This window comes from Pseudophryne corroboree, chromosome 12 (assembly GCF_028390025.1).
Source record: "Pseudophryne corroboree isolate aPseCor3 chromosome 12, aPseCor3.hap2, whole genome shotgun sequence".
NCBI lineage: Eukaryota > Metazoa > Chordata > Amphibia > Anura > Myobatrachidae > Pseudophryne > Pseudophryne corroboree.
The window spans coordinates 29,115,773-29,375,011 of record NC_086455.1 but is presented as its reverse complement, the minus strand read 5'-3'; the positions used below and the strand labels follow the sequence as shown (position 1 = coordinate 29,375,011).

Below are 259,239 nucleotides of genomic sequence, written 5' to 3'. Positions count from 1 at the left end.
TGGTCAGTTACGCCCCCTGTACATTGCTAGCGCCGCTTGAATGCTGAGCGGTGCGCGATGACGTCATCGCGCACCGCACAGCAAAAGGTCCTCTCCACGAAGGGAAACTAGACGCTATGCACCGCTCAGCAAAGTTACTCTCCACGAAGGGAAACTAGACGCATAGCGTCTTGTTCCCTTCACAGGAGGCGGACGGGGACGGCAGCGGAGGCGGATGGGGGACACAGCGGGCAGCAGTGGCGGATTTTGCCACCGTGCGGCGCCCTCCGGATGGCGCCAGCGCCCTCTGGAAGGCGGCGCCCCGGGCAAAAGTCCTGCTTGCCCGTGGAAAGATCCGCTACTGGGTGGAGGCCTTACTAAGTGTTAGCGTTGGCAGGAGAACGTAAAGAAAAGGAGGACTCTGTAGGGAAATAACTGTCGTTTTAATGAATAGCAGGCTGTACACGAATATTGGAGAAATTGAAGAAACTGGATGAAAGAACCAGAGTCTATGGTTAAATGGCTTGAAGAGTGACGCTGAAGAACTCCGGTAAAGAAGAACTGAAAGACTGTGGTTTGTAATTGAAAGACGAGGCTGAAGGACTTTGAAAAAGTGGAGACTGTGGTTTGTAATTGAAAGACATCCGCGGGAACCACCGTTAGCACCTGAATCTCCTCTATGACCTGGGACCCCGTGAGCGCTACCATGAGTGGCGACGGACTTAGACGGCAGGACTGCAGCAGCGTTAGGTAACTGATAGATGAGAGTAACCAGGACCAGGGCACCAGAAGCAACCTGGGAGCACAGAGCTGGAGAACCTTTCACAAGGAGGTAACTTGAAGCACTGGCACTCTCCCTCTGGGCCAGCCCCCTTTTCTAAGGGGAGATCACACAGGATTGGCTGAACACAGAGTGGGAACTTCATTGGCAATTCTCTGGTCTCCAACACAGTTGTCCCCAGCACAGGAGACATACTCAGCTGTAGCACACAGCTTTAGCCCAGCTCTAGCCTCTGACACACTAATGCTGTGTCACCACTAGAGGACTTTACCACAGCGATCCTCGCCGCAGCGCCCGGCTCTCCAGACTCCCGGCCCCCAGTCCCCGGAAGCCGCACATCCGTCCAGGTGGACCTGCCGCCAGCAGCTCCCTGCTGCCGCAGCCACACCAACCACCGGGACGGCAACCCCCGGGAGCACCCGCTGGCGGTAAGGCTCCCAATCCTGACATATTAAATCTGTTGATTACAACCCAACGCGTTTCGCCCATATGACTTCATCGGGGTCTAGTATCAATACGTAGAGCAATAGATATCCATTATTGTGGCTCTCAAATATGGCAGATTAGTCAGTGCGGTGACAACAATATAAATGTCCAACAAATGGAATATTAGTACAAATACTTCATAAGCATATAGAATAAAGTATAGATCAAAAACAGGTTGCTACAGAAATGCTTCCTAGCAGTGAATATCCTCCATGCAGCAATAGTGACTATTGATGAAGTCCTATGGACGAAACGCGTTGGGTTGTTAACAACGGATTTAATAGACTTCTGGAAAAAAAAATTGAACCGGAAGTTATATCCTCCACAATCAAACATTATCAGTACAATTGTTTTAATAATGTCAACATTTTTTAATGTAATCTCAATATGCAATATTGATGACACAAATACTGTCAGTGAAAAGCTAGGTGGGTTGAGATATATACATACCAATCATTCACTAGCTGCCTTGGGAACCTTTCCCAATTACGTTTATAGCACTGTACCCCATGTACCAGGGGTACCTCCTGAGGTGTAGCTTTATCATACCAGTGCAGAGTAAGGTCCAAAAGTTTATAGAGAGAGAGAGAGAGACCAATTTCACTACTGTTCATGTGCAGCTGCCATTTTGGAAGATATTTCTGCCACAGATGCCGCGCCCAACGCGGGACTCTGGAGAGGTGAGTATTAAAATATGGGTGCAATGTGTAAGGTGTGGCCCCTCCCTGGACACAGGGGCCCAAATGCACCTTACACATAGCATCCATTATTGAAACGCCAATGGTGACAGGGTCATGGGTACCAAGGCTCACTGACCTGCATGGGGAGAAAAGGTTCGCACGACTGGTACGGACCCACAGAAGAGCCAATTTAGCACAAATTGCTGAAAAAGTTAATGCCTGCTATTATAAAAAGGTGTCAGCTTGTTGCGTATTAGGCTGTGAGTGCCCATGCTGACCCCTTTTCACCACCAAAAGTACCTACAATGGGAAGTGAGCATCAGAACTGGACCAAGGGGCGATAGAAAATGGTGGCCTGGTCTGATGAATCACATTTTCACTTACATCATGTGGCCGGCCAGGTGCATGTGTGTTGTGAGAAGAGGGCAGTGTGATGGACATGTGGATGTTCCTTTTACATATACCACCTATCTAAGCATTGCAGAGCAAGTACACCCCTTCGTGGCAATGGTATTCCCAGATGGCAGTGACCCCTTTTATCAACATATTGTCTGTTATGGGTGTCTACCATGATCCTGAGCATACAGAAACAACTTGTCAACTACTTCACCTATAACAACCACCATTCCCAGAACTACTATTGTTCACTAGTACTCGGCTGCCGACAGAACTTTTATTCTAAGTAGTGCAGGCTCAAGATCACATATTTAAAGGGACCAGGACACTTCAGAAAGACTTAAAGACTTACTATATGGCACATAGAACAAAATGAAGAAACTAAGTATGTTAACTAAATAGGAATAACAAAAACTAAATATATTGCGATGATCTGGTGTAATTAGCTTGGTAAAGGGCTGTATTCATGCAGTGTCTGGGTGCTTCATCAGGGTTTAAACACAGCTTTTCCGGTGAATAAATCAAATAATACTTTACTGTCAGCATAAAACAGACAGAAAATAACAATCAGCCTAGCCACTGTATAGGGCACTATCTCACTGTTTGACCCTCTATATTTGGGCAGCTAGCCTGTCTCTCATAATGTCACAAGTCTTACAGCCTTGCCTGCTTCCAGGCATCTTAATTATGTAGCACTTACTAACACTTTCACCTTTTACTAGTGTGATGCTTTGAGGTGGTTGGCACATGATGACTTGGGGGTGGTGTCCCGGACTTAAGCCTTAGTGTTAGGGACCCAGTAGATGAGGTCACATGGTCATTGTTGGTGGGCCCATACATTTTTGGCCAAATATTATGCTAAGCACCTCAACTTTACTGTACAGTATGTTGGCTTGCAGAGTTTATTGAAGTTATTCTGATTAGCTGTGCTTATAGACTGTGCATCTGCTTCTTATTTTTCTTTGTGGAACTACAAGTCTCAGCATGATAGCACCTCTTATTATTTTTTTAATTAGTGTGCACACTCTAAACTGTGCCCCACCCCCTCCCCCCCATATATCACAGGCTCCAGCCTGTCTTGTCTGGCTGCCACAGCTTTCTCCAAATGCAAAGTCAGAGTTTTCTGGTCCTCTCTGAGTCCTGCAGTCAAGATAACGCAACTTCCTAGCCTCTAGTAGCTTCCAAGCACACATTGGGCAGATGTATTAATCCTGGAGAAATAATAAAGCAGTTAAAAAGAAGTACCAGCCAATCAGCTCCTGTCATTTTTCAAACCTATAATGATTGGCTGGTGCATTATCACTTTCCACTTATCACTTTTTTATCACGTCTCCAGGCTTAAGACATCTACCCCACTGTTCTCTAACTGCAGTCCCACCTGGACTGTCTAACTGCTCCAGCCCTGGGTTCTGTCTCACCAGGACAGCCTCTAGGTGTGGTCGCACACCCTTTTTGTTCCTTGTGTGGGTGGATCCATCCTGTTCCACACAGAATTCATGTGTCAGTATTGAAATTTACCTTCATACTCCAAGAATAGGAAACAGCTAAATGGATCTTGAGAATAGCAGTGGTAATTGACACAAAAGAGTATGCTAGCAGGTTTTCTAAATAGCACAGATAATTACACTGCAGATGAATGCTGGGCTGATCTTCCAAATATAATAAGTAATTTGCACAGTAAATAAAGGCAAACAAATCCCTTAAATAGAATAAGTATTACACTGTGGAGAAATGCTAGCAAGACAACAGGTTTTCTTAATAGCACAGATAATTGCACTGCAGAGGACTGTAACAGCGCCCTGCCACACTGCAAAAAAAGTGTTGAGGAATGGTTTGAGGAACATTACAGAGTTCAAGGTGTTGATTTGGCATCCAAGATCCCCAGCTCTTAATTGAATCAAGCATTTGTGGGAAGTGCTGGAAAAATAAGTTTGAGCCATGAAGGCCCAACCTCACAACTTACAGGACTTAAAGCATCTACTGCTAATATCTTGGAGCGGATACCACAGGACACATTCAGAGTTTATGTGGCGTCCATGCCTTGATGGGTCAGAACTTTTTTGGTGGCATGAGAGGGACCTTAACAATATTAGGCAGGTGGACTTAGACAAATTGGTTAGTACCCTTCCATGAAAAAATAACCCATGTTTTTCCCTGAAATAACTTGAAAGTGATAAAATGAGCTGGCATCCAGCATTGTTTATTCTATATTTAATAGAAATCAAACATTACAATATATTTTTTGAGTCAGCTGAATATTTAAAGTAATTTAGCAAAGTAAAATGGCATTGACAATTATGACGGAACACTGTCCCACACTCTTCAGAGGCAATCACTTTAATCAAGCAATTTCTGTAGCTCTCAATGACACTTCTCTACCTATGGGGGGGTCATTCCGAATTGTTCGCTCGCAAGCTGCTTTTAGCAGCTTTGCACACGCTAAGCCGCCGCCTACTGGGAGTGAATCTTAGCTTATCAAAATTGCGAACGAAAGATTAGCAGAATTGCGAATAGACAGTTCTTAGCAGTTTCTGAGTAGCTCCAGACTTACTCGGCATCTGCGATCAGTTCAGTGCTTGTCGTTCCTGGTTTGACGTCACAAACACACCCAGCGTTCGCCCAGACACTCCTCCGTTTCTCCAGCCACTCCCGCGTTTTTCCCAGAAACGGTAGCGTTTTTTCACACACACCCATAAAACGGCCAGTTTCCGCCCAGAAACACCCACTTCCTGTCAATCACATTACAATCACCAGAACGAAGAAAAAACCTTGTAATGCCGTGAGTAAAAAACCTAACTGCATAGCAAATTTACTTGGCGCAGTCACACTGCGGACATTGCGCATGCGCATTAGCAACTAATCTCTCCGTTGAGAGAAAAAAATAACGAGCGAACAACTCGGAATGACCCCCATGGACAGGTAGTATGGCCCACTCTCCCTAAGCAAATTGCTCTGTCTCAGGATTGGTGGGTGCCTTCTCCAGACTTCAAATCTAAGCTTTTTCCATAGATGTTTGATAGAAGTCAGATCAGGGCGCATAAAAGGACATTTCGGAACAGTCCAATATTCTTATCCATTCTTGGGTGGTTTTAGCTGTGAGTTTTGGGTCATTATCCTGTTGGAGGACCTATGACCTGTCTGACAGAGCTTTCTGACACCAGGCAGTTTGTTCCACTCTAAAATGCCTTGATTGTCTTAATATTTCATTGTGCCCTGACCAGATTCATGGCACCACTTGCTAGACGCAGCAAATCAGCCCAAAACATAACCAAGCTCCCTCCATGTTTTGCAGCAGGTATTGTGTTATACACAGTCGAGTCACATTATTATGACCACCTCCTACATTTGACGTCGGCAGCGCGTAGCCCATGAAGTGTGTCACATGTCGTGCGCTGGCTTGGTGGGTATAAGGTGTGTGATAGGCCGTCTGCACATATCACTCGTTGCTGTCATGGGTAAAAGGGGTGTTTTATCAGAGTTGCAAAAAGGGATGGTTATCGGCTTTCGGCCCAAGGGTGGCAGTATTTCTGACACAGCGCAGTTTGGGGACTGTTCGAGTGCTGCTGTGGTGACGGTGTATTGTGACTGGACAAATGGCCCCATTGCAAATAACTGACATGGAAATTGTGGAGCACCACGTGCCATTGATGTGAGGGGAGAACGACGGCTATGAAGGTGCATGGGGGCCGACCGACACGCTATAGTGGAGCAGCTCACCGTCATAATGGGCCTAATTCAGACCTGATCACTAGCAGGCAATTTTTTGCAGTGCTGCGAACAGGTAGTCACCGCCTATAGGGGGAGTGTATTTTAGCTGTGCAAGTGTGCAAACGGATGTGTAGCAGAGCTGTACAAACTGATCTTGTGCAATTTTTGCACAGCCTAGGACTCTACTGAACGGCCGATATATCGCGGGTCCGTCGGCCAGTGTGTACGGGCAATATGTCTGTGAACTCCGTCGTTCACAGACATATCGCGTCGTTCCCGCAGCACAGCTGGTGGCCAATATATCTACCGATATATTTGCGCATCGCTGTGTGTGTGCGGACGACCAGCCGACCGCCCGTACACATGCTGCGGCGGCCGGCGGTGATTGACAGCTGAACTGGGTGGGCGTGTGTACACGCCCACCCAGTTCATGACGTCAGTCCCCGACGGATCGGGTAGTGTGTATGCTCAACACACTGCCCAATCCGTCCATAGATTGATCTGCAGATATATATATCAGTGTGTACCCACCTTAACTCAGCCGCTGCGAACACTTCAGCCTCACCGGGACTGGAACTGACGTCAGGAACCCTCCCTGCAAACGCATGTACACGCCTGCGTTTTTCCAACCACTTCCAGAAAACGGTCAGTTGACACCCACAAGTGCCCTCTCCCTGTCAATCTCCTTGTGAAAGCCCGTGCATATGGATCCTTTGCACAAATTTTGTACCCGTGCGACGCGCCTGTGCATTGCGGTGCATACGCATGCGCAGTTTAGACCTGAACGCCCGCTATACGAAAACGCAGCCTATAGATCAGGTCTGAATTACCCCCAATGTACCTGGGGCTACCAGGGACGGATTTAGGAGTAGGGGCACCCCTAGGCACAATAGTAATGGCCGCCCCCTGCCTGCCTAATTTTATTAATTTTATTGATTGGTTATAGGCTCTCATTTGGTGATAGTCAATTTAATAGAATAATAAAAAAATATACATATTTACTAAGTAGGACACCTTATACGGTATGCAGTATCAGGGCTGAAACTAGGATTTACGCCACCCGGGGCAAGGTAGTAATTTTCGGCCCAACCCCTCCCCCCAAAAAAACAAACAAAAAAAACCATGTCAGATTTAAATAATCAGATTATCAGAATTTTTTTAAAAAGGGAATACTACTGGAGAATATTCCCTTATGTGCCTCAAATGCCCCATGTGTCCATGCCCCGCCAGTGCACTATATCATAACACTTCATCAATGCACTACATTCCTCTATACACTGCACTACATCCTCTTATAGTAGAGATCCCAGGAACTGGAGCTATACCCGCACAGCGTCGGCGCCAGCTGTGGGCAGAGCCATTGCCCCGGGAGCTGTCTGCTGTCTCACTGGAGCAGCACAGCACTGCCGGTAAAAAACAAAACAAAAAACCCTGTTCCTCTGTAACTCCTTGGCGCCCCCTCAAATCCTGCACCGGGGTCGCATGCCCCCTTAGCCCCCCCCCCCCCCCCCCCCCCCTAGTTACGGCCCTGGCAGTATGTGCATGCCCTATCCATTAACACTTCATTCAAGATGGCATATGGTACAGTACAGTGGAAACCTTTTTACAGTTTTTGTTCTTTTTAGGCTGGCAGTACCAACACAAGCATCCAAGTGCCGCCCCTCATGTGCCTAATGGGAAATCTGCTACCTGGGGCTATCAGATGTATGTATAAAACGACAGTTCTGCGGTCTAGCTGCTGTCTGTGCTGCTCACGGCGGTGACTCTGGCTATTAGCTGGTGGTCGTAACAATGTGATTCAACTGTGTATATACAGATGGGTCCATGTTTATCTTGGCCTTTAATAAGATTAACTGAGCCAGGTCAATCAGACTTAATCCCCTGCTGTAATGATTTAGGGGCCTATTTATCACAATCCGCATCCAGGATGCGGATGACAGGTGATATAATCGCCCCAACTCGCACTGCGATAATTGATTACATTGCAGGGATGTATCAATTATCGCGTGCAGGAACAGAGGTTGAGATCAAGCTCTGTCCCTGCGATGCCTCTTCGCAGCATCATCGGGGTATTTTTCTTAAAAAATACCCCAATGTCCTGCTGCACAACGCCGCTACCCCCCCCCCGTCGCGACTACCCCTGCGTGCCGCGGACACCCCCCCAGAAGATCAATATACTCACCTGTCCAGGGAGCCGGTCCGCGCTGCTTCAGGAGGCTGCCGGGCACCGTGTCCTTCTCCTGTGCTGTGACTCCCGGTGCTGTAAAGTGTGCTGCCGTTTTGCAGCGTCACTTTACTGCACCGGGGTCACAGCGCAGCATATGGGGGACACGGCACACGGCAGCGCTCACCGGAGCAGCTGATACCGGTTCCCTGGACAGGTGAGTATGTTTTGGGTTTTTTGTTACTTGTTTTGTTTTTTTTTACACTGTGATCAGCTTGTGTCCATCGGACACACATAGCTGATCACTCTGCCGGGTCCACGCTCAGCTTTCTCTACCAAGGGCAGAGACAGCTGGGCAAAAGGGTGCTTATCGCAGTGCTGCCCTGTGCCTGAGCTGGTGAGATTATCACAGGGCACACTGCGGTATTTTTTCACTTTTTTTTTTTTAGTAAATTTGGCCACATCACATTTCCCATTATAAGTATGGGGAATGCGATGTGGGTTACTAAAAAAAAAAGTGAAAAAAGGGTTTGGAGCAGTTATTTTATGAAAACTGCTCCAAATGCCCTTTAATACATTCAGTTGATACTAAAATAATGTGAAAAGGGGGTGAAAACACAATTTTTCACATTATTTTAGTAAAAATAATGTTAATAAATACTAAATAGACCCCTTATATTATAGTAGGTACTAGCTAACCAGGGTGCACTCCACATTTATTTATTTATTTATTTATTTATTTATTTATTTATTTATTTTTGCAAGATACTTGCACCATACTAAGGGAGTTCACCTGTGTGTGAGGTTACCATGAGTAATTTAGCAACACTGCCAAAATAGTGAATCAAAAGTTTATTAGCACACACAGGATATTACAGAATTCTGAGTGAGCAGGCAGCTAGTCCACAGTAAACAGGGATGCATATTATGGTTCCAGATTTTACTGGTAAAAAGCAAAGCAAGTAGTAGGAATGTCCCAGATTGTGATGGTTAGTGCAGACCATAGCCAGATTAAGGGGGGGGGGGGGGGGGGGGGGGGGGTGCAGGGGATACTGTACCCCGGATACCCCTTGTCAGGGGCCCCCCGGCCAAAGCACACTGATATCACTAGCTTTCCCACTTAATGCGAGAGCCAGAATGGGAGCAGGACAATACAGGTTCAGTATCACATATCCAAATATTCAGAAATATACGGAATATTCCGAAATACAGATTTTTTTGAGTGAGACTGAGATAATGAAACCTTTGTGCATTAAACAAAGTTTGTGTTCATTGAGCCATCTGAAAACAAAGTTATTAGAAATATTGGCTAAAATGACCTTCAGGCTATGTGTATAAGGTGTATATGAAGCATAAATGCATTCTGTGCTTTGACTTAGGTCCCATCGTCATGTTATCTCATTATGGGATGCAATTATTCCAAAATATGGAAAAATGCGATATCCAAAATACTTCTGGTCCCAAGTATTTTGGATAAGGGATACTCAACCTGTATACAGTGCAGGTAGAGACACAGGAGTATCAGGTTTCATGAGTTACCGATGGAGCTTTCTAACCAGAGGAGAGGAGAGATAGGAGGGTGGAGAGAGCTGTAAGTGACCCAGGGATCCCAGCTTCTCCTCTTCCCTGTCTGGGTGTCTGAGTCCTGTCTAAACTTGTATGCAACTAAACTATTTGGGTCTAGAGATAGATATACACAGGGAGAGTCCTCCCGAGTCCTGTCCCAGTGTGTAAGAAGTACAGAGGCTGATGCTATTCTTGCATATGACAAGATAAATTATTGTATTTTTCTATGTGTTTTTTAAGATTGTTTTAGTTGTCTTTGTTCCACTACAAGAACATTTTATAAAATTGTTTTATTTCAAATAGGTGGAGCTACTGTATAAACAGTACCCAGGCATTATTAAACTATTACTTTAAAACTAATATACACCATTGGTTTAAATGTAATATACACAATCTATACCTCCCACCATGACCCATTCCAAGAGGGACAAAATGCTTTCTACCTGGACTTCCTTCTTAATTTATGATTGCAATCACCAGTGTTGAAATATCTTTCTTATCAATTAAATAGTTCATCAATCATATATTTAGAGGGAAGTCCAGGTAGAGAGCATTTTGTCCCTCTTGAAATGGGACATGTGGGGAGGTATGCACAATATTATATACATCTCCCACCTTCCACCGGGGCCCCCCAGTCTTGAGTGCCCTGGGCAGCCATAAGGCTTAATCTGGGGCTGGTGCAGGCAAACTGAGGTATAATCTGTAATGTTCCAGATTGTGCTGTTAAGTGCAGGTACACTAGGAATTTGGTATAGCAGAATGAACAAGTGAGAGCAGGTAGCTGGAAGCACCCAAGTTTTTTTAAAGGGGCAATCACTTATAAGGCATGGTTGTAAATGATTTCCTCTTTAAAAAAACATCCGAGATCGCCCCGGCATCCCGCATCTCCAGCAATCTTGAACTCCATTACATTCTGCCAAATCAACTGAGATATCCAGGTAGGGTTGTCAGTTTTATAATGTCCTGTGGTTCTCTTTTGTGAAAGAAGATGAAATCATGGAGTAGACTCTTCTTCATCTACATAGAGACCCTGACACCAGAGTACACCCAATAACCAACAGCCAGTTCCTTATTATGTTCATTCAAAATTGTTTTTTAAAATTAAAATTAGTACTATTAATAATAATCATAATAATAATAATAATAATAATAATAATAATAAGTTTATTTATATAGCACCTTTTTTCCAAAAACTCAGAACTCTTACATCATATGGATAGTGTTGCTCTTATGGCTTCAGATGTTAATAACTTGCTTGCCCCTTCAAGGGGTGAGCTCTGTGACATCCCGTTACTTTGACATCATCCTAAGATGTCATCCAATGCGTTTCAGTGATTTGGACACACCCTTCACAAGTCTCTCTGTATATTTTACATCTCCACTACCTGCAGTGCAACATGGTTTGTCCCGGTGCAAGTTATTGTTTTATTTGCTCTTCTCCTAACTCAGAATGAGCCCCATTGAGGTCACCGCACATATGGGAGCTCTGTACATATTTGTGGTTTGCCAGTTTATTATTCTGATGGTTAATAGTAGGAACAGATAGGGGAAGAAGAAAGTATTTATGACTGAGAGGAACAGCAATCTCAGTAGTAGACAGGATGAAACATTTTTTGGTTTCACTCCAAAACCCACTTGCGAACAAGCTATCCAGCATCTACCAGATGAGCTGAGGAACATTCCATTTCCCAGATGGATCAAAGCAGCAAAGGAAAAAAACTTGTAACGATTCCCCTTAACCAGAGGTTCTCAAACACAATCCTTAAGGCACCCCAACGGTCCAGGTATATCTATGACTCAGCACACCTGGTTAAATATAAATAAATGAGGTGCTAATTAAGTCACCTATGACCAAACATAGATAAACTTAAAACTTGGACCATTGGGGTGACTTGAGGACCGCGTTTGAGCAGGACCTTCTTAACATCAGTGTAGGCCCCTGGATAAAGCAATGCACTGGGGCCCCTTCCCATCATCCAGCGGTAGGGGTGGGGGGTGCTATCAGTGGCAGCTTTGATGTCCCACATGTGGTAGGGGGTGTTCTGTCTTCCGCTCAGCATGTAGGACCTGAAGCAGCAATTTCTGCTAATTACTCCTTTACAGCACAGATGGTGGAAGATGGGGTGGGAAGAAGAACACTAAACTGTAGAAGGGGGCATTGTGCTGAATGAAGGGGCCCCGGTACATGACTTTCAGGGTGATAGGGGGTGTTTAATAAGCAGGGGAGGGGTGGATAGTCTAGTGGGCTTAATATTCATAATTTTCTGGTGGGAGGGCAGCTTAATTGACTGCAGATATCTCCAGTTCCTGGAAATAGATTTATTAGCTTTCAATAGGATAAAATAAAAGAAAAACTAGAGTATGCCACCTTTCAGGAGGTGCTGGGGACTGTGGGATCAGAGTTCAGGAGCCAGAGCAATCCACTGCCGAAAATATAAAACCGCATACCAGGCGTGGGGAACTGGAGCAGGGACCGGCTGCTGGAAGACTGATATCTCTGGTTCTGGGCATAGTAGAGACAAGCTGACAGTGTCCACCGAAAGGGGAGAGTCCCAGATTTTTGGATTATACCCTCAGAAAAACTCTAAGTCAGACAGAACCTGAGATATCTGGTTGGGAAGAGCAATTAACAGGCTTGGATGGGGACCACTGCTTTGAAGTCAGATATATCCGGTTCCCCCAGGGCCGATTTTAAAGATCTGGTGCCCCTGGAAAAAGGGGACCCTCAGCTATCAGCCTAGGTTCCTTATACTCCTGGGGCTCTTGGGCAACTGCCCATTGAGCCCATACAAAAAGACAGCCCTACGTTTGAGAACCTCTGCCCTTAACTTTAACACAGATAGAGAGAGCTGGTATGATCCCAGAAATCCATCCAGTCCATCTTCTGAACAATGTACCCCTTATTTTGCTTTGCAGTGGTCTTTAGAAAGAGTGATAAGAGAAACAAGCCTAATATTGATGGTGAAGATTATTGGGGACACTTCAGCCAATGAGGACTGAGACAACGTGTTAATATGTCACCCACAGCTGGATTTATGGCCAACTCTACATCAGGGCATTAAAGGTCTTATGAAATAAACATATAATCCAGTCTTGACAAAGTCTTTCCACTATCAGCACAACATGTTGTTGGAATCAGTACAATGTTATATGCAAATACTGAATTTACTAATGAAAAACCTGTTAGAATTTGTTTTAACACATTTTGAGTCACATCAATCTTTCTTTCTTACACTCACTCCCTCTCTCTCTCATTTATTAATTATACAGCGCATATATCTTGCCACCACCGCTGGAATTTTCCTATGCAAGAAAAAAAAAATTCAAAAAGTTATTTCCTTTCATTCTTTATTGATGGTGCATATGCAGGCTTGGACTGGCCCACCGGGGTACAGGGGAAACCACCGGTGGGCCCCACTGCCTTGGGCCCCACCTCCTGCTCTAAGGATCAGGTTCCAAACTGTGCACTTGAATTATACATTATACATATGTTACCTTATACTGGACTATGGTGTATTTTCTACAGTGCATTGCTGTTATTAATCTGGTACGTTATCATGCATGCAGCAGCTGAATTTACTGTATATATTTATGAAGGGGCCCAGACGTTGCACTCTCTAATGGTTAGACATACCAATGAGGCGGCAGGCCACACCCCCTCTGCAGACTGACCACACCCCTAAATATGGGCCCATATCCACTGCATTCCCCCGGTGGGCCCTACATACCCCAGTCTGACACTGTGCATATGCATTAAACAATATCACTCTCTCTACCCCTTATCAGTTATTAAAGCATAATCCACCACTGTGTTCTGCCCTGTTTTGCACTAAATCTGCCACACCATCATATTTATACTTATTTGAAGCAGATCCCATTGCTTGCCCATGCATCCTCGCTTCTTTTTATGGTGAAAACACAAGGCCACAGTCTTGGAGACAAGTCTGATCCCCATCCCCAATATTCTCCAAAAAGGCAGCTATATTTATTTGTATTTTATAAACCATTCATTCAATGGCACATACAGTATTTGGAGAAGAGATCTACATAAATAACTGTAAAGCAACACCTTTTCTCGTTAGGTCTACACTGGAGCCAGTCAGTCGTTGGGACTCTCAATGGTCAATGAGTGTACTTACCAATTACTGCCACATGCTGTGTATAGTTTTCCCGTGTTGGTTTCTAGGCAACGCTCAGTACTTTTCACCATCAGTACAGTCAGTGCTGACCCTCCTCGCTGCTCCGGGTCCTTCCGTTCTTTCTTTCCCTGCAGAGGCCTTAGTGATTTGTATTATCATGTGCTCCATTTCAGAAGCGGATCTTGCCACGGGCAAGCAGGACTTTTGCCCGGGGTGCCGCCTACCGGAGGGCGCCGCACCATGGCTACCGTGTCCCCCGCTGGTCCCCCACTGTGAAGGGAACTAGACGCTACCCGTCTAGTTTCCCTTCGTGGAGAGGACCTTTGCAGTGCGGTGCGCGATGATGTCTTCGCGCACCGCACAGCATTGTGGGACTGACACAGACGCTAGGGGTCATAATTGACTTCTAGTGTCTATCTATGCTGGGCTACGGGAGAGACGTCATGACGTCACTCCCATAGATCCGAGGAGAGGAGCGGCGCCGGCGGAGGTCTGCAGCGGTCGGGAATCAGGAGCGGGGATAGTAAGTATTCATTTATTTTTTTTGTGTAAGCGGCGCTACTCCTACAGGGGGCACAAATGGGGGCACAACTCTACAGGGGGCGTAACTGACCACACCCCCTGTATGAAGCCACACCCCTATTTTCCGCCCGGGGCGCCAAAAGGGTTAGAGCTGGCACTGCTCCATTTCACCGAGGGGCAGATGTATTAAACCTGGAGAAGTGATAAAGTGGAAGGTGATAACGCACCAGCCAATCAGCTCCTGTCATTTTTCAAACCAAGCCTGTAAGTTGACAGTTAGGGGCTGATTGCCTGGTACTTTATCTCCGTCCACTTTAACACTTCTCCGGGTTTAATACTTGGGTTCGGTAGAGAATGCCGGCGGTCAGTATACCGACAGGGGAAGGTAATTATATTTACTTTCCCCAAATGTTCCCCTAACCCTCCCTCCCCGCAACCTGAACCTAACCTCCCCTCCAGCAGCTTAATCTTAACTCTTCTTGGTGGCGCCTGAACCTAACCCACCCTTCCCGCAGCCGGGATGTAGTTATGTGACCCGCGGTCACAATACCGGCACCTACATCCCGCCCCCTTACTATCCCGACGGTCGTCATGCCAACCAACAGGGACTATTCCAACTCGTGGGTGTCCACGACACCCATAGAGTGGGAATAGAACCTGTGGCGCTTACCCCCCCTGCGGCCATGTAAATGCAGAGACCCCGCCATTGGTATTGTGACAGGCTTCAGGGGCTTACTTTTCCGGTGTCCCGGTACTTGCTCGTTCAGGATCCCGGCGATCGGGATTCTGGTCCCCGGGCAGGTGACCCTATTCGGCATGCCAGTGTCGGCATTCCAAGTAGTGTCAGGGTCCCGGTGTTGGTATTTCGACTGACGGGACCCTGACCGCCGGGTTCTTGACCGGATCCCTAGTATATCTGCAGAGCCTGAGCACACTGTTGTTTGGCCTAGGGGCACTCACCGTAGGTGATCACCTTCCTCCTTCACTGTCATTTCTTTTCTTATATCTTATAAACACAGGTGTTGAATAAACTGGTAGTTTTCAATTTTCCTGGAGTGACTTATCCCTCACATCCTTGTCTGTCCCCTATATTAATAAGCTAAAGACTCTTTTTACAATTAATAAAAGCTTTAGATTTAGGGGCAGATGTATTTAGCCTGGAGAAGTGATAAAGTGGAAGGTCATAACGCACCAGCCAATCAGCTCATAACTGTCAAGTTACAGGCAAGGTTTGACAAATGACAGTTGGGAGCTGATTGGCTGGTGCGTTATCACCTTCCACTTTATCATACATCTACCCCTTAATTCCATAATATCCATTTTTTGAGGAGAGGCCACCAGAGGCGGCTCCTAATTACGGTTCCTTGCAACACCTCCCAATGGGACTGCCTTGTGTGTGTGTGTGACTGACAGGTAGGACTTCCAATAGGAAGTCACTGCCAGTCACAGTGAAGTCAGTGCAGTCACGGACTGTATATCTCTTCACTGACACTGAGCTGGATGGCAATTTTTTCTGTTAAAGATTATCAACAGATGTCTAACTGCTTCAGCAATTTTTTTTCAAATACCGTCTTTGCAAGTTTAGATTTCCACTCACGATACAGACACCAGGGGCCTGATACAGTCACACACTGTTCTGACCACCCATCTTTGAAGGAGATTCAAATGTTTGAAAAATCAGTTGGGAGTCTGTTTTTTCCTATCTAACAGACACCCAACCGACTTTTCAAATATTTGAATCTCCCCCTTTGACTGCTTTGAATGCGCAGGAAAAATGCAATGTCTGTCTGTTCTCAAAGTTGGCTGCATCCATAAAACTGCTTCACCCCTATCCATCCTCTTGTGAAAGTAGTCGTTACCACTGTGTGCGCCAGCCCCATCCATGGTGTAAGAGGTCTGTCTGAAATTAGGCAGATATCTGAGTATGCTTGTCTCTGAGTAGCCTACAGTTCTGTATACATTAGAGATGAGCGGGTTCGGTTCCTCGGAATCCGAACCCCCCCGAACTTCAGCCTTTTTACACGGGTCCGAGGCAGACTCGGATCTTCCCGCCTTGCTCGGCTAACCCGAGCGCGCCCGAACGTCATCATCCCGCTGTCGGATTCTCGCGAGGCTCGAATTCTATCGCGAGACTCGGATTCTATATAAGGAGCCACGCGTCGCCGCCATTTTCACACGTGCATTGAGATTGATAGGGAGAGGACGTGGCTGGCGTCCTCTCCGTTTATAGTTACTGTTAGTAGTTAGTTGATCTGATTGCTGCTTAGCTTATTGTGGGGAGGATTGGGGAGAGCTGTTAGGAGGAGTACAGTCAGTGCAGAGTTTTGCTAGTTTTTTTTAATCCGTTCTCTGCCTGAAAAAAAAGCTCCATACCATATCTGTGCTCAGCCTCAGTGTGCTGCATGATATATCTATGTATATCTGACTGTGCTGAGTGCTCACTGCTCACACAGCTGAATTGTGGGGGAGACTGGGGTGCAGTTATAGCAGGAGTACAGTGCACACTTTTGCTGCCAGTGACCACCAGTATATTGTCTGCCTGAAAAAGTTAAACACTCCTGTGGTGTTTTTTTTTTTTATTCTATAAACGCATTCTGCTGACAGTGTCCAGCAGGTCCGTCATTCATTATATTATATAAATATTTACCTGCAGTAGTGTTATATTTTTTTTGTTCATCTCTATCATCTTTATCATCTCTATATTAGCAGATGCAGTACGGTAGTCCACGGCTGTGGCTACCTCTGTGTCGTCAGTGCTCGTCCATAATTGTATACCTACCTGTGGTGGGTTTTTTTTCCTATCTTCTTTATACTAGTAGTTTAGGAGTCTGCTGACAGTGTCCAGCAGGTCCGTCATTATATTATATATACCTGCAGTAGTGATATATATATATTTTTTATATCATTATCATCTCTATACTAGCAGACGCAGTACGGTAGTCCACGGCTGTAGCTACCTCTGTGTCGTCAGTGCTCGTCCATAATTGTATACCTACCTGTGGTGGGTTTTTTTTTTCTATCTTCTTCATACTAGTAGTTTAGGAGTCTGCTGACAGTGTCCAGCAGGTCCGTCATTATATTATATATACCTGCAGTAGTGATATATATATATATTTTATATCATTATCATCTCTATACTAGCAGACGCAGTACGGTAGTCCACGGCTGTAGCTACCTCTGTGTCGTCAGTGCTCATCCATAATTGTATACCTACCTGTGGTGGGGGTTTTTTTTCTATCTTCTTCATACTAGTAGTTTAGGAGTCTGCTGACAGTGTCCAGCAGGTCCGTCATTATATTATATATACCTGCAGTAGTGATATATATATATTTTTTATATCATTATCATCTCTATACTAGCAGACGCAGTACGGTAGTCCACGGCTGTAGCTACCTCTGTGTCGTCAGTGCTCGTCCATAATTGTATACCTACCTGTGGTGGGTTTTTTTTTCTCTATCTTCTTCATACTAGTAGTTTAGGAGTCTGCTGACAGTGTCCAGCAGGTCCGTTATTATATTATATATACCTGCAGTAGTGATATATATATATATCACTACTGCAGGTATATATAATATAATGACGGACCTGCTGGACACTGTCAGCAGACTCCTAAACTACTAGTATGAAGAAGATAGAAAAAAAAAAACCCACCACAGGTAGGTATACAATTATGGACGAGCACTGACGACACAGAGGTAGCTACAGCCGTGGACTACCGTACTGCGTCTGCTAGTATAGAGATGATAATGATATAAAAAATATATATATATCACTACTGCAGGTATATATAATATAATGACGGACCTGCTGGACACTGTCAGCAGACTCCTAAACTACTAGTATGAAGAAGATAGAAAAAAAAAAACCCACCACAGGTAGGTATACAATTATGGACGAGCACTGACGACACAGAGGTAGCTACAGCCGTGGACTACCGTACTGCGTCTGCTAGTATAGAGATGATAATGATATAAAAAAAATATATATATTTTTTATATCATTATCATCTCTATACTAGCAGACGCAGTACGGTAGTCCACGGCTGTAGCTACCTCTGTGTCGTCAGTGCTCGTCCATAATTGTATACCTACCTGTGGTGGGGTTTTTTTTCTATCTTCTTCATACTAGTAGTTTAGGAGTCTGCTGACAGTGTCCAGCAGGTCCGTCATTATATTATATATACCTGCAGTAGTGATATATATATATTTTTTATATCATTATCATCTCTATACTAGCAGACGCAGTACGGTAGTCCACGGCTGTAGCTACCTCTGTGTCGTCAGTGCTCGTCCATAATTGTATACCTACCTGTGGTGGGTTTTTTTTTTTTCTATCTTCTTCATACTAGTAGTTTAGGAGTCTGCTGACAGTGTCCAGCAGGTCCGTCATTATATTATATATACCTGCAGTAGTGATATATATATATATTTTTTTATATCATTATCATCTCTATACTAGCAGACGCAGTACGGTAGTCCACGGCTGTAGCTACCTCTGTTTGGTCAGTGCTCATCCATAATTGTATACCTACCTGTGGTGGGGTTTTTTTTTCTATCTTCTTCATACTAGTAGTTTAGGAGTCTGCTGACAGTGTCCAGCAGGTCCGTCATTATATTATATATACCTGCAGTAGTGATATATATATATTTTTTATATCATTATCATCTCTATACTAGCAGACGCAGTACGGTAGTCCACGGCTGTAGCTACCTCTGTGTCGTCAGTGCTCGTCCATAATTGTATACCTACCTGTGGTGGGGGTTTTTTTTCTATCTTCTTCATACTAGTAGTTTAGGAGTCTGCTGACAGTGTCCAGCAGGTCCGTCATTATATTATATATACCTGCAGTAGTGATATATATATATTTTTTATATCATTATCATCTCTATACTAGCAGACGCAGTACGGTAGTCCACGGCTGTAGCTATCTCTGTGTCGTCAGTCCCTCGTCATCCATAAGTATACTAGTATCCATCCATCTCCCTTGTTTACCTGAGGTGCCTTTTAGTTGTGCCTATTAAAATATGGAGAACAAAAATGTTGAGGTTCCAAAAATAGGGAAAGATCAAGATCCACTTCCACCTCGTGCTGAAGCTGCTGCCACTAGTCATGGCCGAGACGATGAAATTCCATCAACGTCGTCTGCCAAGGCCGATGCCCAATGTCATAGTACAGAGCATGTAAAATCCAAAACACAAAATATCAGTAAAAAAAGGACTCAAAAATCTAAAATAAAATCGTCGGAGGAGAAGCGTAAACTTGCCAATATGCCATTTACCACACGGAGTGGCAAGGAACGGCTGAGGCCCTGGCCTATGTTCATGGCTAGTGGTTCAGCTTCACATGAGGATGGAAGCACTCAGCCTCTCGCTAGAAAAATGAAAAGACTTAAGCTGGCAAAAGCACAGCAAAGAACTGTGCGTTCTTCGAAATCACAAATCCACAAGGAGAGTCCAATTGTGTCGGTTGCGATGCCTGACCTTCCCAACACTGGACGTGAAGAGCATGCGCCTTCCACCATTTGCACGCCCCCTGCAAGTGCTGGAAGGAGCACCCGCAGTCCAGTTCCTGATAGTCAGATTGAAGATGTCAGTGTTGAAGTACACCAGGATGAGGAGGATATGGGTGTTGCTGGCACTGGGGAGGAAATTGACAAGGAGGATTCTGATGGTGAGGTGGTTTGTTTAAGTCAGGCACCCGGGGAGACACCTGTTGTCCGTGGGAGGAATATGGCCATTGACATGCCTGGTGAAAATACCAAAAAAATCAGCTCTTCGGTGTGGAAGTATTTCAACAGAAATGCGGACAACAGGTGTCAAGCCGTGTGTTGCCTTTGTCAAGCTGTAATAAGTAGGGGTTAGGACGTTAACCACCCCGGAACATCCTCCCTTATACGTCACCTGCAGCGCATTCATCATAAGTCAGTGACAAGTTCAAAAACTTTGGGCGACAGCGGAAGCAGTCCACTGACCAGTAAATCCCTTCCTCTTGTAACCAAGCTCACGCAAACCACCCCACCAACTCCCTCAGTGTCAATTTCCTCCTTCCCCAGGAATGCCAATAGTCCTGCAGGCCATGTCACTGGCAATTCTGACGAGTCCTCTCCTGCCTGGGATTCCTCCGATGCATCCTTGAGTGTAACGCCTACTGCTGCTGGCGCTGCTGTTGTTGCTGCTGGGAGTCGATGGTCATCCCAGAGGGGAAGTCGTAAGACCACTTTTACTACTTCCACCAAGCAATTGACTGTCCAACAGTCCTTTGCGAGGAAGATGAAATATCACAGCAGTCATCCTGCTGCAAAGCGGATAACTGAGGCCTTGGCATCCTGGGCGGTGAGAAACGTGGTTCCGGTATCCATCATTACTGCAGAGCCAACTATAGACTTGATTGAGGTACTGTGTCCCCGGTACCAAATACCATCTAGGTTCCATTTCTCTAGGCAGGCGATACCGAAAATGTACACAGACCTCAGAAAAAGACTCACCAGTGTCCTAAAAAATGCAGTTGTACCCAATGTCCACTTAACCACGGACATGTGGACAAGTGGAGCAGGGCACACTCAGGACTATATGACTGTGACAGCCCACTGGGTAGATGTATTGACTCCCGCCGCAAGAACAGCAGCGGCGGCACCAGTAGCAGCATCTCGCAAACGCCAACTCTTTCCTAGGCAGGCTACGCTTTGTATCACCGCTTTCCAGAATACGTACACAGCTAAAAACCTCTTACGGCAACTGAGGAAGATCATCGCAGAATGGCTTACCCCAATTGGACTCTCCTGTGGATTTGTGGCATCGGACAACGCCAGCAATATTGTGTGTGCATTAAATATGGGCAAATTCCAGCACGTCCCATGTTTTGCACATACCTTGAATTTGGTGGTGCAGAATTATTTAAAAAACGAGAGGGGCGTGCAAGAGATGCTGTCGGTGGCCAGAAGAATTGCGGGACACTTTCGGCGTACAGGCACCACGTACAGAAGACTGGAGCAACACCAAAAACGCCTGAACCTGCCCTGCCATCATCTGAAGCAAGAAGTGGTAACGAGGTGGAATTCAACCCTCTATATGCTTCAGAGGTTGGAGGAGCAGCAAAAGGCCATTCAAGCCTATACAACTGACCACGATATAGGAGGTGGAATGCACCTGTCTCAAGCGCAGTGGAGAATGATTTCAACGTTGTGCAAGGTTCTGCAACCTTTTGAACTTGCCACACGTGAAGTCAGTTCAGACACTGCCAGCCTGAGTCAGGTCATTCCCCTCATCAGGCTTTTGCAGAAGAAGCTGGAGACATTGAAGGAGGAGCTAACACTGAGCGATTCCGCTAGGCATGTGGGACTTGTGGATGGAGCCCTTAATTCGCTTAACAAGGATTCACGGGTGGTCAATCTGTTGAAATCAGAGCACTACATTTTGGCCACCGTGCTCGATCCTAGATTTAAAACCTACGTTGTATCTCTCTTTCCGGCAGACACAAGTCTGCAGGGGTTCAAAGAACTGCTGGTGAGAAAATTGTCAAGTCAAGCGGAACGCGACCTGTCAACATCTCCTCCTTCACATTCTCCCGCAACTGGGGGTGCGAGGAAAAGGCTCAGAATTCCGAGCCCACCCACTGGCGGTGATGCAGGGCAGTCTGGAGCGACTGCTGATGCTGACATCTGGTCCGGACTGAAGGACCTGACAACGATTACGGACATGTCGTCTACTGTCACTGCATATGATTCCCTCACCATTGAAAGAATGGTGGAGGATTATATGAGTGACCGCATCCAAGTAGGCATGTCAGACAGTCCGTACGTATACTGGCAGGAAAAAGAGGCAATTTGGAGGCCCTTGCACAAACTGGCTTTATTCTACCTAAGTTGCCCTCCCACAAGTGTGTACTCCGAAAGAGTGTTTAGTGCCGCCGCTCACCTTGTCAGCAATCGGCGTACGAGGTTACTTCCAGAAAATGTGGAGAAGATGATGTTCATTAAAATGAATTATAATCAATTCTTCCATGGAGACATTCACCAGCAGCAATTGCCTCCACAAAGTACACAGGGAGCTGTGATGGTGGATTCCAGTGGGGACGAATTGATAATCTGTGAGGAGGGGGATGTACACGGTGATGAATCGGAGGATGATGATGAGGTGGACATCTTGCCTCTGTAGAGCCAGTTTGTGCAAGGAGAGATTAATTGCTTCTTTTTTGGTGGGGGTCCAAACCAACCCGTCATTTCAGTCACAGTCGTGTGGCAGACCCTGTCACTGAAATGATGGGTTGGTTAAAGCGTGCATGTCCTGTTTATACAACATAAGGGTGGGTGGGAGGGCCCAGGGACAATTCCATCTTGCGCCTCTTTTTTCTTTCATTTTTCTTTGCGTCATGTGCTGTTTGGGGAGTGTTTTTTGGAAGGGCCATCCTGCGTGACACTGCAGTGCCACTCCTAGATGGGCCAGGTGTTTGTGTCGGCCACTAGGGTCACTTATCTTAGTCACACAGCTACCTCATTGCGCCTCTTTTTTTTCTTCTTTTCGTCATGTGCTGTTTGGGGAGTATTTTTTGGAAGGGCCATCCGGCCTGACACTGCAGTGCCACTCCTAGATGGGCCAGGTGTTTGTGTCGGCCACTAGGGTCGCTTAGCTTACTCACACAGCTACCTCATTGCGCCTCTTTTTTTCTTTGCGTCATGTGCTGTTTGGGGAGTGTTTTTTGGAGTGCCACTCCTAGATGGGCCAGGTGTTTGTGTCGGCCACTAGGGTCGCTGAGCTTAGTCACACAGCTACCTCATTGCGCCTCTTTTTTTCTTTGCGTCATGTGCTGTTTGGGGAGTGTTTTTTGGAAGGGCCATCCAGCGTGACACTGCAGTGCCACTCCTAGATGGGCCAGGTGTTTGTGTCGGCCACTTGGGTCGCTGAGCTTAGTCATCCAGCGACCTCGGTGCAAATTTTAGGACTAAAAATAATATTGTGAGGTGTGAGGTGATCAGAATAGACTGAAAATGAGTGGAAATTATGGTTATTGAGGTTAATAATACTTTGGGATCAAAATGACCCCCAAATTCTATGATTTAAGCTGTTTTTTAGGGTTTTTTGAAAAAAACACCCGAATCCAAAACACACCCGAATCCGACAAAAAAAATTCGGTGAGGTTTTGCCAAAACGCGTTCGAACCCAAAACACGGCCACGGAACCGAACCCAAAACCAAAACACAAACCCCGAAAAATTTCCGGTGCACATCTCTAGTATACATGCTTATGACATGCCCATGTTGTACTGTACCGTACCCTCCAGCTGGACCTTTTTGGCAGGTACAGTACCTTTTTTAATGGCCTGTACTGATTTTTGGCTCTCCAAACTTCCATTGAAAATATAAGAAATTGGGCGTGGCCACGCACCCTTTACCTGTGGCCACGCCCCCTTGTCTAATTTGTACCGATTTTTATGTGTAAAATGTCAGAGGATATTCTGTACACGAAGCTGCAATGTGTATTACTCTGAACCACCCATAGGGAATAATTCCAAGTTGATCGCAGCAGGAAATTTTTTAGCAGTTGGGCAAAACCATGTGCACTGCAGGGGGGGGGGGGGGGGCAGATATAACATGTGCAGAGAGACAGAGTCAGATTTGGGTGGGTTGTATTGTTTCTGTGCAGGGTAAATACTGGCTGCTTTATTTTTACACTGCAATTTAGATTTCAGTTTGAACACACCCCACCCAAATCTAACTCTCTCTGCACATGTTACATCTGCCCCCCCTGCAGTGTTCATGGGGGGTAATTCCAAGTTGATCGCAGCAGGATTTTTGTTAGCAATTGGGCAAAACCATGTGCACTGCAGGGGAGGCAGATATAACATGTGCAGAGAGAGAGAGATTTGGGTGTGGTGTGTTCAATCTGCAATCTAAATTGCAGTGTAAAAATAAAGCAGCCAGTATTTACCCTGCACAGAAACAAAATAACCCACCCAAATCTAACTCTCTCTGCAAATGTTATATCTGCCCCCCTGCAGTGCACATGGTTTTGCCCAACTGCTAAAAAATTTCCTGCTGCAATCAAATTGGAATTACCCCCATAGTTGCTCAAAGTTGTGTATGCTCTGTTGACTAATATTGGGGGTCATTCCGATCCGATTGCACGCTGCACTTCCGTGCAGCGGTGCGATTGGGACGGAACGGCGCACGCGCATCGTTGCCCGGTGACAGCAACAATGCCGGGAATGAGGAAAGCGGTCGCAGCGGCGACAGCAAGAAGACTGACAGGAGGAAGGCGTGACCGTTTTCCAGGAGTGGTCCAGCGAACGCAGGCGTGTCCAGGCGTTTTGAGGGCGGATGTCTGACGTCAAATCCGGGACCTGCATCGCTGGATCCACCGCAAATGGTAAGTAGCTGTAGGGCTGGTCTTGTTTTACGTGAAACTTTTTTAGCATAGCAGGGCTGTACAAGCGATCGCATCCCTGCTATGCTAAAATACACTCCCCCATAGGCGGCGTCAGGTTGATCGCACGAGCAGCAAAAAGTTGCTACGTGCGATCAACTCGGAATGACCCCCATTGTGAGATCTGTATGCAAAGGGTCAGAGACTCAGAGTTACTTTCTTTGACACTTAGGGGGAGATGCATCGATTCCTCTAAAGAGGACAAGAGGACAATTTGGACATACAGTAGGAGTCATTTAGCTTATCAAGTACATTCTATAAAATGATAGGTTCCAATGTATAAGAATCCCTATCCAGACAGTGGTCTGGCTGGTTTCAAGAATGTCAGCTTTGAGATCACATATAGGCCCAGATTTAGCAAGCCTTGGAGAATGATAAATTGCACGATGACAAAGTACCAACCAATCAGCTCCTAACTGCATCTTAGGCTGCAAGCATCTTTTGTTGCTAAGTATGTTAGTGCAAAGTATGATGATATAATCTATGGAGATATACGGAGATAAACAGGAGAGAAACAGAGGGACAGCAGACTATCTCCCCCACCTCCACAAAAGAACTGCAAACAACAGACTACAGTGAGTTACCTATACCACTACCAGTAATGCTTGCAGCCTGCACAGCCTGGACACTGAACTACCTGTCTAATTAAGTCGCAGCCCTACTGCTCTCACACTCTCATTTACACAATCTACAACCACTGTGTATCCATCTCAGCCTTTCCGTTCCTTCCATTATTTCTTAAAATTCTGTTTGCACTGTCTTTTGCTTACATTACACCCCACATTCTCCTTGTTTATTCTATATTACACCCACACCATTCTATTCCTCTGAACACTACTGTACCTAATTATGGCTCCTCGAGCCTGTCACATACCAATCCTCACTGCCAGGTCTCACCCCCCAAATTCCAAATCACCCACAAACACTCAGAACCCAGCCAACCTTATCCCTATCTCCCCTGTCCCCTCCCTTCCTTTCTCCTGTGCACTCTGGAATGCTAGATCAATCTGCAACAAGCTGCCAACTATCCACGACCTCTTCATCTCCCACTCTTTTAACCTTCTCGCCATCACTGAAACCTGGCTCTCCTCCTCTGACACCACCTCCCCTGCTGCCCTCTCCTACGGAGGCCTCTCCTTCACCCACACGGTCAGACCTGATGGTCGCCAGGGTGGAGGCATGGGCATCCTTCTCTCCCCAAACTGCACCTTTCGTTTCATCCCACCTGAGCCCTCCCTTACCTTCTCCACCTTTGAGGTCCACACTATCCGCCTCTTCTACCCCATTCACCTCCTTGTGGCAGTGATCTACCGCCCCCCTGGCCACTGTTCACCTTTCCTTGACAACTTTGCTGCCTGGCTTCCCCACTTTCTCTCCTCCGACCTCCCCTCTGTCATCCTCGGTGACTTTAGCATCCCTATTGATATCACTAATGCTGCTTCCACTAATCTTCTCACCCTTTCCACCTCCTTTGGACTTTCTCAATGGACCTCCACCCCTACTCACAATCTCGGCCACTCCCTCGACCTTGTCTTCATCCACCGATGTGATCTCTCTGATTTCTCAAACTCTTCCTTCCCTCTCTCTGACCACCATCTGCTTTCTTTCTCCCTCTCATCCTCCTTCCTCCTCTCCACGCCCAGACCCACCACCACCAGACGCAATCTCAGGTCTCTCGACCCCACTTTCATGTCCTCCCTCGAGACTTTCCTATCTCCTCTTTCCACTATAACTTGTCCCAACCAGGCAGCCTCCTTCTATAACTCTTCCCTAACCGCTGCTCTCGACTCTGTGGCCCCCCTCTCCTCTGTCCCCCTGCGCCGCTCCAAACCCCAACCCTGGCACACCAAACGAACACGTTTCTTACAAAAATGCTCACGCTCCGCTGAACGCTCCTGGAGGAAATCTCACTCTCTGTCGGACTTCCTCCATTTCAAGTTTATTCTCTCCTCCTACAGCTCTGCTCTTTCCCTCGCCAAGCAATCCTTTTTCCAAGCACTCATCTCTTCTCAGTCCTCCTGTCCACGCCGTCTCTTTGAAACTTTCAACACTCTCCTTCGCCCCCCTCCTCCTCCCCTCCCATCCTCCCTTGCTGCCACTGACTTTGCCTCCTTCTTCATCTCCAAAATTGAGGACATCCAACACGACATCTCCCGCCGTCACCCCTCTGCTACCCCCCTGCCCCCTTTATCCCTCCCCTCCATCAATCCCACCCTGTCCTCCTTCCGTCCCACTTCAGAAAAGGAAGTCCACTCCCTCATCTTATCCTCCCCCCCCCCTCCACCTGCCCCTGGACCCCCTTCCCTCCCGTCTTCTCCGCTCCCTCTCCCCCACTGCCTGCTCCCACCTTGCTCACCTCTTTAACCTGTCCCTCTCTACCGGCATCTTCCCCTCGCCATTCAAACATGCTCTGGTCTCACCTATTCTCAAAAAACCCAACCTCGACCCCTCATCACCCACTAACTACCGCCCCATCTCTCTTCTCCCTTTCGCCTCCAAATTACTTGAACGACTAGTCTACAGCCGTCTCACAAGCTACCTCTCTGACAACTCCATCCTCGATCCACTACAATCTGGCTTTCGCCCACTCCACCCAACTGAGACTGCCCTGGTGAAAGTCACCAATGACCTGCTTTCAGCCAAATCCAGGGGTTACTTCTCTCTGCTCATCCTTCTGGACCTCTCTGCTGCCTTTGACACCATAGATCATCCTCTCCTCCTCGGCACACTCCAAAACGCTGGCCTCTCTAGCACTGTCCTTGACTGGTTTTCTTCTTACCTCACTAACCGCTCCTTCTCTGTGTCTGCCTCCAGCACCACCTCACACCCTTCCATCCTTCCTGTTGGTGTCCCTCAGGGTTCTGTCCTTGGACCCCTTCTGTTCTCCCTGTACACCTCTTCCCTGGGTGCGCTCATTAACTCATTTGGCCTTCAATACCACCTCTATGCCGATGACACACAACTCTACCTCTCATCTCCTGATCTGTCCTCCTCTGTCCTCTGTCAGGTTTCCAGCTGCCTCACCGCAATCTCCTCCTGGATGTCTGAACGCTCTCTAAAGCTCAACATGGACAAAACTGAACTCATCATCTTCCCCCCATCCAGAGCAACACCCCCGACCAATATCTCCATCATTGTTGACAACACCACCATCTGCCCCGTTCCCCAACTCCGCTGCTTGGGCGTCACTCTTGACTCCTCCCTCTCCTTTGCACCCCACATCCAAGCTCTGGCACAATCCTGTCGTTTCCAGCTACGCAACATTGCTCGTATCAGGCCATATCTCTCCCAGAGTGCAACTAAACTCATCATCCACTCACTGGTCATCTCACGACTTGACTACTGCAATGTTCTCACTGGCCTCGCTTGCTCCCATCTTGCTCCCCTCCAATCTGTCCTGAACTCCGCAGCTAGGCTAATCTTCCTCTCCCGCCGCACCACTTCTGCCACTCCCCTTCGACAAAATCTACACTGGCTTCCATTCCCCTACAGAATCCTCTTCAAACTCAACTCCTCACCCTCACATACAAGGCCATCTCTAATTCCACTGCTCCCTACATCTCCAACCTCCTTTCCCTTCATACTCCCTCCCGCCCCTTACGGTCGACTAATGACCATCGCCTCTCCACCGCCCTGGTCACTGCTTCCCATGCACGAGTTCAGGATTTTGCCCGTGCTGCACCCCTTCAGTGGAACGCACTCCCCCGTTCCATTAGACTTTCCCCGACCTTGCAAAGCTTCAAACGGGCACTAAAAACTCACCTATTCATCAAAGCATACCCTCCCGATGCATAACCCAGTGCTGAAGCCACGCCTCCACCCCCCTGCCTCATGCCGTGAACATCTCAGCTTTGCTTGCATACTGCCATCTGGCTACCTCCCACTTGCCTGCACCTCTTGTCATCTGTCTGTCGCCCCTCCCCACTAGATTGTTAGCTCTTCAGAGCAGGGCCCTCTTTCCTCTTGTTATCTAAGCCCTCGTCTCGACACATTTCACTCGCAGCTCTCCCCTACTCAATGACCATCTCTATCCTGCTAGTAAAGGCTCATCTCCATCTATGGCCACCAGCCTCTAGTAGTACGAAGATCACTCCATCAATACTTACATCTTAGCTGTGTTATGTCTTGAGAACGTGTGGTGCTCTGTTACCTGTACTCTATTTCTGTTATTTATTTACTGTAATGCAATGTTTTGTCTCCCTGTACTGTCCTTTGTACGGCGCTGCGAAACACATGTGGCGCCTTATAAATAAAATGTAATAATAATAATAATAATAATAACTGTCATTTTTCAAACACAGCCTGTAACATGGCAGTATTTTGTGATTTTGTGACTACCTCCCGAAAATTTGCTGCAAACATTTGCTGATGAATGGGCCCTCTATGGGCAGTCAGGCCAGGGATCATTATTTTATTCTCATGCTTTATGGCCTAAACCAGGTGCAGGAACTGCGGGGGTAATTCAGACCTGATCGCTACTGTGCGTTTTTGCACAGCGGGCGATCAGATCTGAACTGCGTATGCATATGCACCGCAATGCGCAGGCGCGACGGACCGCAGCACCGGGCATCGGTGCCTAGCAACAGGATGGTGTGAAAAATGCGATCGCACGGGCGATCGTAAGGTGATTGACAGGAAGAGGCTGTTTGTGGGTGGCAACTGACCATTTTACAGGAGTGTCCGTAAAAACGCAGGCGGGATCAGGCGTTTTCAGGGAGGGTGTCTGACGTCAACTCCGGCCCCGATCAGCAGCAAACAATCGCAGCGACAGAGTAAGTCCTGGGCTGAGTAGAGACTGCACAAAATCAGTTTGTGCAGCTCTGCTACATATGCGATCGCACACTGAATTCTCCCTCTCCCTGTAGGCGGCGATTATTTATTATTTATTAATATAGCGCACACATATTCCGCAGCGCTTTACAGAGAGAATATTTGGCCATTCACATCAGTCCCTGCCCCAGTGTATCTTACAATCTATATTCCCTATCACATGTACATACACACACATTCACACAAGGGTTAATATTGTTGGGAGCCAATTAACCTTCCAGTATATTTTTGGATTGTGGGAGGAAACCGGAGTACCCGGAGGAAACCCACACAAGTACGGGGAGAATATACAAACTCCACACAGTTAGGGCCATGGTGGGAATCGAACCCATGACCTCAGTGCTGTGAGGCAGTAATGCTAACCATTACACCATCCGTACTGCCCACTGACTATCTGATCGCAGGGCAGCAAAAATCTCTGCCTAGCGACCAGGTCTGAATTACCCCCTACGTTCATAGGGCCTAATTCAAGGTTGATTGAAAAACAAATTTTCTTCTAATGGGCCAAACCATGTGCACCGCAGGTGAGGCAGAAGTAACATGTGCAGAGAGAGATAGATTTGGGTGGGTTATACTGTTTCTGTGCAGGGTAAATACTGACTGCTTTATTTCTACAATGCAATTTAGATTTCAGTTTGAACACACCCCACCCAAATCTAATTCTCTCTGCACATGTTACATCTGCCTCACCTGCAGTGCACACGGTTTTGCCATTAGAGGAAAATGTTGTTTTGCAATCAACCTTGAAGTAGGCCTATAGTCATTTTGTCTGTAATATTGTTACTTTGTGATTGTGGAACTTTGCAGACTTTTTTTGGCGCTTGATAATGAAGTCATTACCATAATTCTCCACACTCCAAATCTTGCAGCTGGGAGAGGCTCATAAACAGCAACTTAAATGTATTCACATTACTCTGGGGTATTGAAAATGTTTTCTGAGTAATGCTGCAATTCTCTACTTCCCCGTGAGTGTGGCACTGTGCCTAATGAATTCCTGCATACCTGAATCTGTGATGTGTACCAAGCAGAAACTGCTGACTCAATGCAGCTCCATACTTGTTATTGTTTCAGGCATTACTGCAGTTCAAGTGCTGCTAAGTAAAAGCCTGCCATCTAGTGATAGAGTCTAGTAATGACAGGCTATCTTAAAAGCTATGGGGGTAATTCCAAGTTGATCGCAGCAGGATTTTTGATAGCAATTGGGCAAAACCATGTGCACTGCAGGGGAGGCAGATTTAACATGTGCAGAAAGAGTTAGATTTGGGTGGGTTATTTTATTTCTGTGCAGGGTAAATACTGGCTGCTTTATTTTTACACTGCAAATTATATTGCAGATTGAACACACCCCACCCAAATCTAACTCTCTCTGCACATGTTATATCTGCCTCCCCTGCAGTGCACATGGTTTTGCCCAATTGCTAACAAAAATCCTGCTGCGATCAACTTGGAATTACCCCCTATGTCTCATGATCTGATGAATTTCTATGCTATCAAGCAGTACCGTAACTAGACATATGGCACCCTGTGCCAGAAAGAGAATTGGTGCCCTTCCATATGTAAAACAGAGCGCAAGCTTTCATGGGGAAGGGGCATGGCAACAGAATATTCACATTACGCCGCACAGCAGCATCTGTCAGCCACATTACACAGTAGCATTCATTATACACATAACACCGCACAGCAGCATCCATTATTCACATTACACCGCACAGACAATAAGTAATATATTCTCAATTTCAGGGCATTTTCAGGGCATTTTGCATTAATGATAAACGGTATGTGCAGATTTTTTTTATAGTTTTTTATATGGTTCATAGCAGTGGCGGATCTAGACTTAACTTTTAGGGGGGGCGGTTTAAGAATTATGACTCCTCCCCCTAATCATAGCCCCTCCCACTTAGTAATGCCCTTCCCGTTCGCTTCTAAAATTTCCTATTGTTGCCATTACTAATAAAATGTTGCCAGTTAGTGGAGAGAACCCTGCGCACTGGTGATACAGACTGGCGAATCACCATTCCTTCCATTAGGGGTGGTAGAGGATAAGACAGTAGGGCATTTTAAACATGCATGGGATAGACATAAGGATATTCTTACAAAGAAATAAGGATCAGATAAGGTTAGAGATAAAAAAATAATGTAAAAAAAAAAGAAAGAAAAAAAAGGGGCAGACTAGCTGGGCCAAGTGGTTCTTATCTGCCGACAAATTCTGTTTCTACAGCACACAGAATGAGCCGAAATTCCCATTATAGCACGCTGTATGAGCCGAAATTCCCATTATAGCACACTGAATGAGGCGAAATTCCCATTATAGCACGCTGTATGAGCCGAAATTCCCATTATAGCACACTGAATGAGGCGAAATTCACATTGTAGCACGCTGAATGAGCTGAAATTCACATTGTAGCACACTGAATGATCCGAAATTAACATGATAGCACACGGAATGATCCAAAACTCACATTGTAGCACACACTGAATAAGGCCAAAATAAAATTGTAGCACACTAAATGATCCAAAATTCATCTTTTAGCACAGTGAATGCTGCAAAATGCACATTATAGCACGCTGTATGAGACAAAATAATGCAGACCGAATGAGCTGAAAATCACATTATAGCACACTGAATGAGCTGAAAATCACATTATAGCACACTGAATGAGCTGAAAATCACATTATAGCACACCGAATGAGCCGACATTCCCATTATAGCACACCGAATGAGCCGACATTCCCATTATAGCACACAGAATGAGGCGAAATTCACATTGTAGCACACCGAATGAGCCGAAATTAACATGATAGCACACAGAATGATCCTAAATTAACATGATAGCACACGGAATGATCCAAAACTCACATTGTAGCACACACTGAATAAGGCCAAAATAAAATTGTAGCACACTAAATGATCCGAAATTCACCTTTTAGCACAGTGAATGCTGCAAAATGCACATTATAGCACGCTGTATGAGACAAAATAATGCAGACCGAATGAGCTGAAAATCACATTATAGCACACTGAATGAGCTGAAAATCACATTATAGCACACTGAATGAGCTGAAAATCACATTATAGCACACTGAATGAGCTGAAAATCACATTATAGCACACCGAATGAGCCGACATTCCCATTATAGCACGCTGTATGAGCCGAAATTCCCATTATAGCACACAGAATGAGGCGAAATTCACATTGTAGCACACCGAATGAGCCGAAATTAACATGATAGCACACAGAATGATCCTAAATTAACATGATAGCACACGGAATGAGCCGAAATTAACATGATAGCACACGGAATGATCCAAAACTCACATTGTAGCACACACTGAATAAGGCAAAAAAAAAAAAAAACAGTGCAGCACAGTAAATGATCCTAAATCCACCTTTTAGCATAGCACACACCTCCTCCGTACAGACCTGGCCGGGTCCCGCCGCGGTATTCGGAACAGTTGGAGAGCTGTGCAGCGCGCCAAGGAACGGAGACAGAGAGAGCGTCCTGACGTGCGTACAGGGAGGAGGGGGCGTGCTCACAACAGAGGCCACTGTACGCGCGTCAGGACGCTCCTCTCTCTCCTCCTCCGCCGCCGCGCTGCACCGCTCTGCAACCCCTTCCCAATACCGCGGGACCCGGCCTCCATCCCGCTGCCGGTAAATCTAGGGGGGGCGTTCGCCCTGATCGCCCCCCGCTAAATCCGCCCCTGGTTCATAGTGTCATTTATTTGACTGAAGTAATTATTCAACACATACTGGGGGTCATTTCGAGTTGATCGCTAGCTGCCGTTGTTCATAGCGCAGCGATCATGCTAAAAATCGGCATTTCTGCGCATGCGTATGCTCCGCAATGTGCACGCGCGACGTACGGGTACAAAGCCCGTTGTGGTTGTGCACAGGTTTTTAGCAAAGTTTTCAGTCCCACTGTCAGCCGCAAAGAAATCTGGCAGGCCGGAGATGTAGCAGCTCATCCTCCTGTGTAGCAGGGTGCTGCAGCCTGTTCCCATGTAGCTCCGCCCACTTTTGGGTCCCTTGCGGCCAGTGCACTGTCACAGGGGAGGGGACGTGAGAGGAGGCTTCATGCTGCCCTACAGTTCTTTACAAGCAGCAGCTGTACCTCTCTGAGTCTCTGGAAGCCCGGTCCACTCCATGTAGCACCGCCACCATTAAGCCCCGCCCCCTCTGCGTATGAGGTTCTGCCCCTTTTCTGACGAAGACGATCAAGTGGGGGAGAACTGGAGGCTTGCAGCAGCAGCAGGGGATAGTCGCAGCGGCAGCACAGGGATGCAGAGCAGGGAGAGCGCCTCTACGCTCCAGCGCCTACCTGCACTGCATCCCTTTGCTGAGCGGGTAGCGCCGGGCCTGAGAGAGAGTTAGATTTGGGTGGGGTGTGTTTAAACTGAAATCTAAATTGCATTTTAAAAATAAAGTAGCCAGTATTTACCCTGCACAGAAACAAAATAACCCACCCAAATCTAACTCTCTCTGCACATGTTATATCTGCCCCACCTGCAGTGCACATGGTTTTGCCCAACTGCTAACAAATTTGCTGCTGCGATCAACTTGGAATTACCCTCTAAGCCTTAAAAAGTGATATATTTCACAGTGATAATGGGGGTAATTCAGACCTGATCACGGCTGTGCGTTTTTGCACAGCGGGCGATCAGATCCACACTGCACATGCGTATGCACCGGCTGCAAAGGGGTTCGACGGTCAGTGACGGGTTTGTGTGAAGGATCTATTCGCACGGGCTTTCACAAGGAGATTGACAGGAAGAAGGCGTTTGTGGGTGTCAACTGACCGTTTTCAGGGCATGTTTGGAAAAACGCAGGCATGTCCATGCGTTTGCAGGGCGGGTGTCTGACGTCAATTCTGGTCCCGGACAGGCTGATGTGATCGCAGCGGCTGAGTAAGTCCTGGACTGCGCAGAGACTGCACAAAACCAGTTTGTGCAGCTCTGCTACACATGCGATCGCACACTTGCACAGCGAAAATACACTCCCCGGTGGGCGGAGACTATCTGATCGCAGGGCTACAAAAATGCTGGCCAGCGTTCAGGTCTGAATTACCCCCAAAGTACCAGCCAATCAGCTCCTAACTGCCATGTCACAGGCTGGGTTTGAAAAATGACAGTTAGGAACTGGTTGGTTGATTCTTTATCACTGTTAAATTTATCACTTTTCAAGTCTTAGTACATCTGGCCCTCTAGAGACTTCACACGTGCTAAGCAGCAGCAGCAGGACCCATCTCGTCTCTCAAGTACCAGGAAGTCAGTCAGTTAGTCAGACACACGGCAGGAGAGCAGGAGGAGGGGGGGGGGGGGGGGCGGAGCAGAGCACACGGGGGGAGAGAGAGAAGCCCCGTATACACGGTGCGATTGTCCTTACGATTTTGACTATACAGTCAAAATTGTAAGAAAAGTTTGCGCAAAGCGCACCACGGCCCTCATTCCGAGTTGTTCGCTCGCAAGCTGCTTTTAGCAGCATTGCACACGCTAAGCCGCCGCCTACTGGGAGTGAATCTTAGCTTAGCAAAATTGCGAACGAAAGATTCTCAAAATTGCGATTAGAAATTTCTTTGCAGTTTCTGAGTAGCTCAGGACTTACTCAGTTCAGTCAGTTTCGTTCCTGGATTGACGTCACAAACACACCCAGCGTTCGCCCAGACACTCCTCCGTTTCTCCAGCCACTCCCGCGTTTTTCCCAGAAACGGTAGCGTTTTTTCACACACTCCCATAAAACGGCCAGTTTCCGCCCAGAAACACCCACTTCCTGTCAATCACATTACGATCACCAGAACGAAGAAAAAACCTCGTAATGTCGTGAGTAAAATACCTAACTTAATAGCAAATTTACTTGGCGCAGTCGCACTGCGAACATTGCGCATGCGCATTAGCGACTAATCGCACTGTTGCGAAAAAAAAATAACGAGCGATCAACTCGGAATGACCACCCATGTGTATGCTCTTGCGATGCCGATGTGCGCTCCCGCGGGATCGGCATCATAAGAAAAATAGACTGTGCAGGAAGGGCTGATATTGGCTAGATCAGAGGGCAGTTTCTAGCCGATATCGGCCATACACCAAAATCACACCGTGTGTACGCACCAAGAGACTCAGACTGCCCAGCGCTGCTTGCTGTCAGCTGTGCAATGTATATAAGCAGCGGTGCCTCCGGCAGGGAAGGAGACGGACGCAACGCTACTAATATCCTGTACACTACAGCGGGCAGTGCTGCAGCTGTGGCGGCCAATGAGGGTGAATGCGGATGGTACGCCCACAAGGCAAATGCGCTGTGTGCTAAGCACCATCCGCCCACACTTACGGCCCTGCTATCAAGAGTTTGGTATTTAGCTTTGCAGATTGTTTATTTAGCTACCCCACGACTTTCTTGTGCAAAAACATGCAGAATGAGAGTTTTTTAAATGGTAAAATTAGGAAATCTTCAATACATTGTCTACAGGGAGGACAAGTGTTCGGTATGGGAAACAGGATTCGGTCAGGACACCGGCTGTCGAAAAAGCAACGCTGCATACCTCCAAGCTGTCCCGATTTTGGCAGGACAGTCCCGTTTTTCACGGACTGTCCCACTGTCCCACCCACGGGTCACAGTGTGCCGCGGGTGGGGTGGCAGTTGGGAGATCCCCCCTGCCACTCGTTGCTCTGCTCAGAGCAGCAGTGAATAGATATTCCCCGTCAGGAGGGAGATGTCCCTGTATTGCAAGGCAACAAATTGGGAGGTATGACTCCGGAATCCTGACACGGGTTAGGCTTCAGGGGGGGAGGTATGGGTGGTTAGGAGGTTAGGGTTAGGATGGGGGTGGTGGGGAAGGGGTAGGTTAGGTTTAGGCTGCGTGGAGGGAGGGTAAGGGGGTGAGGGGTAGCATGCTTCGGGATTCTAAACGGCGCGATGCCGCGGTCGGTATTCTGACCTCCGGCATCTCTTCCGCCAGCATTTCAGCCCCAACCCTGAGAGACAGGGGAGTACAGAGAGGATGGATTCTATTTGTGCTTCTTACACATGCACCAACCTACCTCTTGGCCTAGGTCCATTCAGGCAAGATCAGCCCTTGTTTCCATTGTCCCAGACTTTTGTGGTATGTAAAGGGCCCCAGCCAATGCCGGCCACATCAGGTGGACACGAGACCATCACTTGATGAAGTCTCACTCCTTCAGGTATTCCTCCAGTACTCCACTTTGTGGCAATAAATAAAGTTGTTAAATATGGTCATTGCTGTTGACCACTGAACTGTTTCTCTCCCTGTCACCTTGTCTCTCACATGTCCTGGATTGTCTCTCACATGTCCTGGATTGTCTCTCACATGTCCTGGAGTGTCTCTCACATGTCCTGGAGTGTCTCTCACATGTCCTGGAGTGTCTCTCACATGTCGGGGCCGGAGCTGTGACGTCAGCTCCGGCCCCGATCAGCCTGATTCTATGGCACTGTAGGAGTAGGTCCTGGGCTACGCACAGACTGGAAAAACCATTAGATGGTGAGTGAGTTGCGAACGGATTTCAGACGTACGCTGCCTGGCGAAGTTTCCGCACGGCCTACACATGCATTCGCACACTTGCACGGGGCAGGTTTTCACTCTCCCTGGGTGGCGACTATCTGATCGCAGACCTCTGGTCTGAATTAGGTCCTAAGCCCACTGCTAAAGGTGCTAAAGACCATTTACAGCATACAAGATGTCACAGCAGCATTCTCCTCTCAGCCAGAGGATCTCTCCACACTATTTTCTCTATCGTCCTAGTGGATGCTGGGGTTCCTGAAAGGACCATGGGGAATAGCGGCTCCGCAGGAGACAGGGCACAAAAAGTAAAGCTTTTCCAGATCAGGTGGTGTGCACTGGCTCCTCCCCCTATGACCCTCCTCCAGACTCCAGTTAGATTTTTGTGCCCGGCCGAGAAGGGTGCAATCTAGGTGGCTCTCCTAAAGAGCTGCTTAGAAAAAGTTTAGCTTAGGTTTTTTATTTTACAGTGAGTCCTGCTGGCAACAGGATCACTGCAACGAGGGACTGAGGGGAGAAGAAGTGAACTCACCTGCGTGCAGGATGGATTGGCTTCTTGGCTACTGGACATCAGCTCCAGAGGGACGATCACAGGTACAGCCTGGATGGTCACCGGAGCCGCGCCGCCGGCCCCCTTGCAGATGCTGAAGTCAGAAGAGGTCCAGAATCGGCGGCTGAAGACTCCTGCAGTCTTCTAAAGGTAGCGCACAGCACTGCAGCTGTGCGCCATTTTCCTCTCAGCACACTTCACACGCAGTCACTGAGGGTGCAGGGCGCTGGGGGGGGCGCCCTGGGAGGCAAATGTAACCTATATAAAGGCTAAAAATACCTCACATATAGCCCCCAGAGGCTATATGGAGATATTTAACCCTTGCCTGGATTCACTAAATAGCGGGAGACGAGCCCGCCGGAAAAGGGGCGGGGCCTATCTCCTCAGCACACGGCGCCATTTCCTCTCACAGCTCCGCTGGTCAGAACGGCTCCCAGGTCTCTCCCCTGCACTGCACTACAGAAACAGGGTAAAACAGAGAGGGGGGGCAAATTTATGGCGATATTTTGATATATATAAAGCAGCTATAAGGGAGCACTTATTATAAGGCTATCCCTGTTATATATAGCGCTTTTGGTGTGTGCTGGCAAACTCTCCCTCTGTCTCCCCAAAGGGCTAGTGGGTCCTGTCTTCGTTAGGAGCATTCCCTGTGTGTCTGCTGTGTGTCGGTACGTGTGTGTCGACATGTATGAGGACGATATTGGTGTGGAGGCGGAGCAATTGCCAAATATGAGGATGTCACCCCCTAGGGAGTCGACACCAGAATGGATGCCTTTATTTATGGAACTACGGGATAGTGTCAACACGCTAAAGCAGTCGTTTGACGACATGAGACGGCCGGACAATCAATTAGTGCCTGTCCAGGCGACTCAAACACCGTCAGGGGCTGTGAAACGCCCTTTGCCTCAGTCGGTCGACACAGACCCAGACACAGGCACTGACTCCAGTGGTGACGGTGACGAATCAACCGTATTTTCCAGTAGGGCCACACGTTATATGATTTTGGCAATGAAGGAGGCGTTACATTTAGCTGATACTACAGGTACCACTAAACAGGGTATTATGTGGGGTGTGGAAAAAACTACCTATAGTTTTTCCTGAATCAGAAGAATTAAATGACGTGTGTGATGAAGCGTAGGTTGCCCCTGATAAAAAGCTGATAATTTCAAAGAAATTATTGGCATTATACCCTTTCCCGCCAGAGGTTAGGGAGCGCTGGGAAACACCTCCTAGGGTGGACAAGGCGCTAACACGCTTATCTAAACAAGTGGCGTTACCCTCTCCTGAGACGGCCGCACTTAAAGATCCATCAGATAGGAGGATGGAAAATATCCAAAAAAGTATATACACACATGCAGGTGTTATACTACGACCAGCTATAGCGACTGCCTGGATGTGCAGTGCTGGGGTAGTTTGGTCAGAGTCCCTGATTGAAAATATTGATACCCTGGACAGGGACAATATTTTACTGTCGTTAGAACAAATAAAGGATGCATTTCTTTATATGCGTGATGCACAGAGGGATATCTGCACACTGGCATCACGGGTAAGTGCTATGTCCATTTCGGCCAGAAGAGCTTTATGGACGCGACAGTGGACAGGCGATGCGGATTCAAAACGACATATGGAAGTTTTGCCGTATAAAGGGGAGGAGTTATTTGGAGTCGATCTATCAGATTTGGTGGCCACGGCTACAGCCGGGAAATCCACCTTTCTACCTCAAGTCACTCCCCAACAGAAAAAGGCACCGACTTTTCAACCGCAGCCCTTTCGTTCCTTTAAAAATAAGAGAGCAAAGGGCTATTCATATCTGCCACGAGGCAGAGGTCGAGGGAAGAGACAGCAACAGGCAGCTCCTTCCCAGGAACAGAAGCCTTCCCCGGCTTCTACAAAAGCCTCAGCATGACGCTGGGGCTTCTCAAGCGGACTCGGGGACGGTGGGTGGTCGTCTCAAAAATTACAGCGCGCAGTGGGCTCACTCGCAGGTAGATCCCTGGATCCTGCAGATAATATCTCAGGGGTACAGGTTGGAATTAGAGACAGATCCACCTCGCCGTTTCCTGAAGTCTGCTTTACCAACGTCCCCCTCCGAAAGGGAGACGGTTTTGGAAGCCATTCACAAGCTGTACTCTCAGCAGGTGATAGTCAAGGTACCTCTTCTACAACAAGGGAAGGGGTATTATTCCACTCTTTTTGTGGTACCGAAGCCGGATGGCTCGGTAAGGCCTATTCTAAATCTGAAGTCCTTGAACCTGTACATAAAGAAGTTCAAGTTCAAGATGGAGTCACTCAGAGCAGTGATAGCGAACCTGGAAGAGGGGGACTTTATGGTATCCTTGGACATCAAGGATGCGTATCTCCACGTTCCAATTTACCCCTCACACCAGGGGTACCTCAGGTTCGTTGTACAAAACTGTCACTATCAGTTTCAGACGCTGCCGTTCGGATTGTCCACGGCACCTCGGGTCTTTACAAAGGTAATGGCCGAGATGATGATTCTTCTTCGAAGAAAAGGCATATTAATTATCCCATACTTGGACGATCTCCTAATAAGGGCAAGGTCCAGAGAACAGCTAGAGATGGGATTAGCACTGTCTCAAGAAGTGCTAAAACAGCACGGGTGGATTCTGAATATTCCAAAATCCCAGTTAATGCCGACAACTCGTCTGCTGTTCCTAGGGATGATTCTGGACACGGTTCAGAAAAAGGTTTTTCTCCCGGAGGAAAAAGCCAAGGAGTTATCCGAGCTTGTCAGGAACCTCCTAAAACCAGGAAAGGTGTCTGTACATCAATGCACAAGAGTCCTGGGAAAAATGGTGGCTTCTTACGAAGCAATTCCATTCGGCAGATTCCACGGAAGAATTTTCCAAAGGGATCTGTTGGACAAATGGTCAGGGTCGCATCTTCAGATGCACCTGCGGATAACCCTGTCTCCAAGGACAAGGGTGTCTCTTCTGTGGTGGTTGCAGAGTGCTCATCTATTGGAGGGCCGCAGATTCGGCATACAGGATTGGATCCTGGTGACCACGGACGCCAGCCTGAGAGGCTGGGGAGCAGTCACACAAGGAAGAAACTTCCAGGGAGTATGGACGAGCCTGGAAACGTCTCTTCACATAAACATTCTGGAACTAAGAGCAATATACAATGCTCTAAGCCAGGCAGAACCTCTGCTTCAGGGAAAACCGGTGTTGATCCAGTCGGACAACATCACGGCAGTCGCCCATGTGAACAGACAGGGCGGCACAAGAAGCAGGAGTGCAATGGCAGAAGCTGCAAGGATTCTTCGCTGGGCAGAGAATCATGTGATAGCACTGTCAGCAGTGTTCATCCCGGGAGTGGACAACTGGGAAGCAGACTTCCTCAGCAGACACGATCTTCACCCGGGAGAGTGGGGACTTCATCCAGAAGTCTTCCACTTGCTGGTAACCCGTTGGGAAAGACCAATGGTGGACATGATGGCGTCTCGCCTCAACAAAAAACTGGACAGGTATTGCGCCAGGTCAAGAGATCCGCAGGCAATAGCTGTGGACGCGCTGGTAACGCCTTGGGTGTACCAGTCGGTGTATGTGTTTCCTCCTCTGCCTCTCATACCAAAAGTATTGAGAATTATACGGCAAAGAGGCGTAAGGACGATACTAGTGGTTCCGGATTGGCCAAGAAGGACTTGGTACCCGGAACTTCAAGAGATGATCACGGAAGATCCGTGGCCTCTACCTCTAAGGAGGGACTTGCTTCAGCAGGGTCCCTGTCTGTTTCAAGACTTACCGCGGCTGCGTTTGACGGCATGGCGGTTGAACGCCGGATCCTAAAGGAAAAAGGCATGCCGGAAGAAGTCATTCCTACTTTGATTAAAGCAAGGAAGGAAGTAACCGTGCAACATTATCACCGAATTTGGCGAAAATATGTTGCGTGGTGCGAAGATCGGAGTGCTCCGACGGAGGAATTTCAACTGGGTCGATTCCTACATTTCCTGCAATCAGAATTGTCTATGGGTCTCAAATTGGGATCTATTAAGGTTCAAATTTCGGCCCTGTCGATTTTCTTTCAAAAAGAATTGGCTTCAGTCCCTGAAGTCCAGACCTTTGTTAAGGGAGTGCTACATATACAGCCTCCTGTGGTGCCTCCAGTGGCACCGTGGGATCTCAATGTGGTTTTGGACTTTCTAAAATCTCATTGGTTTGAACCACTAAAGAAGGTGGATTTGAAATATCTCACATGGAAAGTGACCATGCTTCTAGCCCTGGCTTCGGCCAGGAGAGTGTCAGAACTGGCAGCTTTATCTTACAAAAGCCCATATCTGATTTTCCATTCGGACAGGGCAGAACTGCGGACTCGTCCGCATTTTCTCCCTAAGGTGGTGTCAGCATTTCATCTGAACCAGCCTATTGTAGTGCCTGCGGCTACAAGTGACTTGGAGGACTCCAAGTTACTGGACGTTGTCAGAGCATTAAAAATATATATTGCAAGGACAGCTGGAGTCAGAAAATCTGACTCGTTGTTTATATTGTATGCACCCAACAAGATGGGTGCTCCTGCGTCTAAGCAGACGATTGCTCGTTGGATCTGTAGCACAATCCAACTTGCACATTCTGTGGCAGGCCTGCCACAGCCTAAATCTGTAAAGGCCCACTCCACAAGGAAGGTGGGCTCATCTTGGGCGGCTGCCCGAGGGGTCTCGGCATTACAACTTTGCCGAGCAGCTACGTGGTCAGGGGAGAACACGTTTGTAAAATTTTACAAATTTGATACTCTGGCTAAGGAGGACCTGGAGTTCTCTCATTCGGTGCTGCAGAGTCATCCGCACTCTCCCGCCCGTTTGGGAGCTTTGGTATAATCCCCATGGTCCTTTCAGGAACCCCAGCATCCACTAGGACGATAGAGAAAATAAGATTTTACTTACCGATAAATCTATTTCTCGGAGTCCGTAGTGGATGCTGGGCGCCCATCCCAAGTGCGGATTATCTGCAATAATTGTACATAGTTATTGTTAACTAATTCGGGTTATTGTTGAAGGAAGCCATCTTTCAGAGGCTCCGCTGTTATCATACTGTTAACTGGGTTTAGATCACAAGTTGTACGGTGTGATTGGTGTGGCTGGTATGAGTCTTACCCGGGATTCAAAATCCTCCCTTATTGTGTACGCTCGTCCGGGCACAGTACCTAACTGGAGTCTGGAGGAGGGTCATAGGGGGAGGAGCCAGTGCACACCACCTGATCTGGAAAAGCTTTACTTTTTGTGCCCTGTCTCCTGCGGAGCCGCTATTCCCCATGGTCCTTTCAGGAACCCCAGCATCCACTACGGACTCCGAGAAATAGATTTATCGGTAAGTAAAATCTTATTTTATTCTCCCTCCAGGGGGGTCGTGGACCCCCACGAGGGAGAATAGTTGTCGGTATGCCGGGTGTCGGGATTCCGGCGCCGGTATACTGTGCGCCGGGATCCCGACAGCCGGCATACTGAAGACCAAACCAATCAGACCAACTATCACAAAATGTAAATACAGCTCACATTACACAGGAACTGGTCATTTTCATTCCTCCTTTTATATATTTATTACACAGAATCAAAGTTCTCTGAAATCTTTGATTCTAAACCTACTTTAGACACTTTACGTAGGGGCTAATTCAGACCTGATCGGTGCTATGGGTTTTCGCATAGCAGGCGATCAGGTCTGAACTGCGCATGCGTATGCACCGCAATGCGCAGGCGCAACGGCCCGCAGTGACGGGGAGCGTCAGGCAGCGACAGAATGGTGCAAAAAATCCAATCGCACCGGCGATCGCAAGAAGATTGACAGGAAGAGGGCGTTTGTGGGTGGCAACTGACCGTTTTCAGGGAATGTCTGGAAAAACGCGGGACCAGGCGTTTTGAGGGAGGATTCGTGACATCAGCTCCAGCACCGATCATCGTAGAGGCTGAGTAAGTCCTGGGCTGTCCAGAGACTGCACAATCTGCTGTTTGTGCAGCTCTGCTATTGTATTCGCACACCTGCACAGCGAAATCCCCCTCCCCCTGTAGGCGGTGACTACCTGGTCGCAGGGATGCAAAAAACGCACCCTAGCGATCAGGTCTGAATTACCCCCATAGAGAGACACAGATGTCTCCTTCATTAGCATCTTTCCACAGGACTGCAAAATACATGCACATCACCTGGGGGGACCATTATCAAAGCCTTATCAGTCACCAGACCTCTTGATAGGAAAGGAACGATTAGCATCCCATTTCCTAGTCACAGAAGATAGTGATTCATATGTAGTAAGTGCATACCTTTGAATATACATTTTAAACACATCTTAAATATAAATACATTTAAATAAGCATTTCTACAGCCATGCACAAAAGCACTAAAGATAACATGTTTAAAAAACGCATTATTACCTATACATTTACAGTATATGGTGCCTAGCACCGATTTGTCAATTTAAAAACATGGAGAATGCGCCACGCGTTTATCATGTGTGAAAGGTCTCTGGCCCCACATCTATAGTGCTGCCTGCCTGGGTTGGCACTGACAAAATTAGGAGGCCAAAAAAAACCGTGATCGCCCTGAAAATGCCACTGCTAGCACTAGGATGGTGCCAGTCAGCAGTGCAACTAACTTGGTGTAAGGGGAGCAGCGGGTCCCGGGCCCCTGTGACAGCCTGGGCCCCATAGCAGCCGCAACCCATGCACCTATGGTAGTTACACCACTGGTGCCAGTGTAGCAGAGAAACGTGCAGCATAGAGTCGTCTGCAGTAGTGCCAACCAGCCCAAGGCCGGTCAGTACAAAATGGTGTTCTTCATTTCTCGACACATTAACAATAGCACACATACTTTCCAGTCTACATCAAGATTCATAAACAATATGTAATATATTCTGGAAAGTTTATTTGCAGCTGCAAGAACTCTACAGGCTATGAGTTAAAGCTTCTTCTCAGCAAAGCCAAAATTCCTGCCAACAAGAGTCTATTTTATCAGCGTGTGTGTAGTGCCAGTTAACACGGCTGTTGACGTACAAACCATTCAGATTGGCTCAAAAAGCCGTGCTGTCAGCACCAGATTATAATAATAGCTTGAGCTGGCTTAGCAGACAAAAGACATCATTTTGCACCAATTAAGACCGAAAAATATATTTGCTGAAATTACATGAGCACAATTAATACATAAAAAACAAGAGTATTGGTATAAGATCTACTATTCAGAATGCTTAGGTTTCTGGATTAAATGGTTTTCTGTAATTGGAACAGCATGTCTACAATATATAAAGTGAACGCCAATAGCTGCATGCTTTCATCCCAAGGTTTGACCACAGCCTAAGTCTGTCCTCTTCTGTCTGGTTACTGCAGCCTACTTACCTGGATATACTGATGCGAAGATCAGACTATCTGTGGGCCTCATTCTGAGTCAGACGCATATCTCACACATCTTAGCATACTGCGCATGCGCTGAAAGAAAGGATCTATGACTGCACATGTGCAAGATCGGGCATATGTACATGGACGGAGATCTCTAGTGCAATTGGATTGATCTGCCCATCAGTAAACCACAATTTTTGAGAAATGAGCGATTCTGGGTGGCAAACATGCAGATGTGTCGTGGACCTATGCCAGCTTCCGTGCTCGATCATAGTGCACGAATGGAAATTGGATGCCTGTTTCATACGGGTCTTTTGCACCCAGAATACTGCTCTCCATCTGGGGCAAAGACTGGCCAATGGTTCTCTAAGCCGCTTTAACTACCCTGGCTATAGATTCACGGTTAGAATGCCTGGTGTTCCCGGACCACACTGTTATAGCATAAGTTAAAAACTCTCAATAGCAAACCAATAAAAATATAATATACCTCGGTAAGCACGTTGTCCGTAGTATGCTCAGAAAGAAAAGATATTGCTGTGCCTTCCCACCTACAAATGAAATGTGTGAAGACCATGATAAATCGTCACCAAGATTTATATTTACTGTAGAAAAACATTGGGCGGGAGAGGCTTCCATATGCAGGCACAGCGATCTTTTGCATATATGTGCAGATTCTTGTATAAAAAAATGGCAGAGAACACTCTGGTTACTTGCCTTGAGAAAGCATCCTGTAGTGAAACACATGTTGGCATTCACTGTCATACTGTTTTACCCTCAGATCCCTTGTACTCACTTGTGAGTTATGAGTGCCTACTGTGATCCTGGGCTTACAGAGCCCAATTGCCAAGTAACATAGTAACATAGTATCTGAGGTTGAAAAAAGACAATTGTCCATCGAGTTCAACCTATTTGTGGTCTCCTATGCATGATGTTTTGTCTAAAATTTTGACTGATGCTGATGTCAGCCGTTGCATTTTATCCCTTTTTGTAGTACTATAGTGCGTGACTATGCACCATAACCCTGGATATCCTTATCCGTTAGGAATTTATCTAACCCATTCTTAAAGGTGTTGACAGATTCCCCCATTACAACTCCCTTAGGCAGGGAATTCCAAACACGTATTGTCCTTACCGTGAAAAAGCCTTTACGAAGTATTGTGCGGAATCTCCTAATCTCTAACCTGAGCGAGTGTCCATGAGTCCTATGTGTTGATCTGGCCAAAAACAGGTCCTGCGCAAGCTCTGTGTATTGTCCCCTTATATATTTGTAGATGTTGATCATATCCCCTCTTAGTCTCCTCTTTTCCAATGTAAACATGCCTAAACAAGTGCTTTGCCTATAACAGCCCCCTTTCCTGGAACTACAATCATTCACTGATACTCGCCATGTGCCAGAACTCTACTTCAATAAACTCAAGATCACCAAAATGTATTTAAAGGATACAGGATACCTCACAGACTACTAAAACGATACAGAAAACAAAATGGTAGATACTGTATTCAGTATAGTACAGGCATGAAGAGTATGCTCACCAGTTTTCCAAATAGCACTAATAAATGTTTTGCTGGAGAATTCTCTCAAATAATACAAGTCTTTTCCACAACTGAGAGTTGATGAGAAGCAGCATATACCTTGCATATAAATATTTCATCATTTTCTCCAATAGCACAAGTAGATTTTATAGTAGATATTTGCTTCCTGAACAGAACAAGTAATTTTCACAGCAGCAAGCTATTGAGTAGCTCATAAGAATTCTCAATATTAATTGCACTATAATGAAAGAGCACACAGTTCTTTTCAATATGCACAAATTATATCACTGTAGCAAGATAAATAGCAGATATTTCACAGAGTTCAGGTTAGCTTCACCATAGAGAAATATCATCAGGTAACAGTCTTTCCAAATGATACAGGCAGATAAACTTTGCTGAGCAGCTCAGAGCATAAATCCAAATATGCATCTTGACAAGACAGCATCAGACTGATTACAACCAACAATAGAGTGTCCAAGGAGACTCCTTATAAGGGTTGAAACATCAACGTGGCATACAGCTTGCCCTACCACCAAGAGGCCTGCACTAAGTGGGTGAAGGGCAAAATCCAAAATGTATGCACAGTGTACCTCAAAGAGTACAAGAAGGTACAGGACTCGCGGGTGTCCGGAGCAGGGGCAGATGACATATATTGTTGATCGTTATGGTACTTTGACCTGCTCCAGTTCATCCATGACAAAGACCCACAGAGACCTTTGCCATGCCTTATGGTGGAAAATGCGCCAGAGAAGGCAGGAGAGGACCCAGAACTTTAGGGTGAATCATCTTCCTTTGATATGGTTAGTACAGGCACAGTGCTTACACACTATGCCAAATGTCTTTTAAATTGTCCTCAATAGTTCATTGTAGAGAGTCCTCCTGCCACAGCACTGCCCCCACTCCATTAAAGTAGGTCAGGTTTTGCTCCCTGACCTCTTTAACCCACGCAGTCCCAGTTGTTTGTACTACAGGAGGTGCTGACACAGAGGGCATTTGTACTGTCTCCTCTGGCTGATCCTGGTCGTCTGGCATAGCTGTGCCTTGTGTCCTTGAGTGGGCCTTAAAAAATTGTGTAGGACACAGCATGCCAAGATAACCGAATCAATTTTGTTGAGGAGCATGGACTCAGGATGACAAAGGCGTTTTCCACAATCCGCATGCCCTGGATAGCCTGCAATTAAATGTGTACTTCTCTTTAGTCAGGCGCCTTTGCGCATAGGGCTTCATTAAGTGTTTATGTAGTGCAAAGGCCTAATCTGCCACAAACACAAAATTCAGCCAATGTTTTATTTCCTTCATTGTTGGTATTTTTAAGGACTTGGAGATTAGTCTCTGGTAGAATACAGTTAGCTTCAAAGACCCACCATCAGAAGCATGGCAATTTTTGCCAACATCTACACATATGAATTCATAGTTGGCAATTACGATCGCTCTCAGAACAATGCTAAAATAAACTTATAGTTGTAATTATAAGATCCGCTGTTGGCAGGTGGGGTTATGTGGATTATGCTTCCCATCAATAGCATCACTGCAGTATGGAAAATGCCAGCGCCTATTGAATTCATTTGTGATGGCTTGCCACTCCTCCACCGTTAATGGGAACTAGAATAATAAAAAAAAATAACATGATATTTATCAATATTTTTTCTCTTCCTCCAACAGTGTTCTACACCTGATGTGAAATCCTACAATACACCCCAAATGGCTGCCAGGAGTGAAAGTGACGCAGAATTAAGCCAAAAACCCATTTATCCTTCTTTGGTGATGTATACATGACTTGGATGGTATCCGGACTCCAGATCGACAGCAAAAAGGTCGACAAACCTTAGGTCGACGCCAATTGGTCGACAAATCTTAGGTCGACATGGACAAAAGGTCGACAGGAACAAGGTCGACATGGAAAAAGGTCGACATGAGTTTTTCACAATTTTTTTCTTTTTTGGAACCTTTTCATACTTAACGATCCACGTGGACTACGATCGGAACGGTAATCTGTGCCGAGCGAAGCGGTAGCGGAGCGAAGGCACCATGCCCGAAGCATGGCGAGCGAAGCGAGCCATGCGAGGGGACGCGGTGCACTAATTGGGGTTCCCGGTCACTCTACGAAGAAAACGACACAAAAAAACAACAACAAAAAACTCATGTCGACCTTTTTCCATGTCGACCTTTTGTCCATGTCGACCTGTTGTCCATGTCGACCTAAGGTGTGTCGACCAATTGGCGTCGACCTAAGGTTTGTCGACCTTTTTGCTGTCGATCCTGAGTCCCAGACCCGACTTGGATCAGGGCACCGGAGCCATTTATCACTTATTTATTAGAGATGAGCGGGTTCGGTTCCTCGGAATCCGAACCCGCCCGAACTTCATGTTTTTTTTCACGGGTCCGAGCGACTCGGATCTTCCCGCCTTGCTCGGTTAACCCGAGCGCGCCCGAACGTCATCATGACGCTGTCGGATTCTCGCGAGGCTCGGATTCTATCGCGAGACTCGGATTCTATATAAGGAGCCGCGCGTCGCCGCCATTTTCACTCGTGCATTGAGATTGATAGGGAGAGGACGTGTCTGGCGTCCTCTCCATTAGAATAGAGATAGATTAGATAGAGAGAGAGAGATTGTGCAGAGTCGCAGACAGAGTTAGTTTACCACAGTCAGTGACCAGTGCAGTTGCTAGTTAACTTTTATTTAATATAATATATCCGTTCACTTCTCTCTGCTATATCCGTTCTCTGCCTGAAAAAAAAACCGATACACAGCACAGTCAGTCACACAGTGTGACTCAGTCTGTGTGCACTCAGCTCAGCCCAGTGTGCTGCACAGTCATCAATGTATAAATTAAAAGCTTATAATTAATTGTGGGGGAGACTGGGGAGCACTGCAGGTTGTTAGCAGGAGCCAGGAGTACAATTATATTAATTAACAGTGCACACTTTTGCTGCAGGAGTGGTGACCAGTGCCTGACCACCAGTATAGTATTGTTGTATACTACTAATATCTCTTTAAATATCAACCAGTCTATATTAGCAGCAGACACAGTACAGTGCGGTAGTTCACGGCTGTGGCTACCTCTGTGTCAGCACACGGCAGGCAGTCCGTCCGACCAGAATTGTATTATTTATTATTATATACCTACCACCTAACCGTGGTTTTTTTTTCATTCTTTATACCGTCATAGTGTCATCCTAATTGTTACGAGTATACTACTATCTCTTTATCAACCAGTGTACAGTGCGGTAGTTCACGGCTGTGGCTACCTCTGTGTCGGCACACGGCAGGCAGTCCGTCCGACCAGAATTGTATTATTTATTATTATATACCTACCACCTAACCGTGGTTTTTTTTTCATTCTTTATACCGTCATAGTGTCATCCTAATTGTTACGAGTATACTACTATCTCTTTATCAACCAGTGTACAGTGCGGTAGTTCACGGCTGTGGCTACCTCTGTGTCGGCACACGGCAGGCAGTCCGTCCGACCAGAATTGTATTATTTATTATTATATACCTACCACCTAACCGTGGTTTTTTTTTTCATTCTTTATACCGTCATAGTGTCATCCTAATTGTTACGAGTATACTACTATCTCTTTATCAACCAGTGTACAGTGCGGTAGTTCACGGCTGTGGCTACCTCTGTGTCGGCACACGGCAGGCAGTCCGTCCGACCAGAATTGTATTATTTATTATTATATACCTACCACCTAACCGTGGTTTTTTTTTTCATTCTTTATACCGTCATAGTGTCATCCTAATTGTTACGAGTATACTACTATCTCTTTATCAACCAGTGTACAGTGCGGTAGTTCACGGCTGTGGCTACCTCTGTGTCGGCACACGGCAGGCAGTCCGTCCGACCAGAATTGTATTATTTATTATTATATACCTACCACCTAACCGTGGTTTTTTTTTTCATTCTTTATACCGTCATAGTGTCATCCTAATTGTTACGAGTATACTACTATCTCTTTATCAACCAGTGTACAGTGCGGTAGTTCACGGCTGTGGCTACCTCTGTGTCGGCACACGGCAGGCAGTCCGTCCGACCAGAATTGTATTATTTATTATTATATACCTACCACCTAACCGTGGTTTTTTTTTCATTCTTTATACCGTCATAGTGTCATCCTAATTGTTACGAGTATACTACTATCTCTTTATCAACCAGTGTACAGTGCGGTAGTTCACGGCTGTGGCTACCTCTGTGTCGGCACACGGCAGGCAGTCCGTCCGACCAGAATTGTATTATTTATTATTATATACCTACCACCTAACCGTGGTTTTTTTTTTCATTCTTTATACCGTCATAGTGTCATCCTAATTGTTACGAGTATACTACTATCTCTTTATCAACCAGTGTACAGTGCGGTAGTTCACGGCTGTGGCTACCTCTGTGTCGGCACACGGCAGGCAGTCCGTCCGACCAGAATTGTATTATTTATTATTATATACCTACCACCTAACCGTGGTTTTTTTTTCATTCTTTATACCGTCATAGTGTCATCCTAATTGTTACGAGTATACTACTATCTCTTTATCAACCAGTGTACAGTGCGGTAGTTCACGGCTGTGGCTACCTCTGTGTCGGCAGTCGGCAGGCAGTCCGTCCATCCATAATTGTATTATTATTATAATATATACCACCTAACCGTGGTTTTTTTATACCACCTAACCGTGGCAGTCCGTCCATAATTGTATACTAGTATCCAATCCATCCATCTCCATTGTTTACCTGAGGTGCCTTTTAGTTCTGCCTATAAAATATGGAGAACAAAAAAGTTGAGGTTCCAAAATTAGGGAAAGATCAAGATCCACTTCCACCTCGTGCTGAAGCTGCTGCCACTAGTCATGGCCGAGACGATGAAATGCCAGCAACGTCGTCTGCCAAGGCCGATGCCCAATGTCATAGTACAGAGCATGTCAAATCCAAAACACCAAATATCAGAAAAAAAAGGACTCCAAAACCTAAAATAAAATTGTCGGAGGAGAAGCGTAAACTTGCCAATATGCCATTTACCACACGGAGTGGCAAGGAACGGCTGAGGCCCTGGCCTATGTTCATGGCTAGTGGTTCAGCTTCACATGAGGATGGAAGCACTCAGCCTCTCGCTAGAAAACTGAAAAGACTCAAGCTGGCAAAAGCACCGCAAAGAACTGTGCGTTCTTTGAAATCCCAAATCCACAAGGAGAGTCCAATTGTGTCGTTTGCGATGCCTGACCTTCCCAACACTGGACGTGAAGAGCATGCGCCTTCCACTATTTGCATGCCCCCTGCAAGTGCTGGAAGGAGCACCCGCAGTCCAGTTCCTGATAGTCAGATTGAAGATGTCAGTGTTGAAGTACACCAGGATGAGGAGGATATGGGTGTTGCTGGCGCTGGGGAGGAAATTGACCAGGAGGATTCTGATGGTGAGGTGGTTTGTTTAAGTCAGGCACCCGGGGAGACACCTGTTGTCCGTGGGAGGAATATGGCCGTTGACATGCCAGGTGAAAATACCAAAAAAATCAGCTCTTCGGTGTGGAGGTATTTCACCACAAATGCGGACAACAGGTGTCAAGCCGTGTGTTCCCTTTGTCAAGCTGTAATAAGTAGGGGTAAGGACGTTAACCACCTCGGAACATCCTCCCTTATACGTCACCTGCAGCGCATTCATAATAAGTCAGTGACAAGTTCAAAAACTTTGGGTGACAGCGGAAGCAGTCCACTGACCAGTAAATCCCTTCCTCTTGTAACCAAGCTCACGCAAACCACCCCACCAACTCCCTCAGTGTCAATTTCCTCCTTCCCCAGGAATGCCAATAGTCCTGCAGGCCATGTCACTGGCAAGTCTGACGAGTCCTCTCCTGCCTGGGATTCCTCCGATGCATCCTTGCGTGTAACGCCTACTGCTGCTGGCGCTGCTGTTGTTGCCGCTGGGAGTCGATGGTCATCCCAGAGGGGAAGTCGTAAGCCCACTTGTACTACTTCCAGTAAGCAATTGACTGTTCAACAGTCCTTTGCGAGGAAGATGAAATATCACAGCAGTCATCCTACTGCAAAGCGGATAACTGAGGCCTTGGCATCCTGGGTGGTGAGAAACGTGGTTCCGGTATCCATCATTACTGCAGAGCCAACTAGAGACTTGTTGGAGGTACTGTGTCCCCGGTACCAAATACCATCTAGGTTCCATTTCTCTAGGCAGGCGATACCGAAAATGTACACAGACCTCAGAAAAAGAGTCACCAGTGTCCTAAAAAATGCAGCTGTACCCAATGTCCACTTAACCACGGACATGTGGACAAGTGGAGCAGGGCAGGGTCAGGACTATATGACTGTGACAGCCCACTGGGTAGATGTATGGACTCCCGCCGCAAGAACAGCAGCGGCGGCACCAGTAGCAGCATCTCGCAAACGCCAACTCTTTCCTAGGCAGGCTACGCTTTGTATCACCGCTTTCCAGAATACGCACACAGCTGAAAACCTCTTACGGCAACTGAGGAAGATCATCGCGGAATGGCTTACCCCAATTGGACTCTCCTGTGGATTTGTGGCATCGGACAACGGCAGCAATATTGTGTGTGCATTAAATCTGGGCCAATTCCAGCACGTCCCATGTTTTGCACATACCTTGAATTTGGTGGTGCAGAATTTTTTAAAAAACGACAGGGCCGTGCAAGAGATGCTGTCGGTGGCCAGAAGAATTGCGGGACACTTTCGGCGTACAGGCACCACGTACAGAAAACTGGAGCACCACCAAAAACTACTGAACCTGCCCTGCCATCATCTGAAGCAAGAAGTGGTAACGAGGTGGAATTCAACCCTCTATATGCTTCAGAGGTTGGAGGAGCAGCAAAAGGCCATTCAAGCCTATACAATTGAGCACGATATAGGAGATGGAATGCACCTGTCTCAAGTGCAGTGGAGAATGATTTCAACGTTGTGCAAGGTTCTGATGCCCTTTGAACTTGCCACACGTGAAGTCAGTTCAGACACTGCCAGCCTGAGTCAGGTCATTCCCCTCATCAGGCTTTTGCAGAAGAAGCTGGAGGCATTGAAGAAGGAGCTAACACGGAGCGATTCCGCTAGGCATGTGGGACTTGTGGATGCAGCCCTTAATTCGCTTAACAAGGATTCACGAGTGGTCAATCTGTTGAAATCAGAGCACTACATTTTGGCCACCGTGCTCGATCCTAGATTTAAAGCCTACCTTGGATCTCTCTTTCCGGCAGACACAGGTCTGCTGGGGTTGAAAGACCTGCTGGTGACAAAATTGTCAAGTCAAGCGGAACGCGACCTGTCAACATCTCCTCCTTCACATTCTCCCGCAACTGGGGGTGCGAGGAAAAGGCTCAGAATTCCGAGCCCACCCGCTGGCGGTGATGCAGGGCAGTCTGGAGCGACTGCTGATGCTGACATCTGGTCCGGACTGAAGGACCTGACAACGATTACGGACATGTCGTCTACTGTCACTGCATATGATTCTCTCAACATTGATAGAATGGTGGAGGATTATATGAGTGACCGCATCCAAGTAGGCACGTCACACAGTCCGTACTTATACTGGCAGGAAAAAGAGGCAATTTGGAGGCCCTTGCACAAACTGGCTTTATTCTACCTAAGTTGCCCTCCCACAAGTGTGTACTCCGAAAGAGTGTTTAGTGCCGCCGCTCACCTTGTCAGCAATCGGCGTACGAGGTTACATCCAGAAAATGTGGAGAAGATGATGTTCATTAAAATGAATTATAATCAATTCCTCCGCGGAGACATTGACCAGCAGCAATTGCCTCCACAAAGTACACAGGGAGCTGAGATGGTGGATTCCAGTGGGGACGAATTGATAATCTGTGAGGAGGGGGATGTACACGGTGATATATCGGAGGGTGAAGATGAGGTGGACATCTTGCCTCTGTAGAGCCAGTTTGTGCAAGGAGAGATTAATTGCTTCTTTTTTGGGGGGGGTCCAAACCAACCCGTCATATCAGTCACAGTCGTGTGGCAGACCCTGTCACTGAAATGATGGGTTGGTTAAAGTGTGCATGTCCTGTTTTGTTTATACAACATAAGGGTGGGTGGGAGGGCCCAAGGATAATTCCATCTTGCACCTCTTTTTTCTTTTCTTTTTCTTTGCATCATGTGCTGATTGGGGTGGGTTTTTTGGAAGGGACACCCTGCGTGACACTGCAGTGCCACTCCTAGATGGGCCCGGTGTTTGTGTCGGCCACTAGGGTCGCTAATCTTACTCACACAGCTACCTCATTGCGCCTCTTTTTTTCTTTGCGTCATGTGCTGTTTGGGGAGGGTTTTTTGGAAGGGACATCCTGCGTGACACTGCAGTGCCACTCCTAGATGTGCCCGGTGTTTGTGTCGGCCACTAGGGTCGCTAATCTTACTCACACAGTCAGCTACCTCATTGCGCCTCTTTTTTTCTTTGCGTCATGTGCTGTTTGGGGAGGGTTTTTTGGAAGGGCCATCCTGCGTGACACTGCAGTGCCACTCCTAGATGGGCCCGGTGTTTGTGTCGGCCACTAGGGTCGCTAATCTTACTCACACAGCTACCTCATTGCGCCTCTTTTTTTCTTTGCGTCATGTGCTGTTTGGGGAGGGTTTTTTGGAAGGGACATCCTGCGTGACACTGCAGTGCCACTCCTAGATGGGCCCGGTGTTTGTGTCGGCCACTAGGGTCGCTTATCTTACTCACACAGCGACCTCGGTGCAAATTTTAGGACTAAAAATAATATTGTGAGGTGTGAGGTATTCAGAATAGACTGAAAATGAGTGTAAATTATGGTTTTTGAGGTTAATAATACTTTGGGATCAAAATGACCCCCAAATTCTATGATTTAAGCTGTTTTTTAGTGTTTTTTGAAAAAAACACCCGAATCCAAAACACACCCGAATCCGACAAAAAAAATTCGGTGAGGTTTTGCCAAAACGCGGTCGAACCCAAAACACGGCCGCGGAACCGAACCCAAAACCAAAACACAAAACCCGAAAAATTTCAGGCGCTCATCTCTATTATTTATGTGTGCCGGCTGACTTGAAACTGTATATATATATATATATATATATATATATATATATTTATATATACAGGTTGAGTCTCCCTTATCCAAAATGCTTGGGAGTGGGACCAGAGGTACTTTGGATATGGGATTTTTCCGTATTTTGGAATAATTGCATACCATAGTGAGATATCATGGTGATGGGACCTAAATATAAGCACAGAATGCATTTATGTTACATATACACCTTATACACACAACCTGAAGGTCATTTTAGCCAATATTTTTTATAACTTTGTGCATTAAACAAAGTGTGTCTACATTCACACAATTCATTTATGTTTCATATACACCTTATACACATAGCCTGATGGTCATTTAATACAATATTTTTAATAACTTTGTGTATTAAACAAATTTTGTGTACATTGAGACATCAAAAAACAAAGGTTTCACTATTTTACTCTCACTCAAAAAAGTCCGTATTTCGGAATATTCCGTATTTCGGAATATATGGATATGGGATACTCAACCTGTATATATATATATATATATATATATATATATATAAACACATTTTATTTTCATTTTAAATCACACAAATTGTGGATTTTTTTGTGTTATGGGCATCCGGATGCACTGTACATTTGTGTGCCTGCGATAGGGTCAATTAGATTGTAAGCTCCTCTGGGCCAGGGACTGATTTTTCTGAATAATACATCCTTATTGGTCAGCACAGTGGGATAGGTAGGTTTCAAATAAATAAAAATAAACATGAATACCAATAATACATTGTAATTGAAGAAGTTGCCTAAAAGGGAATATGTAGCTGAAATACAGCTTTTCCCTAAGCATAGGCCTGCAGTATTGCAGTATTGCTACAAGTGTTACTGGCAAACGCAGATGAGCAGGTGGTAGGGGAACCTGAACATCTGCTCTTTCTGGGGTCAAAGAAAGTGTGAGTCAGGGTATCAGGTGTCTAGTCCAGCCTTTTCTCACACTTCTTTTACACCTACCTGATGTTTGTAGAAACCATGGGGTGTATTGTGCTGCCACATTACTCTTCTTCAGGAAGATTGCTGTGTTTCTGCATTCTTTCTGTGTTAGTGATGTCTTATCCCTCGTTACTGTTCATATACAGATATTTTTTCTCTATAGAATGTAGTCGGGTTCTGCTGGACTGGCTGAATCCAGGCTCTCAGTTATACAAAACAGTAGCATTCCTTAGTTTGTGTCAGGGTTATCTTTACCCAGGGTTGGACTGGCCCACAGGGGTACCAGGGAAACCACCGGAAGGCCCCACTGCCTGAGGGCCCACTCTTTCCTCTAGGGATCAGGTTCCAGACTGTGCATTTGTATTATACATGGTAGATATGTCGCATTACACTGCACTAAACTATTGTGTATTTCAAGCCTCTGTGGAGGCTGGCCACACCCCCTTTGTAGGCTGGCCACACCCCTAAGTATGGGCACCTATAACTGCATTCCCCCAGTGGGCCCTTCATGCCCCAGTCCGATACTGTCTTTACCTCATACTTGCCTACTTTGAATTTTTCCTCTCCAGGAGAAGGCCGGAGAGGAGACGCTGCAGGAGACTTCAGTGGGTGGGGCCGGGCTGTGACATCAACAAGCCCAGCCCACACATCCAGGGTGCGGGGCTAAAATGATGCGATTCGTGTCACTTTAACCCCTTCCCCACTCTACGGACCCGCAAACACGTAAGAGTATCTCTCCATCCTGCCCGCAGCGCTAGCATGCAAGCAGGATGCGGGAGACCTGCTTACTCTTCCGGGGGTGCGGGGGGCTACCCTAAATAACGGGAGCCTCCCGCAGCTTCCGGGAGAGTAGGCAAGTATGCTTTACCTTCAGTTTCATGTCATTGCATTGCAGAGGCGTCACTCACCTCTTGGACACCCGGTGCGGCGGCAAAAGAGGGGGTGGGGCTTCACGAGAAGGGGCGGGGCTTCACGGGCTGGCATCCGTTTTCACTGCTTGAATGACTGGAAAGGGGCGGTGCTTTCTGAGAAGGGGCGGAGCTTCGCGTCCCGACACCCGTTTTTTTTGTCACTTGGGGGGTTTAGGAGGTGTAGGCTCACTCCCGGGGAGTGCTGTGCTTGCAGTGCTGGCTCCTACAGAGTGACAGGAGCCGGGTGCTGCACATAATGTAACAGTGCAGCACCCAGCTCCTGTCTCTAAGCAGGAGCTGGCATTTTGGTGTCACCCCTCGGCGGGTGACACCCGGGAGCGGGCCGCACCCCCCGCACCCCCCTTGTGACGCCACTGTTGCATTGTACATCATTTGTTTATGTGGCGTCATGATTCCTTCCATGTACAGTGCTGCATAATAGATCAAAACTTTATAAAGACATATAGGCCCAGATTTATCAAGCCTTGGAGAGTGATAAATTGCACAGTGATCAAGGACCAACCAATCAGCTCCCAACTGTCATTTTTCAAACACAACCTGTAACATGACAGGTAGGAGCTGGTTGGTTGGTACTTTATCACTGTGCAATTTATCACTCTCCAACGCTTGATAAATCGGTGTCAAAGTCAGAAAAATATCACGCTACACACTGCCATATTTGCACCTCATGCGTGTCCCCGCTGCGCGTGCATGAGCTCTCCCGTGCGTGCGCATACTCGCTGTTGCGTGCACCCGCGGGCGCACGGTATGCGCATTTACGGTAGAGTTTGTATACGTCTAGCGTGCGACTCAATCGTAACATATTTCAACCATATAATGTATTTTGTAGATTATGGTCCCTTTGATAGAATCTGAAAGTTTAGTTAATGTAGCATGTTCATAGACAAAGAGATCCCTCTTTGTTTGATACGAAGGGTCAGACAGGGGTTATACAGCGGTGTTTAGTATCCATCGGAAGAGTATTTAATTAGCAATATTCCGGTGTTGGTTTGAAGCGGATTAATCGCTCGTGCGAATAGTTATGGACATAAGAAGTTTATGAACATTTACTGTATTTGCACTTTATTACCCATGCGGCGGGAAACCCAGTTTCCCACCCACCTGAGCAGTTAGGAATAGTCACAGCCCACCTGTATGAATCAACCTATGACCTTTTGTTATAATGCGAAGACGAATTCCTGTGTCCAATGAACAATAAGAATGTAGGGGCCATTGTACTGTATTGTGTGTAGTGTATAAAAGGACAAGCCGATCTGGGCCAGCTCTCTATTCTCTTCAACGGTTCTCATCACTGATAATCGGGAGCTGGACATCCAGAAGGCGCATGCGATTGTTTCCCTTTATGCGTAAGTTTCTCTGCAATCATATTGTCTTTATTGTTATAAGCCATTCTCTCTCGTTCTCTCTCTCTCTCTCTCTCTCTCTCTCTCTCTCACTCTCTCTCTCTCTCTCTCTCCTTCCCCCTTTTAGAGTAATTGTATCTTTATTGTATTTTATGTGTAGTTACTTGGTTAGATATTTTATGTTATTTTGGTAGTGTATGACTTGTACTGTATTATTCTTTTGCGATTGAACGTTCATTAATTTCCTTAAAAGGCGTTAGACCCTTAGAACGGTATTAGTGTTTTATTATATTGCTAAGGGGTTCTCAGAGCGTCACATACGCTCATACAGCTTTTAAACTAACAAAGTTACACTGTGTTGCATTTACACCTTATCACTGCACAAGGGTTTACAGTATAAGTATATTGTTTATGGTATAGTTATAGAGGTTTTACACTGTGAGCGTCAGCGCCGCTTGTGATCTCCTCGTGTTCCCGAGCGTCCGCTACGCTGATAGCGTGTCATTACGTTAGTCGGCAGCCTATAGCGTGCTTGCCTGTACGCTCTAAGCCGTGAGCGAACGTGCCGCTCGTGTGTCTCGACCACGGCTAAGCGTTTGATACGCAACGTGCGTACTCCTACGGTATTCCATACGTCAATTGCGTACTGTGTTCTTTAACCTTTTAGAGTGTTTTAAATAAGATAATTATTAGGCTTTATCATCGGGGCCAAAGATTGATATAAAAAATTAATAAATAATAGTGATGTGTGAAATGAATACATATCATGTTACAGAATTGTATTAGTTATTATATATTTACAGAACCCATTGTTAGGTTTTGGAGAAATGGCAATATAAAAGCTCAAGCCGGGTACACACTGACATATCGTCCGATATATCGCTCCGACGTGTATCGGAATGATATATTGGGTACATAGGTGGTCATTCCGAGTTGTTCGCTCGCTAGCAGTTTTTAGCAGCCGTGCAAACGCTATGCTGCCTCCCACTGGGAGTGTATTTTAGCTTAGCAGAAGTGCGAACGAAAGAATCGCAGAGCGGCTACAAAGTTTTTTTGTGCAGTTTCTCAAAACCTACTCAGCGCTTGCGATGACTTCAGACTGTTCAGTTCCTGTTTTGAGGTCACAAACACGCCCTGCGTTCGCCCAGCCACGACTGCGTTTTTTCTGCCACTCCTGCGTGTTTCTGAACACTCCCTGAAAACGGTCAGTTGACACCCAGAAACGCCCACTTCAGGTCAATCACTCTGCGGCCAGCAGTGCTACTGAAAAGCTTTGCTAGACCCTGTGTGAAACTACATAGTTTGTTGTAATAGTACGTCGTGTGTGCGCCTTGCGCCGCATATGTATGCGCAGAAGTGCCGTTTTTTTTGCCTCATCGCTGCACAGCAAACGAATGCAGCTAGCGATCAACTCGGAATGACCCCCCATAGCCTAGTGTGTACCCATGATGTGCGCGCAGTGATGATGGGAAATGTCACTAGTGATTACATGCTTGTGACAATGTTAAATTCCTTTGTCGTATAAACAACCCTTAATGAAGTCTAAGAACACAGTACGCTGTTTACTTAAGAAGTACCGTAAGGGTACGCTAGTTGCGTAACGATCGCTTAGCCGTAGGCGAGACGCTCAAGCGTCACGTTCGCTCACGGCCCAGTGATCACAGGACAGCACGTTATTGGTGATGACTAGAGTAATGATTCGCTATGGCGTAGCGGACGCTCGAGACCACGAGGAGATCACCAGCGGCGCAGACGCTCACAACGCTATACTTTTATGTCTAAACCTATTATTAATGAAATACACAGAATACCTTAATGTGAATACAGGGTGTAAGTGCAACCTTGTGTAACCTGATTAACTACAAAGCTGCTTGAGCGTCACCGACGCTCAAGTGAACACTTAAAACTATAGGAAATACACAGATACTGGTTTAGGGTCCAAAGCCTATTATCTGTATTATAACTATTATACTTGCAAAAAGAATCACAGTACAAATGATACACTACAATATAACAGAGACTTCCTAACCAAATAACTATACAAGAAATACAATACAATACTATGCTGATCTAATACAATACAATACTAGTCAATGGGAGATACGAGAGAAAGAGAAGGGAGAGAGAGAGAGAGAGAGATTGGCTCACAGTAAGACAATATGATTACGGAGAGAAACTTACGCACAAAGGGTGTGATCGCATGCGCCTCTGGACATCCAGCTTCCCGATTATCAGCAATGAGAACCGTTTGATGAGAAGTGAAAGCTGGATGCCACAGGCCTGTCTTTTATGCTACTCACACAATGCAATCTAATGGTCCCTACAACCTCATTGTCCATTGGACGCAGGAATTCGGCTTCGCATTATAACAAAAGGTCATAGGGTGATTCATACAGGTGGGCTGTGACGATTTCAAACAGCTCAGGTGGGTGGGAAACTAGGTTTCCCGCCGCATACCTGAGTATGAGTAAATAATAGTAATGGACATAAACTTCTTATGTCCATAACTATTCGCACGAGCGATTAATACGCTCCAAACCAACACCGGAATATTGCTAATTAAATACTCTTCCGATGGGTACCAAACACTGCTGTATGATTCCTGTTAGACCCTTCGCACAATACAAAGAGGGATTCCTCCATTCAGGGACATTCTATATTAACCAAACTTTCAGAATCTATCAAAGGGACCATGATCTACAAACTACATTAATTGTGGAAATATGTAACGATTGGGTCGCACGCTACGACTACATACTCTTTACCGTAAATACGCATACCGATGCGAGCGGGTGCACGCATCAGCGGGTATGCGCTATCACGGGAAAGCGCACGCATGCGCAGCGCGGACCAGCGTGAGGTGCAAATATGGCAGCGTGTATAGGGATATTTTTCTGACTTTGACAGTCCACCCTTTGGCAGTCAATAATAACTGCCACCTTCTAAAACATTTCAAAAGGAGAAAAATATAAGTCAGGGGTTAATTGATTTCCATGGTGGGGAAAGGAAGAAGAGTGGAGTAGGTGTGAAGAGGGTATGACCTAGTGAGAAAGCAGAAGCATGTGTGTATGAGTCCATGTTTGGAGGGTCATGTATCATCGTGCCGTACGTGTGGTAAATCAAGCTTCGAGGTATTGCGAAGTATACATTTGAATTCCTTCTTATCCCGTGGTACAGGTCTGTGGATGGGCTGTCAAACTTTACCGAGCTCTTTTCGGCTTTTGAACAAGATGGGGAGCACATTTTAGTTGATGATACATGAATGGGGGAATATGTGATTGCTGATATCTGTGCCTGTATTCCCTATACTATGTGTGTTATTACCTGAGGGTTGTAGAGATGAAGATAAAGAACACTTATGGGAAATGCAATGATATTCTATGTCAGGGAAATGTACATCTGTTGTTGAAGTTTTTGTTCGGTATCTGTTGAGAGTCGTCTTCTTTGCGCTGTATTGCTCCTTGGGCATGAGCAAATAGCTTTGTCAGTGCCATCAGATTTACAAAAAATTTTGGGCTAGCGTGAGTTTAAAAATACTAGGGAAACTGGGGATCCATGGCAAAGTTCATCAAATGTCCATTTCTCAAGTGGTCAAAACTTCATCTTTGGTGCTTGTCTGTTGTCTGTATAGCGTCTCGTCAACTTCCTCGTCCAAGGGGGTCTTTGTATCTTGGAGAAAAGCAGAAAAACAGGTGAAAGAAACGGACCGTATAATCGCATTTTTTCATCACATCCTGGTTTCTATCATTGGGTCATAAATCAAATCCAGGTTAATTACAGTTTCCTCACTCCTCAAGCTCATCACTTTTGTACTTTGTTTGCACCTCATTAAAGCCTGCCCGCATCTAAATATCAATCCAATAGATATAACAACACCTATGATACATAGGAGAAACTTTCCAACATCCATTATGACTCCTTGTGCCCAGTCTCCTAAACCGGAGAACCAATTTCGCGGGTTCAACCATGACACCCAACCAGTCAGCTCATTACCTACAGCAGCAAGGGTGAGATTGTGTTTTCGACGAAATTCCCACTTCAATTGGAGAATATCGTCCATCTTTTGGTCTATGACCTCTACCGGATCCTCGGTGCTATTTGTGATATACGTGCAACACTTTATGCCGTACTGTATTGCCAATGTAACACAATATCCGCCCGTTACTGCTGTAAGATAATTAAGAACCATCCTATGCTGAACTAGTTCTGTTTTATAAGCTTGAAGTTCTCTTCCAGTGTATCTGAACGTGTCATCATACATTTCAGTGATATTATCTAACAAATTGGCGAGTGCGGAAATGTATCTATAATTCATCACTCCTCGAGCGGTGCGAGTGAAATCTAACGCTACCAGAACTTGAATCCCGGTGGATTCATGGATAAGATCAGAGGCCGGATGCTCTAACCTTTCTGACAGTTGTCTTTTAACTCGGTGCTCGTAATGAGTGTGAGTATAAGGAGCTTGGGCACCACGGTGTATGTCCTTCATTTTGTCATGTGTAACAGTCATCACTTCAGGCAATACTTTTCCAATATAACACAATCCTTCAGAGTTTGGGGCAAGCCACTTGTACGCCTTTCTCCCGCATATGAAATATGCATCATCGGGGAGAACATATGGGACAGAGAAGGACATTACCATATTACACACCTTCCAGGTGAACTCTCCTGACCCTAATTCTTCCATCTGCTTAATGCACGTATCGGTTTGTACGATATGTGCACAGTATCCTGGTGATACTTCTCCAACTCTAGTAATCCTATTTCCTAAGGTATATCGATACCGGAAAGATTTTCCTCTACTGGCTATGTGGCGTACAAGCTCTGTATCTGTAGGCATTCTATCTGCTCTGTGTGAAAAGGTCATGGTAAGGTTGCTCCATGACACTTCCCAATTTCCCGGCTTACGGGGATTGGAGATATTAAAACATAAGAGGGACCTATCCACATGGTATTGGTGGAGCTTCAAACTAGGAGGGCTGGAGATGTTAAACCTCCAGTCCACCGGTCTCCCACCACCAGGGCCGGCTCCAGGCCTACTAGCACCCTGAGCGAGAAAATGTAAAAGTGCCCCCCCCCCCCCATGCGCGCGCCGAAGGCGCGCGCGTTCCTGGAAAAGTGGGCGTGGCCTCTTGAAAAGTGGGCGTGGTCTCGTCCCCCAGCAGTGCCAGCTACACATGACATGCCCTCCAGCAGTGCCAGCTACACGTGCTAGTGTTCACTTTTTAGGGCAGGTTGCTGATCACAGGGAGGGCACATTTTTAAGTTAGGTGGGCAAAATGATGTACATACTGTAATGCTTGTTGTTCCCATTTCCACACGCTAAAGTATGGACAGTGCGCGCCGAAGGCGCGCAGCAAAAATTTAGGGGAGTTACTTCGTGGGGAAGGTGCGTAGCCACATTATAGTGGCAATTCACATTACACCACACAGTAGTGCAGCTAATACACATTGCACCAGGTAGAACCTCCTATAAGAGCACGTTAGACACATTGCGCCAGGTAGAGTACTGAGACACACTGCCCAGCCACAGACGCCTAGCGGGAACACTACATGATATGCCCCCCAGCAGTGCCAGCTACACATGACATGCCCCCCAGCAGTGCCAGCTACACGTGACATGCCCCCCAGCAGTGCCAGCTACATAAATGGCCACACAGTTCCAGATGGATAAATGCCCCCACAGCGCAGATATGCCCCCACAGTGCCACATACATTAATGCCCTCACAGTGCAAGATATGCCCCCACAGTGCAAGAAATGTCCCCACAGTGCAAGAAATGCCCCCACAGTGCAAGAAATGCCCCCACGGTGCCAGATACATAAATGCCCCCACGGTGCCAGATACATAAATGCCCCCACGGTGCCAGATACATAAATGCCCCCACGGTGCCAGATACATAAATGCCCCCACGGTGCCAGATACATAAATGCCCCCACGGTGCCTGATACATAAATGCCCCCACGGTGCCTGATACATAAATGCCCCCACGGTGCCTGATACATAAATGCCCCCACGGTGCCAGATACATAAATGTCCCCACGGTGCCTGATACATAAATGCCCCCACGGTGCCTGATACATAAATGCCCCCACGGTGCCAGATACATAAATGCCCCCACGGTGCCAGATACATAAATGTCCCCACGGTGCCTGATACATAAATGCCCCCACGGTGCATGATACATAAATGCCCCCACGGTGCATGATACATAAATGCCCCCACGGTGCCTGATACATAAATGCCCCCACGGTGCCTGATACATAAATGCCCCCACGGTGCCTGATACATAAATGCCCCCACAGAGCCAGATAAATGCCCCCACAGTGCCAGATATGCCCCCACAGTGCCAGAAATGCCCCCACAGTGCCAGATAAATGCCCCCACAGAGCCAGATAAATGCCCCCACAGAGCCAGATAAATGCCCCCACAGAGCCAGATATGCCCCCACAGTGCCAGATAAATGCCCCCACAGTGCCAGATAAATGCCCCCACAGTGCCAGATAAATGCCCCCACAGTGCCAGATATGCCCCCACAGTGCCAGATATGCCCCCACGGTGCCAGATATGCCCCCACGGTGCCAGAAATGCCCCCACAGTGCCAGATAAATGCCCCCACAGTGCCAGATAAATGCCCCCACAGAGCCAGATAAATGCCCCCACAGAGCCAGATATGCCCCCACAGTGCCAGATATGCCCCCACAGTGCCAGATATGCCCCCACAGTGCCAGATATGCCCCCACAGTGCCTGATATGTCCCCACAGTGCCTGATATGCCCCCACAGTGCCAGAAATGCCCCCACAGTGCCAGAAATGCCCCCACAGTGCCAGATAAATGCCCCCACAGAGCCAGATAAATGCCCCCACAGAGCCAGATAAATGCCCCTACAGTGCCAGAAATGCCCCCACAGTGCCAGAAATGCCCCCACAGTGCCAGAAATGCCCCCACAGTGCCAGATAAATGCCCCCACAGAGCCAGATAAATGCCCCCACAGAGCCAGATAAATGCCCCTACAGTGCCAGAAATGCCCCCACAGTGCCAGAAATGCCCCCACAGTGCCAGAAATGCCCCCACAGTGCCAGATAAATGCCCCCACAGAGCCAGATAAATGCCCCCACAGAGCCAGATAAATGCCCCCACAGTGCCAGAAATGCCCCCACAGTGCCAGAAATGCCCCCACAGTGCCAGATATGTCCCCACAGTGCCTGATATGCCCCCACAGGGCCAGATATGTCCCCACAGTGCCTGATATGCCCCCACAGTGCCAAATATGCCCCCACAGAGCCAGATATGCAATGCCCCCACAGTGCCAGAAATGCCCCCACAGTGCCAGAAATGCCCCCCACAGAGCCAGAAATGCCCCTACAGTGCCAGAAATGCCCCCACATAACCAAAAATGCCCCGTGTGCCAGAAATGCCCCCACAGTGCGGATCTCCCCCCCCCCCCCCCAAAAAAAAAAATACCTGCGGCGCTGGGGAGGAGTACTGCTGTCCGCCTGTGTGGGAGCGCTGGCGGGCGGGCGGGAGGCCGGGCGAGTGAGCCTGAGCCTGAGCCTGGGTCCGGGCTGGCGGGCGGCCACTTGTGCAGGCGGGCTATGCGCGGCGCCGGCGTCTGACGTTAGATACCGGCGCCGCGCAGCGCGCATACACAGCGCGACCGCCAAATGCTGCAGCAGCACACACACAGGGCCGGCTCCAGCATCGAATATGGCGGCGCCAGCGCGTGGCGCCCATTAAGGGTGGCGCCCTGCGCGGCCGCTCTATTCGAACATGCCTAGAGCCGGCCCTGCCCACCACTTAGCTCAAGTACCTCCCCTAACGTTAAAGGAAATGGTACTAGCCCTGATTTGCTATGACCCTGAGGTACTTGAGAGCATACCCAACAGTCTGTTTGGTTTAGTACGTTACCCACTAAGGAGTGATAGTCACTCAATGGATGCCGGTCCATATGGATATTAAAACTGGATTGGCATTTCTTTATGCACCCATCCTCAATCAAATTGTCACAGAGCCTACAGATACAGTTTTCTTCAGCTAACAATCCATCACAATTTCTTCTATCGGATCGTTTTCTGATACTCGCCTTTGCTTGTTGGTTTGGTTGATCTTGGAAAACTGCGCCTCCATCATCATAATCGGAACCCATTCCAGAACCTCTCTCGACCTCTATGGTACTTTCGCCGGAACAGACTGCTCTGGTCAACATCATGGTTAACATCAAAATCCGGATCACAGTCTCTTGGGGCAAGTCCATCTTTGAGGAGGAAATAGAGAAGAATGAGAAGGGGGAAAAATAAATTTTTAAGGGAGAGGGGATGGGAAGTGGAGAAAATAATAAAAGGGAGAAGGGAGTCAACAACTGCTTTCGGTCTTCAAGGCTCAGGTGCCGCCTCAGTCCTCCTGGAACAGACACTCCAGTGATACAACCTCTACCGTCTGTTCCTTATCACGGGACTTCTCTGGATCAGCAACCTTTTTGCAGTGGGATGAATGGACCCAAGTCTCTCTCTCAGCAACCTTCAATGCTGTGGTGCTAGTCAATAAGACCTGGTATGGTCCTTCCCATCTATCAATAAGACAACCTGAGCGTAGAAAATTTCGTATCATTACATAATCCCCAGGTTCAATGTCATGACAATTACTATCTGGTAAATCAGGAATCACCAACTTCAGATTATCATTTTGATTCCTCAACTGCTTACTCATGTTAATCAAGTATTTTACAGTCACTTCATTGTTACATTTCAAATCATCCTGAGGGTTAATCATGACATGCGGTTGTCGACCAAACAGAATTTCAAAAGGGGACAGGTTAAGAGGGGACCTGGGAGTGGTTCTGATGCTATACAAAACAATGGGTAAAGCTTCTGGCCACGTCAATCCTGTCTCTGCCATTACTTTACTCAATTTATTTTTAATAGTGCTGTTCACTCTTTCGACCTTCGCACTCGCCTGTGGACGGTACGGAGTGTGCAGCTTGCTATCAATACCCATTAATTTACACATTCCTTGAAAGACATCACCAGTAAAATGGGTACCCCTATCACTTTCAATGATTCTAGGGATACCATATCTACATACAAATTCCTGCACAATTTTCTTAGCTGTAAACATAGCGGTATTTGTAGCTGCTGGAAATGCTTCGACCCAATTCGAGAAAACATCTATACAAACAAGTACATATTTCAAATTTCGACATGGGGGTAATTGAATGAAGTCAATTTGTATTACCTGGAAAGGGCCGCCGGCAGGTGGGACATGAGATGGTTCTGTAGGTATTGCTTTTCCAATATTCTGTCTCAGACAGGTAAGGCATGACATTGCTCTTTTACCCGCATGAGAGGAGAATCCTGGGGCGCACCAGTATGCTCTTACCAATTTGCACATCCCCTCCTTGCCTAGATGAGTCAGCCCGTGAGCTGCTTCAGCCAGACATAGAAGGTATGTCCTGGGGGCCACTGGTTTACCATGTCCATCCGTCCAGAGCCCTGAGGACTCCTGGCCATATCCCTTTGCCTTCCAGACTGCCTTTTCCTGTGTGGAACACAAATTCTGCATCTCACACAACTTCTGTGTGTTGATGGTATTAAATACCATCAGTTGTGTGGTGTCTGTCTGTATGGGGGTAGCAGCTGCAAGCTTTGCGGCTTCGTCTGCTCGGCTGTTACCAAGGGATACTGGGTCTTGGCTATATGTGTGTGCTTTACATTTGATAACAGCCACTCTGTCGGGTTCCTGTATCGCTGTTAGAAGCCTTTTTATATAAGCTGCATGCGCTATCGGTGTACCAGCTGCCGTCATGAAATTTCTGAGGCGCCATAGGGCTCCGAAATCATGTACTACCCCGAAGGCGTATCTAGAATCGGTGTAGATATTGGCTGACTTACCCTTAGCCAATTCACATGCTCTGGTTAGGGCGACCAGTTCAGCAACCTGGGCTGAGTGAGGTGGACCTAGCGGTTCCGCTTCTATGGTGTCTTGGTCATCTACGACTGCGTATCCAGTACACAAGTCTCCCGAGTCTGACTGTCTGTGACAACTGCCGTCCGTGTAGAACGTGAGTTCTGCATCTTCCAGTGGATTGTCACTGATGTCAGGCCTTGCGGTAAAATTTTGGGTCAAATATTCCATACAATCATGGGTATCTTCCTTTGTATTAAATCCTCCTTCCCCATCACTCTCACCTTCCACCCTTTGTGTCTGACCAGGCACACCTGGGAGAAATGTTGCAGGATTTAATGCGCTGCATCTCCTTATGGTGATGTTTACTGGGGCCATTAGTGCCAATTCCCATCTTGTAAACCTCGCTGATGAGACGTGTCTGGTTTGGGCAGAATTTAATAAGGCAGATACCGCATGTGGTGTATGGATTGTGAGGTTGTGGCCTAGCACGACATCTTCGCTTTTTGTCACTAGCAATGCTATCGCCGCAACGCTACGCAAGCATGTGGGGAGGGATCGCGCTACCGTGTCTAGCTGAGCGCTGTAGTATGCAACTGGCCTGCTGGCATCACCGTGTTTTTGGGTTAGTACACCTGCTGCGCAACCAGCACTTTCTGTTCCGTATAGTTCAAAGGGTTTCCCATAGTCTGGCATACCTAGTGCTGGCGCCTGCGTTAGGCACTGTTTGAGTCTCTCAAATGCTGTTTCGGATTCGTCTGTATGCGAGATCCTATCAGGTTTGTTTGAGGAGACCATTTCCTGCAAAGGTAACGCCAATATGGAAAACCCTGGGATCCAATTACGGCAATACCCACACATTCCTAAAAACGTCCTGATCTGTTGCTGGGTTTGTGGCAGTGTCATGTCTCTAATGGCTTGGATTCTATCAGCGGTCAGGTGTCTCAGTCCTTGTGTTAAACAGTGTCCCAAATATTTTACCTTAGCTTGGCATAATTGCAACTTGTCTTTGGAAACCTTATGTCCTGTGTCTGAAAGATGAAACAGGAGCTGTTTCGTATCCTTCAGGGAAGCTTCCAGCGAATCTGAACACAGTAGTAAATCATCTACATACTGTATCAATACTGATCCACTCTCCGGTTGGAAAGACTGTAAACAATCATGCAAAGCCTGAGAAAATATACTTGGACTATCTATGAAACCTTGGGGTAACCGAGTCCACGTGTATTGGACTCCTCTGTATGTGAATGCAAACAAATATTGGCTGTCAGGGTGCAGAGGTACCGAAAAGAATGCGGAGCAGAGGTCAATAACAGTGAAAAATTTGGCAGTGGGAGGAATTTGCATTAGGATGACAGCTGGATTAGGCACTACGGGGAACTGACTCTCAACTATTTTGTTAATCCCCCTTAGATCCTGCACTAGCCTGTAACCCCTCCCCCCACTCTTTTTAACAGGGAAGATGGGACTATTTGCTGTGCTGGACGTTCTTACTAGAATGCCCTGTTGTAGCAAGCGCTCTATTACTGGGAAAACTCCTAACTCCACCTCTGGCTTCAGAGGATACTGTGGGATTTTTGGAGCTATCCTACCATCTTTTACTTGTACAACTACTGGAGCTACGTTTGCCATTAATCCAGTGTCCTGTCCATCTTTTGTCCAAAGTGACTCTGGTATCTGAGATGTCATCTCTTCTATTTGGGATGGATTCCTATTTGTCATAATGGGATGTGACATTAATTTTGATGGGGAGTCTAACATGTCTCGTACTTCCTGAGCGTGATTCTCAGGAATGTCCAAGAATACACCTTCAGGAGTACAATAAATGACGCAACCCATTTTACATAGTAAGTCTCTTCCCAGGAGATTGGTTGGTGCCGATGCAGCTAGCAAAAACGAATGCTTGGTATGCAAAGGCCCTATTGTAATCTCGGCTGGTTTGCTAACAGGGTAGTGCTGGACTACTCCTGTTACTCCCATGGCTGGAACTGTCCTACCAGTGGTTCTCATGCCCACTGTCGAATTTATCACTGACTTGGCCGCCCCTGTGTCTACAAGAAAGTTTAAGGTTTTACCAGCTACATTGATTGCAATCTCTGGTTCACTTTCAAGACTGGCAATCAATTTAACTGGCTGCAGATTACAGGTATGGCCACACCCCTATTGGGTATGCTGACCTCCCTGAATCCCGCTGGCAGCGACTACTTGTGAGGGAGTTAGCTGGGAACTACCAGAGGTATGCCAATCTCTGTTCGGGGGGTATCTTTTTGTTTCCCCTGTATGTGGCTCAAAATTCCGCCTCTGTGGACCCTGCTCCCAATGTCGTGTGTCGTGTCGTTGTCTAGGGGGTTGAAAAGATCTTTGTACACTCTTTGTTCTACAGTCTCGTGCATAGTGTCCCTGTTTGTTACAAGAAAAACATGTTATTACACTTGACTTACCCACAGGATTCGGTGGTACATACGCAGGCTGCCTTGTGGTCAGCGCCTGTATACTTACTGACATCAACTTATCACTTTGCGACTCCCTGTGTCTAGTGATGTTTCTGTCGTGATCAATAGCAGCCTCTCTCAATGTGGACACCGACAGACCTCGCCAACATGGTTGCGTGGTCTGAACCCTAGTCTTTAATGTTTCCTTTAAACCATCCATCAGTACAGATACTGCTACTTCTTGGTGGTTTGGGTTGGTCCTAATGTCTTCTATTCCAGTGTACTTTGCCATTTCTAATAGTGCCCGGTGGAAATATTCTGCTGCCGTTTCGGACTCTTTTTGTCTAATGGAAAATATCTTGTTCCATTTAACAACGGCTGGGAAATACTCCTTTAGCTGTAAATTTATCCTTTTTACGTTATCTTTGTTGTACACATCTGAAAGTGGTACATCTTTATCTAGTCCACAATCAGCTAAGAATTGAACTGAGTCGACATTTGAAGGTAAACAAGCTCTTAGCAGTATCTGCCAATCCTTGTTGTTGGGTTCTACAGTGTTACCTAGATCCTTGATGTATTTTTGGCTAGCAACTAAGTCTTTCCTGGGGTCAGGAAATTCGGACACTATTGTTCTTAATTCCATTCGGGAAAATGGAGTGTACATGGCAATGTTCCTTATGGGAGTGGCTCCTGATACATCTGTTTTCCCATTGGGAACTGCTATTACTCTAACAGGGTTAACTCTAACAACCTCATTCTGTGTAGATTCTACAACTTGTGGTGAAATTGTTTCAGTATAATGCATGGTGCCGTACTTACCCGTTGACACGACCTCACCTATCCCTCCGCTAGGGGCCTTCGCTAATCTTGTGGGTGTTGCTGTGCCTACTGTGGTCTCTGCTATGGTGGCTGCGAGAGAGAGAGCTGAAATTGTTGCCGGATCGTCTTCTTGATCACACTCCTGAGGAAAGTTCAAAACAGGGTACAACTTGCACGGGTTAATACTTGCATGAGTTACTTGGTTAACATCATTAACATTTACAGGGTTACTAAGTGTTTGTGTTTTACAACCCAGTGCGTTTCTCTCCGTAATCAACTCCTCTCCTGCTATGTATGGTGGTGGCGGGGCTGTGGCGATCAGTTTCCTGACTGCCCCAGATCCCGCCGCCAGAGCCAAACCTCTCTGTATCTCACCTTCCTGTTGCCACAACTGTAAATAATCATGATGCTGAATTCGTCTCTTTGTTGATTTTATGAGACATATCCTCCTCCTTAAATTTTGTAACACTTCTGGACTGAAGCTACCTATTCTTGGGAATTTCTCCCTGTCTTGTACAGTCATTCTCTCCCATTCATCACATAAAACCTCTGTGTGACTTCCGTATTTTTCACACATGATGTACCTTGCCGACCCGACTGGTCGGTTCTCTGAATCAACCCGAACCGAGGTTGATCGCCCCCTACCTGAACAATTGGCCCCCATAATCTGCAGGTGTTGCTTACTACTCCTTTGATCTTTATATCACGGTCTTCAGCGAACCCTTACAGCAAACCAAATTATTCAAAATAGGCCGGCGGTGGCGGTTTACCGAGTACCCCACTCACTCGCCCACCTCGACCAATACGACCTGATCACACCGATATGGTGCTGGCGTACTCGATACAGGGCCCTACCAGAAAAACCTTCTGTTTACTGGAACATATGAGGGTTACCCGCAGGACACTTACTCTTTCCAGTAAAGGTGGGGTTGTTAGATAGTTCCTGAGTGACCAGCGAACTTCCCTTTAAAAATAAAAAATTACACAAATCACGTCAGAATGTACAAATAGCGTTTGTGACCACTTTACTCTAATGGTATTAGGTCAGATTACTAACTACTGCACACAATTACGTGCGGTACAATCGTTCAGTACATAAGCACTACCTGTTATGTACTGAGAGATCAGTGAAATCGAAAATTGCGGCTGCGAATTCCTTCAGCCAGAGCTTCCAATGGCCTATATGGGTTTTAGCACCAACCCCCGGGGTTGTGCTTCTTGTACCTTTATAGCGGACCTTCTTGTACCTTGTGACCTCCTGGCCTTGTCCTTGTGACCTCCTGGTCTTGTTACCTTGTGGTCCGCTATACTCTAATGCTCATATTTTATTTAACCAAGGATGCCTCCTTAGCCACCGTATATGTCACTTACACGTATGTCCTACCCCATTTCTTTTTGGTTCAACCTCTAAGTTATATAAACTTATGTAATAAAAACACACTCACTCAACACATGTACACTTTCGTTTCTATATCTATTTCTGCGCAGAAATTTTCTTTAGCCCAGCTGTGTTACCAATTAGGAGCAGGATCTGTTAAACTAAATTTCAAGTTTTCCAAAAATAGACTTGCGTTATTTACCGCGTCGCGTTATCTACCGCTTTGCGCTAATTATCGCTTATCGTGACTTGAGCTACGTGGGCGTAACCGGACGCCACGTTGCGTAATGAACGCTGCGTGCGTCGGCCTTTGGATTGCGTACGCTAGTCTTTGTTAGAGACACGTGTACGCAAAAACAAAGATCCACCGTAACACAATATACTTTTATCAATGTAAACGATCCCTGATCATCTACCGCGTACCCCACTGGCTTTGCCTTATCTCCCAGGCAAACCTGTGTGTTTGTCTTACACTTTTAACTATTACCTCTATTCTTAGACTATGAAATAACAGCAAGTCTCTTTTAGCACTTTTCTTTCAACTATAAAAATTGGCAAACAGGAATAGTGATATACGAAATTGAAAAAGAAATGCAGATATATATGTATGCGTGCGTGTATACGCAAGACAGAAAAGAAATAAACAGTTTTAAAAGACACAAGCGTTTTGTTCTTACTTCCGGTTCCCGGATTCCTTCAGCACTCTTTATCTAAGTGAAGCAGACGCTTATCCCGTCAGCACTGTGAGACAACCTCCCACCCTTTGCTGGGGGATAATGTCTGCTGATCTACCTAGTGCAGATATGAGAAGGACAGGACGAGTCCCCAATTGACAATGTTAAATTCCTTTGTCGTATAAACAACCCTTAATGAAGTCTAAGAACACAGTACGCTGTTTACTTAAGAAGTACCGTAAGGGTACGCTAGTTGCGTAACGATCGCTTAGCCGTAGGCGAGACGCTCAAGCGTCATGTTCGCTCACGGCCCAGTGATCACAGGACAGCACGTTATTGGTGATGACTAGAGTAATGATTCGCTATGGCGTAGCGGACGCTCGAGACCACGAGGAGATCACCAGCGGCGCAGACGCTCACAACGCTATACTTTTATGTCTAAACCTATTATTAATGAAATACACAGAATACCTTAATGTGAATACAGGGTGTAAGTGCAACCTTGTGTAACCTGATTAACTACAAAGCTGCTTGAGCGTCACCGACGCTCAAGTGAACACTTAAAACTATAGGAAATACACAGATACTGGTTTAGGGTCCAAAGCCTATTATCTGTATTATAACTATTATACTTGCAAAAAGAATCACAGTACAAATGATACACTACAATATAACAGAGACTTCCTAACCAAATAACTATACAAGAAATACAATACAATACTATGCTGATCTAATACAATACAATACTAGTCAATGGGAGATACGAGAGAAATAGAAGGGAGAGAGAGAGAGAGAGAGATTGGCTCACAGTAAGACAATATGATTACGGAGAGAAACTTACGCACAAAGGGTGTGATCGCATGCGCCTCTGGACATCCAGCTTCCCGATTATCAGCAATGAGAACCGTTTGATGAGAAGTGAAAGCTGGATGCCACAGGCCTGTCTTTTATGCTACTCACACAATGCAATCTAATGGTCCCTACAACCTCATTGTCCATTGGACGCAGGAATTCGGCTTCGCATTATAACAAAAGGTCATAGGGTGATTCATACAGGTGGGCTGTGACGATTTCAAACAGCTCAGGTGGGTGGGAAACTAGGTTTCCCGCCGCATACCTGAGTATGAGTAAATAATAGTAATGGACATAAACTTCTTATGTCCATAACTATTCGCACGAGCGATTAATACGCTCCAAACCAACACCGGAATATTGCTAATTAAATACTCTTCCGATGGGTACCAAACACTGCTGTATGATTCCTGTTAGACCCTTCGCACAATACAAAGAGGGATTCCTCCATTCAGGGACATTCTATATTAACCAAACTTTCAGAATCTATCAAAGGGACCATGATCTACAAACTACATTAATTGTGGAAATATGTAACGATTGGGTCGCACGCTACGACTACATACTCTTTACCGTAAATACGCATACCGATGCGAGCGGGTGCACGCATCAGCGGGTATGCGCTATCACGGGAAAGCGCACGCATGCGCAGCGCGGACCAGCGTGAGGTGCAAATATGGCAGCGTGTATAGGGATATTTTTCTGACTTTGACACTTGTCACTCGCCTCTCCTCTCCCCGTTGGATCCAGCATCGGTAAGTGTGTATTCACTTGCAGCATGTCAGGTCCCATCTGCAGTGATGTTGGGCTGGGTGCACATCGTCTTCTGTGTACCCAGCCTTAGAATACCAGCACACATCTTTCTGTGATGTCATGGAGGAGAGAAGGTTTTGTGCAAACGAATACAAGGTTTAGAATGTGTTGGAATGACTTGAACAATTGCTAGGTCTCATAGGTGGGGGTTGAGAATTTTCTACTGATGAATTGTCAGTGTATTTAATTGAAGGCTTCACAAAGCAGCAGATTACGCAAATGAATATGTGCATGTTATTGCTGCTTCTGTGTTCTACACACATTTGGGGGGTCATTCTGACCCCAATGCACGCTGCAGTGTATCGCAGTGGTGCGATCGGGGCAGAAATGCACATGCGCCGTCGGCCGTCGGGCCGCTATGATCGCCTCTGCCTGATTGACAGGCAGATGCGGTTGCTGGGCGGGGGGGGGGGCAGAACGGCAGCTTTTGGCTGCCGTTTCGTGGGCGCGGTCCGGCAAATGCAGGCGTGGCCGGACCGAACGGGGGGCAGGCCGCAGCGGCTGCTTGACGTCACACGCAGCCGCTGTGGGCCGGGGAGCGATGAGTAGCCCCCGGCCAGCGCGCTAAAGCTGCGCTGGTCGGGAGACACTCTTGAAGTGCAAAGGCATCACCGCTGTGCGATTCCTTTGCACTTCTGCGGGGGGGGGGGCACTAAAATGCGGGGCGGGATAGCCCTGTGCTGGGCGTCCCCCCGCATGTCAGTGTGAATGATCGTAGCTGTGCTAAATTTAGCACAGCTACGATCATCTCGGAATGACCCCCTTTATTTTAAGAGAACTTGTTTTCAATTATTCAAAACAAAATGTATTTCTGTTTTATATACATATATGGGAGTAATACAGCCACACAGCTGGTACCATTTACAAAATGGGTAAAACTAAGTGTGGACATATTTCTTCTCTGTTTTTTTTTTTCTTGCTGCCTAGTGTTGTCATGCCTGCTTCCAATCAAGGCTATAAAAAGAGTTAGGAGTAAATTTACTAAGAATCGTGTTTTGGGCGTCATGTTGAAACTCAGGTGGTTACGATCGTATACGGGTGTATTTTTTAAAAGAAATTTCAGAAATGTACTAACCTCCCATGTTTGCTGTAATCGTGTTTTCCAACGGTGCATGTAGTCATATTTCCGTACCTTGTTTTACGAGTGATTTGGTCAAACTCACCCATGAATTCCTATTTCTGACTCCGGTCCATGGTTTTAGAATACTCCCAGACACTGGAAAGTGCGGACATGTTGGGAAGCCACTTCAGGGTGTGTGTAATTGGTGGAATGATGTCTCTGTGGTGTTTCATACCATGGACATATAAATACGCTCTAAACCAAGCGAACTTCATGGGCATAGTTCGTGGAGCGGTGAGAGTTGGTTGTTGCAGGAGTTGGAGAGTTTTTGGTGAGTTCTAATGGGATTTCTGAGTGCAGCATTGTGTTTGAAAGTTGTATTGTCTCTCTTGTAGTGGTGTTCTTCATTAGTCTTCTTTTTCTGTTATTCCACTTTCAGACTGAAAACCCGGTAATTACCCGGCATTTCAGTGCTGGGCCATTTTGCTGGGTTGGTGAAGCTGCTAGTGACGCGGCAGGGGCGGCGCTGGGAGATCACATGATCTCCCAGCGCTGCCCTCCCAACACTGTGAACGGGAGCCGTGTCGCTTCGACGTTGACACTACACAGCTTACCGGGTTAAACACGTGTTCAACCCGGCAAGCTACCCGGGTAGGATTCCCGGATCACTTGATTCTGGAATTTGCAGGGGAACCCTCTTCCACTAGGGAAAAACACGCGCATTTACCAAGCTAGTGGAAAAGGGGTATAAGAGTTGTACAGTGGGAAGAGCAGGGTCCCTTGGGGGACCAAAAAGGGGTCCGTCCACTACACAAAGTGGGTCAGGGAAGCAAGATATGCCTATATATTAGATCTCCAACCAACGTATATTAAAGAATAACTATAATTCTAATTTACCAGCCTCATCCCGTAGCAAAGCACGGGTATTCAGATAGTAGTGCATAAACATTGAAACGTTGATTGAAGTGAATTCTGTGTCCAGTGTATTTTTGAGGAGTGCAGCATCTATCTATCTATCTATCTATCTATCTATCTATCTATCTATCTATCTATCTATCTACAGTATCTATCTGCAATATCTATCTATCTATCTATCTATCTATCTATCTATCTATCTATCTATCTATCTATCTATCTATCTATCTACTATAAACTTCAGCCTTTTATGTCTGGTTAGGAGACAGGGGGGATGATACCAGGAAGGACATATGCAATAACGTAACAACTTGCCAACTGACAAAACAAGAAAAACAAAAAAAACATTTAAATGAGTCTCTCCAGTAAATATTGTTAAACAAGCAATACCCCTTTTCCACTAGCTCAAAAAACACGGGTAAATGCACGGGGGCGCGCATTTACCCGTGTTTTTTGCAAGTGGAAAAGGGTAAACCCGGATCAAGTGACCCGTGAATCCTACCCGGCTATCTACCTGGGTAGGACACGGGAATGATCCGGGTAGGGTTGTAGTGTAAACGGGAGCCGTGTCGATGCGACACGGCTCCCGTTTACACTGTATGGAAGGGCGGCGCTGGGAGATCATCTGATCTCCCTGCGCCGCCCCTGCCGCGTCACTAGAAGCGTCACCAACCCGGCATATGCCGGGTTGTGACTGCTGATGGGAAAGGGGCCGAGCACGGGTCGCAGCAGGGGTCAGCTCCCGTGTCAGGCTCCCGGCTGCGACCCGTGCTCGTAGGTGGAAAAGGGGTATAACTGTTAAGAAGTTACAATGTATCCAGTTCAGTGTTGAGAGGAAATGAGTAACAAATCTGTCTTAAAATACACCTAGCACAGTATGTGAAGGCAAAAGCTGGAACAATCATTAAAGCAAAATATGGAAAAGTAGCTTGGTACGTCTGAAAAGCTTCTTAAACAAGTACTCGCAATAAACTTGCCCAGAGCTAAGATAATGACCACTCTGAATTTTCCATAATAATATGAAGGCTGTGCAATAAATTTCCGGATGCACAAAAGTATTATAATTACAAAGTGTATATTACTTTTTTCAAAGTATTCCTCAGAGGAGAATATGCAAAGTTGCATGCGCTCAAACCACTTGGTGAAGCAGCTGGACCTGTCCCAAGCAGGTGTGTCTTCTGCGTGCTGGATGAAAGTCTCCACTGCAGATTTCCAGCAACTCAAAATGAATCCCACGCATCTATCGCTTGATTTGTGGGAATATGAAGAAGTCGCAGGAGAGCAGGTCTGGACTGTACGGCAGATGACCAAGCTCCTTGGTGTGTTTGTGGGCCAGAAAATCCACCACTTTACTAGAATTATGGGATGGTGCATTGTCGTGAAGTAGAAGTGCATCACAAGTACGAGTTCTTGGACGGCACCTGGATATGGCTTCCAGCACTTACGGCAGGCATTGGTTGGTGTACCGGCCCTCAGTGACAGTGTGCAAGTGGTACGTTAGCTACATTACTAGCCTTGGACACAAAAAGTGCTTGGCGACGCTGTGATCACGTCGGAACTTGAGTTGCAGTGCACCTCAAACTGGAGTCCATTGGGTTGACTGTTGTTTAGTCTCTGGGTTAACATAAATCTATAAACCCAGGATTCAACAGATACATATTATCCTGGCACTCAGCAAACATTTTAAATTAGGCCTCAGTGGCAAACGCAGGATTTCTAGAGGGGGGTTTCCATATGCAATTCACAATCTCCCACTCTGCGGAACATTAGCGCCAGTGCAGGAGACTGGGGGAGCGGTAGAAGTACCTAGTAACAACCCTGGACATTAATGTACACATTGGTCTTTTTATACACTGGATACTGTATGGAATACAGAATTAATATTTAACACTATAGATGGTCTATAGTATAGGCTGTATCAAACATATTTAAATAATATAAATATCATAATAAATAAATACACAAATATATCAGAACCAGTACTGCACTTTCTAAGCACACATTCTCCCACCTCATGGTAAGGCTCCTGTCTCTTCTTCCTGGTAGCTGCTTTCTGGTCCAGTGCATTGATTGAGGACTCAGATCCAAACACACAGCAAACTTGGCAGAAGAAGCTGCTACCACTGGGCATGTGCAGCAGCTCTGCTCTGTCCCTTGCACTGCATGTTGTGGCAGCGGCTCTCAGATTACTACTGTTGTTATAATTTGAGCAACTTGCCAAGTGGAGGGGGGTTTCTGGGCAACCGGAACCCCCCCCTCTTCCCCCTGCGTTTGCCTATGGACCTCAGTGTCTAATACAATTCCTAACATGCCAGCTATTGTTTTACTGCCTAGATGGTTTGCATAGCACACTATAAATATACATAGGCAGAAAGAATGGTCATCACTCAAGGATTTGAAGGTGAAAGTACATTGGGACAGATTTATTAACCTGGAGAAGGCATAAGACAGTGATAAACCAGTGATAAGTGCAAGGTGATAAACACACCATCCAATCAGCTCCAATATGTAAATTGACAGGAGATGATTGGCTGGTGCGTTTATCACCTTGCACTTATCACTAGTTTATCACTTCCTTACACCTTCTCCAGGCTTAATACATATGCCCCAATGTGAGCAATGTCACAGAATTTTGGCACTTTGTTTACAATATACTTTTAAGTCCTTGTATTGTCCCTCTTCTCAGTATATGTAATGATGCAGTTCACCCCAGCCCACATAGTGGTCAACTGCATCTCCCCTCCGAGAGGTGGTGGTGGTGGGGTTGCAGGTTAGGGGGTGCTAGGCTGAAGCTTTGCCATACTTGCCGACTTTAAGGCTGCTCTCTCCGGGAGAGAGCAGCTAGGTCGGCTCAGCAGGGGGGTGGGCAGTGACGTGCGTGCAGAGTGGGGGGGGCAGAGGTGGAACGGGGGCATGGCAGATGCAGAACGGGGGGCGTGGCTGCGGGGAACGCGTCATGTAAGCCACGCCCCCACTGTGTAATGCCGCTATTACCGGCATTATACAGCAGGGGGCGTGGCCATGATGACGCGATTCAACAAGAATCGCGTCATCCCCTGCCCGGACCGCCCACTTTACTCGCTAATTGGGCGTCCGGGCTGGGGGGACCCCTTAAATCAGGAGACTTGCCTGCTCTTCTGGGGGGCCGTTATGGTCACCCTATTTTCGGGAGCCTCCCGGCCATTCTGGGAGAGTAGGCAAGTATGAGCTTTGCCTAGGGTGCAGAGAGATCTTGCACTGGCCCTGGCAGGAAGGAGGTGCTAAGCAGCTACTCCTGCATTTGCACTGATAAGTATTGCATTTGCAAAGCGCCTGCGAGCCGTGGGACACGGCAGCCTGTGGGACAATGCCTAAAAAGCAGGACTGTCATAGAGTTAAACTCAGAATAATGTTTTGTTCAAATCAATGCTGACATGCTGAGACAGGATTGTGCACATATTTCCACACATTCGCATCGAGAGAATGTGCCGATTGTTTGCAGGTGCAGATATATACAAATGTAGCAAATGGATTAGTTGGAATGTTACTATCTGCATGTTGTCACGGACAGTAGAAAAGAGTAGTTATTTTATTAATAATAGAGGCAATGCTTCTAATACACGTAAAGCTCACAATGTGTACCTGATTCTGATAACACTCTTGGCTGTTTACGCATGTTCTGAATATGATATGATAAGCAATGAAGACACTATATAAACCCCATGTATGCCTAATAAAGACAGAGCATTGCTGGTACATCATAATTGTGTGTGTTCACTTACTTTCCGGCCACAATAATATTTTCTCTTACAGATACCCTGGTTACTTGACAACTTGACTTTGACAACTTGAAAGTTTCCACTGAGATCCCAAGCTGTTGACCAGAGACGGACACCACATCTGGTGGGCGCTGGACAACAGAATCGTAAAACCGTGCGGTGAGTAGAATTGTTGTCTGCTCTGAACAAAGCTTGTCTGTCCTCCTGTGTAATAGTAGTCAGTCTGTTTCTGGGTAAGACTTGGTGTTACATGGACACAGTGTCCTATGGGCTATCTGATGAGTCCCGGTGACGCTCACACAATTACCCTTGCCCAGCAGTCTTCTAGCCTCCGACTTCGCCTATAGCAGCTGCCTTTCCAGGGCAGATTAGGTCCACCCCGTACTCAGATGCCCCCAGGTTTTGTATGAGGTTTTGTACAAGGCGGCTATTGGAGGCTGGGCAAGAGTAGGTTGCAGTACGGTGAGACGTACACAGAACCCTAGCCAGATGCCGCTGCAGAGAGAGATAACTAAATGCCCGTGAGTGCAACAATGCACAGGTTGGAATATAATATTACACAATAACTAAGTACTTGTACAGGGTGTTATGAACAACAAGACTGTAAATACTTACTGATTTGCAAATGCAACAATGCACAAGATGAATACAATGAAGAAATGTAGGCAAAGACAGTGCCTGTGTGGAAACTCCACACCAAAAGCCTGAAATGCAAGGCTAGCTGGATAAGATCAGGGAATCGGTCAGGCAAGGTCTCAGGAACACGGGTGTAACACAGGCTGACAGGTCCTCACAAGGGCAGGAAACTATCACCAGCCATTTTGGGAGAGGCCAGCACGGGAATATAAATGGTGCTAGCACCAATCAGAATTCAGCAGTCTCAATAATAAAACACTGTGCAGCTGCCCTGCTGCACGATTTAGAGATGTGCGGCGGGCACTTTTTGTGTTTTGTGTTTTGGTTCTAATTCCACTTTCGTGTTTTGGTTTTGGCTTGGTTTTGCCAAAACGACCCTTTCGTGTTTTGGTTTTGGATCTGAATGATTTTAGAAAAACATCATAAAAACGGCTAAAATCACATAATTTGGGGGTCATTTTGATCCTACGGTATTATTAACTTTAATAACATTCATTTCCACTCATTTCCAGTCTATTCTGAACACCTCACACCTCACAATATTGTTTTTAGGCCAAAAGGTTGCACAGAGGTAGCTGTATGACTAAGCTAAACGACACAAGTGTGCGGCACAAACACCTTGCCCATCTAAGAGTGGCACTGCAGTGGCAGACAGGATGGCACTATTCAAAAACTAGACCCCAAACAGCACCTCATGCAAAGATGTCGAAGAGGTGCAATGAGGTAGCTGTATGACTGAGCCAAGCAACACAAACAATTCCAACTGGAATTATACGTCCAAATAACTGGAATTACACGTCAAAATCACTGGAATTAAATGGAAAAATCACTGGAATTATACGTCCAAATCACTGGAATTATATGTCCAAATCACTGGAATTATACGTCCAAATCACTGGAATTAAATAGCAAAATCACTGGAATTATAGTGATTTGGACTGCCTGGTCACTGGAATGACTGATGGCTGATGCACAGGACACTACCACTGGTCTGATGCAGGACACCACAGCAACACTGTAAGGGACTTGTTGTTATTATAATTTATTATTATATGGCAGCAGTGGACATATGGCTGCAGAATATACCACTGTGACTGCCTGCTCACTGGAATGACTGATGGCTGATGCACAGGGCACTACCACTGGTCTGATGCAGGACAACACAGCAACACTGTAAGGGACTTGTTGTTGTTATTATTATTATTATTATTATTATTATTATACAGCAGCAGTGGACATATGGCTGCAGAGTATACCACTGTGACTGCCTGGTCACTGGAATGACTGATGGCTGTTGCACAGGACACTACCACTGGACTGATGCAGCACAATACACCACTACTGAACTGATGCAGCACAACACCGCAGCAATGGACATATGGCAGCAAGAGGACACATCCACTGTGACTGCCTGGTCACTGGAATAACTGATGGCTGATGCACAGGACACTACCACTGGTCTGATGCAGGACACCACAGCAACACTGTAAGGGACTTGTTGTTATTATAATTTATTATTATATGGCAGCAGTGGACATATGGCTGCAGAGTATACCACTGTGACTGCCTGGTCACTGGAATGACTGATGGATGATGCACAGGACACTACCACTGGACTGATGCAGCACAATACACCACTACTGAACTGATGCAGCACAACACCGCAGCAATGGACATATGGCAGCAAAAGGACACATCCACTGTGACTGCCTGGTCACTGGAATGACTGATGGCTGATGCACAGGACACTACCACTGGTCTGATGCAGCACAATACACCACCACTGAACTGATGCAGCACAATACAGCACCACTGGACATATGGCAGCAGAGGACACAACCACTGTGACTGGACAAATACAGCACAAGACACGGACACTGAGGACGGAGACACGTCCTCTCTCTGCACTCTCCAATGCCGGAGTGAAAATGGCGAGGACGCGCGGCTCCTTATATGGAATCCAAACCCCGCGAGAATCCGACAGTGGGATGATGACGTTTTGCCTCGTTCTGGTTTCCAAGTCAGGCGGGAAAACCCGAGCCTGACTCGGATCCGGACTCGAATCGTGAAGATCGGTATGGTTCGGTTCTCTGAGAACCGAACCCGCTCATCTCTAGTATCTATAGAACTTAAGTAACCGGGAACGCCTTCTGTTTCCGACGTCCCCGTTGCCAAGGAATATGGTGGCCCTCCAGCGCCCGGCATCAGCCTGTTGCTAGGCGCTGGGCGGGGACCAGGACACTTTGCGTCCGGCGTCCACCTGTTGCTAGGCGCCGGACGGCGGTAACAGCTGGGAAGCGCGCCTTCCGTCGCTGACACTTGGGGATTATAAGTCTCCGTAACCAGGTTCTTTTATGTGCTTTTGTGTTATTAGGCGTATGATTGAGTGAGTGTTTAACTCATTTTGCACATAGGAATTTGTGTGTTTGTCCCTTTTGAAAACTTGGAGTAAAGACTAACCAAGGTACCCTAAACTGGCTCACTTAGATGCCCCTGACTCCTTGGTGGAACAGGTTGATAGACAATGCCTGTGTCAACTGAATCAAGTGATGGTGTATGACTCTGGAAGAGATTTCAGTTCCCTGTTGGTACCCATCTGAGGCGTCTGGGGTCAGGAAAAATGTCTTAAACTTTTGTTTAATCCATAATGTTTGTTTAAGTGTTAGATTATATAGATTGCAAGAGTTTAACAGGAGGGTGTGTTAGTGATCATAGATATATGGTGCGGGGTGACAGCCTAACTCGAACGCTTTGGTAAAGGGGCAATCACTTACAAGGCAAAACCATGCCCCTTAAAAAACAGTCCCGCATCCAGAGTTTGTCCCGCATCCTGCGCAGTCTTCGAACTTGGGCGGCATTACATCCGGCCCTTGGACTTACATTTTGGCTAGTAAACACTACATCTAGACTTAGTTGTTGGCACCAGATTGTGGCACAAAATTACCCTATGAGTTGTAGTCAGTGTGTCTGTACTGTGATTCTGATTCAGTTATCGGGTGGGCCAATCATCCTCCACAGTGTAGATACGAAAGCAAACCCAAGGGATCCTTACATAGAAGGGTCAAATGTTTAGATTAGACTCTGCTGTCATTTTGTGTCATTGATCAGTGACATAGGGAAACGGTGGGATACAGTGGTAAGTGATTCCACTAGATTACCACACAGTGTAGTCGTGTCCCCTGACCCATTACACCCCAGATTTTGAAATAGTGTACTGACTATGGGGAACACCAACAGGCATCCCTCGGCTGAGAGCCCACAGACTGCCATGGATGTAATGCGCATGGTACATGACGATTGGTATCTGAAGGGAATGGAGAAATTATTTAAAAGGTGCGGCTTGTCGACACAGGGCACCTTAGCCCCATATAAATGACAAGATATGGAGCAGAGACACAGAAAATATATACAGGACAAGGACTTACAAAAACAAGTAGGTCAGTGGTTCGAAACGGCAACAAGACTGATATGGGAAATGGAATTAGATGACATGGAGGATTAAATATGTTCTGTAAGTCTTTCAAGTACTTTACGTAGGTTGCACGCCATAGAATTAACAGGCAACATCTGCAACTTGTCACCTCTAATTGAACTGCAAGGGAATTAGGAACGAGTTTCAAGAAAATATCCCGAAAAATGTGTGTAATGTTAACATGCCAGCACAGGGCACGGAACCTGAGACTATTTGATTCAGCCCCTTAAGCCTGGGTCCACAGTGGGTGATGTTAATGAAGGATGGAACGATCATTGTTCCGTACTTCATTAGCATACATGGTGTGGCTAGTGATATCGTCAAGTTTGATAGGCAGCACATCAATCCTGATGACATTGCTAGCCACCGCAGTCACGCGCAATTTGGACATGCACATTGCCCGATATGGGCCGATGTGAGAGATATGTCCGTCCGATCCACCATCATATCGCTCAACAGGGGGTATCGCGATAATGCGATCCGCAATCGCAGCTAATGTTATCGCATTTATCGCCTGATAAAATCAGCGTGTTGCACCCTGCGCACTCCCGTTTTTTGCACCTGGCCTATTCCAAAATGGAGAAAATGGTATTTGCGGGATAATTCTAGCCGGCAAAAGCAGAGATAAGTATAGAAGAAAATGGAGAAATCTGCCTGTATCCCCAAAAAAGCCAAACTAACATAGGAAAACATTATAGAAGTCTATTAGTATCCATAAAACAAAAACTATTTGGTGTCATTAAATTAGTTCAAATGGCTGTTATATGCATTTTTTTTTTAAATGTGAAAAATAGATAGAAAGCTATTTTTTTCCCTTCAAAATAAGTGCTCTCTTAAGATTTGGGGTACATAAAACTGGGTATAAGTATACATTTGGGTCATTTTAGGGGACATTTTAAAAAAGTGAAAACAGACCGGTTACTCCCACCTGCAAGTCTAAAAATACGTGTTCCACTCATGAAGCACCCCAATATACCTGTCCCATACCTTGAGCCCCAATTTCCATCTTTTCGCACCTTTTCACCCCAAAAATGAATGTAATTATTGGCTAATTAAAAATAATGACTTCTAAGAGCCTAATTAGTCATTCTGGGGGGTGTCCTAGGGGTACTGTACCAAACCCTGACATTTTTACCTCAAACTAGGGATTGTGTAAGAGAAATCCGCGATAAGCCCTATGGAGACTTATCGCTGATAACTTATTGGGGCTCATTCCGAGTTGATCGCTAGCTGAAAATGTTTGCTGCGCAGCGATGATGCAAAAAAATGGCACTTCTGCGCATGCGTATGCGGCGCAATGCGCACGCGCGACGTACTTTCACAACGGCCGATGTAGTTTCACACAAGGTCTAGCGAAGCTTTTCAGTCGCACTGGTGGCCGCAGAGTGATTGACATGAAGTGTGCGTTTCTGGGTGTCAACTGACCGTTTTCAGGGAGTGGTCAGAAAAACGCAGGCGTGCCAGGAAAAACACAGGCGTGGCTGGGCGAACGCGGGGCATGTTTGTGGCGTCAAATCCGGAACTGAACAGTCTGAAGAGATCGCAAGCGCTGGAGTCTGAAGCTACTCTGAAACTGCATAAATTTTTTTTTGCAGCCGCTGTGCGATCCTTTCGTTCGCACTTCTGCTAAGCTAAAATACACTCCCAGAGGGCGGCGGCTTAGCACGGCTGCTAAAAACTGCTAGCGAGCGAACTCGGAATGACCCCCATTGTTGCTAATGGGATACCGTTGATAAGTTATCGCAAAACCGCGATATCACGGTAAGATACCCCCCCAACGTTTACTTCCCATAAGAGACATAAATATTTTCTCTTGCAGTCAAACAGGTTTTTCGCATAACTAAACAGGCAACAAATCCCAGGAGGTGCAGTAAACGATAACAAAGCGATGGGTTGAAATATTAATAAGATAAAGCTGATTCATTGAAGTGAAATTCTGTTTATCATCCAGAAGGTGTCATTTTACTCGTGGGCACAAGGTGGCGGTAACAGATCTGGCGGCGTCACGAGGAGACGTTCTAGGAGCAGCACTCTATGGTTGTACTGAAGGGAGAACAAGCGTTGAAGGCTAAGGCCGCTCGTCGCTGGAGGACCCGAGCTTCCTCCGGGGGTGAGAAGGGATAAAATGGCCGTCGTGAGGCCGCCCGGGCCTGTTACCCGTCGCTGTATCCCTATTCCATTGCGGACGGGCAGGTGAAGGCGGGCCGGAGGGGGATAACCCAGCCTAGGAGACGGAGGACCATGGGCTCTCAGACGCTGCAGATCCTCCGGCAGGGAGTCTGGGCTTCCATCACCGGGGGCTGGTACTACGACCCCCACCAGAGCACCTTCGTCAACACCCTGCACCTCTACATCTGGCTCTTCCTGCTATGTTTCCCCTTCACCCTGTACATGGTGAGTCTGGCCCCAGCCTCCTCCATCTTGTCTGCTCTGTAGGCCCTTCCTTATATCCCAGCCATCATCCCCCTAAAGCAGGGGCACTGTGGGTAGGGGTGTGATTACTGCCAGTCTCTGGATGGGGAGGGGGCTACTGCCAGGCTCTGGGTAGGGGGGGGGGGGGGGTTACTGTCAGGCTCTGGGTGGGGGTGGGGGGGGGGGGTTACTGCCAGGCTCTGGGTAGGGGGGGGGGGGGTTACTGCCAGGCTCTGGGTGGGGGGGGTTACTGCCCGGCTCTGGATGTGGGGTTACTGCCCGGCTCTGGATGTGGGGTTACTGCCAAGCTCTGGGTAGGTGGGGGGTTACTGCCAGGCTCTGGGTAGGGGGGTTACAGCCATGCTCTGGGTAGGGGGGGGGGGGGGGTTACTGCCAGGCTCTGGGTAGGGGGGTTACAGCCATGCTCTGGGTAGGGGGGGGGGGGGGGGGTTACTGCCCGGCTCTGGATGGGGGGTTACGGCCAGGCTCTGGGGGCGGGGGGTTACTGCCAGGCTCTGGGGGCGGGGGTTACTGCCAGGCTCTGGATAGGGGGTTACTGCCAGGCTCTGGGGGGGGGTTTATGCCAGGCTCTGGGTAGGGGGGGTCACTGCTAGACTCTGGATGGGGGGTTACTGCCAGGCTCTGGATGGGGGGTTACTGCCAGGCTCTGGGGGGGTGAAGGGGTTACTGTCAGGCTCTGGATGGGGGGTTACTGCCAGGCTCTGGGTAGGGGGGGTTACTGCTAGACTCTGGGTAGGGAGGGACACTGCCAGTCTCTGGACGGGGGGGTTACTGACAGGCTCTGGTAGGGGGGTTATCTCCAGGTTCTGGGTAGTGGGGGGTTGTTGCCAGGTTCTGTGGAGGGGGGGGGGGGGGGGGGTGTCACTGCCAGGCTCAGGGCAGGAGGGGGGGGGGGGGGTTACTTCCAGGCTCTGGGTGGTAGGTGAAGTACTGCAAGGCTTTGGGTAGGGGGAGGTGTGGGATTACTGCCAGCCTCAGTTTAGGGAGATAGGGTATTGCCATACTCTGGGTAGGAGGGGTATACTGCCAGGCTCAGGGATGGGGCTGAGTGATTACAGCCAGGCTCTGGGATGGGGCTGAGTGATTACTGCCAGGCTCTGGGATGGGGCTGAGTGATTACTGCCAGGCTCAGGGATGGGGATGAGTGATTACTGCCAGGCTCAGGGATGGGGATGAGTGTTTACTGCCAGGCTCAGGGATGGGGATGAGTGTTTACTGCCAGGCTCAGGGATGGGGATGAGTGATTACTGCCAGGCTCAGGGATGGGGATGAGTGATTACTGCCAGGCTCAGGGATGGGGATGAGTGATTACTGCCAGGCTCTGGGATGGGGATGAGTGATTACTGCCAGGCTCTGGGATGGGGATGAGTGATTACTGCCAGGCTCTGGGATGGGGATGAGTGATTACTGCCAGGCTCTGGGATGGGGATGAGTGATTACTGCCAGGCTCTGGGATGGGGATGAGTGATTACTGCCAGGCTCAGGGATGGGGATGAGTGATTACTGCCAGGCTCAGGGATGGGGATGAGTGATTACTGCCAGGCTCTGGGATGGGGATGAGTGATTACTGCCAGGCTCTGGGATGGGGATGAGTGATTACTGCCAGGCTCTGGGATGGGGATGAGTGATTACTGCCAGGCTCTGGGATGGGGATGAGTGATTACTGCCAGGCTCAGGGTAATGAGGGGATACTGCCAGGCTCTGGGATGGGGATGAGTGATTACTGCCAGGCTCTGGGTAATGAGGGGATACTGCCAGGCTCAGGGTAATGAGGGGATACTGCCAGGCTCTGGGTATGGGAACTGCTGCCAGGCTCAGGTTAATGAGGGGATACTGCCAGGCTCTGGGTATGGGAACTGCTGCCAGGCTCAGGGTAATGAGGGGATACTGCCAGGCTCTGGGATGGGGATGAGTGATTACTGCCAGCCTCAGGGTAATGAGGGGATACTGCCAGGCTCTGGGTATGGGAACTGCTGCCAGGCTCTGGGTATGGGAACTGCTGCCAGGCTAGCTCACCACCAGGCTCGGTGTGCAGGGAGGGGTAAACTGGCAGTCTCTGCTGGCATGTACAGTGATTCCCTCAATGCCAGAACAGGCTACAGCTCCCTCTGTGCTCCTGGGGCTCATGCAGTACAGAAAGCTTCTGTTTTTGTTGATGCTAAGTGACACATTGGGGTAGATGTAATAGCTTGCGTCTTCTAGGCATCTGTGAGATCCAGATGAGTCTCAGCAATGTTTTGAAGGGGCAATCATTTAAAAGGCAATATATTTGTAATTGAGTTGCATGATCATATGGGTGAAATTACTGCGCTTCGTTCCCCTTTAGCACTAGTGACAGTGACGTGTCTGTATACATCACCTATAGCTACAGCCCTGCAACTGATGGTGACATTTCAAGCACTGAATGTGGTTTCTTCTCTGCTAGTTGTGTCCTTTATTCACATCAATCTCCAGAGTAAATGTCAGTATAATAGGAAGGTGGCAGCTTGATCTCAGCCATTTTTTACTTTTAATAAGTTAACACAGACATATGTACCAATTTAATGTAATATATGGCCATCTGATGGTTGATGTATCTCAGAGTAGATTGCTTTGTGATGACACTAGTGTGTGTATTTGGTACAATGTACATGTATAAGCAGTGTGTGATCTACAAAACTGCCCTTTGCTCTGGCAGTGAGTTATGGAATTTCAATTATTAGAACTGTCATTCCTCTTTAATTTGTCTAGAACACCTCATGCAGAATTACATTCTACCTTATATTCTAATGTTAATCCATTTTATGTGTTGAAAGCTGCACCTTTTTTTTTCTATTTAGTCATTAAGCCTTTTTTTTTTTTTTTTAATATGCTACTGTGTTACAAAGCTGTATTATATTGCTATGTCAGAAGATAAACATGTATTATTTCTTATTATCCTTTATTTAGCCTGGAAATATTTGTTATAATATCTAGTTATTTTTAAACATTTTGTTTATGATCAGCTATTCACTTTAAAAAGGCCCTTACAGACTGGGCGACCTGCCGCCGAGCTGGCAGACGGCCGACCCGGCGGGGGGGGGGGAGTGAAGTTTCTTCACTCCACCTGGCGCCATAGCAATGGATGCTAATATGGACAATCTCGTCCATATTGGCCTGCATGCATAAGCGATGGGGCACCAGCGATGAACGAGTGCGGGGCCGCGCATCGTTCATCGTTGGTGCCTACACTGCACAATATGAACGGGTATGTTCATATCATGCAGTGTTATCTGCCAGTGTGTAGGGCCCTTACCAGAATCCTGTATTTTCTACATTTCTTTTTGGGTACTGTCCTACAGCTCCCCTCAGTATCATGGGGGTGCGTTTACTATACACACCCGAGTAGATCTGCCAGTGTCTTTGGATGATGTGTTCCTCAATATGAACCTCTTTAAAGGTGCTGGGTACGGGTTACCGGCACCGGGTATCCCAGCAGAATGTCAGTGCGGGGGTGAGTAGAGCGAAGCATCTTGCGTGCTCGGTGTTGAGCTGCAATCGCCACAGGTTCTATTCCCACTCTATGGTTGTCGTGAACACCCACAAATGGGAACAATTCCTGCTAGTTGGCATGCCGCCCTTGCGGGATGCAGGAGTCGGTATTGTAAAGTAGGGCTGCACCACACTATTGAAAACGCGCGTTTCATACATGTGTACGTAGTTTTTTTTTTTAATGTAATATTTTCTAATTCAGTTGTGTTTTTTGCTTTTGCTGACCATGCGATCATGATGTGTTCCGTTGCGCTGCATGTTGTGTGTGTATATATAAAGAGCAGAACGTTTATTAATACCGCTTTCAGACAGAAGCGGGGGCTGCAACCCTTCTTTTATCCGGCGTTTTGAACCCAGGTTGGGTCCCAATCCAAGCTCTGAACCCCATTCAACACGAGATGAAATTCCCAGGGCAAGCAAAAGCCCCAGGTCACACAGAGAAAGGACCCAGGTTAAGCTGGCTTGCCCCGGGAAAATTCCCAGTCCCAAATCTCTGTTAAAAGGGTCTAATCAATCTGTATTTAGCTGTCACAGGCTTTCATATAAATATGATACAATGTAGTGAGCAACTTCTGAATCCTTAGGAGTCCACTGATGTCAATATTGAGAATTTGTTTATCCGTAAAGGGCCCTACGCAGTGGGTGATTTTGACGACCAATGATATTTTCTCTATCGTCCTAGTGGATGCTGGGGTTCCTGAAAGGACCATGGGGAATAGCGGCTCCGCAGGAGACAGGGCACAAAAAGTAAAGCTTTAGGATCAGGTGGTGTGCACTGGCTCCTCCCCCTATGACCCTCCTCCAAGCCTCAGTTAGATTTTTGTGCCCGGCCGAGAAGGGTGCAATCTAGGTGGCTCTCCTAAAGAGCTGCTTAGAAAAGTTTAGCTTAGGTTTTTTATTTTACAGTGAGTCCTGCTGGCAACAGGATCACTGCAACGAGGGACTTAGGGGAGAAGAAGTGAACTCACCTGCGTGCAGGATGGATTGGCTTCTTTGGCTACTGGACATTAGCTCCAGAGGGACGATCACAGGTACAGCCTGGATGGTCACCGGAGCCTCGCCGCCGGCCCCCTTGCAGATGCTGAAACGAGAAGAGGTCCAGAATCGGCGGCAGAAGACTCCTCAGTCTTCTTAAGGTAGCGCACAGCACTGCAGCTGTGCGCCATTTCCTCTCAGCACACTTCACACGGCAGTCACTGAGGGTGCAGGGCGCTGGGAGGGGGGCGCCCTGGGAGGCAAATGAAAACCTTTTTTGGCTAAAAATACCTCACATATAGCCTCCGGGGGCTATATGGAGATATTTAACCCCTGCCAGAATCCATTAAAGAGCGGGAGACGAGCCCGCCGAAAAAGGGGCGGGGCCTATCTCCTCAGCACACAGCGCCATTTCCCCTCACAGAAAGGCTGGAGGGAAGGCTGCCAGGCTCTCCCCTGCACTGCACTACAGAAACAGGGTTAAAACAGAGAGGGGGGGCACTAATTTGGCGTTAGAAATATATAAAAGATGCTATAAGGGAAAACACTTATATAAGGTTGTCCCTATATAATTATAGCGTTTTTGGTGTGTGCTGGCAAACTCTCCCTCTGTCTCTCCAAAGGGCTAGTGGGTCCTGTCCTCTATCAGAGCATTCCCTGTGTGTGTGCTGTGTGTCGGTACGTGTGTGTCGACATGTATGAGGACGATGTTGGTGAGGAGGCGGAGCAATTGCCTGTAATGGTGATGTCACTCTCTAGGGAGTCGACACCGGAATGGATGGCTTATTTAGGGAATTACGTGATAATGTCAACACGCTGCAAGGTCGGTTGACGACATGAGACGGCCGACAAACAATTAGTACCGGTCCAGACGTCTCAGAAACACCGTCAGGGGTTTTAAAACGCCCGTTTACTTTAGTCGGTCGACACAGACACGGACACTGAATCCAGTGTCGACGGTGAATAAACAAACGTATTCCTTATTAGGGCCACACGTTAAGGGCAATGAAGGAGGTGTTACATATTTCTGATACTACAAGTACCACAAAAGAGGGTATTATGTGGGATGTGAAAAAACTACCGTAGTTTTTCCTGAATCAGATAAATTAAATGAAGTGTGTGATGATGCGTGGGTTCCCCCCGATAGAAAATTATGGGCGGTATACCCTTTCCCGCCAGAAGTTAGGGCGCGTTGGGAAACACCCCTTAGGGTGGATAAGGCGCTCACACGCTTATCAAAACAAGTGGCGGTACCGTCTATAGATAGGGCCGTCCTCAAGGAGCCAGCTGACAGGAGGCTGGAAAATATCATAAAAAGTATATACACACATACTGGTGTTATACTGCGACCAGCGATCGCCTCAGCCTGGATGTGCAGAGCTGGGGTGGCTTGGTCGGATTCCCTGACTAAAAATATTGATACCCTTGACAGGGACAGTATTTTATTGACTATAGAGCATTTAAAGGATGCATTTTCTATATATGCGAGATGCACAGAGGGATATTTGCACTCTGGCATCAAGAGTAAGTGCGATGTCCATATCTGCCAGAAGATGTTTATGGACACGACAGTGGTCAGGTGATGCAGATTCCAAACGGCACAAAGGTGTATTGCCGTATAAAGGAAGAGGAGTTATTTGGGGTCGGTCCATCGGACCTGGTGGCCACGGCAACTGCTGGAAAATCCACCGTTTTTACCCTAAATCACATCTCTGCAGAAAAAGACACCGTCTTTTCAGCCTCAGTCCTTTCGTCCCTATAAGAGTCATATCTGCCCAGGGATAGAGGAAAGGGAAGAAGACTGCAGCAGGCAGCCCATTCCCAGGAACAGAAGCGTTCCACCGCTTCTGCCAAGCTCTCAGCATGACGCTGGGACCGTACAGGACCCCTGGATCCTACATGTAGTATCCCAGGGGTACAGATTGGAATGTCGAGACGTTTCCCCTTCGCAGGCTCCTGAAGTCTGGTTTACCAAGGTCTCCCTCCGACAAGGAGGCAGTATGGGAAACAATTCACAAGCTGTATTCCCAGCAGGTGATAATCAAATTACCCCTCCTACAACAAGAAAAGGGGTATTATTCCACATTATATTGTGGTACTGAAGCCAGAAGGCTAGGTGAGACCTATTCTAAATCTAAAAAAAAAAAAAAAATGTGAACACTTACAAAGGTTCAAATCAAGATGGAGTCACTCAGAGCAGTGATAACGAACCAGGAAGAAGGGGACTATATAGTGTCCCGAGACATCAGGGATGCTTACCTCCATGTCCAAAATTTGCCCTTCTCACTAAGGGTACCTCAGGTTCGTGGTACAGAACTGTCACTATCAGTTTCAGACGCTGCCGTTTGGATTGTCCACGGCACCCCGGGTCTTTACCAAGGTAATGGCCGAAATGATGATTCTTCTTCGAAGAAAAGGCGTCTTAATTATCCCTTACTTGGACGATCTCCTGATAAGGGCAAAGTCCAGGGAACAGTTGGAGGTCGGAGTAGCACTATCTCGGATACTGCTACAACAGCACGGGTGGATTCTAAATATTCCAAAATCGCAGCTGATCCCGACGACAAGTCTGCTGTGCCTAGGGATGATTCTGGACACAGTCCAGAAAAAGGTGTTTCTCCCGGAAGAGAAAGCCAGGGAGTTATCCGAGCTAGTCAGGAACCTCCTAAAATCAGTGCATCATTGCACAAGGGTCCTGGTAAAGATGGTGACTTCATACGAAGCAATTCCATTCGGCAGATTTCACGCAAGAATTTTTCAGTGGGATCTGCTGGACAAATGGTCCGGATCGCATCTTCAGATGCATCAGCGGATAACCCTATATCCAAGGACAAGGGTGTCTCTCCTGTGGTGGTTACAGAGTGCTCATCTTCTAGAGGGCCGCAGATTCGGCATTCAGGATTGGATGCTGGTGACCACGGAGGCCAGCCCGAGAGGCTGGGGAGCAGTCACACAAGGAAAAAATTTCCAGGGAGTGTGATCAAGTCTGGAGACTTTTCTCCACATAAATATACTGGAGCTAAGGGTAAATTTATAATACTCTAAGCTTAGCAAGACCTCTGCTTCAAGGTCAGCCGGTATTGATCCAGTGGGAAAAACATCACGGCAGTCGCCCACGTAAATAGACAGGGCGGCACAAGAAGCAGGAGGGCAATAGCAAAAACTGCAAGGACTTTTCGCTGGGCGGAAAATCATGTGATAGCACTGTCAGCAGTGTTTCATTCCGGGAATGGAAACTGGGAAGCAGACTTCCTCAGCAGGCACGACCTCCACCCGGCAGAATGGAAACTTCATCGGGAAGTTTTCCACATGATTGTAAACCGTTGGGAAATACCAAAGGTGGACATGATGGCGTCCCGTCTGAACAAAAAACGGGACAGGTATTGCGCCAGGTTAAGAGACCCTCAGGCAATAGCTGTGGACGTTCTGGTAACACCATGGATGTACCAGTCGGTGTATGTGTTCCATCCTCTGCTTCTCATACCTAAGGTACTGAGACTTATAAGACGTAGAGGAGTAAGAACTATACTCATGGCTCCGGATTGGCCAAGAAGGACTTGGTACCCGGAACTTCAAGAGATGCTCACAGAGGACTTATGGCCTCTGCCGCTAAGAAGGGACTTGTTTCAGCAAGTACCATGTCTGTTCCAAGACTTACCGCAGCTGCGTTTGACGGCATGGTGGTGGAACGCCGGATCCTAAGGGAAAAAGGCATTCCGGAAGAGGTCATTCCTACCCTGGTCAAAGCCAGAAAGGAGGTGACCGCACAACATTATCACCACATGTGGCAAAAATATGTTGCGTGGTGTGAGGCCAGAAAGGCCCCACGAAGAAATTTCAACTCGGTCGATTCCTGCATTTCCTGCAAACAGGAGTGTCTATGGGCCTCAAATTGGGGTCCATTAAGGTTCAAATTTCGGCCCTGTCGATTTTCTTCCAGAAAGAAGTGGCTTCAGTTCCTGAAGTCCAGAAGTTTGTCAAGGGAGTATTGCATATACAACCCCCTTTTGTGCCTCCAGTGGCACTGTGGGATCTCAACGTAGTTCTGGGATTCCTCAAATCACATTGGTTTAAAACCAGTCAAATCTGTGGATTTGAAGCATCTCACATGAAAAGTGACCATGCTCTTGGCCCTGGCCTGGACCAGGCGAGTGTCAAATTGGTGTTTTTTTTCTCAAAAAAGCCCATATCTGGTTGTCCATTTGGACAGGGCAGAGCTGCGGACTCGTCCCCAGTTCTCTCCCTAAGGTGGTGTCAGTGTTTCACCTGAACCAGCTTATTTTGGTGCCTTGCGCCTACTAGGGACTTGGAGGACTCCAGGTTGCTAGATGTTGTCAGGGCCCTGTAAATATAGGTTCCAGGACGGCTGGAGTCAGGAACACTGACTTGCTGTTATCCTGTATGCACCCAACAAACTGGGTGCTCTTGCTTCTAAGCAGACTATTGCTAGTTGGATGTGTAATACAATTCAGCTTGCACATTCTGTGGCAGGCCTGCCACAGCCAAAATATGTAAATGCCCATTCCACAAGGAAGGTGGGCTTATCTTGGGCGGCTGCCCGAGGGGTCTCGGCTTTACAACTTTGCCGAGCGGCTATTTAGTCAGGGGCAAACACGTTGGTAAAATCCTACAAATTTGATACCCTGGCTAAGGAGGACCTGGAGTTCTCTCATTCGGTGCTGCAGAGTCATCCGCACTCTCCCGCCCGTTTGGGAGCTTTGGTATTATCCCCATGGTCCTTTCAGGAACCCCAGCATCCACTAGGACGATAGAGAAAATAAGAATTTACTTACCGATAATTCTATTTCTCGGAGTCCGTAGTGGATGCTGGGCGCCCATCCCAAGTGCGGATTATCTGCAATACTTGTACATAGTTACAAAAATCGGGTTATTATTGTTATGAGCCATCTTTTCAGAGGCTCCGCTGTTATCATACTGTTAACTGGGTTCAGATCACAGGTTGTACAGTGTGATTGGTGTGGCTGGTATGAGTCTTACCCGGGATTCAAAATCCTTCCTTATTGTGTACGCTCGTCCGGGCACAGTATCCTAACTGAGGCTTGGAGGAGGGTCATAGGGGGAGGAGCCAGTGCACACCACCTGATCCTAAAGCTTTACTTTTTGTGCCCTGTCTCCTGCGGAGCCGCTATTCCCCATGGTCCTTTCAGGAACCCCAGCATCCACTACGGACTCCGAGAAATAGAATTATCGGTAAGTAAATTCTTATTATCGTTGGCCAATTTTTTATTATTTTTTTTTCATCAACAATTTTTGCATACACACTGGACGATATCTATGGCCGGTTTGGACGGTATGACATTACATACATCGATATCGTCCAAATTGGCTTGCATGTATAAATGATGATAGACCAACGATGAACGACTGCGGGGACGCGCATCGTTCATCGTTAATGCATACACACTGAACGATATAAAGGATTTATCGTTAATTTTTGAACAATATTGTTCATATCTATGGGGTCGATTCTATTCGGCAACTTAAGAATAGCGCCGGGAATTAGCTCCCGACGCTATTCAATTCAGCTCCAGTTAAGTCGGCGATGTCCCGTTCTCGCCGACTTAACAGGTTGAATTGTCGGGAGAACGGGCATTCTCCGACTTAACTACCCGCGGCGATGCTGATTCCCGACAGAATCAGCCTCGCGCCGGCCGCGAGGCAGCACTTTTGTCGGGTTTCTTCTCTCATCCCCCGGGGATGAGAGAAGAATTCCCGACAATTGCGGGTCACTAGCAGCTGAATTGAATAGCGTCGGGAGCTAATTCCCGGCGCTATTCTTAAGTTGCCGAATAGAATCGACCCCTTTCATAGATGTCGTCAGGTGTGTAGGACCCTTAAGAACCCAACAGGAACAGATGAACAATGAATGGCAGAATGAATGGCAATCTTACATTAGATTTATTGCATTTTCTAAATCTAGTCCTTTAGTAAATATGAACTCTCTCCCGACTAGCTGTGTTGCAGAGTCCTAAATCCTGGATCCCACTATTTTATCAGATGCTTTTGATAAAGGCAAACTCTGAGAATCAAAACTACAGTAGTGTTTTTTTTATTTTATTTTTATTTGAAACGTGGGTAAAAAGGGCAAAAACAATTCTTGCTCTAGAAAGCTTTATGATCGGGCAAATGTTGTGATGGTGCGCAGTAATTAGTTCAGGGAAGACGGAAAAAGGTGTGCGCAGCTTGAGTATGCGTGTAGAATATCCGTATTAGAACTTGCAATATTCCTAGGGTGCTATTTACTAGATTGATTTTTCACAAATATGATGTTGATATATTCCTCAGCAAGACTTGCTCTTTGTTCAAGAATGCAAGATCAGTTAAGAGTGGCAGTACAGTGTGTGCAGAATTACTCCCTTGCACAGATAGGTGTGTCGTCATGATTGGATATTGTTTGTCAGTGGTATCCGTGAGCATGGATTCTATTTATAGCTATTATGTAGATAAAATCTGAAATGTGTTTTGACTAGAACTGGTTGATCAACACTCCTGTAAACTCTAGAAATATTCATGCTGCTTTGCACGATTATTTTAGAGCATTTTTTATTTTTTTTGCATTGATGGAGTAAGAAACTAAGGGGGACATTTACTAAGCAGTGATAAGAGGGGAGAAGTGAGCCAGTGGAGAAGTTGCCTCATCAACCAATCAGCAGCTCTGTATAATTTTAAAGTATGCAAATTATAGATGTCACTTCAGCGCTGATTGGTTGCCATGGGCAACTTCTGGACTGGCTCACTTCTCTGCTCTTATCACGGTTTAGTAAATGTCCCCCTAAGCAACTCTTGGCTCTGGACACACAACTCCACCGCTGAGCTCTGTGAATATGTGTGGCCTTACACAGTGTGACACTACAGTAATCCATATTACAAAGATACAAAATTATTAGTTTATTACATGTTTTTTTTTTTTTTTTATATAGTGCGTACATGTTCTGCAGAGCATTAGAGAAAATGTGGCCATTCACATCCGTCCCTATCCGAGTGGAGCTTACAATCTGTATTCCTTACCACGTGTACATACACACACTGGTTCATTTTTTTGTCAGTAGCCAATTTACCTACCAGTATATTTTTGGATTTTGGGAGTAAACCCGTACTGGGATAATTTCTGCTGAGTCATATTGGTAGGCATATCTAAAATCTAAATCTTTATTAATCATTTGTCTTAAGGCCTAATACAAAGTGTTATAAAATTGAGGTCCGCACTGTAGCAAAATGATTGGCATACAGCATGTCTAATCTAGGAAAAAAATATTAAAAAAAGGAAAGAAACCACTGTCATTAAACATTTTGAAACCGTTGCGTTGTCGCAAACGAACAAAAGTAAAATTACATTGTTATCCTGTTGTGCAATGTCCGTGGTTCTCTGTGCAATGCTTGGCCAGTCCAAAGCGGAGTTTCTCTGTCTGTAATGTCCTTTATACCTCAGCAAAGTGACCATACTTTATCTTCACCACCTCTGGCTGGGCTGTTCTTGGTGCAGCTAGTATCTGTGTGGGGGAAAAACAAACTTGAAACCTACTGTTAGGGTCCCACCTGGTGATGAGGTCACCTGGCCGCAGTGGGTGGGCCCATATATTTTTGGCAAAATATTATGCTAAGCACCTCATTTTTGCTCTAATTGCAGAGTTTACTACTATTGTAATAAGCAATGTTTGGTGCCTAAAGTGTGCGCCTGCAAAAATAAAAATTCTTGTCTGAAAGAGGATTGAGATGTCTGATCCAAGATGCTAGGTTACTGCAGCACGACTCTATAGATCTCCATTAGCCCAACACTTTCCTGAAGAATGAGCAGCACAATATAAGCCTTTTAACATTGGCATATAAATGTGTTGGTTATATTGGATAACTTTTTTTTCTTTTTATTTCTCTGACGTCCTAAGTGTATGCTGGGACTCCGTAAGGACCATGGGGAATAGCGGCTCCGCAGGAGACTGGGCACAACTAAAGAAAGCTTTAGGACTACCTGGTGTGCACTGGCTCCTCCCACTATGACCCTCCTCCAGACCTCAGTTAGAATCTTGTGCCCGGCTGAGCTGGATGCACACTAGGGGCTCTCCTGAGCTCCTAGAAAGAAAGTATATTTTAGGTTTTTTATTTTACAGTGAGATCTGCTGGCAACAGACTCACTGCAGCGAGGGACTAAGGGGAGAAGAAGCGAACCTACCTAACTGGTGGTAGCTTGGGCTTCTTAGGCTACTGGACACCATTAGCTCCAGAGGGATCGAACACAGGACCCGACCTCGATCGTTCAGTCCCAGAGCCGCGCCGCTGGCCCCCTTACAGAGCCAGAAGCAAGAAGTGTTCCGGAAAATCGGCGGCAGAAGACTTCTGTCTTCAACAAGGTAGCGCACAGCACTGCAGCTGTGCGCCATTGCTCCTCATGCACACCTCACACTCCGGTCACTGATGGGTGCAGGGCGCTGGGGGGGGCGCCCTGAGGGCAATATATACACCTTGGCTGGCAAATCGACACCATATATAGCCAGGAAGGCTATATAGGTGTAAAAATACCCCTGCCAGAATTCCAGAAAAAGCGTGAGAAGTCAGCCGGAAAAGGGGCGGGGCTAACTCCCTCAGCACACTGGCGCCATTTTTTCTTCACAGTGCAGCTGGAAGACAGCTCCCCAGGCTCTCCCCTGTAGTTTTCAGGCTCAAAGTGTTAGGACAGGGGGGGCACTAAATTTAGGCGCAATATGTGTATACAAGCAGCTATTGGGGGAAAAATCACTCAGTTATAGTGTTAATCCCTGCATTATATAGCGCTCTGGTGTGTGCTGGCATACTCTCTCTCTGTCTCCCCAAAGGACTTTGTGGGGTCCTGTCCTCAGTCAGAGCATTCCCTGTGTGTGTGCGGTGTGTCGGTACGGCTGTGTCGACATGTTGGATGAGGAAGGTTACGTGGAGGCGGAGCAGAGGCCGATAAATGGGATGTCGCCCCCTGTGGGGCCGACATCAGAGTGGATCGATAGGTGGAAGGTATTAACCGACAATGTCAACTCCTTACATAAAAGGCTGGATGACGTAACAGCTGTGGGACAGTCGGCTTCTCAGCCCGCGCCTGCCCAGGCGTCTCAAAGGCCATCAGGGGCTCAAAAAACGCCCGTTACCTCAGATGGCAGACACAGATGTCGACACGGAGTTAGTCTCCAGTGTCGACGAGATTGAGACATATACACAATCCACTAGGAACATCCGTTGCATGATCTCGGCAATGAAAAATGTGTTACACATTTCTGACATGAACCCAAGTACCACATAAAAGGGGTTTTATGTTTGGGGAGAAAAAGCAGCCAGTGTTTTGTTCCCCCATCAGATGAGTGAATGAAGTGTGTAAAGAAGCGTGGGTTCCCCCGATAAGAAACTGGTAATTTCTAAAAAGTTACTGATGGCGTACCCTTTCCCACCAGAGGATAGGTCACGTTGGGAGATATCCCCTAGGGTGGATAAGGCGCTCACACGGTTGTCAAAAAGGGTGGCACTGCCGTCTTAGGATACGGCCACTTTGAAGGAGCCTGCTGATAAAAAGCAGGAGGCTATCCTGTAGTCTGTATAAACACACTCCGGTACTATACTGAGACCTGCAATTGCCTCAGCATGAATAGTGCTGCTGCAGCGTGGTCTGATACCCTGTCAATATTAATACCCTAGACAGAGATAATATTTTGCTAACATAGAGCATATTAAAGACGTCGTCTGATATATGAGGGATGCACAGAGGGATATTTGCCGGCTGGCATCCAGAATTAAGGCAATGTCCATTCTGCCAGGAGGGTATTAGAGACCCGGCAGTGGACGGGTGATGCTGACTTTAAAAGGCACATGGAGATTCTGCCTTATAAGGGTGAGGAATTGTTTGGGGATAGTCTCTGGGACCTCGTATCCACAGCAACAGCTGGGAAGAAATTTTTTAACCTCGGGTTTCCTCACAGCCTAAGAAAGCACCGTATTTTCAGGTACAGTCCTTTCGGCTTCAGAAAAGCAAGCGGGTCAAAGGCGCTTCCTTTCTGCACAGAGACAAGGGAAGAAGGAAAAAGCTGCACCAGACAGCCAGTTCCCAGGATCAAAAATCTTCCCCCGCTTCCTCTGAGTCCACCGCATGACGCTGGGGCTCCACAGGTGGAGACATGTGCGGTGGGGGCGCGTCTCGGGAACTTCAGGGACCAGTGGGCTTGCCCACAGGTGGATCCCTAGGTTCTGCAAGTAGTATCACAGGGATACAAGCTGGAGTTCGAGGCGACTCCCCCTCGCCGTTACCTCACATCAGCCTTGCCTGCTGCTCTCGTAGAACGGGAGGTAGTACTTGCGGCAATTCACAAGCTGTACTTCCAGCAGGTGAAATCAAGATACCCCTCCTTCAACAAGGCCGGGGTTACTATTCCAAAATGTTTGTGGTACCGAAACCAATGGGTTCGGTGAGACCCATTCTAAAATTGAACTCCTTGAACACTTACATACGAAGGTTCAAGTTCGAAATGGAATCGCTCAGGGCGATTATTGCAAGCCTGGAGAATTTCATGGTATCACTGGACATCAAGGATGCTTACCTGCATGTCCCTATTTACCCTCCTCACCAGGAGTACCTCAAAATTGTGGTACAGCTTTGTCATTACCAATTCCAGACGTTGCCGTTGGTCTGTCCCCGGCACAAAAGGGTATTTACCAAGGTAATGGCCGAAATAATTATCCCGTACTTGGACGATCTCCTTATAAAGGCGAGGTGGAATGTGAAGAAGTTCTCTGCTTTAAGATAAGCAGAGTTTTTTTTATTTTTTTATTTATCAATTGAGGGAGCGCAGGAAAAAGGACATCCAAATTTGATTAGTGGTTTAGAGCCATTCATTTGTAATTAGTCATTAAAATATACGTTGTATTTATGCAACTTTTTGGGGGCTGGTGGTGCTATGCACATGGGTAGATGTCTGTCAGATCACTGCACACAGCAGTAGGACATTTACTGGTCTCCACCATTTGAATTACTATAGAACCTGTTTTGTTGTTGTTGTAGTAGTACACCTGCAGCTAGCTTTATGCATTGCCTTGTGTTAGACACAAGCGCTGGAAAATGTTAAGGGTACGTGCTATTACATGGTCTGTCAGGTGGCATCCAGTTATATGCAGGCCACCATTTAGAGAGGACCATTTTGTTTTGCTAATTTATATAGTGGCCTTAAGTATACGTCATAAGGTCAGTCAACAAAACAGTCAAGATTCCACAGTGAGAAATCAATCAATCAATCAATCAAGTGCTTTGGGATAGGTGGGAGAGTAAAGATGCAGAGTACATGTTTATAATCTGTATATGTTGGTAAGATGGTTTGATTTTGAGCTAGAAGCTCTCTGTTGGTCTCCACTTATTGTGAAATGTTCTGTTCTAGAAGCCAGTATGAGAGCTCAATATAGGGAAATAGTTTGGCCAAACTAGAAATGTTATTTGTGGATCTATTTTTCTTTTGTGCTAATGTTGAGTTCTGGTGTATGTATGTATGTATGTATGTATGTATGTTGAGGTTTAGTTGGCAGAAGATGTCAAACAGTGGATGTTCCGTGCTTGTCTAAAACAGATGGTGAGGTGGAATTGAGCTGCATCAGCATGGATATAATAAGCATCTCTATATGCTTGCTCTGTATATTTGTATGTTGCCTTTGGACATGAAGCACTTAATATGGTTATGTGGCTATGTAGACCACAAGAATTCTGAGCCAAGAACAAGCCTGCATTAAGCTCCGAAAGATCTGGCTGACTCATAGAAGCCGACCATAAAATAAGTGATACGTGTGTATTGCATGCAATGTATTAATATATCTATGATACAAAATGATTTTTTTCCTCCAGCGTTGTCTGGGTAACTGGTGAGACCAGCACAGGTATATTGTATTGGGGTACCATTGATTGGTCTGTAGGAGAGTTGTGTTTAATGTTCTGCATTGGAATTACTTGGAACCGTAGCTCAATCTCCCTCTGGTATTCAGGGGTCTAGGGTCTATTTACTAAGCCTTAGATGGAGATAAAGTACCAGTCAATCAGCTCTTAACTGCCATGTTACAGGCTGGGTTTGAAAATTGTCAGTTAGGAGCTGATTGGCTGATACTTTATCTCCGTCCACTTTAACTCCATCCAAGGCTTAGTAAATAGATCCCTATATGTGTTATAGTGACTTATGATGAAATGTTTCCTCATCACTATATTCCTTCAGTCTAGTCCTGTGGAGATGGTGTAAAGTCTGGTTTGTGCATCACTGTAAATGGTGTTTTATCAGCAAATCACTTTGAACTTCCTTACAGATGCATAACTGAGCAATTTATTTTCCCCTTCTTTCCAAGCGCCATCTGGCAAATAGAAGACGTTCACGCACAGTTGTGTGTTGTCACCTTCCTGCATACTGGGGTGACTTCATCATGTCTTGCCAGGAAAATGCAACTGTTACGATGCCCTGTCTTATTACACTTAACCTTATTACAGAGCTTGTGAGTGCAAATAGTCATTCTAATGGTAAACTTGAATGTTCCGTTCTGTAGCTGGTAATCACTGTAAACGTAATGCCCCATAAACTGCAGATACCTGTCAGAACATGGTCACTAGGGTGTATTATATATGACCCTGTGGCTATTTATAAAGAGAGGAGTCAAAATGTCTCACTAGAGGTCAACCTAAAGGCCCATACACTGGGCGATTTGGAGCTCACTTTTGGCATTTTGAGCTACTTCGAGCTCAAACTCGCCCTGAGTGTATGGGCTAGCGGTGAGCACTGATGCGCGCTTCCACATCGCTAGCCGCTGCCGTCCGTTGGGCTGTTTGAACAGCTGAGTGAAGCACTTTCCACAGTCTCCTACTGTGGAAAGTGCTTCACCCACCCCTGTGGACTTCGCTGGCACAGGGAAAATAGCTCAGTGTGTATGCACTGAGCTATTTTACTGCCAGCGATGTCCACGATCATCGCAGTGCATACACACTGGGCAAAAAGGGCCAACTGTGTATGCACCTAAATAAGAAAAGTAGTGTAGTGTTCATTCTAGCACCCTGCACCTTTCAAAACCTGTGCAGTTCCTCTTTCCTGCCTGGGGTGTGGCTCTCTCTACTGTGGTGCTTTTAGCATACTCTCTGGTCTGTATCACTGCGATACAGACCAGAGAGTATGCTAGAAGCACCAGAGCAGAGAGCGACACACCAGGCAGAAAAGAGGTACTGCATGGGTTTTGAGAGGTGCAGGGTGCTAGAATGAACACTAGTAGTGTATCAGAGATTGTTGACATGAGAGTAATTGAAGTTTTGTTACTTCCCTGACATAGAGAACCACATATTTTAAATGTACTTGGGGTGCCAGATAGCCTAACATGGTAAAGGGCGATGTAAGTAGTATCAGAAGTAGGGCAAGATGGGTATGATATATTATACACAGGGCAGTGTATGTTTGGCACAACGGTAGTGCCAGTAAGGGTAATTAGCTGCACATTAGACTGCTTTTTACAGGTCTATTTAGTTTGCATAGGGCAGTACTTGTGGGCATAATTAGGGGTATTCGCACGGGCGTTTGCAAGGAGATTGACAGGAAGAGGCCATTTGTGTGTGGCAACTAACCGTTTTCAGAGAGTGACCGGAAAAACGCAGGCGGAATCAAGCCTTTGCAGGGCGGGTGTCTGACGTCAATTCCGGTCCCGGACAGGCTGATGTGATCGCAGCGGCTGAGTACATCCTGGGCTGCGCAGAGACTGCACAAAATCAGTTTGTACAGCTCTGTTACACATGTGATCGCACACTTGCACAGCTAAAATACACTCCCCGTGTAGGCGGCGACTATCTGATCCCAGGGCTGCAAAAATGGCTTGCTAGCGATCAGATCTGAATGACCCCCTTTGTTAGATACAGAAGCCATGGATGATACGTTTTTACAAGTTTGCGCAGAAACAATGTTGTACAGTCTTTGTGTACTGAATATTAAGTTACGGTTTTCTACATGACCAGGAGAACGAGAAGCTCCATGTCATTATGACACTGAGTAGGAGTACTGCCATAAGGCTTCTTTGTCTTTTCTACTCTTGGAAGTGGCTTGGTGGACCTCTTTGAAAGAATACCTAATTTCTTACCTACTGGAAAAGTTAAGGGTAGACTCAAGCCGTGTACACATGGCGCGATGCACTGTTAGCCCGACACTGACTATTCGACAGGGCCGGGCAGATATAGTCAATGTTGGGCTGCCTGCACAGTCTATTTTTTTTTATTGCGATGCCGATCCCGCTGGATTGCATCGGCAACGCAAGCTGTGTATAAACGGTGCAATATGCGCTAACTTTCCTTACGATTTTGACTATATAGTCCAAAATCGTAAGGAGCGTTAAGTGCATATCGCACCGTGTGTACACATCTATAGATGAAGAAACAAGGCATCTTTGCGCTAATGCTCATAGGGGGGAATTCAAATGTTTGAAAAGTCGGTTGGGTGTCTGTTTTTCCTGTCTATTAGGAAAAGACAGACGCCCAACTGACTTTTCAAACAATTGAATATCCCCCACAATGTTCAAGGTTTCTTCTACAGGGTTCCGGTATGAATGGTCGACCATGTTATGGTCGACAGTCATTAGGTCAACCACTATTGGTCGACATTGACATGGTTGACATGGACAAATGGTCGACACATGAAAAGGTAGACATGAGTGTTTTACCTTTTTTTGGTGTCGTTTTTTGCGTAAAGTGACTGGGAACCCCAATTAGTGCACCGCGTCCCCTCGCATGGTGCCTTCGCTCCGCTACCGCTTTGCTTGGCACAGATTACCGTTCCAATCGTAGTCCACGTGGATCGTAAAGTATGGAAAAGTTCCCCAAAAGAGAGAAAAGTTTTTAAAAACTCATGGTGACCTTTTCATGTGTCGACCTTTTCATGTGTCGACCATGTGTCCATGTCGACCATGTGTCCATGTCGACCATGTGTCCATGTCGACCATGTGTCCACGTCGACCATGTCAATGTCGGCCAATAGTGGTCAACCTAATGACTTTCGACCATAACATGGTCGACCATGTGAACGGATACCCTTCTACAGAGCTTTAATTAAAATGTTTATTAGGACTGTAGGCTGAGCTCCTGTAAATTGGTGCAGGGCGTCAGGGGTTGAATTAGGCTGATACAGGTGACATGTAGATTATGACAATTCTTCATTATGTACAATATTAAAATGTACAGTTAAGCACTTTCTCAATTCCACTTTCTAAAAGGAGATAGAAGTTTGTGTTCACCCATGGACTGGAGATTTTTTTTTTTTTTTACTTGTTTTTATTGAAGCAACATGTCATACAATCAGCATTGTACAAAAGTCAGAGAAAAGTGTGCAGTGTGCACACGTTTTTTGTGAAACAATAAATATACAATTGTTGAATACTGCTATTGTCTATGTATGTTATTCATTGGTACTTTAGATGTCGATTGCCAGTACAAATATGTCCTGGACTGGAGAATTTTAAGATGTGTTAAAACTTTAATCTCTAAAATATTTGGCAGCAGAGTGATATCCTTGTTGATTAGCATATGATTTATTATAGTTTGGTAGTGGCGTATTGAGTTTTCTCTAACGTCCTAGTGGATGCTGGGGACTCCGTCAGGACCATGGGGAATAGCGGCTCCGCAGGAGACAGGGCACAAAAGCAAGCTTTTAGGATCACATGGTGTGTACTGGCTCCTCCCCCTATGACCCTCCTCCAAGCCTTAGTTAGGTTTTTGTGCCTGGCCGAGAAGGGTGCAATCTAGGTGGCTCTCTTAAAGAGTTGCTTAGAAAAAGTTTTTAGGTTCTTTATTTTCAGTGAGTCCTGCTGGCAACAGGCTCACTGCATCGAGGGACTTAGGGGAGCGATTTTCAACTCACCTGCGTGCAGGATGGATTGGATTCTTAGGCTACTGGACATAGCTCCAGAGGGAGTCGGAACACAGGGCTCGCCCTGGGGTTCGTCCCGGAGCCGCGCCGCCGACCCCCCTTGCAGATGCTGAAGATGAAGAGGTCCGGAACCAGGCGGCAGAAGACTCTCAGTCTTCATCAGGTAGCGCACAGCACTGCAGCTGTGCGCCATTGTTGTCAGCACACTTCACACAGCGGTCACGGAGGGTGCAGGGCGCTGGGGGGGGGCGCCCTGGGCAGCAATGTATAATACCTGTATGGCGAAAAATACATCACATATAGCCCTTGAGGCTATATGGATGTATTTAACCCCTGCCAGATATCTAAAACTCCGGAGAAGAATCCCGCCGAAAAGGGGGCGGGGCCTATTCTCCTCAGCACACAGCGCCATTTTCCCTCACAGAAAGGCTGGTGGGAAGGCTCCCATGATCTCCCCTGCACTGCACTACAGAAACAGGGTTAAAACAGAGAGGGGGGGCACTGATTTGGCGATATGTATATATATTAAAATGCTATAAAAGGAACACTTATATAAAGGTTGTCCCTGGATAATTATAGCGTTTTGGTGTGTGCTGGCAAACTCTCCCTCTGTCTCCCCAAAGGGCTAGTGGGTCCTGTCCTCTATCAGAGCATTCCCTATGTGTGTGCTGTATGTCGGTACGTGTGTGTCGACATGTATGAGGAAAATATTGGTGAGGAGGCGGAGCAAATTGCCTGTAATGGTGATGTCACTCTCTAGGGAGTCGACACCGGAATGGATGGCTTATTTATGGAAATTACGTGACAATGTCAACACGCTGCAAGCCGGTTGACGACATGAGAGGGCCGGCGAACAAATTAGTATCTGTCCAGGCGTCTCAAACACCGTCAGGGGCTGTAAAATGCCCATTTACCTCAGTCGGTCGACACAGACCCAGACACGGACACTGATTTCAGTGTCGACGGTGAAGAAACAAACGTATTTTCTTTTAGGGCCACACGTTAAGGGCAATGAAGGAGGTGTTACATATTTCTGATACTCCAAGTACCACAAAAAAGGGTATTATGTGTGAGGTGAAAAAACTACCTGTAGTTTTTCCTGAATCAGATAAATTAAATGAAGTGTGTGATGATGCGTGGGTTTCCCCCGATAGAAAATTATTGGCGGTATACCCTTTCCCGCCAGAAGTTAAGGCGCGGTGGGAAACACCCCTCAGGGTGGATAAGGCGCTCACACGCTTATCAGAACAAGTGGCGGTACCATCTACGGATAGGGCCGTACTTAAGGAGCCAGCTGATAGGAGGCTGAAAAATATCCTAAAAAGTATACACACACATGCTGGTGTTATACTGCGACCAGCGATCGCCTCAGCCTGGATGTGCAGAGCTGGGGTGGCTTGGTCGGATTCCCTGACTAAAAATATTGATACCCTTGACAGGGACAGTATTTTATTGACTATAGAGCATTTAAAGGATGCATTTCTATATATGCGAGATGCGCAGAGGGATATTTGCACTCTGGCATCAAGAGTAAATGTGATGTCCATATCTGCAAGAAGATGTTTATGGACACGACAGTGGTCAGGTGATGCAGATTCCAAACGGCACAAAGATGTATTGCCGTATAAAGGGGAGGAGTTATTTGGGGTCGGTCCATGGGACCTGGTGGCCAGGGCAACTGCTGGAAAATCCACAGTTTTTTACCCTAAGTCACATCTCTGCAGAAAAAGACACCGTCTTTTCAGCCTCAGTCCTTTCGTCCCTATAAGAGTCATATCTGCCCAGGGATAGAGGAAAGGGAAGAAGACTGCAGCAGGCAGCCCATTCCCAGGAACAGAAGCCCTCCACCGCTTCTACCAAGTTCTCAGCATGACGCTGGGACCGTACAGGACCCCTGGATCCTACAAGTAGTATCCAAGGGGTACAGATTGGAATGTCGAGAGGTTTCCCCCCTCGCAGGTTCCTGTAGTCTGCTGTACCAATGTCTCCCTCCGACAGGGAGGCAGTATTGAAAACAATTCACAAGCTGTATTCCCAGCAGGTGATAATAAAATTACCCCTCCGACAACAAGGAAAGGGGTATTACTCCACACTATATGGTGGTACTGAAGGCTAGGTGAGACCTATTCTAAATCTGAAAAATTTGAACACTTGCAAGGGTTCAAATCCAGATGGAGTCACTCAGAGCAGTGATAGCAAAGAACAAGGGGACTATATGGTGTCCCGGGACATCAGGGATGCTTACCTCCATGTCCCAAAATTTGCCTTTTCTCACCAAGGGTACCTCAGGTTCGTGGTACAGAACTGTCACTATCAGTTTCAAGACGATGCCGTTGGATTGTCCAAGGCACCCCGGGTCCTTACCAAGGTAATGACCGAAAGGAGGATTCGTCTTCAAAGAAAATGGACGACCTCCTGATAAGAACAAGGTCCAGAGAACAGTTGGAGGTCGGAGTAGCACTATCTCAAGTAGTTCTACGACAGCACGGGTGGATTCTAAATATTCCAAAACCGCAGTTGTTCCGACGACACGTCTGCTGGTCCTAGGGATGATTCTGGACACAGTCCAGGAAAAGGTGTTTCTCCCAGAGGAGAAAGCCAGGGAGTTATCCGAGCTAATCGGGATCCTCCTAAAACCAGGAAAAGTGTCAGTGCATCATTGCACAAGAGTCCTGGTAAAAATGGTGGCTTATTACGAAGCGCTTCCATTCGGCAGATTTCACGCAAGAACTCTTCAGTGGGATCTGCTGGACAAATGGTCCGGATCGCATCTTCAGATGCATCAGCGGATAACCCTATATCCAAGGACAAGGGTGTCTCTCCTGTGGTGATTAGAGTGCTCATCTTCTAGAGGGCCGCAGATTCGGCATTCAGGATTGGATGCTGGTGACCACGGAGGCCAGCCTGAGAGGCTGGGGAGCAGTCACACAAGGAGTGTGATCAAGTCTGGAGAATTCTCTCCACATAAATATACTGGAGCTAAGAGCAAATTTATAATGCTCTAAGCTTAGCAAGACCTCTGCTTCAAGGTCAGCCGGTATTGATCCAGTGGGATAACATCACGGCAGTCGCCCACGTAAACAGAAAGGGCGGCACAAGAAGCAGGAGGGCAGTGGCAAAACTGCAAGGATTTTTCGCTAGGCGGAAAATCATGTGATAGCACTGTCAGCAGTGTTCATTCCGGGAGTGGACGACTGGGAAGCAGACTTCCTCAGCAGGCACGACCTCCACCCGGGAGAGTGGGAACTTCATCGGGAAGTTTTCCGCATGATTGTGAACCGTTGGGAAAGACCAAAGGTGGACATAATGGCGTCCCGCCCGAACAAAAAATGGGACAGGTATTGCGCCAGGTCACGAGACCTTCAGGCGATAGCTGTGGACGTCCTGGTAACACCGTGGGTGTAACAGTCGGTGTATGTGTTCCCTCCTCTGCTTCTCATAACCAAGGTATTGAGAATTATAAGACATAGAGGAGTAAGAACTATACTCGTGGCTCCGGATTGGCCAAGAGGGACTTGGTAACCGGAACTTCAAGAGATGCTCACAGAGGACTAATGGCCTCGGGAGCTAAGAAGGGATTTGCTTTCAGCAAGTACCATGTCTGTTCCAAGAGGAACCGTGGCATCGGCCTTTAAGAAAGGACCTGCTCCAGCAGGGACCTTGTCTGTTCCAAGACTTACCGCGACTGCGTTTGACGGCATGGCGGTTTGAACGCCGGATCCTAAGGGAAAAGGCATTCCGGAAGAGGTCATACCTACCCTGGTCAAAGCCAGGAAGGAGGTGACCGCACAACGTTATCACCACATGTGGTAAAGAAGGCCCCACGAAAAAATTTCAACTAGGTCGATTTCTGCACTTCCTGCAAACAGGAGTGTCTATGAGCCTCAAATTGGGGTCCATTAAGGTTCAAGTTTCGGCCCTATAGATTTTCTTCCAGAAAGAATTGGCTTCAGTTCCTGAAGTCCAGACGTTTGTCAAGGGAGTATTGCATATACAGCCCTTGTGTGCCTCCAGTGGCACCGTGGGATCTCAACGTAGTGTTGGGATTCCTCAAATCATATTGGTTTGAACCACTCAAATCTGTGGATTTGAAATATCTCACATGGAAAGTGACCATGCTGTTGGCCCTGGCCTCGGCCAGGCGATTGTCAAAATTGGCGGCTTTGTCTTACAAAAGCCCATATTTGATTTTCCATTCGGACAGGGCAGAACTGCGGACTCGTCCCCAGTTTCTTCCTAAGGTGGTGTCAGCGTTTCACCTGAAACAACCTATTGTGGTGCCTGCGGCTACTAGGGACTTGGAGGACTCCAAGTTGCTAGACGTTGTCAGGGCCCTGAAAATATATATATATATATATATAATTCCAGGACGGCTGGAGTCAGAAAATCTGACTTGCTGTTTATATTGTAGGCACCCAAAAAGCTGGGTGCTCCTGCTTCTAAGCAGACTATTGCTCGTTGGATTTGTAGTACAATTCAGCTTGCACATTCTGTGGCAGGCCTGCCACAGCCAAAATCTGTAAATGCCCATTCCACAAGGAAGGTGGGCTCATCTTGGGCGGCTGCCCGAGGGGTCTCGGCTTTACAACTTTGCCGAGCAGCTACTTGGTCAGGGGCAAACACGTTTGCAAAATTCTACAAATTTGATGCCCTGGCTGAGGAGGACCTGGAGTTCTCTCATTCGGTGCTGCAGAGTCATCCGCACTCTCCCGCCCGTTTGGGAGCTTTGGTATAATCCCCATGGTCCTGACGGAGTCCCCAGCATCCACTAGGACGTTAGAGAAAATAAGATTTTACTTACCGATAAATCTATTTCTCATAGTCCGTAGTGGATGCTGGGCGCCCATCCCAAGTGCAGATTGTCTGCATTACTTGTACATAGTTATTGTTACAAAAAATCGGGTTATTATTGTTGTGAGCCATCTTTTTTAGAGGCTACTTCATTGTTATCATACTGTTAACTGGGTTCAAATCACAAGTTGTACGGTGTGATTGGTGTGGCTGGTATGAGTCTTACCCGGGATTCAAGATCCTTCCTTATTGTGTACGCTCGTCCGGGCACAGTACCTAACTGAGGCTTGGAGGAGTGTCATAGGGGGAGGAGCCAGTACACACCATGTGATCCTAAAAGCTTGCTTTTGTGCCCTGTCTCCTGCGGAGCCGCTATTCCCCATGGTCCTGACGGAGTCCCCAGCATCCACTACGGACTATGAGAAATAGATTTATCGGTAAGTAAAATCTTATTATTATTGACCTCATTTTAATTTGCTCCATTTCCCATTTGCAAGGCAATAATCGCTGAAAAATATTTCACGGTATGACTGGGCAGCCATTTTATTGGTTACATGGGACTATAGCTTGTAGTGTGAGAAGCAGTGATTTTGATAAAGTTTCTGTCGTACATTCCTCTTGTAGGTGGGGGAATTATTTTTTGGGGGTTGGGATAGGTATGACTGATTATGATGAAACGCATACAGATGTGTCCATCTATCCTTAGTAAAGGGCTCTACAGACATGCCGATCCGCTGCCGAGCTGCCCGACGGCGGATACGGACGAGCCGGCGGCGGGGGTGCAGTGACGGGGGGAGTGACGTTTCTTCACTCCCCCCGTCACGCGGCTCCATTGAAGTGCAGGCAAATATGGACGAGATCGTCCATATTGGCCTGCATGTACAGCCGACGGGGGACCAGCGATGAACGAGCGCGGGGCCGCGCATCGTTCATCACTGGAGCCTCCACACTGAATGATATGAACGAGTTCTCGTTCATTTATGAACGAGATCGTTCATATCTTTCAAATAAATCGGCATGTGTGTAGGGCCCATCAGCCTTGCAGTGGAAGATGCCTGGTGGGAGTGAGCAGCCAGGTTCTGTGAGAAATGCCAGCAGTGGTCCTTTTTGCTGAAATCTCCAGGGGCTGATTATCGGTGATTATGGCTAAGGCACCCGAAGTGTGATCCTTGATAAATGCTTGGTGTCGGGGCTAATTGAATAGCCCTTGGGGAATTGATACCAGCCATAGGGTGGAATTCAAATGTTTGAAAAGTCGGTTGGGTGTCTGTTTTTCCCTGTCTATTAGATAGTAAAACAGACTTCCAACTGACTTTTCAAACATTTGAATCTCCCCCATAGTGTGTTCTCTGGTTTGTTTCTTAAAGTCCCCTTAATCATCTTGTTGCTTTTCAGTTAAAATATGTCATTGGAAATGCAGCTAAATAGTGTTTGAGTATACGTCCGATAAGATATGCAGTCAGTGTGTGCTTGTTGTGCCTACCTACGTTTGTGAATGTGTCAAACACATTTTCTAGTGACCATTGCTTTCAGTTGAATTTTCAGCATTTGCAATACATGTAGGAAATGTTGCAGCGGCTTATTGACAAAGGCATCCACCTTCCCCCTTCACCAGGTCCTTAATCAGCCCCTGCATTACATAGCATAGCCTGGTTCCTGCTAGAATTACCAGCAATAGAATGAATACAATTCAGGGTTAAAAATGGAAAGTTCCAAAATTCAAGTGTGTAAGTGTTTGCATGTAAAATGACTGAATCTTTTGTTTTGTGTGTTCTAATTTTCTATAATTTTTTTTAAATAATAATCATATTAGATATTTTTTTTTTGTTTACTCAACTATAATAGTTTTTAATTTATTTCACAATATTGTTACTGTGATCTTGCTATGCCCCCCAGAGGAGCTGGTCTTATCAAGCCCCATATATTCTGTTTCTCACCCCACACTTTATCAGTGAGTTCCGGAAAGGTTCTCTATAGCACTATGTGATATTGGAGCTGGAATGAATGTGTACAGTGCACTTAAATTTCAATGCAAGTGAAAGTCAGTTGGATTCTTTATAGCACTACAGATGGTTATCGGGGTCAACCAAATGTCTAAAGTACATTTATTTCCATCACCAGTTGAGTAAGATGGAACACAAATGTAGTTCTAAATATGATTTGGAAACCAGTGTACGTTATTGGGTTCTATTTTCTCATCCTTTTTTCTAGAGAACTGAAACGAGAAATATACTAGAAAATAAGTGTGTGTAAAACAAATGCTAGCTACCAGCACAAATTACAGTGGATCCGGTATGATATACCGGCGGACAGTATACCGGCAGCGGCATCCCATCTGCCCCAGAATACTGCTTCAAGCCCTATCACAGGTTCTGTTTCCACTCGGTTGGTAGTGTAAACCCATCAACCCAGTGGGAATTAGGGGAGAGTGTTTGTATGGCAGCCGTCTGCAAAATGCCAGCTGTCGGTATGGCGGCATTGGTCTCATAAATGCTGGGATTTTGACAGCATCTCACTAAAGTAAAATATTGTCCAATGCTCTCACCACTCCTGCTATAGGTGAGTGGCACTATTACACCGTGATCTAAATTGAACTTGACCCCCACAGTGTATACTATGTGTTTTTTTTTTTTTTTGCGCCTTTGTGTTTTAATAAAGGACTTCCTGTTAGTTGAAGTTCACATAATACAGGACTACTGTTCATCTTGAGATTTACAAAGTGCTGGGTTTTTTGATTTTTTTTTTAATCTTATCGGGAACCCTTGTTGAGTAGTTCCTAAGGCTTTGGCTGTACGTCTGACCCACTCACTACTGACACTTGGAGGCAGCTGCCACCCACATACTTGATCAAAATTTCTAAAGCCAGTTGCTAATACTTGATGTGTGTCAAATGGTATCTAGCTCACATCGACTACGTGCCAGACGTATACAGTTATGTGCGTTTTGCCATGCAATATATACTGAATACATGGCTTCCTTTCTGTGTGGGTCACCTTTCAGAACCTTTCAGAGTATGAGTAAACGCTTACGCTTATTGGCATCAGCCTTCAGCCGTCATGCCAGTGATACACATTATCTGGTGCAATAAACACACCTATGTTCTTCAGGACTTTGAAGTGTGGATTCTGACTTTCAGTTATGGCTGAGGGTAAAGGTGGTGTTTCCCCTGATTCAGAACCTTGATATGAAAGTTATCAGTTTCTCAGTGGTTATTACATTTAAAAGATACATCGGTCAAAGATCAGCAGACACTGGGGCAGATGTATTAACCCGGAGAAGAGATAAAGAACTGATAATTCACCAACCAATCATTACGGATTTGAAAAATGACATTAAGAGCTGATTGGCTGCTGCGTTATCACCTTCCACTTATCACTGCTTTATAACGTCTTTATCCCTTCTCCAGGCTTCATACATCTGCCCCACTGTTAGATCTTATCCTGCAGTTTGGATATGTCTTTGCTATACCCTGTAGATGTCCATTTTGCTTACAGCGTTGCGTCCATTTTACCATCGTTTGGTCACATGATTACTAGTATTATCTGCAGGGAAAGTTACACTTATTACCTATTCCATTAATTAAACATGGCCATGCTAGTGTTAATTACTGTACTTAAGCTTATTGTCTGTTTATGTGGTTACCGTTGGACCTTTCTAGTTCCCCCTAAATGGCTGTAAAATAATTCTACATGACACCGCTCCCAGTGACCCTGTTTTCCCTGCAGCCATGTAGCCATAATCCCTAGCTTTCTGTCAAGGCTCATACATTCGCACTAATACAGGCTATGTCATACACAATTCCCCCTAACATCTTATTAATATAATGGAACTCTTCCCCTTACCAGCGCCTGCATTGCACTTCCATGTCATAGATTTGCACACAATTTGCATAGCAACCCTCTATCAAAGCTTTAGGTTGATTTTCATATACAGATGCGTTCTCCTAAAGCTCGTATCTATACACCATACGGCGCTATTGAGATGCTGCCACAGGTGTAGCATACCATAATGTTCTTTACATTTTTGTGTTATTTGAACTGCAGAAGCTGCATCATCGCACTTTGTATATGGCTATAGGCTGTTGCACTCGGATGTACAAATGTCGCAAATAAAATTGCGAAGTAGTTTTGTCACTCCCAGTTTTTTCTCTGACGTCCTAGTGGATGCTGGGAACTCCGTAAGGACCATGGGGAATAGCGGCTCCGCAGGAGACGGGCACAAAAGTAAAGCTTTAGGACTACCTGGTGTGCACTGGCTCCTCCCCCTATGACCCTCCTCCAGTTAGATTTTTGTGCCCGGCCGAGAAGGGTGCACACTAGGGGCTCTCCTGAGCTTCTTAGTGAAAGTTTAGTTTTAGGTTTTTTATTTTCAGTGAGACCTGCTGGCAACAGGCTCACTGCATCGAGGGACTAAGGGGAGAAGAAGCGAACCTGCCTGCTTGCAGCCAGCTTGGGCTTCTTCGCTACTGGACACCATTAGCTCCAGAGGGACCGAACACAGGCCCAGCCTCGGAGTCCGGTCCCAGAGCCGCGCCGCCGCCCCCCTTACAGAGCCAGAAGCAAGAAGAGGTCCGGAAAATCGGCGGCAGAAGACATCAGTCTTCACCAAGGTAGCGCACAGCACTGCAGCTGTGCGCCATTGCTCCTCATACACACCTCACACTGCAGTCACTGAGGGTGCAGGGCGCTGGGGGGGGGCGCCCTGAGCAGCAATAAAAACACCTTGGCTGGCAAACATACATCACATATAACCCCCAGGGCTATATGGATGTATTTTAACCCCTGCCAGAATCCATAAAAATGCGGGAGAAAAGTAAGCGAAAAAGGGGCGGAGCCTATCTCCTCAGCACACTGGCGCCATTTTCTCTCACAGCTCCGTTGGAGGGAAGCTCCCTGGCTCTCCCCTGCAGTTACTACACTACAGAAAGGGGTTAAAAAAGAGAGGGGGGCACTAATTAGGCGCAGTATTAATAAAACAGCAGCTATAAGGGGAAAAACACTTCTATAAGGTTATCCCTGTATATATATATATATAGCGCTCTGGTGTGTGCTGGCATACTCTCCCTCTGTCTCCCCAAAGGGCTAGTGGGGTCCTGTCCTCTATCAAAGCATTCCCTGTGTGTGTGCTGTGTGTTGGTACGATTGTGTCGACATGTATGAGGAGGAAAATGGTGTGGAGGCGAAGCAATTGCCTGTAATGGAGATGTCACCCCCTAGGGAGTCGACACCTGAGTGGCTGAGCTTATGGAAGGAATTACGTGACAGTGTCAGCTCTTTACAAAAGATTGATGACATGAGACAGCCGGCTACTCAGCCTGTGCCTGTCCAGGTGTCTCAAAAGCCATCAGGGGCTCTAAAACGCCCGTTACCTCAGATGGCAGATACAGACGCCGACACGGATACTGACTCCAGTGTCGACGATTAAGAGACGAATGTGACTTCCAGTAGGGCCACACGTTACATGATTGAGGCTATGGAAAATGTTTTACATATTTCTGATAATACCAGTACCACTAAAAAGGGTATTATGTTGGGTGAGAAAAAACTGCCTGTAGTTTTTCCTGCATCTGAGGAATTAAATGAAGTGTGTGATGATGCGTGGGTTTCCCCCGATAAAAACTGTTAATTCCTAAAAAGTTATTAGCATCATACCCCTTCCCGCCAGAGGATAGGGCACGTTGGGAAACACCCCCTAGGGTGGATAAAGCGCTCACACGCTTGTCTAAACAGGTGGCACTACCGTCCCCGGATACGGCCGCCCTTAAGGAACCTGCTGACAGAAAGCAGGAAAATATCCTAAAAATGTATATACACTCACACGGGTGTGATACTGCGACCAGCAATCGCCTCAGCCTGGATGTGCAGTGCTGGGGTGGCTTGGTCGGATTCCCTGACTGACAATATTGATACCCTAGATAGGGACAGTATATTACTGACTATAGAGCATTTAAAAGATGCATTTCTATATATGCGTGATGCACAGAGGGATATTTGCCGACTGGCATCAAGAGTAAGTGCGCTGTCCATTTCTGCCAGAAGAGGGTTATGGACAAGACAGTGGTCAGGTGATGCTGATTCCAAAAGGCATATGGAAGTATCGCCTTATAAAAGGGAGGAGTTATTTGGGGTAGGTCTAACAGACCTGGTGGCCACGGCAACGGCTGGGAAATCCACATTTTTACCCCAGGTAGCCTCTCAACATAAGAAGACGCCGTATTATCAGGCGCAGTCCTTTAGGCCCCATAAGGGCAAGCGGGCAAAAGACTCCTCATTTCTGCCCCGTGGCAGAGGGAGAGGAAAAAGGCTGCAGCAGAAGCCATTCACAAGCTGTATTCCCAGCAGGTGATAATCAAGGTACCCCTCCTACAACAGGAAAAGGGGTATTATTCCACGCTGTTTGTGGTACCGAAGTCGGACGGCTCGGTGAGACTTATTTTAAATCTGAAATCCTTGAACACTTACATACAAAGGTTCAAATTCAAGATGGAGTCACTCAGAGCGGTGATTGCGAACCCTGAAGAAAAGGGGATTATATGGTGTCTCTGGACATCAAGGATGCTTATCTCCATGTCCCAATTTACCCTTCTCACCAAGGGTACCTCAGGTTTGTGGTACAGAACTGTCACTATCAGTTTCAGACGCTGCCGTTTGGTTTGTCCACGGCACCCCGGGTCTTTACCAAAGTAATGGCCGAAATGATGATACTCCTTCGAAGGAAGGGAGTTTTAGTTATCCCTTACTTGGACGATCTCCTGATAAGGGCAAGATCCAGGGAACAGTTGGTAGTCGGGGTAGCACTATCTCAAGTAGTGTTGTGGCAGCACGGTTGGATTCTCAATATTCCAAAATCGCAGCTGATCCCGACGACACGTCTTCTATTCCTAGGGATGATCCTGGACACAGTCCAGAAAAAGGCGTTTCTCCCGGAGGAGAAAGCCAGGGAGTTATCTGACCTAGTCAGAAACCTCCTAAAACCAGGCCAAGTGTCAGTGCATCAGTGCACAAGGGTCCTGGGAAAAATGGTGGCTTCCTACGAAGCAATTCCATTCGGCAGATTCCACGCAAGAACTTTCCAGTGGGACCTGCTGGACAAATGGTCCGGATCGCATCTTCAGATGCATCAGCGGATAACCCTGTCACCAAAGACAAGAGTGTCTCTCCTGTGGTGGTTGCAGAGTGCTCATCTTCTAGAGGGCCGCAGATTCGGCATTCAGGACTGGGTCCTGGTGACCACGGATGCCAGCCTGCGAGGCTGGGGAGCAGTCACACAGGGAAGAAATTTCCAGGGCTTGTGGTCAAGCCTGGAGACATCACTTCACATAAATATTTTGGAGCTAAGGGCCATTTACAATGCCCTAAGCCAAGCAAGACCTCTGCTTCAAGGTCAGCCGGTGCTGATCCAGTCGGACAACATCACGGCAGTCGCCCACGTAAACAGACAGGGCGGCACAAGAAGCAGGAGGGCAATGGCAGAAGCTGCAAGGATTTTTCGCTGGGCGGAAAATCATGTGATAGCATTGTCAGCAGTGTTCATTCCGGGAGTGGACAACTGGGAAGCAGACTTCCTCAGCAGGCACGACCTCCACCCGGGAGAGTGGGGACTTCACCCAGAAGTCTTCCACATGATTGTAAACCGTTGGGAAAAACCAAAGGTGGACATGATGGCGTCCCGCCTAAACAAAAAATTGGACAGGTATTGCGCCAGGTCAAGGGACCCTCAGGCAATAGCTGTGGACGCTCTGGTAACACCGTGGGTGTACCAGTCAGTGTATGTGTTCCCTCCTCTTCCTCTCATACCAAAAGTACTGAGAATTATAAGACGGAGGGGAGTAAGAACTATACTCGTGGCTCCGGATTGGCCAAGAAGGACTTGGTACCCGGAACTTCAAGAGATGCTCACGGAGGACCCGTGGCCTCTACCTCTAAGAAGGGACCTGCTCCAGCAAGGACCCTGTCTATTCCAAGACTTACCGCGGCTGCGTTTGACGGCAGGGCGGTTGAACGCCGGATCCTGAAGGAAAAAGGCATTCCGGATGAAGTCATCCCTAACCTGATCAAGCCAGGAAGGATGTAACCGCAAAGCATTATCACCGCATTTGGCGAAAATATGTTGCGTGGTGCGAGGCCAGTAAGGCCCCGATGGAGGAATTTCAACTAGGTCGATTCCTGCATTTCCTGTAAACAGGAGTGTCTATGGGCCTAAAATTGGGGTCCATTAAGGTTCAAATTTCGGCCCTGTCAATTTTCTTCCAGAAAGAACTAGCTTCAGTTCCTGAAGTTCAGACGTTTGTAAAAGGGGTACTGCATATACAGCCTCCTTTTGTGCCTCCAGTGGCACCTTGGGATCTCAATGTAGTTTTGGGGTTCCTAAAGTCACATTGGTTTGAACCACTTGAATCTGTGGAGTTAAAATATCTCACAAGGAAAGTGGTCGGCCAGGCGCGTGTCAGAATTGGCGGGCTTTATCCTGTAAAAGCCCTTATCTGATCTTCCATTCAGACAGGGCGGAATTGAGGACTCGTCCTCATTTTCTCCCTAAGGTGGTTTCAGTGTTTCATCTGAACCAACCTATTGTGGTACCTGCGGCTACTAGTGACTTGGAGGACTCCAAGTTGTTGGACGTAGTCAGGGCCTTGAAAATATATGTTTCCAGGACGGCTGGAGTCAGAAAATCTGACTCGCTGTTTATCCTGTATGCACCCAACAAGCTGGGTGCTCCTGCTTCTAAGCAGACTATTGCTCGTTGGATTTGTAATACAATTCAGCTTGCACATTCACAGCCAAAATCTGTAAAAGCCCATTCCACAAGGAAGGTGGGCTCATCTTGGACGGCTGCCCGAGGGGTCTCGGCTTTACAACTTTGCCGAGCAGCTACTTGGTCAGGGGAAAACACGTTTGCTAAATTCTACAAATTTGATTCCCTGGCTGAGGAGGACCTGGAGTTCTCTCATTCGGTGCTGCAGAGTCATCCGCACTCTCCCGCCCGTTTGGGAGCTTTGGTATAATCCCCATGGTCCTTACGGAGTTCCCAGCATCCACTAGGACGTCAGAGAAAATAAGAATTTACTTACCGATAATTCTATTTCTCGTAGTCCGTAGTGGATGCTGGGCGCCCATCCCAAGTGCGGATTGTCTGCAATACTTGTACATAGTTATTGTTAACTAAATCGGGTTATTGTTGTGAGCCATGTATCCAGAGGCTCCTTCTGTTATCATGCTGTTAACTGGGTTCAGATCACAGGTTGTACGGTGTGATTGGTGTGGCTGGTATGAGTCTTACCCGGGATTCAAAATCCTTCCTTATTATGTCAGCTCGTCCGGGCACAGTGTCCTAACTGAGGCTTGGAGGAGGGTCATAGGGGGAGGAGCCAGTGCACACCAGGTAGTCCTAAAGCTTTACTTTTGTGCCCAGTCTCCTGCGGAGCCGCTATTCCCCATGGTCCTTACGGAGTTCCCAGCATCCACTACGGACTACGAGAAATAGAATTATCGGTAAGTAAATTCTTATTATTTGTGCAGTTAAGATGCACATTTTGTGCGAGAGAGACGCGTGGCCGAGTAGTGTACCTGGCTATTTGCCGCAACTTAAGCAACAGTGTATGAGGACGCATCTGTAGTCTCTCCATTTTGTATAGCTCATCATTTGGAGAGCAGAATGCCTCTGCACTGATCCAGTTGCCTGTAGGTTTCAGTAGTTGGCCTGGTATACACAGAGTACAGTTTGAAGTTTTTATTTCTAGGATTGCCATGAGGTCTATTAAATTCACTGACCGTTGAATAGCGCCAGGAGTTTGCTCCCGGTGCTATTCAATCCAGCTCCAGTTAAGTCGGCAAAGGCCCGTTCTCGCCGACTTAGGTTGAATTGTCGGGAGAACGGGCATTCTCCGACTTAACTCCCCGGCGCGATGCTGATTCCCAACAGAATCAGCCTCGCGCCGGCCGCGCGGCGCACTTTTGTCTGGTTTCATCTCTCTTCCCCCGGGGGTGAGAGAAGGATTCCCGACAATTGAGGGTCACTTGTCGCTGTATTGAATAGCGCCGGGTCAGTGAATTGAATCGACCCCCATGTTAGTGGTATTCTCACAAGTGTCAACTGGTGGCAGTCGAAGTGACTATTTACATGGGGTCACTAGGTAGGAACAAAGCTTGACTTTTTCCCCAAGCCTCTGTTTCTGCTCATGTATCGGTGTGACTTTGTGGCACATTTCTGTAACTCTTGACCACTCCAATGGCGTGGTCGCATCAGATGCGACCGTGCTGGGCTTTCCCTGACCTGGTAAGCATTTGATGCGACCAGTCGGACATAACTGGCTGGCTGCCGGGAAGATAACGTCCCAGCAGCTACCAATCTCAGAGAGACCACCTGAACCCTCTGCAACTTTGGATCCTCCCCCAGTGTGTGTGCGGATACCCTCCCCCAAACCCTGCATCCCGTGTGTCCTCATATCAAAGCAGCGGCTCCGCCAGCCCCCTGGAGTGTCCCCATATTTATATTATAAGATCCCATATTGATGAGGAATATAGATTTGTTTAGGGATGGACAGAAAAATAAATAATTAAAATTGTGTTGCCCCAGTTTTAAATAGATGTATTTGACCTAATTCTATCATAGAAAAAACCCTGACAATTTCTAATAACCCATTCACACAGAAAATTAAAATCCCGGGTGAAGTAGTTCTATCTGGTAATTTGCCAAAAAACACGGGTCCTTTTTCTGTGTGAAAAGGTCAACCCGGGTTGAAATTCCCAGGACTTTGACCCAGGAATTTTCCAACGGTTGGAGACCCAGGAATTTCTATCAGTGTTCACCCTGTAACACAGATTAAATACCCGTGTTGATCTACAGATTACCAGGTGAAAATTCTTGACCCGCTTATTTGCTTCTCTGTGTGAAAGGGGCGGGGGGGGGGGGGGGGGGGGAAGGGGGGTCAGGCAGAGACCAGCAAAACGACCCGGCACTGCCGGGTAATTGCTGGGATTTTGTCTGAAAAAGGGTATTAGTGTTTATTGGATAAAATATTAGCCAGGTAAGTGTTGAATGGATGATTTTCTATCTAAAGAGCAATTCTCATTATGCATCTGTGCTTATGGCATTTTCATGAATTCTTGGAGAAAAAAATAAGCTGCACTGCTTGCAAAGCTCTGTCTTGTATGTAAACAAGTACGAGATGGAGTGAAGCCGTCTGTGAGATCTGCGGCCCTTTTTTGGCATTCTAACAGTGTCTATGCAGCACCATAAACACAGAATATTATGTTTTTCCTGTGATTTTGAGAGTTGTCTCCTCTAAAACACAACCCAGACCACACGACTGGGGCACTTCCTAGCAGTCTTCATAGCTGTGGCTATTGTTTCTGATTCCAGTTCACAACAGGTCATTGTTGCACACAGGCCCCAGGAAGGATCTCAGAATACTGTAGACTTTGCATGGGAAATAATGAATATGTATGTACGGACTGATAAGAGAGTTGCATGTGGATTTGTTTGCAGAGCGTATCTTGTGAATACACACTGCAAAACTGGGTGCAGGAAAACATGGGTGATTTTATTAGTATTTTTGTCACATCTGCACTTTCAGGTGAATACAGTAGGTGGAACGTGGTTCTCAGTGGGGGTTTAAAATGTACAATTTGGAAGAGAGAGAATGCACATACAAGATGCTCACCACCATAGGGAGTGCAAGAAGTACCGGTAATTTAATTTAAAGGCTATACAAGCTTCAAATATAAAAAAAAACTCCACTTATAGCACGTAATTAAATTCATATACATAAGACAGTGTAAAGGCGGCTATATCCAGCAATTGTGCTCTACAATAATGATGGATGAATGGAATACCTGTAACTTGTAATACTTTTGAACAATTGTACCAGGCGGCTACGTGGTACTCAGTGAACACTTTCATTAGGTTCTATGCCTTTGATAATTGCGCCTCCCAGTATGCTTCCTTTGGACGCCGGGTTCTTGTACCCGCTACAGTGCATTCCCTCCCATGAGGAACTGCTTTAGGACATCCCCGATGTTATTCCCTGTGGAATACCAGTGTACCGAACTGCAGAAAAGGAGATTTATGGTAGATCTTTCTGCAAGGTACACTGGGTTCCACAGGGCGCCCACCCTGACGCACTTAGCGTCTTTGGATTTGTATGGCATTAGCCGCTAGTCCATTCTCCTGTCGTGAGAATGTGGTTCTATGGGGTCAATTCAATTCGGCAATTTATGAATAGCGCCGGGAATTAGCTCCCGACGCTATTCAATTCAGCTCCAGTTAAGTCGGTGATGTCCCGTTCACGCCGACTAAACAGGTTGAATTGTCGGGAGAACGGGCATTCTCCGACTTAACTCCCCGGCGCGAGGCTGATTCCCGACAGAATCAGCCTCGCGCCGGCCACGAGGCATCACTTTTGTCGGGTTTCTTCTCTCATCCCCCGGGGATGAGAGAAGAATTCCCGACAATTGCGGGTAACTAGCAGCTGAATTGAATAGCGTCGGGAGCTAATTCCCGGCGCTATTCATAAGTTGCTGAATTGAATTGACCTCTATGTGACTAATAGGCCCTACACACATGCCGATTTTTTGAAAGATATGAACGATCTCGTTCATAAATGAACGAGAACTCGTTCATATCTTTCAGTGTGGAGGCTCCAGCGATGAACGATGCGCGGCCCCGCGCTCGTTCATCGCTGGTCCCCCGTCGGCTGTGCATGCAGGCCAATATGGACGATCTCGTCCATATTTGCCTGCACGTCTATGGAGCCGGGTGACGGGGGGAGTGAAGAAACTTCACTCCCCCCGTCACTGCCCCCCCGCCGCCGGATCGGCCGTCGGGCACCTCGGCGGCACATCGCCATATGTGTAGGGCCCATTACATCTACAGTCTCTCTTGCCTGCTACTGCATTGGACTGGTTATCGAAACTGAGCTCCAGTGCCTGGAGGCGGGGCTATAGAGGAGGCGGTGAAGTTTTCAGCAGCAGTGTTTACAAGGTCATAAAGTGGTGTCTGGAGGTCGTACAGATGGATATGCTGCAGAATAATAAACTATCCCCTGGGTTTATTTCAAGTGTACCTATCACAGCGTGGATACAGCCTCGGTTAGGAGCTAGGAAGTAATGCCATCTCTCTGGCGTGAGGAAATGTCCAGTCGTTCCAAACTCGTATATGGCCGGCCAGTAAAGGGGCCTCTATTGTGAAAAGGCATGGTGGGTACAACTAATCCTGCTTCAGGATGTTAAAATGTCCATTCTTTTATTGCTCAGAGAGTAATGATTTAGTCTCTGAGAATGTTTCATACTGACTCATTTCCTTTCCAGGCATAAAAGAACAGTCTTAACGTAATACGCTCCCAGTTAGTGGTTCTTAGATTGTGTGGGTTTGCATAACATATTTTGTTAAAGTGTAAGCTTCATTGTAAGTTGTTTCCTAGTGCTGGAGGGTAGTGGCTTCTAGACTTGCAGACCAGGCTGTTGTCACTGCATGTCCTATATTTCTCGATCATCCATAGGAGACGCTCAGTACCATGGGGTATAGATGGGGTGATCAGGCGAGCCGGCACTTTACATTTATATTGTATGAATGTTGTAATGAAGCATTAGGGGTTGTGTCATGGCTGTTAGGTGCTGCTTCCCGTTACACCTCTTCTTCTTCTCTGTTACAATCTGTCATTTACTGCATTTTACTTTCAATGGAAAGCGATGTGGAAAATCTTGTGCTGTCATCACATACATCTATTAATGTGGTATGACTGTATTGTGCCAGATAGTCGGGAGCTGACTGCAGACTAAAGTGAAAGGTTCAGCAATGTAATTATTTGGGGGAAAAAGGAGAAAAGCCTTGCTAGTAAAATAAGATGAGCGTCTATTAAAAGCTATGCTGATGAAGACTGTATGTTCAACTACATGTGTGTTAAACTGCTTGGGAGAGCAAGCAGCATGCATGCCCGATCCATTGTACCCAGAGCATATTGTCACTTTCTGTTATATACAGTAAAGTCCGTTCTTTATGCTCTGTTTCCCAATTCTATCCTTATTCTTGGTGCGGAGGACACTAGAACCCACTACTTCCCCTTCACTGATGGCATTTTTCACAGTGCCCGTAACACGACAGCCATTGTTAATCCTCCGAGTCCAACATGTCTGACTCTAGAAAGGCAGATCTCTGCTTACTAGCATCAAATATATATTTACATCTGAATTCTTATTAGGATAACCATGGAGCCCACTGCACTGTCCTTTGTTAATATTTTAGTTTTTTGTTTAAGAAGATTCTAAAATATAATACTGACAGAATGGGCAGGCGGCACAGGCGTGGCACAGATTTACTACCGATATAATTGCCGGGAGGTGAGTGCGTGGCAAGCTGCAGAGAGCGCGGCTTGTTGCACCAAGCAACAGATGGCGTTCAAAGTGTTACAGATGGAGGAAAAAGGATTAGTCTTCCAACAGGAGAGTTCTTTGGAAGAGAGGACTCTTTCAAATAAGGGTGTTCATATCGTTGTAAGTTCTACAGTGTTGGAATGTAGTGGGGTGTAAAGCACGGCGCCCCCCAATTCATTATTCTTTCCCATTAGTGGTACTGTTCAGTGTGATGCTTCTACTTCCTGTTCTGCCCTAATGCTGCCCGCATGTTTTTCATTCATTGCCATCTGATTTTGTTGAGTTTACAGTCTATTGCAGAGGTAGCCAACCCTGGTCCTCGAGAGCTACCAACAGTTAACGTTTTCCAGGTCTCCTCACAAGTTAAGTGATTAGCGTCCTCTGTGGCTCTTTTAAAATGTGTCAGTAACTAATGACTGCGCCTGTGCACCTGCTAGTAAATTTACCCCTTACAGTTTGAGACAATATAGAACAAGTACAAGTTATAGAGAGAAAACCAGGGGTTAGTTGCCATTGAAGGGAGTATGGAGTGTAAGAGGAGAGGAGACGCATGAGGGGTGAAGGCCCTGCTCTTGCGAGTTTACATGGTAAAAGGTAAAGGGCTAACAGACCGGGTGACCGAGAAACGGGTAGTTTGTGGGCGTACTATTTTTGCTCAAATCCACCAATAGTTTTCCATAGTTGTGTCATCACTGAAGATAAAATAAAAAATAAATAAATAAAAATCCACCTGTGTAATCTACAATTTTTCCCGAATCTGCATTTTAGTATTGTTAAAGTTTTTTCAGTGTGTTATACAATTATTTCATACTCCAGGAATTAAACCTTTCTCCTTCCATTATACCTGTAACACTTCAGCGACTTGTGTCATTTTGCCTGCACATAATGTATCTGCTCACAAGCAGTAGAATTTGTCTAACGTGGATCATTTTAACTATTTGATACAGAACTATCAAATCTTCATTGTGGCCATCTTTGAAATATTGCAGTACAGGCCTGGCTAATTTTGCCTCTCCAGTTGTTGTGAAACTTCAAATCCCAGCATGCACTGCCACAGTTTTAACATTCACATATAGCTAAACTGTTGCAGGGCATCCTGGGACTTGTAGTTTCACAACAGCTGGCGAGCCATGTTTTGGCCAGGCCTGGTGTAGTACATGGTTGTAGTACTTGATAGTTACTTTTATAGTGCTGGGCACTGTTAAGTAATACTTAGTGATCATCTGATTAAACAAAGACTGGTAACAATTGATAATTCTTGCTGTGATTATAAATTAACATTTAAACAATCATTTAGACATTTAGGAATCTCCGTTTACTTAAGTTACACTTTAAAGCATCCAGGCTGCTTCTATTAATTGATGATCACCAGATGATGATTTATATGGCGCCACAAGGGTTCTGCAGTATCTAACAAAGTACAAGAAAACCGCGACTTACAGTACAAGACCATGGTATTTTACAGCTGCTAATAGGATCCCCCGTGGGCTATCCTTTTAGCACCGATGCAGTGTGCTCCTCAAATACATGGTATATAAACATTTCTGTATCAGGGGACAGGACACTGAAATAATCATCGGGGTGGCAGAAACCGGAGGTTAGGCACCGTTGTATGGAGTAGAACAGTGATGGCTAACCTTGACACTCCAGCTGTTGTTGAACTACATTTCCCAGCATGCCCTGCTACAGTTTCGTTATTTGGCCATGCTAAAACTGATGCAGGGCATGCTGGGATGTGTAGTTCAACAACAGCTGGAGTGTCAAGGTTAGCCATCACTGGAGTAGAAAATAGTCTGAGGAAAAGCACATGAGGGCAGAGGGCCCTGCTTGTGAGAGCTTATGGTTTGAACACACGGTGAGATATTTTCTTACGATTTTGACTATACAGGTTGAGTATCCCTTATCCAAAATGCTTGGGACCAGATGTATTTTGGATATCTGATTTTTCCGTATTTTGGAATAGTTGCATACCATAATTGGTTATCCTGGTGATGGGACCCAAGTCTAAGCACAGAATGTATTTGTTTCATATACACCTTATACACACAGCCTGAAGGTAATTTTAGCCAATATTTGTAATACCTTTGTGCATTAAACAAAGTGTGTGTACATTCACACAATTCATTTATGTTTCATATACACCTTATACACACAGCCTGGAGGTCATTTAATAGAATACTTTTAATAACGTTGTGAATTAAACAAAGGTTGTGTACATTGAGCCATCAGAAAACAAAGGTTTCACTATCTCACTCAAAAAATTCTGTATTTCGGAATATTTGGATATGGGATACTCAAAATCGTAAGAAAAGTTAGTGCAGTTCGCAAAGGTGAAAGTCACATTGCGATCCCGATTCGATGCCGATGCGCGGTCGGCATCGCAAGAATAGATAGACTGTGCAGGCAAGTCAATTTTGACTATCTCTATAGAAGAGAGAGTCAAAATTGACACTTAGCCAAAATCGCACAGTCAGTATCGCAAGCACTGTGATGCCGACCTAGCCCCTGTCGCATAGTGAGAATCGGGCATAGCCTGAATCTCACAGTGTGTATGGGCCTTTACATTCTGAATGGGAGGGGCAGACAGGTAAATTGTGACATGGAACAGAGTGTTAGAATGCAGGCGGTTGGGTTTGATGAAGGAGTGGGTCTTGAGAGCCTGTTTGAAGTTTATTACCTTGCACATATCACTGCTTTATCACTTCCTTATGCCTTCTCCAGGTTAATACATCTGCCGCTGGGTTGTGATGGCTGCGCTGCTCTTCATCAAATGTTAATGTTCCATAATCTTTGAATTTGCAAGACTAGGCGGTCAAAAAGTGATTTTTCCAGTTTAAGGTGGCAAAAAAAAAAAAAAACCCCAAAAAAACTTTCATAATACAAACGGAACTTATTTATATGTTTATATTGTTTTGCTCATTTTATTTTTACGGCGCTTTTAATTTGATGGGATTGTTTATTACTTTTGTGAATACAAGGATTGCCTCTGCCCATCTGTTTTTTGGAACAGGTTGGTTTTGTGAGTGTTTTGGAGTGTACTTTAATGAATGCATTTATAAACATTTTAATATATATATTTTTTTTCTTCCATCTCCAAGGCACTTCCCTCCTCTCTGGTGATTGTAGCCGTGTACTGCCCAGTGGTAGCAGCAGTTTTCATAGTTTTAAAACTGGTGAACTACCGGTTGCACAGGGCTTTGGATGAAGGAGAAATTGTAGAAAGGAGTGCCAGTGAGCTGACGGAGCGGGTGGCGAAAGCGGAACGCAGTGACAGCTCGGCCAGAAGAGAGGACAGCAATGGACCCGGGTAAGAGAGAACACATCTCACCGGATGACCTGGTCTGGGCGGAAATGGTAGTCATATGTTCATGTGTGATCCAGCTACTATGCTAATAGAATTTTAAATGAGTCTGGAAGTCTCTTAATTTGTTCCATTAGCCGCAGTATTGAATTTTAGGGAATGTTCCAACTGGACACCATTCCTGTATAAATCCTGGATTCATTAGCAAACTAATATCTCTGTGTATATTTATATATGTATATTTCTGTACTTGGATGTCTAGACAAAATGCATGAGAAGGCACCAACAAATGAACAACTGAGAGAACGCTAAAATTACATTTAAAGTTTTGGTTTTATTTGGCGAAATCTGAAAGAAACTGCCGACCTGCAATTTGAGTTCTCACGCACGTGCTTTCCACTGTTTTGCACTACAGGCCTGCTGGGGAGTATCGTTTGGAGTTCTTTGAATACTGCAAGAGTACTTACGATTTCTTGTGTTATGTAATTGGCACTTTGGCTTGGCTAATATAATACTACAATAAGTAGCGACCGGAGATGTCAGGCTTCAGGACTCTGTGGGGGCGGGTGGGGGGGGGGGAGGAATTCAAGTGTTATTGACCCCGATCTCCCGTCTAAAAGTGATGGGAGATCACAGGGGGCGATATACAATTGATGTCCCATATCGAGCTGGTTGCGCCCTTTAGTGTCTGGTTTTAAACCCGACTAAACTAATGGATGTGCTCTGGAAAAGTGCCATTTGGGCACCCAAACAGATCACTTTTTCACACGTTTCAGCTCGCCACCCCCGGTGGGTGTGAGCTGAAATGTAGACACCAGCAGCCAGTCGCGCCCGGATGGAGCTACATTTGATTAGCTCTGTTCGACGCCACCTAGTGGCTTCCGGGGGGAATAACATTTGAATTCCACCCTGAGAATATGTAGTGTGAAAACCAGTCCTGTTTATTTACCTTCACTTTCTGAATATGGTATTAGTTGGAGGCTTCAGGTTCTGTTACAGTAGGAAAGGATAAAGCGACACCACTGATGAGGATTAAATCCTATGGAACATGATCATTAAAAAATGAAATTGAGATGTTTCATCCAGTTAAGCTAATGGTCCAGTATAGGTATCCCATACATTATCAGACACTGTGCTAAAGGGAAGCCATAGAGGGAAAATCACAGGTGTGGGATGTTACTCTATTTCAGAGAGATCTTTTGATGGCAGAGCAATCAGATTTTCTATGTTAATATGGTAGATTGCTTTGCCAGTTTCGATTGTGCAGAGCTGTCACGATGACATGTCTGTATAATGTACACGTTACTCGGGTGCGTTTGGTTGCATACAACATGGATGTTTAATCATTTTCCTTAGTTTGCTAAACATTTCTCTTTGTGTATATCAGTGACCCAGGCGGAGGGATTGAGATGTCGGAGTTTGTAAGAGAAGCCACGCCTCCTGTTGGTTGCAGCTCACGTAATTCCTATTCTGGGTTGGACCCAAGTAATCAGGTATAAAGTATATTACCAGACAAATCGATTTGTTTTAATGCTCGTTTGTAGGAGTCTAACAGCAGGTTTATTGCTAGACTTCCTACTAGCTAAATGTTTTTATCTGACTGAACAGATAACTTTGTTTTCTTTGAGATTACAGCATCTCTTAATATATTAGCAGCGGTTTCCTATAGTTATTGGAACTTAGGATCGTGTGTACTTAGCTTATTGTGTGCAGATCTTTCCTTTTTCTACCCCCCCACCCTGCCATCCCTTCATAAATTTGGGAACTGCAATTTAAATACCCGTGTCCAATCTAGCAAGACCACAGTTCCACACGTGATGCAGTGTAACAAGCTGCTTCCTCTGCTACATTCTCTGGAATGAGGCTTCACAAACAAACGTACCATGCAATAAAAGCCCTATATAACAATTGTAAGTGCATTTGGTTTAATATTACGTTTGTTTCTTCTGCTTCCCCTCTGCACAGATTGGGATGTCTAGATATGGTGTCGCATCAACAAGTAAAGGTATGGTTTAACATGTATTTAAACCACGATTAATGTTTAATAAACAGGAATTGTAGCTGATACACTGGCGGTGTGACTTTCCAACAAATGCTTGAGATTAGAAATGCTGGTTTTCTGTTGGCAGAGTTGAAAAATACTCTGTGTAAAAGGCTGGCTCGTCTGGCAGAGTCCGTGCGATCTCCTCTAGAAATGTATTGCATCTTAATTATTCGGATAGTGTAACGTCATGCTGAAGTGCTTCTTTACATGGCAATTATAAACTGGGATGACTTACAATAGCAGATGGCGATTTTCTATGCAGCCATAATTTCTGCCTCCCTTGACTGAGGGCACAGGTTTTTGTCAAATGTTTTGAACAGTATTGAAACAGAATATACTGCATCACTAAGGAGGAGGTTTATCAAAACTTGGAGAGAGCTAAAGTACCAATCAATCCGCTCCTGTCATTTTTTTTTTAAAACACAACCTGTAAAATGACAGCTATAAGCTGATTGGTTAGATATCTCTCCAAACTTTGATCAATCTTCCCCCTACATTTTATGTGTAGTGGTACAGCATAGAGTACTGTATGAGATTGCTGCAAAAATACAAATAGGCCTATGAGGAGGAATACAAGTGGGTAGTATGCAAGCCCTGTTTGGAGTAATAAGACCATGGGCTAAATTTACTAAAAGTGTCCGTTTTGGGTCCGTTTTCCAACCCCGCCGATTTACGATGGTCAAACACCGCAGAGAAGCCACACTTTAGAATAGAGTGACTATTATCAATGCATCATTGATGTTTTAGGCCATGCAAAGTATAGAATAGAATTGAAACCCCTGATTTATCAAGCAACCGGTTTTAAAAGCACTGGCAAACCAGCCATTAGGGGTCTATTCATGAAGCAGTGAAAAGTGTGGAGAAGTGAGCCAGTGGAGAAGTTGTCCATGGCAACCAATCAGCATTAAAGTAACATTTATAATGTACATACTATACAATTGTACGGAGCAGCTGATTGGTTGCCATGGGCAACTTCTCCACGGGCTCGCTTCTCCTCACTTTTCACTGCTTCACAAACCGATCCCTTAGAGAGATACAGAGCGAGAAACTGGACAATCGCCATAATCGGCAATCACATTGTATCTTTCTCCTACCACTTTCATACAGCTTTTCTCTGACGTCCTAGTGGATGCTGGGGACTCCGTCAGGACCATGGGGATTAGCGGCTCCGCAGGAGACAGGGCACAAAAATAAAGCTTTAGGATCAGGTGGTGTGCACTGGCTCCTCCCCCTATGACCCTCCTCCAAGCCCCAGTTAGGTTTTTGTGCCCGTCCGAGCAGGGTGCAATCTAGGTGGCTCTCCTAAAGAGCTGCTTAGAAAAAGTTTTTAGGTTTTTTATTTTACAGTGAGTCCTGCTGGCAACAGGCTCACTGCAACGAGGGACTTAGGGGAGAAGAAGTGAACTCACCTGCGTGCAGGATGGATTGGCTTCTTAGGCTACTGGACACCATTAGCTCCAGAGGGATCGAACACAGGCCCAGCCATGGAGTCCGGTCCCGGAGCCGCGCCGCCGACCCCCTTGCAGATGCCGAAAAGTGAAGAGGTCCAGAAACCGGCGGCAGAAGACTTTTCAGTCTTCATGAGGTAGCGCACAGCACTGCAGCTGTGCGCCATTGTTGTCACACACTTCACACCAGCGGTCACGGAGGGTGCAGGGGGCGCCCTGGGCAGCAATGAGAATACCTTGTTCTGGCTAAAAAATACATCACATATAGCCCCTGGGGCTATATGGATGTATTTAACCCCTGCCAGGTCTCACAAACTCTGGAGAAGAGCCCGCCGAAATAGGGGGCGGGGCCTATCTCCTCAGCACACAGCGCCATTTTCCTGCTCAGCTCCGCTGCGAGGAAGGCTCCCAGGACTCTCCCCTGCACTGCACTACAGAAACAGGGTAAAACAGAGAGGGGGGGGGCACTTTTTTGGCATTTTTTGATATATATTAAGCTGCTATAAGGGAGACAACACTTCTATAGGGTTGTTCCTATATATTTATAGCGCTTGGGTGTGTGCTGGCAAACTCTCCCTCTGTCTCCCCAAAGGGCTAGTGGGGTCCTGTCTTCGATAAGAGCATTCCCTGTGTGTCTGCTGTGTGTCGGTACGTGTGTGTCGACATGTATGAGGACGATGTTGGTGTGGAGGCGGAGCAATTGCCGGTAATGGTGATGTCACCCCCTAGGGAGTCGACACCGGAATGGATGGCTTTGTTTATGGAATTACGTGATAATGTCAGCACATTACAAAAATCAGTTGACGACATGAGACAGCCGGCAAACCAGTTAGTACCTGTACAGGCGTCTCAGACACCGTCAGGGGCTGTAAAACGCCCTTTACCTCAGTCGGTCGACACAGACCCAGACACGGACACCGAATCTAGTGTCGACGGTGAAGAAACAAACGTATTTTCCAGTAGGGCCACACGTTATATGATCACGGCAATGAAGGAGGCTTTGCATATCTCTGATACTGCATGTACCACAAAAAGGGGTATTATGTGGGGTCTGAAAAAAAACTACCTGTAGTTTTTCCTGAATCAGACGAATTGAATGAAGTGTGTGATGAAGCGTGGGTTAACCCCGATAGAAAACTGCTAATTTCAAAGAAGTTATTGGCATTATATCCTTTCCCGCCAGAGGTTAGGGCGCGCTGGGAAACACCCCCTAGGGTGGATAAGGCGCTCACACGCTTATCAAAACAAGTGGCGTTACCGTCTCCTGAAACGGCCGCCCTCAAGGATCCAGCGGATAGGAGGCTGGAAACTACCCTGAAAAGTATATACACTCATACTGGTGTTATACTGCGACCAGCCATCGCCTCTGCATGGATGTGCAGTGCTGGGGTGGTTTGGTTGGATTCCCTGACTGAAAATATTGATACCCTAGATAGGGACAGTATTTTATTGACTTTAGAGCAATTAAAGGATGCTTTTCTTTATATGCGAGATGCTCAGAGGGATATTTGCACTCTGGCATCGAGAGTAAGTGCGATGTCCATATCTGCCAGAAGAAGTTTATGGACGCGACAATGGTCAGGTGATGCGGATTCCAAACGGCATATGGAAGTATTGCCGTATAAGGGGGAGGAATTATTTGGGGTCGGTCTATCGGATTTGGTGGCCACGGCAACAGCCGGGAAATCCACCTTTTTACCTCGGGTCCCCTCCCAACAGAAAAAGACACCGTCTTTTCAGCTGCAGTCCTTTCGTTCCTATAGGAACAAGCGGGCGAAAGGACAGTCATATTTGCCCCGAGGCAAAGGAAAGGGTAAGAGAGTGCACCAAGCAGCTTCTTCCCAGGAGCAGAAGCCCCCCCCGGCTTCTGCAAAGCCCTCAGCATGACGTTGGGGCTTTACAAGCGGACTCAGGGGCGGTGGGGGGTCGACTCAAGAATTTCAGCGCACAGTGGGCTCACTCACAGGTGGACCCCTGGATCCTGCAGATAGTATCTCAGGGTTACAGGTTGGAATTCGAGAAGTCTCCCCCTCGCCGGTTCCTAAAGTCTGCTCTGCCAACGTCTCCCTCAGACAGGGCGACGGTATTGGAAGCCATTCACAAGCTGTATTCTCAGCAGGTGATAGTCAAGGTACCCCTCCTACAACAGGGAAAGGGGTATTATTCCACACTATTTGTGGTACCGAAGCCGGACGGCTCGGTAAGACCTATTCTAAATCTGAAATCTTTGAACCTGTACATACAAAAATTCAAGTTCAAGATGGAGTCACTCAGAGCAGTGATAGCGAATCTGGAAGAAGGGGACTTTATGGTGTCCCTGGACATCAAGGATGCTTACCTGCATGTCCCAATTTGCCCTTCACATCAAGGGTACCTCAGGTTCGTGGTGCAAAACTGTCATTATCAGTTTCAGACGCTGCCGTTTGGATTGTCCACGGCACCTCGGGTCTTTACCAAGGTAATGGCCGAAATGATGTTTCTTCTGCGAAGAAAAGGCGTATTAATTATCCCTTACTTGGACGATCTCCTGATAAGGGCAAGGTCCAGGGAACAGCTGGGGGACGTAGTAGCACTAACCCAAGTAGTGCTGCAACAGCACGGGTGGATTCTGAATTTTCCAAAATCTCAATTGACCCCGACGACACGTCTGCTGTTCCTGGGAATGATTCTGGACACGGTTCAGAAAAAGGTGTTTCTTCCGGAGGAGAAAGCCAGGGAGTTATCCGAACTTGTCAGGAACCTCCTAAAACCAGGGAAAGTGTCTGTGCATCAATGCACAAGAGTCCTGGGAAAGATGGTGGCTTCTTACGAAGCGATTCCATTCGGCAGATTCCACGCAAGAACTTTTCAGTGGGATTTGCTGGACAAATGGTCCGGATCGCATCTGCAGATGCATCAGCGGATAACCTTATCGCCACGGACAAGGGTGTCTCTTCTGTGGTGGTTGCAGAGTGCTCATCTGTTAGAGGGCCGCAGATTCGGCATACAGGACTGGGTCCTGGTGACCACGGATGCCAGTCTGAGAGGCTGGGGAGCGGTCACACAGGGAAGAAACTTCCAGGGAGTATGGTCAAGCCTGGAGATGTCTCTTCACATAAATATACTGGAGCTAAGAGCGATTTACAATGCTCTAAGCCTGGCAAAACCCCTGCTTCAGGGTCAGCCGGTGTTGATCCAGTCGGACAACATCACGGCAGTCGCCCACGTAAACAGACAGGGCGGCACAAGAAGCAGGAGAGCAATGGCAGAAGCTGCAAGGATTCTTCGCTGGGCGGAAGATCATGTGATAGCACTGTCAGCAGTGTTCATTCCGGGAGTGGACAACTGGGAAGCAGACTTCCTCAGCAGACACGATCTACACCCGGGAGAGTGAGGACTTCATCCAGAAGTCTTCCACATGATTGTGAACCGTTGGGAAAAACCAAAGGTGGACATGATGGCGTCTCGCCTCAACAAAAAACTGGACAGGTATTGCGCCAGGTCAAGAGACCCTCAGGCAATAGCTGTGGACGCTCTGGTAACACCGTGGGTGTTCCAGTCAGTGTATGTGTTTCCTCCTCTGCCTCTCATACCAAAAGTACTGAGAATTATACGGCAAAGGGGAGTAAGAACGATACTCGTGGCTCCGGATTGGCCAAGAAGAACTTGGTACCCGGAACTTCAGGAGATGCTCACGGAAGATCCGTGGCCTCTACCTCTAAGACGGGACCTGCTTCAGCAGGGACCGTGTCTATTCCAAGACTTACCGCGGCTGCGTTTGACGGCATGGCGGTTGAACGCCGAATTCTAAGGGAAAAAGGCATTCCGGAAGAGGTCATTCCTACACTGGTAAAAGCCAGGAAGGAGGTGACTGCACAACATTATCACCGCATTTGGAGAAAATATGTTGCGTGGTGTGAGGCCAGGAAGGCCCCCACGGAGGAATTTCAATTGGGTCGATTCCTACATTTCCTGCAAACAGGATTGTCTATGGGCCTTAAATTGGGGTCCATTAAGGTTCAAATTTCGGCCCTGTCGATTTTCTTCCAGAAAGAATTGGCTTCAGTTCCTGAAGTCCAGACTTTTGTAAAAGGAGTACTACATATACAGCCCCCGGTTGTGCCCCCAGTGGCTCCGTGGGACCTTAATGTAGTTTTGGATTTTCTCAAATCCCATTGGTTTGAGCCACTCAAATCAGTGGATTTGAGATATCTTACATGGAAAGTAACCATGCTACTGGCCCTGGCTTCAGCCAGGAGAGTGTCAGAATTGGCGGCTTTATCGTATAAAAGCCCATATCTGATTTTCCATTCGGACAGGGCAGAACTGCGGACGCGTCCTCATTTTCTGCCTAAGGTGGTGTCAGCGTTTCACCTGAACCAGCCTATTGTGGTGCCTGCGGCTACTAGCGATTTGGAGGATTCCAAGTTGCTGGACGTTGTCAGGGCATTGAAAATATATATTTCAAGGACGGCTGGAGTCAAAAAATCTGACTCGCTGTTTATACTGTATGCACCCAACAAGCTGGGTGCTCCTGCTTCTAAGCAGACGATTGCTCGTTGGATTTGTAGCACAATTCAACTTGCACATTCTGTGGCAGGCCTGCCACAGCCTAAATCTGTCAAGGCCCATTCCACAAGGAAGGTGATCTCATCCTGGGCGGCTGCCCGAGGGGTCTCGGCATTACAACTCTGCCGAGCAGCTACGTGGTCGGGGGAGAACACGTTTGTAAAATTCTACAAATTTGATACCCTGGCTAAAGAGGACCTGGAGTTCTCTCATTCGGTGCTGCAGAGTCATCCGCACTCTCCCGCCCGTTTGGGAGCTTTGGTATAATCCCCATGGTCCTGACGGAGTCCCCAGCATCCACTAGGACGTCAGAGAAAATAAGATTTTACTTACCGATAAATCTATTTCTCGTAGTCCGTAGTGGATGCTGGGCGCCCATCCCAAGTGCGGATTGTCTGCAATACTTGTACATAGTTATTGTTACAAAAAAATCGGGTTGTTATTGTTGTGAGCCGTCTGTTCAGAGGCTCCTACGTTTGTCATACTGTTAACTGGATTCAGATCACAAGTTGTACGGTGTGATTGGTGTGGCTGGTATGAGTCTTACCCGGGATTCAAAATCCTTCCTTATTGTGTACGCTCGTCCGGGCACAGTATCCTAACTGAGGCTTGGAGGAGGGTCATAGGGGGAGGAGCCAGTGCACACCACCTGATCCTAAAGCTTTATTTTTGTGCCCTGTCTCCTGCGGAGCCGCTAATCCCCATGGTCCTGACGGAGTCCCCAGCATCCACTACGGACTACGAGAAATAGATTTATCGGTAAGTAAAATCTTATTTTTCCTTCTCAACTTAAACTCCTCACAAACCCCTGAGTGAAGGAGTTGCCAGCTGTTTGTTTCTATGATGCCAATTAAATGGCACTTTCAATAACAAATAGAAGAGCACGATTTAATTATTATTATTATTATTATTATTACCAGTTATTTATATAGCGCACACATATTCTGCAGCGCTTTACAGAGAATATTTAGCCATTCACATCAGTCCCTGCCCCAGTGGAGCTTACAATCTATATTCCCTATCACATGTAGACACACACACATTCATGCTAGGGTTAATTTTGTTGGGAGCCAATTAACCTACCAGTATATTTTTGGATTGTGGGAGGAAACCAGAGTACCCGGAGGAAACCCACGCAAGTACGGGGAGAATATACAAACTCCACACAGTTAGGGCCATGGTGGGAATTTAACCCATGACCTCAGTGCTGTGAGGCAGTAATGCTAACCATTACACCATCCGTACTGCCCATAATTTAATGAATGTGAATTGAATAGCTTATAATACACAGTGGTTTGGACAGAACTTGCTTCCATATAGAAGACGCCACGGTTGGTGGATTTTTTTTTTTAAACGTTACTTGGATCGACAGAGGATTTTGTTCAGACCAGAGGTTCTCAAACGCGGTCCTCAAGGCACCTCAAAGGTCCAGGTTTTAGTTATATCCCATGGCTCAGCACAGATGGTTAAATCAGATTAACTGAGATGCTAATTTAGTCACCTCTGGCCAATCATGGACAAACTTAAAACCTGGACCTTTTGGGGTTCCTTGAGGGCCGCCTCTGAGTTTAGACATCAAAACAGCCCTTTAGTAAATGCTAGCAATTCGACATTAAAACAGCAGTCAATCCACAGTAGTTTACGGCATGGTCTAAACCACACTAAACTCTCCGCTTAGTAAATTGACATACCTCATGTGCACTTGAAGGTTGGCGGTGCACAAATAAGAGGTTTAGGTCTTTTTGTTATTTATTGCTTAACTATGTTTAATTGTTTTCCTTGCCTGGGCACATTTACTCTGAGTTGCAGCAGACCATGGATTTAATATAATTTACAGCAATTTGTCCGTTTTGCAGATTCTATGCAACTATTTTATTTAAAAGCTCCCAGCTCCTTCCATGTATGTTGTATGTAGCACAAAGCATTCTGTGAGGAACACCGATTCTCCTGCTACGGGGTGGAGGAATAGTCTTTACTGACTGACCAAGGAACTAGCTTGAACTCGATTTGCAGTGCATATGTCTGGGGGCTTTTAACATTTATTTTTTTGTAGTGTAGATTAGTCACAGAGGGGGGAATTCAGATGTTTGAAAAGTCGGTTGGGTGTCTGTTTTTATCCTATCTAATAGACAGAAAAAAACCAGACACCCAACTGACTTTTCAAATAATTGAATACCCCCCATAGAGTCCTATTCTGATCAGGAGCTCTCATCCAGAGTCTATTGTAAAACTAGAAATATCGGAACTTGTGATACCACTGTGCCTCTTGCCTAGTAGATATCACTAGTCATGGTTAATTAAGAGGCTGAATATTTCTGCAGCCCCCCAAAAATGATTGCATCCGATGCATGTTGGTATCTGGTCCACTTTAAAAACATTGGGGCAGATGTATTAAGCCAGGAGAAGTGATAAAGCAGTGATAAGTGCAAGGTGATAATGCACCAGCCAATCCGCTCCTAACTGTCCGCTTACATATTGGAGCTGATTGGCTGGTGTGTTATCACCTTGCACTTATCACTGCGTTATCACTTCTCCAGGCTTAATACATCTGCCCCCTTGATCACTATACGAGTTACTCTTTTTTAGTTGATTTCTACAAATGTGATCTGTGCCAATGGCCCTGAAATCCTCACAGCAAGTTCCCGGTATGATTGCACATGTGAGTGACGTATATAGTATGCTGCTCTAGTGACCAAGGGGCATGGATCACATTAGTATGACGCTTCTTGTCTCTGCAGGGGATACAGACGCTGCAAAGACCTCAGATGATATCAGTCTGAGCCTTGGCCAGAGCTATAGTTTGTGCAAAGAAGGAAGTGAAGACCAAGGTAAAACGAAACAGTCCTTGTGTTAAAGATGCCCTGGCTGTTGCTGTTTTTATTCCACCTCTTGTCGGGCTTCTGTAGCTTGTTGCATGCTAAAATGCTCATTTTGTACAAGCTTACAAGAGTAGCAGTCTCACCCTAGGCAACCATTGGCCCTTATGTATGACTGATCCACAGCTGCCATGATGTAGACTGCGCTTTCTGGCTGGATCGCCAACTTTTCCCCTCTGTAGCCTTTAGACAGCCGAATGCTGCAAATATGGCATTCTGGGAAAAAGACATTTCTTGATTTTTATCAATACATTTGGTGCAAAGGTCTTACACATTGCTTCTCCAGTTGCATTTGAATGGCTTGCTGCATGAATATTTTCTTTCTTACTTGGAATGTCAATAGATTGAGCTTCTTTCCTCTACAGAATACATTGCACAGATTCTACAAATGCTTGTTTGCTTGTGCTATGAGACTTTTTGCCCCCCTCCCCCCTGTTTGCATTTTTATAGTGTGGTCAAAAGAAGAGCTCATGAACTCTTATGTACCTCCCTGCTGTGCTATAATGCCTTCTGTGATTGTGTGTTGATCATATCTGCAGTGCAAACCATGTGAAAGTCACTGCAGTGTTTTGTTCTGCCGTGACATGTGCACATGTGTTATTGTTCATCTGAATGCTTACAGCTGTGTGCGGAATGTCCCATTCTAATATGACCTAAACAAGTTTAACTTTTGCAATCGGCAAACCACGAGTCTCAAGAGAAGTAAAGTACAAATAGTTGGAAAACACATCACATGCTAATCCATTTTGTGGTTATATTGTTTTGTCTTTAATAAGTAACTCCATGGTCACTAGGGGGCGACATAAGCATCTAAATGTGTCTGCTTTCGGCTCATGATACAAATATGTAATATGCAAGGTGTGATAAACTAGGTAAGAATGGAACTCTATGGAATTCATTTATTTCAGACAATATTATAATGTCCTGAGTTTGAATGGCTAGAAAGTGCAGTAGGTCCCTTCTATTCAGTGATGTTCATTTACAAAATGTTAGGCATTACAGGAGGACATCTGAAGGGTACTATTTAAGTACAACACTGTACAGATTTGCAGTGGTGTCTATTGGCGATAAAAGTGAAATATACATATATACTATTTGAGGTTAAAAATGTGTATACTGTATTCACTTGATTAGGGCAAGCTCATTATCTGTATCTACATTTTTCGTAGGGGGTGCGGAGCTTCACTTGACTAAAGCGCTGGGCGTACTGTACAGGGATCTCTAAAGCACCGGGCGTACTGTACAGAGATCTCTAAAGCGCAGGGCGTGCTGTACAGGTTTCTCTAAAGCGCTGGGCGGACTGTACAGGATTCTCTAAAGCGCCGGGCGGACTGTACAGGTTTCTCTAAAGCGCTGGGCGTACCGTACAGGGATCTCTAAAGTGCCGGGCGTACTGTACAGGGATCTCTAAAGCGCCGGGCGTACTGTACGGGGATCTCTAAAGCACCGGGCGTACTGTACAGGGATCTCTAAAGCGCCGGGCGTACTGTACAGGGATCTCTAAAGCGCCGGGCGTACTGTACAGGGATCTCTAAAGCGCCGGGCGTACTGTACAGGGATCTCTAAAGCGCCGGGCGTACTATACAGGGATCTCTAAAGCGCCGGGCGTACTGTACAGGGATCTCTAAAGTGCCGGGCGTATTGTACAGGGATTTCTAAAGCGCTGGGCGTACTGTATAGGGATCTCTAAAGCGCCGGGCGTACTATACAGGCGCCGGGCGTACTGTACAGGGATCTCTAAAGCGCTGGACGTACTGTACAGGGATCTCTAAAGTGCCGGGCGTACTGTACAGGGATCTCTAAAGCGCCGGGCGTACTGTACAGGGATCTCTAAAGCGCCGGGCGTACTGTACAGGGATCTCTAAAGCAAAATAACTACTATCACTCACTGCTGCACACAGAAGGCCTAAATTGTAATAAGAGTTATATTTCTGAAAACAATTTAAAACTATTTTTTTCTTAATATGTGTGCCTACTTATAACTCACCCAGAAATAGCCTTTTACAGTCCTCTCTGTATTTGTCATCTTACATGATTAAACAAATTGTGACTTCAGCCATCAGTTATGGTCAGGCTGTGGTCACAATGAGTTAGGCTAGTGAACGGGAAATCCCAGTGTTGACATTCTGTATGTTCTAAAGATCAACAAATTATACCAGACCGTTTATTTGTCTAATATTATTATATCAAGGTTACTTACCTTTTTGTAGGTTTAATCTCTGCGGTGTGTATGTTTTTATACATACCCATAGATCTAGAATAAGGTCTGGTTGTGATGAAGAATATGTGAATTGTCTGTATGCCATTTAGAGACCTTGACGTGATCAGATCTGTAATATACATGTCCCGGATGCAATACAGTATGATCATAATGGATATCTGTTGGACAGCACTTACTGCTGTAATATATATTTGCTGATCCTGCTGCGCTAGTTTTGATCAGTTCAGATTTTAATAGTCTAGAATGGCTTCTAGCTAGAAAGGTTCGATAAACTGACCAATCAAGGTCTTACTGCACGTGGTCAGCTTGAAAAGAAGGTAAGTCAGGATGACGGTTTCCTGTGACCTCTTATAGGGAGGAATTCAATTGTTTTTGGGCAGCGATAAGTAAAGAGTGCCTGTTGGGCCCATTCAGTTGTCTCTGCCAACAGGTGCAATTACATTACTTATCACGTGACCAGTTTCTGCTCATCACCTGATGAGGCTATGAGCAGAAATCATTCACGTGCGCCCGTCGGCAGAAACTATTGTGTAACTCTGACAGGCGCCCATTACTAACAGCGCATTGAATCCCCCCCTTCATAATGCATTATTTTCATTTTCTGTAGAGTGATTATCTTTTTATTTATAAAGTTACACACAGGCTACGCAGCACCAGGGGTAAAACTTACAGCGCAGTGCATAGGCAAAAGGTGTTAGTAACGGAAACATAATTTTACATATATTCATAATTACCTGATTGCAGGGCTCATATTACATATGCACATAGGAGATACAAATACCAATGGGCTATGCTCGTGAGAGCTTAGAATCTAGTGGTGCTATGGAATGCTGCTATTCTGTTATTATGGTATGTATCCCCTAGTGTTGTGCTGAGAGACATTGATATAGCTTGGCATACACTGATGTAATGCCTGTCAGCCCCACAAACATTTTATGACATCCTCATTCCCATGAAATATCATGGGCATATACAGTGTATGGCCACAAAGATATGTGTCCCCTTCCCCTGGGGAGGAGATAGTTTGCGGTCTCTTCACTGTTTATGAATATGGGAAATGCCGGTCTGTTGTCTGCTGCACTGCATATACCGCGGGATGCGGCCGACTTGCAACTTCAAAATATCGGACAGATAGGCTGGACAATCCGGCATGTCTGACCGATGTATATATATTTTTTCTATCAGTTGCACAAATTCACTGTACAATTATCTGCCCAATCCGTCGATAAGTGGAAGATCAGCCAGATAATTGTATAGCATCCGTCCAGCATAAGTGGTAACGGTTATTTAAATATTCTCAATGTCAGGTCAATTTCTAGTTAAAAGCTACAGTTTTTGTTGAAACTGTTCATTATTTCTTCTACAGATTTGACTGTGGATCAGAAGCTTTTCCGTCTCGTCTCCAACGACTCCTTTGTCTCCATCCAGCCTTCAATATCTTCTGGAGGCAAGGACCTAAACAGGGACTACAGTGACAAAGGTTCAATTGCAACACACAGCCACCATCACCATGTGGATTTATCACTGTCTAACGCCTGTGACACAGAAATGGCTTCACTCGTTCCATTGCATTCGCACTCATACAGGAAAGACCATAGACCAAGAGGTGTCCCAAGAACTTCAAGCTCTGCTGTTGCTTTCCCAGACACTTCCCTAACAGACTTTACCCTCTATCAACAAAGGCGCGGGCTGGACCCTGTTAGTGAACTTGAAGCTTCCAAACCACATTCTGGGTCCAAAGATTCTCTCATAGATAATGCTTGCGCTTCAGGGATTTTTCAATTAGACTGTCTCAAAAGCAAAGGAGCCCAGCAGCTTTCAAGGAACGATAGCGTGAAACACATGAAGTCTGACAAAAGCATGGATAGCTTAAGGAGCCTTAGCACGAGGAGCAGTGGCTCCACCGAGAGCTACTGCAGCGGGACAGACCGGGACACAAATAGCACCATCAGCAGCTACAAAAGTGAACAGACCAGCTCAACTCACGTGGAGAGCATCTTATCGGAACACGAGGATGCGATGGGTGTAAAGAGAGGCCTTTGTAGTGACCCAGAGGAGGAGCGCAGTTCAGCTACTGATAAAAGGACTAGTAGCGTTCGGACGGCTGTAGAAAGAAACACGGCTCAGAAAACCAAGGAGGCGAACACGTCTGACGATGTGCAGAGTCCAAGGGGACTTAGCTCGTCCGCATCTGAAGAAGCCAACAAGAACCCACATGCGAACGAACTGACTGCGCAAGCCGACTGGCTGCCCGGAAGGCTCTCTGTAAATCATGACGAGCCGGGCGAGAAACCAGTGATTTTAGTAGATTTAAGATCCTTTAAAGAAACGGGTATCAAGCATCGGGATAGCGACGTACGCCCCAAATCATCCAGTTTAATACACAGGACGTCCTCTTCTCACAAATCGTGCAGGAGGCGGACGGGTAAAAAAAGAGCCAGCAGTTTTGACGCCAGTAGACACAAAGAATACGTCTCTTTTCAAGGCATAGCTGATACCAAACCTCACAGCACTGGGTTTTGTCACGACGAGGATTCTAGCGACCAAAGCGACTTGAGCAGGACCTCAAGCGTGCAGTCGGCCCATCGTTTCAGCAGCGATAGCTCTTCCAGCACTACTTCCCATTCATGCCAGTCTCCTGAGGCCAGATACACTGCTCTAAGAACAAAATATCACATCAGAGAGAGAGGAGCAGAAACACATCGAACTCACTTAAGTTGTGAAGGAACCAGTAAAAAGCGTTCCAACCGCAGAACTTCCAGTGCAAGTGGTACAAAGAGCCGTGGCAGGGTGTTAAGCCTGGACAGTGGCACTGTAGTTAGTTTGGGCGATCCTAACAGACTGGCAGCCCCTGAAAGTGTCAAACCATTAACCACTTCAAAGTCCGATCTAGAAGCCAAAGAGGGTGAAATTCTAGATCAGTTGTCATTGCTAGGGCGGGCTTCACAGTTAGAATCTGTAACTCGTTCAAGAAATAGTTTACCCAGCCAGGTTACATTTCAAGATGTCGAGGAGAGAGAATCGGCTGTTGGAGGTACGTAGCAAATTGATCTGTTTTATCCAGACGCATGAGCAATAGAAGTTTTCAGTGCATTAGTTTGTCAATACTACGGAGAGCTTACCCACCTTCTCAGCGCCTACAATTTCTGGTAGCAGTGCAAGGCCTGAGGATGTTTATTAAGATTGCAGCAGCCAGTGACCCCCGGATGATGCGATATATTTCTGCTAGTAGCAAAACTGTTGCGCCAATTTTAATATATTTTTACATTTATTCTAGGTTCAAATTACTTTAAATGAGTCTGTTTTCTACATTGCTCTTATGGGAGATTCTTTCATCATGATGTGTTGCAGGTTTCTCGAGGGAAAACCTGTTTTGTGCATGCATAATTATGCATGAATTTGGTAATTATTTTGCCTGCATGCTCCATAATTTGCTGGGTTTTCTCCCCCAAACGATTTCAGGACACATACTGATTTGGAAGATGAAAGGGAGCTTTATATACCTACCATTCAGCTGAAATCGAATTATTGTGTAATAGATTTAACATTAAATGGCAGTTCCTTCAAATAGCAAGAAGCCAACTGGAAATCGGGCAAATCACATGACTCGTGAGCTGAGCCACTCCCAGTTTTTCTATCAAGAATGGCATTTTGGGGGTAATTCAAGTTCATTAGCAAACCAAAAAAGCACACTAATGGGCAAAACCATGTGCACTGCAGGAGGGGCAGATGTAACATGTGCAGAGAGAGTTAGATTTGGGTGGGGTGTGTTCAAACTGAAATCTAAATTGCAGTGTAATAATAAAGCAGACAGTATTTACCCTGCACAGAAACAATATAACCCACCCAAATCTAACTCTCTGCACATGTTACACCTACCCCACCTGCAGTGCAACATGATTTTGCCCATTAGTGTGCTGTTTTGGTTCGCTAACAATCCTGAATAACTACCCTGCAAGATATGCATACAGACGCAGTTTATAAACCCTGCTCGTCAATCAGTGTTTGCAAATTCCTACGCCTTTCTTTATCCGGCTCTGGAAATGCATGGCATGTGCCACCTCAGTATTTCAGAAAAATCTGCAACACATTTGAAGGTAGACAAAATATTCTTGATTTTTTTATTTATTTCTCTATCGTCCTAGTGGATGCTGGGGTTCCTGAAAGGACCATGGGGAATAGCGGCTCCACAGGAGACAGGGCACAAAAAGTAAAGCTTTAGGATCAGGTGGTGTGCACTGGCTCCTCCCCCTATGACCCTCCTCCAAGCCTCAGTTAGATTTTTGTGCCCGGCCGAGAAGGGTGCAATCTAGGTGGCTCTCCTAAAGAGCTGCTTAGAAAAGTTTAGCTTAGGTTTTTTATTTTACAGTGAGTCCTGCTGGCAACAGGATCACTGCAACGAGGGACTTAGGGGAGAAGAAGTGAACTCACCTGCGTGCAGGATGGATTGGCTTCTTAGGCTACTGGACATTAGCTCCAGAGGGACGATCACAGGTACAGCCTGGATGGTCACCGGAGCCTCGCCGCCGGCCCCCTTGCAGATGCTGAAACAAGAAGAAGGTCCAGAATCGGCGGCATGAAGACTCCTCAGTCTTCTTAAGGTAGCGCACAGCACTGCAGCTGTGCGCCATTTCCTCTCAGCACACTTCACACGGCAGTCACTGAGGGTGCAGGGCGCTGGGAGGGGGGCGCCCTGGGAGGAAATGAAAACCTATTTTTGGCTAAAAATACCTCACATATAGCCTCCGGGGGCTATATGGAGATATTTAACCCCTGCCAGAATCCGTTAAGAGCGGGAGACGAGGCCGCCGAAAAAGGGGCGGGGCCTATCTCCTCAGCACACAGCGCCATTTTCCCTCACAGAAAGGCTGGAGGGGAAGGCTCCCAGGCTCTCCCCTGCACTGCACTACAGAAACAGGGTTAAAACAGAGAGGGGGGGCACTAATTTGGCGTTAGAAATATATAAAAAAGATGCTATAAGGGAAAACACTTATATAAGGTTGTCCCTATATAATTATAGCGTTTTTGGTGTGTGCTGGCAAACTCTCCCTCTGTCTCTCCAAAGGTCTAGTAGGTCCTGTCCTCTATCAGAGCATTCCCTGTGTGTGTGCTGTGTGTCGGTACGTGTGTGTCGACATGTATGAGGACGATGTTGGTGAGGAGGCGGAGCAATTGCCTGTAATGGTGATGTCACTCTCTAGGGAGTCGACACCGGAATGGATGGCTTATTTAGGGAATTACGTGATAATGTCAACACGCGCCAAGGTCGGTTGACGACATGAGACGGCCGACAAACAATTAGTACCGGTCCAGACGTCTCAAAAACACCGTCAGGGATTTTAAAACGCCCGTTTACTTTAGTCGGTCGACACAGACACAGACAGGGACACTGAATCCAGTGTCGACGGTGAATAAACAAACGTATTCCTTATTAGGGCCACACGTTAAGGGCAATGAAGGAGGTGTTACATATTTCTGATACTACAAGTACCACAAAAGAGGGTATTATGTGGGATGTGAAAAAACTACCGTAGTTTTTCCTGAATCAGATAAATTAAATGAAGTGTGTGATGATGCGTGGGTTCCCCCCGATAGAAAATATGGGCGGTATACCCTTTCCCGCCAGAAGTTAGGGCGCGTTGGGAAACACCCCTTAGGGTGGATAAGGCGCTCACACGCTTATCAGAACAAGTGGCGGTACCGTCTATAGATAGGGCCGTCCTCAAGGAGCCAGCTGACAGGAGGCTGGAAAAATATCATAAAAAGTATATACACACATACTGGTGTTATACTGCGACCAGCGATCGCCTCAGCCTGGATGTGCAGAGCTGGGGTGGCTTGGTTGGATTCCCTGACTAAAAATATTGATACCCTTGACAGGGACAGTATTTTATTGACTATAGAGCATTTAAAGGATGCATTTCTATATATGCGAGATGCACAGAGGGATATTTGCACTCTGGCATCAAGAGTAAGTGCGATGTCCATATCTGCCAGAAGATGTTTATGGACACGACAGTGGTCAGGTGATGCAGATTCCAAACGGCACAAAGGTGTATTGCCGTATAAAGGAAGAGGAGTTATTTGGGGTCGGTCCATCGGACCTGGTGGCCACGGCAACTGCTGGAAAATCCACAGTTTTTACCCTAAGTCACATCTCTGCAGAAAAAGACACCGTCTTTTCAGCTTCAGTCCTTTCGTCCCTATAAGAGTCATATCTGCCCAGGGATAGAGGAAAGGGAAGAAGACTGCAGCAGGCAGCCCATTCCCAGGAACAGAAGCGTTCCACCGCTTCTGACAAGCTCTCAGCATGACGCTGAGACCGTACAGGACCCCTGGATCCTACAAGTAGTATCCCAGGGGTACAGATTGGAATGTCGAGACGTTTCCCCTGCGCAGGCTCCTGAAGTCTGCTTTACCAAGGTCTCCCTCCGACAAGGAGGCAGTATGGGAAACAATTCACGAGCTGTATTCCCAGCAGGTGATAATTAAATTACCCCTCCTACAACAAGAAAAGGGGTATTATTCCACACTATATTGTGGTACTGAAGCCAGAAGGCTAGGTGAGACCTATTCTAAATCTAAAAAAATTTGAACACTTACAAAGGTTCAAATCAAGATGGAGTCACTCAGAGCAGTGATAACGAACCGGGAAGAAGGGGACTATCTGGTGTCCCGAGACATCAGGGATGCTTACCTCCATGTCCCAAATTTGCCCTTATCACTAAGGGTACCTCAGGTTCGTGGTACAGAACTGTCACTATCAGTTTCAGACGCTGCCGTTTGGATTGTCCACGGCACCCCGGGTCTTTACCAAGGTAATGGCCGAAATGATGGTTCTTCTTCGAAGAAAAGGCGTCTTAATTATCCCTTACTTGGACGATCTCCTGATAAGGGCAAAGTCCAGGGAACAGTTGGAGGTCGGAGTAGCACTATCTCGGATACTGTTACAACAGCAGGGGTGGATTCTAAATATTCCAAGATCGCAGCTGATCCCGACAACAAGTCTCCTGTGCTTAGGGATGATTCTGGACACAGTCCAGAAAAAAGGTGTTTCTCCCGGAAGAGAAAGCCAGGGAGTTATCCGAGCTAGTCAGGAACCTCCTAAAATCAGTGCATCATTGCACAAGGGCCATGGTAAAAAAATGGTGACTTCCTTCGAAGCAATTCCAGTCGGCAGATTTCATGCAAGAACTTTTCAGTGGGATCTGCTGGACAAATGGTCCGGATCGCATCTTCAGATGCATCAGCGGATAACCCTATATCCAAGGACAAGGGTGTCTCTCCTGTGGTGGTTACAGAGTGCTCATCTTCTAGAGGGCCGCAGATTCGGCATTCAGTTTTGGATGTTGGTGACCACGGAGGCCAGCCCGAGAGGCTGGGGAGCAGTCACACAAGGAAAAAATTTCCAGGGAGTGTGATCAAGTCTGGAGACTTTTCTCCACATAAATATAGCTAAGGGTAAATTTATAATGCTCTAAGCTTAGCAAGACCTCTGCTTCAAGGTCAGCCGGTATTGATCCAGTGGGATAAAACATCACGGCAGTCGCCCACGTAAATAGACAGGGCGGCACAAGAAGCAGGAGGGCAGTGGCAAAAACTGCAAGGACTTTTCGCTGGGCGGAAAATCATGTGATAGCACTGTCAGCAGTGTTTCATTCCGGGAATGGAAACTGGGAAGCAGACTTCCTCAGTAGGCACGACCTCCACCCGGCAGAGTGGGAACTTCATGGGGAAGTTTTCCACATGATTGTAAACCGTTGGGAATTACCAAAGGTGGACATGATGGCGTCCCGTCTGAACAAAAAACGGGACAGGTATTGCGCCAGGTTAAGAGACCCTCAGGCAATAGCTGTGGACGTTCTGGTAACACCGTGGGTGTACCAGTCGGTGTATGTGTTCCATCCTCTGCTTTTCATACCTAAGGTACTGAGAATTATAAGACGTAGAGGAGTAAGAACTATACTCATGGCTCCGGATTGGCCAAGAAGGACTTGGTACCCGGGACTTCAAGAGATGCTCACAGAGGACTTATGGCCTCTGCCGCTAAGAAGGGACTTGTTTCAGCAAGTACCATGTCTGTTCCAAGACTTACCGCAGCTGCGTTTGACGGCATGGCGGTGGAACGCCGGATCCTAAGGGAAAAGGCATTCAGGAAGAGGTCATTCCTACCCTGGTCAAAGCCAGAAAGGAGGTGACCGCACAACATTATCACCACATGTGGCGAAAATATGTTGCGTGGTGTGAGGCCAGGAAGGCCCCACGAAGACATTTCAACTCGGTCGATTCCTGCATTTCCTGCAAACAGGAGTGTCTATGGGCCTCAAATTGGGGTCCATTAAGGTTCAAATTTCGGCCCTGTCGATTTTTCTTCCAGAAAGAATTGGCTTCAGTTCCTGAAGTCCAGAAGTTTGTCAAGGGAGTATTGCATATACAACCCCCTTTTGTGCCTCCAGTGGCACTGTGGGATCTCAACGTAGTTCTGGGATTCCTCAAAACACATTGGTTTAAAACCAGTCAAATCTGTGGATTTGAAGCATCTCACATGAAAAGTGAACATGCTCTTGGACCTGGCCTGGACCAGGCGAGTGTCAAATTGGTGGTTTTTTTCTCAAAAAAGCCCATATCTGTTTGTCCATTCGGACAGGGCAGAGCTGCGGACTCGTCCCCAGTTCTCTCCCTAAGGTGGTGTCAGTGTTTCACCTGAACCAGCTTATTGTGGTGTCTTGCGCCTACTAGGGACTTGGAGGACTCCAAGTTGCTAGATGTGGTCAGGGCCCTGAAAATATAGGTTCCAGGACGGCTGGAGTCAGGAAAACTGACTTGCTGTTATCCTGTATGCACCCAACAAACTGGGTGCTCTTGCTTTTAAGCAGACTTTTGCTAGTTGGATGTGTAATACAATTCAGCTTGCACATTCTGTGGCAGGCCTGCCACAGTCAAAATATGTAAATGCCCATTCCACAAGGAAGGTGGGCTCATCTTGGGCGGCTGCCCGAGGGGTCTCGGCTTTACAACTTTGCCGAGCGGCTATTTAGTCAGGGGCAAACACGTTTGTAAAATCCTACAAATTTGATACCCTGGCTAAGGAGGACCTGGAGTTCTCTCATTCGGTGCTGCAGAGTCATCCGCACTCTCCCGCCCGTTTGGGAGCTTTGGTATAATCCCCATGGTCCTTTCAGGAACCCCAGCATCCACTAGGACGATAGAGAAAATAAGAATTTACTTACCGATAATTCTATTTCTCGGAGTCCGTAGTGGATGCTGGGCGCCCATCCCAAGTGCGGATTATCTGCATTACTTGTACATAGTTACAAAAATCGGGTTATTATTTGTTGTGAGCCATCTTTTCAGAGGCTCCGCTGTTATCATACTGTTAACTGGGTTCAGATCACAGGTTGTACAGTGTGATTGGTGTGGCTGGTATGAGTCTTACCCGGGATTCATAAATCCTTCCTTATTGTGTACGCTCGTCCGGGCACAGTATCCTAACTGAGGCTTGGAGGAGGGTCATAGGGGGAGGAGCCAGTGCACACCACCTGATCCTAAAGCTTTACTTTTTGTGCCCTGTCTCCTGCGGAGCCGCTATTCCCCATGGTCCTTTCAGGAACCCCAGCATCCACTACGGACTCCGAGAAATAGAATTATCGGTAAGTAAATTCTTATTTTTTTTATGTTTTATTTGTTTATATGGCACCAACATAATCTTGAATTGTGAATTCATTCTTGTCTCTGGTCGCATGCCTGGTCTGTATTACAGTGTCCTAACTCCGTCTTATTTGTCTCTGATTTCTGTCTTCAGATCTTGTGTACTTCAAAAGGCTTCAATGTGATTTAATACAATTTCTCAGGGTGTGTGATATGTCCCAAGTGTTGTGTATGCTGCATTTTGACTTGTCGTGTATTGCTGTTTAATTTCCTTTTCCATACCTGACTTTCCTGTCTTCTAGACCAGTAAACATAAATTTACATATTCAGGAGGCCACTTACCATTCATGTATAATGCTCAATATTAACATTGCATTTTTGTCCTGTGGATCTCCCTTCAGGATTCGTGTAATCCATTATTTTAGTTTTTTGCAATGTCTCTCTGCTCTATAGGAAAGGAGACAAACATTTTTCTTATATTTATTTCAATAAATAAAATCCAGTTCGATTTCTGTGCCTTGCTGTGTTGTCCCAAATCTATGCTGTTGTGTAAGGATGCAGTTTTATAAACCACATCCCATCCACGCCCACACCCCATTTTTCATTGTCCAAAAACTTCTTTACTGTGCGACCAAACCTATTCCTGCTTTATAGGGCTGCTTCACAAATAGGACTCTCTCTAATTCTATGTTGTATTGGAAAGCATTCTCCAAATGTTCTCTATACAATATATATATATATGTGTGTGTGTGTGTGTGTATATATATATATATATATATATATATATATATATATGTGTGTGTGTGTGTGTATATATATTGTATGGAAAGCCCGGCACTCCCACAGCTGGCTACATGCCCTGGTGCCCTCAGAGGGGTATGAACACAGAAATAAACAAACTGCGGCACTCGGGGACTGATGGATATCTTGTATTGCTTAATACATTGATTCTTCTATCAGTCCCTGAGTGCCGCAGTTTGTTTATTTCTGTGTATGTATATGTATGTATATGTATGTATATGTATGTGTGTATATATATATATATATATATATATATATATATATATATATATATATTGTTTGATCATTGGGCAATCTTGTTTTCCCAAACAAAATGTGTTCTTATTTCACACTCCTTGTACAGATTGTTTTTCAGCATGCCTGGTTTAATATTTATGCTTTCAGGATTTACTGAGAATACATACATTCATAATGAGTGAAGTAAGCTTGTGATTATAAAGTGATAAAAACTAATATTTGGGGGAGGAATTCAATTAGCAGTGATAACCCGCTTTTGTGCAGCAAACAGGCTTTAATCGGGACTCTCGAAAACGGACCTAACCAGTTATTCGCAAAGCTTAACATGCAATAATTCTTTATAGGACTTAGGGGGACATGTACCAAGCAGTGATGAAAGTGGAGAAGTGGCACATGGCAACCAGTCAGCATTGACGTAACCTTTATAATTTGCATACTATAAACGTATATAGAGCAGCTGATTGGTTACCATGGGCAACTTCTCTGCTGGCTCACTTCTCCACTTTTATCATTGCTTAGTACATGTCGTCGTTGTCGTCCCCCCCTCCCCGCTCCCCCCCAATGGGGATTTATTTTCACCACCTCCCATTGGGGAGTTGGGGAAAATCCCTATTTTAAGGTAAAAAATTTGGGGACTTGGTTCTAATACAATTATTTTTATTTGCACACCAACTGCCACTCCCTAGCCACCCTCTCCCGGCCACTCTCTTCCATACCGTCACCCTCTGCCTGTTACCTGTATCCTACTGCCATCCTCATCACCCACTGCCTCTCCCTAGCCACCCTCTCCCGGCCACTCTCTTCCATACCGTCACCCTCTGCCTGTCACCTGTATCCTACTGCCATCCTCATCACCCACTGCCTCTCCCTAGCCACCCTCTCCCGGCCACTCTCGTCCATACCGTCACCCTCTGCCTGTCACCTGTATCCTACTGCCATCCTCATCACCCACTGCCTCTCCCTAGTCACCCTCTGATTCTCTCTGCCATTCGCTACACCTTCCTGTCAGCTGCAGCTTCGTCCTATCTCCCACTGCCACTCTCTGCATTTCACTGTCACCCCCTGCCTCCCCCTCTGTCACCCATTGTCTCCCTGACACCCCCAAAGCCTTCAAAGCAGGTACAAACTTAACAGGAATATATTAAATACATGCAGGCAGGGACTCCAAAAGGATCTCGTCCCTGTGTTTGTGTAAGAAAGGAAGTGATCGCATTAGTGGTCACTTCACTTCTGTTTTGTGTCTTTGCAACGCTACTGTTCATGTGTGACCACACGTGCGGCAGCCAATCTGTTGTAACCTGCTGAGGTCCTGTTTTGTTTTTTTTCTGACCGGATCCTAGAGCAAAATAGTTTAAGAACCCCTGAAGTAGAGTATTTATTTAGCACAAGAAAAAAAAAAAAAAAAGGGTTCTAGCATTTTTTTTCTTTAGACTAATGCATAAATAGCAGCCATTTGGCACATTTAAAAAAAAAACACTTTTTTTTTTTTTTTATATATAGCTAGTAATAGACTTCTATACTTTTACCCTATAGTTGTGTCCTCTTACATCCTTTCTGCGGTCACACTAAACAGCCCTTGAAGTCGCGCCATGCAGTGGACTCTGTAGCACAGAGCGTCTATTTTGCAGGTTTTTTTTCACCCTGTGAAGATGTGTATTAGATGCAAAGTAATGTAATAGGACGCACAAGCAGCTTCTGCTTATTAAAATGATATGCAGCATGCCTGTATTCTATGAAAACACCGTAGCATTGCATTTTGTATGCAAATACAGTCGCAGTCACACAGAATATAGGCATGCTGCATGTCCTTTTATTCAACAGAAGCTGCTTGTGCGTCCTATTGCATTACTTTACGACTAAGACGCATTTTTTGGGGAAAAAGCGCAAAAATGCTCAGAGTTACCGGCACTCACATTATGTTGTGTGTAACGCAACTTGCAACGCACGGAGCACAGATGTAACCGTGCACATTTGTTTATTTTTTTTCTTGGGGTACAGGCTGATTTCACCATTTTCATTTATACTTAACACCTGCAACACAAGCAAGAAATATTGCGCAAATGCCGATGTAGCTGTTTTCTATTTGAATTGCGCGAGAAACAGGAGTGCGCATACAGGCAATAAGCTGAATTAACGTGCGATGTGTGTTATCACTTTATCGTGGCTAATTGAGTTCTCCCCATTAAATTCATGTAATAAACTATAAAATACAGCTATCGCAAGAATACAGTAGACTTGTATCCACATCAACCGTGCATATTTTAACAATTGGTAAGATGAATAACCCCTAATGAATGCAACACGCTGCAGTGGGGGGAAAAAAGAAAAAAATAGTTTTGAGACTTTTATTGTCTCGTCATCAGGATATAAACAAATTATACAGACTGACCTTATACCTGTTTCCCCACCATGTCTCACGCCAACCGCCCGTTTCCACAACAGACACCTACATATTACGTCATTCTGTGAGACACGGAGGTCAGAGGTAATAACCAAACGATTGGGAACACTGTGCACCATAAAAAACAAACCAATAACGGTATATAGACCGTTGTCAAAAGGTTACCCACAGTTTATAAGGTATAACTAAATACAAAATATAATATGCAAGGTATAGATGAAAATAGTTCCTGCACAGAACAAGCAATACTACAGTATTGAAACAACTAAAACAAATCCAAACCCGCTGTGTCCTGGATACTAAGGTATATGATAATAACTTGCATACGCCATAAGTCCTGAAATGTTAATATTATCTGCCTCTTGCTATACTGTAATAGAGGTAGGTAGATAATATATATATATATATATATATATATATATATATATATATATTATAAGAGATAGTACAGGCATGCAGACAGTGTTCCACAATAGAAACTGTCTTGCATAATTTATCACCGTACGCAGCTGTCATAGTTGGCATTGGAGTTTACTAATTTATCAGCTTACACAAGGAGGACTTGCTACGCGTACAAGCGGGAAGCCACCTGCGCATGACCTGGAATCAGACAGAGCATCCGAAGCTTCATCTGGTAATATACTTCACATCCTGTATTGCTAGTTCAGGCTTGTGTTTCAACACCGATACACTAGTCTTTTACCCCTTTCACATTGCACAAATAACACAGGTCGCCGTGGAGTGTGAAAGGGCCCATTGCGAATTCCCGGGTCGCCAGAGCTCATTTCCAGCGCCGCCTCCGCCCCCGATGATGCCCCAGTCCCTGCCCCTGTATAGCAACCCAACCCAGCAATATGCCGGGTCGGGATGGCAGCGTGTAGGGTCAAATGCCGGGTTCCACCCGGTAAGGACCCGTTTCCCATTACTGGGTGAGACCCGGTATTTGCGATTTGTAGTATCACAATTTTCTTCCAAGTCACTTGGCTTATCTATGCAGCTTGTTACGTTTGTTAATGGTACTTTAACCTCACGGATTTATACTGTTAAGAATTTATTCTTGCGGTCACTGTATTTTACAGTTAGTTTTTTTTTATTTATTTTTTATATGAATTAAATTTGCATTAAATAATGGGGTTTTTATTCAATGTGTCTTGACAATATTTTTCTGCCTTTTATCAGTTTGGTAGTTTGATTAGTATAAGCTCTGTTCCTTAATTTTGTTTTTGCAGTGTGGATTTAATTGGTTGGATTTATTATAGCCCTCCATTAGAACTAACCGTTTAGAAATTATTTTGTAATGTATTTCTAATTCTCTATGTAATTTTATACAGGTTGAGTCTCCCATAAATACGGAATATGCCAAAATCCAGATGGTTTTTTTGTTTTGTTTTTTAAGCATGGCGGAGAAAGTTACATATTTTTGCTTTCTGATGGTTCTATAGACACAAACTTTGTTTCATGTACATTATTATTAAAAAATATAGTATAAAATGACCTTTAGGCGTTGCGTATAACGTGCATATGAAACATAAAAGCAATCTGTGTTTTGACTTGGGTTCCGTCCCCAAGATCTCTCATTATGGTATGCAAATATTCCAAAATATGAAAATACATCTAGTCCAAAGCATGTATATGGGAGACTTGACCTGTACAATATTTTCTATTTATATAATATTCTATTTATTTTTTCTGTATGACATTAACTGTAGACAAGTTGGCACTGTTACTTTTGATATCCACAATCTGTATTTTTGCGCTCTTCAGACATAATTAACGCCTGAAAGCAAACTAATGCGTTATTTATCAATGAGTGATAAATTTCACCAGCCAATCTGCTCCTAACTTTCATTTTTCAAAACACAGTTTGCGACATGGCAGTTAGGAGCTGATTGGCTGGTGCAATTTATCACTCACAGTGAAATGTATCACTCATTGATGAATAAGGGCAAACATTTCCTAATTTGGTTATTCTGTGCTTATTCCCACTGTTTCTAAAACCTTATAGCTGAACTTACAATGTTAGAATATAGCACACCTCCGGTCTCTAGCAATAAGGCACATTATCTAAAAATTAAAGTGCATGGAAGACCTGATAAAAATACATCCCTAAAGCTGGGCATACACTACAGTTATCTGTCTGATAATCTGCCTGATCTGGCTGGTTGGAATTAAAATCTGGTAATGGATGAGCGCAAATGACTACGCACCATTTGTTTCCAAACACTGGAAAATGGACAAAAACTTTTCAGACAAACTGGTTCAATCCATGATTGCGTTATGGAAGTCTTGTACACAAAAGGTACTAACTTCTTTGGCAGAAACCAATGCCAACTGTTTATATGATGGCTTAATGGGTATGGTCAACTGTGTTTTGTTGTCCATCTGTGGAAACGTAGCTTTTTGCCTGTGCTCTGTCATATATTTGGAATTTTTCTCTGTGCGAGGTCTCTCAAATTTCCCCAAGCGATTTGATTAGCCTGTCGTGAGAGGCTTATCACGCCTCACAAAATCTAGAACAGTACTCAAACTTATTTCTCACGTTCCCCCTCCTGTGTCAAAATGTTACCATTCACAGCATTTTACATTGAGAAGTGGGGGCACCATTCACAGTGAGATGCATGCACTGCAGAAGAAGACTGGATGAGAGCAAGTTATCTGCTCTCATGGTATCTCCAAATTGTAGGAGTCTTCTGGGTGCTCTGGGAGAGTAGTCAAATCTGCTTTTACATTAACTCGATGGTTCCCAAATATTTTTCTTGGCACCCCTAGGCAATGAGTTTCTTATTGAGAAACTCAACAAAAAACAATTGTGCTCACCTGTCATCATTAGGTTGTTATGTGGTGGGTGGACAGGGTCGTGCTTCTCTTTGTCCACATATTCCATGATCTGCAGCTACCAGTACTGGTTTTGCCTATTACATTAATAAAAGGTATTTCTACTTGGTACTGTGGACCACAAACCCGTGCCACCCAGTTTGGCTTTTATGGTCATGTTCCCAAGGGTAATGGCTGTACGGAAAATTCACAGAAGAGCTATGGTTACTGTTTAATGATACCCCTCCCACCCAAAGCTCTCGTCACGTTCTGCTTTGAATCTCTTCTCATTAAGAGGTGACTAGTTCTAGACAAAATAAAAATTTGGTAGATAGTCACTACCATATACTTTTTTTAATTTATTTTTTTTTACTGATCTATGGGGTTAGTTCAATTCAGCATGGATTGGATAGTGTCGGGAGGGAGCTTCCAGAGTTATTCAATGCAGCGTGAAGTGATGCCCAATAAGAAGATATCTTCTCGAACCCTTCTGGGGGTGCAAGCAGAAATCCGATAAAAGTACCTGCGTGATGCTGTTTTCTGCCTGTAGTGCGGCCGAAACGCCATCGTGCCATGCACTTAAGTCAGAGAATGACTGTTATCACGACTAAACACCGCAAGAATCGGCCTTCTCCGATATAACAGCGCGCAGAATTGAATAGCACCGGGAGCTCCTTCCCGGCACTATTCAATCCTCACTGAATTGAATCGACTCCTATAAAGGGTGAAAACCTAAAACGAACCTAGTTATCCTTAGATCCCTAGTTGACACTGTTTTTTTAATCTTTTGGGTTAAGATGTGGATTTATTTGGTCCTATTTCTATGTTGTGGCCACATTTTACATTATAAACATACCACGGCTCACAGCTGTGATTTTTTTTTTTTTTTTATTGTACTATGAATTGAAAAAATAACTGGCACCAGAGCAAAGTTGTGTCTGGTGCTAATTCGATCAGGGTTTATTTTCTCAGTCTTCTGCAGTGATGACATTGATGACAGACAACATAGTCCTCTGAAATGTACCAGTCCCCTCTTCCTCTAGATAAATATGGTTTTATGAGTATTGTTTCCATTGTAATGTAAAAGTCTTGTTCGAAGCGGTGTTATATCCTCTCCTAGCTTGCATTAATTTTGAATTTGTGAATTTTTCTTGATGGAATGAAACACAAAATATTTTGGATTGCTATAGAAAAGTGCAACTTCCGTTGTCTTGCTTTCCCTGTGATTAAGACTTTGGAATATGATTCAAAAGTGTAAGTGCACATTACCATATTTTGTGAAAACCCATCCCACATATTTTAGGTGGCCACACATGGGCTGATTCAGCCATTAAGCCTGAGGAGCAGAATTGGGTACCCCTTTGGTTACACTTGTAGCTGACCAACTTAGAAACCTATGGGCATTTGGATTGGGTGAGGGATTGAGTCACACAGGCCAACGGTGATAATCAGATGATTGATGGGCATAAATGTTTTATTCACTGATCTTCCAATCATTCTGTACTTTCAAGGGTATAAATTTAATGCCATTTTTGTCGACTAGGACCTATGCAACAGCAGGGCCATTTTGTAGGCAAAACATTTAGCAAAAGCGAAAAAAACACACGGATCGGTGAAACGTGTTTTCGCACCTGTGAAAACGCTGGCAATTTTTGCAGGTTTTGAGCCATTTTTCACCAATGCATTTTCACTAAAGGAAAGGTGAAAATGCTTTAAAACTGTGCGAAAACGGCCCACAATTGAATACTCTGGGCTTACATTCAATAGTTCCAAAATTGACGGAGCTAATTGGATATCCCCCTTTGACTTTATAAGAAAAGGCACTGGCTTCTGAGATAACTGTGTCAGCTCACAAGCTGCAGCATTGCAAAACTAGTACTAAAAAAAAGAAAAAGTACTAATACTTTTAAGAATTGTAATGTTCTTGCATAATTTTTGATAGCATTTTTCCAACTACAATTTCTATTATTATTATTTTTTTGTTGCCTTTTTGTGTGTATGAAAAATGATTTGCATCAAACGTGCTTAAGTCTTTACCCAAAGGTAAGTTTGGTGTTTTGTTTGTTGCCATTAAGCGAAATCTGCTTCGGTGGACTGAAATTTCCTGCTACAAAAGTATTATGACTTAACAGAACTAAATTTAAGCTCCAGTAAGTAGACACGTTTTTAGGTTTACTGGGAAGTACCCCGATATCCTTTCTAGTTGGCTCCCAGAATAAAAAAACACATGGGGCCAGATGTAACGACGCCCGGGTTCAGCGGCCGTGCTGGATGCCTGCTGAACTATTTTTTCTAAAGGGGCAATCACTTACAAGCCATAGTTTTAGCCTTGAAAGTGATTGCCCCTTTAAAACCAAATCCGAGTTCGGCCAGCTTCCCGCGCGGCCGCCAAACTTTGGTGTCATTACATCCGGTCCTAGGTGTTGATGAACGTTATTACCTTGTTAAGTATGAAATTTCTCCCATTTCTACCAGTGTGTGTAACTGATACAAAAGGCTGATGCATTATTGAGGGAATGAAAATGAAAGCTTGATCATGTAGTGTTGTGAGTGGATGGAAGTTGTTGCATGGTTGGAACTCCTAGATTCATAGCCAGAATATTTATTGCAGAGTTGTGGTTTCTTTTTTGACCTGAAGTCTCTGTCTTGCTGCTGCAGCCCATACCGGCGAGGAGACTGTAACATTTCGGCGTGAACGCAGCACATTTAGGCGCCAGGCCGTACGGCGCAGACACAATGCAGGGAGCAATCCCACTCCTCCCGCATCACTCATCGGATCACCCCTCAGGTACGGTATTAAAGGCTCCACCGTACTGCATGCTGCAGCCTTACAACCACTTTCCCTTCTACTCGAACCCTTACCCTATCCCTATTGTCCTAATACTTTGAACCCTTCTACCTTTCTATGTTGACTGTCTCTGCATGAAACTGAGCATGTGAGCTGCATGAGTCTGTAACACAGCTATTCAGTACTGATAATGGAAGTTTAAATCCCCTTTAAGCTTTGCAAATGTAATGTCCATACAATTCCCCACTTTATAATTATGTCTATCCTGTGTTATGCTAAATTAATTAGATTTGTTTTGTCCTCTGTGCTGCATATTTATAAATATGTGAACCAGTAGTTTATGGTTTATTTGGAAAACACTTACCTGTTTCCTACTAAGGAAGGTCTTGTTTAGCCTCTGATTCGTCCAGTGTGCGCAGAACTGAGCTGGTGTTAATAATACTTGTATCTAGTATTGCACGCCTCGCAGTTTTGCAATTGACGTGGCAAAGTTTAAATAGCTCCACACGTATTCTCACTGCAGTAAGATAATTCTGCTGCCTTCTATGGTTAGTGCAGCAATTTGGTCTGCGTGTGTGTGTATGTATGCATTTGTGTGAGAAATCTGTAATACTGCTTGGTCCTAAAGGGGAAATTGAATTAAGGTGAAAGACTAAAGTACTATTGCAGCAAACTAATACATTTACAGCCTAAGCTATTCAACCTATTTTTTTTAAAAAAAAAAGACTATTAAATTAGTGAAAAGCAGTATACCGGACATACAATTTTTTTTTACGCTATGCAATACTGTTCATTGCTTTGAATATAACATATTCCCTATCACATACTGTTCTTTTGTTAGACTAGAACATCACTTTAACATACTGTCGTTTATAACATACTGTCCTTTTGTCAGAATATAACATACTTCACTATCACATACTGTCCTTTTGTCAGAATATAACATACTTCACTATCACGTACTGTCCTTTTGTTAGAATATAACATACTTCACTATCACGTACTGTCCTTTTGTTAGACTATAACATACGTCACTATAACATACTGTCCTTTTGTTAGAATATAACATCACTTTAACATACTGTCGTTTATAACATACTGTCCTTTTGTCAGAATATAACATACTTCACTATAACATACTGTCCTTTTGTTAGAATATAACATACTTCACTATCACGTACTGTCCTTTTGTTAGACTATAACATACGTCACTATAACATACTGTCCTTTTGTTAGAATATAACATCACTTTAACATACTGTCGTTTATAACATACTGTCCTTTTGTCAGAATATAACATACTTCACTATAACATACTGTCCTTTTGTTAGAATATAACTTCACTTTAACATACTGTCGTTTATAACATACTGTCCTTTTGTCAGAATATAACATACTTCACTATAACATACTGTCCTTTTGTCAGAATATAACATACTTCACTATCACATACTGTCCTTTTGTTAGAATATAACTTCACTTTAACATGCTGTCGTTTATAACATACTGTCCTTTTTAACATACTGTCCTTTTTAACATACTGTCCTTTTTAACATACTGTCCTTTATAACATACTGTTCTTTATAACATACTGTCCTTTATAACATACTGTCCTTTTGTCAGAATATAACATACTTCACTATCACATACTGTCCTTTTGTTAGACTATAACATACTTGTTAAGTAAATGGGCACTATTTAACTACATCCACCTGTTGTTCCAGGGCAGATTCCCATGTCTGTAAGGAAATTGTCTTGCTGAACTGAAAACACCTGTATGGTGGGAAACACAGTAATAGCTGAGAGATCAAGCTGAACCCTTAAAATTAACAAGTAGAAAATAGACTTTAACTTCCTGCAACTCTATCTTTGTTTTAGCACGATGCATAAGATTTTCAGTATGGAATTGTGTCGGGTCATACAATAATTATATGGCTATTTTAAACTCAAAATGTATTGTTGTCACGGATACATTGTAAGCGGCATCCTGCTGATTGTGCCATTCTCACCTTGCAATTCTTTTAACTTTTCAAAGGGAAACTACATGAAGCTTCTGATGGCTACGTCGTAAGTTACAGTGGCCACGCAAGTAGGAGTTTCATCAATCTGCAGTGTGGTTATATGCTAATTTATTGTCATTCTGTGACAATCTTCATTGCTGCTAAAACAGAAGTTAGCACCTTCACTGCTGCAGAATGTGCTTATTCAGAGACATCCTTTTACAATAGTTAGTGATTGTAGTGGTTATGTAGTACTGTGCCACCATCTTTTGTACTTAGTACAGCATGTATAGCAAACATCATTTATTAAATACCTTTGAGAATTCTTTTATATTGTAGTTGTGGTTTCTGTTGCTTATCATTGCCTTTTGTGGCTCGGTTATGTCAGTCTCTGCATTTTTGGCTAGAAAAGGGTGGTATGCAGACACCAGTGTCCACTGCTTACCCATTGCCTTCTGTGGCTCAGGTATGTCAGTGTCTCTGCATTTAGGACTAGAAAAAATAGGATTTTAATTACCTTACCAGTACCTTTTTCTCGTTGTCCATAGAGGATACTGGGGTCCATTTAGTACCGTGGGGTATAGACTGGTCCACTAGGAGCCTTGGGCACTTTAAGAAATCAATAGTATGCGCTAGCTCCTCCATCCATGCCCATCCTATCCGACTCAGTATAGAAACTGTGCCCGAGGAGACGGATATACCTTGAGAGAAGGATTTAAAAGGACAGTGGTGAGATTCGAACCAACACACACACAACACAAGAGGAAAACCAAGGTAACCCAACTTGAACAGCAACAGCTGAACCAACAACAATACTTAACCAAGTAACAGTGCAGGAAGTACGAAGCACTGGGCGGGCGCCCAGTATCCTCTACGGGCTACGAGAAAAGGATTTACCGGTAGGTAATTAAAATCCTATTCTCTCTTACGTCCTAGAGCAGGCTTTTTCAACCAGTGTGCCATGGCACACTAGTGTGCCGCGACCAGTTGCAAGGTGTGCCGCGGAGTCAGAGTCACTGCCTGCACCTTCAGAGAAAACTGTGGCCCAGTCTCTTCTTAGAGGAACAGTCATGCCCCGGGGTGTGACCGATGCATTGAAGACGCGGCAGTGTGACATCATAGGTCACGGCCGCATCGTCTCACCACCCTGCCAGCTCACCCGCCTGCATACACATCTTCCAGTTCCTGCCCGCGTCCACAACTTTCCCTGTCCACCCACATCCACACCTACCCGACCAGCCGCTGCTCAGTATTCGCAGCACTCCACTATGAACAACCCCCGCCACTGAGAGACAGGGAGAAGGACAGCTGACAGGAAGGGGCTAATATTTGTTATTTTTTTTATCCTGTGGGGAGCAAAAGTATTTATGGGGGGAACAATGTGACTAATTCACGTAGGGAGCAATAAGATTTATGTGGGGAGCAATGTGATTAATTTATGTGGGGAGCAACATGATTTATGTGGGGAGCAATGTGATTGATTTTTGTGGAGAGCAATAGGATTTATGTAGGGAGCAACGTGATTTATGTGGGGGGCAATGTGATTGTTTTTTCTGTGTAGGCCAATGTATGTGTGGATAATTTTTTACTCTGAGGGCCAATGTGTGTGTTTTTTTTTCTGTGGGAAACTGATGGTGTGCCTTGCCAATTTTAAAATAATGTTTGGTGTGCCGCGAGTTAAAAAAGGTTGAAAATCACTGTCCTAGAGGATACTGGGGTCCACATTAGTACCATTGGGATGTACCAAAGCTCCCAAACCGGATGGGAGAGTGCTGAGGGTCTTGCAGAACCGACTGACCAAACTGAAAGTCCTCAGAGGCCAAAGTATTGAACTTGTAGAACTTAGCAAACGTGTTCGAACCTTACCAAGTAGCTGCTTGGCAGAGCTGTAAAGCCGAGATACCCCGGGCAGCCGCCCAGGAAGAACCCGCAGACATGGTATAGTGGGCCTGTAAAGATCTTGGAACTGGCAAACCTGCTGTAGAATAAGCATGCTTGATAGTAAGGCTGATCCAGTGAGCAACAGACTGCTTTGAAGCAGCCAATTTTATTGGGATCATAGAGAACAAACAGTGAGTCCGATTTTCTGTGACGAGCTGTCCACTTCACATAGATCTTCAAAGCCCGCACAACATCCAAGGACTTTGAAGTAGCAGAGGTGTCGGTAACCACTGGAACCACAATAGGTCAGTTGATATGAAACGTAGACACCACCTTTGGAAGAAATTGCTGATGAGTTCTGAGTTCATCTCTGTCTTCATGAAATATCAAATAGGGGCTTTTGTGAGACAGCGCCCCCAGCTCCGACACACGTCTTGCTGAAGCCAAGGCCTACAGTGTGACTGTTTTCCACGTAACAAAACTTTAAGCCATTCTCCTGTAAAGGCGCAAACCATTTTGATTGTAGGAACTGCAACACCACGTTGAGATCCCAAGGTGCCGTAGGAGGCACAAAGGGCGGTTGGATGTGCAGAACACCCTTCAAAAATGTCTGAACCTTAGGGAGAGAAGCAAATTGTTTCTGGAAGAAAGTGTGTAAGACCGAAATCTGGACTTTTATGGATCCCAAATGTAGGCCCACATCCACACCTGACTGTAGAAAATATCCCAGTTGAAATTCCACCGTAGGACATTTCCTGTTCTCACAGCAAGAGACCTATTTTTTCCAAATACGATGGTAATGTTTAGACATTACCCCCTTTCTGGCTTGAATCAAGGTTGGAATAACCCTGTCCGAAATCCCTTTCCAGGCTAGAATTTGACGCTCAACTTCCATGCCGTCAAACGTAGCCGTGGTAAGTCTTTATAGACAAACGGCCCCTGTTGTAGAAGATCCTTGCGAAGAGGTAGCAGCCATGGATCCTCTAAGAGCATCTCCATTAGATCCGCGTACCAGGCCCTTCTTGGCCAGTCCGGAGCAATAAGAATTGCTTGAATCTTTTCCCTTTTTATTCTTTTGCAAATTCTTGGGATCAATGGAAGTGTTGGAAACACGTGCACCATCTGGTAGACCCATGGAGTCACCATAGCGTCCACCGCCACTGCCTGTGGGTCTCTCGACCTGGAACAAAACCACTTGAGTTTCTTGTTGAGACGAGAGGCCATCATGTCGATTTTGTGGAATTCCCCACCGACATGTCAAGCACCTGAACACCTCCGGGTGAAGGCCCCACTCTCCTGGGTGGAAGTCGTGTCTGCTGAGGAAGTCTGCTTCCCATTTGTCTACTCCCAGAATGAAGATTGCCGACAACGCCACAGCGTGTCTTTCTGCCCAGAGAAGAATCCTTGTTACCTTTGACATTGCTGCTCTGCTCTTTGTTCCTCCCTGCCGGTTTATGTACGTTACGGCCGTCACATTGTCCGACTGAACCTGAATGGCGTGATCTTGAAGATGTGATGCCTGTAGAAGGGTGTTGTATATGGCCCTTAGTTCCAGAATGTTGATTGGAAGAATGGTTTCCTGACTTGACCATTTTCCTTGGAACTGTTACCCTTGGGTGACTGCTTCCCACCCTCTGAGGCTTGCGTCTGTGGTTAGCAGAATCCAATTTTGAATCCCGAGCCTTCGGCCCTCTGTCAAGTGAGAAGTCTGAAACCACCACAGAAGAGAAATCCTTGCCTTTGGTGACACCTATCCTCTGGTGCATATGAAGATGCGATCCGGACTGTTTGTCCAGCAGATCCAGCTGGAAGGGCCTTGCGTGAAACCTTCCATACTGCAGTGCCTCGTAAGAGGCTACCATCTTTCCCAGAAGGTGAATGCATAGATGCACCGATATCTGGGTTGGTTTTAGAACATCCCGCCCCATCGACTGGTTTACCAATGCCTTTTCTAATGGAAGGAATACTTTCTGTTCCTCCGTATCCAGTATCATCCCCAGGAACAGAAGCCTCCGTGCTGGTTCCAGGTGAGATTTTGGTAGGTTCAGATTCCACCCGTGATCCCGGAGTAGTCTGGTTGAGAGGGCAGTGTTGTCCAACAACCTCCCTGGATGGTGCTTTTATCAGCAGATCGTCCAGGTACGATATTATGTTCACTCCTTGTTTGCGGAGGAGAAACATAATTTCTGCCATTACCTTGGTGAACACCCTCGGTGCCGTGGAGAGGCCAAATGGCAGTGCCTGGAACTGGTAGTGACAGTCCTGTAATGCAAACCTTAGGTAAGCCTGATGAGGCGGCCAGATCGGAATATGAAGGTACGCATCCTTGATATCCAGAGACACCAGGAATTCCCCCTCCTCCAGACCTGAGATCACCGCTCTCAGAGACTCCATCTTGAACACCCGGAAGTACGGGTTCAGTGACTTGAGGTTTAAAATGGGCCTTACCGAACCGTCCAATTTCTGTACCACAGACAGGTTGGAATAATAACCCTTGTTTTGCAGCTGAACTGGAACAATGACCTGCATCTGTACCAGTTTTTGAATTGCTTCCTGTAAAGTCATACTTGCTTATTGAGAAGCTGGTAAGCCTGAGTTGAAGAATCTGTGTTGTGGAAGTTCCTGAAACTCCATTCTGTAGCCCTGGGCGATAAGATCTTTGACCCAGGGATCCTGGCATGATGTTCCCCATATGTGACTGAAATATTTTAATCTGGCTCCCACCTGCCTGTCTCCCAGGCAGTGCGGTCCACCATCGTGCTGTAAGCTTTGAGGAAGCAGAGCTGGAGTTCTGTTCCTGTGAACCTGCAGTTGCTTGTTTTCTGGATTTACCTCTATTGCCTTTGATGTCTGTAGAAGAACCTTTTTGGTTTTACTTTTACATTTGGCTGACCGGAAGGACTGCAGAGTAGGTCTTCCTATCTGGGGGGGGGGGGTCTGCGGAAGGAAGGTATGTGGACTTACCCGCCATTGCCTTGGATATCCACGTATCCAGTTCATCTCCAAACAGGGCCTCACTTGTGAATGGTAGGCTTTCCACGCCTTTCCTGGAATCCGCATCTGCAGTCCACTGTCGTAGCCGCAAGCCCCTGCGTACTGACACTGCCATGGCAGTGGTGCATGCGTTGAGCAAGCCAATTTCTTTCGTGGCCCCCACCATAAAATTTGTCCTGTATAAGCTGTAGGAGTAAAATTATCTCCCCCCTCCCCTCCCCTCCCCCCGGATAAGGAATCTAACCCATCAATTAGATTACCTGACCATTTAGCAATGGCCCTAGTGATCCATGAACAAGCAATAGTGGGTCTCTGGGCCACCCCAGCAGCTGTGTACAGGGATTTGAGAGTGGTCCAAATTTTGCAGTCAGCCGCTTCCTTTAAGGAGGCTGCTCCAGGGATCGTTAAGACTATATTACGTGACAACCTAGCTACCGATGCGTCAACAATCGGTGGGTTTTCCCATTTTTTTCCTATCAACCTGAGGAAAAGGGAAGGATATGAGTAATCTCTTAGGGATATGAAACTACTTATCAAGATTAACCCAGGTTTCTTCAAACAGAGAATTCAACTCTCTTGATGCAGGAAAAGTAGCCGAGGATTTCTTATTTACATTTAAAATAAGACTCTTCATCCTCCTGTCACCTTATCAGGAATTTGCAGGACGTCTCTAATAGCTTCTATCAGAGCCTGTGACAGAGCTGCATCCCCTCCCACTGAGTCCACCTCACCCTCCTCCGCGTCTGACACGTCGTCATCAGTGTCAGCCTGCAGGATTTGGGCCAGTGTACGCTTTTGTGGACAAATGGTAGGGGTCTGAGACGCTGGTGTGGTGCTTGAATCATCAGGTCATCCACAGACTGTCTTAAGTATTGCGTCTTTCTCAATTTGGCATAATTTATTAGAAATATTCAAGATCATCCCTTTTAGTGAATCCAACCATGCCGGTTCGGACCCACTAGCCTGAGAATGTGTACTATCCGGAGTACACTGTAGTGATACCCCTGGGGAAGAAAAACACTCCGCCGTGCATGAAACACATTCCTTTGAAATTGTAAATGTGAAATCACACCCACACACACAGGAAAAGTGTAAAGTAACCTACACAGAGCCCTTCTAGGGAGACAGAGTATGATGTAGCCAGCCACACAGCACCCTTCTTGCTAATCCCAAGTTTAGCTGGGTAGCAGACTAAGCACCCTTACTAGGGGCTTAGTATTCTAACACCGCTCCCCCCCTTACTATGACCCCCTGGTACCGCTGATGATTTGTGGCGTCCTTGTGGAGGAGCTGTGCTTCCCTGCCAGTCTTGCCAGTGTGAACTGCAGAGGGAAAATGGCGCTGCTGAGCCGCTGGGTCCTCTTAGTGAAGCCCCGCCCCCTTAATGGTGCGGTCTTCCCGGGTTTATTATACTGGCTGAGGTGTTTGTGATGCTTAACAGCTGGTTAGAACCCCTGTAAGCTGTACTGCCAGTGTGGGTATTGTTTTTAGTGGCTCAGCTCGCCCCTCACAGCGGAACACACACACACACACAGCATGTTGCCTGGAGACGCAGCCTGCATGTCAGCGCTGCGCTCCATACCCTTATGCCGCCATTACAGCCGGCTACCCGCTAATCGGGCCGCCGGCCACCTACTCACCACTCTTTGTACTTCTGGCTCTGTCAGGGGTGGCAGCTTGCTGCGGTAATGTACGGTCGCTGCGTTGGGGCTTGTGAATGGTTTCCTCAGGAGCTCAGTGTCCTGTCAGCAGGGAACGGGACCATTAACCCTATAGGAGGTTGGGCCGTTCCCCCTCCTCTAAGTCCCACGAAGCAGACAGGCTGGTGCCAACCAGCCCTGTCTGAAAATAACAAACCGAAAATAAATGCAGAAAACTCTTCAGGAGCTTCCCTAAGCGTGACCGGCTCCTCCGGGCACATTTTCTAAACGGAGTCTGGTAGGAGGGGCATAGAGGGAGGAGCCAGCGCACACTATTGATTTCTTAAAGTGCCCAAGGCTCCTAGTGGACCCGTCTATACCCCATGGTGCTAAATGGACCCCAGTATCCTCTAGAACGTAAGAGAAAGGGTGGTATGGCCACTGCTTACTGTTGCCTTCTGTGGCTCAGGTATGTCAGAGTCTCTGCATCTAGGACTAGGAAAAGGGTGGTATGCCAGTTGGATAATTCCAAGATCCAGTGGGATTGGTTAAGGAATACAGGGGCAGATGTATTAACCTGGAGAAGGCATAAGGAAGTGATAAACCAGTGATATGTGTAAGGTGATAAAGGAACCAGTCAATCAGATCCTAACTGTTAATTTACATATTGGAGCTGATTGGCTGGTGTCTTTCACCTTGCACTTATCACTGGTTCCTTATTCCTTCTCCAGGTTAATACATCTACCCCACAGTGAAGACTACTATTTATTCTCCGTGTCTTTTCACAATAGGCAGCAATCTTATGTTTTTGCATTATATTTAAACTGTTTGATTTTGTAACGAACTTAAGAGAGAAATATATGTTATACAAACATACAGTCTGCATGTGCACACACAGACATATACACATATTGGTAGAATATTATTGTACTACTATGTATTCATTCACATGCACTATAAAATGGGTAGACATGCATGAGATCCAGTTCTGGTAACATGTTTTAGCTTAGTACGTTCTCCATACGCTTGTCATGCTGTGATGCACACGAGCCATAGGTTGTGACGTTTCATACTGAAAATCTGGTGTAAAAATTCTAAAACTCATTGTTGCTAACCACACCAATGACTGCTGGACCTGTTCTAATGGGCTTTTTATGCATTTAGCCTGTGAAGAAAAAAAAACAACAAAGTGTTAAAGTGGATAAGTGTGAGCAATTTCTATTAATTTGACTTTGTTTTAAATTGAGTTGCCGTTAGGGAATTTTCACACATTTTTTTTTTCTTCATTCATTGCCCCCTTTAATGTTTTCCCAATAACTGTTTTTTTTGTAGCCTTCAAGATGGTCATCAAGGCCAGCAGCCATCAACCCAGGTCAAAGTCCAGTCCCGCCCCCCTTCCCAGGCTGCAGTGCTCAGCGCTAGCGCCTCCTTGCTGGTGAGAAATGGGAGTGTCCACTTAGAAGCATCACATGACAATGCATCTGCCGTAGCCAATAGCAGTTTGCACGATGAACTTGGTATGCAGGCCTTATGTAACCTTGGTGACATGGAAGTTTTAATGCAGCACATTTTGGGTAATGATGCAGTTCACTTATATTTTCATTTCAGAACCGTGTTAATGTGGAGATGTTCTTGTTAATAACCTTTTCACAGTCCCTTTTTCCCCATTCATCTGTATGTATGTTTTTATTTCTTAGTTAACTGATGTTTTCTCTCCTAACAGCTTCCAGGACGTAACTCCTCCACCGACCACCACTACTAACCTATTTTTAGTTACCAGTATCGGACTGGTGCTCACTTAAAGTTCATAACTAGATGTATGGCTTTTTTTTTTTTTTTATCAACTGAATTCAATTTTACATTTATAATAATTCTCTTTTTACTGTTACCTGTTCATATTAGACCTTAGACTTATGGAAATAATTGTATTGATGTCTGACAGCTTACTGTTCTTTTACAGTGCTTTTTGGGAGTTTCATTTATGGGATTTGTAAATTTGTCATAATATATGAAGTAAGATTTTTACACTGAACACCTAAAACCAAACCTTTTGTACTATGCAACTTTGAGTCATGGAATAAGGTTGTATCCAAGAGAACAATCTCTAATGGCAACATACATAGATGTATCTGTATATAAATGTGTATGTGTGTGCGTAGATATATACAGTATGTGCGAGTGTGTGTAAGAATAAAACATTATATATATATATATATATATATATATATATATATATATATATATATATATAAAATGAATGACACTTTTTTGTGGTTTCTTCTTGGATAAGCACTTTCTTGCTTTTCTTTGTATGTAATGTGACAGCTGTCCTTAGGCTGTTCTTATGGTTTAATTGTATGTCTTGCTAGCTATGTTGGTGCCATATAAATTTTGCATTCCTTTTTATACTGTGTTTACTTATTTTAATACGGACTACTTTTTATTGTAAGGTTTACTGTAAAATTGTTTTTTTTTTTTTTTTTTTTCTTTAAGCATCTCTTTGATTGAACGTACACAACTGGGAAGCCAGTTTGATGAAAAAGTAAAGTACATATGGTGCTGATTTATTTGCTGCTAGAATACCCACAGAACATTAGTCATTCTAGCCAACACCAACCAAGTCCTTTTTGTATCTGGTCTGTTATATTATCCGTTCACTTTTTAGCAGAAAATCTGTCTTTTGTTACTAAAATAACATAATTCTTGTAAAAGAAGACAGGGAATCTAAAGAGTGGTTTCTTTCACACACTTCCATTGATGTTCCTATATGTCTATATAGTACTGTTCCAAAAATGCTTGGTTTCCCACTGTACAAAAAAAAATAAAACAAATGGGATTGTGTAGTAGAGGCAGTTATGTGGTGTTTGGGGCACTCTGTGTAGTAGAGGTAGTCGTGTGATGTTTGGGGCACTCATTGTGTAGTAGAGGCAGTCATGGTGTTGGTGGCACGGATTGTGTAGTAGAGGCAGTCATGGTGTTGGTGGCACGGATTGTGTAGTAGAGACAGTCGTGGTGTTTGGGACATGGATTGTTTTGTAGAGGCAGTCAGTGCACGGATTGTGTAGTAGAGGCAGTCGGGGTGTTTGGGGCACTCATTGTGTAGTAGAGGCAGTCATGTGATGTTCGGGGCACAGATTGTGTAGTAGAGGCAGTCATGGTGTTTGTGGCGTGGATTGTGTAGTAGAGGCAGTCATGGTGTTTGTGGCGCGAATTGTGTAGCAGAGGCAGTCATGTGGTGTCTGGGACATGGATTGTGTAGTAGAGGCAGTCGGTGCACGGATTGTGTAGTAGAGGCAGTCATGGTGTTTGTGTCGCGGATTGTGTAGTAGAGGCAGTCATGTGGTGTTTGGGACATGGATTGTATAGTAGAGGCAGTCTGTGCACGGATTGTGTAGTAGAGGCAGTCGGTGCACGGATTGTGTAGTAGAGGCAGTCTGTGCACGGATTGTGTAGTAGAGGCAGTCATGGTGTTTGTGGCGCGGATTGTGTAGTAGAGGCAGTCATGTGGTGTTTGGGACATGGATTGTGTAGTAGAGGCAGTCTGTGCACGGATTGTGTAGTAGAGGCAGTCTGTGCACCAATTGTGTAGTAGAGGCAGTCGGTGCACGGATTGTGTAGTAGAGGCAGTCGGTGCACGGATTGTGTAGTAGAGGCCGTCCTGGTATTCGGGGCAAGGATTGTGTAGTAGAGGCCGTCCTGGTATTCGGGGCAAGGATTGTGTAGTAGAGGCCGTCCTGGTGTTAGGTGCACGGATTGTGTAGTAGAGGCCGTCCTGGTGTTAGGTGCACGGATTGTGTAGTAGAGGCCGTCCTGGTGTTCGGGGCACGTATTGTGTAGTAGAGGCCGTCCTGGTGTTCGGGGCACGGATTGTGTAATAGAGGCCGTCCTGGTGTTCGGGGCACGGATTGTGTAGTAGAGGCCGTCCTGGTGTTCGGGGCACGGATTGTGTAGTAGAGGCCATCCTGGTGTTCAGTGCAAACATTCATGGGAATGAATGCTGCTTACTGTTTCCTACAGAATGATTTACATTCTTGTAATTACTGGCTCATTCCTCAGAATGGCTGGCTCCATTATATTAATATGCTTTGTAACCACTTAATTGCCATGATCAGATCCCATACGACCGCTTCACCCTGCTTTGTCCCCGAGATTTTGACGTGGAGATCCGTCCTGCAGATGTGCATAATATAATATTTTGATACCTACTTTTTAAACTGTATTAAATAATAAAAAAAAACACCTCATGAACAGTTTAAAGGGAACAATCGTCCGTTATGTGGTTATATGATATATTGATTTTTCTGGCGATACAAACGTAACCTACATTGCTTTTGCGCGGTTTTAAATTTTTAGTTTTCTTTCACCTTCCAGTTTTAGGGTTACTTGTCAGTCCTGATATCTTGCCAGGTCATATCTTCTTACAGTAAACTGGAAAGATTATGGTTTCTCTTTTCTCGTAACTTGTTAAATGTTCTTGAAGTTTGTATTCAAATTTTTTTCCCCATGTGTTGATGAATGCTTAGAGTTGATTATGTTTCTGTAGGTTCCCACACATGCAACGTCATTCCTCACACTACAGTCCAATTAAATAAGATCATTAAATGATTGCTGAGTTATCGAATACTATAGTTTGTTGCTGATTTTAAGAGATCATAAAGTAAACTTATGAACATGCTTCGTGATTATCATACTAGTATCTTACTTTATACAAACCATTCAATTCAGTTTGCATGTGTGAGAACCTTAAGATCTTCTCTTTAAATGCTAACATGGTTTGGTGACACAATGACCTGTGTAATGTAGTTGTGTGGGATCATTTAACCAGCTTCCTGCCTTTTGTTTCATTTCTCCACCCTCTCCAGGTAAATTCACCCCATCTCTCTATGAAACTGGTGGCTGTGACATGTCACTAGTAAACTTTGAGCCTGCGGCACGGAGAACATCCAATAACCTCTGGTTGGTGTTGCCATCTCTGCCTTGAACATTTTCATAGCGGATTAAAATGATTCCTTATAATGACTGTTTTAGATTATTAATGACATTTTAGTTTTTTTTTTTTATGATTTTTATTTTTATTTTGGAGCACATTACAATAGCATTGTAGCAGGGATTCTTTTTCCAAGTCTCTAAAATATTCTCAGCAATATTCTGTTGCTCAGTAATGAGGATTAGTGCTTCAACCTTAGGTCTGTCCTAGGTGGACCTTTTATACTAGCATTCTTTATTCTTTTGGCTCGATTCAATACAATGCGAGTTGAATCGCGCTGGTAATTAGCTCCCGGTGGTATTAATTTCAGCGCGATGGTAAGTTGGAGAGTGCCTGTTCTCCCGGACTAAATGGGGTATTTTGTCAGGAGAACCGTCATTCTCTGACTTAAGTGCTCTGCGCTATGCTGTTTCCGCGGCGCTAAGTGCAGAAATCTGCATCGTACTGGCACGTTTGTCGGATTTCTGCTCACACCGCTCTGGGGGTGCGAGTAGAAATCCCGTCGTTGGCTGTCACTGCGCACTGAATTGAATAGCCCTGGGAGCTAATTCCCGGTGATATACAACTCACGTTTTATTGAATTGAGCCCTATGTGCTACAATCTGTGCTGAGGCAGCTCCGACTGGCAGTAGCAAGGGTATACAACATCTCTCAGTGAGTCAGGCTGTCTGATGTGAAAACTTATCTTGTGTAATGAGAGTTTGATCAGGTCTCCCTTCCATAGCCAAGAGTTTAGCACTAGAGTAGCTTTGATTTGCTGCCGGACTGTGTATCATTGATGGCTATGATGATTAGTGAATGCCTCCTATCTGCTGATAGCACCCCTTATTCAGTTCGGGGGCATTAAAGGGTAGGTGGAGCTAGCCCTGGAGCCCAGAAGGAAGAGGCAAGGCTGGACAGCCTGAAATTGTGACAGTTGGCTTTCATATTTACTGTTCCCTACACGTTCACTAGATTGTATTTGTAAACTCATAGAGGGGGGAAACTCAGGGGGGGAATTCAATTGTTTGAAAAGTCGGTTGGGTGTCTGTTTTTTTCCTATTAGATAGGAAAAAAACAGACGCCCAACTGACTTTTCAAACAATTGAATTCCCCCCATAATGTATGAAATCAAATAGAAAGTGTCATCCTTTTATAATCACAGATCTCTTGTCTAAATGCTTTATCATATTGAAAATACACACAAAACATAAACCTGATTGTCTAACAACACATTGCTGAGCATGTAATATACCAGACTGTGCAGGGGGTGCTGTTTTGTTCAAGTACTATTCATGTTAGGTGCAATTCAAATTCTAAATAGTGATGAATGTTCCGTTTTGCAAACCAAATTTTCTTTTTGCTTTAAAATAGAACTGCCCAAATCAACATGAGGTTTAAATTGGCTGATGTTTTCCTTTTGTTTCAGTGACACAGATTCCCATGTATCAAGTTCTACCTCAGTTCGATTCTACCCACATGATCTAGTAAGATTCTTTCATTCCGTTTTTCTAATTCAAATCTGAACAATTGTTCAAAAACATGATAAAGTTCTAAAGGATTCAGTATGGGATCCCGACGGTCATAAGACTGACAGCAGGATCCCGCCGGCGAGCGCAGTGTGTTCCCTCACGGGCTCTCTTAGCTCTCCATGCTTTGGGCCCGGTGGCAGGCTTTGCTCGCCACGCTAATTTATTCCCCCTTGGAGAGTGGCGTGGACCATCCCCCGAGTGGGAATTCCGGGCTTGGTCTGGATTTCGACTGCCGGCTTTCCCTTGACTGGATTCTGGCGTCGGCATCCTGACCGCCGGAAACCCAGACAGCCAGGAAACTAACTGCTTCCCGTTCTAAATATATACTTTGGTTTGAATTGAGGTTTTATGAATGTGTATAAGCAGAAGAAACTGCAAGTCTTAGCTGGGTACACACTAGAGTGACAGGCAGACATATCGTATCCACGGTACACATCAGAACGATATAATGAACGACTGAACGATCGGCAGACTGGGAGATATCGCATGGGAGCATGCAGATTGACCACACAAACTGAACGATCCACCCGATATGTCGGTCAAATTCGTCCTGGAACAACATTGTGCCGAGAACGCTCCAGTTTGTACCCAGCTAAACAATTTTTGCTTAAGTTCTTGTAACATTGCTACATTTTATGTTTACTAACACCTCTTGTAAACTGTCTAGAGCAATGGTAATTGCTTGTATATAAAAATGATAATGTAATTATTTGTCAGCAGTAGAAGCTAGAGACTATAGAGAAAATAATTGCATTAACGCCCCTTCTGTGTATTGCATTAACTTTCTTTCTGGTAATTATGAACACTGGCATGTTCCGTAATGAAGTCATCAATGTTCTCTTAGTTTTAATTAGTTTGTATTTCTCTGACGTCCTAGTGGATGCTGGGGACTCCGTAAGGACCATGGGGAATAGCGGCTCCGCAGGAGACTGGGCACAAAAGTAAAGCTTTAGAACTACCTGGTGTGCACTGGCTCCTCCCCCTATGACCCTCCTCCAAGCCTCAGTTAGATTTTTGTGCCCGAAAGAGAAGGGTGCACACTAGGTGGCTCTCCTGAGCTGCTTAGTGAAAAGTTTAGTTTTAGGTTTTTTATGTTCAGTGAGACCTGCTGGCAACAGGCTCACTGCATCGAGGGACTAAGGGGAGAAGAAGCGAACTCACCTGCGTGCAGAGTGGATTGGGCTTCTTAGGCTACTGGACATTAGCTCCAGAGGGACCGATCACAGGCCCAGCCATGGATAGGTCCCAGAGCCGCGCCGCCGGCCCCCTTACAGAGCCAGAAGGCAGAAGAGGTCCGGAAAATCGGCGGCAGAAGACGTCCTGTCTTCAACAAGGTAGCGCACAGCACTGCAGCTGTGCGCCATTGCTCTCAGCACACTTCACACTCCGGTCACTGAGGGTGCAGGGCGCTGGGGGGGGGGCGCCCTGAGACGCAATAAAAACACCTTGGATGGCAAAAAATGCATCACATATAGCTCCTGGGCTATATGGATGAATTTAACCCCTGCCAGAATACACAGAAAAACGGGAGATAGGCTCCGCCCCCTTCTCGGCGGCCTTATCTCCTCAGCACACTGGCGCCATTTTCCCTCACAGCTCCGTTGGAGGGAAGCTCCCTGGCTCTCCCCTGCAGTCACTACACTACAGAAAGGGTTAAAAAAGAGAGGGGGGCACTAATTACGCGCAGTATTAAAAATACAGCAGCTATAAGGGGAAAAACACTTATATAAGGTTATCCCTGTGTGTATGTATATATATATATATATATATATATATATATATATATATAGCGCTCTGGTGTGTGCTGGCAAACTCCCTCTGTCTCCCCAAAGGGCTAGTGGGATCCTGTCCTCTATCAGAGCATTCCCTGTGTGTGTGCTGTGTGTCGGTACGTTTGTGTCGACATGTATGAGGAGAAAAATGATGTGGAGACGGAGCAGATTGCCTGTAATAGTGATGTCACCCCCTAGGGGGTCGACACCGGAGTGGATGAACTGTTGGAAGGAATTACGTGATGTCAGCTCTGTATAAAAGACAGTGGTTGACATGAGACAGCCGGCTACTCAGCTTGTGCCTGTCCAGACGTCTCATAGGCCGTCAGGGGCTCTAAAGCGCCCGTTACCTCAGATGGCAGATATAGACGCCGACACGGATACTGACTCCAGTGTCGACGGTGAAGAGACAAATGTGACTTCCAGTAGGGCCACACGTTACATGATTGAGGCAATGAAAAATGTTTTACACATTTCTGATAATACGAGTACCACCAAAAAGGGGTATTATGTTCGGTGAGGAAAAACTACCTGTAGTTTTCCTGAATCTGAGAAATTAAATGAGGTGTGTGATGATGCGTGGGTTTCCCCCGATAACAACTGATAATTTCTAAAATGTTATTGGCATTATATCCTTTGCCGCCAGAGGTTAGGGTGCGTTGGGAAACACCCCCTAGGGTGGATAAAGCGCTCACACGCTTGTAAGAACAAGGGCTCTACCCTCTCCTGAGATGGCCGCCCTTAAGGATCCTGCTGATAGAAAGCAGGAGGGTATCCTAAAATGTATTTACACACATACTGGTGTTATACTGCGACCAGCAATCGCCTCAGCCTGGATGTGCAGTGCTGGGTTGGCGTGGTCGGATTCCCTGACTGAAAATATTGATACCCTAGATAGGGACAGTATATTATTGCCTATAGAGCATTTAAAAGATGCATTTCTATATATGCGTGATGCACAGCGGAATATTTGCCGACTGGCATCAAGTCTAAGTGCGTTGTCCATTTCTGCCAGTAGAGGGTTATGGACACGACAGTGGTCAGGTGATGCGGATTCCAAACGGCATTTGGAAGTATTGCCTTATTAAGGGGAGGAGTTATTTGGGGTCGGTCTTTCAGACCTGGTGGCCACGGCAACAGCTGGGAAATCCACGTTTGTACCCCAGGTCGCCTCTCAACATAAGAAAAGGCGCAGTCCTTTCGTGGGCAAGCGGGCAAAAGGTTCCTCATTTCTGCCCCGTGACAGAGGGAGAGGAAAAAGGCTGCAGAAATCAGCCAGTTCCCAGGAACAGAAGCCCTCTCCCGCCTCTGCCAAGCCCTCAGTATGACGCTGGGGCTTTACAAGCAGAATCAGGCACGGTGGGGGCCCGTCTCAATGAATTTCAGCGCGCAGTGGGCTCACTCGCAATTAGACCCCTGGATCCTTCAGGTGATATCTCAGGGGTACAAATTGGAATTCGAGACGTCTCCCCCTCGCCGTTTCCTAAAGTCGGCTTTACCGATGTCTCCCTCTGACAGGGAGGCAGTTTTGGAAGCCATTCACAAGCTGTATTCCCAGCAGGTGATAATCAAGGTACCCCTCCTGCAACAGGGAACGGGGTATTATTCCACACTGTTGTGGTACCGAAGCCGGACGGCTCGGTGAGACCGATTCTAAATCTAAAATCTTTGAACACTTACATACGGAGGTTCAAATTCAAGATTGAGTCACTCAGAGCAGTGATTGCGAACCTGGAAGAAGGGGACTACATGATGTCTCGGGACATCAAGGATGCTTACCTTCATGTCCCAATTTACCCTTCTCACCAAGGGTACCTCAGGTTTGTGGTACAGAACTGTCACTATCAGTTTCAGACGCTGCCGCATGGATGGTCCACGGCACCCCGGGTCTTTACCAAGGTAATGGCCGAAATGATGATACTCTTTCGAAGGAAGGGAATTTTAGTTATCCCTTACTTTGACGATTCCCTGATAAGGGTAAGATCCAGGGAACAGTTGGAGGTCGGTGTAGCACTATCTCAGGTAGTGTTGCGGCAGCACGATTGGATTCTCAATATTCCAAAATTGCAGCTGATTCAGACGACTCGTCTTCTGTTCCTAGGGATGATCCTGGACACAGTCCAGAAAAAGGTCTTTCTCCCGGAGGAGAAAGTCACGGAGTTTCCGAGCTAGTCGGGAACCTCCTATAACCGAGCCAAGTCTCAGTACATCAATGAAAGGGTTCTGGGAAAAATGGTGGCTTCCTACGAAGCAATCCCATTCGGCAGATTCCACGCAAGAACTTTCCAGTGGGACCTGCTGGACAAATGGTCCGGGTCGCATCTTCAGATGCATCAGCGGATAACCCTGTCACCAAGCACAAGGGTGTCTCTCCTGTGGTGGTTGCAGAGTGCTCATCTTCTAGAGGGCCACAGATTCGACATTCAGGACTGGGTCCTGGTGACCACGGATGCCAGCCTGCGAGGCTGGGGAGCAGTCACACAGGGAAGGAATTTCCAGAGCTTATGGTCAAGCCTGGAGACATCACTTCACATAAATATCCTGAAGCTAAGGGCCATTTACAATGCTCTAAGCTCAGCAAGACCTCTGCTTCAAGGTCACCCGGAGTTGATCCATTCGGACAACATCACGGCAGTCACCCACGTAAACAGACAGGGTGACACAAGAAGCAGGAGGGCAAGGCAGAAGCTGCAAGGATTCTTCGCTGGGCGGAAAATCATGTGATAGCACTGTCAGCAGTATTCATTCCGGGAGTGGACAACTGGGAAGCAGACTTCCTCAGCAGACACGACCCCCACCCGGGAGAGTGGGGACTTCACCCAGAAGTCTTCCACATGTTTATAAAACTCGACAAGTATTGCGCCAGGTCAAGGGACCCTCAGGCAATAGCTGTAGACGCTCTGGTAACACAGTGGGTGTACCAGTCAGTGTATGTGTTCCCTCCTCTGCCTCTCATACCCAAGGTACTGAGAATTATAAGATGGAGAGGAGTAAGCACTATATTCGTGGCTCCGGATTGGCCAAGAAGGACTTGGTAACCGGAACTTCAAGAGATGCTCACGGAGGATCCGTGGCCTCTACCTCTAAGAAGGGACCTGCTCCAGCAAGGACCCTGTCTGTTCCAAGACTTACCGCGGCTGCGTTTGACGGCATGGCGGTTGAACGCCGGATCCTGAAGGAGAAAGGCATTCCGGATGAAGTCATTCCTATCCTGATCAAAGCCAGGAAAGATATAACCGCAAAACATTATCACCGCATTTGGCGAAAATATGTTGCGTGGTGCGAGGCCAGTAAGGCCCCGACGGAGGAATTTTCAACTAGGTCGATTCCTACATTTCCTGCAAACAGGAGTGTCTATGGGCCTGAAATGGGGGTCCATTAAGGTTCAAATTTCGGCCCTGTCAATTTTCTTCCAAAAAGAACTAGCTTCAGTCCCTGAAGTTCAAACGGTTGTGAAAGGGGTACTGTATATACAGCCTCCTTTTGTGCCTCCAGTGGCACCTTGGGATCTAAATGTAGTTTTTGGGTTCCAAAAGTCACATTGGGTTGAACCACTTAAATATGTGGAGTTAAAATATCTCACATGGAAAGTGGTCATGCTGTTGGCCCTGGCCTGGGCCAGGTGCGTGTCAGAATTGGCGGCTTTATCCTGTAAAAGCCCTCATCTGATTTTCCATTCAGACAGGGCGGAATTGAGGACTTGTCCTCAGTTTCTCCCTAAGGTGGTTTTCAGCGTTTCACCTGAATCAACCTATTGTGGTGCCTGCGGCTACTAGGGACTTGGAGGACTCCAAGTTGCTAGACGTTGTCAGGGCCCTGGAAATATAGGTTTCCAGGACGGCTGGAGTCAGAAAATCTGACTCGTTGTTTATTCTGTATGCACCCAACAAGCTGGGTGCTCCTGCTTCTAAGCAGACTATTGCTCGTTGGATTTGTAGTACAATTCAGCTTGCACATTCTGTGGCAGGCCTGCCACAGCCAAAATCTGTAAAAGCCCATTCCACAAGGAAGGTGGGCTCATCTTGGGCGGCTGCCCGAGGGGTCTCGGCTTTACAACTTTGCCGAGCAGCTACTTGGTCAGGAGCAAATACGTTTGTAAAATTCTACAAATTTGATACCCTGGCTGAGGAGGACCTGGAGTTCTCTCAATTGGTGCTGCAGAGTCATCCGCACTCTCCCGCCCGTTTGGGAGCTTTGGTATAATCCCCATGGTCCTTACGGAGTCCCCAGCATCCACTAGGACGTCAGAGAAAATAAGAATTTACTTACCGATAATTCTATTTCTCGTAGTCCGTAGTGGATGCTGGGCGCCCATCCCAAGTGCGGATTGTCTGCAATACTGGTACATAGTTATTGTTACCAAAAAATCAGGTTATTGCTGTAGTGAGCCATCTTTTCTAGAGGCTCCTCTGTTATCATGCTGTTAACTGGGTTTAGATCACAAGTTATATGGTGTGATTGGTGTGGCTGGTATGAGTCTTACCCGGGATTCAAAATCCTTCCTTACTGTGTACGCTCGTCCGGGCACAGTATCTTAACTGAGGCTTGGAGGAGGGTCATAGGGGGAGGAGCCAGTGCACACCAGGTAGTTCTAAAGCTTTACTTTTGTGCCCAGTCTCCTGCGGAGCCGCTATTCCCCATGGTCCTTACGGAGTCCCCAGCATCCACTACGGACTACGAGAAATAGAATTATCGGTAAGTAAATTCTTATTTTTTTCCCATTGGCAAAAAATAAAAGACATTAAAGACATTAGGTTTTACTCCTCTTTTTCTAATTTTCTTAACACACTCTACAACATTTTTATTACAGACCAATCCTTTTATTGCACAATAAATTGAGTAGTGCTAAGCTTAAAGTTATTCGGAATTTCAGTTTCAAATGGCAACAAAAAATTTTATTTTTTTATTTTTACCCTTAAATTTTAGTTTAACCTTTTTAATTGAATAACATTTTTTTTTTCTTCTTCCTTTACTTCTGGTTGTAGTTTGTGCATTATGGGGGATATTCAATTGTTTGAAAAGCCAGTTGGGTGTCTGTCTTTCCCCCCCCCCCCCTTATCTAATAGACAGTAAAAAACAGACACCCAACCAACTTTTCAAACATTTGAATCCCCCCCAATTGTGTCTCCGTCTGATTCTCTGGTAGCTCTCTCTCCCCCAGATCCGATTAAATAGGCTGCTGACCATAGACACAGACTTGTTAGAGCAGCAGGATATGGACTTAAGCCCTGACCTGCAGGACCAGATGCAGCCCCAGGAGCAGGCATCCCACAAAGTGAAACACTACTACCGCTTCTGGATTCTGCCCAAGCTCTGGGTTGGCATCAACTTTGACAGGCTGACACTCTTGGCCTTGTTTGACAGGTAAGGAAAACCATACTCTGTGTGGGTTATTATTTTTATTATAGTCCTATTTATTGCATGGCTATGATGTGTGTCACTCCTCAAGCGATGTGAGCAGGCCAGAGCAGCATGAGGGCGTCTCAGATATAACCTGAAATAAGGAGGAATCCAATTAGCCCTGTTAGTTGACGGTGGTGAAAAAGGGGGGTAGTCTCCAGCTTTAATGCCTGAGGCTATTCAATTAGAGCCCCTTTTTTCTCGCCCTTAAGTGAATCTGTTTTCAGGCATTAACACGCACGATCCAGGATAAGTCCCCTGGACCTATGCGTTAACATGGTCGCAGCACTGGAAAACAGGTTATTTTTTGTGATCGGGGACTAATTGAATAGCTCCAGAAGATCAATTAGCCTGTAGTAACTTACCACAGCTAATTGAATCCCCCCATAATATGTTATATGGTGGCTTATGATCTTATATATTTTAGCATATCCTGTTACTGGCTTTAAGTAATGATTTCTGCGTGAAGCTTGTGAGCTTTACACGTCGTTTATCTGTGAGATAAACGACGTGTAAAGCTTGAGTACGCCATGAGGTGACACACAACACTCCCGTGTCTGAGTATGTAAGCGTCTTTGGAAGCAATAGGGTCCAATGTTTGAGCGGTTTAAATGCTTTGTACTAAAAATTACGCAATCCATTGATTGAGTTTGACATTTGAAAGTGGTAAAATGGGCCTATTAATCCATTTCAGGAACCGAGAGATCCTAGAAAATGTGCTGTCAATCATTCTTGCAATTCTGGTTGCCTTTCTGGGCTCCCTTCTGCTCACAGAAGGATTCTTCAAAGATATCTGGGTCTTCCAGTTTTGTCTTGTTATTGCCAGCTGTCAGTACTCTCTCCTTAAGGTGAGTGTCCGGTGTTTTGTACTATTTTTTTCTTTATCATATTTTTTTTTGTATCGGGACATACTTGGGTTCTATACTTGCAAGTGTTGATAGGCTCTCACACCTGCCACCGGATTTGTCTGTGAAACTTACATGACTGCATGGTTGGACAGCAGTGCTCCACATTGAGATTCTAAAATAATTCCTTTCAATACGATTTTGAGCACTGGAAACATTCAGGATCTGACAGATTTGGCTATCCTCATGTGGTCAGTTCGGCCAATATTGTGTATGCGCAGTCGAGTCATATTATTATGACCACCCCTTCTACATTTGACGTCGGCAGCGCGTAGCCCATGAAGTGTGTCACGTGTCGTGCGCTGGCTTGGAGGGTATAAGGTGTGCGATAGGCCGTCTGCACAAATATCACTCGTTGCTGCAATGGGTAAAAGGGCTGGTTTTCTACAGTTGCAAAAAGGGATGATTATTGGCTTTCAGGCCAAGGGTGGCAGTATTTCTGGGACAGCGCAGTTTGTGACTTGTCCGCGTGCTGCTGTGGTGAAGGTGTATTGTGACTGGACAAATGGCATCATTCCCAATAACTGGCGTGGAAACTGTGGAGCACCACGTGCCATTGATGTGAGAGGTGAACGTCGGCTATGAAGGTGTGTGAGGGCCGACCGACACGCTATAGTGGAGTAGCTCACCGTCACAGTGTACCTGTGCCAACCTACCAGCACCTTGTTGAGAAACTCCCAGCCCTTCTAGCTGCTGTCCGTGCTGAACACGGCAGTTACTCTGGTGGTCATAATAATGTGACGTCACCGTGTAATTTTATTTCTTTTGCATGGCTGATATACCATGAACTCCCAATTGTTCAGCATGTATTGCAGATTTCCTGTGGGGATCAGTTATGCCTATAGTAACAGCGTCAAGTGATCCGGGAATCCTACACGGTTAGCTTACTGGGTTGAACACGAGTTCAGCCCGGTAAGCTGTGCAGTGTATACGGAAGCGCTCCCTTTCAGTGTATGGAAGGGCGGCGCTGGGAGATCATGTGATCTCCCAGCGCCGCCCCTGCAGCGTCACCAACCCGGCAATATGCCGGGTTGTTGAGCGCAGTGTAGAAGAAGGGGGCTCTAGCACGGGTCGCAGCCGTGTCAGGCTCCCGGCTGCGACCCGTGCTAGCTAGTCGAAAAGGGGTATTGGGCCCTAAATCCAGGAACATTGCTAAGTGTTAAGATCGGTTGTCTTTACTGCCATTTACTTCAGCACAACAGCTCTCTATTGAACATATTGTCCTAGAAATAATGAACTATACACTTCTCTATGTAGACGTTTACGTTTCTTTAATAAAGTGTTACAATATTTTGTACTTGGTGTGTGCGTATCGGTGAGTTTAGGCTTCTTGGAAAGCGTTTAACATCAACTGTTTTGTATTTCAGAGTGTTCAACCTGACTCTTCTTCCCCTAGACATGTAAGTATGTTCTACCAAGCATTTAAACTAATGTATCAGCCAGTCTGAATGCACTGACAAGGTGGCACGTTTAGCAGTGTGTGTGTGTCAGTCTGGATTTCCTGGGAAGAGAATATCGTATGACTAAAACCTTTTTATTTCAGGGCCATAACCGTATCATAGCCTATAGTCGGCCTGTTTACTTCTGTGCCTGTTGTGGCCTTATTTGGTTACTAGACTATGGAAGCAAAAACCTGTCTGCCACCAAATACAAATTATATGGAATGGCCTTCACCAATCCTCTGCTCCTCATCTCAGCCAGGGACTTAATCATTGGTACGTATGCCTTTTTTTTTAATCTAAAGTTTCTTGTTAAGGCCTTAGTCACATGACCTCTCCTTAGCTTTGTAGGCACTAGTAATGTTAAATGGACTGTTAAAGGGAAAGAAAAAATGAGATGTGTCAAAGGATGGTTGGTGGCCAAACGAGCCTTTTTCTGATCAAGAAAATTATTAGTTGTTGACAGGGTCCTAAATGGTAGTCGATTGCCAAATCCAATGTTTCAGAAGGAATGCGCCTCGGAGGACCCCAAATAGTAAAATCATTCTCAAGTACCCCCAACAGTTCATGTTTTCCAGGTCTCCTCACAGGATTGTAAGTGAAAAAATTTGCTCCACCTGTGGGTCTTTTAAAATTTGTCAGTGAGTAATGAATACACCTGTTCGACTGCTAGGTGACCTGGAAAACATGAACTGTTGGGGATACTTGAGGACCGAGGATGAGAACCACTGTACTAGATGTATGTGAAATACACGCGCCAAGGTGTTTAAAGGCTTTGCATCAAACTTTATTTTTAATTATGTAGTGTGATAATCCATCCTGTGGAGGATTCTAAAGAAACAAAAGCCTCTGTAATGTATTCTGGTGGTATTGTTAATTGAGTGATTTCTGTGAATTAGAGGAGGAGATGGCCTTAATTTTAAAGTAGTGTTTTTATTCACTAGTCCTCTGTAATTATTTACAAATGTTGTGCTGTAAAGAAATGTAATTAAAGTGGCAAAGTGTGAGCTCTGAAATTATGCCTCACAATACAGTCAGTCACTCAGGGTACTGAAAGCAGCTCTATATGTGTAAATATGAGATCCATGGTTCCAAGAAACAATGATCAAATCATTTTGCATTACTTACCCTATATAATAAAAGTCTAACGCTGCTCCTCCCCTCTATGGGGGGGGGGATTCAAGTGTTTTGCACACCGGCGACCACTAGATGGTGCCTGACGGAGCAATTCAACAGTTGCTCAATTCAGGTGTGCACAGCCGTCGACACTGATGTTCCGTCATTTTGACAGGCTGGTAACTAGTAAGATATAAAACGTACTGTATATGTATCAAATCACACTGTACGAAGGTTCCGAGGGTGTAAATACAATTTGCACGTTTCCGCTGCCATCACATCTGTGCATTTCACAAGTAAATATACGCACTCTGGAAAGTGGTATTGCTGAATCCTGGTCATGGTCTAATACAGTACACTCTGATTGGAATAATTATAATACTTTTGATCTTATTCATAAATTACAAATTCTTATTGGATTATGTCCAAAATATTTGATGAAAGCTAAAAAATTGCATTTAGCATTTTATTTTAATTAGTACACTTAGTACAATTAAGGTTACACTATAAAAAGAAGCAAGGATAAAAACTAGCTCTTGAAGTAAAATACCAATGCTGTAGAGCACAAGTTCTCAAACATTGGGGCAGATGTATTAACCTGGAGAAGGCATAAGGAAGTGATAAACCAGTGATATGTGCAAGGTGATAGTCACCAGCCAATCAGCTCCAATATGTAAATTAACAGGAGCTGATTGGCTGGTGCCTTTATCACCTTACACATATCACTGGTTTATCACTTCCTTATGCCTTCTCCAGGTTAATACATCTACCCCTCTGTCCTCAGGACCCCACATGGTACAGGTTTTGCAGGTCACCTGTAGATTTTTGAAATGTGACAGTTGGTGATACACAGAGCAGCTGCTGGGTGACATGGAAAATGTGAACCGTGTGGGGTCCTGAGGACCGAGTTTGAGTACCACTGCTGTAGATTATTTGCTGTGCAGTCAGACAACAGTCGGGTATTTAATGGTCTATTCATGAAGCAGTGAAAAGTGTGGAAAAGTTGACCATGGCAACTAATCAGCATTGAAGTAACATTTATAATTTGAATACTATACAATTGTACGGAGCTGATTGGTTGCCATGGGCAACTTCTCCACTGGCTCACTTCTCCATGCTTTTCACTGCTTCATGAATAGACTCCTTAGTACGGCAACTTATTGTTAGTCTTGGTAATTAATGCAGTAAGTAAAGAGACAGTCCATCTACATCGGGGCATTATGAGAAGAAGTAAGGGGATGTGTTCATGTGACTGGCGCTTGGGATCCCACCATGCCGGCGTCGGAATCCCAAGTGCTCAAAATGCAGTCGAAATGCCGACCCACAGGCTCTACTCCCACTCGTGGGAGTCCATGACACCCATAGTGTGGGAATAGAACCTGCGCTATCTACAGAGCCCACATGGGGCTTCGTTGCGCTCACCTCCCCCTCCCCCTGCCGACATTCTGCTGCTGGTATCCCAGGGCCGGAATGCTGACCTCGGGGATCCCAAATGCTGATCTTCCAGTCCCAACCTGAAGTAAGAAACCACTAAAATAGTGTGTAAAAAAAATTCTTACAACATGAATAATCGGTATCTGTACTCTGGGTCGACACAATCAAAAGGTCGACATGAGGTTTTTTTTTTTAAACAATTCTTTTTGTGTACTTTACGATCCACGTGGACTACAATTAGGAACGGCACCTTGCCCAAAGCATGGCGAACAAAGCTTGCGAGCCATGCAAGTGGACACAGTGCACTAATTGGTTTTCCTGGTCACTTTACGAAGAAAACGACACCAAATAAAACATGAAACACTCATGTCGACCTTTTTTCATGTCAACCCTGTTCATGTTGACCTAATGGTAGTGTCGACCTAGCCACTGTCTGCCAATGGGTGTCGACCTAGACACTGTTGATGCCGAGTCCCATACCCGAATAATCAGTGTTGCCTTAAACGTATGAAGATAAATATAAATTATATATAGTCCTTTTTTTATGTCCATAGTCATGTGTTTCTTTAAGGGATGCCGTCTTCAAAGTAACGTTAAAGAAGGTGGTTAATTTTTAGCGGAGAAACTTTCAGATTTTTATTCTATTGAAGGATAGTTTTAACTTTTCGGTAAATAGGATTTTGGTACTTACCGGTAAATCCTTTTCTCTTAGTCCGTAGAGGATGCTGGGGACTCCAACAGGACCATGGGGTATAGATGGATCCGCAGGAGCTTGGGCACACTATAAAGACTTAAACTGGGTGTGAACTGGCTCCTCCCTCTATGCCCCTCCTCCAGACCTCAGTTCGAAACTGTGCCCAGGAGAGATGGACATTTCGAGGAAAGAATTTATAAACACGGTGAGTGTCATACCAGCTCACACCACGAACATACCGCAGAACGTGGCATTCAATAGAAAACCAGCCTACGGCATGAAAAAGACACAGCCACATGCTGAAAGAATATGTAACACAACCTGTGTGCTAACACAACCAATAATAAGACACCTCATGCCATTGCCTGAACAGCATCAGCAACAGTCTGACAGAGAAGAAACACCACGAAAGTACAACCAAAAACAATAACTGCAGACACAGTACGCACTGGGACAGGCGCCCAGCATCCTCTACAGACCAAGAGAAAAGGATTTACCGGTAAGTACCAAAATCCTATTTTCTCATACGTCCTAGAGGATGCTGGGGACTCCAACAGCACCATGGGGTCAATACCAAAGCTCCAGAACGGGCGGGAGAGTGCGAACGACTCTGCAGCAGCTATTGAGCAAACAAAAGGTCCCCCTCGACCAGGCTATCAAACTTGCAGAGCATAGCAAAAGCGCTTTAACCCGACCAAGTATCCACTCTGCAAAGTTGACCCGCCGAGACTCCTCGGGCATCCGCCCAAGAAGAGCCCATCTTCCCAGTATAATGGGCCTCCACCGACTTCGGTGACGGCAATCCAGCTGTAAAACGAACATGCCAAATAGCATCCAGATCCAGCGTGTAACCAAAATGGTGACCTAAATAATCAAATCCCTGGCTACCTAGAGGGAATTTGAATCCGCTAATGCCTAAGTAACCACCGGCATCAAAATAGGCCAAATTCTGGGAAAACCAGAAACCACTCTCGGCAGAACTACTAAACAAGTTCTCCATTCCTTTCTATCCACACGAAAGATCAAACCAGGCTCTTGTGAGACAAAACCACCACATCCGACACCCGCTTTACGGATGTCAAAGCCAAGAGCATGATCACTTTCCAAGAAAGAAGTTTTCGTAAAGAAATTATTAGGCCACACTCCCAACTCTAAACTTGCCTCCACACCGGTTTGTAAAGCATGGATAAGAACGACCTAGCTGAAAGGCTTCCATAGGAGCCTTCCTGGATACACCCAAAACACATAGTTACGCCCACTACAGTGGTAAAGCTTAGCCGTTACTACTTCCTTAACGTAACAAATTAAGAAAAGGACTTCACTGGGAACACCCTTTCGGATTAGGATATGGCATTCCACCGCCACGACGTCAGACGCAGCCGCGGTAAGTCTTGAAACACGCCCTGATCCTGTTGTCACAGATCCTCACGTAAAGAAAAAGGTCAGGAATCTTCTATGAGTAAATCATGAACACCTGGATAGCAAACCCTCCGTGGTAAGACCGAATCCAAGAGGATCGCATGAACCTTAGTTCATCCCACGTTCATCACGAAGAATACGTTTGTCGAAACTAACTCTTAATTCAAGCAAGTTTATATCAGACAAGTTTTCCAACTCTACCCTATCCCCTGGAAACGCGTCCCTTGCAAGTACTGCTCCTCCATCTCGGAGATCTGTATGCACGGACACCAGGACTTACACCCGGAACCCGAACCTTCATCCCTTCTAGAAGGAGAGAACCGAGCAGACACCACATGAGCGATGTCCTGGCCGTTAGGCTTATAGTCATGTGCGTGTGCAGGTGAGGCCCGGACCACCTTTTCAACTGGTCTCTTGAAAACCACTCCGGCAATAAAGCCTCTCACCAAAAAAGGCCTCTCTGGCCGCAGCCAACCGGTTAAGCAACTGAACACCTTGATGGAGTGTCACAGGAAAACCAATCCAACCCTGGATCTACAGACCTCTTTTCACATGGAAAAACCCCGAACGTTTACCGGTCATTATCAATTCTGAAAAAACCACCTCCAACCTTTGTGTTGTTGGAGACAACAGCCGATCCCTGTGTCAAGGAAAAGTCAGAGAGAAACCACGATTTTAACCTTTATACAGGGACCACCGGACAATGTTCTGATCCTGACACACCTCTGTACGGCATTGTGTACTATCTTCCCTTCCAGAATGGAATGGCAAGAACTATTAGAAAAACAGTAAAGGGAAACCACCGTAACTCCAAATGTTCCCCTTTGGGTTCTATAAATAACCCACAGGTCCCAGTCTATTTCTGGACCAACCAAAGCATAGTAGACAAGTGCCGGCCGGAGCGGGGACCAGCCCGATAGACTCAGCGACAAGTGGTGGATGTGGAGGAAACAGAAACGACATCCACTTCTGCGAACCTAACAAGGCTGCAGAACTCTTACCTTTTCACCTTCCCCTGACTACACAGAACCGAAAAAAAGGACTATATCGAACCGTTTAAAATGACCACATCCCACAAAAGAATGCGTCACCAACCGTTGTGAAAGAAGCTAACACACGAAGTTAGACTTACCAGAGGAATCCGCCGAGATTGACTGACCATAGGCCACCAAACAGCTGTATACCTTCCTCCATCATCTCCCGGAGACATCCTCCGCATCTTTCCGGTCACACCTCTGTCACGTGGCAACCTGCTGCAATGTTATAAGGTAGAACAAACATAGACAAGTCTACCCACACTGGGTAGGGTAATTCTATTGGATGCCTACCCGAATACAATACTCCCTCAAGTGCATACAGCGCAACAAGGTCAAAGTATAGAAATAAAATTTCACTTGGCTGCCGGTGTATGATCCTTTGCGACCGGGCTCTGCGTCGGCCAGGAGTTGACGGTCATAATTTTCTCACCGCGATGTGAAGAGTAGAATATTCGGACTCCTTGAGAGGATCGAACCAACTCGTCACGGCCAATCAAGAGCTTAATCAACAGAGCGACCAGTACATAAGAATACCATTATTTCAGCATTCATGGATATACATCAGGTAATACACAATAAAACACATATTTTTTTTACCTAGGAAATACCGTTGATGCCGACAGGGCATCCCCAAACAACTGTATCTCCGCTATCGTGTTTACGGTTTTAATCACACAAACACCAATCTGCTAATACTTAATTTCCCGAATCAAGTACTGCCATGCGCCGGCTTAGCCGACAGTTATCCCCACAGCAGCTTGTGACAAAGCCTTACACCTGCCGACATATGTCGACTAACCAATAGTGGGTACAAACAGGGAAACCTTGAATATATGTAATTATGCACCCATTATCAAACCCAAGGCTATATGACACCTATATAGCTTTAAAACACTGTGCCGCCCCCCCCCCCCCCCCCTCCAACTCACTATCCAGCAAATCCTGGCGGGGATCTGAAGAAAATGGCGCTGATTTCCCTGTGAGGGCTAAGCTCCGCCCCTTCCGGCGCGCTGAAGCCCGCTCAAAATATAAAAATATATAAACCCAAAAACTAGTTGGGGACCCTATATACAGGGGGTAACCCCCTGTATAACTCGCTTTATGTCCAGACGCAGCCCAGGGCGCCCCCCCCCTGCGCCCCGCACCCATGGAATCCGTTTGTGTGTGGGAGCCATGGACCGCAGCGTGCACGCTGCGGTATCCTGGCAGGGCGAAGACACCCAGTGTCCGGGTATGTTCCCCCGCACGGGATCCTTTCATAAATGCCGCCCAGGGCGCTCCCCCCCAGCACCCAGCAGGCCGATGGCGAGCGGGAGCAGAGATCACAGCGCTACCGCTGCTGCTCCCTCCCGTTCGCGGCGCACTGGCGGGGCGGGCACCGAAGTATGTCCCCCCGCCAGTGATCTACTAACTATACGTATATATATCCACATGCTATATGCTGCCCAGGGCGCTCTCTCCCAGCGCCCTACAACCTGCAGGCCGGTGGAGTGCGGGAGCTGCTGCTCCCTACCGTCCACAGCGCACTGGCGGGGCGGGCACCAAAATATGTCCCCCCCGCCAGTGAACTACATATTATATGCTATATGCTGCCCAGGGCGCCCCCCCCCCCCCCCCCAGCGCCCTGCACCCTGCAGGTGATGGTATGTGTGGGAGCCGGGAGCGCAGCGCTACCGCTGTCTCTCCCCCCTGCGGCGCCCTGGCGGGGTGAACAAACGCTGCGCCCAGGCACCAAAATATGTCCCCCGCCAGCATTGTAGACCCTCAGCAACATGCCCCCAGGGCGCTCCCCCCCCAGCGCCCTGCACCCTGCCAGAGACGTTGGTGTGTGGGAGCATGGAGCGCAGCACTACCGCTGCTGTTACCACCGTTACTGAAGTCTTCTGCCGTCACTGAAGTCTTCTTTTTTTCCAATACTCACCCGGGTTCTTTCTTCCGGCTTTCGTGAGGGGATTGACGGCGCTGCTCCGGGAACAAGCAGCTAGGCGAACCAGGTGATCGAACCCTCTGGAGCTAATGGTGTCCAGTAGCCGAGAAGCAGAGCCTTGAAACTAAGGAGAAGTAGGTCCTGCTTCTCTCCCCTCACTCCCACGATGCAGGGAGCCTGTAGCCAGCAGGTCTGCCTGAAAATAACAAACCTAACTAAAGTGTTTCAGAGAAACTCAGCAGAGCTCCCCTAGTGTGTGACCCATCACTCCTGGGCACAAAGTCTAACTGAGGTCTGGAGGAGGGGCATAGAGGGAGGAGCCAGTTCACACCCAGTTTGTCTTTATAGTGTGCCCAAGCTCCTGCGGATCCGTCTATACCCCATGGTCCTGTTGGAGTCCCCAGCATCCTCTAGGACGTATGAGAAAATTAGTAACGTAACTTCCGTCACCCTTTACACTTCTTTCCTTCACTAGGGCGGTCCCCATTCCCCCCACGAAAGTGGTGATAGAGGGGTGTATTTACTAAGCCTTGGACGGAGATAAAGTACTAGCCAATCAGCTCCTAACTGTCATTTTTCAATCACAGCCTGTGGCTTGGCAGTTAGGAGCTGATTGGCTGGTACTTTATCTCTAGCGACTTTATCTCCAGCCAAGGCTTAGTAAATACACCTCTTAATTTGGATCAGGCGGCAAATGGAGCCTTTTGTTGGCTCCACCTCCACCCATTGGTCGACATGCACACCCAGAAAAATGGAAAAACTTGTGTTGACATTTTGACCTATTAACATTTTAAATGTCAATATTTTGACTGTGTCGACATTTTAAATGATGGTATGTTGACCATGTTGGTATTTCGACCATCGGTTAATTGTTGTCGATATTTGGTTTATCTAGCGCTTTGCTGGACATTCTGCTGTAACTCCACATTATCTAGACTGAATTTCAGTTCTGTTTGACAATTCAATTTACCATTCATTGTTCTTCTGTTCCACAGTGTTCACGCTCTGTTTCCCAGTTGTGTTTTTTATCGGTCTCCTGCCTCAGGTGAACACATTCGTCATGTACCTGTGTGAACAAGTGGATATACATGTGTTTGGTGGAAATGGTGAGCGCTGCTTTCTGCACCAGATTATAAACTGAACCTTTGTTGTTTTTTATGTATATTTTATTTGTATACAAATTTAAATGACAATGCCGATGGGGGAGAGCAACAATATCTCCTGAGAAATAAAACCTGAAGAGCATATCGAACTTCACTCGGAGAAATCATACTTAACAAATGAGTTCCAGCTCATGCTAGGCAAAAGTGAGCACAAGTGGGAAAAACAAAGATTTTTGAGAGAGAGAAAATGAGGGAAAGGGTCTGGCAGAACGGAACCTTATCCTTAATGTGACGTTATGTTGTTCCACCATCCAATCCAAGGCTTCACACGTGATGCTTTCTTCTAGCTACTCCACACTATGGTAGTATGTAGTAGTGGGGTGATGCAGGTTTAGCTATTTAAGGGATTGTAATGTCAGGTTGGAAATTTTCAGACCCCATGGCAGCCTTTACTAATTTGTTATTTCTTTCAACTCCATGGCAGTACAATATATCCCTTCCTTGTATGTTTTTATATATTTCTAATAGGCCCTACACACATGCCGATTTGTTTGAAAGATATGAACGATCTCGTTCATAAATGAACGAGAACTCGTTCATATCTTTCAGTGTGGGGGCTCCAGCGATGAACGATGCGCGGCCCCGCGCTCGTTCATCGCTGGTCCCCCGTCGGCTGTGCATGCAGGCCAATATGGACGATCTCGTCCATATTTGCCTGCACCTCAATGGAGCCGCGTGACGGGGGGGAGTGAAGAAACTTCACTCCCCCGTCACTGCCCCCCCCGCCGCCGGGTCGCCCGTTGGCCGTATCGGCCGTCGGGCACCTCTGTGGCGGATCGGCATGTCTGTAGGGCCCATTAGAACCAGCTTGAGAAGTCACTTAATACAAGGGACGTAGGGAGAAGTCCAGTGATTACGGTTTCAAGGGTGTAAACTACTTTCTTGTCTATCTTATGTAGAAGAGGATTTAACTAGTAGTATTGGCTGCCTTGGAGTTTAAGACCTTAAATAATGGATTGAGAACATCTTTGCTTTTTTTGATCCAAGTCTAATTTTGTCCACCTAAAGATATCATGGTGGTTAATGGAAAGACCCACAGATTCCTTCTCTCAGTCGTGAAGCAGCATTTTGTTTGAGATCTCCCTATGGTTAAGACATCAGACATTTGTATGAAATAGATGACACTTGCTTCCTACAGAAAGTGATGATGTAACTTGGACTAGTTTCATGACGAGAACCTGATTAGTACTTTTATTTTCCAGCTACCACCAGCCTGCTTGCAGCACTTTACAGCTTTATTCGTAGCATTGTGGCGGTAGCTTTACTCTATGGATTGTGTTATGGTGCTCTTAAGGTAAGTTATTGCATAGCCATGAATGTTATGTAGCATGCAAAAAAAGGCACGCTATGTATTAAGTGATCATAGCCGTTGCCTAGCTTAACATAAACAACTGGAATCATTAAAGTGGTGACCCAATTTCTAGAGCCTAGAAGGCTCCTGTCTGCTTTGTTCCCCCTTGTATGCTGGAGTTTATTGCTGCAGGGCTATGTGAATTAGAGAAACTTTTTTTTTTTTTTTTTTTGCCCAGTAGCAAAAAACATTTGCCAAGACTTTCGGCACTTTACGTGACACTTTCCAAGAATGTTTTATCTTGGTGCATTACGGTCTGCTGTTTAAGGAGCTAGTGCAGAACATCTGTGTGCACAGAGTCTAAGGGTGTGTACACACGGTGAGATCCTTGCTATGCCTGATTTTTACTTGCGATTTCCCCGGAACTCCCCGGAGCCCAGCACCACCGATTTTGACTAACTTTTCCTGAGATATGGACTATGTGTGCTTACGATTTTGGCTTATGTGAGATTTTGGCTTATGTGAGATGTCATTGACATGTGAGATGAATTAGATAGTACACCGATCTAGCAAGGATTGACTTGCCTGCACAGTCTATCTTTTCTTGCAATGCCGACCTAGCGGGACCGCACATCGGGATCGCAAGGTGACTTTCACCTTGCGATCTGCACTAACTTTTCTTGAGATTTTGACTAAATAGTCAAAATCTAAAGAAAATATCTCACCGTGTGTACACACTCTTACCTGAATGAAAGTCTATTATTTATGAACATAAAAGTAATTTCACTGGGCCAGAACTTATTTGTGTTTGTATTTAATGTTTCAGATGTGTCAATCTTCTGAGGATGACCTTTGTGTTGCAGCTTCAAATGTTAAAAGATCCTTTTGTAGGCCAAATAATAAACATATATAGCTTATCTGTTTCATATCTGCAGCTTATCAATCTCTCATATCCTGTTTTCACTGCTAATAATTTCCAGATTCTGATTTTTCTTTTTCTTTTTTTCCTCTTTGAACTTTGTAAGACATATTCTTATGTCACAGACATCTTAAAACGGGGTGTAGCATGGTATGCCGGCGGCCGGGCTCCCGGCGACCAGAATACCGACAGCGTGACGAACGCAAATGAGCCCCTTGCGGGCTTGCCGACGCTATTTATTCTCCCTCCAGGGGGATCGTGGACCCCCACGAGGGAGAAAAAGTGTCGATATGCCGGCTGTCTGGATTCCGGCATCGGTATTCTGTGCGCCGGGATCCCGACAGCCGGCAACCTGAAGACCACCTCTTAAAACATGCTACCCTGGTGTGAGATTCTTGCTTGCAATGCCTAGAACTGCCATAATAATTTATTACATGCATTTCAGATGAGACGGTATGACATTTCTATTATCCCTTGTTCCACTGTTGTCTCCAGGATCCTTGGGACGCTCCGCATGTTCCTGTTTTGTTCTCCATTTTCTGTGGTGTGTTAGTGGCAGTTTCTTACCATCTCAGCAGACAGAGCAGTGACCCCTCTGTCCTCATGTAAGTTATTTCATGGAAAGTTTGGAATAAGCACCAAATGCATCCTGTCCCTGTACTAACCTTTACACTCTGGGTCTGTGCATACATTTTCTGTGGAGGTAAATGGTCATCCACTACAGAATAAACTTCTGCATGAACACCCATGTATTTAGCAAAATGAGAACGTACCCAGCATTAAAGAGTAAAATGATTATGTAAATAAAATCCTGTGACACACAATGTAATAAAGCACAGGTTCTCAAACTCAGTCCTCAGGACCCCACACAGTGCATGTTTTCCAGGTCTCCTCACAGAATCACAAGTGAAATAATTAGCTCCACCTGCCGACCTTTTAAAATGTGTCAGTGAGTAATTAATACACCTGTGGACTTGCTGGGTTACCTGCAAAACATGCCCTGTGTGGGGTCCTGAGGATCGAGTTTGAGAACCACTGCAATAAAGTAACAAATCAAAAACTGAAGTTCTCTGTAGGCAGGGTAGGCAAATATAGCAATTTTGTGTTTTTCTTGTAAAGTCCTTTTGGGAGAAACTGAAATGATGGTTTTGTAGAGGTGCCGAGAAAAAAATGAATTAAGTCCAAGCTCTTCCTGCTTCTACCTCCCCATGTCAGGAAGGCAGTACAGTGGTCTACTTGACAGGACCAAGTAGCAAAATGAGAGGAAGGAGAGACCAAAAACAAAAAATGTTCTAACAAGCACAACATGTCCAATATGAACAACTGAGTCGGGTCCTTTGTGCTCTAATGGACTTTTAGATTAGTATTTAATGTAAATCTGATCCTTCATCCATTGGGGGAGGGGGGGGGGGGTGTAACTGGAGGACACTGGGATAATGGGGATATATAAATGCATCCCTTAAGGGTGGAAGTCTACAGAAGTAGCCAATTACAAAGCTGCTATCTGGATTCTGCAGCTTGTCCGCCACGGCGGGTGATCACTGTCTCCCCCTGCAGTAACTTGGTCTGGACAGATGTTCCCTCTCTGATGGTTGGTCTTTCAGGGGGCTTTGCTCCTGGCAGTAAGAGGTGGCCGTTGATCCCAAGGGGATGCGCGTTCTGCTCTGTTCAAAATTTAAAGGGCCAGGTGTGCCAAAACATGGGGTCACTTTTGGCGCCAAATTTGAATCTCCACATGTATAAGAAAGTTCCTGGACACTCTTCAGTGCCAGAGTATAGGCAGCTGAACCATAATGCAGCGTTATAGCCTCAGTGCTTCCTCGTGCATTGCCTAGTAAAATGAAGTTCTTGTCGCTCCTGTGTCCTGCTCTCTGTTTCTGTCCCTGTCCCTCCTGCGTCTTGTTCCTATTCCAGAGTTTTCCGACCCAGTCTAATGACTCTGTTATATGCGTCGTGGCAGATTATCAGTATCAGACCCAGTTTATACCAGCCCTGTGCTTAGAAACCCAGACAGAGGAACGCAACCTGTTGGGCACATTTATCCCTAAACTTCCCTGCACGTTCCAGTCTGCGCCTCTGCTCTGGGTATTAGCCGTCCTAAAATACGGGCCTGCATCCACACTATCCATCTGAGTTTGCAAAAAAAAATTTTTATTGATGCCTGCAATTCTCTTTAAGTTAAGTGCAAGAGTTTTAACCACATCAAGAAGTTGAAAAGGCTCTGTCATCAGGTATCCCTTTTTCCCCCTAAAAGGGATACCTGCACAATTTCTTATTTTGATTGTATCTGTCATTAGGTGTTCAGAAAGCAGACATTCTAGGGAGTAAACTCTACTGATTTAAAATGAAAAATTTGGCATAGTCAGGGGTTGCAAAAATGGTTTGTATGAAGCAAGGCCTATACTTTTGTAAAAAAGTATAAAGAGATCTAAATGGCTAAAAAGGCTGTATTCCAACATAGGAATTTAAGGCATACAGAGTAAAGACTCAAAAGGAGTTTTTTGTAATGCAGCCAAGACATGTTTAGATCTACCAGAAGACTATACATAGGCTAAATGTGCAAATCTCCCTGCACAAAGTCTGTATATCGTGGATTAAAGCCAATATTCTCTGGGATAATAAGGACAGAGCTGAACTTTTATTCAATATGTCAAAACACCAGGAAGATTGGCATTCGGGGAAGGGACCCCAAGGCTTGTTGGGGCAACTGGAACATAGGTGAGGCTGAATGACCATCAGGATTCTTGAATTGGTTGGAATGCAGTTGGGACTGCAAAGTTGGACTTTATGAAGGAGATGAAGCAAATGACTTCAGAACAGACTGCTGTAATGGTAGCTTTAATACTACGGGTTGTATGCAAGTAACAGGAGCAGAGTATAACTGTGCAGGTAATGATGCTGCAGATGGCCTGGGATTGCTGGAGCTTGCATGTCGTTGGTGAGGTGGATTGCACTGGCATCCGGGACTCAGAGGTGGTAAGCTCTGAAGATCGAAAACACAGAGAACTGAATAAACCACTGGTGACTTGGAGATTAAAGTGAGCTGGAAAAACACTGGAGATTTGCCAGTACCCCAGGGTTTAAATATAAGGTTCTCGTCGCTGACTGGATTGATTGAACATGAGCGGAACCCTTGAGCTTCCGAATTGGCTGGTTATCCGAGTGACTTCACAACAAGATGGACGCAACTAGGCACACACAGGGCATCTAGTAGATAAGTGTGGAAGTTTTGTGGGCCGCTGCAGACACCACCGGACCTGGTATCATGGCCGAAGAGTCTGGCTTGTGACAAATAGTCTCGAGTCCAAATTCAGGCCTCCTTGGAACAGCAGTGGTCTAGACAGGCCAAATGAAGCATTGAGAACCACAGAAGTGTATATCTTCCACATTTGGTTCATTTTTGGCTGATTAATGCTTTCTAATTTGAATGACCGAATCAGCCAAACCCTTAGATCAGGCATTCCCAACCTCACTCCTCAAGGCACACTAACGGTCCAGGTTTTAGTGATATCCATGCTTGAGCACAGGTTACTTAATTAGTACCTCAGTTATTTTGATTTAACCATCTGTGCTGAAGCCTGGATATCCCTAAAACCTGCACTGTTAGTGTGCCTTGAGGACTGAGGTTGGGAATGCCTGCCTTAGGTTTTAAAATCATGTCTTCAAAAGCCTTGCTAAAGCCAACTTGAGGTATAATTTGGTGCAGGAACAGTTCCTAAAATGGGGCATCTTTTCTTAAAGGAATATTCCATGCAGGATTGTTTGCTATTTTTAGAATTCACACTCATTTTGGGTAATCTAGAGCCAGAAGAATTGTGCATGGTCCCTATTTTTTTTTTTTTAATGTATCTCTTTATTTTTACTTTTCCTAACATTGGTACCTAGGAAATCTATAAATCTGATGGGATTCCCAAGGAACGGACATGATATTTTTGAGACCTGCTTTTGGGTCTTTTGAGCAATATTGAATGCCGGCGTCCTTTTCCCCCAATACCGGCACTTATCGGTATTCTGCTTTGTGTGCCTCAGGCATGCAAAGCATCATCCTCTATAAGCAGCCGGCGGAGCCGCGAGAGCACATGGGATCAGGGTCTTTTCCCCGATCCCATGTGCTTTCATGCGATAGCAAGTCCAATTTCACCTGTTAAAAACGGCCTCTAATTGGATACCGTGAGTCGTCATTCGCGATATCTGCCCATTTTTTTTAATTTATTTTTTTGCATCTGGGCTAATTGGATACCCCCCCCAAAGTATTCCATTCATGGAATAAATTATACCTTTCTAAGCATTATTTGACCATCTTGATCCGATTTCCTTTCAACTTTTTGCGAAGTATGTACAGAATTGCTTGTAGTCCCAAGGCATTTATTGTAAGCAGTGACTCCTCACCAAAAGTTCCTGGAGGTGTTATTTATGAATTTCCCACGCCCAGCCTAAAAGACTGATGTTCATGGTCACAATTCTCCAGTTCAACCTAAAATGGCACCAACTGAGGGGAATGACTGAAAAACTGCTTACTATTCTATCACATATTTCCATTTTGTTTCATCTTCAGCTCACTGGTGCAATCAAAACTCTTTCCAAACAATGAGGATAAAAATCCAGAGGACCCTCTGTCTGAGGTGAAGGACCCTCTTCCTGAGAAGCTAAGAAATTCTGTTGTAAGTGTGGATCTAATCTCTTTTTTTTAGATAAAACTCGAAGCATCACATTTTTAGAGAGGAGTATAACTTTAGTCTGTTATTGTCATTTAGGTGTCCCTGTGTAATCAAGCAATTACTTTTTAATGAGATGATAGATTTAGAATTGGAAGGAGGCGCATTGTATCTTTAAAATGTAAATGCTACAAGACCCAACATGCGCTGCCAGGTGATGTATAATAAAACCAATATCTGGGAGCGTGTGTGTCTTAAAGCAACAACTACTAAGGCTCTGCATCACGTGAAAAGGGGTTTCCCCCACATAAGAAGCCTTCAGCGTGCCGTTATATCAAGAAGGGCTCCTTGCAAATACAAGAGGTTGTGCAGTGCCACATATTATTAAACTGTACTGTCTTGGGAATCTTTATTCCTGTATATTGGAGGTGGTCCTATATTCTCGCATCTAGAGGATTCCGGTGTGCAGTGTTTTACAACTGGCACTTTTTAATTTGATGAACATTACTATACTGTGCCATTCTTTACATGTGTACTCTGTGTTCATTCTAGCACCTCATCAGTGAGGAGGGCATCATTTAATTCTGAAGGGCAAATAGTTGTAGCGATACATCACGTCTAACGTTTTCCCTTTAAAATTCAAATATGCCCTCCTCACTGATTAGGTGCAGGGTGCTGGAATGAACACTATGGGGGTTATTCAGAGTACCTAAGAGTTTTTGCTAAACTAGCAAAAACTGGTATTGATCAACTTGCATGCTAGGGGCCGCCCAGCATGTATGGCGCTGCCCTGCTTTGCGATCGCAGTTACATTGCAATCATATTGCAGATTTGGGAAATAGAGGTTGACACATGTCTGCACAGCCTGGCTTGTGTATACAGGCACACAGCCGCCATGTTTCCAATCTCGGGAAATGCAGGCCACGTCATTGGGCAGCCCAAAAATTGGCATGACACACCTGCGCTTCCTGCTCCACTCCCCAGCACTGCGATGCCAGCCCCAAACGCCTGCTGCCTGTTCATATGCGATAGTATAATGAAAGTTTGTGCACGCTCTATCTGAGCGCTGCACATGCGCAGATGGCCAAAAATTGTCCTTTAGCATTTTTCTCAAAAGACCAATCAAGGCTGTGTAGCCCCCCCCCTCACCCCCTCCCCTCATGTACTCATAAGGGTATGAAGAAGAAGAAATCAATAGCTTGATAAACAAAAGAAAGCACAAAAAGACTTAAAAAATGTATAACAGGATTTGTAAATTTTCTTTTCTAAATATCCTTAAAGCAGCCTTTGGGGTATACTGTTATCTAGTGTTCCCAACCTCTAGATGGAGAATCAGATCTTATGGCAGCAGCAAATTTGTTAGCTAATGGGCAAAACCATGTGCACTGCAGGGGGGTAGATGTAACATGTGCAGAGAGAGTTAGATTTGGGTGGGTTATATTGTTTCTGTGCAGGGTAAATACTGACTGCTTTATTTTTACACTGCAATTTAGATTTCAGTCTGAACACACCCCACCCAAACCTAACTCTCTCTGCACATGTTACACCCCCCCCCCCCTTTCCCTGCAGTGCACATGGTTTATCCCATTAATCTGAATTAGGCCCTATATACACTATGGTTTATTTGCTATCCCTGGAACTTAAAGATGATGCTCTTTATAAAAGTCTGTTATGTGCTATACACAGAACAGACGTTTATGAAGAGCATCATCTTTAAGCGTCAGGGATAACAAGTAAACCATCGTGTTATATATTTTTATTGTTTGTTGTGATATTTTGTATCTCTGTATGGTCTGTTTATAATCATCTAGGCAAATTCTATCAAGTGCAAATTGTTTCTGAATTCTGATTATAGTATGATTGTGCCACACTGATAAGTTGCTGGCACACTGTACTCAGCAAGTCAGTGGACTCCAGCGGCCGCAGGTAGAACAGAGTCGCGTCTGATGCGACCATGTCTCCAAACTGACAGTTTAATATATTTTTTACGTTAATGTGAGTCTACTGTCTTATGGACAGTTATTGGATTGAAATTGCAGGCAGTTTACTCTAGAATGCATATGTGCCGTTTTGGTTAACTGACACACCCGCCACCCCCAAATGTACTCAGCCTGTCAATCAGTCTGGGGCTTAGGGGGCACTGCATTTGAGGAAGCACGGTGTCCCCACCATCGGATTTGTCATACAGGCCTGAATCAGGTACTTAGCCATACTATATACTGTATAATGTACTAAGTGCGCACTTATTTTTTCCATAGTGCATTTTGATATTGTCTGGGGACCACGGGACACTATTACCCCTCTTTCTAATGGGTGCCACTTAATGTTTATAAACCAGTTTTGGGGATGTTTTTCCCTTTATGTGGACTTTTTTTCTGCAGTGCAGCTTGTTGACATCTGATCACCAGACCATACTGTCTATTAGGACACTTAGGGGGATATCCAATTATCCCCGGTAAAACATCGGGTCCAAAAAACAGCGTTTTTTGGACTTTTTTCCGATGTTTCAACGATTTTATTTATCCAGATTTGATCGCCTGTAAAAAAACAAAAAACAAAACCTTTTCTCCCGAAAACACACAGGTTCAGTGAAACCTGTGTGTTTTCATGTGTGAAAGCCCCGTTTTCGGATGAAAATGGGGTTGTTTCTGGGGATTCTGCACAGAATCCCCGATAAGCTGCGGCACGCGCTGGCTCATCAGGGCTAATTAGATAGCCCCCGGCGGGACAATTAGCCCCGGTAAATTACCGGGGCTAATTGGATTTCCCCCTTAGTATGGGGACTCCCTTTTCTCCCCAAATGAGAGCACTCCATCTCTGTAGAACCAGGGTGGGTAAGATATAGGGACTTAAAGTTCTACTCCCCATTCCCTGGCATTGCTACTTAGTTCTTTTCTCATTTAAATTGAGATTGGTGCCATGCACTCCCTCATCACTACTCTGAGAGCGCCTTTATGGCTGCTGGTGACCTATTTGAGTTTTTATGACACTGAGCAACAGGTGGGGCATGCTTGCAGATACTATGGTATATGCAGGCGATGAGTTCCACTCATTCACAATGGAGAAGTTAAATCCTGCTGCAAGATTGCCTGAAATCATCACTTGTACCAATTTCAGGTCCTACTTCATTTGAACCTGTTTTGTATATGCTTTTATAATCCTCTCCACTAGGTATAAAACATGTATATAAAATGACATTACTCTCGTTTATAGAATTGTGATATTCCTGTTTGCTTCTGTGTGACATTTACTAGTGTCCTGCTTCCTCATAGGGTTATAACTATCATTATGTACAGTACTCTGATTTGAGGCATTACGTCTGCTATTTACTGTTTTGTAGAATGAACGACTGCAGTCTGACCTGGTTGTCTGTGTCGTGATAGCAGTTTTGTATTTTGCAATTCATGTCAGCACTGTGTTTACAGCATTACAGGTAATATACTTTGTTGTTTTCCACTACTTTGGGCTCTACTTCCCCATTGCTCTGTAATTGTATATTGATTTATTTGCAAAATGCCATCCATTTGAATCACATGACAGTGTGTTAGCGGTGTACTTCCAAAAAGTGTTCAATACATGCATAGCCGAGGGGCCGCCTCTACTGAGCACTCGGTCTACCTTTTGTAGTGTGAAATCTCTACATGCAATATAAGTACAGAGCCTGGATGGCAGTTTTAGAGTTAGTCGGGTTAGCCCTGCAATTAATAGATGAGCTGAATTTTGGATTTGCTTGTGTGTTCCTACTTAATGCATGACATGCGTTCTGTCTGTGAGATTCTGTAACAACATTCTATTTTGGAGTTCTAGAACTCCCAACATTCTATTTTGGAGTTCTAGAACCCCCCCAACATTCTATTTTGGAATTCTAGAACCCCCAACATTCTATTTTGGAATTCTAGAACCCCCAACATTCTATTTTGGAATTCTAGAGCTCCCAACATTCTATTTTGGAATTCTAGAGCTCCCAACATTCTATTTTGGAATTCTAGAGCTCCCAGCATTCTATTTTGGAATTCTAGAGCTCCCAGCATTCTATTTTGGAATTCTAGAGCTCCCAGCATTCTATTTTGGAATTCTAGAGCTCCCAGCATTCTATTTTGGAATTCTAGAGCTCCCAGCATTCTATTTTGGAATTCTAGAGCTCCCAGCATTCTATTTTGGAATTCTAGAGCTCCCAGCATTCTATTTTGGAATTCTAGAGCTCCCAGCATTCTATTTTGGAATTCTAGAGCTCCCAGCATTCTATTTTGGAATTCTAGAGCTCCCAGCATTCTATTTTGGAATTCTAGAGCTCCCAGCATTCTATTTTGGAATTCTAGAGCTCCCAGCATTCTATTTTGGAATTCTAGAGCTCCCAGCATTCTATTTTGGAATTCTAGAGCTCCCAGCATTCTATTTTGGAATTCTAGAGCTCCCAGCATTCTATTTTGGAATTCTAGAGCTCCCAGCATTCTATTTTGGAATTCTAGAGCTCCCAGCATTCTATTTTGGAATTCTAGAGCTCCCAGCATTCTATTTTGGAATTCTAGAGCTCCCAGCATTCTATTTTGGAATTCTAGAGCTCCCAGCATTCTATTTTGGAATTCTAGAGCTCCCAGCATTCTATTTTGGAATTCTAGAGCTCCCAGCATTCTATTTTGGAATTCTAGAGCTCCCAGCATTCTATTTTGGAATTCTAGAGCTCCCAATAATTCTGTTTTGGAATATCAGGTAGATGTTTCCACTGTATAGTGACTTTTTTATTTTTTTTTTCAGTGTCACACATTCTCTGCTCTACCATTAATTACACCCTTTTGTTTTCCAGCCTGTTCTGAGTTACGTTCTCTATGCAGTAGTTGGGTCAGTTGGATTCCTAACACACTATGTTCTGCCACAAGTCCGTAAGCAGCTTCCCTGGCACTGCTTCTCTCACCCGCTGCTAAAAACAAAAGAATATTATCAGTTTGAAGTTCGAAGTAAGAAAATTCTACTTTTGTAACGTTTCTGTTGTCAAACACAGTGGTTCCTATCTTTTCCTTTTTAAGTATCATTCTTTGGTCATAACTGTATGCCTTCTGTCTCTTCCTACATTTTAAAAGCCTAGTTACGGCAACATTAATACCAGTTAAGCATGAGCTAGCATTAAATATAGACATCAGTCATTCCTTTCTATCACACCCACTGACAGATTGTATTTGCTGTCCAAAAAGAGGATTTTTGGTACGCCCCATTAAACCATTGCTGTGAATCTATCTGGGGGCAATGCTACCATTGGCTGTTCAGGAGTTAGGCATTTATAAATGGCCTACTAAAGAAATAAACTCCTCCCCTCTCTGCTGCTTCTCCTTCGTTAAACTTACAATGTCCCAAGAATAAGGGAACCAAAGGAACATAGGTGGTCATTCCGAGTTGATCGCTTGCTAGCAGTTTTTAGCAGCCGTGCAAACGCTATGCCGCCTCCCACTGGGAGTGTATTTTAGCTTGGCAGAAGTGCGAACGAAAGGATCGCAGAGCGGCGGCATAATTTTTTTGTGCAGTTTTAGAGTAGCTCCAAACCTACTCAGCGCTTGCGATGACTTCAGAGTGTTCAGTTCCTGTTTTGACGTCACAAACACGCCCTGCATTCACCCAGCCGTGCCTGCATTTTTCAGGCACGCCTGCGTTTTTCCAAACACTCCCTGAAAACGGTCAGTTGACACCCAGAAACACCCTCTTCATGTCAATCACTCTGCGGCCACCAGTGCGACTGAAATTCTTCGCTAGACCCTGTGCAAAACTACATCGTTCGTTGTAATATTACTTTGCGCGTGCGCATTGCCGTCTTTTTGCCTCATCGCTGCACAGCGACTGAATACAGCTAGCGATCAACTCTGAATGACCCCCATAAGGCGCTCACTCAAACCATTACGGTTCATCCACAGAACGAGTGAGCGTGCGGCTAGAATTATATTTTTATATATTTGATTAATTTATCTACCTCACTAATGTATTTTTTAGTACCTGTTTTTTAAATAAATGGCAATTTAGGCATATTCAGTAGAAAAGTGTCACTGGAAAGTTTTTGCACGAATTGATCTTTTTTTTTTTAGGGCATGTAATAATGTAACTTTCTTCATCAGTTAATACAATGTTGAGAGTGTTGCAGTGAAATGATTGTGTTCCTGTGGCTGGAATTACTGCAAGTAGTAGCGTGTCATCTGAGTTGGAATTTTTGTGTTTTGCAAGATGCTGCTCACATGATGTGGTTCGAGAAGGCTCACGTCTGGCTGCTTTTTGTAGAGAAAAATGTTATTTACCCACTAATCGTTCTCAATGAGCTCAGTAATGGTGCCAAGGAGATAGGAAGCCCTAAAAGACTGGGTGCAGAGTAAGTATGTTGTCATTTGGATTCTGTATATAGTACTGTGTATTCCTAAATGCAGCCTCATGGTTTTTTTTGTTATGCTACGCTTTTTCTCAATTGTGTCTGTACTATTGTAATGCAGTAGGTTGCTGTTTTTCTAATGTGTGTTTCGCTCATTTATAAAGCTAGCTTCTCTTTTTGATCTGTTTTGTTTAGCACAGTGGTTCTCAATCCCTGTCCTCAGGACCCCAAACAGTGCTTCTAGGTCTCCTCACATACACACAAGTGAAATACTTGGCTTCAGGTGGATCTTTTAAAATGTGTCTGTTTGTAATGAGTACACCTGTGCACCTGCTAGGTCACCTGGAACCATAATCTGTTTGGGGTCTGATGGCTGAGTTTGTGAACCAGTTGTTTACCACATCCAACTACAGGTTGAGTATTCCTTATCCAAAATGCTTGGGACCAGAGGTATTTTGGATATCGGATTTTTCCGTATTTTGGAATAATTGCATACCATAATGAGATATCATGGTGATGGGACCTAAATCTAAGCACAGAATACATTTATGTTACATATACACCTTATACACACAGCCTGAAGGTAGTTTTAGCCAATATTTTTTATAACTTTGTGCATTAAACAAAGTGTGTCTACATTCACACAATTCATTTATGTTTTACATACACCTTATACACACAGCCTGAAGGTCATTTAATACAATATTTTTAATAACTTTGTGTATTAAACAAAGTTTGTGTACATTGAGCCATCAAAAAACAAAGGTTTCACTATCTCACTCTCACTCAAAAAAGTCCGTATTTCGGAATATTCCGTATTTCTGAATATTTGGATGTGGGATACTCAACCTGTATCAACAATTTAGACTTACCCGAACATAACCTGATGAACGCAGGTCATAGTATCAGTGGAACTCCACGATCAGTCGGCGATCCATTGGAGAAATGCAGAATGTTAAAATTCCCAGACTCGCCGATCCCAAACATGTTTTTGCCAGAATTGAGTGTTGCCCCAATCCTCGGACCCAGGCACCTGGAGAATTTCCCCGATTCTCCTCTGATGTACGGGCACCTATACTCCATTTTTTTTATTTTATTTTTATGTTTTTTATTTGTCTGCTGCTATGTAAGCCTTATTGCCTTCAAATGGGGCAAATGTATGTGGATATAAAACGGCTGTGCATTTTCCCCAATAAATCTAAATAAAGTCTCAATTTTCTACATATCTGTTAGTATTTCTATTGACTTTGTACCTTTTTGGTGACAGGGTTGGGGCCTTGTTGATCACCATTGCTGGTATGAAGCTGCTAAGATCGTCTTACAGTAGCCCCACCTGCCAATATGCCACATTCATCTTCACTGTACTCTTCTTTACGTTTGACTACAAGGATTTCTCAGAGAAACTACTGCTAGACCTCTTCTTTATGTCCATACTCTTCAGCAAGGTATAGTATACGCAGCCAAGAGCTGTGCACGTTTTAATATATATATTATTTTTTTTCTGCCTCCTTTTTTTCATATAAACAGTCGGGATGCAGTAAAAATTCCAGCTGTCTGGATCCCAGCGGTCCGGAGACCAATGCCAAATACCCACACCCGCCCCTAATCCCCACTGGATTGGTGGGTCCACGCCACCCACCGAGTGGAAATAGAACCTGTGGCGAGCGCAGCTAACCTGCAAGGGGACTCGCTGCCGGTATTCTGGAAAACTGGGATGCCGCTGTCAGGATACGGACAGCCGGCATCCCGTCAGCCGGTATTACAAACCGGATCCAAGAAGTTTTTATTTTGTTTTTGCCGGGATGATGGAATAAAATGGAAAAAAAAAATATGCAGCGGTCCATTATATAATTCACATAAAAAGCTAAATACTGCACATTGTAATAATTGGCTGTTTATGTGAACATTGGTTTTACAGATGAGCTGTGAACTGAGATTTAATGTATTTGTTCACTTTTAAAGAGGGTATGTTTAATAAAGTACTTTTTAAAGTAAGCAAAATAAAGCATTGGGTTTTTGTTCTTTAGTATTTCAGTTATACATTGTACAATTGTAGTGAGCAGGGGATGGCTCTGTCTTCATCATCCGATACATTTCTAACTTCTGTTTTGTGTTTCAGCTGTGGGAGCTGTTTTACAAGTTGCGCTTTGTCTACACATACATTGCTCCGTGGCAGATCACATGGGGATCAGCATTCCATGCCTTTGCCCAGCCATTTGCTGTACCTCGTATCCTTTGTAACAAGAGGGCCAGTGCACGAGTGATGCCCTCAGTGGAACGTACAAATCATTCAAATGAGTATAAATTTGACTACTCGGGGGCATATTCAATTTGCCACAGGGTTCTCCACGTAAAAAATTACCCTGGCTTCGCAACCAATTTTGGTTTACCGTGGGTATGCGCTCTCCCAATAGCCTTGAAAAAAAATGCATGCAGTTGGAATAAGCCCTCAATTTGGCAAGTGAGCTGGTTCAGACTCTCATGACTAAACTACACTCAGCCGATAGGGGCTTATTGGACACCAAGGTTATGGTGTGTCTGATGAACACCTGCGCAGCGGCTCATATAGTATGTTCACCTCAAAGTTGAACACGTTTGATACCTTAGCTTCCAAAGATGCACATTGTATGTATGGAGCTGCACACTGCCTCAGAGCGATTCCTCCCTCGGGAACAGCTTTGGGATGTCCCCACTACATGACCAAGAAATTAGGTTAAGTACTTATGGATAAATCCCTTTCTGTCATTCCATTGAGGACACTGGAGACATTCCCAGTGCTCTTTCTGTTTGGGTATGGGTCAACAGTCATTAGGTCGACCACTTTTGGTTGACATGCATTCGGTGCTTTCTGTAGCATCCATAAGGGATATTGCATACACATTAGTAAGATGGGGTATAGAAGGGGTCCAAAGGAGTAAGAGCACTTTAAATTTCTTCCACTGGGTGTGCTGGCTCCTCCCCTCTATGCCCCCTCCCACAGCACAGTTTAGAAAAAAGTGCCCTCAGAAGAGGATGCACATCTCTGCTAGCTCCAAAGTTTTTCTTAAATTTTATTTAAAACTTAAGTGTTTTTCGGTATGCTGTTTGCACAACAGCATACCTGCACCGTGGGAGTTAAGGGAGGGGACGGTCCCCGGCCTCCTGAGGTGCAGAGCTGCTTCCACGCTGGCTGCAGGACCACCGTCCTGAGGGGCTGTTTGTTCAACGGAGCACTGCGCCTTGGCTGTCGTAACCGCAGCACGCCGCACACCCCTAACATAGCCTGAAGGTGATCCTTGGTGGTGAGTACACACCAGGGGCCCCACTAGGGGGGTCCCCCGGTTCTTGGTGCAGCAGCAGCGTGGCTGAGGCATACAGGTCCCTCCTTGGGGGGTTCCGCTATAGTCCCTGCGTGAGACTGGCAACCGATGGCTGTATCTAGCATTCATGTATAGCTACAGCAGGTTTAGGAGACAGGGCCAGTAGAAATATATATAGGTAGCTCCGGCGCCATTACGGGGGGGTTGGAGCTACATCAGAACAGGCTAAGCAGCATTTTGGCGCCTTCCTCTGCATAAGCAGCAGCAGCCTTACACAGCTCCTCCAGACTGTCACACACTGGATCACTGGTACAGGGTGTTTATTTAGGGGGAGAGACGCTATTTGTGCACAGATTAATTCCTCTGAGGGATTCACATTGTAAAAACAGTTCTCACTGTTAGAGTAAAACGCTGACAACCTCACTGGGGCTCTGCAGCGCGGTGTGTGCTGGATCCTCTCTTATTTGTGTCTCCTCTCACATGCAATAGGGCAGGCTTGCATTGTTATCGATATGTTGTATGTGTACTGTGTGTTTTCATAATGGTAAAACAAAAGTTATGCAGTGTGTTTCATACCAGATTTTCCCCTGTCTCATCTGATTCCATATCATGTGAGCAGTGCAGTCAAACCTCACAAAATGCTGAGGACCATGAGGGGGGAGAGTCATGAACCCACCTGGCTGGGGACTATCATAGCTGTGATGTCTGATATGTCATCTCAGCTCACTACCAATGCCCATAAAACACAAGAACTGCAGGGCTGATGTTACCCATCCCCCCTGTCTTATACAGGTGCACAAAAATGTGCTTTGCCTGCACTTCTGTCAGATTCTGATGATAATATACAGGATGATGGGGACGGTGTGGATCCCTTAAGTGGGGATTCCACTCCTACACGGGGTATTGAACCCCTCATTTTAGCTATTAGGGATGTGCTAAAGCTCCCCCTAGAGGACGCTGCAAATCAGCAGTCATTTTTCCTCCCTCAAGACAAACTGACTGTCACATTTCCTAATTCTAAAGAATTAGATGATTTATTTAAGTTGGCCTGGAAGAATCCAGATAAAACAATATCAGGTGTCAAAATGGCTTTTGCATACATTCCCCTTTACCCTTGAGGGTAGAAAGTTCTGGGAAGAATCTCCGGCTGTAGACGTTTCAGTCTTGCTTCTCTAAGAAGGCGGTACTCCCAGCTCTGGGCTCCTTTACGGTAAAAAACCTGGGGGATAGGAAAATTGAAGCTACACTGATATCCATCTACATTGCTGCAGGCGTATCTCAAAGACCGGTTATTGCAAGTTGTTGGATGACACATGCAATTCACTCCTGGGCTACTCAAATTCAGGAGGGTGTCTCTGGTGACATGACCCTAGTTACTACGGTGACTTTCCTAAAACACATTCAGGACATGGCAAGAGTCCTTTGTGACTCCCTAAAAGAGATTGGCAATATTAATGCTAGGATTACTGCTATGGCTGTGTAAGCATATGGTTACCTCAGTGGATTGCAGATGCTGACCCCAAACGTAATGTGGAAGCTCTGCCCTTTACAGGTGAATGGCTTTTCGGAGGCGAATTGAACGCATGGATCTCCAAAGCTACTGCTGGCAAATCCGCGTTCCTTCTTTTGGGGGCTCCTACCCAGGACCGTCTACTCAGTCCTTTCGGTCCACCAGATTTCGATCTAGGGCCAGAGGTGCATCAAATGCAGCTAGAGGCACCAGGGGTTAACCTAAGAAACCAACCATTGCCGGCTCTCAAGAACAGAGCAACAGTTCAGCTTCTGCAAAGACCTCAGCATGACTGTGCCCACCCACCCCGGAAGGATCTCGAGGTGGGAGCCTGGCTATGTCACTTCAGCCACATCTGGGAAACTGCCAGGACGCCTGGGTAAGGGGCCTTATTTCTCAGGGTTACAAGCTGGAGTTCGATGGTGCTCCTTCCCAACGATTTTTCAAATCAAGCTTACCAGCTTTGGAAAATATGCGTGTTGTGCTACTACAGGCCATCACAAAGTTGATCCGGTCCCAAGTCTTTGTTCCAGTTCCCCTGCAACAGCAAGGGAAAGGTTACTATTCCAGTCTATTCGTTGTGTCAAAACCAGACTTGTCTATGAGGCCGATTTTGAACCTAAAGTCCTTGAATCCTTACCTGAAGGTTTTCAAATTCAAGATGGAATCTCTGAGAGCAGTGATCACAGGCCTGGAACGTCGGGAATTCCTAGCGTCCCTGGATATTAAGGACGCCTACCTTCATATCCCAGTTTGGCCTCCCCATCAGGCCTATCTGAGATTCGCTCTGCTGAACGATCACTACCAGTTCCAGGCGTTACCGTTTGGCCTGTCTACAGCTCCGAGAGTGTTCACGAAGGTGATGGCGGAAATTATGTTCCGGGTCCAGGGGGTCAACGTGGTCCCTTACCTGGACGATCTCCTGATAAAGGCGAGTTCCAGGGAGCTCCTACTACTCCATATAGATCGCACTATACACCTTCTGTCACACCACTGGTGGATCCTCAATCTACAGAAGTCCCATCTGGAGCCATCTTAGCGGCTCCTGTTTCTGGGAATGCTACTGGATACTGTAGCGCAGAAAGTGTTCCTCCCAGAGGACAAAGTGAGAACTCTCCAGGAAATGGTTTGCATGGTTTTCCGACCAACTCTGGTTTCTCTGACGTCCTAGTGGATGCTGGGGACTCCGTAAGGACCATGGGGAATAGCGGCTCCGCAGGAGACTGGGCACAAAAGTAAAGCTTTAGAACTACCTGGTGTGCACTGGCTCCTCCCCCTATGACCCTCCTCCAAGCCTCAGTTAGATTTTTGTGCCCGAACGAGAAGGGTGCACACTAGGTGGCTCTCCTGAGCTGCTTAGAGAAAAGTTTAGTTTTAGGTTTATGTTCAGTGAGACCTGCTGGCAACAGGCTCACTGCATCGAGTTACTAAGGGGAGAAGAAGCGAACTCACCTGCGTACAGAGTGGATTGGGCTTCTTAGGCTACTGGACATTAGCTCCAGAGGGATCTATCACAGGCCCAGCCATGGATAGGTCCCAGAGCCGCGCCGCCGGCCCCCTTACAGAGCCAGAAGACAGAAGAGGTCCGGAAAATCGGCGGCAGAAGACGTCCTGTCTTCAACAAGGTAGCGCACAGCACTGCAGCTGTGCGCCATTGCTCTCAGCACACTTCACACTCCGGTCACTGAGGGTGCAGGGCGCTGGGGGGGGGGGCGCCCTGAGACGCAATAAAAACACCTTGGATGGCAAAAAAATGCATCGCATATAGCTCCTGGGCTATATGGATGAATTTAACCCCTGCCAGAATACACAGAAAAACGGGAGATAAGGCCGCCGAGAAGGGGGAGGAGCCTGTCTCCTCAGCACACTGGCGCCATTTTCCCTCTCAGCTCCGTTGGAGGGAAGCTCCCTGGCTCTCCCCTGCAGTCACTACACTACAGAAAGGGTTAAAAAAGAGAGGGGGGCACTAATTACGCGCAGTATTAAAAATACAGCAGCTATAAGGGGAAAAACACTTATATAAGGTTATCCCTGTATGTATATATATATATATATATATATAGCGCTCTGGTGTGTGCTGGCAAACTCTCCCTCTGTCTCCCCAAAGGGCTAGTGGGGTCCTGTCCTCTATCAGAGCATTCCCTGTGTGTGTGCTGTGTGTCGGTACGTTTGGGTCGACATGTATGAGGAGAAAAATTATGTGGAGACGGAGCAGATTGCCTGTAATAGTGATGTCACCCCCTAGGGGGTCGACACCTGAGTGGATGAACTGTTGGAAGGAATTACGTGACAGTGTCAGCTCTGTATAAAAGACAGTGGTTGACATGAGACAGCCGGCTACTCAGCTTGTGCCTGTCCAGACGTCTCATAGGCCGTCAGGGGCTCTAAAGCGCCCGTTACCTCAGATGGCAGATATAGACGCCGACACGGATACTGACTCCAGTGTCGACGGTGAAGAGACAAATGTGACTTCCAGTAGGGCCACACGTTACATGACTGAGGCAATGAAAAATGTTTTACACATTTCTGATAATACGAGTACCACCAAAAAGGGGTATTATGTTCGGTGAGGAAAAACTACCTGTAGTTTTCCTGAATCTGAGAAATTAAATGGGTTTCCCCCGATAACAACTGATAATTTCTAAAATGTTATTGGCATTATATCCTTTCCCGCCAGAGGTTAGGGTGCGTTGGGAAACACCCCCTAGGGTGGATAAAGCGCTCACACGCTTGTAAGAACAAGGGCTCTACCCTCTCCTGAGATGGCCGCCCTTAAGGATCCTGCTGATAGAAAGCAGGAGGGTATCCTAAAAGGTATTTACACACATACTGGTGTTATACTGCGACCAGCAATCGCCTCAGCCTGGATGTGCAGTGCTGGGTTGGCGTGGTCGGATTCCCTGACTGAAAATATTGATACCCTAGATAGGGACAGTATATTATTGCCTATAGAGCATTTAAAAGATGCATTTCTATATATGCGTGATGCACAGCGGAATATTTGCCGACTGGCATCAAGTCTAAGTGCGTTGTCCATTTCTGCCAGTAGAGGGTTATGGACACGACAGTGGTCAGGTGATGCGGATTCCAAACGGCATTTGGAAGTATTGCCTTATTAAGGGGAGGAGTTATTGGGGGTCGGTCTTTCAGACCTGGTGGCCACGGCAACAGCTGGGAAATCCACGTTTGTACCCCAGGTCGCCTCTCAACATAAGAAGACGCCGTATTATCAGGCGCAGTCTTTTCGTGGGCAAGCGGGCAAAAGGTTCCTCATTTCTGCCCCGTGACAGAGGGAGAGGAAAAAGGCTGCAGAAATCAGCCAGTTCCCAGGAACAGAAGCCCTCTCCCACCTCTGCCAAGCCCTCAGTATGACGCTGGGGCTTTACAAGCAGAATCAGGCATGGTGGGGGCCCGTCTCAATGAATTTCAGCGCGCAGTGGGCTCACTCGCAAGTAGACCCCTGGATCCTTAAGGTGATATCTCAGGGGTACAAATTGGAATTCGAGACGTCTCCCCCTCGCCGTTTCCTAAAGTCGGCTTTACCGATGTCTCCTTCTGACAGGGAGGCAGTTTTGGGAGCCATTCACAAGCTGTATTCCCAGCAGGTGATAATCAAGGTACCCCTCCTGCAACAGGGAACGGGGTATTATTCCACACTGTTGTGGTACCGAAGCCGGACGGCTCGGTGAGACCGATTCTAAATCTAAAATCTTGAACACTTACATACGGAGGTTCAAATTCAAGATTGAGTCACTCAGAGCAGTGATTGCGAACCTGGAAGAATGTCTCGGGACATCAAGGATGCTTACCTTCATGTCCCAATTTACCCTTCTCACCAAGGGTACCTCAGGTTTATGGTACAGAACTGTCACTATCAGTTTCAGACGCTGCCGTATGGATAGTCCACGGCACCCCGGGTCTTTACCAAGGTAATGGCCAAAATGATGATACTCCTTCGAAGGAAGGGAATTTTAGTTATCCCTTACTTGGACGATTCCCTGATAAGGGTAAGATCCAGGGAACAGTTGGAGGTCGGTGTAGCACTATCTCAGGTAGTGTTGCGGCAGCACGATTGGATTCTCAATATTCCAAAATCGCAGCTGATTCCGACGACTCGTCTTCTGTTCCTAGGGATGATCCTGGACACAGTCCAGAAAAAGGTGTTTCTCCCGGAGGAGAAAGTCAGGGAGTTATCCGAGCTAGTCGGGAACCTCCTATAACCGAGCCAAGTCTCAGTACATCAATGAAATGGTTCTGGGAAAAATGGTGGCTTCCTACGAAGCAATCCCTTTCGGCAGATTCCACGCAAGAACTTTCCAGTGGGACCTGCTGGACAAATGGTCCGGGTCGCATCTTCAGATGCATCAGCGGATAACCCTGTCACCAAGCACAAGGGTGTCTCTCCTGTGGTGATTGCAGAGTGCTCATCTTCTAGAGGGCCGCACATTCAGGACTGGGTCCTGGTGACCACGGATGCCAGCCTGCGAGGCTGGGGAGCAGTCACACAGGGAAGGAATTTCCAGAGCTTATGGTCAAGCCTGGAGACATCACTTCACATAAATATCCTGAAGCTAAGGGCCATTTACAAGGCTCTAAGCTCAGCAAGACCTCTGCTTCAAGGTCACCCGGAGTTGATCCATTCGGACAACATCACGGCAGTCACCCACGTAAACAGACAGAGTGACACAAGAAGCAGGAGGGCAATGGCAGAAGCTGCAAGGATTCTTCGCTGGGCGGAAAATCATGTGATAGCACTGTCAGCAGTATTCATTCCGGGAGTGGACAACTGGGAAGCAGACTTCCTCAGCAGACACGACCTCCACCCGGGAGAGTGGGGACTTCACCCAGAAGTCTTCCACATGTTTATAAAACTCGACAAGTATTGCGCCAGGTCAAGGGACCCTCAGGCAATAGCTGTAGACGCTCTGGTAACACAGTGGGTGTACCAGTCAGTGTATGTGTTCCCTCCTCTGCCTCTCATACCCAAGGTACTGAGAATTATAAGATGGAGAGGAGTAAGCACTATATTCGTGGCTCTGGATTGGCCAAGAAGGACTTGGTAACCGGAACTTCAAGAGATGCTCACGGAGGATCCGTGGCCTCTACCTCTAAGAAGGGACCTGCTCCAGCAAGGACCCTGTCTGTTCCAAGACTTACCGCGGCTGCGTTTGACGGCATGGCGGTTGAACGCCGGATCCTGAAGGAGAAAGGCATTCCGGATGAAGTCATTCCTATCCTGATCAAAGCCAGGAAAGATATAACCGCAAAACATTATCACCGCATTTGGCGAAAATATGTTGCGTGGTGCGAGGCCTGTAAGGCCCCGACGGAGGAATTTTCAACTAGGTCGATTCCTACATTTCCTGCAAACAGGAGTGTCTATGGGCCTGAAATGGGGGTCCATTAAGGTTCAAATTTCGGCCCTGTCAATTTTCTTCCAAAAAGAACTAGCTTCAGTCCCTGAAGTTCAGACGTTTGTGAAAGGGGTACTGTATATACAGCCTCCTTTTGTGCCTCCAGTGGCACCTTGGGATCTAAATGTAGTTTTTGGGTTCCAAAAGTCACATTGGTTTGAACCACTTAAATATGTGGAGTTAAAATATCTCACATGGAAAGTGGTCATGCTGTTGGCCCTGGCCTGGGCCAGGTGCGTGTCAGAATTGGCGGCTTTATCCTGTAAAAGCCCTCATCTGATTTTCCATTCGGACAGGGCGGAATTGAGGACTTGTCCTCAGTTTCTCCCTAAGGTGGTTTTCAGCGTTTCACCTGAATCAACCTATTGTGGTGCCTGCGGCTACTAGGGACTTGGAGGAATCCAAGTTGCTAGACGTTGTCAGAGCCCTGGAAATATAGGTTTCCAGGACGGCTGGAGTCAAAAAATCTGACTCGTTGTTTATTCTGTATGCACCCAACAAGCTGGGTGCTCCTGCTTCTAAGCAGACTATTGCTCGTTGGATTTGTAGTACAATTCAGCTTGCACATTCTGTGGCAGGCCTGCCACAGCCAAAATCTGTAAAAGCCCATTCCACAAGGAAGGTGTGCTCATCTTGGGCGGCTGCCCGAGGGGTCTCGGCTTTACAACTTTGCCGAGCAGCTACTTGGTCAGGAGCAAATACGTTTGTAAAATTCTACAAATTTGATACCCTGGCTGAGGAGGACCTGGAGTTCTCTCAATTGGTGCTGCAGAGTCATCCGCACTCTCCCGCCCGTTTGGGAGCTTTGGTATAATCCCCATGGTCCTTACGGAGTCCCCAGCATCCACTAGGACGTCAGCGAAAATAAGAATTTACTTACCGATAATTCTATTTCTCGTAGTCCGTAGTGGATGCTGGGCGCCCATCCCAAGTGCGGATTGTCTGCAATACTGGTACATAGTTATTGTTACCAAAAAATCGGGTTATTGCTGTAGTGAGCCATCTTCTCTAGAGGCTCCTCTGTTATCATGCTGTTAACTGGGTTTAGATCACAAGTTATATGGTGTGATTGGTGTGGCTGGTATGAGTCTTACCCGGGATTCAAAATCCTTCCTTATTGTGTACGCTCGTCCGGGCACAGTATCCTAACTGAGGCTTGGAGGAGGGTCATAGGGGGAGGAGCCAGTGCACACCAGGTAGTTCTAAAGCTTTACTTTTGTGCCCAGTCTCCTACGGAGCCGCTATTCCCCATGGTCCTTACGGAGTCCCCAGCATCCACTATGGACTACGAGAAATAGAATTATCGGTAAGTAAATTCTTATTTTCCATTCATCTTTGCATAAGATTATTGGGAAAGATGGTAGCCTCGTACGAGGCCATTCAGTATGGACGGTTCCATGCCAGACCCTTTCAACTGGACATCCTGAATAATTGGTCCGGTTCCCATCTTCAGATGCACCAGATGATTCAATTGTCACCCCGGGCCAGGATTTCACTCCTGTGGTGGCTGCAGTCTTCCAATCTCCAAAAAGGTTGACGCTTCGGAATTCAGGATTGGATTCTCCTCACGACCGATGCGACTCTGCGAGGATGGGGAGCTGTCGCCCAAGGGGTGCAGTTCCAAGGAAGGTGGTCTGCCCAAGAGGCCCTACTTCCGATCAACATCCTGGAACTTAAGGCTATCTACAATGCCCTGATTCAGGCCTCCCTTTTGCTCCGGGATCAAGTAATCCAGTTAAAGTCGGACAACGCCACGGCTGTGGTGTACATCAATCAACAAGGAGGGACAAGAAGCAGGGCCTGCGTGCGAGAAGGATCAAGAATACTCCTATGGGCAGAACAAAATGCAATAGCACTGTCCGCAATCTTCATTCCAGGAGTAGACAACTGGGAAGCATACTTCCTGAGTCGCCACAATCTCCACCCAGGGGAGTTGGGCCTATATCCTCAAGTGTTTCAGCTGATCATCAACCGGTGGGGTTGCCCCCAGATCGACTTCATGGCGTCTCCCCTTAACAAGAAACCTCGCTCCTATTGTTCACAAACCAGACCCCCAGGCGTGCACAGTGGATGCACTGACGTCGCCTTGGCCTTACCTGCTGGTCTACATATTTCCTCCTATTCTGTTGAACGTGAAGGTGCTCAAGAGGATCCGGCATCAAGGAGTACAAGCAATTCTGCATGCCCCGGATTGGCCCCAGAGAGCCCCGTACACGGATCTTCTGGACATGTCCATCGAAGACCCTTGGCCTCTACCACTCAGAAGAGATCTTCTTCAGCAAGGACCGTTCGTTTACTCGGACTTGCGGCGTTTTCGTTTGACGGCATGGAGGTTGAGCAGAACATCCTAGCTCACAAGGGCCTTTCCACGAAGGTTATTGCAACCACGGTTCAGGCCAGGAAACGTGTGATGTCAAAACACTATCATCATATCTGAAGGAGTTATGTCTCTTGGTGTGAGTAACGCATGTATCCACCTGCAGTGTTTCACTTGGGACGCTTCCTACGTTTCCTGAAGGCTGGTGTGGATAAGGGCTTACTGTACGTCTGGGTTCCATTAAGGTCAAGATTTCAGCTCTCTCCGCTTTCTTTCAGAAGAAATTGGTAGTGTTGCCAGAAGTTCAAACCTTCTTGCAAGGAGTACTCCATATACAACCTCCCTTTGTGCTGCCTATGCACCTTGGGATTTGGATGTAGTGTTGAAATTTCTACAGTCGTCCTGGTTTGAACCTCTGATGACTGTACAAGACAAGTACCTTACGTGGAAAACAGTGATGTTACTGGCCCTGGCTTCTGCTAGACGTGTCTCAGAATTGGGGGCCTTATTGTATAAATGTCCGTACTTGGTCTTTTATGAGGACAAAGCGGAGCTCCGGACTAAACAGCAGTTTCTGCAGAAGGTGGTTTTGGCGTTTCATCTGAATCATCCTATTGTGATTCCGTCCTGTTCTGACGCTTCTGCTCCTCCGGAGAAATTGGATGCTGTGCCTGCCTTGAAGATCTACGTCAAACGTACAACGAGGATGAGGAAAATTGATTCTTTGTTTGTGCTCTATGATGCGCAGAAAAAGGGTTGTCCTGCTTCCAAGCAGTCCATTGCTCATTGGATTCGATTTACTATCCAACAGGCCTATGTATCAGCAGCCTTACCTGCTCTTAAGTCTCAGCCCACTCTACTAGATCAGTGGGCTCTTCCTGGGTGGCTGCCCGTGGAGTTTCGGCCTTGCAACTGTGCTGGGCCGCTACCTTTTCAGGGTAGATCACCTTTGTGAAGTTCTACGGGTTTGATACTCTGGCCAAAGAGGATACCCAGTTTGGGCAGGTGGTGTTGCAGATGTTTCCACCCGTTCCTGCCCGTCCTGGAAGCTTTGGTACATCCTCATCGTACTAATGTGTCCCCAGTATCCCTTATGGATGCTAGAGAAAATAGGATTTTAAATACCTACCGGTATATCGTTTTCTCGTAGTCCATAAGGGATATTGGGCGCCCGCCTCTGTGCGGTTAATTTCTGCAGGTTCTCTGTTAAATGTTACATGTTCAGCTGTTGCTGTTTATGTAGCCGGCTGTTGCCGGTTAGGTTATGGTGTGCTGGTGTGTAAATCTCACCACACTTCTCATTATGTTCCTTCTCTCAAGTATGTCATTTCTCCTTCGGGCACTGTTTTACCTATAACTGCCTGTGGGAGGGGGAATAGAGGGGAGGAGCCAGCACACCCAGTGGAAGAAATTTAAAGTGCAGTGGCTCCTTTGGACCCCGTCTATACCCCATCATACTAATGTGTCCCCAATATCCCTTATGGACTACGAGAAAAGGATTTACCGGTAGGTAATTGAGATCCTATTTTTCCCGTGTCGACCTAGTGACCCAAGTCGACCTAAGTCTTGTCGAGCTAATGGTCGTATCCCTTCTGTTCTTTTGTTCTCCTGTTATGTGTCTGGTTTCAGTCTCGTTGTTAATGTTATGACTGTTCTCTCTCCTTTACTGTACTCTCTCTATCTTGGCTTTGTAAAAATAACTATTTCTTGTAGGCAGCTGGGAGAAGGGGGGAGGACATGTTCACACTCTTCGCATCTTTAGCTATACAAAAGTGTTCCAGTTTCCTCCTTGGAGTCGGAGTGACTTTCTGCTGATTGCCACTTGCCAACAGTGAAGCCACTACAGTGCTCGTGTTTGTGTTGTGTTTCCTTTAACACTCATGACCTTCAGATTCTGCAATGCTGTTTGTCCAGGCAATTGTATCTGCTTTATTTTCAACCCCCCTCAACCCTTTCCTCGGGAGTGCAATATTCATCACGTCATATGTGAGACCTGTTAAGTTCTGGGAGAGAGACTACAAGTAAGTGGTTTGGAGTAGAACAGGATTGTTTTTGTTGTACCATAAAGTTATAGGGGAGAATTCAATTATTATTATTATTATTATTATTATTACATTTTATTTATAGGGCGCCACAAGTGTTTCGCAGCGCCGTACAAAGGACAGTACAGGGAGACAAAACTTAGCATAACAGTAAATAAATAACAAAAATGGAGTGCAGGTAACAAAGAGCAACACAATTCTCAAAACATAATACAGCTTAGATGCAAGTAGCGAAGGAGTAATCATTGTACTACTTGGGGCTGGCGGCCATAAATAGAGATGAGCCTTAACCAGCAGGACAGAAAGCAGGTAAAGATGGTCGCTGAGTGAAATGTGTCAAGAAGAGGGTTTAGACAAGAGGAAAGAGGGCCCTGCTCTGAAGAGCTAACAATCTAGTGGGGAGGGGCAACAGACAGATGACATGAGGTGCAAGCAGGTAGAAGCCTGATGGTGGTATGCGAGCAAAGCAGAGAGATGTCCAAGGCATGGGGCAGGGCAATTACTGGCGAAAATGCGTTTTTTGCGCTAAAAAGACGCAAAATTGCCACAAATCATTCAATTCGCCAAACACCTTTTCAGTTGTCCGCAAAGCTTTTTTTATTTTATTTTTTGTGGTAATTTGACTGAATTTCAATTCACTAATTCTGAGTAGGTGATAAACTTGGGGAAAATCCCTATTTTAAGTTAAAAATGTCGGGATTCGGTTCTGAATACCTGGACACCCCCCTGAAAGACTAATTAGACATTTAGAAGTTTTTTTTTCATTTATCTTTAATTGGTCACTAATGGCATGTCATTTTTGGGGTTAAAAAGTGCAAAATTATGGAAATTAGGGTACAAAGTAGGGAACGGGTGTATTGGGGTGCTTTGAGTGGGACAAGTGTTTTTAGACTTGCAGATGGGAGTAATTGGTCTGTTTCCACTCCCTCCCCCCCAAAATGATCCAAATATATACTTACAGATGTGTCCTCTTACATCCTTGCTGCAATAGCGCAAAACAGCTGGTAAAAGTTGCGCCATGCCATGGTCGAACTCTAGAGGCGAGCACATTTTTGCGTGTTTTACAGCGAAGATGCATCTTAGACATAATGTAATAGGACGCACAAGTAGCTGCTGCTGATTTAAAATGATATGCGTCATGCCCATATTCTGTGTGATTGCACTTTCATCTGCATCCGAAATGCCACGTTAGTGTTTTCCATGAATCTTGTATGCAGATACAATCGCAGTCACACACAATATAGGCATGCTTCATATCCTTTTAATCAGCAGAAGCTGCTCATGCGTCTTATTACATGCGTCTAAGACACATTGTCACGGAAAAAAACTAAAGAAAAGACCCGTGGCGCTTCAGAGTCACGGCACTCATGTTATGTGTTTAATGCGACTTGTAGCGCACGGAACAAAGATATGAGGACACATCTGTATACCCATTTTTATGTACTCCAAATTTAATTGTAGCACTTATTTTGCTGAAAAAAAATAGCTTTCTCTAATTTTTTTTTTTACATTTATTAAAAAAATGCATATAACAGCCATTTGACCCAATTTAAGTACAAGAAATAGGTTTATTATGACCAATAGTAAACTTTTCTAATGTTATCCACTGTTTAGCTTTGTTGGGTGCGGACACATTAGAAATTTTTCACTTTCGGTACCAATTTCTAAGGCAATCCCGGTTTCACTAATTTGCATATGAATAGGGTGAATTGCAGGAGCGTGCATATCTGCTAATCGCTAAAAGTTGCAGCGATTTTCACCGATTATTGAATACCCCCTTAGTCCTTAGTATTACATGGTCATGAATAAATTTAAAATGTCTGCAGAAGGATGGTACTTGGCTAATTTGTATGGTCTTCATTTATTGAGATTTCCCCCTAATTGACCCCTGTGCGTATTTTAGGGAGAACTGTATCAATACGGCTTTACATTAAATGATACTACATACAGTAGATATGTATATATACCCCCATACACTATTTTGGAAAATTACTTGTCGTCTTGGAACGTTACTGCAGTGTTGGGTAAAGAATATTTATTTTTTTAACACCTTAAATCAGCGTTTCCCAAACTCCGCCATTACAGTGCAGATGGTTTAATAAGATTGATCGAGGGTACTAATTAAGTCACCTGTGCTCAAGTGTGGATTTCATTAAAACCTGTACTGTAATGGTGGGGTGTGGAAAGCTCTGCCTTAGTGTTTATCGTGTACAAGACCTTGTCATCTTCAAATGGATACGTCGTCTTTTCTTTAGAACTCTTTTTCTGTCTGTATTACAGTACAAAGCGTGTGGATCACTCAAATACAAGGCTGGCCTCTCAACTTGACCGGAACCCAGGTGAGAATTATCTTAATTGTTAAATATGGATTTCTCTAGAGAATTGCGTTATTGTGCTTTATCCTTTTTATTCCTTTATTTAACTTTGTGTCTTTTTATTTATTTATGTATGTGTTTCTATGTATCCAGTACAGTGCTTTCAACATTTTTGTAATACATTTACGTTGCAATTTTTTTGGTGTGTTTTTTTTTTATTTTATTTTTATAAAATGTATTTTATTTCAGGCCCAATTACTGTGAAGTGTTATGTAATGATGCAATCATAATTTTCAGCCATATTTCATTGACTAACCTTCCTGCAATGCTGTATAGTCTTGGAGACACAAACGCTTATTGCACGCCTATCATAGACAGATGTGCAATTAAATAGTATTTTATATACTTAATTATGGCTGGATCTTGAGACACTGCGCTACTACACATATGCTGATATATAAACAGTTTGTTCCACATATTTTGCTTTTGCATGTTTTGTGTAATATTGTGTAGCCCTCTGTCTTGTGTTCCTTTGTTAACCATGGCTTTAAGTGAAACCTGCATCTATGATATTGTGACATAGCTCAGCGTACCCTTGAGCATGCATTAGGTAAAACCTATCTCTCTTCTTTCTACTCAGGCTCAGATGATAACAACCTTAATTCCATTTTTTATGAGCACCTGACACGCTCCTTGCAGCACAGTCTGTGTGGGGATCTCCTGCTTGGACGCTGGAGCAACTACAACACTGGAGACTGTTTTATCCTTGCCTCTGATTATCTCAATGCCCTGGTACACCTTATTGAAATTGGAAATGGACTTGTCACCTTTCAGCTCAGGGGCTTGGAATTCAGAGGTAAGTCTGACGGTTCTTTCTCCCTCGCGTCATTGTAAATGCTGGTGTTGGCTAACAGGAGTCTTTAGATGTATATAGGCAGTGGGGAATTCTAATATTACACACTGATTGGGTTAGTGAGCAGTCCTTACTGATCTGCACTCCGTTCAGCTGCTGGACTCAGTGGGGGGAATTAAATTGTTTGAAAAGTCGGTTGGGTGTCTGTTTTTTCCTGTCCATTAGATAGGAGAAAACATACACCCAACTGACTTTTCAAACAATTGAATACCACCATTGAGTTCAACTTTCAGTGTCGCTGCAAGGGGACTCGTTGCCTCGCCGACAGGATTCTGCTGACTGTATAGTGACAGCCGGCATCCCGTCTGTGGGTTTCCCAAATGTTTTGCGTGTGAATGAATAAACAGAAGATTCGGCGTAAGACATGAACGTAGAATTGTACGAATCATGCAGACATGAATGAGAGACAGTACAGAGAGGAGCTCAGTCTGTGAGAGTTTATAAACCTCTGACTGTGCATACAGCGCCTGCGTGATATTTTGGAGCCTTATAAATAAGGGATCATTAGATGTATAGAGCAGATTTTTGTTTTCCAACTTTGACTGTGGTATATTGCACATATGTGGCATAAGTATGTGTCCTGTGTTGCAAAACGGCTCCTCTCGATGTGCGTAGTACCATGGGACACTGCTAGCACCAGGCGTCCAGGAGACTCTGCTGACTAATCTGATATGCAACACTTGTGTGTGCATATATATATATATATATATATATATATATATAAATACAAACAGAGAACCCAGCACTCACCAAAGTAAACTCACTTATCCTCAACAATTCAATAAATAAATGATGGGGGTTTAGTTGGTGGATTGGCCAATGCACGGAAGCCTGTATACCGATTCAAGGTACCCCACCTTCATACAGGTCCTACACTATCACAGAGTCTTAAAACCTGACTACCACACTGCTGCATCATCTGCCTGCTAGATGTAATGTGTACCTGCCACAGACTTTATGGCTTTTAAAGGCACACTAGTCACCTATTGCACTGGCTCAAAGATGATTGCTAAAAAACAGCTGAGACAGGTTCAGGATAATAAAGTCCACACAGGGGTGCATGAGAAAGCTAGTGGCCACGGCTAATAAGAGCTAACCATAGATTAACCCCTTCATATACACACAGAGTAAAAACCACAGCACTCACCGCACCAGAAGCGGGGCACAGCTATGCACTTACCACTCACAGGGTGGGGTGCATGTAACACTGCACTCTCCACCACAGAAGCGGGGTACACAGCTGTACTTACCACTCACAGGGCGGGGTGCATGTAGCCCATGACCACATCGCTCTAATAAATACAAACAGAGAACCCAGCACTCACCAAAGTAAACTCGCTTATCCTCAACAATTCAATAAATCAATATATATATATATAATGTGTGCGGCTGAGTCCCTGAATCAAAGTGCAATAATTTAGTGTCCGGGGTTTGTTTCCAATACTAGTTCCGTTGTGCTTCACACAAAGACTCAGTCGCACACAGATACACAAGTGTCGCATATACGGGGTAGTACGGATGGTGTAATGGTTAGCATTACTGCCTCACAGCACTGAGGTCATGGGTTCAATTCCCACCATGGCCTTAACTGTGTGGAGTTTGTATATTCTCCCCGAACTTGCGTGGGTTTCCTCCGGGTACTCCGGTTTCCTCCCACAATCCAAAAATATACTGGTAGGTTAATTGGCTCCTAACAAAATTAACCCTTGTGTGAATGTGTGTGTGTACATGTGGTAGGGAATATAGATTGTAAGCTCCACTGGGGCAGGGACTGATGTGAATGGACAATTATTCTCTGTAAAGCGCTGCGGAATATGTGTGCGCTAAATAAATAACTGATAATAAATAAATAAATATACAATGGGGTGTCCTAGTAGAATTACGTTAAGACTTAGATGCAGCTACAGTTAAAGTTACCCGATGCTAGCAGAGTCTCGTAGTACCTGGCGTCTCTCTCTCTCGCGCTGCATGGCGTGTTAAGGCTAGAGGTATAGTGATCTGATGGTCACACTTAAGGCCCTCTTAGATGGCATCGGCTACATAAGGAGGGTGTTATGAATGGAAACTGTGTGAAATGTGCCAGCCATCACGATCACTGATGAGATTTTATTCATTACACCAGCCATACATTGCTTTTATATCACATAAGTGATGGTCTTCATTTCTTTCATCCCCAAACTTACAGGCACTTATTGCCAGCAACGTGAGGTGGAGGCCATCACTGAGGGCGTGGAGGAGGATGAAGGCTTTTGTTGCTGCGAGCCTGGACATGTTCCCCACATGCTGTCTTTTAATGCCGCCTTTGGACAACGATGGCTGGCATGGGAAGTGTTGGTGACCAAGTACGTCCTAGAGGGCTACAGCATCACGGACAACAGTGCGGCCTCCATGCTGCAAGTGTTCGACCTTCGGAGAATTCTAACCACCTATTATGTTAAGGTATGAAACGTCCACATACTGAAATGCTTAAACCGGAACATTGTGCCAACGCAGTTTCTATATGACCTCTGTAGGACTTGTACATCGATACGTAGGGATATTAAGTGGCAGATTATTGTAAGGAAGGGCCATAACTAGGGGTGTGCCAGTGGTGCCGTCACACAGGTGCTGGCTACAGTGGGCAGCCAGTATCGCTGCTACAGAACTGCGCTTCCCGTGCTGGTCGTCTCGTCCCCTCTGCATGATATGTGCTCATAGGTCTGGTGGCGGCACCGTCACTGCCCTATTGCATTTGTTGCTGGCTAGCAGTATGCTGCCAGTATCGCTGCTGCAGAGCTGCACTTCCCGTGCTGCTGGCACAGGGCACACGGTCATCTTGTTACGCTGCTCTTGTAGGGTAAGCATCTTTGACAGGCAAAGGTTCATGGGTAAATATAGGAGGACAACAGTCTGTGACCAGTAATGATTAGACAGTTGTGTTATATTGTTGGCTGTAAATACGTTTACAAAACTGAAAACATTTATAAAGCATCAAATTAGATAATTAGATCCTTCCTTTTTCTCTATCGTCCTAGTGGATGCTGGGGTTCCTGAAAGGACCATGGGGAATAGCGGCTCCGCAGGAGACAGGGCACAAAAAGTAAAACTTTAGGATCAGGTGGTGTGCACTGGCTCCTCCCCCTATGACCCCCCTCCAAGCCTCAGTTAGATTTTTGTGCCCGGCCGAGAAGGGTGCAATCTAGGTGGCTCTCCTAAAGAGCTGCTTAGAAAAGTTTAGCTTAGGTTATTTATTTTACAGTGAGTCCTGCTGGCAACAGGATCACTGCAACGAGGGACTTAGGGGAGAAGAAGTGAACTCACCTGCGTGCAGGATGGATTGGCTTCTTGGCTACTGGACATTAGCTCCAGAGGGACGATCACAGGTACAGCCTGGATGGTCACCGGAGCCTCGCCGCCGGCCCCCTTGCAGATGCTGAAACGAGAAGAGGTCCAGAATCGGCGGCAGAAGACTCCTCAGTCTTCTTAAGGTAGCGCACAGCACTGCAGCTGTGCGCCATTTTCCTCTCAGCACACTTCACACGGCAGTCACTGAGGGTGCAGGGCGCTGGGAGGGGGGTGCCCTGGGAGGCAAATGAAAACCTTTTTTGGCTAAAAATACCTCACATATAGCCTCCGGGGGCTATATGGAGATATTTAACCCCTGCCAGAATCCGTTAAGAGCGGGAGACGAGGCCGCCGAAAAAGGGGCGGGGCCTATCTCCTCAGCACACAGCGCCATTTTCCCTCACAGAAAGGCTGGAGGGAAGGCTCCCAGGCTCTCCCCTGCACTGCACTACAGAAACAGGGTTAAAACAGAGAGGGGGGGCACTAATTTGGCGTAAGAAATATATAAAAAAGATGCTATAAGGGAAAACACTTATATAAGGTTGTCCCTATATAATTATAGCGTTTTTGGTGTGTGCTGGCAAACTCTCCCTCTGTCTCTCCAAAGGGCTAGTAGGTCCTGTCCTCTATCAGAGCATTCCCTGTGTGTGTGCTGTGTGTCGGTACGTGTGTGTCGACATGTATGAGGACGATGTTGGTGAGGAGGCGGAGCAATTGCCTGTAATGGTGATGTCACTCTCTAGGGAGTCGACACCGGAATGGATGGCTTATTTAGGGAATTACGTGATAATGTCAACACGCGCCAAGGTCGGTTGACGACATGAGACGGCCGACAAACAATTAGTACCGGTCCAGACGTCTCAAAAACACCGTCAGGGGTTTTAAAACGCCCGTTTACTTTAGTCGGTCGACACAGACACAGACAGGGACACTGAATCCAGTGTCGACGGTGAATAAACAAACGTATTCCTTATTAGGGCCACACGTTAAGGGCAATGAAGGAGGTGTTACATATTTCTGATACTACAAGTACCACAAAAGAGGGTATTATGTGGGATGTGAAAAAACTACCGTAGTTTTTCCTGAATCAGATAAATTAAATGAAGTGTGTGATGATGCGTGGGTTCCCCCCGATAGAAAATATGGGCGGTATACCCTTTCCCGCCAGAAGTTAGGGCGCGTTGGGAAACACTCCTTAGGGTGGATAAGGCGCTCACACGCTTATCAGAACAAGTGGCGGTACCGTCTATAGATAGGGCCGTCCTCAAGGAGCCAGCTGACAGGAGGCTGGAAAAATATCATAAAAAGTATATACACACATACTGGTGTTATACTGCGACCAGCGATCGCCTCAGCCTGGATGTGCAGAGCTGGGGTGGCTTGGTCGGATTCCCTGACTAAAAATATTGATACCCTTGACAGGGACAGTATTTTATTGACTATAGAGCATTTAAAGGATGTATTTCTATATATGCGAGATGCACAGAGGGATATTTGCACTCTGGCATCAAGAGTAAGTGCGATGTCCATATCTGCCAGAAGATGTTTATGGACACGACAGTGGTCAGGTGATGCAGATTCCAAACGGCACAAAGGTGTATTGCCGTATAAAGGAAGAGGAGTTATTTGGGGTCGGTCCATCGGACCTGGTGGCCACGGCAACTGCTGGAAAATCCACCGTTTTTACCCTAAGTCACATCTCTGCAGAAAAAGACACCGTCTTTTCAGCTTCAGTCCTTTCGTCCCTATAAGAGTCATATCTGCCCAGGGATAGAGGAAAGGGAAGAAGACTGCAGCAGGCAGCCCATTCCCAGGAACAGAAGCGTTCCACCGCTTCTGACAAGCTCTCAGCATGACGCTGAGACCGTACAGGACCCCTGGATCCTACAAGTAGTATCCCAGGGGTACAGTTTGGAATGTCGAGACGTTTCCCCTGCGCAGGCTCCTGAAGGCTGCTTTACCAAGGTCTCCCTCCGACAAGGAGGCAGTATGGGAAAAAATTCACGAGCTGTATTCCCAGCAGGTGATAATTAAATTACCCCTCCTACAACAAGAAAAGGGGTATTATTCCACACTATATTGTGGTACTGAAGCCAGAAGGCTAGGTGAGACCTATTCTAAATCTAAAAAAATTTGAACACTTACAAAGGTTCAAATCAAGATGGAGTCACTCAGAGCAGTGATAACGAACCGGGAAGAAGGGGACTATCTGGTGTCCCGAGACATCAGGGATGCTTACCTCCATGTCCCAAATTTGCCCTTATCACTAAGGGTACCTCAGGTTCGTGGTACAGAACTGTCACTATCAGTTTCAGACGCTGCCGTTTGGATTGTCTACGGCACCCCGGGTCTTTACCAAGGTAATGGCCGAAATGATGGTTCTTCTTCGAAGAAAAGGCGTCTTAATTATCCCTTACTTGGACGATCTCCTGATAAGGGCAAAGTCCAGGGAACAGTTGGAGGTCGGAGTAGCACTATCTCGGATACTGTTACAACAGCAGGGGTGGATTCTAAATATTCCAAAATCGCAGCTGATCCCGACAACAAGTCTCCTGTGCTTAGGGATGATTCTGGACACAGTCCAGAAAAAGGTGTTTCTCCCGGAAGAGAAAGCCAGGGAGTTATCCGAGCTAGTCAGGAACCTCCTAAAATCAGTGCATCATTGCACAAGGGCCATGGTAAAAAAATGGTGACTTCCTTCGAAGCAATTCCAGTCGGCAGATTTCATGCAAGAACTTTTCAGTGGGATCTGCTGGACAAATGGTCCGGATCGCATCTTCAGATGCATCAGCGGATAACCCTATATCCAAGGACAAGGGTGTCTCTCCTGTGGTGGTTACAGAGTGCTCATCTTCTAGAGGGCCGCAGATTCGGCATTCAGTTTTGGATGTTGGTGACCACGGAGGCCAGCCCGAGAGGCTGGGGAGCAGTCACACAAGGAAAAAATTTCCAGGGAGTGTGATCAAGTCTGGAGATTTTTCTCCACATAAATATAGCTAAGGGTAAATTTATAATGCTCTAAGCTTAGCAAGACCTCTGCTTCAAGGTCAGCCGGTATTGATCCAGTGGGATAAAACATCACGGCAGTCGCCCACGTAAATAGACAGGGCGGCACAAGAAGCAGGAGGGCAGTGGCAAAAACTGCAAGGACTTTTCGCTGGGCGGAAAATCATGTGATAGCACTGTCAGCAGTGTTTCATTCCGGGAATGGAAACTGGGAAGCAGACTTCCTCAGTAGGCACGACCTCCACCCGGCAGAGTGGGAACTTCATGGGGAAGTTTTCCACATAATTGTAAACCGTTGGGAATTACCAAAGGTGGACATGATGGCGTCCCGTCTGAACAAAAAACGGGACAGGTATTGCGCCAGGTTAAGAGACCCTCAGGCAATAGCTGTGGACGTTCTGGTAACACCGTGGGTGTACCAGTCGGTGTATGTGTTCCATCCTCTGCTTTTCATACCTAAGGTACTGAGAATTATAAGACGTAGAGGAGTAAGAACTATACTCATGGCTCCGGATTGGCCAAGAAGGACTTGGTACCCGGAACTTCAAGAGATGCTCACAGAGGACTTATGGCCTCTGCCGCTAAGAAGGGACTTGTTTCAGCAAGTACCATGTCTGTTCCAAGACTTACCGCAGCTGCGTTTGACGGCATGGCGGTGGAACGCCGGATCCTAAGGGAAAAGGCATTCAGGAAGAGGTCATTCCTACCCTGGTCAAAGCCAGAAAGGAGGTGACCGCACAACATTATCACCACATGTGGCGAAAATATGTTGCGTGGTGTGAGGCCAGGAAGGCCCCACGAAGAAATTTCAACTCGGTCGATTCCTGCATTTCTTGCAAACAGGAGTGTCTATGGGCCTCAAATTGGGGTCCATTAAGGTTCAAATTTCGGCCCTGTCGATTTTTCTTCCAGAAAGAATTGGCTTCAGTTCCTGAAGTCCAGAAGTTTGTCAAGGGAGTATTGCATATACAACCCCCTTTTGTGCCTCCAGTGGCACTGTGGGATCTCAACGTAGTTCTGGGATTCCTCAAAACACATTGGTTTAAAACCAGTCAAATCTGTGGATTTGAAGCATCTCACATGAAAAGTGAACATGCTCTTGGACCTGGCCTGGACCAGGCGAGTGTCAAATTGGTGGGTTTTTTCTCAAAAAAGCCCATATCTGTTTGTCCATTCGGACAGGGCAGAGCTGCGGACTCGTCCCCAGTTCTCTCCCTAAGGTGGTGTCAGTGTTTCACCTGAACCAGCTTATTGTGGTGTCTTGCGCCTACTAGGGACTTGGAGGACTCCAAGTTGCTAGATGTGGTCAGGGCCCTGAAAATATAGGTTCCAGGACGGCTGGAGTCAGGAAAACTGACTTGCTGTTATCCTGTATGCACCCAACAAACTGGGTGCTCTTGCTTTTAAGCAGACTTTTGCTAGTTGGATGTGTAATACAATTCAGCTTGCACATTCTGTGGCAGGCCTGCCACAGCCAAAATATGTAAATGCCCATTCCACAAGGAAGGTGGGCTCATCTTGGGCGGCTGCCCGAGGGGTCTCGGCTTTACAACTTTGCCGAGCGGCTATTTAGTCAGGGGCAAACACGTTTGTAAAATCCTACAAATTTGATACCCTGGCTAAGGAGGACCTGGAGTTCTCTCATTCGGTGCTGCAGAGTCATCCGCACTCTCCCGCCCGTTTGGGAGCTTTGGTATAATCCCCATGGTCCTTTCAGGAACCCCAGCATCCACTAGGACGATAGAGAAAATAAGAATTTACTTACCGATAATTCTATTTCTCGGAGTCCGTAGTGGATGCTGGGCGCCCATCCCAAGTGCGGATTATCTGCATTACTTGTACATAGTTACAAAAATCGGGTTATTATTGTTGTGAGCCATCTTTTCAGAGGCTCCGCTGTTATCATACTGTTAACTGGGTTCAGATCACAGGTTGTACAGTGTGATTGGTGTGGCTGGTATGAGTCTTACCCGGGATTCATAAATCCTTCCTTATTGTGTACGCTCGTCCGGGCACAGTACCTAACTGAGGCTTGGAGGGGGGTCATAGGGGGAGGAGCCAGTGCACACCACCTGATCCTAAAGTTTTACTTTTTGTGCCCTGTCTCCTGCGGAGCCGCTATTCCCCATGGTCCTTTCAGGAACCCCAGCATCCACTACGGACTCCGAGAAATAGAATTATCGGTAAGTAAATTCTTATTTTTTCTGTTACGTAAATGGGGTTACCCAACTACAAGCAAATATGTTGATGCTTTGTCCTAGTTTAGCACCTACTGTGCTGGTATATTGTGTGCAGAAACCAAATCTGGGTTCATTTGTAAGTGGTCGTGCTGTGTATTCTGCCCTCACACAGGTAACAGACCTCGTTGGTTCTTACTGTGCTCCAGCTGTTGCTTCCCAGTCAGGCTCTGAGAATGACAGAGCGTTAATGTGTCGCTCCTATGCAGATAACTAATAGGGCACTGTCATGCCTTTACCACAGAGGGTTCACACCATAGAGCCTGAGTCGTGTGCACACAGCAGTGTCTATTGGCGTTCACCCATCTGCAACTTTATGCAAATGTCACTACAAACTCCTTACCTTGTGTACATTTATGTGGCTGAATATTCAGGGTCTGAGATGCCCACTCTTTGCGCCCGTGCGGGCTGTTACCGGCTGGTGCGCCCGTGCGGGCTGTGTTACCAGCTGGTGCGCCCGTACCACCCCCACCATTGGTCTAACCTTTTTAATCTTGCTCCAGCTCTATGGCAGGTGCCATTTCTGCTTCTGACTTTTTTGCCTCCTATGAAGGCAGCTGCTTGCAGACGCACGCACCACTCCAGTAATACTGAGCAACCAGGTCTATGTGAATCGCTAGCCACCGCCCAGTAACACCCGCCACTTCCCCACTACACTTCTGATACTCTGACCCCATGAAAGCAGCACCTGTCTATGTGTGTGTGTACACACACTCTGTTTGCACGTTTTGACGTACAAGGAATGGCTCGTCTACAAGCGTGCGCTCTGAGTAAGTGAGCACTTGCTTTTGCTGGTAATGTCTGTATCTGATAGACTCTCATTGGCAAAGTAAAAGTATATGGTGACATATTACAAGTTGAAGCTCTCTGGAATGAGGCAGACCTGAAAGATAAGCGTGTCACAGTTTATGCTTCACCATAGTAAACAGATGTATTGAAAATATATTTTGCTAATCAGAACCATATTCTAAAAACTTTTCCCTAATTTACAATTGGAAAGGAGAACGCACATGAGGGTGATCCTCTGGGGTGGAAAGGGTTAAGTTACAGTGATGAAGAGACGTGCGTAAATGAATGTGTTCATTCTCTTGCTCTCCACATCTTTGTGCTTAGGGCATTATCTACTATGTGACCACGTCTGCCAAACTGGAGGAGTGGTTGGCTAACGAGACTATGCAGGAAGGCCTCAGACCATGTTTTGATCACTGTTATGTGGATGTGGACCCTACATTCAATCCGAACATCGATGAAGACTACGACCTCCGCTTGGCTGGCATTTCACGAGAGAGCTTCTGTGCGAGCTACCTAAACTGGATCAAGTACTGTTCCTCCAGGAGAGAGAAGGTGAGAATACAGTATGTTTCTCACACAGAATTGACAGACCGATTCAGGGGCAAAGTTACTAAGATTCGTGTTATGGCCGCGTTTAAACTCTGCTGGTTACGAACGTACTCTGGCATGATTTTTATTTTTGTTTGTTTTTTCAATTCCCAGTAATTTACTAAGCACCCATGGTTGCTGGATTCGTGTTTACCGATGGTGCATGCATTCGTGTTTGGCTGCCATCTTTGTTGGCAGCCAAACACTGGCGTACATGAAGTCCGCTTGGATCTGACTGATCTGAGCAGGGCTTCTTTGTGTAACAGTATAATAAAGAGTTAAAAATAATACTGCTTGGGGCCCCTCCTCATAAGTATAACAAGCACCGGGTCCTGGCTCTAAAAATACAGGAGTGCCTCACTCAATATTTCCTCTGTATTTAAAGAACCATCACCGGGCTCTTTGACTGGCCCATGTTCCAAAAATTTTGGGGGGAAATAATGTAGAGGTCCTCTGTATTTTTAAAACCAGCACCGGGCTCCACTATGCAAGGAGATAATGCCACAACCGGGGCACATTTTTATATTTGTCCCTGCAGACATAGCTCCCCCCCTGCCCTCGTAGCCTGTGTTCTCTGAGGAAGTGGGGATCCACCCCCTCCAAGCACCCTAGGTCTGAAGCCCGAGGCTATGCTCACCACCCCTAGGCTGTGGGTGACTAGTTCATTTCTTTGTGTAAAAGTAAGATTTAATATTGTTTTACTTGTGGAACTACAGGTCCCAGCAAGCTTCAGCGTGCTGGTACTTGGAGAACCACAAGTACCAGCACGCAGGGCATTAAAGGGGCCAATTGGTTCCACTAGTAAAACAAATGTTACAATAAAGATAGTACACACACACTTTTATATAGTACAACTTTAATTTAAAAAAATGCTTGCGCACTAACATACACGCATACCTACCGTCCCTCGTAGCGTTTCGATCCCATTGTCCCGTAGAAATCCATAGGTTGTCTGTAAAAAAACAAAAATAAATAAAATACCTAATTCCAGTGTAGATCGGTCCTCTTCTTTCCATCCAGGCATCCCAGAAGTCAATAAAATAATGAAATACCCGGTCCAGCAGACATATAGAATCCATGTATACACACGGATTCTCTTTCCCAAATGGTGGGCATCCACGTGACATCTGTCACTTGGGTACCCACCAGTCAGTTGGAGAGTGCCACGTAGTAGCGCTTTCCTGATTGGCTAAGCGCTCCTGAGCTGTCACTCAAGAGGAACCCATATGCTTCAATGAGGAAAAATCCCCATTGAAGTCTGTGGTGGGAACCGGCGGTCTGCGGTAAACCACAAGGTTAATGGAGGTCAGCCACAATCTTGATCTCAATTAATCTTGTGGCTTACCGCAGAACACCGGTTATGCTTAGGAGGGGGGAAACCACACAGTTATTTTGTTTTTTATTTCAAACACTTTTGCCCAGAGAAGAACTGCACAGATCTCATGGATCAGAGAGGTTTCTCAGAACACACTGCTCAAGAGCACTTCTATTTGAAAGATGCATTTTGTGCCGATTCACGGTTGTGTTTGCAGAAACTAATATTGGTACATTTCTGGGTTGTAGTGGTGCCTATAGAAAGTCCTATTGAGTTTGCCCGATTTATTTATTCGTACGTCTATTCGACTGTGTGTTTTATTTGAGCAAACTCTTCCGTATTTTGTGTTTAGTAGATTACCAAGATGCATTTTACAGTCATGAATGCAATCTCTAACACGAATGATCGTAAATTTACCCCTTTGTGTGTAACCCAGTAGTGCTTTCCTATGGAAAATAGTGCTGGCCTGTTTACCCTGTCTAAAGGGCAGGCAACAGTCTGATCTGCATCTTGCTCCCAGCATGCTTTGCAGCTTGCAGTCACGTCACTAGTGGCTTATACAGTCAGGGCAGTTTCCTAATATTCCCGAATATAGGGTGCAGCTTCTAAGTAGTTGTTTCCAGTATGAGGATAAGGCAGTTCTCAAATCATTACGATTTTGTGTAACTACCATTAGGACACTACATACTGTGTAAATAATGGAAATTTGCTGCTTTATTATTTAGCCCCTCGAAGCAGATAAGGATTCTGCCTTGGTGACACTTTGTTATGGACTTTGTATACTGGGGAGAAGAGCCCTCGGCACAGCTTCCCATCACATGTCCAGGTAAGTTGCATTTTGCAGTGTTGACTTCAACCATGGTTGCCTACATATTGTGCTGTAAGTAGATATTTTGCATTCCAATTTACAATTCTATTTTACTGTACGGCACTGGTTTCTAAATATCAATAGAGGGTTCCAGGTCAGTAACCAGTCAGAGCACTTCATCTTCTACATCCCCCAGTCCAGGCATGTCCAAACTGCGGCCCTCCAACTGTTGAGAAACTACACATCCCAGCATGCCCTGACACAGCTTTTGCATTCTCTGACAGCAAAACTGTGTCAGGGCATGCTGGGATATGTAGTTTCACAACAGCTGGAGGGCCGCAGTTTGGACATGCCTGCCCTAGTCAGAAGCAAGAGCGTTTTGTTTGTTTTTTAGGGTGCGTTTATCTAGTGTGCTGACTAGGCAGCACCAGTTTTGAATAAAATATTTCCTCATTTTTTTATTTTAGTTTTTATACTACTGTTGCACTGCAAGTGACAACTGTGTCGCTGTCCAGCAGCTTTGCACACTAACGGGCAGATGTATTAAGCCTGGAGAAGTGATAAAGTGGACGGTGATAACCAGCCAACCAGATCCTGTCTGTCAAGTTACAGGTTGGGTTTGAAAAAATGACAGGATCTGACTGGCTGATGCTTTATCGCTTCTCCAGGCTTAATACATCTGCCCCCTAGTGCTGGGAGGGGAGTATAGACCACAGTGTACGCGGTGAGGGTATGCCGCTTTATGATCTATACCCATACAGGCAGGATATAGCCTCCAGGCTAGTATTGGGGTTCCAGTGCATAAGTGCAGGATTTGCCCGTTTTGACTGCATGTTTGTGAACTTCAAACTCCTGTTTAGCACGCTTATCCCCTCATAGGAAAGCTCGCATTAAGCTAACAGAACCTCAGAAATGATTCCTATGTCTCTTAATCAAGGGAAGTAATAGTGCTTTATTTGTTTTCCTGTCATTGGGTTTTTTTCATGTTCTGTGGTATTTTGATTTGATAGTGGTTCATTCTTTCTAGTAGGATGTATAAAAGACCAGCGCACATATGTTAAGAAAGATACACTGTATACTGAGGGATCTGTATGTGTGCGTTAAAGAGATGCATCTTGATTTCATGTACTTTGCTTACTCTAATGTGGTCAACACAGTCTGGTGCTTTTCTAGGAACCACATACTGTAGTTATGGAATCAGGCAGACGCTTACTGAATGAGCATAGTGTTATAGTGGTGCACATATATTAAATAAATAAATAAATAAAAAATTATATATATATATATATATATATATATATATATATACATATAAAAATGTATTTATTTTTCTGTTCTGTTTACCAGAGTCCATTTCAGGCCATGTGTTTAGCTACGTATGGCTTGTCCAGTGTACCGCATTAGTGGGGGTCAATTCAGTTAGATGCGAGTTTACACAAGCAAGCTTACATAGCGCAGTGTGCACACGCCGGCAAAATGCAATGTTCTGTTAGAAATAACTGTTCACGGGCCTCATTGCAAGGTTGTGGGACTTTACTGCAAATGGCCAAAGTGCATGAAGAAGTTTGGTTAAGTCACGGATTTAACCATATTGTCTGAACAACAGGTATTGTCCATTTTCCAGTGTCTGGGAGCAAATGGTGGATTGTCATTTGCTCTCATCCATTACCAGATTTTCATTCCAACCAGCCAGATCTGGCAGATGATCTGCCAGATAATTGTATAGTGTATGTCCAGCTTTAGGTGGATGCCCTTTGCCCAATTTGTGATGCCACAGTCGGTTTGCTGTGTTTTACAGTTGATAGCGCCAATCCTTGCTAATCCTGCTTGCCCAATGACATTAGGAATATCCATAGCTGAGCTAGTAAATTGCCCTAAGGTGCTGGGTGAGGAGAATATTCCTTAAGTGTCCCGAAAACCTAAAAAAAAATTGGTTCAAAACCCAGGTCGGTGAGAACCCTCAGGCTTGTCATGCGATCCCCACAGATGAACCACCTTGGGCTGAGTACGTCAGTTCAGGTATTGCAAAGGTCTCCACATCTACGGAGACTGTTTTATAATCAACCTTTTTTGCTAGACTGTCAGGTTCCATTTCTCTGCACTGGTCCAGTCATGTAAAATAACTGACAAAACTGATGTAGAAAGGGAAAGTCTAAATGATTGTGACGTCAGCCCCTGTAGCAAGTTTACGCGCCTTCCACCTGTACACACAGCCTGATGCTCCAATAGCCAATGCTATATGTCTGTGAATTACGTCGTTCACATATATATCAGGTGTATACACCCGCTGACAGGCTCACGATACATATGCTGTTCGCGCAAACAGCCAGTATAGGGGGTTATTCAGAGTTGTTAGCAAACCAAAAAAGTTAGCAATTGGGCAAAACCATGTTGCACTTCAGGTGTGGCAGATGTAACAAGTGCAGAGAGATCAGATTTGGTTGGGGTGTGCAAACTGAAATCTAAATTGCAGTGTAAAAAAAAATTGGTCAGTCCGCACCACTTCTGCTGCACTAATTACAGGAACTCGAGAGAGAGACGGTTTTCTGTTGGACCGTTTGGTGGCACACACTGCCGGTCCATGCTGGCACAACTGTGCTCCGGTATCCTGCTCACACAGCTCCCTAACTGGCTTGGAGAACTTCTGCTCCTCCCCCTGTTCATTCCCGCTGCCTTTACCGTCTGACCCATGTGCCGCCCACCGTTTGTCTCCTCCAGTGTCTTCACGTCAGCCAGGGTATGAATAGTGCACCCTTCTTGGGTTAACAGGCAACAGTACGGTGGGATTACGCATTACGAAGTAAAAAAATAAATAAAGCACAGGCTACTACACCCCCCACTGCTCATGCGCCATACTATTCAAGGGCGCACAGCAGATATCATGATGTGCAATACTGCCCGAGCCAACCCTTCTCTGTCCCATCCTCCCTGGCACTGCTGCTGCAGTCACCTAGGAGGAGCTGGAGCAAGCGCACAGCGTGACCAACCAGGAAGCTTTATCTTCCACTGCTGCAGACACCCTCCTCACACCTGAGGAAGCATCACAGCGCACTCTGTACCATGTGACTGAGTGGAGTCTACAACACACTGGCAGCAGGCCAGCAGTCGAGCGCCTTCTCGTATGCGTTACTGTCCAGAAGATGTGTACCTTCTCTGCAATGTCACTCACAGTGCCCCAGAAGCCGCAGCATGGTTGTACAAAGACACAGCGGCTGTATGAATATTCCTTCAGAACGTAAGCTCTCACGAGCAGGGCCCTCTCCCCTCATGTGCTTTTCCTTCTCTTACGTAGACTATCATCTACTCCGTACGCCCTACGATGGCACCTAACTCTCAGGTTCTGCCACTCTGCTGCTTATTTGCATGTTATTACCACTTATGCAGCAATGTGTATATACAATATACTTGTCATGCTATGTCTTGTACTGTAAGACGCTGTTTTCTTGTCTTGCGCATTTGTTTATGTACTGTTAGGCACTGCAGAACCCTTGTGGCGCCATGTAAAGGGTGATAATGGCGTCCACCTCCGGAATCTTACCTTATGTATGGAACTTGAAGGCACTCTGCGTATTAATGAGGCCAATTGGGATTATTTTTGATTTAGATATAATTTCATTTATTCATCACCCAAATTAGATATTCGTTTAGAACTACTTTCCAATATTAAAATAACAATTGTTGCTAATTCCCAAGCAGTTGGAAGGTTCCAGTCTATTATTGGGTGAGCGTGGCTCTGTGGTAAGAGAATAGTGTTCAGAATGTGACTTTTAAGAAGAGCCAAGCAATTTTTTATTTTTTTTCCCCCCCTTCTCTATTTCTGTAAAACACAAGATCTTTTCTAATCTAAGGAAAAAGAAATTGATGTAAATGTCTGGAATTGGATACAGTAAACTTTTTTTTTTTTTTAAATGAGATATTAGCTACAGAAATTGTTACATTAAACTGAAAAGCCTGCACAAACTATACCATTTTGTCTTTTTTATCTACATTCGTCTTCTTCTTTTCAGTAACTTGGAGTCTTTCCTGTATGGTCTGCATGCCTTGTTCAAGGGAGATTTCCGCATTTCCTCTATTCGTGACGAATGGATATTTGCAGATATGGAATTGCTTAGAAAGGTGGTAGTCCCTGGGATCCGCATGTCACTTAAACTTCACCAGGTATGAATAACAGTATATCATGTTCATGATATTGAGGTATGAAAGAATAACTGGTTGTAAGTACGGCCGGCTCGTTACCTGTCTGGCCAGAGGGGCTGCAGTCTTCCTCTCCTCCCTGCCTACTGGTGATTGATAGCTGATGTCACTGAGATGTGGGGCTCAAGTCTGACAGGGGCGAGGCTTATGACCAGAAATGCAGATCAGGCTGGTTTCTATGGACTGCATCAGCTGCAGCCCGTAGAAGCCAGATTGGGCTGGTGTTATAGCAGGAGAGTGGCTTTCCCATGGGAAGCATTCTCTCTATCACAGGTGGACTGGCAGTCCCAGGGGAAGAAAACTGTTCCTCCCAAGACTGGCTGTGATTGGCAGGGCGTGATCCTATGAGAGGCCACTGCTAGGCGGTCCCTGCAGGTGCCAGATTTTACTGCAGCCCCTAGGTAGAATCTGCAACTGGTTGTATTGATGATTTGTTGACTTTATACTGTGCATAATGTATTTTCTTGCATATCCCTTTTTACAGAATCTAAGAAATATTAAATTCATGTACCACCAAGTAAGGAAGACGAACCGCTTACGCTGGGTACACACCTAAAGATTATACTATCCAATCTGGTGGGAATAAAAATCTGGAAATGCATGGGAGCAAATGACATTCAACCATTTGCTCCCAAACGCTGGAAAGCAGAAGATGGTTGTTAAAACAAATTGGTTAAATCTGTTTTAACAAATTTGTCCGAACAATTTTTTTATTTTATTTTTTTTTGTCTGTTCTTCAAGCGTTTGTGAGCAAATGGTTGATTGTCATCTGCTCCCATACGTTACCAGATTTTTGTTCCCACCAGACAAATTAATCTCTTGGCGTCTACCCCGCTTTAGGGTTATTTGGTTATCCATCATTATGCAGCTTAATGATGAAAGTTGTGCAGTTCTCCAAGTTTAGCAGTCAGTGGCTTAACATAGCATCATACAGCAGTATTTAAAGAAATACCTGTAATGAAGTTTTTAATGAAGCACTGTATGAAAAGCAGGAGCAGGACCCTGTATGTCCTGAAGGCAGCCACTGAGCCTCTGGCACAGTAAGTTATTTTTTATAAATAAAGTAGGCAATTGTGTGTCACATAAGGCTATACAGAAAACAAAGCCGTGCTCTATGATCCAGTAATATACCTTTTGTTTGTGGGTTTTGTTTGTTCTAGGACCATTTCACCTCTCCCGATGAGTATGACGACCCGGCAGTGTTGTATGAAGCCATCATGTCTCATGAGCAGAATTTAGTAATTGCCCATGAGGGTGATCCAGCGTGGAGGAGTGCAGTTCTCTCAAACTCTCCCTCGCTGCTCGCTTTGCGTCATGTCATGGATGACGGAACCAATGAATATAAGATCATCATGTTAAATAAGCGCTATCTCAGTTTCCGAGTCATTAAGGTGATACTTTTATCCTTTCCTTATACATTGTTGTATACCGTTTTGGAACTATTGCCCTGCGTAGCAAAGCAGCTGTAAAATTGTTTAAATTGTCTACTTCCCTTTCTGGAAACTAAATATAGATTACTGTTATTAGTACCAGTTTAAATTACATATTAACAGTGTAAATATATGCTACGAATATTTTGCTACTATAAATATCAAATGAAAGTAGTCCTCTGATCTAAAGTCCGGTATTCCTGATAGGTAAACAAAGAGTGCGTGCGTGGGTTGTGGGCTGGACAGCAACAAGAACTGGTTTTCCTTCGGAACCGCAATCCGGAGAGAGGAAGCATTCAGAACGCGAAGCAGGCTCTCAGGAACATGATCAACTCCTCTTGCGACCAGCCTATCGGGTATCCCATCTACGTGTCGCCACTGACAACCTCCTACTCGGACAGCCATGACCAGCTGAAGGAAATTCTTGGGGGGCCAATAAGTGTGGCAAATATCAGGAACTTTATTGTATCTACATGGCACAGGTAAAGGAGCGGGCGTGTTCTAGAGAGAACAAGTGTGTAATGTATACGCTTGTTGGATAGCTGTATTTATTGATCAACCGTATTCTCAGAGGAGAGGTGAGACTTACAATATAATGAGAGAAGCAGAAGCACTGTGATGCCCCGCCGCCTTGTGAGCGAGACACGTGGTGCCTGATTCAGAGATGTGCGTAAACTCGATGGTTACATAAATCATCGATGTCTAGAGACCTGCTTAGATTCTGCGCTGTACATGCACCGATCTCCTTCTGCGAGATCACTCTCAGTGCCACCAAGCTGCAACTTGACTGCCAAGCCGAAGTCATGTGGGGTGACACTGGAGTGGCGTTTCCTGCGTATTTCAGAAAACAGCGGGATGGGAGTATCGGTCTTATTTTCTGAGACAGGCAAGGCCAGCGTCTGTATTTCTCTAACGTCCTAGTGGATGCTGGGGACTCCGTCAGGACCATGGGGAATAGCGGGCTCCGCAGGAGACAGGGCACATCTAAAAAGCTTTTTAGGTCACATGGTGTGTACTGGCTCCTCCCCCTATGACCCTCCTCCAAGCCTCAGTTAGGTTTTTGTGCCCGTCCGAGAAGGGTGCAAACTGGATGGCTCTCTTAAGGAGCTGTTTAGTAAAGTTTTTTTTTAGGTTTCTAATCAGTGATTCCTGCTGGCGACAGGATCACTGCAACGAGGGACTTAGGGGAGAGACTTGCAACTCACCTGCGTGCAGGAGGATTGAAGTTTTAGGCTACTGGACACTGAGCTCCAGAGGGAGTCGGAACACAGGTCAGCCTGGGGTTCGTCCCGGAGCCGCGCCGCCGATCCCCCTTACAGACGCTGAAGAAAGACGGCGGAACGGAGGTCCGGAAACAGGCGGCAGAAGACTTCACAGTCTTCAGAGAGGTAGCGCACAGCACTGCAGCTGTGCGCCATTGTTGCTACACGGCTCACTGACACGGTCACGGAGGGTGCAGGGCGCTGCTGGGGGCGCCCTGGGCAGCAATATAAATACCTATTTGGCAAATAAATACATCACATATAGCCATTAAGGCTATATGTATGTATTTAACCCAGGCCAGTTTTCCTAATAACCGGGAGAAAAGCCCGCCGTGAAAGGGGCGGAGCTTATTCTCCTCAGCACTCAGCGCCATTTTCCTGACCAGCTCCGCTGGTGAGGAAGGCTCCCACTCTCCCCTGCACTACAGAAACAGGGTTAAAGAGAAGGGGGGCATAAATTGGCGATATAATTATATATTAAGAGCCCATATATAGAAACAACACCTTCTAGGGTTGTTATATACATTATGGCGCTTTTGGTGTGTGCTGGCAAACTCTCCCTCTGTCTCCCCAAAGGGCTAGTGGGTCCTGTCCTCTATCAGAGCATTCCCTGTATGTGTGTGCTGTAGGTCGGTACGTGTGTGTCGACATGTATGAGGAAAATGTTGGTGAGGAGACGGAGAAAATTGCCTGTAATGGTGATGTCACTCTCTAGGGAGTCGACACCAGAATGGATGGCTTACTTATGGAATTACGTGATAATGTCAACACGCTGCAAGCCGGTTGACGACATGAGACAGCCGGCGGACAAATTAGTATCGGTCCAGGCGTCTCAGACACCGTCAGGGGCTTGTAAAAACGCCCATTTACCTCAGTCGGTCGACAGACACTGACACGGACACTGACCCCAGTGTCGACGGTGAAGAAACAAACGTATTTTTCCTTTAGGGCCACAAGTTACATGTTAAGGGCAATGAAGGAGGTGTTACGTATTTCTGATACCACAAGTACCACAAATAAGGGTATTTTGTAGGGTGGGAATAAACTACTTGTAGTTTTGCCTGAATCAGATAAATTAAATGAAGTGTGTGATGATACGTGGGGTTCCTCCGACAGAAAGTTATGGGCGGTATACCCTTTTTCCCGCCAGTAGTAAGGGCGAGTTGGAAAACACACCTTAGGGTGGACAAGGCGCTCACACGCATATAAAAAACATGGCGTTACCGTTTCCAGACACGGCCGCCCTCAAGGAGCCAGCTGATAGGAAGCTGAAAAATATCATAACAGTATATACACACATACTGGTGTTATACTACGACCAGCAATCGCCTCAGCCTGGATGTGCAGCGCTGAGGGGGCTTGGTCGGATTTCCTGACTAAAAATTTTGATACCCTTGACAGGGACAGGATTTTATTGTCTATAGAGCATTTTAGGGATGCATTTCTATATATGTGTGATGCGCAGAGGCATATTTGCATTCTGGCATCAAAGAGTAAATGTGATGTACATATCTGCCAGACGAAGACACGACAGTGGTCAGGTGAGGCAGATTCCAGACGGCAGATGGAAGTATTGCCGTATAAAGGGGCGGTCCTTTGGACCTGGTGGCCATGGCAACAGCTGAAAAATCCACCTTTTGTTACCCCGAGTCACATATTGGCAGAAAAGGACACAGTCTTTTCAGTCTCAGTCCTTTCGTCCCCATACGGGCAGGCGGGCGAAGGCCAGTCATATCTGCCCAGGGGGAGAGGAAAGGGATGAAGACTGCAGCAAGCAGCTCATTCCCAGGAACAGAAGCTCCTCACGGCTTCTGCCAAGTCCGCAGCATAACGCTGGGGCCGTACAAGCGGACTCAGGTGCGGTAGGGGGTCATCTCAAGAGTTTCAGTAACACTCGCAAGGGAACTCCGGGATCCTACATGTAATATCCCAGGTGTACATTGGAAATTCGAGACGTCTCCCCCTCACACAATTCACAGGCTGTATTCCCAGCAGGTGATAATCAAAGTACCCTTCTTACAACAAGGAAGGGGGTAGTATTCCACACTATATTGTGGTACTGAAGCCAACCGGCTCGGTGAGATCTGAAATATTTGAACACTTACATACAAGCGTTCAAATCAAGATGGAGTCACTCGGAGCAGTGATAGCGAACCAGGAAGAAGGGGACGATATGATGTCACTGGATATCAGGGACGTTTACCTACAGGTCCAAATTTGCCCTTCTCACCAAGGGTACTTCAGGTTCCTGGTACAGAACTGTCACTATCAGTTCAGACGCTGCCGTTTGGATGGTCCACGGCGCCCCGGGTCTTTACCAAGGTAATGGCCGGAATGATGATTTTTCTTAAAAGAAACATGGACGCTTTCCTGATAAGGGCAAGGTCCAGAGAACAGTTGGAGGTCGGAGTAGCACTATCTTAAGTAGTTCTACGACAGCACGAGTGGATTCTAAATATTCCAAAATCGCAGCTTTTTCCGACGACACGTCTACTGTTCCTAGGGAAGATTCTGGACACAGTCCAGAAAAACGTGTTTCTCCCAGTGGAGAAAACCAGGGAGTTATCCGAGCTAATCGGGATCCTCCTAAAACCAGGAAAAGTGTCAGTGCATCATTGCACAAGAGTCCTGGTAAAAATGGTGGCTTCTTACGAAGCAATTCCATTCGGCAGATTTCCCGCAAGAACTCTTCAGTGGGATCTGCTGGACAAATGGTCCGGATCGCATCCTCAGATGCATCAGCGGATAACCCTATATCCAAGGAAAAGGGTGTCTCTCCTGTGGTGATTACAGAGTGCTCATCTTCTAGAGGGCCGCAGATTCGGCATTCAGGATTGGATGCCGGTGACCACGGAGGCCAGCCTGAGAGGCTGGGGAACAGTCACACAGGGAAAAAATTTCCAGGGAAGTGTGATTAAGTCTGGAGAATTCTCTCCGCATAAATAAGCTTAGAGCAAATTTATAATGCTCTAAACCACAGGTTCTCAAACTCGGTCCTCAGGACCCCACACAGTGCATGTTTTGCAGGTCTCCTCACAGAATAACAAATGAAATAATTAGCTCCACCTGTGGATCTTTTAAAATGGGTCAGTGAGTAATTAATACACCTGTGCACTTGCTGGGTTACCTGCAAAACATGCACTGTGTGGGGTCCTGAGGACCGAGTTTGAGAACCCCTGCTCTAAACTTAGCTAGACCTCTGCTTCAAGGTCAGCCGGTACTGATCCAGTGGGATAACATCACGGCAGTCGCCCACGTAAACAGAAGGGCGGCACAAGAAGCAGGAGGGCAGTGAAAACTGCAAGGATTTTTCGCTAGGCGGAAAATCATGTGATAGCACTGTCAGCAGTGTTCTTTCCGGGAGTGGACGACTGGGAAGCAGACTTCCTCAGCAGGCATGACCTCCACCCGGGAGAGTGGAAACTTCATAGGGAAGTTTTTCAACATGATTGTGGACCGTTGGCAAAGACCAAAGGTGGACATGATGGCGTCCCGCCCGAACAAAAATGGGACAGGTATTCCGCCAGGTCATGAGACCTTCAGGCGATAGCTGCGGATGTTCTGGTAACACCGTGGGTGTACCAGTCTGTGTATGTGTTCCCTCCTCTGTTTCTCATAACCAGGGTATTGAGAATTATAAGACATAGAGGAGTATGAACTATACTAGTGGCTCCGGATTGGCCAAGAGGGACTTGGTACCCGGAACTTCAAGAAATGCTCACAGAGGACTAAGGGCCTAAGGAGCTAAGAAGGGACTTGATTCAGCAAGTACCATGTCTATTCCAAGACTTACCGCGGCTGCGTTTGACGGCATGGCGGTTGAATGCCGGATCCTGAGGGGAAAAGGCATTCCATAAGAGGTCATACCTACCCTGGTCAAAGCCAGGAAGGAGGTGACCGCACAACGTCATCACCACATGTGGTGAAAATATGTTGCGTGGGTGAGGCCAGGAAGGCTCCACGACGGAAATTCAACTAGGTCGATTTCTACACTTCCTGAAAACAGGAGTGTTTTGGACCTCAAATTGGGGTTCATTAACATTTAAATTTCGGCCCTGTAGATTTTCTTCCAGAAAGAATTGACTTCAGTTCCTGAAGTCCAGATTGTAAAGGATGTATTGCATATACAGCTTTTTTGTGCCCCTAGGGGCACCGTGAGATCTCAACATAGTGTTGGGATTTCTTAAAATCATATTGGTTTGAACCGCTCAAATCTGTGGATTTGAAATATCTCACATGGAAAGTGACCATGCTGTTGACAAATATCTCACATGGGAAGTGACCATGTTGTTAGCCCTGGCCTCGGCCAGGCGATTGTCAGAATGGGCGGCTTTGTCTTACAAAAGCCCATATTAAAATTTTCCATTTGAACGGGACAGAACTGGGACTCGTCTCCAGTTTCTTCATGAAGGAGTGTCAGCGTTTTCACCTGAAACAACCTCTTGTGGTGCCTGCGGCTACTAGGGACTTGGAGGACTCCAAGTTACTAGACGTGGTCAGGGCCCTAAAAATATATATATATATATATAGTTAGGACGGCTGGAGTCAGAAAGTCTGACTTGCTGTTTATACTGTATACACCCAACAAGCTGGGTGCTCATGCTTCTAAGCAGTCTATTGCACGCTGGATTTGTAGTACAATTCAGCTTGCACATTCTGTGGCAGGCCTGCCACAGACGAAATATGTAGATGCCCATTCCACAAGGAAGGTGGGCTCATCCTGGGCGGCTGCCCGAGGAGTCTCGGCATTACAACTTTGCCGAGCAGCTACGTGGTCAGGGGAGAACACGTTTGTAAAATTTTACAAATTTTGATACTCTGGCTAAGGAGGACCTGGAGTTCTCTCATTCGGTGCTGCAGAGTCATCCGCACTCTCCCGCCCGTTTGGGAGCTTTGGTATAATCCCCATGGTCCTGACGGAGTCCCCAGCATCCACTAGGACGTTAGAGAAAATAAGAATTTACTTACCGATAATTCTATTTCTCGTAGTCCGTAGTGGATGCTGGGCGCCCATCCCAAGTGCGGATTGTCTGCAATGCTTGTACATAGTTATTGTTACAAAAATCGGGTTATTACTATTGTTGTGAGCCATCTTTTCGGAGGCTACTTCGTTTTGTTATCATACTGTTAACTGGGTTCAGATCACAAGTTGTACGGTGTGATTGGTGTGGCTGGTATGAGTCTTACCCGGGATTCAAGATCCTTCCTTATTGTGTACGCTCGTCCGGGCACAGTACCTAACTGAGGCTTGGAGGAGGGTCATAGGGGGAGGAGCCAGTACACACCATGTGACCTAAAAAGCTTTTTAGATGTGCCCTGTCTCCTGCGGAGCCCGCTATTCCCCATGGTCCTGACGGAGTCCCCAGCATCCACTACGGACTACGAGAAATAGAATTATCGGTAAGTAAATTCTTATTTTTCCGATGGTGATCCTATGCTGCGTGGTCAGGCGTGTTCCCGCAGGCATGAGCGTATTTTTGCACAGCAGCTGCGTCCGTCTCTGCATCGGGGCCCATTGTTTGATAAAAGGGTGATAGGCGGCTTTGAGTTGGTTGACCATCTGATGCCGTTGTTGTTTTTTTAGGTTAAGGAAAGGCTGTGGTGCAGGATGCAATAGTGGCGGAAACATTGAGGATTCGGGCACTGGAGGCGGGACCTCCATAAATAGTAACAACCCCTCAAATGCTAATGATGCTCAAATCAGTGTATCGCAAGGGGGCATACCTGGAGGAACAGGACATGTACAGACTTCTCGCCTCCAACCTCCAGGAGTTCCCCACTTATCAACACTAGGTGAGGTGGATCTGGTGCACGTGTGGCAGCCCCTCTGGGATTGGGGAGTGCTATGTGAACGCACCATAGGGGAACGCCGTATTTGGGGATTTGTGGGATTCTCAGTTGTTAGGACAAGTCAAACAGAATATAGGGGTAAATGTATTATATCCGCAAGTATGGCGCCTCTTTACTGAGATGAAGCAGCAGCACCGAGATGTATTAACTGGATGTAGTCGGGATCCCGACCGCCAGAATGCCAGCAGCACTGCCACAGCTGTTCCTACTCCTGGTTGTCCATGACACCCATGGAGTGGGGATAGAACCTGTGGAGAGCCACCGAACCCGCAGCGTGGCGAGCCTGCAAGTGGCGCTCGCCCCCCTGGCAGCATTCTGGTGGTCGGTATCCCGGTGTCGGTATGATAATAACATTGTAATAACATTGTACCTATCCAGCTCCTAAATGACAGAAAACCTATAGTATTTATCAAAATGATGCGTTGTATGGTGGCACCTGTAGTCTTATCCCCCATCCCGGTTCCCATGATAGTGAAGCGTTTCTACTAGTGTCATATATACTTCTTTAGCTGTATTGTCATGATGCAGCCAGACTGTTCTGTGTGATAGCCAGTGATCCTCTTCCTTTATACTCGGAACCAATACCTTTTGCTTGAATCAAGTATTTAAGCATGGCTTTGCCAGTGTGTATTTACTCTTTCCTATTAGGACGTTACTTTTCCTCGTGCTAGGCTTGTGCTGCTCTATTTATTTGGGTAAAACAGATTTTTGTTACTTGCAGAAAACTTTTCAATATTTATTGAACATTGATTGTAAATTCTTTCTTGTAGGAACCAGCCACAGCTCCCACTCCATGCAGTCCAGCCTTGTCAGACATTCCCCTGCTCGTGGTTCTGTAGCTAGTCAATCCTCTTACTGCTACAACAGCCGTCACTCCTCACTTCGGACTTCTACTACAGGTTTTGTGCCTTGTCGGCGCTCCTCTACCAGCCAGATCTCTCTCCGCAATCTCCCCACGTCCATCCAGTCCCGTCTGTCTATGGTAAACCAAGCAGAACCTACAAGTCAGCCTGTGGTGATTGGTCTTCCTTCCTCCAGCAGCTCCAGCCAGAGTATACCTGCATGCAAGCGGCACACTTTAGTCGGCTTTTTGGGAACTGAAGGAGGAAATAACCTCATCGAAACACAGTCTTGCGGCAATTCAAGTCCAGCATCACATTCAAGAGCCAAAAAAGATGACGTCGTTTATAGAGTACAGGTTAGACCAGATTACAGTTAGCCTCTGCGTATTCTGCACCCGACACTGGGGCAGATGTATTAAGCCTGGAGAAGTGATAAGTGCAAGGTGATAACACAACCAGCCAGTCAGTTCCTGTCAATTTACTTATTGGAGCTGATTGGCTGGAGCATTATCACCTAGCACTTATCACTGCGTTATAACTTCAGCAGGCTTAATACATCTGCCCCGCTGTCCTTTATTTAAATGTGCTGCGTATAGGTCGCTAATGTATTCTCTTGCAGTAACAGCCCATAGGTGATCGTAAGTTCTTAAATGACACAGACCTTTTTTGTACTTTTTGATTACTTGAGTTTAATACTCCTGACTTCACGTTCCAAAATAATATTCCTAAACTAAACCCAAATAGTTTAATACTTCCACTACTTGGAAAAGTCAATTGACGCTGCATTTTTGTTTCCATAGATTGTGGATCCAAGCCAGGTGCTTGAAGGAGTTAATATATCCAAACGAAGAGAGTTGCAGTGGCCAGACGAGCTTGTTCGGCTAAAAGCCGGGAAAAATAGCTGGAAAGACTGGAGCCCTCAGGAAGGCATGGAAGGCCATGTAGGTTCTGCAGATTACTATTAATATCTCCAAGGGAGAATTTATTTTTATTTGTTTTTGTTGTCTTCTTTTACCCTCTATCATTAAATTGATTGAACAGTGATGGATCTGTGAGGACAATTTAAATTAATAAAGTGGTTTGTTTTTCATTTACTGTGATCATAGCGGATTATGGAAGTCATTGCTCATCAGTCTAAGTACTGTTCCACATATCATGGGTCGGAGGTAAGGGTATATCGCTCAAGGTCGTCCCAGGTGGGGCAAATCCTTGCACTGCTGATTTAATAAACGGGGATTGCTTCTGGTCTGAGCTGTTGGTCATACGTTGCTTGGGCCACAAGTTGGGTATTTTTAAACTGAAGCGTCGCCTTCATGTTCCTATAAATATGTCGGAGACGGTTAGGAGGGTGAAGCGCGTATGGTAAACTGGCACTGACATTGGCTTCGTAAGTTTTATTGAAACGTCGCACCACCCTTCCACAGGAGATGAAGATGGAATCTGAGCATTCAAAGTACTGCAAGTGGCAGATGGCACAAATACTTTTACTTTGCCATCTAGAATGACATTGAGATTGTCATCACGTAGTGCAAATTAAGAAAGAAAAAATAATATATATATATATATATATATATATATATATATATATATATATATATATATATAAACAGTTGCAAGAAAAAGTATGTGAACCCTTTGGAATTTCCTGGATTTGTGCATTAATTGGTCATAAAATGTGTTCTGAACTTCATCTAAGTCACAACAATAGACAAACACAGTCTGCTGAATCTAACACCACACAAACAGTTATATGTTCTCATGTTTTTATTGAACACACCATGTAAACATTCACAGTGCAGGGTGGACAAAGTATGTGAACCCTTGGATTTAATAACTGGTTGACCCTCCTTTGGCAGCAATAACCAAAACCAAACGTTTCCTGTAGTTGATTATCAGACCTGCACAACGGTCAGGGGGAATTTTGGACCATTCCTCTTTACAAAACTGTTTCAGTTCAGCAATATTCTTGGGTTGTCTGGTGTATATCCCTCTCTTGAGGTCATGCCACAGCATCTTAATCGGATTGATGTTAGGACTCTGACTGGGCCACTCCAGAATGTGTATTTTCTTCTGTTAAAGTCATTCTGTTGTTGATCTACTTCTGTGCTTTGGGTTGTTATCCTGTTGAGCTTCAATTGGTGGACAGATAGCCTTAAGTTCTCCTGCAAAATGTCTTGATAAACTTGGGAATTTTTCTGTCGATGATAGCAATCTGTCCAGGCCCTTGAGGCAGCAAAGCAGCCCCAAACCATGATGCCCCCTCCACCATACTTCACAGTTGGGATGAGGTTTTGATGTTGGTGTGCTGTGCCTTTTTTCTCCATACATAGTGTTGTGTGTTCCTTCCAAACAACTCAACTTTGGTTTCATCTGTCCACAGAAATGTTGCCAGTAGTGCTGTGGAACATTCAGGTGCTCTTTTGCAAACTTCAAACGTGCAGCAATGTTTTGTTTGGACAGCAGTGGCTTCCTCCATGGTATCCTCCCGTGAACTCCATTCTTGCTCAGTGTTTTACGTATGGTAGATTCGTTAATAGAGATGTTAGCATGTGCCAGAGATTTCTGTAAGTCTTTAGCTGACACTCTAGGATTCTTCTTCACCTTATTGAGCATTCTGCGCTGTGCTATTGCAGCCATCTTTACAGGACGCCCACTCCTAGGGAGAGTAGCAACAGTGCTGAACTTTCTCCATTTATAGGCAATTTGTCTTACCATGGACTGATGAACATCAAGGCTTTTAGAGATACTTTTGTAACCCTTTCCAGCTTTATGCAAGTCAACAATTCTTAATAGCAGGTCTTCTGAGAGCTCTTTTCTGCGAGGCATGGTTCACATCAGGCAATGCGTCTTGAGAATTGCAAACTCAAAACTGGCGTTTGTTTTTTATAGGGCAGGGCAGCTTTAGCCAACACCTCCAATCTCGTTTCATTGATTGGACTTCGGGTTGGCTGACTCCTGACTCAAATTAGCTCTTGGTGAAGTGATTAGAATAGGGGTTCACATACTTTGTCCACCCTGCACTGTGAATGTTTACATGGTGTGTTCAATAAAAACATGAGAACATATAATTGTTTGTGGGGCATTAGTTTCAGTAGACTGTGAGTGTCTATTGTTGTGACTTAGATGAAGATCAGAACACATTTTATGACCAATTTATGCACAAATCCAGGAAATTACAAAGGATTCACATACTTTTTCTTGCAACTGTATATGTGCGTGTGTATATATATATATATATATATATATATATATATATATATATATGTATATGTATGTGTGTATGTATGTATATATGTGTGTGTGTGTGTGTGTGTGTGTGTGTGTGTATATATATATATATATATATATATATATATATATATTTTCTGTTCCTAAGTATTTTTCAAAATGGAGATCTTTAAATTAATATTACATTACCAGTTCTTGTTGGAAAAGAGAAAGTAAAGGCAATGTATACTATGTAGAGCTGTAATTTAATTTTATTAAACACTTTTTTTTTCTTTTTCCCCCAGTAAATTTCCCTTTTCTTTTTTTGCGTACATTTGTTTTTATTTTTATTATTATTTATATCGGTGTGTATATATTTTACAAATCTCATGTCAGAAGGACTGAATGAAATGCTGGTTAACGTAACATGGCAGATGTCTAATTTTAGTCTTTCTCTTTGATCTGTTCCCCTCCTCTCTCTCTCTTGTGTCGGTTTCTACAGGTAATTCACCGCTGGGTGCCTTGCAGCAGAGACCCATGTAATAGGTCCCACATTGACAAAACTATCCTGCTGATTAAGATTGAGGACAAATATGTTGCTGTGATTGAAACTGGGGTGCTTGAGCTCGGGGCTGAAGTGTGAGCCTGCGGTTCAATCATCTTTTGAAGCTTTCAGTGAGGAGTGAACTGTTATAACTCTGTTTGGGGACAGAGAGGTTCAAGATGGATAAAGGGCATAGATGCAGCCCAAACGTGTAAAGTTATTATTTTTCTGGTTTTATTTTAATCATCCTCGGATGTTCACCTGCATAAAGGATATAAACAGAAAAATTATAAGACCATTAACTTATATGTATAAAGAAATAATGCTATGCATTTCATATGCTTTAAGTCCGAAACTATTGTATTTCTCCGTTCAAAATATGGTCTTCATATTTTTCTAATTTATTTGCCAAAAATAATTGCCATGTCTCATATTGTAGCATGTTGTATTATTTTTTATTTTATTTTTTATATTATTGCAGTACATTTTTCTTCAACTGTGCAAATAGTCCGTCTTTCTGCAAACTGTAAATGTTTCTACACCAACCAATACTGCATACTCATTTTTTTGTTTTGGATTTTAATTCCCCCCCACCCCCATCCCCGTGGCAACTTTATTTTTATTGAGGAAACTGCACTAAACCATATTTCTTAAAACAATGCACTAAGAGAAAAAAGAAAAGTCTGATATTGGTCAGAATGTTTATTTATAAATATATATAGATATATAAATATACAAAAACAAATACCATAATTTAAATTGATTTTATTAAGGAACAATAATCCCTTTTGGCTCTCGTCCCTTCCTTGTCCTATAAAATACTTCTTCTTTACAAGACTCTCGACCCTTAGATTACACTCCAGTGTACTGAAGCCATGCCTTCAGTTTAGTGATGAAACAAAACACTGCATTCTGATGGAATTAAAAGTCCCATTAATAACCGTCCTAGAATCTGATTTATATTGCAATGTGCTATCTTGTCACCCAACAGGAGGTATACATCTATATTTAACTTCTCTGTGTTACTTAAATCTCAGATTAAGGGGTCTACGTACTAAAGGACAGTACTCACCGGCAGATCAGGGGAGAGATGTCTGCTGTGCGTGCGGGGGAGGGACGGGGGATGGGGGCGCTCATTTCACCCAGCAGGTGAAATGAGCAACCTGCTAGATTGAGGCCAGTCTAGCAGCAGCGATAGCGACTCGCGGGGCCACGCATCGCTATCGCTGTGGGGGATACACACGGAGAGATCTTGCTGAAAATCTAAGCAATCTAGTCAGATTGCTTACATTATCGCTCCGTGAGTACCCCCCTTAAGCCTTGCATGGAGATAAAGTGGGACATTTACTAAGCAGTGATAAGAGTGGAGAAGTTGCCTCATCAACCAATCAGCAGCTCTGTATAATTTTATAGTATGCAAATTATAGATGTTACTTTAGTGCTGATTGGTTGCCATGGGCAACTTCTGCACTGGCTCACTTCTCCACTCTTATCACTGCTTAGTAAATGTCACTCAAAGTACCAGCCAATCGGCTCCTGCCTGCCATGTTACAGCTGTATTTGAACAATGACAGAGGGGAGCTGGTCGGCTGGTACTTTATCTCCATTCAAGGCTTAGTGAATAGACCTCCAAGAGTTGATGGCTAAGAGCATTATTTGCATTTAAATATCATTTGATGATGTGTACACTGGCCATCACCAAAATATAATGCGTAATGTAAGAAGTACGGAGTCATTTGTATCCCTAGGATTTCTGTTCCCCCAAAACAACCACCTATATACCTGACTGCAGGGAGGTTGTTTTACAGAGGCAGACGAAAAGCCGCACAGGGGCTACTTCCCATTGCTTGTGAGGAAAGAAGGAATGGTCGTAATCTTTAATATGGGACATCTTGCATCATTATGAAAGCATAGCCAAACAATTTCCTGTTCTATGTTCTTCCTCCCTGTAATATCCTACATATGATATGAAAGGTTTCAGTATTTATAACGCTGAAACTGAATTATAAATACCTGTTTTGAATATGTTGGTTTACTAGATTGAATTTTTCCAAGCGTTTTCTGGGTGTGAAGAATATCTTGTAGCTGTGTTGTTTGTATAAGATCCTTATCCGCCTCAATCTTTCTATATAAAGTAATGCTTTTTTTCGATTTGGTGGCCAAGAATGGCAAGAGCAGCCAATTTTTAATAAGAATGTTCGGATATGACATTGCATTGCCTTTACTTTCCATTTTTTATTGTTATTATTTTTTTTATTTATAATTTATTTAAGATTTCTTTTTGTATTCGTTAGGTATAGAAGCTCAGGAAAAAAAGCTGTGTGTATTGAACATTTTGCAATATGTTTCTTGTGCTGTTTAGAAAGTTGGGCGCCGTGCCTAATATTGCAATGTTATCCATTGATTACAAAATAACTTAATTTATAAGAAAAAAAATGAACAAAACGTGAGTTAGTTTTTAATTTGATGCCAGTGTTCATTGTCTTAATTATACAAATTAAAAATTTGGGGTCTGTTGTTAAACTCAAGTGCTTTACAAACAGAAGGCCAACTTTGAAATGTACCATGAACGGAAGCCTCCTATGATAATTTACTAGGACACAAAGCCAGTCGCCAAAATGTCTATAAAAGCTCAGTTTTCAATTTAAAATGTTCCAAATGCCTACATGTAGTGAGGACATTTTTGTGGCTGAACCAATGTGTGTAAGATTAGGGTTTCTATACCGATCATCTCTCACCTCCTTAAACCGGGACACTCATGTATTAGGTTCTGTGGCTGATTAAAACCTGGAGAAATGCAGGTCTGAAGTCAGTCAGCCACAGAACCCCCGTGTTAAGGCCCGTGGATCCGTCGGCCAGTGTGTA

At 45.7% G+C, this 259,239-nt stretch overlaps 1 protein-coding gene across 6 annotated transcripts; it reads left to right on the top strand.

Moving 5' to 3' along the window:
- The first annotated feature begins 87,546 nt into the window (after positions 1-87,546).
- PCNX1 (pecanex 1) lies at positions 87,547-258,891 on the top strand. 6 transcript variants are annotated; one of them, XM_063947281.1, is made up of 36 exons: positions 87,547-87,943; positions 130,610-130,818; positions 132,200-132,305; positions 132,778-132,817; positions 141,591-141,680; positions 145,316-146,983; positions 162,509-162,638; positions 172,486-172,727; positions 176,016-176,109; positions 177,549-177,606; positions 184,570-184,787; positions 185,518-185,671; positions 187,096-187,128; positions 187,272-187,443; positions 195,790-195,900; positions 197,160-197,251; positions 198,663-198,772; positions 202,723-202,828; positions 206,163-206,255; positions 207,627-207,777; positions 209,027-209,168; positions 210,433-210,610; positions 211,285-211,393; positions 223,597-223,726; positions 226,028-226,086; positions 226,703-226,918; positions 229,161-229,414; positions 236,656-236,886; positions 238,963-239,063; positions 243,053-243,203; positions 244,400-244,630; positions 244,877-245,151; positions 251,516-251,724; positions 252,552-252,979; positions 253,424-253,564; positions 256,333-258,891. In XM_063947281.1, the coding sequence occupies exons 1-36, from the start codon at positions 87,791-87,793 to the stop codon at positions 256,471-256,473; spliced, it is 7,026 nt and encodes a 2,341-aa protein (XP_063803351.1). In that variant the 5' UTR covers positions 87,547-87,790; the 3' UTR covers positions 256,474-258,891. The 6 variants fall into 6 exon arrangements, with proteins under 6 accessions (XP_063803351.1, XP_063803353.1, XP_063803352.1 ...); XM_063947283.1 differs by having other exon boundaries at positions 87,548-87,943; positions 172,486-172,670; XM_063947282.1 differs by having other exon boundaries at positions 87,548-87,943; positions 184,585-184,787.
- The last annotated feature ends 348 nt before the right edge of the window (positions 258,892-259,239 follow it).

Bases quoted from the DNA above. Each gene is read 5' to 3' on its own strand.
- PCNX1 (XM_063947281.1), top strand. From the start codon at position 87,791: ATGGGCTCTCAGACGCTGCAGATCCTCCGGCAGGGAGTCTGGGCTTCC. The intron at 187,444-195,789 runs GTACGTATGCCT...TCTGTTCCACAG, and splicing joins AGCCAGGGACTTAATCATTG to TGTTCACGCTCTGTTTCCCA. The intron at 226,087-226,702 runs GTGAGAATTATC...CTTTCTACTCAG, and splicing joins TCAACTTGACCGGAACCCAG to GCTCAGATGATAACAACCTT.